The sequence below is a fragment of the Pollachius pollachius genome, assembly GCF_949987615.1.
Source record: "Pollachius pollachius genome assembly, chromosome: 10".
Classification (NCBI taxonomy): domain Eukaryota; kingdom Metazoa; phylum Chordata; class Actinopteri; order Gadiformes; family Gadidae; genus Pollachius; species Pollachius pollachius.
Window position 1 is genome coordinate 6018151 of NC_136943.1, and position 288358 is coordinate 6306508.

Consider the following 288358-nt stretch of genomic DNA (forward strand, 5'->3'; position numbering starts at 1 on the left):
GCGTGCTTGTGTTGTCGCCGTAGGAACGCGGAGATGAGGCACACGCCGGGTTTTGAAGGAGCGTTGTCCGGAGCGCAGGCTCCTCTTCGGGGCGAGGCCTCTGTATTTTGCTGCGGGGTCCTACCCAGGCACTTACCCGGTCCTCATCTTGCGTCCACATTTTGTTTATATTGAATTCTTCAATTCAAATCGAGGACGCTTCTACAGTCTTATCAGTAGATGACGACTCTTCATTGGGGTTTACTTAGTCAAATATTAATGTACATGCGATCATTCCCCCTGTAGGCTATTAGTCGTTGTTGATTTTTGCGTTGTTTTCGTTGTTGTTCTAGTGTGAAGGATCTCTGATAAGGTGTGTTTATTTAACGTCGTTGGTAAAATAGGCTTATGGTGTTTCGCTGGAAATATTCCGCGAATCTTACCTAAGGAACCACCACTTCGAAAACCAAGAGAAAGCATGTGACCAGCGTGTGAATCCCTATTGTGTGTAGGCCTACCTATGTAGGCTACCACGTTGCCAGAATGGTATATGGGAACCGGTGGGACGTGAGACCACCTCAAATAGGAACGCCCCCCGTGGGCTGACAAAGGTGCTGTGGCTGTCAAGCAAGGAGGGCGACTGACCCCTGTTGATGAACCGTGCTCTATCATTTTCTTTAATTAGAAACAGCCATTTTCTTCAGGCCTGCCGCCTATCGTCAATTATTATTATAAACCTTTTTTTAAATTTAATTTGTATAGCCTATAGTATACTTTATTAAGTCGCTGACAACATAGTGGTGCATGGCTTGCTACATCACATTTTACACATCTATTAGTCCTGATAGAAAGTCCTGATCTATTAAAAAAACACTGGTCATTCAAAATCAAAAATCATTTTTGGTACGTGAATGTAAACAGTTCTGTGGGACGTCTTTTCTAAAGCTTCACTCCCCGTCAGCTAGAGACTGAACCGTGTCTGCAGTTTGTCAACCTATGTGGGCTGATCCAGTGTCTTGCGGCTTAGGTTTCTCTGTTCGTAATTAGATACATCGGAGGAGTGACTGATGTGATGTCTCCCATTTTAGCCTGGGAAAGATGTCTGATGACAGGGCTTTTGATGTAAACGCATTGTTTGGGTAAATACATTTTACCACAAGCATGCATCATCTCGAACCCACTTGGGTCTCAAGCCCTGCCACGCTAATGGAGAAGACAGGCAATTAAAATCCTAACAAAGGCGGGTTTTCAAGGCCACACCGGAAATAAACAGGGATTGTTCCACGTGGACAATAAGGTCAGATATAGGCTTGTCTCAGTCTGCAGTATATCAAAGCCGGCTATGGAATAGCGCCAGGACCATGGGCTGGCTCTCTGGAACATGGCTGTGTGCAGTGTGCATTTCTTCAGAGACACCGTATCGATCCGCTGACTTTATGGCAAACCTCTGACACACGGTGGAAAGGCGATGAATAAACCACCACCGGACGACAGCCCGGGCCCTCACCTTACTGCAGGGAAACCTGCTGAATGCTGGCAAATGAGGAGGTAGAACCGGAGATCGCTGTCCCTGTCCCTCTCCCTATTCCTATCCGTATCCCTATTCCTATCCGTAGCCGTTGCCGTATCCCTATCCTTATCCCTCTTCTTATCCCTCTCCCTCTTCCTATTCTTATCCCTATCCCTCCTCCTATTCTTATCCCTATTCCTATCCGTGTCCCTATTCCTATCCGTATCTCGGGATACTAATGGGAGATTGAGGCTACAGAGTTGTTTGATGTCAGAACAATGGATTATTTTTGTCATGTTGTACTTTCAGGTATTTACCCCAGACATTATTAAACTGGAGTTCATCCTAGCAGCACTATTAGGGAGGTCATTGATTGAAATGTCGGCTGGGTTGTTTGCAGGGAAGAAATGATTTCTTTATTATCACTTGGAGTGATGAAGGAATGAGATATTTTCCATCAATACTCCTTCTTTAACTACTTCTGCAGTTCAGGGCGCAGTGGATTGATGGCGATTAAAGCAGTCCCAAGTGTCCCTTCTTTTTTATGTTTGGTTACCTATTCAGTTAAAAACATTGTTAGCAAAGGCTGTTGGGTGCATTTGCTGCAATATAAAGATTTCTTGTTCCATAGCTTTTCCAATGAATATATGCAACCCTCTCAGTCCAAAGTCACGGCCCTTTCAATGGGATCGATGTCCCCTCCTAACAGAAGTAAAACTTTATAGACACATTGTCACCTTGTTTACCTACAAGGAAAATGTGGACATTGTGGCACGTGACACGACCATGAACAGAAGACCTCAGGGCTGCTGCAAAGTTCTTGTCGCGTCTTGAAGCAACAGCCTGATTTCCGACTCCAAGGAAGAGGACTCAACCGGAAAGAGGCAAACACTTTATGTTGTAGTCACATGGGTCCCTGAGAGCGCCGTTGGGGTGTGCTCAAGCCCCACCACACTTCACCGGTTTAGTTCCCTGATGAAGTTCGGAGGGAGAGGCTGTTACGGCAGTGAGGCCCCTGACTGTGTCTCAACACGGCCCAAACGACTAGCACACCTCGCCTCAGTGACTCCACCATCCCGCCTCGCCGTCGACCACGGACTCTGGAAGCCCCCCTTCCCCTTTTTCTGTGGGGACCGGGGCTTAGAGGTTGACTACCAATCGGCTTTAATAAGAGATCGCCCATGCATTAAGGAGAGCTCAGTGGTTGTCACTGTTGATTTTGTTGGAGCCCGTCCTTGGGAGACTGATGAAAGTGTGCAGCAAGGAGTCAGAAGGCATTAGGATGAGCCTGGTGGCGTTGCAGATTTAATGACAGATTCAACTCTAGCGTGGCTTCCGAGTTCACCCAGTGAATCGGAGTCCTTCCTTGTATAACGGTGCGGACGGGTTTCTCCCATTGGGAGAGCGGGGAGAAGATAGATGGAGGCTGGGATTATTGTCTAGAACAGAGCAGTGTTTAGTATTGAGAAAACAGCAGCATCAGTTTGTGAGGCGCCAGGGAAATAGTCACCTGGGGTTTGATTAGGAGGTTTAAAAGTAGCATTTCAGAACACAGTTATTCGCAAGTTTACTCAAGTATTCTTCAAGTGTGCACCCCTGCGGTCTTCTGCTACAAACTAACAAAACAACATATATAACTGTCAGAATCTAACAAAACGTAAATAATTCCAATTTATAATACACAATATTTTATATAATTTATATTGCCCTACGTTATTTAAACGAATCTGTCTTCATAGTTTTGCATGAAATGGTTCATGTAAGCAGAAGCAGAAGAACAAATCGGAAGCTAATTAGACGGGATTAAGTTTTAAACTATTATGAATTAATTCACAAAGCGCATGCATGCATCACATTGGGCTGCTGCCATCCTCCACTATGACATGCCAACTACAGCAGGCAAGTTTCCCCGGTAACAGTACAGCAACCCAATGCACTTTTAATGGACAAAACTTAGCTTTCCCAACCAGAGCTTCAGCATCTTAAGAGATAATTGCTGTGTGTGCAAAAGGCTTTTGTTCTTTAGCTAAAGGTCAGTCCATGCATACATCAGCACCGGAATCAGGCATACTTCATGAGGGAGAGGCAGTTCTGTCCCAAGTAGCCTGGCTGTAGGCTGTGCCGTCCTGGCTCCTTTATAAACACATAACCCTAGCATCGGATCAGGCCATTGATTTCTCAAACTAATGGTGCACATATGCCAGCAGCACAGGCCTTAATTGCATTGGAATCCATTGCCAAGCAGATTCCTCCCAGACAAGCTGCAGAACACGTATATGGCTTTTGGATCGAATCTCCGGGACTTCAGCAGGTAATGCACAGAGAACATCATCATCCCCCTCCTGCACCAACTAATCCCCTTGTCTTTGGGTTGGCTTGGTGGTGGTGTTGGGGGGGGTGGGGGGGATAGACACAGATAGAGAGAAGTAGGGAGAGAGAAGGAGAGAATCAACTGCATTCTCCTTCTCTCCCACTAAAGGCTACTAAATGCGCTTTATGGCCAATGCCTCAACACACACAGTAAACACAAGGATTGGAGTGTCGACTTCAATCTGTACACCTGCACCATTCCCGGTGCTGGGTTAAGTGTCCTGCTCAAGGACACCTCAACACACTCTTTCCAAGCAGAGCTGCAGATACTGAACCGGCAATCTGCATGTGAGTTCCTCCTGCGCAATTGAAAATAAAGAATTTAATCCAAATGAAATAACAGTCCGCCAAAGCAATGTTTAGACCTGTCACTCATTCCGGGTTAAAGCGAGAGGCTGGGATTCTAAGAGCATATTTGATGCTGGAAGCAAAGCAAAACATGGTAGAAAGCGAGATTCGCCACCCTCTGGATGAATAATCCTCAGGGGAGTAGAAATCTCTTTAGTTCTACCTCTGACGCTCCATAGACCTCACTCTCTAAGAGAGCATTCCAAGAGCCTCCAGGCTGGATCGTTACTGGTGCTGCTGTGCTTAAGTCGCTGCAGGGAAGGCACCTTGGGAAATAAAGTAATTTTAAGGCCCTTTAGTTCCATGCATATATAAATTAATGAACCCAGTGCCGCGTTTATTGAGAGCGATTCTGAGTGAGCTGATCAATCAATGTCATTATCCCACTGCAGCTGTCACAGGATAATGGCCCTGGCAGAATTACTAAGGAATCGCGGGGATTGTCATTATTCTGAGACTGGCCAATAGAGGGAGCTGTTGACTCGCAGCCCCATGTCCTTGGATTTGCAACTGAAACGTGGGAAAAATGAAGACTGCTGAATAAATTTAAACCTTTTGACTTCCTTAAACGATGAAAACTGAACACATAACGGGCCTGCTTATTAGACCCAGTTTGCCTTCATCTGAAAGTTATTGTCTTCCTTCGTTCCCATTTCCAAATAGGCCAAACATGGTTAATGCGGATGCTCCATCGTTAGACTGTAGGCCCCTTCCTATGCACAAACAAGTTAAATGCCTTCACCTGCTCACTCAAGGGCATCCGCAATCATAATAACGCGAATCAAATCACTCTCCGTCGGCAACATGAGAGGGACCGGCGGTAATTAGGAATATCAGGCATAATGACGCCGCCGTAAGTACCTGCTTATCTCCGCATGTCCAATTACGGCTTCCTACAACGTGACCTGCATAATCGTGCTTCTCGGAAAACTTATTTCCTGACATTTTCTTACGGAACACCGAGACACTACATTATTCAGGTCGGGTATGTCTGATAAACAAGGCCAGGTGCTTAAGGATATCTTTAGACGCCTCTCCTCTCCTCCTTTATTTCATAAAGTGGAACTGATTTTCAATTGCGTGTTTTCGTGCGCTGCCGGTAGCAGGATGTGTCGCGCCCTTGAACGCGTTTTACCGTAATATACCTTGCATCACATTAACGATGAGAGGAACACAAAGACAAGGGCGGCGAGAGGAGACCCAACAAGGGGCCTGCTGGTGGACTTAATTAGTGCTTCTCCCCGCTCGGTGAGACGAGAGATCCGTGCTCATAAAACGACGAGCGACACATGCGTGCCAGCCTAAACGAACAGCTGCACAACAGTTGAATTATAAATGACTCCCTCTAAAAACCTCAAGGGAATGACAATATTTTCGAAAAAAGAAAATGTTTCCTTTACCATAGCCTAATTAGTTTTTGTCAGTTGGAAAGAAATGAAATGTGGCCGGGGGTGTGTGGAGAGAGAGAGAGGTGTTTGCAGGCTTATTCATTTGCAAAGGTATCATCAGAGCTCCTTTGTCCACAGATAACCTGGGTGTGGGCAGCGAGTGAACCGAGTAATTCACGGTGTTGCTTTGAGAATTGTCTCTATGTGCAGAGGAGGACGTTTTAAAAGTGAAATGCTACACTACACTACTACAGGCGTTTGTTTTACACCCACGTGAGTCCGGTGTCCTTTCAGACCACTTCCGTTAATAATAGATGGATGAAGCGCCGGACAAATGCATAAAACACAGAAGTCGAGCGTTCGGCGGGGCCACAACATGCTCATTACCCATTTACTCATTTAAGCACAAGTGCAAGTGTGCTGACGGGGTCTAACGTTAATGTTTAAAACCCATCGTCTGCGGAGACAAGAGGATGCAGATGAGAGGAAAGCGAGTGTAATAGACCTTTGGCTCCCTGAGCAACTTGGGTGGAGGAGTAGGCTGATAAACAGCCCCGCCAAGGAACATAAGATAAACCGGAGCACGCTTGTGGAGACTCCCTCAGTGCTGCTCCTCAGAGATATCTTATTCTTTTAAAAGCGGAGACCACTCGTGGACCTCTCTCTCTCTCTCTCTCTCTCTCTCTCTCTCTCTCTCTCTCTCTCATTTACCTCTTTAATTAACTCATTATGGCGTTCCCGTAGGTGTGCTTCCAGGTGAAGCGCAGCTGGGCTGTACATGTGTGAGCTGGGCCAGGTAATTGCTTTAGAGGGACAGATTCAGACTTGTGTAAGGTTCTAACGCCTGCGTGAGGGGGGGGGGTGTTCCCACTAGAGCAACAACAGCCTGCCCCGGAGGAGATGGCCAGGATCAGGCAGACTGCAGAGAGGGGAGTGGAGAGCGGCCCTTGTGTGCTTGTGATGGTCAGGATTGATGGGGGCCGGCACTCTGAAGAGGGTTTACTGAACGGGAGACAGCAGGCTGTATTTCCTCTGCAGGGTTTGATCTCTTGGTGAAGCACCGTTTTCGAAGTCTGCACTTGATTTCGTTCTTGTTGTTCCCCCCCCCCTCGCTCGCTTATATCTACACACGAGGTTATTCTTTTTTAAAACTGTTTTTATAATCAAAAATATCCAAGCATTTACAGTGTATAACAACAAATGGTTCTATGCAACTGTTAACAGCCTTTACAGAAAATGAAGAAATATATTCATTTTGATTTATTTTTTACAAACCAGGAACCGCAAAAGAGAAGAGTGTGACACTGGAACTGTCAGAGGGGTCAGGGGTGTGGGGTGGGCGGGTGGGCTGGTCAGTGCAGACCCTGATTGGCTCGCTGGGTGGCCCTGTAGTCCTGACCCGGACTGACAGCACAACCGAGCCAATCGGTGACGGTCGAAAATCGCAACCCCACCCATGAGGGCTGTACTTAAATAATAAACGCATTTCGCGCTCCTCTGTGACATGTACATAGCCGATATATCTAAAGATATTTTGTATTTTCATGGACTCTCTCTCCCACTAAACTGATGTGATACATGTTGTGGTCGCCCTTATTGCTCCGCGGCGATGACTACTAATCTGCTCTTCAAACTTCGGATTCAGGAACGACTAATCCTCAAATAAAACAATGTCTTTGCCCAACGCAAACACTTTGCGTTCGTCCCTCGGGGCCACACACATACACACAGAGCGATCATCGTACATCCTTCTACGATTCTCTGTGCTCGACGCAAAGTCCCTCGTGTCTGGTGGAGATTTGGTATGAAGCACTGGCTGTTCGATGCGTCCGTAGTAATGTCCGCCCCTGCAGAAAAAAGCTCCAAAAAACGGTGCGTCTGCTGACGTCGACGGGGCTCTCCCTCCGTGGGCCCCTCCCTGTGTTCGCTGAGCAAATGTCCTGAGGGCCCCGGGGGGCCTACGACGCGCTTCTGATGCCCTCGAAGCCGCAGAAGCTCCAGCGCTTCTCCAGGCTGGCTCCGACGCCCGACAGCTCCTGTCTGAAGGTGCAGGGGAGCCGCGACAACAGGGACTCCACCTCACCGGTGTTGATCTGTGTGAGGACGCACACACACACACACACACACACACACACACACACACACACACACACACTATGATTAACAGAACGATAACACAGACTTTGCAATTTCCCAGTTCATTTGCACGTTCCAACTGCATGTTCAGCACTGGCACTGCGACCCGGCTGCTTGAAGTAAAACAACAGCATAAAGGTTTCCTGAGATGGCTCACACTTCCAAGACGACCTCAAGCCATCAGTGTGAGGCGGAGGTGGCGAGGAGAAGGAGGGAGGAGTCACGGCAGTTTCAGCCAATGGCGAGCGTCCTAGAGTAGCACTCTTCTGATGCTGTCTGGGAGCATTAAGGTCTGTGGTGGAGATATGAGGGCTGTTGTCAGGGCAGACAATGGGGCTGCGTGTGGGGCGCTCAGATAAGCAGAGAGGATTGGAGTCGTGTTGTTGAGGCGTTTGTCGGGCCGGCCATCGAGTGATGTCGCCGGCCCTCTCTGGGCGGTTTGATGTGTGCTTTGTGGAGTAGGTGGGCGGGGAAGATTGACGCATGCGAAAAACGCATTCAAGTGCTGACACACCCTTGCATACATGACAACCCAAAAGGCTAGTGTGAGGTGTTGTTCTTTTCAATGCGCTCGATTTGAAGCTGCGAAAATGAGTCAAGCAGCTTTTTGGGGTGAGCTGCAACACACTGAGACAGACAGACACAAAGACAGACGCACGGGAAGGGCGAGATCAGCGATTTTTCTAACCACTGCTTGTTTCTTGTGTCTCAGATGAAGTGGCTGCAGGCGTGCCCCCTCAGAGCTCAGCGGTGGGCAGTGTGTTAAGGAGCAGCAGGAGAGAGCGAGTCCCTGAACTCTGCTGGAAGGGAGCTCTCAGCTAAACAAACCCAAGGCCGGCTGCGCCCCCGCTCGCCGATGCGTGACGGAGCCTGCCGCGTGAGCCTCCGATCAATGGCAGAGCGCGGGGGGCGCCGTGCTATGAATTGTTTTTAGCCGCTGTTCTTGGCAGACTGCTGATGAGTGCGGTGAGGAGGGGAGAGAGGGCGGAGGAAGCAGGGTTGAAAGACCAGAGAGGGATAGGGGCGCGGAGCTTAGGATCACGGGATCTGGATCTAACCTAGATTCGACTACAAGACGTGTATTGTGGCCTGCGTGATGCGGGGGGGAGGTCGGGGTCGAGACTCAAAGCCTGTGGTGTGTCGGCTTGTGTGTGTGTGGGGGGGGGGGGGAGTTTCCTCTGCATCTTATCACATGGAGCAGACTCGGTAATACGGTTTCCCCGGTGGAGATATCGATCACCATCGGTTTGGCGTTGAAGGGCGATGATGGATTTAAAATGGCTCCTCAAGAGCGGGCTGTTCCTGGCGTCTGAGTGGGCCGGCAGAATGATTATTTAAGTGCCACATTAAACGATTCCACTCAGGTTTGTCTCGGTTACAGACAGGCCGGCCATGAGTCCTTGAAACTATGCTTCGGGCTACATTAAGTTCTGAACTACTCCATGTAGTGTTGTTGTTCGGCTTTGGTTTAATACATTCGCCGGATAACAATAAAATCCCATTTATTGACATGCATCGTGTGCGAACATCGTGTTACACTTCCATTTCCGACAATGTAATATCCCTCCGTGTTAAGTCCAGGGCAAATCAGGTTATCATTAGTTGCTCCACCCTGCACTATTACCTGTGTGAAGCGCTTTAGTTTCTCTGGAAGGGAGATTAAATGTACGAAGGTCTTCAAGGGGCTTCCGACTGAGCCCGAGGTCTCACACCGCACAGCGGGGCCACCTTGGCTTACAAAAGGCCCCTGCGTCAGCCCTACAGGAGGCCCCAGACAGGATGTCTGTCCGTGAGCACATGAAGCCTTCGTCTATAATTAGGTTTGGCAGGGTTTCGGCCAGACAGCTTGTGTGGGTGTGTCGTACGTGTCTTATGTGTTTGTGAGTGCGCGTGAGAGAGAGTGCTCGGTTATCCAACGTCACCCAGACGGTGTGCATGGTTTATGCAGAGCAGAAGAGAGAGAGACGGCGGGGGGTGGCGGCAGGGTCTAGCTGCAGCGATGGACAGTCACTGGGTGAGGCTGCGGCTCTATTCCTGGGGGCTAAGCGCCCCCTCCCGGACGAGCCTTATGAAGCTCTGCAGCCCCTCTGAGTGACAGCCAGCGGCGCGACAGGCGTGTCCTTCTAAAGTAATCCCCTGGTTTGTACACACAGGCAGCGGTCCAAATTGAATGCATTTAACTTTGGCCATTTCCAATTTCCCAATCTATTTGGGAAGGAATGAGACAAGCTGGATTTGATGGACCAAAAAAACCTGTTTGATACCTTGGGTACCTGCTCGATCCATGGCGATGGATATGCATAGGCAGATTAATCAATGTTTGAACAAACGGGGGGGGGGGGGAAATAAAGAGGGCACCTTGGACACATTGGCATTACCCGGATCCAGGTTACTGTGAAGTGACGACTCTCCGCGCAACACATGAGTTGGGGGCTGTGTCCACAGAGCTTTGTGTATTTCTGGCGTTCTCTGTGCTGGGACGGCACTGGGAGGCACTGGGATGCACTTGGATGGAGCGCTGGGGCATTGATTAAAAATAAATAAACCAGCAGCTGCACATTTGTGCTTTGTTTACTGTTCCAATGACAACTGGCCATGCTGGCTCCTTTGGTGCCAGCTCAACACGGTCGCGATAACGGATAGTGGTTACGGTTTGGGTTTTGTGAAAACGGACGGACTGTAGCGCCGATCATTTGTGTGCGACAGCGTGCTTTCTTTTGTCCGAAAAGCAAAATTTTTGTTTGGCAGCTGACATGTTCTGCGATTGGTTGACTGGGAGAACGAGACTGGTGACGGCAGCGCTTTTCTGAAAAGTGCACCGTGACCTAAAGCTCCCGGTTCGGTCCCACTAAGTCGCTCAGAAAGGCTAGGACGTGAGAACTGCTAGTGACCAGGGAGGGAGGGAGGTGGGGGTCGCCCCTCTGTCTGCCTCTGGCCTGGGGGGGGGGGGGGGGGGGGGGGGGGGGGGAGGGGCTTACCTTGGTGTCCAGCCGCTGGAGGTAGGAGCAGATATACTCGATGCTGGCCCCGAACGGATGGACGTGGAGGAACGTGGAGATGATCCCTGGAGGAGAGCAAAGGGCGGGGGGGGGGGGGAGACGTTCACTTGAATGCTAATCAACAAAGTGAGAGGTTCACTGGAATGCTAATTAACAGAGTGAGAGGTTAACTTGAATACTAATCAACAGAGTGAGTCGTTATCTTAAATAAAACCAGAGATTGAGAAATTCACTTGAATACTAATTACCAGAGTGAGACGTTACGCTTGATACAACTATACAGAGTTAGTGAGACGATAACTTGAATACATGCACAGAGTGGGACATACCAAATTGATAAGTAGTCTCAATCTATTGTTATTCGGGACCAATAGATACTATAGCATAAAGTGCAGTTCAGGATCCATATATATTACAACAAAGTAGACTCCATTTACATGCCCTCATGTTCCATTGATAGCATTTAATAAAGTAGATTAAATCGACTGTAACTGTTACGCTACAGAGTCAATCCACGAGACCGGGATGCCCTCACTCACCGACAGGGAAACGGGTGTTTGAATCATAGGGTATAAAGTGGGGAGGCCGGGATGCCTTCACGCCTTTGAGTGTTCTTTTTAACTGGATCCTGCGCAACCGGGCTGTGAATTATAGTGTTTAATAAAAGCTAGGCGGCCGTTTGGTCTAATCAGAAGCCCCCCTACTCCCCGAGCTACCCCCCAGCCTGTCTAAAAACATCTGCTCCCTCGGCGAGGCATCCTCCTCCAGCAGGGAGAGTCTCCCTCCTCCTCCTCCTCCTCCTCCTCCTCCGGTGAGTACCTGCCTTCGCTGCCTCACTCAGTACGGGGGGGGCACCACGGCAGGGCTCTGGCTAATCAGCATTTGGATAGTCCATTATCGGGGCGATTATGGCGGGCGGCAGGCCCGCGCGGACACCTGCGCGCTGGGCGGTGCGTCGGGGGGGGGGGGGGGGGGGGGGGGGAAACAGCCGTCCCAGGCGCTCACTTCAGAGCCGCAGATAGAAGGGGCCGTTTGGATCGACCGATTCCTCCGATGACGACGGACGCGCCTAACAGTCACAGTAGATCGATCTACTTTATGATATGCTTTCAATGGAACATGAGCTCATGTAAATTGAGTCTACTTCAAAAAGACTCTGTGGCAGGGCTCACACTTTATTACATTATTATTATTATTTATTTTATCTTACTTCATTTCAATCCCATGGTGTGCTACGTGTGCTGTGGTGGTGTGTGCGGTCGCCATGGCGATGTTTTTGCCAACGTACCGACTAGCAGCGCCTCTCTCTCTGATTGGACGGGGCTGTGTGGCAGGTTCTTCTCCGGCACACCTTCCTTCTCCTGACTGCACGACACCACCGACGACGCCGTCGCCTCCTACACACACCAACACGCACGCACGCACGCACACACACACACACACACACACACACACACACACACACACACACAAACAATGGTCAGAGAACCTCAAGCTGCCCCGGGTTAGCATTAGCAGCTAGCCCTTAATGAGCAGGGCTAGCTGCCAACACACCACACTTTAAGGCCGCATTCATATCCTCCTTTTAGCCGCATGCACTTACAACAACCCGCACGTCCTGCGCACAGGTGTGTACTACAAATCAACACATCTCCAAGTCATTTTCCCGAGCTGTCGGCACGGCTGCCTCAGTGTGGCAGCGGCGTTAATGGGCTGGACACAGAGGACACTCGCATACAAATGATTCAAGGCCAACGGAGAGAAGGAACAAACCTGTGGGCCGTAATGTTAGGGAAGAGACAACGCTCACAATGAGAGACACAAGCGACGCAGCTACATGACAGAATGAAGTCACAGGGAGGGGGTGCATAGAGATGGGGAGAGGGAGAGACAAAGGGAGGGAGAGAGCGAGCGAGCGAGCGAGAGGGAGATAGGGAGAGAGAGCGGGAGAAAGATGAGGATAGAGAGAGTGGGATAGAGGGAGAGAGACTTGTTGGGGGTTGTATGTTGGGGGGGGGGGGGGTAATGTCTAGACTGTTTACTGTGATGGGCTCTGACAGCAGAGAACAAGGCTAGTTTGTGTTTGTTGTCCTACATTTGAGTGAATTTGTTATCTCGGCTCCTGGCCGCCTGCCAAGTGAACTCGTCTTCTGAAGACCAAGCAAACGTGTTCCCAGAAAGACGTGTGGAATACCCCTAAGGTATGCATCGGTCAAGTGTGTGTGTGTTGTATAGTGTGTGGAGTGTCGAATCCATCTCTGAATACCCTGACCCCCTTCTGTCCATATCTTTATGTATTATTCAATGAAGATTGAGTCCACACCTGTACATTCATATTACAGTCACTTAGTAGAACTTTGCTCATGGGCGGCTTTAGGTAAACTGTGCGTCGTAACCAAGAACCTTCCGGCTGGGAATGGCTCATTACGATTGGGGGTGTCACAAAGAATTTGAATTTTATTCTGACTCAGTCCCTTGAAAAACGATGTGATGATCAGTTGTGTCATGAGGAAAAGAGCAGCGAGGGGAAGCTGTGTGAGTGTGAGAGAGAGAGAGAGCGAGTATGTGAGTGTATGAGAGAGAGAGAGAGAGATCGAGAGAGAGAGAAAAAACGATGCGATGATAAGTTGTGTCTTGAGGAACAGAATGGCGAGGGGACGCTGTGTGCGAGTGTGAGATTGAGTGAGTGAATTAGTGAGTGAGTGAACGATCGAGTAAGAGAGAGAGAGAGAGAGAGAGAGAGAGAGAGAGAGAGAGAGAGAGAGTGCCCCAGATGGGCGTCGGGGAGGCGCTCCGAGGGGTCCCGCCCTCCTCTCCTACTTACGCTGGCCTGAAGAGCGCTCTCCTCGCCGGCGGCGGTGGCGGCCTCATCCCCCTTCGACGTCTCCAGCTGCAGAGCATTAGAGAGAGCGGGGCGGGCGAGGGAACACGTCAATGAGGAGCACGTCTCACACAAAGCGCACGCACGCATGAATGCACGCACGCACACACGTGTCCTGCGTGTGTGCGTGCTGGCGCGAGTGCGTCCATACGCCAGGCACTGCTTTCCCTCAGGACTAATCAACAGTGCGTTTCCTAAACACAGTCAACACCAGAGCCCGGCCTCCATATGGACGCAGTCATCATCACGCTCCTTTCTTGTGCTGCTACAAAGAAATGGAGGTCGTTTCATCCTGCAGAGGTTGGGCTGGGAGTCTGTTCAGTGCAGTTAAGCGCTGATATGACAGCGGTCAGAAATGTGACAGTGACGGCTCCGGTAGGGCTGAGCTTACAGCTTGTACAGATCTGTCTTACACGGAATAACGCCACCGCTGCGCCTGCCCGATCCATACAAAACAGAATCCCCCCCTGCCCCAAACATATCGATTCCTCTGACTCCCTTTAATTAGACTGCCTCCCTTGATTCATGTGCGTCTTCAAACCGGCAGATTGAATTAGCATATGTTCCATATATCCCTCTGACAGGAAGGTGGGACCGGAGGTGTACGAGCATGGGGGGGGGGCGGACACAATCCAGCAGCGCACAACAATCAAATCAACGTTGTCTCTTTTAGAGGCGGTATTGACAGCGTTGTCTTTCCGTTTGACAACAAAACTGAATGTTTTGTTGTCTGAGTGTTCTTTATGGACATGTGGCGTCCCAGCCCAGCGAGCCGACTCATCTGCTGTGGTTCTGCCCAGACACAGCCTCGCCTCGGGTGACTCCGCCACAGCTTCTGAGAGACTCGAGCGTTATCCTTAGGTAATGAAGGAGCTGATTGAAGCTGAGGCAATAAATTCAGCCACCCCCGGCCCCCCATCCCCCTTCACACGGACCTGAAAGGGGACATTAGCCGACATGAACAGAGGATTCCCGGGGAAAACGAGAGGGGCGCACGCAGTGTGTGGAAAACCGGTGACGTGTGTGATCAAGAAACATGACCCGTGAAAAGCGGGAACGCTTTGCCTAATTCTTTGACCACAACGGATCTGTATTCACGAGTGATATTCCGTGGCGTTCCGGCGGGCCCCGAAGACGGCTGTTACCGCGGTGACGCAGGCAAGCTCCTGTTACGCAGCGCATGATGTTATAGCGGAGCAGGGCTGGGTTCAAGCTCGCGGCTCCGCAACGTTAAGGAAGGGTCGTGATACTAAAGTCAGTGCAATAGACTAAACATTTGCTCCTTCCACAGAGGAGACCGCGTCATGCATGGGGTCATGGTCCGTGTGTGGGAGGGGGGGGTTCGAGTTCTCAGACTGAACAACCCAACCACCCAAGTGTCTCATGTCATGCATTTTCGTTTTTAGCCTCTTGTTGAAGCCAATAATATTGTTTACATCGCAAGAGAGAGATTATAAAAAGGTGTTTAAAATATACCAACCCGACTTCTGCTGAGAATAAGTAGCTTCAACATGGAGCTGTTTAGAAGCTACAGTCAGATTTGTTTAAAAAAACTAAACTAGAATGTCCGAGCTGAGGGCCCTTCCACACATCCAGTGTAACCCTGCACCCATCCGTAACTCCACGCTGTGGGCCATGTGGGAAAGGGAACAGGGGATGGATACGCCGGGAATTCTGGACCGTCAACCTAACCCTGCTGAGATGTATTTGGATCTGAGACTCTATCTATACTTTTCGGGTGATCCGATAACAATATCAACACAACCTCATTTTGTTCGCAACAGCTGGAAACCGGACAGGATGTGAATTAAGGGAGCTCCTTCAGTCCACGGGATTGATGGCGGCCGGGGTCCATATGTGTTTGATTTCCGCCATCTGCTGGGCCGTCCCCATTGCTCTACCATGTGTGAACGGGTGCAAGAAGGACTTTTCCGGAACATGGCTGCATGTGTGGATAGTGAAAATCACTAGCGTTGGCAGAAAGGTCATCACAAGAATTTACTGGGAGCTATGTTGGAAAGGGGCTTTGGAACCAAATGTTAGAACAAAGGAAAAAAAAATTCTGACCAATCTTTATTTTAAAACGAATCAAATAACATAATGATTTCACCCTGAGAGTTTTAGATCTTTAAATGGCAGGAGCCATTCGGATGCCCTGCAGTCAGTTCATTACAACTTCAGCCGGCAGAACGTTTAAGGAGGCCCACAATTTCCTGCGTTGAATATGGAGGGACGGGCGGTGTTTATGAGGGAACAGAGGTTATTAAAACTCGTTCGATAAAAACGTAATTCGTTTGGGGAAGTACGCTGCTTGCACAAAAAAAAAATCCAGCGAGACAAGCCATCAGCGCAGAAACATGAGGAACATCCGAATTTCAATTTCCTTTCTTCGCAGGCAGTGGCGGCGTTTATATCCATATCCTACCCCTTGCGCAGCCAACACAATTTCTGTCACATTGAGTAATTCTAATATATGTGTACACCCTAGGCTAGAGTGCAAGCCGCGCTGACTAAAGCAGAATGACACTGAATCACATTAATGACTAATGGTTTTAAATGCGTCTTTTGCTCCCCCTTTGCCATGCAGTGATACAGGCAGAATTATGCGCAAATATAATTCTGTAGAGCCACTTAAATCCCAAAAAGCTTTGATATCATACTTTTAATGGAGAAGGACCGGGGACACTTTGAAAGGGTGCATCATGTGTATTTAGACTAAGTAGATTAAAGCACTTGGCAGCTAATATTGCCGTCGTTGTTGACTCCACAACCGAGGCGTTTGTGGCGATACCTCCTGCCATCATTGTTTTTAATGGCGAGGCTGCTGTCGCACTGAGAAAAAGTGGGAACCTGTGATTGTTAGCACTGCAGAAGCTTCCCTCCCTGTTCAAATCAGATATTTGGATTCGAGTGCCATAAAACACCAACCTCCAAAATACCACAAAGAGATTCAGTACGAGAGTAAATAAACTGCCTTTCACAAAGGGGGACAGGTATTTTGACAGCCACCTTGATCATTTGCAAGTGGTGGTTTGCGGTCGTCCGAAAGGCATTGTGTCATGTGTCTGTGGTGACTTTGTAACGATGACTCATCCCATACGCCTTTGACTATGAACAACGCGGTCCCTCATTCCCTGAATCCCAACGTGGGCTGGCCAATGACATTCACTATGCTTTCCCAGAAAAGTGTCTCCCTGTTAACTCCACTTGAAGAGCTGCACTAATTATCCCAGTGTGTGTATGTGTGTGTATGTACGTTTGTGTGTGTTAGTTTGTGAGTGGGTACTTTTGTGTGTGTGGGCGTGTGTGTGCGTGTTTGTGTGTGTGTTTTCGTGTGTGTAGGTGTGTGTGTGTAGGTGTGTGTGTGTAGGTGTGTGTGTGTGTGTGCGTGCGTGCGTGCATGCTTGCCTCTGTGTCTGAGTGTGTGTGTTTGTGACTGTCGGTGTGTGTGTGTGTGTGTGTGTGTGTGTGTGTGTGTGTGTGTGTGTGTGTGTGTGTGTGTGTGTGTGTGTGTGTGTGTGTGTGTCTGTGTCTGTGTGTGCTTACCACAGGGCTGGGGGGTGCGTGGAGGTTCTGAATGCCCTCCTGCAGGGTGAGAACCTGGTTCTTCATCTGCTGATTGTCGTCTGTGCTCTTCTCCAGCTCCGCCTCCCGCTGCTTCAACTCATCCCTCATCTTCAACAATTGCTAAGAAGAAAAGAAGGAAAACATCCACCGGGGGGGGGGGTTGAGTTTCTAACACACACACACACACGTCGCATGTTACTCTGCTGCTAGCCTTAGGTTTGGCAGCCGCTCCAAACTCCCGGCAGAAGCCCACACTTTCATAATAGTGTCGGTTTTCACCCATGCCGCGGCGATGTAAAGTTGGCGTCAAGGGTAGCACTTTTAAAAGTCATGTATAGGAGGAGAAATGTTAAAGAAACAGAGCTTGAGCTCAGCTTTGACAGAGTCAACAATAAACGTGAGGAGAATGTCGTTGAGCTGGTAAGCCCTCCTGGTGAGACACATCCACGGTGAGACGGAAAAGTTTTGCCTTAAAGCTAAAAACGCAGCAAGACATGCGGGGTGCCAGGGATTACGACGTGTACTTCATGTGCCAAAAGCAACCAATTACAGAGCTCCTTTATGCCTCTTAGCATAGTCAACTATACTATAATTAGAAAAAAAAAAAAAAGGGAAAAGGAGGCCAACGCTGTTTGGATAATATTCAACCGTAGCGACATGACACAACATGAGGTCCCAGCATTCAGAGTTATTCAATCTTGGCATTTTCCATTTGGTTTAACCATCCATAAACAATACCCCGGGTTGAAAGCTGGGGAGAGGTAATTACTTTCGCTGAGCAGAAATGCACAGCGGGGGGGTAATGGATTCTCTTCTTCTAAACATGAATCGATCATAATTCCTATTAGCCGTCCCTGACACCGAACTCGGTGGAGAGAGACGAAAAATATACAGAGGAAAAAAAAAATGAATCGGTACCGTATGGAACGGTATCCAACAAACAACGTGTCGGGATGGGGGTTTGGTTTGGTCTGAATCGTGATCTTTAGTCGAAACACAACTTTAAAATGATTCATGTTTTTTTATTGTGTAACCGTAAACTAGATTTTATCTGGGGGTTACTCCGAGGGAGTCCTGGTGAAGAGAACTTGGACATAAAGATTTCCCCTGAGATCCATTATCTGCTGTGTGGCGGCTCTGTTGTGTGACAACAGTTTGCGTCTCACACACCGCCGCGGTTTGGCAGGAACAGTGCCCTGAACGCCCGGGGATTCGGTAATGATTCAGCCAACGGTGTCTTTCTTTTGTATGCTATACTTTTCCGTGATATTTGTTTTTTGGCCTTTGCCCGACGGATTGCACGGCTGATCGAATCGGCCATTTACTGCCTGCTATGTATGAGCAAGAACATGCATCTCTGTCTCTCTCAAGGTCTTCATGTGTGTGGGTTTTAACTGGCCATTAGAAGGCACTAGTCGCTGCTCACGGCAGCTGTGCCATTTCCCCCCTTTTACTCGAGTAACACTGTGAGGTTCTCTGTAAGGGGCTGCTAAATACAATGACACAGCAGTTTTTCATCCGGAATGGAAGACTGCTGGTTGACCTCAGTGACATGAATTTCTAAATTAAAGCACACCGTGTCTGGAACTGGCTGCGTCTGTGTGTGCGCGTATGTTTCTGTGTATACGTGCCTGCAGTTGAGAGGCACAGCACTAAAAGATTAATACTAAAAGTGAGGAGTATGTTTTGATTCATTAATACTGTTTGTGTCTATGTTTGTGTCTATGTTTGTGCGTGTGTGTGTGCCTGCATGCGAATAGGATATGAATAAATGATAAACAGTAAAAGCGAGGAGCGTGTTTTGATTCATTAATACTGGTGGTGCGTTTGCGCGTGTGTGTGTCTGTGCATGCCTTTGTGTGCGTGTGCGTGTGTCCCAGCTTCTGCATGCCCTGTAGAACGGTAAAACCGAGGAGCGTGTTTCGATTCATTAATACTGCTTGTGTGTTTGCGCGTGTGTGTGTGTGTGTGTGTGTGTGTCTGTCTGTGCATGTGTGCGTGCATGTGTGCGTGCGTGCCCAGGCCCCACCTTCTGCATGCCCTGTAGGGCCTGCTGTAGGAAGCTGAGCTGCTGGGAGTGCGTGGTGTCCTCCTCGCTCCTGATTGGCTGGTTCTTGCCCTGCTCCTGTTTGAGCAGCTCCACCTCGTTCCTGTAGGCGTCCAGCTGGCAGCGCAGGGAGTCGTTCTCCTCCTTCAGAGTCTCCACCTGGGACACACCTGGGGGGCACACGCGTACCACGTCAGACGCCCCCTGGTTCAGCACGCTCGTACGCGGACGCAACCGGCAGCCGCGAATCACTCTGGGTCTTCGCCGCGCCCCGTTTGGTTATCGGTGGTGGACCTTTAAGGGCTGTCCCCCCCCAGCGAGCGCCCCCCGACTCCTGTGGCGTCGTCGGGGTTTTATTAACTGAGCGCCCTTCTGTCGATCATGATCAAAAAGTAAACACCACGCTGGGTTTTCGGCTTCTCCGGCTGGGCCGTAGGAATTCGAATTATATCAGAGCAAGTAGTGGTTTAATCATGCTGTGTTATTTTTTTTAGAACCTTACTAATAATATTTGTGTTTTCAGTATGTGGTTTTATTGGAGTTGCTGTTTTTTAAAAAAAAAAAATTACAAGTGCACTGTGAAGTCTGCGTCTCAAAGATTGTTGGTTTGTCCCAGAAAGACGACGTTTGTGTTTTGAGGTTCTCAAAACTAGTCCCCCCCCCCCCCCCCCCGGTACCCCCACAGCAAGACCAGACAGCCTCACCCCTAAAGTGAGGCAGTGGAGTCGGGCAGAGACGGTTGTGGACTGAATAAGCAGCCTGTGGAGGCTGTTCCGTAGCACTGCTCTGACCCCTTGAAGGGGGGCAAGCAGACAGTGGGTATTATTAACGCCGGGTCCCCACTGAGCTCCACAGATGTCCTGTATCATCAGGCCGGCCTCCTTCTGTGGGCCTGAGAGGAGGCACTTTGGGCAGGAGCGATGGGCTAACGGGCTGGGAGATGAGGCCTGGCTGTGTCTGTGTGTTTGCCTGTGTGTTTGCCTTCCTGAGGGCTTTGTTTTATATATAGCATACATCTTTTTATATGTATGTCTTTTTTTCCTGAGCTGTCAAAGAGATGCACATTGTGTAAAGAAAGTTAAACCCCACCGTTGACTAACTACAATGACTCAGTGTTTTATTTGTGCGTGTGCGTGCATGTTTCGGGTAAGAGGCATTGATCTGAACGCCTCATCAGAGTCACACGGGCAAGTCACCCGCTTTGCAGGATTCACTCCGCCTTGGCTCCCAATATCCACCCGTGTTGTGAAACACGCACAGAGTCATTGGCCTTAAGCTGTGGGTGCTTCCACCCTCAACGGCCCAGCCCCACACACCCCTCGGATTGACAGTTCTTCATCCACAAATCGCTTGACTTAAAGCACAGATGCTGTTTTCTAATGTTTTGCGGCAGGGCTGACTGTGGCTGGTCATGCATAGAGGTTAAAGAGGGAGCGGGTGTGAGAAGTTGCCGGTTGAAGCCGGTCAAAATACCAACAAGTATCATAATTACACCCGTCCCCTCAGCCAATTGTGTGACAGTGCGACGACATGACCGGTTTCTGACAGCGATGGTAATTACCGTTATCCAACAGTCGAGGCACTCGAGAACGGGGAATCGAGATGTAGAAGACTGCATTTAAATACATTTGCATGCTGATTAGAGGGGCTGGCAATTAGCAAACGGCTGCGATCGGGCTGATTAAAAGGCAGAAAGTAAAGTGTGAGATTACAAAGCAGAGGTAATAACCGAGGGATGGGCACCCGCATGGGTGTCAGGGGGGCTCTGTGTCCCCCGCTCTGAGCCCCAGCGACTGTCGACGTTGACACCGCCGCTAAGTTTTGCGTCTTCGCCGGACACGACCACAGCTTGCACGGCTCTTCAGCAATCCGACCCCAAACAGTTTGCGAAAGGAGTCGTGCGTCTGCCCGCACGACTGCGCTCGCCGAGCACGTGTGTGTGTGTGTGTGTGTGTGTGTGTGTGTGTGGAAGCGAGGCGGCTGATGGCGAACCATAGGAGCGGCGGCTTGTGTGCGCGGGTCGTGTGTTTTCCGCGGTAATGTCCGGCCATTAGCTCGACAGGCCGCGAGGCGGTGCGGAGCGTCTTGATGCACCCTCGACGAGTCTTCGCGCGGCGTCGCTCCAGGCGGCCTGGCTGGCTGAACGGCTGGCGCTCGCTCGTTCGGGTCCGAGCGCGTACGTGCGTGTGCGTCCTCTCCGCGCGTTAATGGGCTGAGAAGGGGGTTGTGATGAAGGGGTCGTACCTGGGTCCTCCAGGTCCTTGCCGTCGGCGAGGTGGGAGCTCTCCATGTCGTCGTCTGACATCTCCATCTCCTCCTCCCGCCGGATGCCCATCAGCTGCTCGTTGTGCATGTTCCTGATCTCCTGGAAGACACGAGCACAGCGACACGGGCGTTGCCATGACGACCGCAGTGAAGTGCCCCCGGGGCGATTGGTTGTCGTGTGCGGGAAACACATGCACTTGTAAAAAGGAGAATTAAACAATTAAAATCACGTTGCAATGTTTTTTTTTTTTCCCTTGGCGTCTCGGTAGCTTACGTTTGGAATTCATCATCGGTACGAAACCTGTTTCACATTTTTTTAATCCGCAGGTGACGCAGCTTTTTAATGCGACGCTATTGCTTCTAAAAACAGAAGAGGGCAGAGCGGCAACGGAGGAACGGTGAAACCCAGGGCTGTGGACACCTCCACAGATTCTCCTCCCTGCGGCACGGCCAAAGGCCGCTGAGAACCGCGCGCTTAGCCTCACCTCAACGCTTTGTACTCCAAAGCAGCGCAGGATCGTGCATCTGCAAAAGGAACCGGGCGCACGGAGGCCACGGGGGGGGGGGGGGGCTGCGAGAGGTGTGTGTGTGTGTTATGTGCGCACGTCTCCCCAGCGCGCCGTTATCTCCGTCTTTCTTGATCTTCCGTGAGGGGTGCGGTGCCAGGACTCCCCTGCGGTTTCTCCGGTGCGCAGCGCTTCACTAACAGCCACTGCAGCCAGACAGGCTGGGCCGACCCATGGGGCCACCGGCCTGATTACAGCCCAGAAACCAGCCCCGAAAGATCACACACAAGGCGATATTCCCTCCATGGCCGTATTCCCCCCCCCGTGCATACCTATAACCTCGGATTTGGCAACCGATCTCCAGACATATCACCTAAAATAAACCTTGGCGCTGTGTCTGGGTGAATCGGGAGATAAAGCGCCCAGGGGTACACATACCCCAGCTAATGTGTGCGTGCCTCTCGATGAATTCGATTGCCCGTGGGCAGAGGGTAATCATGCGATGCATTCTAAACTCAATACTTTGCCTCGCTTCCTCTATGGGGCTTGCACATCGTGTCCTCAAAGAGCAATGGACTCCTCCATTTTGGAAGCATAGGAGCATAGGGACGCTATGGCTAGTAATAGCGTTGTCATTATGTAGTAATTCATCGTGAATTCGTTTTTCATGAGAGGGAGATATTGTGTTTGAAACAGCCACAATGTTTCTAATGCGAGAGATGGTTCAGGAGGTACCTCAACGTTTGTATAGGATTTTACATTACTGCCTCACTCGCTCTAGGCATCACAAAATGGCAAAGTATCGCCAACCACAAAAGAATCCTGAGATGCATTGTGACGTTCAAGCCCTATACATATAGGGGAGACCCTGTGTGCTGCTGCAGGGCCAGATAGCAAGACTGCAGTGCTACACCACTCTACTAGATGGCTCACACACACACACACACACACACACACACACACACACAAGCGAGAGCGAGCGAGAGAACAAGAGAGAGAGAGAACGAGAGAGAGACTCCCACGCACACATCTGCAAGACAGCTAAATCTACCCATAGAGAAAAGCATTAGTGTACACGTGTTGAAACTAATCAGGAGAGGGATATGGGGGGTGGTTTTGGGGGGGTGTCCCAATAAAAGAAGAGAAATATCAGCGCTGATGGAAACTGAATAGCTAATGGAGCACAAGAAGAAAAAACCTGGCCAAGAGTAAACAACCACCCAACCATCTGTCCACTGACAGTATCACCCAGAGCCACTGGCAGAGGTCAGAAAGGTATACACACACTGCCTTCTAGGACATACACACACAGGCTTTTATACACACGCACACACAGAAACACACTAGCTTTTGAGCACACACCCTTGGTTTGAGTGCAATCACGTAACACACTCACGCACATACAGACACACACACTCACGCACGTACACACACACACACACACACACACACACACACACACACACACACACACACACACACACACACACACACACACACACACACACACACACACACACACACACACACCAGGAGGAGGCAGCAGTTGTGTGATTCTGCTGTTGGGCTGGCTGCTCAGCTAGCCTCCCTCCTCCTCTGGTCTCCAGCTCCGGGCCAGATAATCACGCTGCATATAAAATATGAGTGAGCAGAACGGGCCTCTTTCAGCGCCATGATAAACTGCAGCTTGACAGTCACACTTTATCACCTGGGCTCTTTTGAGGCCACAACACTGTGTCGGGGAAAAGGGGCCTGGGAGTTTTAACTCTGACGGAAATTAAATTAGCAGTATAACTTTTACAAGGCGGGGGAGAAGGAATGTCCTTGGCTCGCAGCGTGATTGTTCTTCGGTTTGGGTTGTTTTTCTAGAAGGTGAAGGCGTATTTACGCTGCACATGTATGTGTGTCATCATGCCATTTCGCGTCGACAAGGCTGCAGCATTGCCCATTTGGACATAACGGGAGAGCTCCCTGGCAACCCTGATTCTTCCCTGAGCCCATGAGCAATGGCGATTCGGTTTTGGTGCTCCTTATCTATGTTCAATAGTGTTGACCGATTGTGCTGCTATTTACAATGTAGTTGTTTAGTCGTCACATCTAGCAGGTAGAGGTTTGCAATGCCGACCAGTAAGCTGAAGACATTGTGGCCGTAACCCAAGAATTGTATCAGATTGTAGCTTATTCGTACCAACACGCAAAGATTGGAAAACATGCAAACGCGTTTCAACAATTTTGTTCCCTCGGGATGTGCATTAACTAAACTGCACATTGGCAAATTACATGCGTGATGACGAGGTAGACTTTCACCTTCCTTTCACACACATATAATTATTGTTCATGACTGATAGTTACCTGCGCGAGCAACCGCTGGCTTATTTTGGTGGTTACTTGGAACCGAATAACATCTATCTATGTTCATCATGAGAAGGCCACAGCAATTATATTGCCATACCATATGCCCCTGGGCCACATGCCTTTCATTAGGGTTATGTTTTGCTTCTTCTGAGTGGGTGTGTCTCTGTGTGTGCATGTGTACGTAGGTGCATGTGTGTGTGTGCGAGTGTGTTTGTTTTGGTGTTGCTGCTTCATTGGCAATAGTATTTGTGTGTGTGCGTGGGTGTGTGTGTTTTGGTGTTGGTGCTTCATTGGCAATCATAGTTGTGCTGTATTTTATGTGCAAGAGACCAGACTGTTAATTAAACTACATTTTAATATTCTCCCCACCGCAGATGCAAAGAAAGCAGGAACTTACCGATTTGATCTGAACAGACCCTTTGATTGAGGACAATGCCCGTCTCCAACATACCCCAAATTACATCATCATGCTAATCAACACACAATTTGACTGAGACAATATCTCAATCTCTGAAACAAAAACAAATAAGAAATAAACCAATGAACGACAGTTCTCATCTTGTGAACATCAATTCATTAAATTACATCCATTAATGAACCTTTTCAAATTTAGACGACGCCTTTCAATGTATTGGGTAAAAAATTGTAGCTTCCGCAGTTAAATATATCGGGTTAAAAGTAATAGCTTCCCTAGAAGAGAAAGAGCGATAAGAGGATGAGAGAGAGCACTAGAGCTAGATAGATAGACGGACAGATGGATAGATGGATGGATAGATCGATGGTTCGAGGAAATGCTGCAGAGGGGAGAAGAGAGAAGGAAACTTAGGACTAGGAGAGCAGGAAGGAGGGGAGGCAGGTTGCAGGATTACCTGTTGCTGGAGACTGTTAACGGTCAGACACTCACCTAGAGGCGTGGCCCTCTTCACAGGGTGCTGGGGTGTGAGGGTGAGGGGAACAGAGTAAAGAGAGAAGGGCGAAGGCCTGTATCGGGGTCACACTTTATCTTACACTTATCGGCTGGTGGTCTCGGCGGCCCACCCTTGGCGTGGAGGGGTGGGGGGGTGCTTCATCCGAGGTTCATCGTAGCACTTACTGTTTCTAACCAAGTTCACGCCTGCAAAGCTCACTCCTAGCCATCGCTCCGTCACCCTGTGCAATCTGAGTTTCGTGGTGCTTAAGGTCTTAGTCAACGTATCAAGAGTGCCGTGCGGCGCAGGAAACTTTGTCACATGGGGACATCACAAGAGAGGGTAGTATATAATGTGTTCAGGGGTAAACACCACACACAGTGTGTACGGTCTAGTGGACCGTGAATAAAGGTCGGTAAATAAGTAAGAATCATAAATAGGTAAATAAAGAAATGTATAGAATACCAACCTCGGCTTGCTTGCGCCACACGTCCAGGTTCTTGCGCTGCGCTTTGGAGAAATGGTCCCATGCCTTTTGTTTGGAAGCGGCTTGGAATACAGACACAATCTGTTCAACTGTGGCAGGAGGCAAGGGAGGACCAGAGAGCATTCAGAGAGAGAGAGAGAGAGAGAGAGAGAGAGAGAGAGAGAGAGAGAGAGAGAGGAGAGAGAGAGAGAGAGGAGAGAGAGGGAGAGAGAGAGAGAGAGAGAGAGGAGAGAAGGAGAGAGAGGGATAAGAGGAGAGAGGAGATAGAAGGAGAAGAGAGAAAGAGATAGAAGGAGAGAGGTTGAGAGAGAAGGAGAAGGAGAGAGTGAGGAAGAGCGAGACAGAGTGAACAGAGGTAGAAAAAAATGGGTAGAAGGAGGGAAAGAGACAATGAGATATAGGGACAGTGAGATAATATGAGACGTAGAGAGAACGAGAGTGAGATCGAGAGAGAGAGAGAGAGAGAGAGAGAGAGAGAGAGAGAGAGAGAGAGAGAGAGAGAGAGAGAGAGAGAGAGAGAGAGAGAGAGAGAGGGAGGGGGAGAGAGGACAGGTGGGAAGGAGCAGAGTCAGCTAGGGACGCAAAGAACTGCATCTGTTTTTGTGCGTTTGTGTCTGTGTGTATGTTGCGGGTGGTTGTGGGTATTGCGTGGTTGTCCGTGTGTGCGTGTTAGTGTTGGTGTTGGTGTGTGCTCGAGTGTCCTCTACTTACCAGCTGATGCCAGTGCATCACCTCAGTTTGGTTGGCGGGGGAAAGGTTTCCATGCAGAGAACGTATCTAGCAGCGCAACGCGCGCCGTACACAACACATCTACTCGAGTGAACAGCAGTGAAAGTGCACCACTTAATACTGAGCCAAACAGAAGGCCGTCAACTGGATTGACAACAGATGGAATACCCGACAAACATCTCTCCGCAACGCTTACAGCCACACCGGGAACGTGCCGGAACGTCTCGACAGTTGCTTTGGTGAAACTTTTCTTTTCAAACTTTTCAACAATTATGGAAATAGTAATAGCCTCATCCGGATCTGGCTCTGTACGTTTCTTGCCGGAAAAACCTCAACGCATCGTATGACTCGTGAAAGTATAACAACCCTGAAACAAATCCCGTATTACAGTAATAAAAAGCTCCTTCCTGTAAACTGGGTTTTGCACCAGCCGTAGCCACAGGTTGTGAATGGCTTGTGTATTTCCAGAACCGTACACGTTGCTGCATTAAAAAAAAAACAGCAACGATAATGAGAAACTGCGGTTCCTGTGTCTCCTTCCGGGGCTGTGTGTGGTCAAGAATAGGAATGTCTGCTCCGGTGGACTCGGTGGGGCCACAGCCATTACCCTCCACACTGCCTCCTCAGCCGTCTCATTGTACAATGAGGACCGTATGGATTCCCTGCTAGCCTCCCGGCCACTAATGCACACGCCGGTCAATAGAAGAGCCATAGGTGGTCTCGGACTAAACTCTGTCCGTGTATGCGTGTATTTGGCATCTGTGTATGTGTCCGTCTGTGTGTTATGCCTGTGTGTTTGGTTGCGTGCGTTTACGCCTGTGTGTGTGTTTGTGGGCGTGCATGCGTCTGTGTGTTTTTATGTGCTTTGTGTGGATGTGCATTGAGTGTGTGCTTGTGTGTTTGCCTGTGTGTTTGCCTGTGTGTGTGTGTGTGTGTGTGTGTGTGTGTGTGTGTGTGTGTGTGTGTGTGTGTGTGTGTGTGTGTGTGTGTGCTTGTGTGTGTGAGTGTGGGGGTTATATAGAGTGATGTGAGGGAACAGTACAGAGATCAATAGTGTCTTCCCAGAACCCTTTAATTTGATGTTGCCAATCGATGCTTAAGGCAGAGCCAAGGCAAAAAGCTACGGGGCTAAGGACAAGCTTTTACCGAGGTGAATGTGGTGTGTACTCCGTGCTCAGTGGTCTACTGTGCAGGAAGCTGGCATACGGTAAAGTTGTACATTTTCTTAAATTCACAGCTGGGGACTGTTGGCGGGCAGATTAAACCAACGGCACAAAAAACACCTACGCACTATTTCTTTCAAAATCCATTCTGAGAAGGCAACGGCGTCAGCAACATTTTCAGATGCTTCTGCCCTTATTATGGTTGCTCTTAAGATTACAAAGCCAGAGCAGATGGGCGCTGGCATTGTCCCAAACACGAGTACAGTGACAGAACTAAACAGACCCCAGGCTGGTAATGGGGATTTGTGACTATGGTGACAGCTTCCACGTACGTAAGAGATAATGAGTAGTGAGGAAGAGTTCATTTTATCCAAACAATAAGAATACTAAACAGGGATGCCCTTCAACTAGGAATGTTAATTTCTCCCATAATATCTGAGTGAATTTGATAGGTTACATTCAATCTAACCTATTACCGATTTAAATCACAACACTAATTAATGTGACGATTCCAAACAATCAGAAAATAAATAAAAAAAAGTTAAATGGGCTTTTTAATTTGCTTTTTTAGAGTTGTGATCACCAGCCCCTAAAAAAGATCTGTCATCACAAACTATTCCGGGACCGACCGGGAAGCAATTAAAGAGTGTAAGCTAAATAAAAAAAAAGGAGGCCAATGTGAATATGTGGTGATGATCCTGCTTTGACTTAATGGGAGCAGAGAGGACGACTGGAGAGGCAACACACTTACCTTCAGAACTGGCCTCCTCCACAAGCTTCAACAGAGACTCGGGAAATCACATAAACACAGCTTACGACTAACCAATCAACTTCCCAAGAAGAAGTTCTTTTAATTATCATAATCACAGAGGATGAATGCCTGAGATATTTATATTTGCATTATGTGTGCGGTAACGTCAGAACCTGATGCTTTTTTAAACGGCAATTTGATATCCTAGTTGTTTTGTGCACAGGGTGTACAGTTAGATAAGACACATCACAAGACGTTTGCTAATCAAGCAACCTCTATAATGATCCGATGTGCTATGTAGTTCTAATAGCCTGCGAAATCCTGAGTCAGCAAACCCTGAAGGCGGCTTTCAAAGTAATTGTTGGCCTATTTCTAAACACTGAACGTAGAGGGTCTAAATATTCAGTCTCCTTCTCTTGACAAACGAGTTCAAGACTGTATTTTTTCCTCTCCATTGTTAGTTAAGTGCATAGCCTTAGCCTCCTGGTAGCGAATGGCCTGACCAGTGAAGCAGAGAGAGAGAGAGAGTCAGAGAGAGAGCGATGGAGAGAGAACTCACATTGACCCAGTATCCCAGACAGGGCCGTCTTGAACTTCTCCTTGGCGTCCTCCATTTCCTTCTCGTGGGTGCTCTTCTCACCCAGCAGCCGGCGGATGTGGCTGTTGGACGACTGGATCATGGAGTAGAAGTTGTTGGCGTTGCGGCGGTTGACCTCACCGCGCTCCACCCAGGTCAGCAGCACGCGCACCGCGTCCGGGAACGACCCGTCGTCTGGCCGGGCGGGAGGAGGAGGAGGAAGAGGAGAGAGGTGGGAACGGTCAGCCCATCAGGGTTTTCACAGCGTCTTAACAGCTTAGGCGGCCGCCTAAGCAACAAATGTCTGCCGCCTTAACTACAAAGTCAATTTATTTTAAATATTATTTAAAAGTATGAAATAATTTTAACTTCAATCGCTCTCTGTGTGTAGATCAGGTTGAAGGACAACAGTCTGACAGCCTGCATAAAAAAAAGCTTAAATGGTCCACCTGTAAAATAGTGCGTGCTTGCGTGCGTGTTTGGGTGCGTGCGTGCGTGCGTGCGTGCGTGCATGCGTGTGTGTGTGCATGCATGCGTGCAGTTTGGGGGCTTTTCTTGAGAGGATATTTGGAGTGAATTGTTCCTGGAGAGAAAAAACTCTAAAAACTCTTCTAGTTTATTCTGCGTCTACGCACGTGGACACTGCCAATTACACCAACGATGGGATTTTAAAAATAAAAATGTGTATAAAAGAGTGTAAAAATAAAATATTGGTAACTGTACACCTGTTATCGCTGTACAGCTATCTCACAAAAAAAGTACAGAAATTGAGACAGAGAAATAAATTACACTCTGGGTGAAACGTGAACACTGGCAGTTTAAAGAGAAAGCCATATAGAAGAACGGCTTCTCGGTATAAACAGGCTGCGCTGAGTGAGAAGGATGGAGAGAGATACACCGGGGGGGGGGGGGGGGGGGGGGAGAGAGAGAGAGGGAGATGGAGAGAAAGATGAAAGCACATGAAAGCAGTCAACAGGTGAATTGGCTGCGAGTGACTGCGGGGCTTGTTGCCATCACAACGCAAGTCGGGGTATTGTTCAAAAATCCGACTGGTCTGGGATGTGCATTTAGAAAACTGAAACCGATGTTTCTGCCGAAATAAAGGACTCTGAAACTGTTTACTGTGCAGCAAAAAAGGGACGATTTAGACGGTCCATAGCGCTACAGCGCTCTCTCGAAGCTCACAGCCATTAGCCAAGAACATTCTTCGTGGGTAACGGCACTCTGTTAAGAGTTATTTCACCCCACAGCCTCCCAGCTGAGGCTGGAGACTAAGCGAAAGCCCACCGGCAGATGGCCGAGAGCGATGGAGCCCTGCTCCCGTTTTGGTTGGGGTGGCGATCCTGTCCGAGGGCCCTGGAAGTGTCATTGCTAATTAATGGAAAACTTGGGTTCCCCAGCCAGAAAGCTGCGGCCAGAGGCGAGCGGGAGAGAGGGGGTAAGGGAAGGGGTATCTGGGGATATGATACTGGAGGCGGCTGACAAAATGGATGAAGGCAGGGGCCACAGGAGAGGTTTTGGTTCTCCTTTGTATCAAGCATTAGCCGCCGATTTCCTGGCCGTTTCTTTTTGCACACTTCCACCATCCAGGTGTTTTCCAGAGCACAACTGAAGGCAGATGTGGAGCGGACACACTGGCAGAGAGGAGCAGATTCCGTGTCGCTCTTGTATTATTGTATTATTATTATATAAGCCTAATTATTAATCCATAACTCTTAAGACTATGTGCTGTTTTTGTTGTTTTTATTTTTGCTCATGTTTTGCTTGTTTCCTTGGCGACAACCTCATCGTAGGCCCTTTTCTTGGCCAATCGCACAAACAAGATATGTGTCCTCTGTCCTGAGCAAAAACACATTATCAATTTTCCGTGTCATTTATTTTTGTCTATTATTTTTGTCACTCACACACACACACACACACACACACACACACACACACACACACACACACACACACACACTCTTTTCATCCTTTGTTACATAGTGTGCTACGCATGTCCTATCCCATCCGTCTCCCGCACGTTTTCCGGGGGCGTTCGCGACACCCACGCCCTACCTTTGATCTTGTCCCCCAGCTGGCTGCACTCGTGGTCGGAGTAGTGCACGATGGGCGGCGGGGAGGGGGGTCGGAGGAGGTCCTCCTCAATCTTGCGCCGGTGTCGCTCCTCCCTGGCCAGCATGCGCTGCCTGCACTCCCACTCGTAGAGGTCGTCCCTGGCCTGGGCGAAGTCCACATGGAGGCGGCCCGTGTCCTTCTTGTCCGTGCTGGAGCCCAGGCGGATCCGGTAGCCTGGAGGGGCGGGGGGGTGGGGGGGAAGAAAGGGAGAAGGAGGCGACAAACAATCAATAACTTCAATGCAGAGGGCAAGAGAGAGACACAGGCCGCCTGTGCAGAGGGTGCCGAGTGGCGCATTTCAATGCAGCACAGTGGTGCCGTCTTCAAGCGCGGCTTCTTCTTCTTCTACGGGTTATACACTCGTTATTTTTCCCTTATTGTCTGCCTGGCACCCACGGCTACACGCCACACGCAGCCTCAGACAGTTCTGAGCGCCGTGCTGGGGATCACATGCTAACAGGGATGTCAAGCCCGGTAACACCTGAATGCATCCCCAAAAGAAGAACACCTTAAAGAGAAACAGCATCATAAATGGCGATGAGACCGCCTGGGGAACCGTCTACCCCGCCTGTTGTAGGGCGATACTTCAATGGATTCTATTTTCTGCGTCAATACCCAACACTATTACCTACAAACCTGTATATTTGACGCCGAGGCAAGACTAAAGGAAGGCGCACTTTATGAGGCGGGAAATCAATCAGTTGAGTAGTTAACCAACTGTCTCTTGACACCTTGCGCTATCTGCCGTCTTGACTGATGCCTCCGGTCCTAAGCAGAGTGAAGAGGAACAGGCCTGTATCCTGTACGTCAATACGATGGACTAAGAGGTAGCGATTGGCTTTCTAGTTGCTGGGGAAACACTGCAGTAACACCCTGGTTATCTCTCTGGCTTTTAAGGGGGGGAATGCGCTAATTGACAAGCTACAGTGTGTTTGTGTGTGTGTGTGTTTGTGTGCGCACCAACACATGGTCTCAGGGGCCATAGGGAAAGAAGGTGAGAGGGATTGTGACGGAGTGTGTGGAGTCTCTTGTTTGGGGGCTTCTGAAGGCTGAAGGTGCTGAGAACGTAGACGTGTGAGGGTGTTTGGTGTTAGTATCCTTGTTTTGTTTAGATTAGTGTATGTTCCGTGATTACATGTGCAGTTGTGTATGCTCCGACAGAGGCCAGGATGCCGGCTGGAGATCGGGGTATTTATGGTAAAGAATGGCAGCCCTGTTCTTTTGGATCGTTGGAGAACCACTGCTTCATGTTAATGTGGAAAAGAGCTGTAGAACACAACAGGCATCAAACCCACGCTCATGTTCACACACATACACATAAAAACAAATCAAAAATCCTTCACTTCACCCGATCTCTGTCATAACCGTACACTACACCCATATTAAATAAAGGTACTACCACGGGCGACATTGGAGCGGCTGTGATGATGAATGAGCTTCATGATGATGGGATGTACGCGCCGACTGGTGCATCAAGGCACGAGTTAAGACACCTGAGCCCTGGATGCAGCTGGGAAATGGTGATAAGATAAGAGGCCCATGTAACATAACACGACAGAGCGAGGGGGTGAGCGAGAGAGAGACCAAGGGGGAGAGAGAGAGAGAGAGAGAGAGAGAGAGAGAGAGAGAGAGAATGCAATGGAGAGAAAGCACAAGAGAGAGAGTGAGGGGAGAGCGAAAGCGAGAGAGAGGGAAGCGAGAGGAGAGAGAGAGCGAGGGGGAGCGAGAGAGAGAAAGAGAGAGAGCGAGGGGGGCGCGCGAGAGAGAGCGAGGTAGGAGCGAGAGAGAGAGAGAGAGGAGGGAGCGAGAGTGAGAGAGAGTGAGATCGAGAGCGAGGGAGAGAGAGCGAGAGTGAGAGAGAGAGGGGAGCGAGAGAGAGATCGAGAGCGAGAGAGAGAGAGAGAGAGAGAGAGAGAGTGAGGGGGAGCGAGAGAAAGAAAGTAAACAAGCGTTAGGGAAGAGAGGGGGAGAGAGCAAGCGAGCGAGCGAAAGAGAAGAGAAGTGAAAGAGAGAATGATAGTGACTGAGCGTGAGGGGAGAGAGTAGAGAGAGAGAGAGAGAGAGAGGGGGGAGCGAGAGAGTGAGCCTTTCTCTACTTCCCGTCAGTGGTTCATTGCCAGGCTGAGCCTTGGGAGCCTCGGTGGCAGTGATTTCCCAAGACTTCAGCACCAGAAGCTCACAGAAGTCTGGGGAAATCCGAGCGCGGAAGCCAGCATTGAGGAGGACTGAGACACAGTGGGACGCATCCTACGTATAATCAATGAAATGACACTGGGGAGAGCCGTGTGGGAAGCTAGCCAGAGGTTTGGTTTCCGGAAGGTGGGCGTTCTGAATGGCTGCGTCGGATGTTTGAGGTCTCGCCGTTTCGGAAAACTGTTGACGGTGAAGTTTCCAAAGGGGCCTCCGCAAGTTTGAAAGACTCGGCTCCGGGCGTGGCAAGATTACCATACACTGATTAATATATTCACATTGTGTAATTTATACAAACCAATCTAGGTCTGAAATCGACCTACCTACTGATCACCAATTTCAAACGCCAGATTGCTTTACAAAAAAACTGAAGAGGCCTGCTCACCGGAGAGGAAAAGGGCCTTGTCCACGGTGAACTCCTCGGCGAATCGGATGTGGCAGAAGTTCTTTTTGCTCTTGCGGATGGCGATGATTTCCCCGCACTGGCCGAAGATCTCCACGATGAGCTGCTCCGTGGCGTTCTCCGGTAGACCGCCCACAAACACCGTCTTGCAGCCAGGAGGGCGCTCTCTGATGGCAGGAGGAGGAAGGTCTGCCAAACATGGAGAAGAGAAAGAAAAGGCGCACACAGTCATTGTCTGAGCTACAGTCACATTACCTGCAGGCATTCTCGTTAGCAGTCGCTGTGAGCAGCACGCATTAAGGGACCAACGACGGATCAGAACATATGGGCCGCTTGGGATTAAACCAGAGCTTCTGTACAGCCTGTACGATTGTAAGACGGCGAGTGTACTAAGTGCATGTGTACACACATTTAATGCTTGCTTTAATACCCAAGTGCTTACATACAACCAACCATGCTTTTATCTGGATTTAAATTACAACTTGAAAGAATTAAATTAATCACATTATGTAGCCGACCAAACTAGATCTTAATCTTTTAAAAATTGGATAATGCAATGCATTTGCGTCTGGATTATAACATGCACATACAAGCGTACAGATGAGACATCGGACTAATTATAGGAAAACCAAAGCACACACAAAAAATGAAAGCCGCAATCATCTTTCACAGCATTGACAACACAACCCATGTATTACATCAAATACGACGGAGGTGTGAAGAGTGATTGACACAGCACATTGAGTAAATGTCCTTGCTGCGTTTCATTATTTTGCATCATTCAATGCAAGAAGCTGCACGTCACATTAAGATTCAGAACAGTTTGTGGTGCCTATAAAGTGACCAGTGTCCACAATTAACCAACTTGAGCCTGCTACATCCCAGCAGTTTGCAAGTAAGTAGCCTTTGTGGAAAAGTTCAAGAGGCCAATTACATCAGAAGATGCCAATCAGCCAATTACAGCGGAACAACGCAGAATCACGATTTCTTTAGTCCAGAGATTACAATTCTGACTGGTATTTCCTCAATCCATTGGATCACAAAGCCTCTGGCTCTGGATCGTCACACAGAGAGAGAGGAAATGATTCCATGAGGCTTTCGGTGGCCCGTGACCACCCAATACCCAGCTACATTAACCTAAATCAACTACCGTGCTACGCTTAACCAGGTCATCACGGGTCCAGCATTCCTTCTATCTATGCCTAGTAGAACCTATTGGGGGCACGGCACAGACCCTGGTTTTGTCACCAGAGACAAAAAAAAGGAAAGTTATATGCACAAGGGATTCTACACTGTTAATTGAAAGCCTCACAGACCCTTTTTTACTATTTTCTCCTGCTGTGTTTCATGTTAATAGCCAATTATGCGCTTACAGGTTTCCGCTTCCAGCCACATGATTGGGCCAAACCAATATCAAGAGAAAGCAAGAGAAATACCCTGATCACAGAGTTTTGAGCTTGTCTTAGACTTAGGCTTGGCTTTATTGATCCTTTTGGGATGACTCCCTCAATGCAATTGAATTTCCAGTAGCTTACAGAAACACAACACAATATATATACAATATAAGATAAAACAATAAACTCTTAGCTAACTATAAAAAGCAAACAATAACAGTAAACAATAAACTCTTAGCTAATAAAGAAAGTAGAGCTAAGAATAGAATTAAAACAGGATTCAAGTCTGCCCACAAACGATAGGTTAGTAATCCTAAATCAAAAAAAAAAATAATAATAATAATAATAAAAATAAATAAATAAATAATAAATCAGATTTGTGAGACTTGCGATAGTTACCAGGAGCATCCACATGCTATGCCTACCCAAGTCATCACCATCCATATGCGATGTTAACCTAGGTCATCACCATCCACGGAGGCACAAACCAGGTCATCACCATTCACAGTGCTACACTAACCAATGTCTTCAACCTCCGTGTGACACTTGCCCAGGCTATTAGCATCCACAATCCCAAACTAAACCAGGTCATCCCCATTCACTGTGCTACCCTACCCCCTGGTCATCACCGACCAGCGTTTTTCAAACCGAGATATGCACAATCCACCATGCTCAAAGCTAGCTACCATTTTCAAATAGGTTTAATTTAAGTAGAGGCACTAAAAAGGCACAAAAGAAAGAAAACGGCAAGAAATAAAACCGTGGCTTTGATGCGAATGCAACCCGACAATCCTAGCTATGCACACTGAATGGGATAGGAGGCGGAATGGTTTGAGGGAGAGAGGGGGAGAGAGTGAGAGGAGGGGGAACAGCTTAAGGTCAGTGAGAGGGTTGCTTTGTTTGGTGTCAGGTTGATGGTGTGGAGTTGGAGGGGAGATTGCCTCTGATGGACACCATATGCATCCTACTGATTGGCTGCCAGCACCTTCCCCATGATATTGGGCCTACAGCGGGAAGGGACTCTTGTACACTTCTTTACCTTACTGCACTCATAACAAACCATGCATCAACCATGCACCCTCACCACCCTCCACTGTAACTAAAAGTTAAAACGAACATTTGATTTCAAGCAGAGTTGTTCAGCTCAAGGCCCTCTACATCTTAAGGCTAGCCCTGTGTTGAATGATTTATTGCGACGCAGACAAAATAAACATGGTTGCTGGTTCAAACCCCTTTGCTACTCCCGGCTAAGTGCCGAGGTATCCTTGAAAAACACCAACCCACCGCTCGCTGCTCCCTACGGGCTGGTTTGACGTCTGGCCCGGCCGGCGTTGCTTTTTGTGTGTTAACCTGTGTGCGTGTGTCTCTGTGTGTGTAGATTGGGATAGCTGAATGTGAGTCATAAAAAGCAAAGCTTTGAGGGGCAGCAGGGGTTTAAAGAGCTATATGAATGCAGTCCATTCTTGCGGGATGGGGAATAGGCCAGACAGTGGGCGACAAATACATTCAACCGCACAAAACACACACAATATAAACCAAACACACAGGTTTCATAGCATCGCTTTTTGCAGAGTCGCGTGGTACTCCACCAGATTCCCTTGTGTGGTAAAGTAAAGCACTTCTGACAACAAGCACCATGAAATAGTAATATGCTGGTGGCAGCATGGTGTTTCTCCCACTCCTTTGTCAGCCCACGTCTCCACTCACAAGGTGCTTTCTGTGGGGCCGAGAGTAGGCCTAAATAAAACTGTCTGTGACTTTACTTTGACATGAAAGAGTTGCGGTGGATACAACTTTTTTCCTTGCTGATTCAAATCCAGGTTCCTTAGCTGTAAAGTCACTAATATCCTCATTCAACCATGTTCAAACAGCAATGTTGAACTGGCATTTACAGTGAAGCATTAAAAACACAGTCAACAGCCAGAAAAGTATTTGTAACACTTCCACCTCCTCTCCTCCTTACCTCAAATAGTTCTGTGTTGATCTTGCCAATTCCCTGTTGTATTGACTCATTAACTCTGATTGCGTCGGATAAGAAGGGTTGAAGCGGGTTGCAAGGGGTGTTCTAAAGACACATTTAATAGTGTCAAGTCTGACGAGTCCTGTTGGCGTTGGTACGAGTTTGACCATTTTAAGTGGCCCATCTGTCAGCCTAAAACAGGTAAATCTTTAACCTAATGCAACCGTGTTCGGAGACGTTTCCCCTGACGCACAAAACTACAGTGGGAAGCGGGGGCCTGTGTGGTACAGATACAAAGGCAACAAGCAGGCAGCTCCTGCATTGGCCTCATCGGGTGACGCAGAGCAGCACCTCGTACTGAGGCATGCCCCCCCCGTCGTCGTCTCTGAAGTTAGGCTTCCCAGCGCAATCGTCTCTGTGACACTGAGGGCCTTTCGTGGCAAAGACACATGTGACAAGCCCACAAAATCACAGGGAGACGGGTCGTGAGGGAACCCATTAGGGTATGTGGAGCAGCACAGGTAGAGCGGAGGAGGACGGGACATATTTGATACCAGTGATGGATCAGAGAAGCCCCAGAAAAGACTTTGCCCATGCATGACCGTGGCGGCGCCAAGACATGGTTCAGACTCCGGGGCCAAGACAGTTATTGCCCTGTTTGGGATCGGACAGTTCTTCTTCTCAAGACTCCCCCTATGCCACAATGCAAAAAGTCCTTTGAAACATGGTGCAGATTTATCAGTGGGTGACGGGGCCTTTGTAAATGACACAAACAGTCCCAGCAGCTGAAGTGTTTGGAACAGAATTTCAAAGTCGAGGGGATGAGAATGTGACGAGCCAGCCTCATTCAGCCCCTAGGGGGAACCTATGCGCTTTGTGACAAAGTACGGTCGTTGATTCACCCTATGTTGATCCTTCAGAAAAAAAACTGAATGTGTTTTTGAAGTGAGATCCCACCTCTCATCAGCTCTTCCATTTGCATCACACAGCGACAGTGAATATTCTTGCAACGCACGCATCACAGAAAAACAAAAGAGCCTTTAAAGGCTTCAAACATAGGGAAAGTGTATTTGCTTAGGAAGGAGAGGGAATTTGATTTGTTTTGTTAGGGTTTGCAAACTCCCAAACCCCGTTCCAGTCAGGGACCTCTGTTTTCCTCTGCCTTGACGTTTGATGTGCAAGAAGGCTTTGACTAAAAGCTGACAGAAACTTTCTCTCTGGCAGTGAACTTTAACGGGGAGAGTGTGGCTTCAATTCTACCTCCTCCCACACAGTGGAACTAAAGTATGAGGCAGGGCTTAACCAAAATTGGTGATTGGGTCGGAGCATGAAGGGAGAAAGGCGTGAGTATATACAATTTGATGGTACTTACTGGGGTTGGGGGGAAACAAGGTGCAGGTCTTGCAGTGGATGATCTCCTTGATGATGGGCATCTCCATGGGGGGTGGCATCATGCCCAAGCCTTGCATCATGGGGTTCATGGGAGTGATGCCCGTCATCATCCCAAGGTTTGGGTCAAAGTCTGGAGGGGCAGATCAGCAACAGATTGGATGTTAAAAACAAAGCAGCTCTCTTCTAGGAGCAAAGCAACGCAATAAAAAATTGAACTATTACAAGAAAAGGCTAATTGGCCAGAAGTTTCTAATTGTTAACTTTTATCAAGGCATGCTCAACCTGTCACATTGAATTTTACATTCAGGATTTTTCTTTCCTTCCCCGTCTGATTCGCCTGTCTTCTGCAGTGACACAATCTAATCCTATAAATAAATACACAGTCCCTGCATGAATATAAAATCCAAAAAACAATATACATAATTGAACAGTTAAAAAAAAAAAAGACTTCAAGAGTTCAAGGACCGGCTTCCCCAAAGCTAATGTGAGAAAGTAAATTGCCTCGAAGCGAACGCCAGTACTCTTGGCATCGGGGTAAATGAGAAGCGACATGACGGAGCCAAACCATGACGGCGTCACAGGTGACCCAGGAGTCAGAGAGCAAAGAGAAAACAACAATAACAGCTCACGCTCCACAGCGGCCGACGCCTGGCACTGGTTTTAATTAAGGCAATAGGAAATTACATGAGAGGAACCAACGTAGACCGCCCCGTCTCGCACCAATGACCCCACCATCAGTCTGCAGCGAGGTACCGGAGCGAGAGAGAGCAGATAATAAGGAAGGCCGCGGTTGCCAGGGCGATTGATGACTTCTCATGCCAGGTGAGGTGAGTGTGAAGAAGACAGACGGCGGGAGAGGAGATGAGCACAGGTCGCGGCGGAGACGGACAGGGGAGTTAAGGAGATCTATTCCTCTTCCACCACCTCACACACACACTGATCAGGGGAACTGAGGGGAAAACCTTAACACACGCATCCCCAAATCGAACACCCGAAAGCATCTACTGGTTTTGTTTGAATGCTCCTTCTGGAAATGAGGTTCTCAATCCCAGGCTCTTATGTCCCCGCAGTGGAGCAAAAGGATATTTTTGATTTTTGATTGGAAGCGAACTAGGTTTCAGCTCACATGGAACGCAAAAACGGAAGATTGAGTTACATCAGGCCAAGGCTTGTGCAATTTCACACTGCAATGGTGTACTTCATGTGTCCTCTGGTATGCTGTGCGTGTGTGTGTGTGTGTGCGCGCGCGCGCATATGTGTATTTTCCTATAGTACTCAGTTATTCTTCACTTTTAAAGTAAGAGAAGGCAATTTGGAGAAGCCAGGCTTAGTAAGCTTGACTTTTGAAAGTATACAACCGAAAAAAATCCCAACCCACCTCAGGCCTCCTTGCAAAGCCACTCTCCTCAACATAGGACAAGCTCCCTAGCTTCAGAAATAGGTCCGCCTGGAATAAAACTCTGGTCATGTGCAAAGAGTGCAAGGGCAGAGTGGGCGCAGGTAGACGGGTAGGTAGGTACACAGACAGACGGGTAAGCCATCCAAACATTTCATTTTGGGCGAATAAATAACGGGACAGGCTCATTACAGGCCTCACAGGCGACAGCACATCGTTTTCTTGTTTTTAAATCAGAAATAAATTTATTGGTTGCTGTTGGGATGTCACGAAAATTAAAAACAACATGGCAAAAAATGCTTAGAAAACAAATGGCCTTACATAGCTTTAAGCCAAGCCATGTGTAACAGCAGTGCCTGTTAACTCCCTCTGGTGGATTTACTGCTATACCAGAGTTCTCTACAGGGCAAAAAAAAAACAATAGAAACTGTCCTGAAGCCATATCTGGGCGGGCTGAAGCACCCTCGTCTCTCTCTACCCGGCACACTCCAGTTCTGGAGCGTTCAGCCAAAGTGCTTTAGCAGACGGATTGTATTGGAATACTCTCAGGGAGTCATCAGTATTTGGTTGCTCTCGGTGAATATAGAAACAGATGTGTTGCGTTGCGTTGCGTGACTGTGCGTGACGCGCGCACGTGTGTGTGTGTGTGTGTGTGCGTTGGCTCATGCTATCGGAAAAATCGGATTTCAATGGCAGAATTTTCCGCCGTGTCTGTGTGCGAGCGACTGAGCCACCTACACACAGCGTCTCCTTACAGCAGGAGCAGTGGCTGCCTTTACAGTGCAGCGCGGCCATGGGATTTTCAACATGCGTAGCCAGTGGTATTGAGTTATTTATACATCACATTAATGAGACCGTCCTACGGGATAGGTCAGATCAGATGCCGATTGCTGCAATCTGGGCATGAAAAGTGCCTGACAGCTCTGCCGTTGTCATTCCACACATTCTCCCCGAGTACGAGACAGAAGGGCTCTTGAGAAGTGAACATCTATGGAGAACTTGTGGGCATGTGTCCTCCCACACAAAGGCATCCTGTTCTGTTGGACGTCCTGAGTTGTTTTCGTGGCTCAAAATTAACGGGAACTCCTCGCAAACCAGAATAGACCTCGCTGCAATGCATGCTCCATAATGACATGCCAAGTACATGTGACAATGGCAGCACACACACACACACACACACACACACACACACACACACACACACACACACACACACACACACACACACACACACACACACACACCTCTTCCTCGTGTAACTCTTCGATGTTAAACAGACCTGTATCCTGGGGGGTCTGTGGAAGGTAATTACATCTGGAGCTGCACATCAATCAGTGGGGAAGATTAAAAAGAATAACCAGCAACTGACATTTGATGCAGAAAAACCTCCAGGGCTGTAATTGCCGCACTCTACCTCCCTCTCCACTATCATCCCCTCTCTGAAGTCCCTCTCCTCCCCCTCTCTCAACTTACCTCTGGCCCTGCATCCCCTGCTCCTCCTCTCTGATGTCTTGGGCAAATGCCACCCCCCCCCCCCCCCCCCCCCCCCCCCGACTCAGAGATGGGTGGGAGACGCTGGACCGACATGTGGCGACGCTGTGAAGAATGCTGGAAAATGTCATCTAATGATGCAAGGTAGCCCTGCAAACCTGGATCCCTAGCCATGCCAGATGTTGGAACCGGCTCCTTTTCATCCAGGCAGCTCTGCTCTCTCTGTTCTCCTCAGCCTACTGCTGTCTCCTTTAAGTGTGCCGTCTCACAACAGAAAAACAATATTATAACTCTAACTCCATCGCTATAGCGGAATCCCAAAAAAAACAACATGAAATATGCCGTCCAAAAACCTCTATCCACATGAATTTCTGCTCATTCATCTGCGGTCTAGCCAACCCCCCTTCCACCGTGTCTGTGACGGATATAATCTCAGTCACGTCTGAGCGGCCCCCATTACTGCCTATGTGTAAAGCGCTGAGTCAGCTGCTCCTCTAAAACCTCCTGCTGTCTCTCTCTGCCACCTGCCAAAAGCCTGTGGCACCCACACTCCCCCCCCCCCCCCAACCAGTCATCACACGGCCCCAAGCAAGAGGCAGTCACCCCCACCACCACCACCACTGCAGCAGAGGAATGAACTGTCGATTGAAAGCTAGCAGATGTGATTAAACTGCTTCCGGTTATTTCAAACAGTCCATTTGTGTGTTTGATGACCTTAAGATGACAAAGCAAAGATATATGTACAAAGTTTGTGTAATGTGCACCAGTAGGTGACTTCCTTTCCCCTGACCCTATACCCTTGGTTTGTCGGTAGTGAATATAGGGCGTGTGTGTGGCTGTGGTTTGGCTTGTGAGTGTGTGTGTTTATCAAGGTACTCCTCCCAGTCCACTGGGTCTGTCTGTCTATTATACTGTGTGTGTGTGTGTGTGTGTGTGTGTGTGTGTGTGTGTGTGTGTGTGTCTGTGTCATTGTGTGTGTGACTTTGTGTGTGCGTGACTGTGCTTGTAATATTGTCTTCTATAGTCTAATAAGTAGCTTCATCTGAACCCCCCAGAAAATCAGATAATGTAATCAGCTCACAAAGGCAAACAATCCAATCATTGTCCAGCGAAGACATCAATCAACGACGACACCGTGACGTGTCCATGCTCTTCGACAGTCAATGCTATGCAAATCAGGGCTTTGTCCGAGCCCCTTTCATTTAACTTTCAAGGTCAGACCGACGGAAACAAACTGAGAATACCAAAAGGACTGGCACATAACTGGGAGTCCATTTCAATGGATTATAGTCTGGCCGACTTGGTTGCAAGTCAAGGACAACGATACAGCCGTTATAGTCGAACACTAATTAAGCTGTTTATTATCGCCCCGTCAGGACGTGATTACATGAGGAATATGTTCGCCCTCTCAGAGACTGACACAGCTCTTGTGAGGTCCACAGTAGGAACGCTATATAGCATTGCATCTGGCAGCAGTTAGACGCAGGAAGTGCTATAAGGAACACTGGAGACGGGTGGGAAGTGGATGGGAATACCCCAGCAATGTGCCTTGTGGTGGAGATTCGGTGAGAAAGCCCTGAGAGCAGATGTTTTAAACATTCCAGTTTGCTGCAGGCGTTTCCTTGCTCTGTTCCCAAAGCTGGAATATCCGGTGGGAATTCTTTTTTTTTTTTAAACACGTTTTGCACATATTTGTGCACGGGGGATGCCCTGTTTCTCTGAGGACTGGTATTTGGACGGCGCGCTAATGGCGAAGGCGTCACAATATTTGTGACAATTCGTTGGGATCATTTGAAAGGCTCTCGGGCCTTGACATGGTAAGCATTTAATTATTTTGGATTTGGACTCATGAAATGAAGTAATCTAGTAAGTGGCGCGTGCATTTGCTGTTTTCCCTTTGGAGAGGGGCAATTAGAAAGAGTGGCAGTCGAACTTAATGTGAAACCAAGTACTGTTAACTCTGATTCTAATTTGTTCACGAAGGCAGAGGGACACCCTGGCGTGCTTGACCTGCCTGCAGTTCATCAGCTCTGCAGCGGAGCACCACTCCAAACCACCACACCCCTCTACACTGTGGGGACACGCACATCAGCTCACAATTATTGTACAAAACCGGTGACCTAATATGTATTCTCAAAATCAGCCGTGCTCAACAGTCACCATGAACCGATAATATTTACTATTCAGGTCTTAAGCTGTAACGTATATATTTGGTATATATGTCCGGGCGGAGATTTGAGCCGCCTGTCTAGGAATCTGACCTCCGGGTTAACACTGAGCAGTGGAACAAATGCCAATTGGCACACTGCATAATCCATTTAGCCCAGCGCCAGGTGTCTGCACGAGTTCACACGCGCTAACACTCGAGTTGGCTTCGCCGGAGCCCCACCGTTTCTGTATCAGCGGGAGGCATTAAAGCTAATACTCTTTTTCCTATGCTCCCGTGAGTGCACTGGTGTGTACAGCCTCTTTACACAAGCTGCAAATAAGCGCCCCCTATTCACATCCCCTGTCCATGCTGATGACAACAACAGCCGATGAGGACGATAGCGCGCACGCACACGCACACACACACACACACACACACAGTGGTGTGCAATCTTGATTAAACAACGCTGGCAGCCACCGTGCGACAACAATCGGTACAATGCACCATTGTCGTCTTCCCCTCTTGGTACAACCCAACGCCCCACGAGTTCACAACAATACCGTGCAATTACCCCCGCAGACGAAGGAGGAGCACAAAGAGGAGGAGGAGGAGGAGGAGGAGGAGGAGGAGGAGGGGGAGGGAGGACCCCAGCTACGACAACTCTAACCCTGGTGTCCAAAGACTGAACAAACACGGGCTAATAATAGCGGCACAGAAGCCGCTGGTGTTCAGCTCCGGCGATGTGTTGTGCGTCGCACCGCCAGTGGTGGTGGTGGCATACAAGGCATGGCTCTGCCACGTCGCGGCCCAGAGTTACAGTGTTTCAATAGGTTTAAACAGTGGCCTGTTTATTCAGCTACGCACACACATGGACAGACAGACACAAGCAGAAACGCACACACGCACGCACATGTGCAGAAAGACACAAACACAAGCAGAAACACAAGCAGACACACACACACTCCTGTGTGAGGAGAAGCAGCAGGAAGAGAAGGGGGAGGAGAGAGAGACTGGCTGGTGACATCCCTGGCTCCCGCAGGATTAGAGAAAGGCACCCATAGGCTGCCTGAGGAGTCAGCTCAAGAGGCAGCCATGCGGTTGACGTTGGGGAGGGTGGGAGGTGAGGGGGCGGGTTGGGACGGTGGCGAACAAGGGATACAGTTTGGGATTTTTTTTTTTCATAATGAAACAATAGGATCACGTGAGACAACAGGACACGTACGCACAAGGGGCATGGGAAATTCTACGGAGACCCCTGAGGTAAAATGATAAAAACAGAATCCAATCCATTTGTTTGAATCCAATTAATCACAATTTAAGGGCAGACTTAATGATGGTTTTAATCTGCCCTTAAATCTAGATTTAATAGACTAACTGGGAGGAAGTTGTCATTGAGGATCAAGGATGTTCCATTTGCTGAATTTGGCTTACGAATCCGAGGGCTGATTTACCCATCTTCTCGCGGGCCTAACCAATCGGTTTGAGCTCTTAACCAATCCGTTCGCACACTTTACAAATCTGCGTGCACAGATTTACTGTTTATTTGATCATTTTTATCATGTTACCCCAGGAGGGCTCCGTAGAATACCAATAGGCAAGAGGGATTTTCTTCTCAGTAGTAAAACAGCGACAAAGGAAGGGTCTAGATCAAGTTTCAATGTTGGCATGATCAAAGCATGTGGATTTAAACTGTAAATAAAGCACGTTCCTATTTGCACAGAATATGTATCGGAATGTACACGTTTCATTGATAGTTTGCATGGTCGACTTGTAAGACTAGTCGCATGTTTGACTTGACTATCATGCGATTCGGGTCTGCGGGTCAAGTTTTACCCACATAAAACCCCACGTGCGCTTCTCGGGATGCACATGAGAGCAGAAGTATAATTCGTGACAGAGAGTATCCTACTGGGTCTGAATCCTCTCTGTAGGGAGGGAGAACATCAGGTCCCCTCCACTGCATGCTCCTGACATTGTTCCGCTGTGCAAGAATAACCCAGCCAATATTCCGAGGTGACAAGACCGTTTTCTTTGATTCCTGCGCCTATTGTGACTAGTGGCGTATTATGTTGCCCTTGAGTTAAAAATAACACTGTGTATTTGAAGGACTTTGAAAGTCTTTAGACTTGAAAGCCCTCAAAGAATATAATCGCGTGAAAAGTGTCCAAATGTGGAACGTGATACACAAGGAGAAGTCACCTTAAACTGATTGACACTTTGTTTGTCTCTGAGCCTGACCCGATTCAGATGGTGAGGTTAACATTTTGAACTCTTTTTTAAAGACCAACAGAACCCGCAGCTGAGACAGCAGGGCTATAAAAGCTCGTTTTTCTCCCCCCCAACGACATTTCAGCTGTATCTGTCTGGCATCGGATGAAAGATCATTTGATATAGTGAATCTTCCTGTTGTAATTATCTGATGTTCCTCTGCGACAGCTGAGCGTCCATAAATAACAACAGGCAATATAGGAGACAAGAGAAATGGAAACGAGAGAAAGAGAGCAAGAGAGAGACAAGGACAGTGAGAGAGAGAGGGAGGGCGGGGGGAGAGAGCGAGGGAGAGAGACAAGGACATTGAGAGAGAGAGAGAGAGAGAGAGAGAGAGAGAGAGAGAGAGAGAGAGAGAGAGAGAGAGAGAGAGAGAGAGAGAGAGAGAGAGAGAGAGAGAGAGAGAGAGAGAAGGACAGTGAGAGAGAGAGGGAGGGCGGGGGGAGAGAGCAAGGGAGAGACTAAACCAGCTGTTTCTCCAGGTGAACAGTGACAGGGACCACAGCTGTCCTCTGCACCCCCCCCACACCGACCTGCTAGAACACTTCCCTGGTCCCAGCAGCTTTAATAGAGATAAATTACCCCCCAGACCGGGGCCTAATTCGTTCTTTGTCACACAAGTCAAGGATCCCTCCACTACCCCTGACATCTGTATTCCTCCACATCAGGCCACCACAAATCCACACACACACGCGTACGCGCACACACACACGCACAAATACGTGCGTGCGCACACACACACGCACAAATACGTGCGTGCGTACACAAACACACACACGCGCACACACACACGCGCGCGCACACACACACACACACAAACACACGCGCCCACAGGCACACGATGCACAGACACTAGGGGTTGCATCGGCTAGTGGAGGAACCGACGGCAGAAGTTACTACCAAGTCGACCCTGCCAGGAGACGTCGACTAGTTCTTGGCGCGTAATTTCACACACTGCCACCGTGCCGTTGGCAGAGGAGACAGCAGTTGGTGAGCTATTGTCGCACCAAACAGGAAGCTACGCTGAGCATGAAGGCGTCTGACCAAACAACATCAAGTAACTGTCACCGCCGCAGTCACAACACAAAGACTTCTGAGCAGTTCACCCGGAGAGAAATCCCACGAGTGCTATGTGGGTGATTGATGGCGTAAATTATAACAACATCGCAACCTGTTCTACTCATGTTAATTAAATGACCAACCTGTTATTATTCAGTAGCAGACAGTTATAAACTTCGAATATATACTTACACTTTCAAAACACACAAATGCATGTCTATTTATTAATTATTGTATAGAGGGAACGCGTCCACATGCGTATGAATTGACTTCAAATCTATTTTGGCATTTTTTTGTCTGATTGCTGAAACACAATCAGACATTTTTAAGCTTGATCTACTTTATATGATAGGCCTGTTACTGTATTTTTTTTTGTATACAGGCCTGACGCTACTGCTGGAAGGGATAAACCCTAATGGCCTGGTTGTCTTCCGGCGAAGAGATCTTGGCTAAATACATTTCCGGACAGCCCTTCCGTCTTCGTGTATTTTTGCTTGTTTTTGTTTTGTGTGAATACGTGATGACCTCATTGATAGAAAGGTTGACTTAAAAAAAAAACTGCAGTCGTTCAACCCCTAACACACACAGCCCGACTCCCACACACACACACAACACCCACCTGTCTGGAGAACTAGGGACAAAGGGGCTCTCTTAATGCCTCGGTCTAGCCCAATAAGTACTGAAAATAAAATTCCATTGAAACCCAGAGTAGGAGAGAAGGCTCGTCCTCCACAAACACTTCATGTGAAATATGAACACTTGGGTGCTTGGGTGGGTCCAATCTCCATCTAGGACATTAGATCATTTTGAACTGCTTTGCTCCCCATCTGCTGGTGAGTTATTCTGTTATTCAGCTTTTCCTCCTTGCTAAGAATAATGGTCTTCCCTTTCCCCTTCCCGCTCACATTTATTACAAAGACACAAAGTTCTTAAAAACAAACACAGAGGCAGCAAACAACGACCGAAGGAACGTCGAGCAGGGGCAGTGTGTGTGTGTGTGTGTGTGTGTGTGTGTGTGTGTGTGTGTGTGTGTGTGTGTGTGTGTGTGTGTGTGTGTGTGTGTGTCTGTGTGTGTGTGTTTGTGTGCAGGCATGTGTGTGTCAGTGTCTGGCTTGCCTTTACGTATATCATCTGTCAAGAAACCTATTTGGATTATTTAATGGCTAACGCACACGCACACACCAAGACACACACTCTCCCCTAAAAAAGACAAGGAACGGAAAGGGGAATCTCAACTGACAAGTAACAAGTGATTTATCAAACACTTTGGGAAAGCTGCACAACCGGAGAGACGAGGGAAGAGGGGCGCTGGCAGATTTACTCCGCTTAGTAGGGAGATGGAGAGGTGAATCGGCGTGTGTTGCAACGGCTGTGCAGGAGAATCGGCTGAGGCCCACGGTACGGTGACCGTGGTCGTGGAGAGGAGGAAGAAGAAGAACTTATGTGTGGCCGATTTGTAGCCAATCCACCGATGAAATAAAGGCTGTTTGAGGACGTAACGACACCGAATGAAATAAGAACCTAAGGCAATGATGGCCACGCTGCCACCCAGTCACGGCGAGTCTTTCAGACCACTAAACCAGATTCAATACAGCCCGGCACCAAATGACATCGGCTCTGGCTGAAAAGGGGCTTCCCAGGCAATCTGCCCGGGATGCACAGTGAGAGAGCTCTGCAGCACCAGCGTGTGCCTGTCTGACCGCCTCGGCTGCAGGGGACACTGGAAGAGCAGATAAAGGAGATAACGACTTGTGTTTTTAATAAGGTTTCGGGTGGAGTGGTTTAACATGTTGATTCGGTCGGGTGCGTTCGGACGCCCTCCTCCTCGACCTCCTGACTTCCTTTGTCTCCGGCTCGGGAATAATATCCCAAATAGGGAAACGGGAGATGCAGTAGATGGGGGGAGCGAAACGGATCAAGCCTAATCGACGTTACCCAGAGTGCCTTTGGACGGGTTAATTTACTCATGCATTAACCAAGCACAACGTCTTAATGCAAAAATCAATAATTGTTACACAGTGTTTGATTTGAATTATTAAAACTCAGACTTGGATGTCTGCATGGCGCACGTCCTCAAATTGCTCATAAATCCAACGATGCATACTGGATTTACTGCCGAACTCGTAGTCGCACTCGCCGTCTACCAGGGCGGGGAAGTTGAGAGCTGAGACAGGAAAAACAAAACTACTCCCAGAGCAATGGATCCTCCCTGACTGCCGTGTCTCCCGTCTCTTCCCCGGAATAAATCGGCCCCTGCACAGCTGGCTCCGGCAAGGCAGATAATTCCAGGGGAAGTTTTTTTTTCATTGGACACGCCACAACACGGCACAAGGCAGCCTCCAACACCCTCACATTTATTACGAAGGCAGCGTTTCCCCTGCTGCGTGCGAGGGCTGTCTGGGCGCTCGTTAAACGCGGCGCTCCATGGCTCCGGTGGAGCTGATCCGTAGCCCGGGTGAGTGTTAGCGTTAGATTAAAAGAGTCAGCTGGTGTACCTGGCATGAGCTGTTGCGTGGCCATGCTCATGGGGGCCATGCCCAGGTTGTTCATGGCTGTGGCCCAGGCGTTGGGGTCCGACATGGGCATCGGCATGGCGCTCGACTCCATGGCCATGTTCCGTATCACGTCTGGAAGGGGAAAAATAAATGACAAAAAAAGAGAGCAAGAGAGCGGAATTAGTTTTACGACAATTTGATTTGTTTATTTTGTGACTCGGGTGTATCAAAATTGGGTGTCCTGTGAAATCCTCCAATGCTGTTGTCAAAAGAATAAAACAAACACAAACAACAGTCATGAAGGGAACAGCCAGGATGAAGGCTGGTGCTTGAGCCACAGGCTTGATGTACTGTCGTACTGAGAGAGACTGATCACCATATTCCTTTCATAGGCCTCCTCCTCTTCCCCCTCCCCCGCTCTCAGCCTCCTTGCTTTTATCTGCATCCCCTCCTGACCCCCGTGTTCAGGCAGGGAGAGGTGAGGAGACGAGGAGACAGGCCACTGTGACCCCGCAGTCACTTTAGACAAGGATGCTGTCCCAAGCTTCCGCTATGAGGTTAATCAGCCTGGCTTCCCCCTGACTCTTCCTGTCTCTGTGACCCCCGCCCAGAGTTTTATTGGACGGCTGGTTGCGATGAAATTACCTCGATACATATTGATGCTGATATTGTTATTCATATATGCAAAGATTCCTCAGAGTTCAAAAGAACGGCGTTGGAAACGCAAATTGCGTCGTTTTGTGTTGTGTTGTTATTGTTGTTGCAATGTTAATACACAAGCTCTACTGATGTGCCGTTCTGAAATAAACCGGGCCACAATCAACAATGAAAGCCTGTAATTGCCTGTGTTTACACTGTCATTATGAGAAAACATTGAGCACAACAACATCAATAACAACAACAAACAACAAACGACAAAACACAGCTAACACTGCATTACTTATTGTTCTGATGGGTCAGAATAACAACAGCCATGTAAAAAACAACAACATTATAATTGCTTCCGGCTGCCATACTGTCACTATCAGACCTGCTGCACATGCAAGGGCACCAGAAAACGCTTCGGCTTAAAATGTAAAAACCCAGACCCAGGTGCTCCCAGTCCGGGTGGATCAGTGCCAAGTCTCGCAAATGCCTTTAGATATAAAAAAGAAAAAAATAAATAAACACTGGTGAAGCACACAGGAAGTTGACTCGCCGTACCCACTTCCTGCAGCTCGTTCTGGCCGCCGACAGCCTATTTCACAGCTCTGAACGCTCTTTAATTCTCCCCTCTGGATGACCCCCTCTCTCCGACAGACCTGTAAATTGCGGTGACTGTGAGTGCCTGCCAGCGCATCCGGCCCCCGTACCCCTATCCTACCTCCCTGCATCCCCCCTGCCCCCCAAAACAGAACACTATGGTTTCCCCCGAAACCACCCTGAATAACAAGCAAGGCAGGGCCTGCTCCGTGCAAACTTCACACCTGCAAACACCTCCTGGGGGGGGGGGGGAGGTTTGGTCCTGTGTGCCGCCATTGGAAAAAAAAACACGACATTTGCAGGGGCTGGGGCGTTTTGATGATGCCGCTAACAACAGCCTCTGGGGGTTGTTAACCAGCACAAGCCCATTAAGCCGGGAGGTCACGGCCAGTTGAAGTGACGGCGAGGGGGGAGACGCCACGGAGAGGAAGTGTGTGTGTGTAAGTGTGCAAGTGTAAGTGTGTGTGGGCGTAAGTGTGTGTGCGTAAGTGCGTTTGCATGTGTGTAGGTGTGTGTAAGTGTGAGTGTGTGTAAAATGGTGAGTGTGTGTAAAAGTGTATGTGTGTAAAAGTGTGTGAGTGTGAGTGTGTGTTGTCGTGTGTGCCTGCGGTGTACACTGCGCTGACCCTAGAGTTTATGATTCTGTAACAGCCGTTTATGTGGCACTAATGAATGTGCTGACTAAGGACCTGAAAATGTGTTGACCAGATTCGGGGGGCAGGCCTGTGAAGCCTGGAAGGTTATAGATACAATTTACAGCCTGGCAGTGTGTCTGTAAACAGCCTTTCCTAAATGTCTTTCACATCGGACGTGGAAAACCTCAAAATGGCGTGGAAATGTACAATTTTAATTGAACAATTTAATACAACACGCTTTCTGCCAAATTCCAATAAAACAAGATCAATTTGATACGTGTTCCTTTCCTTCCAATTTCCATTCTTTGTTAAAGACAAGAATAGTAAAAAAACAAATCCCTTGATCCTCATCATTCAGTCAATGAGAGCCTCTCACCCAGTTCAAGTATTGAGCGCATAACTGGTTAATGAAATAAATCTTAACACAGTTCACTAGCTCTCCAGGTGACGGCCATTCACATGGAGTCCCCATCCTATTGAATTCATGCTTGACTTGTGGCTAAAGACATCTAATCCAGCGCGCGCGCGCGCGCGCGCGTGCGCGTGTGCGTGTGTGCGTGTGTGTGTGTGCGTGTGTGTGTGTGTGTGTGTGTGTGTGTGTGTAAGTCCCACTTCCCCCCCTGTTTGCGTGTGCGTGTGTCCCACCCGCTCCCCCATGTGCGTGGGTGTGTGCGTATGGGAGATAAAGGCCGGTAAAGAGGTACAGAGCAAGCCATCCTTAAGCCATAGCCCTGGTGCTTATCCCTCTCTCCCTAAGACGCTCAAACACCACTTCCTCCATTTAATGCCTATGTATATTTCATGGAGCTCTTACATGCATGCCCGGAACTCCCCCACTCTCCATACAGTACTCTCTTAAACATAAGAGTACTTTCTCCCACGTCCCTTTCTCTTCCATCTCCTTCAAAGCATCTTTTTCAAACATCCGTCTCTTTGTGAGTCTCTGAGGGGTTTGGTCTTAGTCATGTCCCTCCCTCTGGAGCGAAGCTCTTCCACTGCATGACAACCACACGAGTGTGTGTGTGTGCGTGTGTGTGTGTGTGTGTGTGTGTGTGTGTGTGTGTGTGTGTGTGCGTGTGTGTGTGTGTGAGATACAAGGAGGGACTGAATAAACGACATCTGATGACAATCTATCATTGTCAAGTACATGCGAATGCAGACACATACACAAACACAAACCCTTTTACAAGCTTTACGCTATAAATAAATCACAGGGCTATATTTTTACATTGAGAGCTAAAAAAATAACAGTATGTTGTCAGAAATCCTCCAAGAATTAAAAGGCATGTCATGACTAAATCTGTTGCCAAGGTCAAACAAGCAAAAAGCACACAAAACGCTGTCAATTTTCTGAGGCGAATCGAGAATTGATTGGATTTCACCTGCTGGCCTGAATTATCTTGAGTTCCAGCCCCAGTGGGGGGGTTGTCTGTGTTTGTAATTGTGTCTGTCTGCAACAGGACCACAGACACACAGCCCATCACTTAAACATTCCCTGGTCCTTCTATTTACAAGTGTTTGGGCTTTCCGGCCAGTCATTCACAGTTCAAAGACAGGGTTTCGATGCAACTTCCGTCACTGTGGGCTTTGATTGTTTTTTAGCCCTATAAAAACACTCTCCCAAGTGGGGTAGTGGGAAATGAAGCCGTTTAAAGGCCCACTGAACTACAGCAGAGCGACCCCAATGCAGGTCGAGAGGATAGGAGGATAATATGGTGCAGAGAAGGAACACAGACTTAATAGCGAACTACAAGACTGCCTCTAGGAAGGAATAGAGACAAAGAGAGAGATAGATAAAGAGAAAGAGAGACAAAGAGAGAGAAAGACAGATGGGGGTGGGAGAAAGAGAAAAAGGGGTCAAAAGCTGTGTCTGTCCTAATTTTTTTTTTTTCAATTTATTTTGCAGAACTAAAAAACACTTTACACAGAGAAAAGTAGCGACCTGGTGTCTTTACTTGTTATGTATACCCACCAAGCCCCAGCTGACTAAACATTGAACAAAAACAGTGTGTAATTTGCGATCTGCATATTGGTAGATAGACAGATGTGGTTAACAAATAATGGCAAATACCTTTTTTTACCTAAAGTTCTACATTTTGCAACAGAATAAGTAAGGTCCTACAATTTCTATTGGGAGGGAATTTAAAGGAAGATTTTGTTAAGTCCATAGCGATTCCTGAAAACTACAGCGCAAGAGCAAAAATGCAAGCAAAGCTAAATTGCTGTTCAGGAGAGAATTTCTCTTTGACCCAAATCTTCTTGCTCACAGAACTGATGCATGGTCTTTGTGTGCGCGTGTGTGTGCAGACACACCAAGGAAGGCACGTGCAAAAATATAAGGGATAAGCGAGTGAGGGGTCAGATATAACATTAGTTAAGTATAATTGGCAACTCGATATTGGCAGATTGGTTTAACACAGATAGGTTTTTGTTTAGTATATTTAATATGGTATTCATCAACATTATGACAAAGTTATCTAAACTGATTGCGAAAATGTAAACACACAAAGTCAAACCTAAGACCATCTTACGTGACTTGATTTCTTCTATAGACCTCTGAAGAATAAGTCAGGTTCCATCAGTCAAATGCCTATGGGAAATAACATGGTTTTTGAATGATCGTACATAACAAACTCTCTAGGTGGCGAAGAAGTAAAAGTTGCTCACGTTTTGAACTACACACTTTTTCCATCTAGATTCCACTTGGGTTTTAGATTGTCTGTGCCGTAAGTAGTAAACGATTATAAATGCTACTTCAACGGCACCGACAATCCAAAACCCAAGTGGAATCTAGATGGAAAGAGTGTTTAGTTCAAAACGTGAGCAGCTTTTACTTCTTCGCCACCTACAGAGTTTGTTATGTACGATCATTCAAAAACCCCACGTTGTTTCCCATAGACATCTAACCGATGGAACCAGGAGCCTCTGAGGCGACTTATTCTTCAGAGGTCTATTAAGGTGTCTGAGGAACATCAGACCTCTAACTGCCAAGCTGCTGTCCTTTTCACTAAGGTGTGTACAAAGAAGTTCCACTTGGCCAGCTAGTTAATCGTGCCATTTAACATAAAGAGTGAATTAACAGTGAGGACTTTTTCTCCTCTCCAATGTGAGGGGTGAGAAGTGCAGAACTAAGGATGCACCCAATCCACTTTTTCTCAGACAGAAATGTAAGTACATGTACTTACATTTAGGTACTCGCTTATACCGAGTACCGATATAAGTACTTAATAACACAGTTTAAAGAGCCAGTGAGCTCACTGTTTCAGCGGGAATTCGAACACTATGAGATTTGAAAAATAATGTTTTTGGCTGAGAGTTCTAGAGGGGGGCGTGTTATCGCCATGGTTACGGCCCACGGCGACGTTATGACACTATTTGAGTACCGTCGGCGACGTGTATGAGCGTTTTAATGAGCGATGGTTTATGTGAAATGCCCCACACACTGTAGTGATTTACTATAGGTGTCCGGGAATCCTAACCCTCAGACGCAGGTATTAAATAAATCACTGCTCAGACAGAGGCTAACCATCCGGACACACCGTAGCAATTTTAAATAAGTTTCCGAAAAGCTATACTTTCTCTTGGACGCCGAAGTCAACCGCTGCCCAGACAGAGCTCCTCACGTCCACACAAACCTCTCCGCCGGTTCAGTTTTTCTATAAATTTGGGGCATATTTCAGTAACAGTAATAGCATCGATTGCTACATTGACGATCATGTAAGAAAAAAATACCACTTAAAACATTTTGGGTTCACCGTTGGCTGTTCAACGATACGTCACGTCGCGTAAAGTGTTATCGGGTGGTTGTATCAGAAAAGTTTTACGAGTACATGAGCACAGTATCGGGTACTGGTGTCGTATGGGTGCATCCCCATGCAGAACTTTATTGAAGAACCACACCACTACATCAATGCCTGCACACTTTTTCCGGGGTCCATATAATATTCCCTGTAGACGATCACAGCTTGCCCTACAAGTGCACAGCGGTGGTTGTCAACGTCTCATGGAATCTATTTTTCCCAAATCAAATTCAAAGGCGTTGTGCATCCCATCGAAACAGATCCACCACATCTCATCATAGCCAGACACTGATCTCATCAAAACCAGACACGCGCGCACACAAAGAGACACACAATATAAACAAAACCAGATACAAACAGACACACGCAGACACAGAAAAAAACACAAGGAGGATTTAATGGTGTACGTGTGCTCTCCTCTCCGCTGCTTTGATCCGTTAATTAGGATTAAAGTGGCGGGGGTCTGATGGTCGGTGGTGGGGTGGCCAAGATCTCTATACATGTTTCACAACGCTGGTGCTCATCAGGAGACGGGGGGCTTGGGGGGGAACAAAGGCCCACTGTGCCGAGCCAGACGCCGCAGGCCAGCGTGTGGACGCAGCAGGGCTCCTACAGGCTGCGTAGAGCACCCTGCTCCGTAGGGGGGGGAACATGTCTTTTTAAGTCTCCTTTTCCACTTTGACACACTGTCATGGTTAGCCTCAAACTGCAGTACTGGTGTATCCTTGAAAACCGAAATGGAACTGGGTAGTAGGCCTGAACGATTAATTGAATTCAAACCGACCTCGCAATGTAGTAGAACGTGATTTGCATATCGTGAAGGCTGCGAAAAATAAAAAGGCTTTTTTTTTTTGGTGATTTGTTACTGACTGGAGGTCAGTATGATTCATATATTTATTTTAACAATTCAATAGTTAAATAAAGATGTTATAGAACAGTTTATATGTTGACTACTTCCAATGTTATGTTGGTCATACTATATAATTATTTATTGCTTGTTTACTGAATAATACAGAACATAAGGAACTTTAAAAAATAAAATAAATCGCATTTTAATCACATCGCAATATTGGTCGAAATAGTTGCATTCGATTATTTCCCTAAATCGTTCAGCCCTACTGGGTAGTAGCTGGCTGGTTTGCCAGCCTGGCGAACGTTAAGAGTAGCAATTTTAATTTGGTGTGAAGCGCGGGGTGTAAATGCTGCCGTTGTCGTAGCCAGATAAGTTATTGCAACACCGCTGCACACAAAGCCAGGGAAAAAAGGAGAGCCAAATGATGTTTACTACTAAATGATATTTTCCTAACATCCAAAGCTCAACTCAAACGCACACAAGCATGTTGATTTATGAAGCCGGTTGGTACTGCGATGTGTATATAGACATGGCAGAATCGTCCCTATATTTATTCACTCCAATAAACCCTCTAAGTTAGGTCTGATTGAATAATAGCACAGACATAAACCAACTAATTAAAACCACTCTGTCATGAACTCTGGCAATCTTTACTCACTGACTGGGGCTAAATACCTAATTAGCATCCCTCAAATATTACTCAATGCATTACCTGATATAGCTGAATGAATATTTTTGGTAATTATAATTTATTTCATTTCAACAGCTGTGCTCTCTCCCATAGCATTATGAGGCAAACACCGATGCCACCCTTGCTATGAAGTGGCTGCAAGCCGTTTCAACCCCTATGATATGATGGCAAATCGTTCCGCAATTGACGGGTCTATGCAGGCAGGGAGAAACAAACTCACAGACGGCTACAGCCGGGAGGATCTCAGCGTTCGTCTCTTGACAAGCTCCTGCTAAGACTGTCGAGGACTTCTGTCCATTCAGGTCTTTAGTGTGTTCCCTTCTCCTCAGCATGTGTGCAAAGACGCCAATGAGTGTGTGTCATCAATGCAGGTTCCCTTTCAAGGCACTTCAGTTCAATTATAATTTCAATTGACGCAATCACCATCGACAGGCCCAAACTCAAACAAGAGCCCTGTAACGTCCTTGGGTGGGTCGATTGTCCTCATCGATTCAAATGACGCACCAGGACGACGCACCACGATGACGCTTGATGAAGGACGACAGACTTTATTATACGTTACCCTAAATGAATAAATGCAATGTAATGGTTGAAGACCATTCTTTATAATCTGAAAGTACACTGCCGAACTTCTCCATTATAGATGTGCTCATTACTGTCTTTTATCCTTGTTAGATCAGGTGAATTAGATAACAAAGCAGAAAGGTGTTTATAGGAAAATGCAGTCCAACACTGATGATGCAAGTTAAAGAAGTATTTTCAAATGAAGCCCGGCTCTGTGATGTGTTATAATTAGGTGGGCCCCATGCTGCAAGGTAGTTACCCTTAATTGAAATGACCTTTGTGATATGCAAGTTGAAAGACCCCAACTCCTTAAGCGCTCATTATTCCGCCACAGTGGTCTATCCTTTTGAACTGCGATTGACGTTCTGCACTCTGCCTCCCACCTACAGCAGGGGATAAAAGTGTGTGATGCTGCCTGCCGTCACCGGCAAAATCCTCTCTCTCCCCCTCTTTTTTTTTTTTACTATGACCAGGCTTATTGATCCACGGTAGTGTAGTTTTGCTGTGGTGGCGAACTCAATCCATTTCTAAGCATATGAATATGACTGAAAACATAATAGGGAATACTGAATTATCTGGCATGAAGAAGATAATACCTGTATCCGATTATAAATGTGTCATGGCCAACAACAAAAGATGATTTTAATTGTTTTTTGGTTCATTTGTGAGTTTCTTAGTAGTTATCATACACTGTTTAATGAGGCCTATTTGCTTGAATACCATGTTTCCATAAATTACCATACATAGTTATATTCACATGAATATAATCACTGAAATGCAGATGTTGCAATCTTAAAATTGAGGGTCAGGGTAAAGGTTAGGGAGAATGAATTTCACAAATTCAGTACCATTTCCAAAATAACAAAAGTAATGAAAAATGGAGCACAACAAAAGTCAATGTATGTCAAATAGAAAAATATTTGTTAAACGTTTAAATATAAACATTTGCAACACAGATGAAACCCATCTTTTTATGTGCTACCATCCCTATGTTCCCATCACTATGCCATTATCTTACTCTCACCCATACACCCACTCCATTCAGCGTTGATGGCCTTATCGTACCGGGGGAGGTCATTCAAATACAATCAAATGGGCTTAGCGCAGCCCCTTTGAGCCGCAGAGAAACGCTATGGGCGCCGGGGCTGATAAGCATCTAGCCAGCTGAAATGTCCATGAGCAAAGCCGTGGCTAAACCACTGCCGTCTCCCAGAGGAAACTGTGAGCAGCTCCCTGAAGAAACCTCACCGAGGGACGGCGCCTCCGACAAGGACCCCAGGAGTATCACAACTCATCATCATCGTTATTATCATTGAATGGGTTTTCCAGATAAAAATGTTATCTCCGGAGAAACCACGAGCGAGGAGGAGCCGGGGGCAGCCTCACCTTTTCATCCTTTGAAACCGGTGACTGCTCTCCCTTTTTACATCAACACTCTCAAGCGTACACACACACACACACACACGCACACACAAACACACACACACGTTGGATCAAGCAATTTGCAGGCTTTGTGTGCCAAGCTTTATCCCATGCTTATGTGTGTGTGTTCGGTCTGTGCATGTGTGTCTGTTTGTATGCATGTCTGTGTATGCAGTTCCTCCTGGTAAGAAAGCTGTGTACAAACATCCATGTGTTTGTATACAGTCCTCCCTGTTGTGTAAGTGGCTCTGACAGAGGGGGTGGGGGCGAGAACGAAAAGATCTCTAAACTATCCTTTTCTACGTTTTCTCAAGTTCATATTCTCAACTTGCAGTGGCAAGACTTAAGAAGGTGCAAAGGACTGAGCTGAATTTGTAGCAACAAATAAGTTAATGAAAGCAGAACGTTTAGAAATACCAGTTGACATTAATTGCTGCATTAATAGATCTCTCCGGTCTATTATAAAGTGTGTCAGAATGTTAATTACTGGATTCATCTGAGCCGCTCCATACGACTTACAGGCAAGCTCGTCAAAACACAGCATGACCGGTCAAAATATAGAAAAAAGAGACTGCGTATTTGCATGAAAGACTACTGACTTCTTCAGTTGAATCAGGTTTGTTAAATGGTTCATTTTTCAGACATCCTTGAATATGAAAAAGGTAATGGGACCACAGAGAAATATGCCCAACTCCAGTGGCTTATCATGCTCAAACAGATTAAAGGGTTTTCAGAGAGTGACAGAGAGGGGCTGATTGGCAGGTTAATGAGCCGATCACCAGTTTGACTTTTTCATTACGGGTAACAAGAGGAAATGTGGGCACATATATTATACAACCAGAACACAGATAACCACCTTTCAACAGATAGCTGAGGGTGACCGTCATGAGTCCAGCCACATTCACCTCTGTGAAATACATCACAAGCAGGAAGTCTATATATAAGGTAACTAAATTAGATCCAACACGACACCTTGATGAAGTTTCAAACAGGATCCCGCTTGATAGTTAATTCAGCCAAGACTGTATGTTTCCATTATTTTATGTTAAATACAGAGCCTGGTTTTTGAACTGCACTTTCCCAATATATATTCTATCATTGACCTTTTTTAATAAAACAGTCAAAGTATTTTCTTATAGTGGATTCTCGGCCTGCTAGCCTGAAGTGAAGCTTCCTCATTACAATATGCTATCCTTCTGCCCGATGTCTGTCAGGCAATTTGTGAAACTGGCCACAGATATAAGCAGAGGAACACAACCAAACAACGGAACATCAGCAATTCAAGTCCATTCTGTATGCAATAAGATGATAAAGACAATTGGTTTGATGCTTGCGTCTGATGGAATTCCCAGTGCTCCAAACCCCTTAAACACCCACGCTCTGCCTTATTAACCCTTCATGAAGCCACTGCTTTTAAACCCCTTTTTTGTTACTGCACTCAGAAGACACACCTGAAGGAGGCAATTATGATCAAATGAATAAGTTAACACAATATCAACCTCCAATTTGCTTGAATAATGCATACCTTTCATAATGGATTCACAGGGAAAATGTTCGCGTTTCATCTTTCCTCATTCTTCTCTTTTGTACGTAAAGCCACCACCTCAGAAAAACTCACAAAAAGCATATAATTAGAACAAATCCCTCTAGAATTTGGCAAGCTCACAACCCTAAAACAGGTGTTTCGAAAGATGGATGCTGGAGATAATCCACGTAGGCTAAAATATACGGTTCGTATCAGAGCCATTAAGCCATGGCGATCCGACAGGGAACAACGCTTCTCTTTCCCAATCAATCAATTTGAACAAAATACATAAAGAGGGCAAACACCAGCATGGCCGTGGTAAGAGAACCAGGGATTTGCGGGGGGAAATAAATAAGAATATCCCCATGACGAGACACAGGGAGAGGGTACCCTCTAGAACGCAGGGGAGCTCTGCCGACAGATCCTGATTAAGCTCCACAGCCCTGATATTTCCCCCACCGTTCCTATAGGGCACAGAAGACCGGGGGGGGGGGGGGGGGGCATTATATAGAACCTCTGAAGATAACCAGGGGCCACAGGCTGTGACGACCAGAATTGACAAAAAGCGATGGCACAGACCAGGGCCGCGACCGCGCACACGGCCCCTACAAAATTAAACCTCATCCTTCACCATTATGAAGAGATAATCCTCCCATCGCTTGGTTTTGCTAGAAAGGATACAGTCAGTGAGGAGCTGTCTTACTTTGAAGTGTTTTTGATGGATGCAAGCCCCTGGGGAGCGGGATTTTGGGTAACACGGCTACACTATCTAGTTGACCGTCAGTCAGTCTGTCTGCTTGTCCCGCCCGGTAACAGGGTGTCAGTTGAGCACTCAGTCTACACTACACAGCCCCAGCCCTGTTTGATACAAGTGAGACGCAGGCTCTACATGTCTAGTGGTGCCTGAAGGAGCTTTATGCACTCTAGGAGGGGAAAAGAGAGAGAAAAAAAAAGAAAGACAAAGAAAGTCAACTCAAGCCAGTATCTTTAATTGGTTTTCTTCTGCTTTCAAGTTGTCAATGTCACACAAACAAGAGAGTGGTGGTGAGGCACCATCAATTCTCCACGCCGGTTAGCGAAAATAACTCCAGTAATGACTCCAAGAGCTCATTATAGAACGGAAAGTAGTGGTAGAAAATACATTTGATGGTTTTGATCATTCGATAAAACAATCAACGGGCACAGAACAGTAACACACATTGTAGACAAACACGAGAGATGCTAGCGAAGAATTCTTCAAGTTTTCACCTTAAAAGGTTCATCCTCATATATTTTTCAACAACATTAAAAGAGTCTCAACAGCAAAGGAGCAGTTTTTTTTCACACCAAATGATTGAGGCGGAATCCATTGTCTCAAACTGACATTCCTCAGCACTTAGATTTGAGTGGGATAAGAGTTGTTTTGGATGTCAATGGAGAAGGGCAGCTATCCTCTCTCCAGTGGTACTGAGTACGGCAATCCTTATATTTCTCCTGGGGAAGCTAGGGTGGTTCCTCCGCTTCGTTAGCCTTTTACTTACATCTGGAGAGTCTGAACTAAAGGTTCCTAATCATATCAGAGGTCCACACCCGTCCACATATGGACTCACAGCACACTCTGGTCCACAGAGGCTGGCAGATGTCTGCGGTTGAAAGGAAACGGCAGGATATAGTGCTTTGGCTGCCAGCTAATTCCTTTTGCATTCCATTAGCCAGTCATAGACGCATAATTACTTCCTGATGCTAAGCGACTCAGTAAGCCTTTCGACGATGCCACAATAAGGCAATAAGGTGTCATTGAACTGGTTTTGTGGGCTGATTTGCCCTCATGCTTAGTGGGGATTTAATATGGTAAGCAGAAGGTAAAGACTTGAAACCCTGTTCGACCTTGAGGCCCATGTTACATGTGCTGTAACATGGGCCATTCTGGAAATCCTTTGTCCTTGTTCAAGTTTTCAACTGAAAACTGCTCATTACAGAATTTAGTTGCACGAGGGAAATTTATTTCTGTCGCACTGTGAGCTCAGATGACTCGGATACAGCAATGAAGTCTATATTAAGAAGATGGTCCGATACTGCATTGGCCTAGTCTGACAATGCCATATGTTGGATCTCACATCCTATTGCATATCAGATTCAGTGCTGTCCCTCCACATCCTGTGAAAAGGGTTTGAGAGAAAAGTTCAAGGACCAAGCTGTTGTCGTCTCACCCAGTGGCTAACAAAATCGTATCACCAGCCACTAATTACAGGCCAGGTATCTTATCAGTTATAGCCAATTAGAGCCCAGTGACCTAGTTGGGGGAAATGTCAACAGCTCAGTGAACTCCCCGTGGGTCTTGCTCTGGCATGCTGCATCCACACCGCCGAGTGTTTTGTCACACTGATGGGATATTGTGCCGAGATGTTTGCAGGAGATTCTCCAAAGAGTAAAATCTCCTTAACAGGCCTTCGGCATAATCAGAGACGCTAATTTATACAAAGACATTGAATCCTGCATAGAAGGCTATACATGAGGCTACATTGCCCAAACAGAACGTAACATTTTTTCAATACAATTTAAGGTAAAAAAATATAATTTGTTGATTGTCTATATCAAATTAGTGGTTTGACACTTTATGTATGCTTCATTGTGCATAGACTTGCCAAGACTTTAGAAAAATGTTTTGATTCATTTTACTATGGGAGGTTTGACAATTATGCACAAGACATCTGTTGTTTGCTGCATATGGAAAGCCTGTGAAAACCATCACTAAAGAGAAACACATTTTATTGTGGTAGTTCTTTGCATTGTTGACAGGCGATCACTTGTTTGAGGCAGCCGTTTAAGCACTGTGGAAGAGGATAAACGGGCACTGTTATTTTGGGACACATGGCGTGGCAAAAGAAATGAATACAATTGTATATATATATATATATATATATATATATATATATATATATATATATATATATTCTCCGAGATTTGGATAGACTAGCACAGTCCCCAAACAGAACGTGCCCATTTAAAATGTGTCTGTGAGGAACAGGCCAATTGCTTGGCCCCTTTTTCGGGATCTTTCTAGAGAACCGCTCATCCAAACAATTTCACACTCAACACTGAACCTCCTTTGCTCATCAGCAATACGTCTGGCGAGTGTGCAGTTGATCGGAAGGACGCTAGTGGAGAAAATCTAAGGAGAGCAAGACATTAGATACAGACGACCTCGATCGTGTTTTCTTAACTCCATATTGCCCCTTTTGTTTACATGCATGTTTCTTTACATAAAGGTCCTTTTACATTGAACAGGATTGTTTGGGATCCATTTTCTCCCAACGTGAATAAAATAATAAAATCATCAAGCTGAATGGGAGTGTACAAATATGAAGCTATTTCAATTTTTTCCTCATAGCAACATACATTATTAAGTTACCAATGTAATTTGGTAACTTTTGGAAGGCCCAAAAAAATGAAACTCTGGGATCATCCTCTTAACACAGTCTATTTCGGGGATAGGCCCGAGCTTAAGCTGGTCTGCACTGGTTACACAAGGTCGCGGGTTGGATGTCTTTTCAACTGCCGCAATTCTTATTGGAAATAGACACATACTAATATAATGTAAATAATGGATGTAAATACTTGATCCCATTTAGTTTGTCTGATCTTTCTGTTTTTCTCCCGATTTACGTGTTGTTTATTCATTATGTGCCTGATGTAACAGGGCCTCAACAATGAATTTCACCACTGTTTTAGCCAGTCTCGCTGCATGTGTCCTCTCTTCTTCTCCCAACAGTCGGAGTGGGAGAGAATGTGTTACTAAAGGCTAAGAGGTGTTTTAATAGGTGTTTTAACTGATAAATGGACAACTCCAGGGAAAACGTTAACATTTATGGCATCTTCAATCGCTGAATATTCCTAAGAACTAATAGTGAATTGCTCTTTGATAGGGTAAGCTTGCATGATTATTATATTAAATTAGTGGCATAAAATGATCTTCCAACAAAAGTAGTAATGGTGACAGTGCCTAGTTGTTGCAATTTGCATGTCTTGATTCTGGTTTGTTTCTGTTTCTGCCAACACCTGTCCTCCTTAACCTCCTTAAATGAAAAGGCTCCCTAGTACCACACGTTCTTCGACAGAAGCATTGTAAAGTGTGTATAAATGTCGATGACGACAGTAGATGACGATGACAAACTAATTTACACTGTAACTCGGAGAGACTGCCAAGAACATTTTAAAATGCTTCTGGCAGACTAAGTCACCCATCAACAGTCCTTCAGAGACCTGGCCTACAACCGTCAATAGATGGCAGTCAAAAGAGACTCACCGAGCATGAGATTCAACCAACGAGGTAAGAGGACACTCAACGGATCATTTCACATCAGTGAAGCTTTCACCGTGACCATCACTGCCGTTTTTCTAATAGCTCATCTTTCCTTTTAATGACGGAATGGTAGACCGGAGACCTGAAACATACCTGCAATAGCTGAGTACCAGACAGACTCCGTCAGATGGCTTGAGTAGGCAGAGGTCTGGCAGAAACTTGGATGGAGACGTAGGGTTTTAAAGTAAAACCAGAGTTCAAAAGAGCTAGGTCGCGAAAGCCGCTGAAAGTAAAGTTGTTTAAACCCAGGCTTCCCCCCCTCCGCGGCTTTCCCTGACAACTGGTTCAAACACCTTGTTCCAGCTCTGTGCCATTACGACAATACACTTTGCCACGTTATCACCCTAATGATTTGGTATGGTGATTCAAGATGAAACCCGTTTAAGCCCTCTTTGCAAAAACACCTGCAGGGGAAGTCGTCCAGGGGTTTGAAAAGCATGTTAAAAGGGCCTTTATCAAAGACACTGCTGCACTGGTATAAACATGATCATGTAAATAATGTAATGCCCCGAGGCCCCTTGATGTATATTGTTGATTCAACGTGAACTGACAACCTCAAAAAGATCAGTAACTGGTCACACAGCTTAACCGTTGCATCCGAGTGTCGGATAAATACAAAGACTGTCTTTCTGTCGACACTTATCTTTGCCTCCATAGGTGTATATTATCAGATCACACCAAGCCATAGCTTGCTATACTAGGCCCTTGTATGAAATATACTAGGCCCAAAAATGAATGAATTAAGTCTATTAGACAGAACAATGACAAATTACGATTGGTGAGATGCTGGACTTGCAGGAACTAAGATCCAGAGGTATGGCCATTTGTTGGTCAAAAAAGATGAATGCTTAATGTATAATTTCATTTTCCCTGTGCAGCCTTTTTTATTTAGTTTGTCCTGGTTACCGGTCAAGCAGAGGCAGCAGCTCAGGAGGGAAATGGAGAGGCACAGGAAGACAACTAGAATTGATTTTGTCTCTCCATCATGATCTCCAAACTGCTTAAAACACTTTCCTCTTTGGGGCGATTCTGAATGTTGGCACGCAATCGATGAACGCTCTCCAAGACTAGTAAGAATGATGCTTTGGGGAAAGTTTCTTCAAGCTCGATCCAACTACCCACCCATCTACGTAGGTCTGTAGGTTGAATAAGGGGCGCTCAGGCCTATGTGAAGACAATTCACTGAGGCTCCTCCGACCGCAGAGATATATGGGAGGCAAGCGGTCCAAGTTGGGCGCAAACCCCAATTAATCTTGGGCAGGCAATCTGTGAGTTAAGCCGTCCAGAAACAGTGTTCTCTAATGCAATGCAAAGGCAGTGGAACACTGCAGGCAACGGAGGGATTACAGGGGTCTTGAGGTCAGATATAAAACACCATAGATTACTTTGCGGGGGGCAGTCACTGTGGAATAAGCAAAAAGGTTTCACAGTCAACTTGAATCACAATTGGGTAAAGCGAAATTTCACCTTCCTGCTTCTGAAATAAATTATAAAAACACATCTTATAACCATGTTGATGAGTCAGTATTTCATGGAAATGACTTGTGTCAAAGTCTTGCCAACTGGTGAATCTATTAATTTTGGTAGGACAAACAATTTGGTTATAGCTAAATAAAGCCACCCTAAAACCAGAATAGATAAATCAGATGAGAACATGATTACAAATGTTCCCCCCTAAGTCGCATGCGTAATTTAATCGCTCTTTTTAGAAGGGTGCAAATAACATGCATCACACCTAAAAGCACCAAGTCAGCGACCATCTCAACCGTTTATTCCAATGTTCAACGTTCTGCCATCTGGAAACCGCACATCGAGTCGCTGCAGCACACGCCTCTGAAGCTGTGAAGGCTCCGTCTGCGTGGACAGCATCTCCAACGCCAAATCTAAACTCTGAAGAGCGCGGCGCGATCGATGGAAAGAAAGGCGTCGTAATGAATTCCTCGCTACTGCTCCCCATCTCCCAGCCATCACCTGTGTGTGTGTGTGTGTGTGTGTGTGTGTGTGTGTGCGTGTGTGCGCTCTCCTCTCACAGATAGAGCGGGGGCAGGGTGGGCGTCGGGGAGATGGCAGGAGGATGATGAGCAGGGGAGAGGGGCTGTGGGGGCGAGTAGCGCCTTGTTAAAGCACCGCGGTGACAGCCACAAGAGAGGCAGCTACTGGTGGACCCAGAGCTGGCTGCTGCTGCTGGAGGGAGGGAGGGAGCCGGGAGAGATGGCTAGTGGCAGCGAGGAATCGGAGGGAAGGTGGTAATGTATGAAGGATGAGGCCGAGAGGCAGTCTTTGATGTACGTGGGGGAGTGTGTAGCGCTGGGCTCAATCATCCGGACGACAACAGCCTCTCGTCGGAGTAAGTGATGACAGCCAGAGAGCCAGGATTAACTAGGAAGATACAATGCAACAATAAAAATCAGGAGGGGAGAAAAAAGTATATTCGTATTTTTCATTTTCTGCCCGTGGACACTTGATTGAAGGAGGCTATTTTTCAAGGAAACCTTAGCTAAAGTTGGTCTGTGTTAGAAAAAGCATTTAGACTGTCATTTTATCCCATGCGATGCCACCGGGACAGTGTGAATGTCACCATTAAAGTATCTTGGTGCATCCTCTGTTGGGATCGGATTGAGAAAGCTGTCCAAGAATAGGGGCTACCTCTTTACTGTTGCCAGTGGCTGTTGGAGCACAATATTTTCGGTTAAAAGCTGTAAAGTTATGTGAATCTTATTCGAAACACTGAATGTGGGTTGATCGCTGAATAAAAGCACCCATGCCTAGTAGCCAGGCCGTGGGTTGCAATGAGTGTGCTAACATCTAATCATCTTCTGCTTTGTGTTAAATGTCAAAAGTACCATGGGGCTAGGTTTGAACAGTGTGTGAACCTCATACTGCACGTTACGTTTATTTCTAAACATAAACCAACCCATGGTTTTAAATGCAGCTAATGAATGCCCCCATAAGGTTCTAGCCTGTGCCCATACGCAATAACCTGATTAAAAATCAATCAATGAGATTGATATGTACTCCGACGGCATTTAAAGAAGAAAACGAGGAAAGGTTTCGGTCGGCGCTGCGGGGAAGAAACAAATCATTTGGATTGAGTTCTCGGTGGACAGCCGTGTTCCTCCAGGCTGATGGATGAGGGCAGAAAATCATCTGAGAGCTAATTGTTTGTCTTCCCTCCGGTGTTTGGTGGCTGGCTAACTGGCGGGCAGCTGCAGAGACGGTGGATGGAGGCCGCGAGCAACAAAACAACACAGCCCCTCCTTCAGCTTTGATCAAGCAGAAAACAAACTGGGGATCAAGGAGCCAGAGTCGACCGGGGTCTCTCGGCTCATCCCCCGGCCCCCGGCCCGCGCCATTAGCGTTAGCCAGAGTCAGGGGAGCGAGTCGCCCTTGCCATCTCCATTATGCAGACCCCACTTGCTCGGAGGCAACACAGGACGGGGAAATGTTGCTCGGGGGGGGGGGGGGGGGCCTGAAGTGCCGAAGCCCGACCGTGGAGGGACGTGGAGGGAGAAAGTAAAGAATATACAAGTGGCCGCGGGCCCGAGACCGAGACGGTCCACTCTGATGTGACCGTGTGATGGACACTTCAGCTGTCCTGCAGGAAGGAAGGCGAGGCTTGGGGAGTGAAGGTTTCACTCTGCGAATAACAGATTGGAAGGAAATGTCTGAGGGATCTGGCCGCAGTTGAAATGTTTCTTCAGGCCACCGTTCCTAAGGGTACTTTTGTCTGACCGGACAGATGGGAAAGGTTGCTTTGACCGGAGTTTCTTGTCCCCCCACGGATGAAAGTCCCTCCTACTTTTTCAGGCAGAGAGTAGGGGACTTGAAACTATGAGTTTACTATGAGATCCAGATGCTCGCCGCTAACCTCCATCGTGTGGGGAAGGGTTACACAAGTGGCAGATAGAGCAGTCATATGTATTATTTATGGATCCATATTAATGTATGTATGTATGCATGCATATGTATTCCCTCCGCTACATCACATGAAGCCGTAAACAAGCGCTCAGCAATTTGGCCCACTAATCTGGCATTGCCGGAATAACTCCCTGGCACAGAGTAACACTGACTTACAGCACACCTAAACCCCCACATGCATTAACGCACATGGGAAATCAAGCATCCGAGGAGTCTGGTGAAGGCAAGCGACCGGTGAATTGGATTAAATGCTGCCCAGCACATTGATAAACGCTAGCTTTTATGCACGGTTTCATACATAACTAAGCACGGAACTACGCTATCTTCCTGTCCCTTTCATCTGACTCTCTAAGACACACACACACACACACACACACACACACACACACACATACACAGTAGGTGGTGCATGGTTCTGAAGCCAAGCTTCCCAAAGGAGAATTGAAAGCAAACCTCTTCATAACAGATTAATTTTTTACATTCAGCACCCACACGCTAATGCCCAAGCACACCCACGGAAAGTACTTTTCATTTCGCCTTATTAAATCAAATATCCAAATATGCCCAAAAAACATCCATCAAACCCAGACATCGCTAGACGTCATTAAAAATGCACCAAAGTGTACCTTGTCAATTGCACCTCGGCAAAATGCATTAGCAAATGCGTAGCTCTTGTGTAGCATTTGTTTACCTACTTTGCTCCCCATCTCCCCAGTCTCAATTCAAAGCCAGGCTGTCACTCCAAAGCCTCCCTTGTCAGATACAGTATACATACACATGTCGCCATCAAGCTTTACATCCCCCGCAGTCAGGGGAGTGCAACGCCCCGCCCTGTTTGAATAACTCAACACCACCACGGGGCCGACCGCGATGGGAGGCGGCTGGCACACAGACACGTCTTCCCCGTGAATTAACGGATGGATGGCGGAACGGATACGCTTTCCTGCCTGCGCACCCTTCGACAAAGTCACAAACGTTGATTAACTAAACAGATGCTCGAGATCCTGCATGAGTCATCATGCGGGAGCAGAGCGGACCAGCAACAATAGGCGAGGAATCCCAAGGGGTGGGCGAACGCATCATACACACAATTTGCAGAAGGCCATCTTTCTCCTCTGCGGCCCCATGTGGGTGTGCATGTCGAACGGAAAAAGCAAACCATCGCAGAACGCGGCGCTCCCACTTGCTTCAACCAGGCATCTGCATCTTATGTGTATGCAAAAGTTTTACTTGGGCAGTGACAGACGACGGGCAATAGCGCATTGATTGAAGCGTCAAAGTGGATTCATAAATAAACACGGTGCGTGGACCGGAGACAGCACACATCCCAGTCTGAGGACCCAGTCAGCCGTGATTTATACAGTCAGTGAGTGTCCTCACTTTACTGATACATCATGAAGTCAATACAACTCAGGGAGATAAGGAGACTGTTCTGTCAGACGGACCCATCGGGAAACGCGTTGGTTCATCGCCAGAAGCCTAAACAAACCGTAAGGAACATACGCCACACACCCACACGCAGACACACCGCCCCCCCAGAGGATAGCAGGCTGTCTGACAACCTGTCTTTTGAACATCAACAGATATACACCGAGGATCACATTGCTTCACTAACTTTACCTTCAAACATCCTGCAGCTGCAGCGAGAGGTCCCATATGTCAGCCGCCTCCCCATGCTTATGCTAGTAGCCCAGCTCATTATTTTGCAGTGAGAGAATGCCTGTGTGTGTGTGTCATGAGACAATATCCATGGATTTCAACACCCGTGTGTTCCAGAGACATATGGTCTGAAAAAAACATTATAGTCAGCGATCGCTATAACAAGCGCGAGCATGTAGGCCTTTAATCCAGATATAAACTGTAGCAGATACAAGCTAATAGTAATGCTTTGCCCTGGTTAGCATGAACCCGCCTAAACAGCGAGGGGAACCAATACCACTTGGTGCCGTTGCCGTGCATGAGATTCAATGGGGAAGAAAGAAAAAAGCGGTTCATAGTGAACACAATAGAAGTAGTCAAGACAAGATGGGAAACCGCTATTTAAAAAAATGTAGATCAACTTTGCACACAATTTCATAAACATTATTTGTTTTGTCAGCCTGACACCTTTGAAACCCATTCAGCCAAGGCCAGTCTATTACAAAAGGGTGTTATTTTTCCTTATGTTTACATAAACATAATGCATGAACTGTGTTATGAGGTCTACAACACATTGTACGCAATAATTTCTGATAATGTAAATATTAGGGGGAGCACGTATTACAGGTTTTCGTCTGAACAACAGAACCTACCTTACCATATCAGATATACGATATCAGATATAATTCAAAACCACATCAATACATAGCAGAACAGGCTACGACTTCAAAAAGCTTTGAAGGATTTCCAGCAATGTTCTAGTGCACAATGAACGAGTGCATCTAGGAGGGCAAATGCACGGTGCGTATAACAATAAATTGTTGGTGTGAAAAAGGAGGCAGGCAGAGTCAGGCAAGAAGAGAGACAAAATGAAAACCGTGGCAGAGCCATTGAAATCTGTATTCATAAAAGGGGGAAAAAGCCCCCCAGATAGACCCCCCTGGCGTTTTACCTCCTCATTCTGCTCACCCCCTGCAGCTCAAAGCGGCAGAGATAGAGGAGCAGGATCCAACTCGGCAGTAGAAACTGATAACAAAAAGAATTACTAAACTAAAATCCTGAATAAAGAACGGAAAACTAATACAGAATTCCCTGTGGCCCGGGGGCCTTGTTTATAATGCAGACACACACACACACACACACACACACACACACACACACACACACACACACACACACACACACACACACACACACACACACACAGTAAGGGCGGTAGAAAGTGATAAGACACCAAGTAAATAAGATAAGCCCATTATTTATCTAACTCTATATGATCCAAAATTGCAAGGCAATGAAATATTCATTGCCTCCATACCCCCAAAACAACAACAGAGAGGCCACACCCACAGCAGACAGCTACATTCATGGCCATAAATACGCTGCTAAAACAGGAGAAAGACTCATGCATTGCTCAAGGGACACGGCAGGGTCCATCTCTTTCCAGGTGTTGCGAGTTCTGGAAAATGCTGGGGAACTAGAAACAACAGCCTTTCCTGCTGGGCTGGAATGTTGAGTTGGCTGGAAGAGGTGATGATATACCTCCCCCACACCGCACACAAATCCATTTTAAACTAACTTGGAACACTAAGTTTGGCCTTTCGCGATAAACTTTTAATTATAGCGATTTAAATTTTAGATTTAAGATTCACGCTTGGACGACTGAAGAAATAATTGTTTGACTCCAGGTGTGATTTGGTTTTGTGCGGTGCATGTGTGCGTGTTTGTGTGTGTTTGTGTTTGTGCATGCACGGCTACATGTGTAATGGGTTAGCAGGGAGCATTGCGGCGCGTTATGAGATGAATCTATCTCATTAGGGTTACACTAACGAGGCTAAATCCGCGCGGCTGTTCATGATTTGGTGCTCCATCAAGTGTCCTCCTCCGAGGCACTGGCAGGAGTGAGCCAGAGCCTGGTGAGGCACACTGGCAACCTGCAGACAGCACCACCGATCCCAGCCTGGAAAACCGGCGGAGCTACAGGTCCCCAGATGTTCTGGGTTGGGCTTTGGACTGGGATGCTGGGACTTGAGGGCATGGCTGCAACTGGCAGACTCCCGCAGCTGAGCAGAGGGAGAGCCACAGCAGGTCAGTGGTCCTTAATCCTACACTCAGATTTTCCAATACTGGAAAATACTTCATGAGGGTATTGTACACCGCTTGTGCAAGCCTAGGATTGGCTTGCCTTGCTTTGCTTGCCTCTGCCGTGCAGTACATAGGCTCTTTGTGTTGATAGGGCTTCATTATGATTCGCCGAAGCGCACGCACCAAGTGACTGGAAGGCAGATATCACATTGGGTGCAACCACTTTAAAGAGACTGGTTGATGCCAGTATAAAGTCAACGCTCACACATCACACTCACAGCAGGACTAACCCAGAAACTACACCGATAGTTGAAGTTATGCAAATTACATATTTAGATTGCAGTAATGTCAACTCTCCCACAGCACTCTTGATATAGTGTTACATTTCAATACATGCAAGGTATTTATACACAGTGCGGAAATAAAATATATATTCGTCATCAAGTCACATCAAATTTGAATCTCGCGGCAATATCAAAGGTCTGGTGTCATAAAGCCTTTGACAACATCATGCATAACGCTGATGTCATCTTGATTTCCACATATTTAATTAAAAATGAGCAGGCTGGACCTGACCACTAGACCTAATGGGACAAAGTTGATATAGTATATCATATATATTCATATATTCAAATGATTCGATTGGAATAAAACTGTTACTTTAAATAAGTGAAGAACCCTGCCCATTACAAAATCCTCAATCACCAATTCAATCACCGTGCGCTCATTTGTTCAATATGTTTGTCGAACCACTGGACTTTCCATTAATTCTGTACATTCATAATTTCGAACTCATGCAAATTGGTAAATAACGGTTCAATTTTCCAGCTTTCAGCTCAAGTGATGTATCTGTATGTGACATTGCATCAATCCATACATCTCAACAACATGAATTATGCAATAACATTCACGATTAGTTCCAAGTGGGATTCCATGCAAGATCCACGTATATAAATTAAGTATCGAGTTAGGGAAATTGCAGAGTGGACTACTGCTTAATTAACACCAATTCTACCATCACACTGCAAACAGAGTCAGCAACAACACCCCTATCTAAATGGCCATGTTACTTCTCCTCCTCATAATGAAATTAATTGGACAGTCCTTCTTCAGTTTGACATGTAATTAAAAGCCACAACCACACTGATTAAAACTTAGTCCTCACATAACACACTCTCTCACACAGACACGCACACCTTTCTAAACACGTCAGAGTGCCCGGCTGGTGATTGTGATTTACACACAGACCAACACCCCCACCCCAACACCCCCCCCCCCCCCCCCGACAAACACACACACACAAACACACACACACACACACGGCTGAGAGCAGCTGCCTGACCTAAAAATAAAAAAAAAAAGCCTTAACCAAGCTTAATTTATAAAACCACCGATCTGATGTCATATATTTATGACATCAGGGCGGAGAGCATCAATCCAAGAAGAGCAAAGAACAGGGCCATTCTATGACTCTTACTACTATGACTACTTTAACTACTGTACGCCTCATCTCTGCCACACGTTTTGCCGTTGCCGATGTGGCAACGGGGCCAGGCTCGCACGGTTAAGCCTCAGCACTGTTGCGTACCACAGCGACCACGGGACAGCGGCCTGTGTGAAGCCTGCAGGAGGGGGGCGTAGGTACCGTACCTTGGGGCAGGCTGACCCGCTTCCTCTTCTTGCTGTTCTCCGCTCCGTTCTCCAGGGGAGGGACACAGTCCGTCACCAGCGGAGCCCCGGCGCCACCGCCGAACTGGAGGGGCTCGTTGTTGCTGGATGGGTCAAAGGTCAGCGCGTTGAGGCCTGACGGAGAGAGAAAAGGGCGATGAGACATTACAGATTGGGTTTTGGTGGGTCACGACCCGGTGAGTGGTGCACAGTAGGAGACAGAGTCGGGTTGCAGGATGCGTGCATTCCTGCGTTATCCGTTTCATTGGATCATTGGTGTGTTCAGAGACTGAAAAGGGGAACAATGGATTGATTGGCAAAAAACTTAAATAGTTTTGCTTGTGCAACACCAAACGTCTACAATCCTTTGGGACCCCTGCGTAAGAGGACACACAGAAGGGAAATGCGAAGGTCGGAAAACAGAAAGCAGACCAGTGACTGTGGAGATTGGAGAGCCATCTCACCCCTAGTCTGTCCCTGGTTTGTAACTTTAAACAGAGCCTCACAGCCCGTTATTTTCTCGTCTCTCCCTGCATATCCATGGACGTTCGCATAGCCTGTGCATACTGCAATTGTGTAAAGACTTGTTATGCCTCCTCTTTCCATGCAAGGCCAGAGCAAAGTACTCTCCGTTCCAGAGAAACATCCCAAGGTTGGAAAGAAAAAAACGCTGGATGTTTGTATTCAACAGCAACCCCGAAAATGCTATCCTCGAAATGACTAGCCACCAACAAAAGGTGAAGGCAGGATGGTTCGAGAGAGGTAGAGTGGGGGATATTACGTAAAATCTATTTAGCTGATGCTTTTGTGCACAGCTACTCCAAATAAGTGAAGATGTGGTCAAAAAAGAGACGATTCAAAATCATTTAATTTAATAATGTATTCAGGTATGGGTAGTTATGATCCAGTGGTTTCATCTGAATGCAGTTCTGTGCAGAGATGGGCAAAGAAAGGGCAAAAGAATAGGATGCGCACAATAACGCAGCAGTAACTGGAAAAACAACAGGGTTAAGGAGCACACATGAATGTAAGACGCATTCAGTTAAAGTGACAGAATTCTTCTTTACACAATACCACACCAGATGGTATTTACCAATGCATCCATGGAGACAGTATGTTCCTCTGAGCCCTGATAGGCAGACAGACTCAAAACATTGCAATACGTGACATCACATATTAATAATTAAAACCACCATAATTGGGATCTTGAATTTCTCAGGAAATAATGTTTTGATGTGATTCCTGTCAAACTATCAAATATGCTCCTAAACGCTAATAAACTCTCACCAAAAGTTTCTTATTGACAGCATTCGTAACAGGGTTGCCCAAAGTGAGACAGAATTCATGAAAAATGCATGCTACTTGTTTTGGGCCTGGGTGTGTTGTCTCCATGAGAAACCAGATCTGAAGCCTTCCCAGACCCAAGACTTTCCATCAATAAGTAATACATTCAGGGAAGTCACCCTTTCCCAAGAAGTCTTACTTTTGATGAACACCATGGTTCACATATAATCATTTACTATGTGTTTATTTGAGGGATATCCCTTTATTTACGCACAATCCAATTCTTAGCCAATACCCCGGTTAGCTGCCAGATTGTAATTAAATACACTGGGTAGTAGAATATTGTTGTGAGCTGCACGGATATTAGTGCATTTATTCATTTCTACGTATTTCCGTCCAAATTCAACATAGTCACTACGATTTAAGAGAAACTCATTTTTTTATAGATACAAAGGAAATAAGGACAGTTATTTTCCATTGCAGATGTTGGGCGTCGACTCTGGTTCTTTCCGTACCAAAGTCTACCCGGTCCCATATTTTATTCATGATAATTTTCTCCGATATAAAAAAAACATCACAAGGCTCCCTATTACACAATCTCTTGTGTGCCAAGGTAAACAGAAAAATTGCATAAACAATTGTATTCCTATGAAACCCACATTCCCATTTCCATGAAAATGTGATTTTTACCCATTCAGCATCAATCATAAAGGGTGATTTTTCCATGTACAGGAATAGACTATACAAAACAAATGTCTCTAAAGAGGGGTACGTTCACAGTAGAGCCCTGGCATAGGCCGTGTCTAAACCCTGAGGCCGGGCCTTATCTGGGGAAATAAAGGCTGAGCATTTCGCCTGGATGTGGCTGATCCATTCGGGATAGGTTCAGACAGCACGTTTTTCTGCACGGTCAGTCTCACTCGATGTTGGGTTAGGGCTCATACACACACGCAAGCACACACTTTCCCGGGGACATCGTCGGACCACTTTCTTTCCATACGACAACAATTCTCACCCCAACCAAAATCACATCTATTCCCGCGGTGCTCGCCTTCAACTGTCCCAGAGTAAAATACTGAACAAGCAGTACAAATACAGGGCAGCATGAGGAGCCACTCATGGGCCATAGGTAACACATGCCCGGCTATTTCACACAGTCATCAGCGCCCTCCTCCTGGTGCAGTAAACCTCTTGTTTAGTACACTTCCCATATTCGCCCGTTTTCCTATCCCCCTCCGTTGCATGAGTGTTTCAGTTTATGTACACTGTGTAATGGAGTGTGTTCAGAGTCAATGCTGGGTCATTGCCCTCCTATCTGCTCCTGGTGCGTCGGCAGCCTGACTGACGATGTGTTTGGGTTGCGAGTTCAACAGCTGGCGGCAGGGAGGGAGATTGTCAGCGGGTGTCGATATGGGATGGGAGTGAAGGAACCAGGAGGGCTGGTTGGAATCAGGAGGAAGACAGGGAGGGGAGGGTAAACAGAGCAGGAAAAACGCTGAACTCGACACATTAGGCTAAGGAGCTGCGGCTCAGAGTAAGTGGCGTGCTCTGAAGGAAACAGGCATACACTTACGTATATGCCATCCTGTGAAGGATACATTAACAAGAACGCCCCATTGATGGCATAGCGAGGCGAGAAGCAATGAGAATATCAGCAAAGGTCTCATCAGATTTGCTGGGTCATTACATTGCCATCCAGCCGCATTGGACACAAAAACCCCTTGAATCAATGAATCAATAGTACACAGTGCATTGAAGATTGCTGGGCTAATGTGCGGTGAATATGATACCAAACACTACCGGTAACAAATGTCAATACAGACAGATGCCCAACTATCATGCTGTGAAGCTTGTGGCAGAAGGACAAAGTAGCACTCTAAAGTGCATGATTGGATTTATGGTGATTTAAATACTCATGTACGAGCTCTGACAACAAATGGAGAGGCTGCTGCTGGAAATAAACACATGTCCAAGATATGCAGACACATGTTCCCCGCATGCTAATACTATGCTCTCATGAACGTTTCCTGTAATGACACAAAAGATTTGTAATCAAAAAACTTAGGTAGGGGTTTGCTGACATTAGAATAATAATCCTTTACTCATGTGTAAGTAATCTATAGATGCTGCATTAAGTCAGTACAGTACAGTATCCATCAACCGTTTATACATCTATAAATGATGCATAAACTGCATGCATGTAGGTTAACACACACAATACAACACAATCCAATGACAGACTGGAGCGAGAACGAAAACGCCACGAGAGAAAACCAGGGTCCCTTCCGGAGGGAGTAGAAATAAATCAGATAACCGTGCAAAAGTTAAACAAACTAAATGTGGCCTGACCTCAATCCAACATATTGACAGGGACTACACCCATTGCTGAGGCAGTGCCAGAGGTTTCTGCTCCACGGTGTATAGCAAGGCCCTGAGTTGTTGAAGCCAGCCGCCCGGCATCGGGGTGATGATGGCTGGGGAGGTTTGTCATTAATCAAGTACCGGAGGCAATGAGGGGAGTGGAGGGGGGAAGGGGAGGGGGGGGCTGGGACTTATTCAAAGTCAAAAGGGAAGGTCATGGTCTACCTTAAGACACCGCAGAATGGACCAGGCAGCGCTTTATTCATTGAGCGGGCAGACAGGTATAGTGACAAGCAGGTGGGTCTGTCGTCCTCCTTTTAATTGCATTTCCATTAACGTCTGTAGTCACATTTGATGAATTTATATGCTAAGCATGGCAGGAGTGATTAAAAGGAATAAGTAGGAAGTAGATACCGAGATAGGTTTCTCGCCAAGGCTTCTTTGAATCCACCACTGTAATTAAACATTGACTTACAGATTGTGGTAAGTGCCCTTGTTAACGCTATTAGAGCATGGCTTTGTTTCAACATTGCACGAGGGCCTGTTTTTGCTTGTGATATTTATACATGGTCCATTTCTGTAACATAACATAATTAGATTAATTATTATTATTAGACTTATACTGCTAGTGCTAATTAGGTTAATAATCTAAAAGCTAGCCAGAATAGTTCTAATGGTTGCAATAAATCCGGAGGAGGTGTTACAACTATTTGCCAATATGATTCTGTTTTTAGCAATTCTACTACAAGACACAAGCTTACAACAGCGTTGAAGTAGTATATTGCAACCATCAACTATCCCGCAGAAGGATACGGCCAAAATGCTGACAGCATCGAGTAGCTGTCAAACGAGGATGTTCCATAGACAGATTCATCAATTGTATTTAGTTATTTAGACAGTAAAACTATAGGTCATCGCTTACAAGTAAGATAGCGATCATGATACAAAATAATAATAAGTGTTCTCTATAGAGCCAGTTGTCCATTCTGCTCTACTGTGGCGGCATGCCAGGCTCCGGGAGGAGTACCCCTCCCTATGTAGATATAAAAGGGCTCATTCTGAGGCTTATGATACTTATCAATATTATAATCCATTTCTGTCAAGTCCGTTCCGCTTCATGCCCTTCAATTCTAGACACTGCACATTTACATGGTGCACAAGTCATCAATAAAGTGTCCATCAGTAAAGTCATTAGATTGAACATAACATAAGGTTGTTCATTATTATTTTAATATATTGATTTTCATAAATATTCACTGTACACATCTGAATTTGTATCATAAAATGAACCAAAAATAAAATAAGTATATAAGAAGAAACTAGGGAAAGTGAAAAAGACGAACCGCATAAACTAATAGTCCTTGACGCAAACAATTAATGTCCGCTAGTTCTGAAACGCCAACTGAGATTTCTGCCAGCAAAAAAAACATATTCAAATCCTACGCTGCAGTAAATTGCTAAGAGAAACCAAATGGATAGAAATAAGACCAGTTAAAATGAAATTGCTCTATGCAGATTCATGTTACCACCCCATCTGGCCAACAGTCAGAACCCACACAATAATGCGATTGCATCCACAATGAGACACATTCATATTAAAATAACAGGAGCAATTACATTTTTAGAGGTCATGATCTGGCAGTTGGTCTCCGTGGAACCAACACTGTTTAATGAAAACATTTATTCACAATAATCTATTTAAATGTGGCAGAGGGATCAGGAAGTCCCAATACTGTTGTCCAATTAGAAATGATAAAACCATGGGGTTCACCAGTTATCCATTTTGTGCTGAAAAAATACCAAGATTTTAGTGCACAGTCACAGTTTGTTTCATTCCAACCCAGTCTATACCCCGGGAAGCCTGAACCAACTGACAGCAGAAATGTTGGTGAATATAAGACATGATAAGAAAGCATTCGCTAGTGAAAGATTTGTTCAAAAAGTTATGAAATTCTTTCGACTAAATAAACTCTTAAGCCTCCAGGGCACATGGGTTGCTCAGTTTACTCAGGAGTCAGCAACTTCCTGTCCAGTGAACCGTTGTTTGTCATCTAATGGTGAGCGAAAAACAAGGCAGAGAAGTGCAAAAAAGGAGACAAGGAGTGCATGTTTAGCTACAGATCCATCAATGATGTCAAGAGTCACATTCCAATTGTCACTTGGAGGCATAGCGTATTCCGACCACTCAACGAATTTAAGATCAATAAATAGTTTTCGGCTTGGCCGAACATCAGGTCAAAGGCGGGGTGAATGCTTAAAATACATTGAAATCTGTCTTGGCTGGTGACAGTTGACATGTCAAGTGGAATTATTTAAAAATGACCTCTCTTGACACCTGACAAGGGACCAATGATTCACAGATCCACCATGGAGGTGGTGGCTGGATGGTTCGGCCAGATAAGACAACATCTCTTTTCATAGCCAGGAGCAAAACGAATAACGTCAGGCCTCATCTGCATCATGCGCGCTATAAAAGGTAAGGAAATAGCAGATGAACACACCAGTAGTCATCGTACTTATATGGCTTAGTGGTGGAAGGGGAAATGTGCCAGGCAGCTGAGGAATTTCCTTGATGCTTATTATCCCTGCGTGGCTCTCCCTGTGTATTTATAAGTACGAGTGGAGGGGAGTGACCCCCCCCCCCAGGGCTCCCCTGAAAATGCAGCGTCACCATCGCTGTCATATGCTCCACGCGGCACGTCACAAACTGTTTATTTCTACATTCAAAACCGTTCATGTTCAAATGGTGATGACATCCTTCATGAGTGAAGGGGTTGTGTCTAACCTTCGCCATCGAGAAATGAAGTCTGGTGATGTTCTCAGTTTGGACGGAGCTAGGCGATGACTAGGCGAACTACGTGCCTTGGCTCTGCAGCGTCTGCCGTTGTTGATTGTGGCAGCATTTCACAACCAAATTAAGGGTTCGACAGTAAGTAGTTAAAATGACTTGCAGTGGCTGTAACTTTTGGGAAAATTGTATTGCCTAATTAGTCTGGCACAAGGCCTCGACTTTATTTCACAAAGAGTGGCTGGGACTCCTTGGATTGTATCGTTGTCAGATATGTGGACTTTTTTCGAGGGGATTTTGTTATGCATAGCACATTCTCTTTCACAGCCTTCATTCCCCACATGAGGTCGGCCACGTCTCATGTAATGCTCCTTTATTTCTGAAAATGCTCTACATGTTTAACTTTCCTGCTCACACACTTGTGTGATCCTGCCCTTTACAAATAAATCTACTTGAAGATGAAAATGCTGCTTCTGCCCAGACCCACTGGAGACGGTTAAGGTACACAGTTTAGTGTGTGGCAGATGGATTGATGACTGAAAGTTATTTTAAAAATGGCAACATGATATATGATGGAATATCTCATACGTGATATGAAGTATGAATTAAGTTTGTTAATGTTACCCTGACTAAGGACAGATCTTACAACAGATAGGAGTAAAAACATATTTCCAACTAAATCGTATAAACTTTCCCAAGTTTCACATTTGGTCAGAATTAGTCTATTTCACCACAAACAGCCATCATTATGATTAGCCTTTTTTTTTGCAATAATATAAATGTCAGACACCAATCAAAGTTTGTATCATAAATAGGAAAGGTCAAATATTTTACACCAAATGCTCAAACTGCAAGAGCTTGGGTAAAGGTTAATCAATTCTCTGTTAAAAATGTATGCCGGAAAGAATAGTCCCCTTTAAGAATGGCTTATACCTACAAATGATCCTGCTTTGCAAATCATACCAATTTGGCCTATCAATCATCGAGGGCAAATTCAAACATGAAAACACAGAGGGTGTCCAACACAGTTGGAGTTTCACAGCTTGATGTCCACTATTGTTTCAGTAGGTTTGGGTGTTCTTTGTAAAAGTCCCCCGAATCCTACTTGAAAGCTAGATTCCACAGCTCTAGTGGAGATTCAATACACACTGGTTTACTTGTAGGTTGGCTGGTAACAGAGTGCTCTCTCAGCCCAGAAACATGTCACATCTGTATTCACTACATCAGCAACACGAGGAGAATCTCCCCACCCCCTTGTCATTCCTCAGGCCTCGAGGGATTCGCTGAAGGTTAATTTATTTAAATCTCCTATTCCACTCATCTCCATGCCAATAAACGCTACAAATGAATCCTTGGTTTGGTGTCTAATCTTCTCTCCACTGTCAAAAGCACATATCCTGTGTGTGCGTGCGCGCGTGCGTGCGTGTGTGTGTTTAGAGTGGTTGATAAGGTCATGTTGGCCTTGTGCAGCACTTGCAGTGGGAGCACAGTAGTGCACCTAAACGGGCAGTGCCCTTTAACCACAGCATGGCGCCATGGTTGACAGCCTTTGATCTTTCTATGATGGGTGAAGAGGAGGTCAAAAGGTGGAAAACCCTCACATGCACTTCAGTCCAGGATTTCACATGGAATCCAAGGTCCTGTCAAATCTATGCTGTGGCACCGAAACACTTTGCCATCGCTGCACTGTTTCCAAACAAACCACGATGTGCCTGTCCATCTCTAAGAGAAAGGCACACAAAAAGTCAATTCAGGCCTTCTCTGTGTATTCCAAGTGCTCGTGTCTGATCAGGGGACGGTGCTTGAATGCATCCACTTCTAAGAATGCTTTTTGGCCCAAATAAACAGCCCCAACCTACTTAGCAGTGAATTGTTGTGGCAGGATATCTGTCGACCGAATGCCGTTCACATTGAGCTAACAGAGGGTGCAGTGACACATAGTGTTCTGACATTGACAGCATTTCAAAAGGATAGGTCGGGAAAGTGGGTGATCGGATCAAGAACTTCCTGATTGATTGAAATGGGACAGCGTTAACTATCTTTTTAAACATTTCTATGCGTATCTATTTCAGGACACACATATACGATATTACAATCTGGAGTTGGAATTGCAAAAAAATAGACATCATATTCTTTCTAGTTATTTTCTTTTCTGCAAGTCTACCCCAGATCGAATAACATTCAACAAAGCCATCTTGAGACCCATTGTGTGCCTGACTAACCCATCATCAAAGGATTTTCTCATCACCATACATTGCAATCTGAAGGTACACAATCACTCCCGAGTCCCATCACAAAAGGAGCATTGCCAATTATGGTGAGCATTTATATTCCACATAATGTAGGATGTCACATTGCCGTGGCAACATGCAGGAGCAGTGAACAGCAGGCATAATTGCAAAATTACACTACATACCGGCAACACACAGCCTAGACGTGGCGAGAATCATCCCATGTGTATGAATGCAATGAACGTAACAATGCACCACATTGACAAACTACAGTTTTGAAAACAACAGACTTAAAGGTGAGTCTTCCAGACTCAAAATTACAGAAGCCTAAAAATACCAACAGCATGTGTCAGAACTAGTACTTTGCTTTGACTAAAGCGCCAAAGTAATAACAGCCTGGATCATAACTAGTATTTTGCTTTAAGTACACTTCAAGATTCCAGACCAAACACTGCAGCTCAGCAGTCTGAGTTCTCTTTTAATTGTTGATACACCATTGTTTCGCTTTGTGAGAATATTCGTTATTTGAATACATAGAATAATAATGTCCTGATAAGTGACGATTAATTAAAAAGAGAAAGTGTCCAACTGAACAGGACACTTCATTGGACTACCAAACAGTAAACAAACCAAGGGCGAGAAAGAAACAGCTTTTTGATAGCTGATTTCCTGCACTGGTTGCAAAAAGTCCCAAATTAGCAAACCTGGTAAATGTCAACCGAAAGATAAATGTCTGTTTGTTAATATTTATCAGACTCAGCTTCTGTCACGAAATACAGCTTAGCTAGCAGCAAAAACTACACCAACCCCAAATTTTCTCATTCTATCTCAATTCACTACATAAATATAAATACATATTTCATCGGCATGATGTCTCTAATTATCATTAAAGGAACTGAAAACTTTTCAGCCTATTTTTTTTTTTTTTGCAGTCTGTAGAAGTGACCGATAACAATTTTGTGAGAAACAAATATTAAACTATTTTCTTATGGAAGATGAGCCACATTATGTATTGTGACTTGATCCACATACTGCGAAGGAAACAAGTATGATTGGCGAAGATGAAGTACTGATAGTGAAATGGCCATGGATAGGGACAGAGTAGAAATCGAGCGAAAAAGCAAAATAGGCAGAAAATCATGGATCCAGAGCAACCAGCACACGGTCCGCTAAGTGTCTGATGTCGTACTGGCTTACAGCTTCTCCCTGAGGGGATCAGAACAGTGCTATCCAATATAATTTAAGACACTAGACAAGACCATTCGAAGGATTGAAGAAAGGTTGGACGAAATGCAAGTGCGAAGAGCCATTACAAAGAATCTGTCTGACTCAAGAGTTTTCGTCAGTGGGCTAAAGATGTATTTAATATGCACACCTACACCAAGTCAGTAGACTTCAGCACATCAATCAGACCATGCTGAAATGCTTCTTCTTGGAGAGTCATATTCCCCGGCGTGATTATTAACACTTCTAAGAGAAGGGCCTTGTTGTTTGCATTGTTTATCCCAAGCATCTCTTTCACTTTCTCTCAAACGAGTGTTGGGTAAATGATGTCTCCAAAATGCTTCAGGCATCCCATTGTGCAATATCAATATCAGTGCTCTGGATACAAAATATGACCTTCAAATGAAGATGTTCTGCTTTGAAGCTATTTCAGGATGTAGTTATTACTTGGAGAAGGATAATTTCAACATTGGCATGTCATTCTACAAACCAATAGCAGGAGTCTAGGATCTCAAATCCATCAAAACACAACACAAACTGGTTCTGAAACTGACTCTGAGATTGGGCTTTCTTTTTATAACTATTCTGATTGGTTGTAGTGGGTTAATTTGTGGTTGTTATCAGTGGAGGTCAGTGCAAACAAGCGATAGCAATCCATTTCAACCAAGTATCTAATATTCCGTTGATACAGGTGAATTACCTGGGACATTATCCTAGATTTCAAGAGCATCTAATAGAATTCTTATCCATACATTTTTTAACTGAATTTAGAGCCTCTTCATCACGAAACAAGAAAGTACCAGGAATAATGGACTTTCAAAATGTGTGCTATTCTGGTTACTGTTGGCAAGGGAGGAGGAGGCAGAAAGAGAGGGCAGATTTGAGGAAAGCAAAGCAGTTATGTAGTGATTCAACATTAGTTGGATAGACAGTGACTCTAGCAGCAGCTGCAGCATGAGAAACAATTACAGCTTTGTCTTAACGTTTCATGTTCCAAATGTTCCAAACTGGCTTTTATTTCATGGTAATTCTGGAAAGCCTTTATGATTATGCTTGCTGATTTTATTTAATTTGATTCAGCTTCACCTCTACCCTTCGTTGGACCTAAAAATCAAGGCTTAAAGTTTGAAGTTTATACAGTTACGCAGAGGACTGAACAATACAGATAACGCTCCTATAAGGGATGCTTATTCAGAAACTTTTTCTGACCAATAACAAACTCGTTAACTGGTCATTGAGGGTTAACCAATAAGAAATACATGTGCTATAAAAACGTTTTCTACTGTAAAGGAGTGATGGCCTCGAATGCATTTCCTCACATTTTTAGATTCCGATGATTGTTTAGTTTCCGAAGTTATATCCAAATAGTTAAACACCTAAACCTGTTCAAATCCAGTTTTGTCATGGGCCACTGGCTTTATGAAGCCTGTGTGAGGCATGTGCCCACAGCATTATTAAATAAAACAGATTATTACTAAGGCTTTTATTACAACTAACTAATTATATCAGCTATGAAAGCACTTGGTTACAATTAGCATCTGGCAGACTGACATGCTATCGGTTAGTTTATAGTGCTCCCAGGGACAACAGACCTTGACAGCACCATTGGTCTTGTGTTTCTCAATGTGGTACAATGTAGTACTAGTGAATGTGGTGGGTTAACACTGGAGAAACAAAATCTCAGTTGAGGAAAAAAGCGAAAGCTTAACACTTGGATGTATATGGCTTAAAACACCTTACCATTACAAGAACTTTGTCACTGACGTCAGTTTTTAAAGTTAACAGTGTTCTTAATGAAAGTAACTTCAACAGAATGTATCTAGTAAGAAAGCTCCTGTATGATACCATTGACTCACTTGTATTTGGTTGGTTACACTTACTCATAGACCAATATTGTAAGCTAGCACAAATGGTTAAATAGGAATTACGCCATCCTCTCATCATCTCTGTTAAGTGACTAATTACAGTAACCCACGGTGTTACAAATAAATTGTATAAATTCCCTTGTTTCTCATTGGGTGTTTCAGGGACCCAGCATGACCCTTTTGGATATTTACTTTATTTATGCTGCAGATCTCACTGTGGCCATATTGAAATATATTTCCTTCTTGTCGTCTCCGAGAGAATTAAGTGAAATTATTAATTTGATTATTTGAATGACAAAGAAAATCCACTTTCAGATACATATCTTATAAAAAGGTGGGAATTTGTTTGGAAACTATAAAAAAGGTCAAAGGTAGTAAAAAAAGGTTTACAGTCATGTCCTCATACAGTCGAAAGTTCACTTAAAATGTATTCCCAATTTTAGTGCATTACAGCCCGTCTGGGATTAATTGTTCTCCAATAAGTCAAAGGTAAACCACTGTAATCCTCTGAGGCAGAGCTCCAAACACAGACCCTGTTTCTACCAGCACGCAACACCTCATCAACACATACCAATGAGGGGGTTAGAATTTTCTTTGGTAGCTACCTCTGAATTTGTGTCAAACACCTCTGAGGGCTGAGATGGGCCTGACTTCATAGATATTCTTCTTGTGTGCTGCAAGATCAATAAACAAAACTTTGCGGCACAGATTCAGCACAGCCCTCCTGAGTGTCCAGATAGCCATCTGTTGGCTCCGGTTAAATTAATAGTACATTCCCAGCTGTTGGCACTTGCCATGTTCACATCCAGGAAATTGGCATTAGGAGTTTATGGATTAAAACAAATGGTATTAACACATGGTTGGAACACATGCCTTAATGCTGATAGCAAGTCTTTAAAAGGTTAATGCCCTCTCCTGGCTGCAATTGGTGTTGTGATGTACTTCATTATAGTTGTTCATAAATTACCCAGTTACCAATACAAAGTTAATTGGAAAGTGTGCAACCGGGATTGAGATATTTTCCAATTAACCAATACAAAGTTAATTGGAAACCAGGATTGAGATAATTTAACATTGCATTTTTTCCAAAGCTAGTGTATCAGAATACAGATAATCATTGTGCATCATAGCATAATATTGAGGAGGATCAGAAGGTGTTCAATACAATACACAATACACTAGAAAGGTTAAGGTTCAGCACAATGTGTCCAGTCGGACAGCACCTGGGATTTGTGTAGAAATATTGCTGGTGATATTGCAGCATTAGGGGCGGCCCTCACTCTGACACTTAATATCCCGATAGCCAGTTCATATTTTGTACCCTTCAGCTGACAGCCGGAGACCTACCTTGGGAAATTCAGATAATGTCGCTCTGTCCACCAAGGTGGCCTTTACCATGTACACATAAATAATAACTGAACACTTAACCTTTATGATATGGAAGATGTACATCAGAATCTGGCTATGTTATTGTACAATAAAGGTTTAATCATAGAGCCTAATATAGATTTCAGCCATTATAAACTGGCAAAAAAAAATAAAAAATACCCACTCATCCTTTTATATCATGTGGTTTGATATGTTGCACCTTTGATTCAATCAAAAGGAAAAACATATTTAAAATGGATATGCTATAGCAATTTTATGGTGGCTTCAACATGAATGAAGGAGCCCTCTGAACTGTAATTTAAGAAGCTCATTCTGGGCTACGCGGTCCGGAGGAGTTATGATTACCAATGCAAATGAATGTAGCATTGATTTATGGCCGGGGTCTAACATTGACATCCTTTGTGTCATTTTACAACTGTAATAAACCATGATCTCTAGATGACATACCAATGTAGGCTGTATGATACAAGGAATGCAATATGCTACAGAAATATTGTGTAGGATAGTGACCTTACTCAAATACATCGAAATAAACATAAATGTACTTTTGCAATCCTCTAATCAACATTCAGGACCTAATATACAGTGGGGCAAAAACATATTTAGTCAGCCACCAATTGTGCAAGTTCTCCCACTTAAAAAGATGAGAGAGGCCTGTAATTATCATCATAGGTATAACTCAGCTATGAGAGACAAAATGAAAAAAAAAAATCTAGAAAATCACATTGTCTGATTTTTAAAGAATGTATTTGCAAATTATGGTGGAAAATAAGTATTTGGTCAATTACAAAAGGTCATCTCAATACTCTGTTACATGCCCTTTGTTGGCAATGACAGAGGTCAAACGTTTTCTTTAAGTCTTTACAAGGTTTTCACACACTGCTGCTGTTATTTTGGCCCATTCCTCCATGCAGATCTCCTCTAGAGCAGTGATGTTTTTGGGCCTTCGCTGGGCAACACAGACTTTCAACTCCCTCCAAAGATTTTCTATGGGGTTGAGATCTGGAGACTGGCTAGGCCACTCCAGGACCTTGAAATGCTTCTTACGAAGCCACTCCTTCGTTGCCCGGGCGGTGTGTTTGGGGTCATTGTCATGCTGAAAGACCCAGCCACGTTTCATCTTCAGTGCCCTTGCTGATGGAAGGAGGTTTTCACTCAAAATCTCACGATCCATGGCCCCATTCATTCTTTCCGTCACACGGATCAGACGTCCTGGTCCTTTGGCAGAAAAACAGCCCCAAAGCATGATGTTTCCACCCCCATGCTTCACTGTAGGTATGGTGTTCTTTGGATGCAACTTAGCATTCTTTCTCCTCGAAACACGACGAGTTGAGTTTTTACCAAAAAGTTCTATTTTGGTTTCATCTGACAATATATGACATTCTCCCAATCCTGTTCTGGATCATCCAAATGCTCTCTAGCAAACTTCAAACGGGCCCGGACATGCACTGGCTTAAGCAGGGGGACACGTCTGGCACTGCAGGATTTGAGTCCCTGGCGGCGTAGTGTGTTAGTGATGGTAGCCTTTGTTACTTTGGTCCCAGCTCTCTGGAGGTCATTCACTAGGTCCCCCCGTGTGGTTCTGGGATTTTTGTTCACCGTTCTTGTGATCATTTTGACCCCACAGGGTGAGATCTTGCGTGGAGCCCCAGATCGAGGGAGATTATCAGTGGTCTTGTATGTATTCCATTTCCTAATAATTGCTCCCACAGTTGATTTCTTCACACCAAGCTGCTTACCTATTGCAGATTCAGACTTCCCAGCCTGGTGCAGGTCTACAATTGTGTTTCTGGTGTCCTTTGACAGCTCTTTGGTCTTGGCCATAGTAGAGTTTGGAGTGTGACTGTTTGAGGTTGTGGACAGGTGTCTTTTGTACTGATAAGGAGTTCAAACATGTGCCATTAATACAGGTAAACAGCCTCTTAAAGAAGAAGTTACAGGTCTGTTACAGCCAGAAATCTTGCTGGTTTGTAGGTGACCAAATACTTATTTTCCACCATAATTTGCAATCAAATTCTTAAAAAATCAGACAATGTGATTTTCTGGATTTTTTTTTTTCATTTTGCATCTCATAGCTGAGGTTTACCTATGATGAAAATTACAGCCCTCTCTCGTCTTTTTAAGTGGGAGAACTTGCACAATTGGTGGCTGACTAAATACTTTTTTGCCCCACTGTACGTACAGTGTATAAGTACAATGACAACTGTCAACCTAGACACACACCAGCCCGTGACAAAATCCATGGTACTCATTCATACCAGACCATTATAAAAAACCTGCAGGAGGTCAAACTCATAGTATGTGAGAAACAGAGCTCACCATATCATTCTCATAGCAGCAAGTCAGGGTGGGTCACTCGCACAGAAGACAAACCACTCCATTAGGACAAAGGGTCCCCTCATTACTCTCAGCCAGTCGACCCCTCCTCTACATTCGTCGGCTGTCAGAAAAACATTCTCTCGAGTGTGATTCGGGGGGAGTTGCCATCTTCTCTCACTGTTTGCCTGCATTGTTGTTGGTTAATGAGGGCCTGGTTAGGAGGCTGACACAGACAGCTTCTCACTTAACAAGCCTTTGTCAAAATCTTGCTCTTGGGGGAATTTGAACAGCAAGCTGTCGGAATGGATCTGCCATGGGCATACTTCACATCTCCAGACCGGTCTGTTTACCTGTAGGGTACATGTCCAACTGTTTAAGAACTGAGCCTTGCCACTTAAAGTCAATAAATATTGTTAGAATATATTAATGCCAGAAATATGTGCATGGGTTGCAGCACTATGTGCAAAGTATAGGCTTAATCCTCTATGGCTCAGTGATGAACAATCAAGCTGTATGGTATATGATTAGGTTTGTCTCTCGAATGAGGCACACTCTGAAAGTGCACGTTCGGATCGAAATAACACATTTCGAATACAATTTTCAATTGTTAAATCTGGAAGAACAAACAGCTCCTGAAACCACTCTCTAATTGCTTGTTGAGTGTTGACACACATTTCTGCTTTTCCATTTATTGAATGAGAACGGGATTGCCTCCACAAACAGTGATTAGAATACCTAGCTACATTGTGGAGAATAAATCCTATCATCCCCATCAGTTTACATTGAGCAAGATCATTGTCTCCCATTTGTCTGCATACAATGCCGAGGTCTGCAGTGTTGGCTTTGTTCAGAGGACCACTTTGGGAGACGCCATATATTTCCCTCCCTTCTCAGCCTGGCCGACGACCTAGCGTAGTACCCAATAAGAACACAGCAGGACAAGGAGAATGGAGAGTAAACAAGTCGACCGCCTGACATTGATGCAAGGACTGTGGGCTCCACACCCTATCCAGCCATTAATTACCCCATTTTCAAGAAAGATATGATGAAAGGAATCACGCAAGCAACCAGACCTCACTCGTGGGGCATCTCCTGTTTAATTAACATAAGCACACAAACAGATGCATGGAGCATGTTGAAGGAGAGTGCTGGCCGCGCTGAGCTCGTCTATTGGCTTCTTGTTCCTTTCCTCCTACCTAACTCCTCGTACCATTCATCCATCTATCCATCTGTCTCTGTTGCACCATCAAGCCAAGCTGGGACTGTCTCATGCTGTTAACTAATGGACAGTGGGCTGGAGAGGAGTGTGGGAGGAGGGTGATGGAAGAGGGGCAGAGAAGGAGGGAGGTTGACAGTGACTGAAGTCTGTGAAGGCGTGTGGGCATAATAAACACTCAGTTGTATGATTTATAGGCACCTCGATAGGTTATGCTGAGTCCTGCCATCACCGTGTACTTGCCTTTTTTTCCTATAGAGTAGAGTTTAGGTCTTCCGTTACACCTGCATACCGTATGTTATGATGGGCCACAGGATAACCATCTCACAGACACATATTGTGTAGATTACCACTCAGAACACTGTTATTGCACCATGACAACCGGACACCAGGCTATCACACTTGCTGCAATATAATATATTAAGACGGCTGCAGGGATACATTCCTTTCAGTGTCAACCATTCCGCTGTTATTTAGCTTTTATCTCTCAACCCAGGAGAGGAAAATGTGTATTTGATTGCAGCAGACATGATTGTTCTGATGCTGTCACCATCTCAGCAGAAAAAACATCCAATATGAGGAGAACTACAGTTGTGCACACGGTGTGAGGCCCACACAGCGCTTGAAGAAGGTGCCGGCCTGAGCAACGCTGCAGTGTGCAATACCTGGAGCAAATCCAGATTCTGCCTTGCAGCCCATGGAGATACATGAAAAGGTGAACCCTCTGCAAGAGTAAAAAAGCACAGAATCCAGGAGACCCTAAACTCGCTGGAGGCCCACATAAAAGGCTACCCGTTAATGTAGAAGAGTGTATCGGAACCAAAAGGGTAAATTTGCATTTCTTCAACGAAAATGTAATGCTTGTTTAGATTGAATGCTCTGGGATGAAAAATGGAGGATAAGCCTATAGATTCACTTTAGCTACTTAACCCACCCACACTCCCTCGCCAACAACCTAGTTTTTAGTCCATAACAAATGCCTCCCTGAAAGGATGTCACCAAATGTATACATTGTGAAGAGTAAACCGGATGTAAAATACACACATCCAATACATTTAAATTCCAGAAAGGCCTTAACAAAGGGGCAACAGTGAGGTAGAGGGAAAGACGAGTAAGGAGCAGATTGGAAAAAGATTTTCTGTAGTAAAAAAAGGAAAGTACATTCAGCCAAAAGAAAATACTTTGTTGTGCCCTGTATTCTACTGATTCTCCCTAAACCAGCAGTTCAAATCTTTAGTTCTAGTCATTCTCTACAATATCAATTTCTTTAAGGAACTTTGTCAAGGACAATAATCAAAAATATTTTGTGTCAAGGACAAAAACGACAAAATTCTCACTCTGGGGGTTTTCTGAAAACATTTCAGTTTTGTAGAGGTGAAAGTTCTATGTTGATGGGCTATTCTGATCTACAGATACAGTTCCTCCCCAGTCAACGGCAGCAGAACAGGCTAACATAATGCCAGCCATTCCTTGAATTATGATACATAGACCTGTATACCAAGAAAAGTCCAGTGATTTGTGATTCCAATTACCTACCCATATGTAATGGCTGTGTTCAGTACCACCAACATTAAGAGTCAGCCACTGTCAACATCTGTCCTCAAAATCCCAGGACAAATCCCTTCCGTTGTGTGCATCAAGTTTTCCTTGGGGGAACCCTATTTACACTGTTATCACAAAAACATTTGTCAAAAGATACCAAACTCCAAGTTCGAGTGGAATCATTGGACTCCCAAGTTGAAGGCTCTTCAGAGGAAGATGTCCTGAAATGGTTTGATGGAGTTAAAGAATACTGCCAAAGAGTTAGATGAGGAAATATCATGTAGGTCCAGCACAAGAGAGCAAACTATGGGGTGATTGCACATGGATATTTATAGCTTGACAAAGCAAATTCACTGTGAGATGAAAATTACAACATGGAAATGTCTAAAGCCAGTTGAGTTGCAGAACTGTATGCCAATTAGATGATCAGAAATACAAAGTTAAGACATTATATTTCAACTATGAAAGGGAATATGTGTTATGTGCTACTTTCAGATTAACTTTATGTGACCGACATAATAAACTTAAATGCATTTGCTGTGTATTCCTATCCTGTATAGCAGACTTCTACTCTGCCTCCTTACTTAATACTTAACAATTAAAGTAATAATGGCAAACTTGGTTAACCATGTTCTTAAAAACATCTGATATGGTTTATAAAATGTATCTAGGTCTCCCTGCTATTCAGACATGAAAATAGTGATCAAAAAGTGAGCAAACTGCATGTTGACATATATGTGGTTCATATGGGTGATACAAAAAGTAAAAAAATTGCCATGGGACCTTGTTATCTCCTAATTCAATTCAAACATGAATGATCCATATGATGAGGTATGAATTTGAACTCCAGCAAAAAAAAATAGACACGTTAAAAAGAAAAAATTACAATGATGATGTCTCAGTTCCCCATAAATCCCAACTCTCTCAGTGCACAAGCGGACCTCTTAAATAGTACCGGAACAAATATTGGTCAGTACAAGGCCATGCCGTTTTCCAATAGCAACTGACTCTAGCCAAGCTCAATGGGGTAAACAGTGGCCCTTTTGAGCCAATATACTGAGCCCTTCACAGCCAAAATGAAGGGCTAAATGACATATGACAGATAGGACTTATTCTGTGTTATGAAAGGTTCCGCAGAGTAGAAATCTATGACAGGGATTTTATTTATGTCACATGGAGAGAAACTGAACAAGGTAAGATTTACCAGAAATAATTTATAAATCCATACAAGTTTCTGTTTTCTTGATCTGTGAACTGTACCATTTTCCTTAACGTTAGGCCTGTATAAATCTGGCCTCTCAGTCTCTATTACCTGTGATGGGTGCTTCCTAGACAAGCTATATCGATGCACAAGACTGTTCCCTGGACAAAACCATTGAACCAAAACTTTTGCTTCCAATAGTCCTTCAATGAGGAAAAAGCTTAAAATGTGAGCCAAAAAAAGACCCGTACTAAGCCATTAAGATTTCATGACAACAGCACAAATGTGAAGAACAGTTTCGAGTGCCATAAGAACATAATAATAACTTTGCAAAAAACCTATGCAAACCTATTTGTTTCAGCCATGAGGCTATAAAATACACTATTTTGTAAAAAATTCAAACAAAGGTAAAACATGACATTTCCACAAGACGTTTTCGTTCTAAATCAGGGTATCATTTGATCTTCTTGGCATGTGTGTCAGAGTCCCATTATCTTATTAGCATTTGGACTCATTATTAAGTGAGTCAGTGCACCACACTAATGTGTGTGTGTGTGTGTGTGTGTCTCTGTGTGTGTGTGTGTGTGTGTGTGTATGTGTGTGTGCGTGTGTGTGTGTGTGTGTGTGTGTGTGTGTGTGAGAGAGACAACATTGTAATGTGTGATATAATGTTATCATCGCATGTAGAATTTTACCCTTCAACCGTCTTTGGCCAAGCCTGTCCAATTACCAGCCATAATGTTCTATGGATGTGCTGAGGTCAATATCTTTAATTGGGAAGTGGAAATGGAAATGTAGCCAAAGGTTCTTAAAAGGAAAATGAATCCAAACCAACTGTCTCCTCCTGTCTTCACCAGCTCAAACCCACCTGGCAGGCTTGCCAGTTGGGTTTACATACATAACATAAAATGATCCACAGCTTTGATCACGATACATTCCATTGCTAGAGCAAGCAAAGAATAAGTCATGACATCCCCTTCTACACACATGCAACTCCAGTGCTGACAGCTGGAAAGCATTGAGGGGAAATACTGTCAGTTGGTTGGTACCCAGTGAGATCTAGAGTTGGTCCTGAGATGCTTTAAGGCAGTTAGGCTCTCTGTGCTGCTTTTAACCAGATTTCCCCCGTTGCATCATCTTGTTATACCAAAGAGGTATCAACAATATACTTAGGAGCATGCTAAATCTAAGAATCCTTTTAATAAAATACGAGCATATCTCTTATAAATATGTTATTATTTACTCTGCTATAAATCAAACCAGGATCCACGGATTTCTTGAATCCAAATTATGCCCATGAAAAAAATAAATCCTGGGTTAAGTTAATGTTTAAAGTTGGTTCAGAAAACAGCACATACATACAAGCGTTAAGGCAGAAAAAGAGTATGAAGCAAGTTACCACCAGAGGGAAAAAAGCAAAGCCAAGCATTTTGCAATATTTATCTTCCAAGTGATTTATAACACATCCACCATTGGGAATCTATAATAGACAGGTAGTTGGTATCTGTTGAATTGGTAGGGGAAACCAGCGCTGCCAGTACTGTCCAATATCATGAATCTTTAAATGATTGTCCTTGTTCTGTATTTAGCTCATGTTTAAGTGGATTCTGAACAGCTCAGTGCTCATCATCTTTCAGAATCATTTTGGGCAACAGAAGCTGGTGTTATCATGAGCAGTAATCATGTGGAGCACTTTCAAATCTGGACTTTTCATGGTCTGAAAAATGGGAGAATAAACATGAGGGACTCATTGCCATAGAGTGGCAAAGCTTGGCAGTTGACGCACAGAAACAGTTTAAACCACAGGGTACTGGATTTATACTGCATTAGTCAAATTTTCTAGACAGGAGTGGAAATTCAATGAGAAAATGATTACGTTTTTTCCAACAGATGTTACCAAATTGCATCTTGCTTCTAAAAATAGTACTCGAAAAGGTCCCTCAAAGCCTCTGAAACAATCAGAGGTGCTCTTGTGCTGCCAATGTAGCAACACATTGTACCTTAGAGAATGCTGAGAGCACCTATGGTTCTGTGTCAAAACTCAATTTCTCTAAATCCAAATACTCCCTCTAATCCTTGACATCCACGCTGTTAAAAATAGCCATGGTCTTAAACCGCAATAAGGCAAACCGCACAGCTTCAATAGAAATGAGACTTAGTGTTTTTTATGGAAAACTCTGCTGCTTGCCTCTGCATTCCCTGCTCTGATGAACGATGCTTAGCCAATACACTTCAGTACACCTCCTTCTTGAAGCAGTTTGTACTCAACTCATCCTTTTGATAACTAATTGTAACACTACTGTAAGCGGCATGTATTTTCCCCAAAGGCATTGCTACATGAGCTCTAAATGTTGAAATGTTAATAAGAACTCAGCGATGCTACGTCCAATTACAAAGAGATTTCCCAAAGCTGCCAAATACAATGTTCCACAATGCTGAACTCTGCATAAGGGCTTGCATTATTTTACTCTGCGGTTCTTTCACTTCATAGCCAAAGTGAACAAAAATGTTCCACCTCCCCCTCAAGTGGGGGCATTTACATCCGACAATCACTCTCCTCTCAATCCTCTCTCCCGTTTCCTCACCAGAGATAATCTACAGATGTCTGCCCCTATTGATCAGGGCCATGCAACTGAGCGTGGGGCAAAGCGCCTGTCAAAAGGAGTCTGATAGACGTTTCTCACCCCAGCACAACCAAACTCACTCCCATTCACACTCAATATTATCATTCGTATAATGTAGACCAATAACAAAACAAAAAACCCTCACACTCTAAGCTGAGCAGGACCTAAATTTAACGTAAGCCACAATTATAATTATATGCGTTTCTATTCAGTCTGATCTATATATAGTTGAATGAATAGCAAATAAATTTAACCCCTTGCTGATTTCAATCACATAAGTTAGTCACACAATGCATATTAACAGCGACTTAACATGTCGCTGTTCTTTCAACATGCATTAACATCATCCATCAAGAAACAGTTACACTTAAGATGATTAATTAAACTTCTGTTCATTTCTATTTTACTTTGGTTAACATGCTGTAATTTCAACCATATTCCTCATCCACTAAGAGCAAGATTATCGCAAAGACCAATCGTGACCATCATCCCATGCAATGGAAAACAGCCAGCCCAAAATATACGAGAAGATAAGAGAGTAATTGCTATATGTACACAAAAGAGGAAGCTAGAATCAGTCAAAACTGTCAGTAAAGCAAAGCATTCCAGGTTAGTACGTGGGCTGGCACCGGGTGCCCATTAAATCAGAGCCTGTGAATAAGGTTAATTTAAATGGAGCTTTGTATGGACCCCGGCGATAAGGAAAACGGTGTCCAAACGGAGATCTCTGGAGATGTGCTCCTAAAAAGCTATACGCACTGGAACTGACACGTTATAAAACGCAGCCTGTGTATGATCTCAAACATCTGCATCAGTGGCTGGTCTGAAACAGTGTCTTTCGCCAGGCTTGAATCTGTTGGTTCAACATATTCTCACAACTGTATTTCAACGACGGATTCATTCACAACACCGTGGGTCAAAATCAATTCTCTAAAAACTTAAACGAAGAAGAACTGCGGCAGTAGACTTATCTTTTCTGTTAACGCGATGTGAGAATAACGTTCGAGATTCATATCCCCGCGAAAGAAAATAAATGCTGATACAAGGGCTAAAATAACCGACTTCCACTGTGCCACTGGACGGATGAACACGAGCTTCTCTGCGACCTCCTCAACAGCCGGTTTACGCCCGACAACCAAGCACTGGGAAAGACCGAGGACAAACACATCACTTGTGATACACAATGCACGATACGGAATTTAAAAAACACGAAAAACCAACCGATGTGTGAACCAAACACCCGCAAGCAGCACACAAAAACGTCCACTGTATCGTCGGTCCTTCCCGCTTCACGGAGAGAGACAAGACCGGGCGGTCACACACGCGTGAAAGTGGTGGATAACTTGAAATCTCTACCTGTGTATTGCAAGAGAAACATTGTCCTCAGGAGGTGGATAGAAAAAAACACGGGCCGTCCGCTACCGTAGAACGAATTGCACTAAGTAATTTCCTTGAATGGAGAAGAGGGGAGGCTCGTCTTCGGGGCGGTGTGCTCTCTGCCGCTCCGCTCGGCAGACAGGGCTGCAATGAGCCCCGGTGGTGGAGGTGGGACCTTTTAGCTGCTGTTGGAGAACTCGCGTTCACGTCGTCGTTTGCTCAGGAGGTGGTGGTGGTGCACACGGGCTCGCCTCTGAACGGGATGGATAGCCCTGTCTCCGGTTCGACGTGAGGGTTAGGGTGATGTGCCTGAACGGGTGTCAGTTGCAGTTACAGTCAGTACTGGTAAAGTCCTTATCTTGTTGGTTGGTTTTAAGTACTGGAGAGGGATAGGGTTGTCGACGAAGTGGCGGTACAGTCCGCGCAGGTGACGGCTCTGTTGGGAGCTGTCCGTGCTTATTTGACACGTTGGTTTAATAAAAGGATGGTGCAAGTGTAATTTTGAGTAAGATAACAAGGAAAACAATGGAGGAGTGACCGTAAGCAGCCTGTAAAACAAATCCAGTTGAACTGCATGGAAACGGACCACGCATATGCGCATGTGCCTGTAGGGATGTTGCGATTGTATTTGGATATCGGACAAGTAATTGCTTTCTGGAAGCATGGTGGTTATCGGTGATCTCTGGAAGCCTTGCTTTGAAATAAACAAGCTCCAATACTATGGTTTACGATCGGCTGATGTACAAGAGCTCCAGAAAGCATAATGTAGACGCACTGGTCTCAGATAGGCTTAGATGTGATGAATAAGCAACCAATGCCCTTGAGATAGAACATTTGTGTTTTGTTTATCACACAATGAGATATATTTCTAGCGGTTTCAGACCAGAATATATGTTCTCAAGGTAACACCATGATACAATCACAAAATTAATGAGAATGCATGCCCTCAATGTCTCTACGAAAAAAATCATTCTAGCAAAAATGTGGTTTCAATATTAATATTTCCAAAAGCATTGGGACTGTAAAGTTTAGGGAAAGCAATCGTGCCGTGTTCTTTTCTTTATTTTTTTTGCCCTATGACAACTCTGATTCCACTGCAATCCAAAAACAGTGTTGAAGGTAAATACAACCATTTGCCAAAGGCCAAAGCACTATTTCCAGTGCACAATCGGAACCAAAGAAAGAGAATTTGAGAATTGGTCTACAGAGCTACAATTTCCAAAAGGTGAAGTCAGGCTGATTCAAAGGGGTTTCTGACAATATTGTTTGTGTTTGTCTGATTGTTGCTTGTTTCCCTTCAACAACAACCAATTAGAACATCAAGCAGAGTTATTAATAATTAATAATGAACAAGGCAAAGGCGCCATCCTCTCACTCCAACAAATCTAAAAGGTGAGGCTAATCTATAATCTTAGGATTTCTGTGTATACGGAACACACAAACAAAAAATGAGGACTTTGTGAGTGGTTGTAGGAGATGACATTGCAGATGCAGGAAAATGACCCAGAAGGACACCCCGTTTAATAATCATCATGTGGAAAGATGAAAGTGCAGGTGAGCTCGTAAAAGCCTCAATAGTTTGGCGGGGGCTTTGAGTGTAATGAAACAATTAGTTGGCTTTTTCACAGTCCATGTTCTTTTTTTACCAGAGAGTTTTTTCATAAATAAACTAAATGCTTTCCAGGCTGAATTCAATTACTCTACTCGGCTGAAACTAATAAGTAACAGCCAGCGCATGCTCTCATTCAATTTGCTTTCCCTGAGGAACAATATTTGTATATCTCTTAATATAAGACTTTCTTTCCATTGTCTGTTTTGTAACCACACTTTCAAATCAAACACTAATTTGACGTTAAGCCTCAACAGATGAAAGCATCCTACCTTTGCTTTGATGGCAGGAATGGGTGCCAGTCCATTAGTGACATTACAGCCACAAACTGCCAGAGTTGAAATTAAGGTTGGATTAAATCAAAGTCATTCTAGCTGGGATATTATTTTTAACATTTATTTTCAATTGTGGCTTGAAAAAAAACATGCAATATCTGAGGAAATATGCTGTACCAAATTTTTCAATCATCTAGTCATGGAAAGCTGCTTAACTGGATGACAGCTAACTAGTTTAGGTTTGAGATTTTGCAGCCAAAATCTACAGTTGACCATCTATAGACCCTCTCTAGATCCACTGCAGTGACAAATGAGTTCAGTTAACAAGGAGCATTGCATTAATTATTGAAAATAAATTACTGCATATTAAATGAAATATGGACCTCAAGGACATGTTTACATCATAGCAGAGTAATGGATGTACTCTAACCAAGTCTAAAATGATTTTGCATTCCTCATTCCTACCAACACACCCTCAAGTTGACTACCATTATGCACACACCCTTGTACTCAAATTTATACAATGCGTTGGAGATTCATATTTTACCAAGTACAGATGTGTACACTAGTGACTGACAGTGAGAAGCTTCAAGATGGAAGGATCAAAGCCGGAGCAGGGTTTTTATTGTACTATATAGTTTAAAATCTGTCCCATCTAGCTTTTCACTACAGACATCCCTTTTTATGGGAATATTTGAAATCACAAGTCTTTAAAGAATAAACCCTTCCACCCATGGCTTAATAAATCCATGTTTTTTTTCTCTCCAAACCAATTTGGCTGTGGAAAAGAGGATACATGGGCCCCTCTTGATGCAAGCTTGGATGCACAGGGCATTGCATCAAGAATTGATAGGTTTTATTGCCATTATGCATCTTTTCTCATTATTTGGAAAAGTGATGGCCGCAGTTAAAACTTGCACAGCATGTGCAGGTTTAAGTAGTGGAAACCTCGAGAAATGTAAAACCTACATACTTTAACCTGAGCATTCCCATCTTAAAGACATACTGCAGGGTATTATACCAGTCCACCCTTTCAATAAAACAAGCAGTTTATTGCTCGCTTTGAAGAGGGCTGATATTTAAAAGGTTCTTTCTCAGGGGAAAACCTGACAGTTTAAAGGGCTACAGGGGTGTTTAGTATTGTGCATGTTGAGATCAGTCAGCATTGAAAATGTCACAGCTGAAGACTTATGGTGTTCCAATAACTGCTGCCCTCTTATGATGAGAAGCACATCCCAGCAGATGATAAATTGTGTGTCACTGCAGCAAACACTTTTCAGTTGCTCTCTGGTTATCTCCTGACCTCTATCTCACTTAATTCTGTATGTTGCAATTACCCACCTGTTATATGGTCATTTTATTGTGCCTTCCACCTTACTGGATTGTTTCCTCTCCTTGACTTACGGTTAGCAGGCGATCATCTGGACGGTGAAGGTTGGATGGTTCCCTAGCCAGAGTCACGGCTCGTTAACTGTGCTATGTCCCAGTACACAACCTGGGTTGTTGCTTGTTGGAACAATTTAGTGATGGAGGCATAATGGAGGGTTGAGAGTATATAACGAGTGGGCGAGGTATTGTAAACCCTGTTCTGGAAGAAGAGCGGTAACGTGGCAATGTGTTTTATTAGGGTACAAACAAATGATGCCAAATTCATCTCTGGAGAATGTCCCCCAAGCGGAATTATTGTTGATGGAAATGAGGTTTGCATGGTGGAAAAACGTATATTAACCGCCTTGCTGGGGTTGGAACCTGGATAAAAGCATGGCCAAATCTTCTTAATCTCTACACAGAAAAGTCCAATGGCTTTGAAGCAATGTTCAGACATAACACTATCAATGAGCCCACTCAAGGGGAAAAAAGCTGTCTCAAAGTCGCCACATTCTCGCTCAGAAGCCTCAGGTATTCTGTTACAGACAAGCGCTCCATGTGGCCAAGCATGAACCTTAACGTATGTTGACAGCTGATATGCACATCTAGGCGCTCATAATCCTTGGCACCAAATGTGCAATCAATCTAGATGAACATCCAACAGACTGGTCTCTCTTCAACACCTGGTAAAGCTCTTGCCATACTTGTCTTCATGTTTCTAAGCCTTGTAGTTAGAGATGCAGTTTTCTTTCTTTATGGTATTGTGTGTATTGTATTACAACTATAACAAAGCATTTATTCATTTTTTTTCATTTCCAGTGTTGAGACGCTCTCATTGCAACATTTAGAAAATAGATTGTTCCTTTGTGTGTCTTAATCTGCAGTAGGAAGGGAGATTTACCACTGAGGTGGTAAACAGTTTCAGGTGTATTTTTGTATCGAGTCATTCAATTCATTTGGGCGCTAGTATACCCTTCCATCAAACAGGGTTAATACAGTATTTCCAGTTAATCCTATACACCAAATAAACACTGCAATATCTGCACACTGATACATAATCACGCTAACAGCTTATAGACTCAAAAGGCAAATTATTCACTTGTGTGTACATTCATATTTGTATTCATCTCTTCCAGGGCTTCGTATTCGCACATCTGTGTATATGCAAAAATCCATTTTGTGTCCCTGTTCCGTGCTGCTGTCTGTATTTTCTACATTAAAGTATTCATAATGCCTTAATCTAGAGTTTCTAAAACACCCCCTAGACATGCAGACAGCCAATTATTTCCAGCTTTACCATATTAAAACCTGTATCCTCCCCCTGCATGATCATTTTGCAGTCAATACACATCAAACCACGTCATTCAGCATTACGTTTATACTCCCACCATTCCTATGCTAGTCACATCTCTGGTGGCAACCACATAGGCATTGCAAATCCTGCCCGGCGCACTTTTTCCCTGGCCTTTCAATTCACAAACTCTCCAACTGAGAGGGTGGGGCGAAAAGCCCTGATCTTAAACACTTGGCTAGAAATAAGTAGGTGGAGGAGATTATGGGAATTAAAAGGAGCCTAATGCATGAAGAAAGACTGAAATACAGTCAGACTTGACTGACATCCTAATAACCTTGGGTCCCTGCTATTTTTCTGGATGGAGAAGGCAAAGACTTCTGGGTAATAGAATAGCCAGGGTCCATGTGCAGAATATTGGGCGAGGAGAGTGGAAAGAGCAGAATAGAATGAGGAAACAGAGAGGAAGAAAACCGCTGCGAAGGAAGCGGGTTGAGCTATCAGATGGAGGATTCATTATCACCTGACCAAGCTGCACACAGCGCTGCGTGAGTGTAATAGAAAAGGACACACTCATCGCCCCAAGTCCAGCTAGAAATGAGCCTCCTTCACCCCTCCTGTCTACCCTCTCTCATTTGCACTCTGTCAGACCCCTCCACTGTTCAAATTCTATTCAGATGGATATCCCTTATCTCCTTCTTTCATATAGGGGGCCTACTCCCCCCTGTCCTGGTGCTTCTCTGGTGGTTCCAGGCATCTCCGGCCACCAGCTATAAAATCCTGTGAGGATACTAAACATGAATTATAAACTATTCATAACGTTATCATTTGTTGTTGTTTTTGAACGCAAACAATACTGTCATAAACCTAGGTTAATAACCTATACTCTGAGCAAAGATCTTGATGAAGATTATGAGTGCAATGTAGGCCACATAAAGGACATGGAAAGGCAGACTCTTTTTCTTCCCTTGTCTTTTTCCTCTGCTTAAGGGAGGTTTCAGCCAACTGAATTCCCCCCACGACCCTTCAATTTCTAACGACACTGGAGAAGCTACGGTGGCCTGTAAGGGGCCAGGAGGTGCAACCACATCGAGTAGTGATGATACACCTTGATAGATGTTTAATTTGTTTGAGCTATTTAGTCTGTAAAACTAAAGTTTATAAGTAGGATAGAGATTATGATTAAAATATATTATACGTCCTCTAGAGCCATTTGTCGAGTCAACATTTCCGCCATGTCCGTTCCGCTAGATGCCACTAAATTCTACACAACGCTCCTTTAAGATAATAGACCCTCTAAAGACATTTCTTTGAGAACTGCGGCCAATCATACCGAAATACATATTGTAGGAAACGCAAAGAGAAAGGGTTCCTCTAAATCAAAAGGTTACTTCCTATGACTGGGATGCTTTTGGGACACACACGCTGTATCTCTGCTCCGGTCTGAGTGCTGTTGGAATCACACCTGAGCTGGATAAGCCAGCTCAAACCAGGGACTGTTACAGAAATACAGAAATATATAAATACACAAACAAATGCAACTTTGCAGCCGTTGTTGAAGTTTGCCTGAATACAAATCTGAAAGAAACGTAAGAAAACGATATAATCGAAAGTATATCATTTATGATTTTGAAAAGAGGACAAAGGACAGCGGCAGCCTAGATGAAGTAAATGTTTTGTCCACAAATAGAAGCGCCTCAAACACAACCCTCCACAGTCGCAAACATGGAAGAACCACTGTGTGAAATGAGGCCCACACAATCAAATATCGACACACGCGCTTCTTACCTGACGTTCGGCATGATCTGAATTCTTTGTACATCGCTGAGATGTGTGGTCAGTCTCCGGTCTCGCTGCGATTCTGTTTTGGAGAAACAACAGCATGGGAAATAATGGTGAGAGATGAGACTTTGTTGTGAAGCTTCTGAAAGAAAACCAACACCCGCACGCAGACCGCAAACACTGCCAACCCTAAATGATCTATTCTGTAGTATGTTCAAGGACACCTGCTGGGAAGGGAAATAGGTGCCACAGTGAAAAGGGTCTCAGCTTTCAATGGAGAGTGAGGGGGGGGGGGCCGGTGGGAGCGAATGCAACCCATCCACGTCTCTTGAACGGCACACAACTTCCCTGCTTTGTGGAGCAGCAGCTAATCCGAAGCCAAGGAGAGTTCTGAGGCACGGGAGGGTCCCATTCACTTGCATTATTAACACTCAAACTGGAGCAAACGCTAACAGCAAATACAGGGAGCTGCCTAAGAGACTTGCAGAGAAATGTGTAATGCATTATATCTGGGCAAGAGGGGCCTGAGGCGTTCCTGATGACCAAACTAATTGGCTTGCCCCAGCTATTATGATAATAATATGCTTATGTCACACCATGCAAAAACACTGTCAGGACTGCAGTGACTCCATAACATCCCTCAAATTCCAGACCTAACCCTTTGGATTTTGATAAGCAGGTACATCTGGTTAATTAAGTGATTAGTTTAAATGGTAAATGGACTGAATTTATATAGCACTGTTATAATATAGTGGCCACTCAAAGGGCTTTACAATATTGCCTTACATTCACCTATTCACACACACATTCACACACCGAAATCGGTGTCAACCATGGAGCTGCTAGGGTTAGGAGTCTTGCTCAGGGAGAGCTCGACACTCACCTGGGAAGAGCCGGGGATCGAACTAGCAACCTTCCGGTTACCAGTCAACCCACTCTATCTCCTGAACCAATCTTAAATCATGGTACCAATTTTACCGTACATGTAAAGGAAAATTATTCTACCTACTTCTGAGTGAGATGTCATTTGTATGTATACATTTCCACACTCCTAAAAATAGTAATAATAAACCTCCAATGATCCTCCTAAGCCAATAACTCCCCTAGAGCCAAACTTATAGTTCAGCTCCAGCACAGTCACACAAAAGAAATGTTCATTTCTTCCATACCCGTCAAAGTGAATAATGACCTGCAGGCCGGAAACAACTGTAGTGTTGTCCTCACTCCCATCTCTAAACAACTTTCCTCTGTATTGACTTTTCCCCATCAGTATGAAGGTTAAAACTGGCCAAAATCACTGACCAAGGTAGTCACCAAAAAGCCATTCTAATGGAGATAGGGATAGCCTTAGATAAACCCCTAGCCCTTAAAAGTTAACAAGTGGATTCTGCCGCCTGTTTCATCCTCAGTCTGGAGAATGGAACAAAAAAAACCTCCATTTGGATGGTTCCGGGGGAACTGGTATAGACTGTGCGCCAAACGAAGTGGACACTTGTCCTAAAAGAAAACAACAAGATTAAATAAACATCCTATCCATGAATAGCACCTTTCGCCTTAGCACAACAGCCCAGGGTTCGGCTTTGCCCACATAACGGTAGGGACATCTTCGCAAAGATCCAAAGGGATGAACCGAATAATTAAAGAGGCCACAGAGTTAATCTTCAACAAAGTGTGACTTATAAATCAAATACATTCCTGGGTTTCAAAATCGGGTAGAGTACACCAGATGAGGGCTATTTTTCTTCCCTAATGCCTCTCATAAGTGTGGCGCTCACAGATGAATTATGTCTTGACCTTGTAACTGTGCACCAAATTAGCACAGCATAACCATGGAGGCAGGCTCAATGTCGATCTGCAGAAAGGTCTTAAAACATTGAGCTGGGATTAAACGCCTCCGATTCAGCAGTGAATGTGCCAGAAAATAAGGTCAGGTTGGCCAAATGGTGCTACTGCCAAAAATGGTTGCATTGAAGAATATGCATGTTACTTTACTTGGGATTCAAAATCTGAACTAGGAGGACCATGCAACAGTGGGGGCTCAACACACTAGCACAGCTAAAATATTCATAGTGAGAAAGGAACACAGAAATCCCATTTTGCACACACTTGGTAGTAACGAATTACAATCCCAGAATACAAATAAGCATGACATTATGATTCAAATACATGCATTCAATAGCCTCTTCAAGGAAGACGTGCTGTGCAGAAGTTGCCCTGATTGAAACTATGGACATCAGGTAAGATTAGCTCCCGCAAAAGGTAGTAAATTTAGAGATTTATGCATTTGTATGGCCACCCAAAGCCCTTTACAATTATTGCCTAACATTCAGCCTTCAAACATTCAAACAGCAATGGCGGTAGTTAAAGGGATGCTATGCATTGAGAGTTTGTAGGTATATAAATGGTGCACAGTTGAACAGATTCTCCTCAACATATAATGTACGCAAAATATACACATGGAAATTTTCGCTGTGCACCATTAACTAAATTAATGTGCAAATCATCATTTAGTGTTGATGTTCCAGATTTACGGGTTGAATATGATTAAAAACAAATGATTTACAAGATAAACATGTACTCAGTGCCCCTCCTCCTGCATTGGAGCCAAGTCCCCAAAGATGGACCACATGCATGATCTAAAACACTTCGGGTGATTGCTCATCTTGATTCATTCCAAATGACACCGCACACGCCCGGAGCCCGACTGCGATCCGAGATTGGCCCGCGCGTTGAGGGAGATTATCAGAGTTAACTGGCCTGCAATGTGATAGAGAAGAGGGATACCGAACAGCCGGATGTGGACCCTCATTCATCTTTTGGCCCAGCAGCTGGAGAGAGGCTGCCTAGACGAGGCATAGACCGGCGGAGACCGCATTTGTTCGCTTGCATTGAATTCATCACAGTGACTTTACTGGAACTGATCCATACTTCACAAGCATCTCTCGCGTCCCTTTTCCTCTTCTTGTAGCTGTGACTTTGCCAGAATGCTTATCTCTATGATGCAGTACCTCATCTCCTGCAGAGGCGACAGAGGAAAAAAAAAAATGCTTTGGGGTCCTGGGAATTTCGAGGAAATGCGTAGGAAGATGTACGTGTTTGAGAAAGATGACATAAGTAAAACTCAATGTTGTATAGCTATGTGGCTTTGAGAATAAAGTATGTACACATGTAGAACTGCTTTCGTTAGGTCAATGAAGACCTACCAATACATATTTACTATTAAAAAATGCTGCACTCAACTCAAATTATTACTTTTAATCCAAACAAATGAGAAGTTTCAGTTTAAGATCATTTTATTTCAAAATGCACTTCTCAGCCAATTGTCTCTTCTCTAAATTATTAAGCTTAGTTTTTATTTATTTTTATTATTAAATTGAAAACAGACTGGATTCTGTTGAAAGGCAACTGTTTTTATGAGAGGCAATGGATAAAAAAAAGGACAGGGCTGCGACTGGCGTGTTGGACCCAACACCACTCGCCCTGGTAATGAGCAGCATGGCCCACAGCTTGACATCCTCTAACCCTACACCCCATTGTAAAAATTGTACTTAAGGCAACAATGTCAAACCGTAAAAGTGAATGAGGAAAACACTCCACCAATAGCTATGTAATGTCAACATCACTGAACTCCAATGCTGCGCATCAATAAAACAGATGTTAACCAGCATGCATGTTGAGTGAATTTCTAGTGGGGCCTTTTAATGTCCTCTGATTGCAGGATCAGTGCTTGTTAACGGAAAGGGACATGCTTGAGATTGTTTGTATGTCTTCATTGGTGGTGAGGATAGGATGCCCATGGCAACGCCATGGTAACAGCTGCCACAGAGAAACACAATGCTGGCTTATGAATACAGCATTGTAATATGAATATCTTTCTCGTTGGATATGTTTTAGTATAATAAAAAAAAAAAAGCAGGTCGATTTTACATCCCCAAAAAGGAAATAAATGATGTTGTTTACTGGCCATGTTGCCTTATTTTATTATTTTGTCTGAGGTCTAATTTGACCAAGCCTTTGTTGTGGCTGGGAATTCTGGGGATATGTGGGCGGCCTTACAAGTCTGCATTAATTGCCATACTGATAACTAGATGTATAAGAAAAACTATTGGCTATGAGTAAAGTTATTGCAAGAACTTAGTCCATTCTCTTTTCTCCAGATGTCTCCACAGATAGAAGCAAAAACGTGTATTCCAACGCTGCATAGAATCCATATTTCCATGTGTGAGTCAATGTATGGTTGTATTTAATACTCTTTGATCTTGATTCATCCGTTCGTATTAAGGGGTCTAAAAAGGTATTCAACATGGTTTATGGCGACAGTGAGCTGCCAGTGCAATCCTTTCTTTAAGTACAAGGACAACCTATCCCTACAAACAGAGATGGTGATGTAACCACTGGCACTGTAGTTGAATAAATGTCTACAAGTGTACCGCTTGGAATGGACATGTTTGAAAATTGATGAAGAACATTTTTTTGATTGTATTGTACTAAATGTCAATTAACAATGGATCTAACAACAGTATCCTATGGATAGGCAAATTGTTAGCATCGGTGGATTGGATATCACCCAGGTGGAATAAGTTCATATAAAAAAGGTGAGGTGGAAGCTCATAAATATTAATCTGTTATTGCAGCAAATATACAATAACATACAAATATTGTGATGCAACAAGCTCTTGGGGAAATTATATCATAAAATGAGTTTGTTGGGGTCGCCACAATCTCTTGACCAGAGGCATCACTTTTGGCCTATATCACACAGGTAGCTTATTATTGCCTGCTTTTGAGTTTGTTTGGAATGGATATAGCGCAACAAAAAGTAAGAGGGACAAAACTGAATCAAAAACGAAGGCCAAAGTTGGCAGACAGGTTAGACATGCGAGTATGTAGAACAGGTGCCAGGCCCTCAGCATTGGCACAAGGTTCGACTTCACAGAAAAAAAAGATTTCTGGGGTGATATAAAAACATAATTTCATGTATCACCTGGACATGAAAACACAAGGATTTCCACACAATGGCGATATACTAGGGCACATTGGAAGTGGGGCTCTATAGGTCCAGGTTTTGATAAAGCAAGATTCAGACAAATCGAACAATTAACAAGTCATCGTCAACAGGATGTAGCCTCACTCATCAAAGTGTATTCCCAAAAGTCTTTAAGCACTTTAAAACTATTTACCATAAGCATTTTAACAGCATGAACTTGACATTCTACATTTTAGCTGAACTGCCCTCCCAGATCTCTGCAGCGGCCTGACCTTGAGTCTGACAGCGGCTGGGCTGAAGGGGCCATATTATGTGCCATAATAAGAGGGGATAAACGACTTAATGATGCAGACCCGGTCTCTTTTCATTGTCTTTTTTTTTAAACTCTACCAAGGGTTTCTGAGCCACAAAGTTACTGCCTCTGTAGTGTTAAGACGGAGGAAGAGCCTCACCTCCTTGACAGAGCATCACCACTGAAGGCTAGCTTGGAAGGACCTCTCTCTCGCTCTCTCTCTTCCCCCCCCTTGTTATTTACGAGTTGGGTGTGGGCCAGTCCATCTTGTTCAACAGCCATAACCTGGTGTACTCTTCATGTCCATGGCCAATGAAGAGGCAAGGTGAATTATTCTCCCCCCCCCCCCCCCCCCCGCTCTCTCTCTCTACCTCTACCTCTAAAATTCTGGGTTTCTGCTGCAGGTTCATTTTATTAATGGCAAAAGGCAAGCGAGAAGAAAGCAAAGTCGGCCTATTAAGACCTGTAGCACAGGAGAAATTGGCAAACAAACCAAAGAAAATGTGTTTTGGCAAAAAACTAAAGAATAACAGTAATCCAACTGTCACCTGGTGTCCCTACACTGATAGGCAAAGGCATCTCAAATAGTAGCAAGAAAACACTGACACAAGAAAATCCCAGCATCTTCTGGCCTTCACTTGCATCGACTAGGGAGGGACTCAAATCTCAAACCTCCAGTGACGTTTTCCAGTTAGAGAGAGAGAGAGAGAGAGAGAGAGAGAGAGAGAGAGAGAGAGAGAGAGAGAGAGAGAGAGAGAGAGAGAGAGAGAGAGAGAGAGAGAGAGTGAGTGAGTGTGAGCCCTATTCGGTGACAGTGTCTAGGGCACGGGTTGAAAAGAGAAGAGGTTTGGCAGCTTTGGAAAGTGCAAAGATGCAGCCTTGCGTAGGAACCAAGGGAGGGTTCTGGCTGCTTTTGAGTGCTTCTGACAGGAGATGCCGAGGTAGGAACCAAGGCATGTAGGACATGTACGGTCGGGAAATAATAGAACAGGACCAATGAGCTACACCTCCCCCTCATCTTTTTCTCATGTGATCCTGAAATAAATTCACAGACGTGCTATCAAAGTTAATTAGACTGCTGTCAGTTATGACATCCTAATCACTACCTACCAACATGCATAACATCACGATTTCAGTTGGCTTTATGAAATGGAGGATAAAAACGCAACCGCAAGCTTGGTTGTGTATCTGTTGTGTGTGTTCTCTGCAACCCCCCCCCCGGCTCTAATGGGCAAGCTTTGATGCAAAAGCTGACAAGCCTCTTCTGCTCCTCATTGTGGTCGTTAATCTTAAAAGGCTAATTACCTTCTTCTCTTCTGAAGCCTTCCCCCTAAAAGGAAGAGGAGTGCTGTGGCTATTACGGCAGAGACATGGGAGAAAAAAATACCATAACCAAGATGAATATGTGGGACTCCTGGACAGACCGAATTTAAACTAACTGAACATTTTTGAAGACGAGAGGAAGTTGAGCACATAGTGATGTATTCAAATTCATTCAGACTTCTGAGATTTCCATTTTCGTAGTCAAGCCAAACTGAAAGTGTCCTGCTGGACTCTCAGCATTTCACCCCATATTAACATAATTTCACATCGACATAATGTTGTCTGAGCACTGAACAGCAGTGTACAAACAGTGAAATCAACCCGCTTATGAAGCAAAGATATAAAGCTGGAATACTAACGAAGATGACCCATAACCTCTAACAATTGTTGAATTGTTTACCAGTTTGACGAAAGATGCTACCATGCGTAGAAGAATATGCAAAACACTATTTCTCCTTTAACCTTGTTCCATTTCTCCACCACTTAGCTCACTGCAATCATTCCTCCCCCCTTACCAAACTCAACGCTAGCTCCAAGCAAGCATCAATAATTCATTGTTTGAAACGGATACAATGAATACCAATTCCCTCATATTGTCCAGCCCCGTCATCAAAGCTGATTGCACAACCTGAAGATATTACCATCGGTGGCGGCGGCAACGCGCCTGACATTTCGACCAGTCAGGCAGGACCGACGATGAGGCAGGGGACAATTAAGAGCCTGTTGCCTTTGGACATCGGTCCAAAGGCAAAAAATAAAAAAATTTAAAAAGTATAATAATACGTTGTTTGGTTTCAAATTATCCAAGCTGAGTTCCTGATATAAAAAGGATACAGGGCAAGGCGCCGTTTCAATGGGCAGGTGAAGTCATCATGGAGGTGTTTGTAGTATAGTAATGTGTGGCTTATCAAGACAAAGATAATCACAAGAACAGTTCTTAGCCTTTATAATGCTCTAATTTATTGGACTAAAATGTATGCAACAGCTTAGAAGTGCATTTTGAATTCAAACAAATGAATTGCTTTGAATCAAATTTTTTTGCAGACTGTAATTAAGTATCAGTGAAGTCGTTAATCTTATTTGGCAGACGACGGTTCCTACGTGGGCATATGTATGCATGCAAATATGCAAATGTGTCTAATTAACAGTTAAGTGGCCCTCCCAGATTATAGGTCATGAAAACAACTTGTCCACTTCCTTACTGGCCACAGCGCTTTGCAGACTGCACTCATCCCTTCCAGGCTGAATTTACTGATGGATATCCAAACTCGGAATCAGCCGACACTATTAAGAGGTCTACTGGAGCGCTGCGTCTTAACTGTTCCCAAAGTGCTGAAATTGGCTTGGCAATTCATGCCTGCTATTGTCTGGGGCCACCGTGACCAAGTTAATTTCTTGCCAGACAAGCGCAAACAATTATGCAGACACACAATCAAAAATAAAGGAGAAATTGAATCATCTGAAAAAGATGTTTGCTTTTTGCTTTTTCCGCATAGAGGAAGGTTACAGGAAGTGACCCGTGCTAAATGAGCGCTACCAGATTAAATTACAGCAAATCGCCTCTTGCCTACGATTTTCGTATTATCTATAAATAATAAAATAAATGCCTGTAAGAAACTGATAATAATGAAGTCCAACAGAAAATGCAAATGTAATCAACTATTTGCTGGCCCACCGCTCCAACTTGGGTTTTTGAACTTCACCAAACACAAGTGAAAGGAGTGAAAGGCCACTGCTTCTGCCCCCACCTGCCTATTTTAGTACTGGATTATTCCTGGTAATATTAGAGTCTGACGAGATAAGTCTTCTCTCTATATTCATGGCAGCAGGCTGGATGAACCAGACATCATGTGGTACTATGTCTTTTAGGTTTGCCTGTCATGGTTGGTCAAACAAGGGACAGAATGCATGGTCCAAGACCGTGGCTGTGGCTATTTCATGGAAGGTCTTCGAGGATGTATTGAAAATTCAGAACAAATTATGTAGTCTCAGAACATACTATATCCATTTTAGAGATAAGAAGTTGACGGTCTTCGGGTTAAATCTCTGCTCTAAATCCATGACAGAATCCACTAAATCAACCAACCTCTCTATCGCTGTATGCCTGGAATAACGGTGCAAGCTGTAGTATTTGAATATATATAAATATACATAGAAATTCTCATCATATCAAATCATCCCAACTATTTAGCAAAAAGGTTTTTAGAAATAACAAAATCTGTACTTTTTATTTTCCTGCAAATCAACAGTTTATCAAATATATATACTGAACCGATTGGGATGCAAACCACTATCTCAGCATCACAGACACATCACTGTCCCGTACTGTGATGTGTCCCCCCCCCCCCGCACCCCAATCCATTGTAGCCAGCTGGGTCTGGCTGCAGCCCTGCTACCTGCTGGCCTTATCGGACTGTGTTGCTTCATGGAGCTCTGTGCTGCTGTCTCTATTGGCATAATGATGGACCGAAGGCCTGCCTCCCCAGATAAACACCTCCCCTGTTCCCCTTCCTGGCCAGTCTTGCTGCAAGCGTTAAAAGGATAAAGTGACTCTGCCTCAGACGTTAGACCACAAAATGGCCGTCGGGGACAAGTCTGCAAAGGATACTGGATACGGTCCAGGATATGTGGAAGTGATGGGTTAGGTCGGTGGCGATGGGAGGTGATGGAGAGAGAGTAGGAACATATTAAGGGCTTTTGTGCCTCGACAGGCGTGATTAACACCCAGGATACTTGCTGAGAACTGAAATCAAGAATTAGAGCATTATCCCATCAATATGAAAAAGTCAATACTAAAAAGGAAAGCCAAAGTTATCAGCTGTTTTAAAGCAAAAGTAGATTAAAAGATAAAAGGGACCATTTACAATTCTGAACTATTAGGGAAGGATAATATCCAGTAAAGGAGAGCATGATCAAAAATCGAATTAACAAATGGTGTAAAAAGAAGAAAGAAGAAATCTCCAGTGGTGCCTTAAATTAAAAATATGTTTTATAATTGTATTCCCAGAGGCAGTTTGAAGAGGACATACTAGAGAGAACGGGGTATAGAGTACAAGGAATTTTAAATGGAGTGAAATGAATGCTGCGAAAAGCCCCAGTATACTGATGGTAGTCACTGAAAGCACACTATGGCACCTTCATGTTATTCAGGAAAAAGCGTGCTTTCTTGCTACACATTGTTCAGCTAATATTATCTCTGGAATACATGAGATTGGTTAATGGTGTAATGGAACCGAGGACATTTTGACTTTGCTTAAGAACAATCTTCATAAGGCAGAAAACACAAAATCGAAAAAGGGGGGAATTGTTCCTTCTCATATTGTATATTATTACTTATCATTATAAAATCAATTAGTCATATTTATTATCATTATTCACTCCGAAGGCCATGTAATTTACTCTGAAGTATACGATAGGATCTATTGATTAAAGGTTGGGGCACTGCTGCGCATGAAAGCAAATAAATTGGCCTTGCAAGGCAGCCGTTCATCAGCAGACCTAGGTACAAGCGTGCCAGGGCGAAAATAGCCATCTGTAGCTGTCACACATGCAAGGCATGTGCCCCCTCCACCTCCGTGCTACCACCAGTTCGCCAGCCAATAAAAAAAAAAAAAAGAAACCACAGCAACAGATTACACCACCTGGCCTTTCCACATTGTCAGTCTATGAGTACACCAGACAATAAATGAAAGGTGACTGCCTGGGCCCAGCCAACCTGGACAGAACCCCGTGCTCAGGGGCCCAAGAGGGGGATATGGAGTTTCAAAGGCTACCTTTCGGGTCACACTTTTGGGAAGCTGTAATTGGAAAGCTTTTGGAGCCTCTTTATAGGCTTAGCTTATGGATTTCCCTGACATTTGTGAACCAATCACGTATTGCATTGTTCCCCTTACGATAACTGCCTGACAGGTGCCTGGTAAATAAACATCTGGGTCATTGTAGGTAAAAATATTTGTTTGTATGCATCCATATTCACCGAATACAATCTGATATTGTACACCAACTGTTTGTGATTGTTCAACTTTCTTAGTTTGACTCTGCATAACTCTTTGCAAAAGCTAGTTTAAGGAACCATTTCAAGATGAGCTGGACGTAGGCCTATTATTTTTCAACTATTTGCAGGAGTGACATATATAGATGCACCACAGATGGCAACAAAGCCTTTGATTAGAGCTTGACTTGTCAGACTGTCAAGCTGGGACGAGGCATCAAACACACGACGCATCAAGAGCGGATTCTCATCAAATCCAGGCCACACAATACAGGTCTAACAATGACAATTGGGAGGAGGAAAATCAGGCTCCTTTACACATTGTGGTAAACCTAAAATGGATACGCATCCTATTTAGTCAACAGTGGACCCTTAGGAACACAAAGGAATGGAATGTAAACTAGTTTTGCTGGGGGGGGGTTACATATTGTTCCAGACACGCTGGACCCGCTCAATAAATTATCCCAGGGACATATTTAATAACAGCCAGACAGCCACACTGTCTGGTTTGCTCTGCTTGTTTACCCTACCTTTAGCTTGATGAAAATGGAACCAAATGCGTCAGTTCGTCAAAACCGATGAAATACATGTAAAATAACAAATTAAAAAGACTATGGGAGATATGCAAGCAGACTGTAGAGAAATGGCAACGTACGATAAGCAAGAGTCATCAGACTGACTATTTTAAAGATAGTGACTCGTCAATGAAATGTCGAGCATTGTGTGCTCACAGAGTCAAAACGATTAAGTTGTACCAGTCTTATAAAAAAAAAAACGGTAAAGCGGTGTTGCTGTGAGGGTATTTTGGCAGTAATGCCAGTCATGCAGTGGTGTGATGGAGGGCTTAGAATTGAGCCCTCGAAACAGGTGTCTGTATCTGTGGGGTCCTGAATGGTGTGGGCCCCACTGAGGGAAAGGCGCTCAGCAATTGCTAAGGAGAGAGTCATGCAGCAAGCTACTAATCACTATGCTCAGGTTTTCCTTTTCTGGATGACGGCTTGCTCTGGTGAGTAATGCCTTCAGGAAGCTACACTGGTGGGGGTTAAGGAAAACTACAGAATTCCCTTACAGTGCTCTCTTTCACAACGTACGTGCAAACACGCAATAAACCAGACTAATGTGACTATATGGTTGTAGTGGATGAGGTACACACACACACAAGAAAAAAAATTAATCTATTTTATCTATAATGTTCCATTTTACTTTTTTGTAAAAGTGTAAATAATTAAAATAAATAAATGGAGAAATATCCTGCCCTGAATCCCATATCCTGCTATTTGATATCATAAATAAATACAACACACATTTACATACATACATACATACATACATACATACATACATACATACATACATACATACATACAGAGACATAACAATTTGACAGGTTGACAAGAAATGGAAACCAGAATATAAGTAATGGCGGCCACACCGGATCTTGAAAGCAGAGAAGGTATTAGGCCTCTATGGTCTTTAATAGGCCCACTTCGCTGGGGTAAAGTTGCATACAGATTCAATCAAAAGGTAAATGAAGAAAGGCCCTCATTTTCCAGTCCACTGCAATAGTTTGAATTAGGAACGCTTTCATTATAAAAAGGGAAATGTCAGATTCTCCGGAGAGAAAAAAATATCAAATTTATCTATGGTTACACTGAAATTAATAACGTGTAGTAGGATTGTACGATCCAAAAGAAACCACGGATGGAAGACGGGAGCTGAATCTCACCCAGGAGCACCAATTTAAACACAGACACGGAGAAACGGCCCGGATGGAGGCATTATATTATAAATCATCTATTGCTAGGGATATCTTTAAATGGGAGCGCTCTCAAGACGTGTCTCCCAGAAGGGTGTCTGCTTTCCCATACTCTTTAATAAAACATTGCCTCTCGAACAATAATCAAACCGAAAAGGCAGTATCGTCAGAAAGCCAAAGAATTGAACACTGGCATGGGGAAACTCATGGAACATCAGTCCATGGGTAGAATCAAACAGCTGAGTTTGATCGAGGGGAAATTGAAACTAAATGTTCAAATCCTAAACAGCGTCTACATGGGTACCGGCCTACTAAATAGTGGTGTGTGTGTGTGTGTGTGTGTGTGTGTGTGTGTGTGTGTGTGTGTGTGTGTGTGTGTGTGTGTACACTGCGGGTGACTTCAGCAGGCCCATAACCACTTATATTTAGTAACCACGGCGGCAGGAAGAAGATACTCGGAGCCATTAAGACAGTGACAAATGGGTTCTTCTCGGGACACACAGACTGGAGGCTCCAGAAAAACGGATTTCACCTGTGATGCTGTTGCCGTTTGTTAGACAAATCTACAAGCAGTGTGACCAAAGTTTACGTACAAACCCCTTAGTGCACTCTCTGAAAGGTAATGACATATCTGGGACTCTCAGACCCGTTTTGTTACATAAGGCCACACAAATCACTGCACAACTGCATTGAGAATCCAAGCGAGTTCAGATAATTGCCCTTTACTGCAGGTTGGCTGGAAGCCCTGGAAACGGTATTAAAATGATCAGTCTCAGATGGGTTTGCGATAATCCATGAGCCAGAGACAGGGAAAAAAGGGCGGGGAGATATAACGAATACAATGAAAGTTTTAAGTGCGGGACGTTTGACAGTTCATGCTTTCACTCGGCCTGGTGGCTTAGCAGGGAGCCTGTCCGTTGTGTCTGAGGACAGCATGCCTTTGACCGATGTCTTTGCCACCATTAGCTGCTACCGGGAGGTCAGCCAAGCCGACGGATGCCAAGATTCTGGGGTCATGGTGAATAAAAGTCTGGCCAAACGGCATTGAACGTGAACGCGGTGGCGGGCCGTGCAACACACGCCCACGCCGTGCTTTCCTTCAGGGACTGTCCCTGAGCTTCTGAGGTAATTCTCCATGAAAGGGGCATTGCACAATACAGGACCTCCCGCTGAGTGTTTGCACTGATTTATTCTGCTTTGGGTGAACTGTATACTAATTCCTTCAAGAACATGGTGGAGGAAAAATAAAAGTCTAGAAGGTACAAGCTGAGGAAGCCCTGATGCTGAGGAGGTTCTTTTTTAAAACAGCCCAAAATAGATTTCTAAACTTTAGGCATTGACTTGCTTGTTCCTGTTAAATAAGTCTGACAACTTTAGAAGCATAATTCTGAAAACAGTGAAACACCCATGTTTTTCTAAGGATGGCTCTCAAAGTCCAACTGAAATATCCTCCACTGTTAACAGTTATTGGACTAAAAACTGCTATCCATCATCAGCCAGCACCAACCATTCATACCATGTAGTGCAGACGCTTTAGCAGTATTGTCTGCTATGAAATGTTTTTCATAGGACTTACTATTCCAAATCAAACTAGGTGGCTATCCAAGACACACTGAAGGCTTAACTCGAGTAGGCAGCTTTTTTTGTGTTTATGCTCAGTTTTTTTCCTTGTTTCAGAACAATTTGAAATGTGTCTGTAAGATTGATGCAACGCAGGAAATAGCAAGATGATATTCAATAAAATTATTTTTCGCAATAACCCTAAGCTTGCACCAGTAAAGGTTCAAGACAAAATACATGCTTACAATTTCATTTCAAAAGGCGTCAGAGAAAAAAACGATCAAATAACCAATGCCACATTTGAAGAATGACCTGAATTAGACTTCCGGTGTCATCACCAAACAAGCAAAGTTCCAACTCCTAGCCCTTTCTTTCTCACCCCTGGGTTATGTGATTTATCTGGGACCCAGGGCCTGCCTACAGCAACTGGGGGTTCAGGGCAGGTTTTTAGTTCTGAAGAGCTGCACTACAATGCTATGCAGAAAATTTCAATAAAAACATTGCAAACCAGCCAGGAAAGCAAATTGAGTCAAGCGATTTAAAAATGGTTCGGACATATTCCATCATTCCCTGTGTGCAGGACGTAAATACTGAAATTTTCATTGTGAGAATTTTTGCCCCCATTTCAATAAGGGAAGCCCTGGACAGCAATTCAATAACATAAATACTTTTTCAAGTACCTGGAGGAAATTGCTTCCATCCTCTTTTTCTACAAAAATGTGCATGTCAAGCCACATATCAACATGTTGTGTACTTTGATGAAACTATTCTATGCTGTACAGCAGTGCACATTTATGCATCAGTTGTGTTCACCTCAATTGAAGTCACATGAGAATGGAGTACTACCACAATTGGCCAGCTAAACCAAGCTTTGTCAACTAATCTCCCAATGGCTATTATCACGTTTCGTTTCAAAACTGATCTCCAACCTAAAACGACAGAATAGGTAGTTTGTCAATATCACCCTAAACTACACATAGAAAGAAATAGGAAATGTTATCAAGGTTTTGTCAGTTAAAACAAATGGATGACATTCGTTATGTTCTCAGTGGAAAATGCAACATTTTAAGATAGTTTCGGCATTAAATAGTTTTGATGTTTCTTGGGCCAGGCGATGGGGGTCATACGGATCTCCATTGTTCATATGGACAAACGACCTTTTCTGTTGTTTTGGTCGGAGATCACGTTTGCCAACGCTGTCATCCAAGTTGGCATCAGATGACTGAAATGAAAGCACTAAAATAGGACACCCGCATCATTGATATTTGATCTGCAAAGCTGGTGTCAAGGCCTGGACACTGATACAGACAGATTTATTAAAAACACATCCAATCCAAAAAATAAGGTCTTTGAAATGCCTTATAGTCTACAGATCCTAATCCTCTGCTGAAACAAAAAATGTTTTTCTGTAATTTGTTGCATTGAAAGTACATTCAAAAATAAATTCTCTACCACCACAGTTTCTCCAAGTACTAAAATATATAGACAATTCTAAAATCAATACAAAGCCTATATGATGACTTCCAAGGATAGAGATGATCAAAATGTGAACTTGTTGCTCTAAAAGCAGAAAAAGACCAATCAGACATCCCCATTGAAACAACAAAGTCTGGCTGCAAAATAATAAGAGGCAGGGGACAAAATTGAGCACTTACAATCAGGCAAAGACACAGAGCCACCTATTGCAAAAATGAGTGGGAGAAGTGCATGAATTGCTGTAGACGCGACAGTGAAGATTTGGAGAATGGAGAATTAAAACAGTTTTCTTTTCCTCTCGAACACCCTGATGCAGTCAACCCGATGGGCGTGGGAGAGGAGAAGAGCTATCTGGATTTGATCATCATAAATATAAATATGCACGCTTATTTTGCAATATCTGCAAGTCAGGGATCACATTAATATTTTGCAGGCTTATCCTTCATCTCCATTATTGACTGTTATAGTTACTCACCACAGGGGGAAACGCGAGGCAGGGCATACCATGCATTGCGTTACTCTTTGTGTTGAGAGAGGCGATGAACAGTGACCCTAACCCCGATGAGCACATAATTACTTCAGAATCAAGGTGGTTTTAACAATTACGCTTCCATATTCTCAAATTGTCTCCAAATTATCTTTGAACCCTGCTTTTTGAAACAGCGAGGCTATAACGGGATATTTTGTTCTTCTTCTTGAAATCGTTGAATCAAAAGGTCATCCAGTCCACCAGCTGGGGTCAAAACAAGCATACCTGGCTGTTTTTAGATCTAAATACAAACGCCTCTCTGTCAGTGTGGTTTAGAGTGGCAAAGAAAACATTGACAGTACAACGAAGTGATCTCTAAAAGAATATAAGCTCGAGCCAAGCTCCCTCAACTCGTCTCTTTACTAGTTAAGGAAGAGTGTCGGTCCCCAACATGCCAGCTCTGGAAAGGAGTAGAATTATCAGAAGGTCAGGGCGGAGGAACCCAGCTCTTTAATTGTCTGTGTCACTCCTCATTTTGCCTCCCAACAGCTGTCAATTAGAGCCCAGCTATACCACGCCAGCATTTTTCACAGCAGGCCACAGACTGAATACCAGCGACACACCAGCAGTGTGCCATCACCGCAGTTACAGGAGTCTGCAGTCCCATTTCTCTTCCCTCACATACCAACGAAGAATACAGAAATATTGTCTCGAAAATACCCTCCGAACACCTGTGTAATCTTTAACAATTCTACATTCTTCAGTACCTTCTTACAAAAAATACAATTCGACAGCACGGACCAGTGCCATACACCTCAAATTAGCACTGCTTCTCGTTTGTCCACCTTATTGAAAATATGGAAAGGCAAGCGTTTTTATAATCAATACACTTTCCTCTTTCATGTAGCAATGAAACGTTACACTTGTGGGCTATTGTGTTTCTCCTCGGTTTGGATGCAGCAGACTAATGCACCGCCACTGAGGCCAGCCGACGAGTCACTCTCCTCTAAATCAATGTACCTGATCCTGCAGGGCTGCCATGGGTTCACTAATAACACCGGAGAGCGATCCGAAAGAGCATTGCCCTTTCTGATGCTCAGTGATCCTTATGCCCACCCAAAAATAATTAAACATTGCTTCAACAATGCAGTTATTGCACTCAAAAGCACCCGGTTAATAAGGCCATCAACCGTTTTAATACCATTTCCATTTGTGTTAAGCAGCGTTCAACCGCTTCAGACTTATTTTGCGCACAGAAATTAAACATTTCACAGTAACTACAGAAAGGACTATATACGCGAATCACTTATTGCCTTGGGATTTCCATCCTTCTGCCTTCCTCCTTGAGGAGCAGCTGGCCTCCTCTTTTGGGAAGAAGGCCCGTGGAGGGAGTTTCCTGGCCCTCACGCCAGAACAGACGGGATGTGTCCACTGCCCGCAGTAAATGAGAGACATATGATGTTTGTGTCAGTCCACCCGACCCTGGCTTCAACATGCGCTCTTAGGAAGGAGAACAACTTAAAATCGCTTTTTATTTTCGCACATTAATCCAGATGTCTTGGCAGCTTTGTGCGTGAGCCTCGAATAGCGATCGTTCTCATGTTGCAGAATGAACGCCAATGTCTCAGCAACCCATCTGCAACCTTCCATAAATCACATCTGACACGTCTAGGTCCATCTTTCCAAAAATATCTGATTTGGTGTAGGTTAAAGTGCTGGGACCCAATGGAATGTTTGGGCCTATGCATTTTGATGCAACTGCAGAACTAGATATAGTGTAGGCAATTAAGACCAGAGTGTATTGCCATGAATTGAATCATCTTCCATTTAAAAAAAAAAGAAAAGAAAAAAAAGGACACATCCAACATATAGCGCAATAAATAATGCATGTCCGCGTTGACAATCAATATTGAGAATCCATTTCAATCTATACCATAAAAACACCTTATAAATCAGTTTGACCAATTATAGAATTCAGAATGAGGGATAAAAAAAACAACATAACACTCTCCACATAAGAAGCATGAGAAATGTCCCACGCTGAAGTGAGTGAAGTGAGAACCGCCAGCATGTTTGGGTGTGGCAGTGCTGCACAGAGGTATCCGCTGAGCTTCAACTGGAACAGGGCAGGCTGCAGAAGCTCTTAGCTCACTTATCAACTTCAGTAGGAGAGGTAGTTTAGCCAAAGAGAAATATTTTTGATTTATTGGGTTATGCAAATCATTTGGCCCCGATTCCACATCTTTTTCTGACTTCATCCCAGATTGTCGTACAATTCAGTCCAGACATAAAGTGCTCTCCGGTTGAAAGCCCGAGCAGCCATGCTGCACACACCAGAATGCCGATATGAGATACTGGTTTGAAATACTGATTTTGAGATGGACACTTTGCAGGGCACTCTGCTGCCGTTTCCCAGAAATTGTTCATCAATAGAGAATCAACCAAGGGGTAGGTGGATCATGGCGGGTCTATAGCCTAAAATAAATGTAATACTATCAAGGACAACAATGTCCTGAAAAACAATGTCATATGTACATGGTTTCAAGTATTATTTTGAACCTGGTGCTGTTTAAGTCAAGGTCAATATGACTAAGGAGGACCCTCCCAAACAGTCAATAGTATATTTCCAAGATGCTGCTTGAAGTGTAGGTGAGCCTCGTATGAGCCTTTATGTATCCCTGGGTAATCAGACCATATTTTGTATATATTTTTTATAATGCATTGCTGTTCTGTGCCGCCAGATAGAGGCTGATACTTTGACAGATTAACTTGTGGTAAGCAAGTAAAACAACTAAACAATTGGAGCAGATGTTGGCTCAAACACTGAACTGTGAAAAGTAGCCATGAATATTTACAACTCAATGATTAAACCATAATTAAATCGTTACTTGCAAAAATGTTGACATTGAGGTTGAATTTAAAGTAATCAGGATTACTGATGACATTTAATAAGAGATATGAACTAATGAAATAGCACAGCATCGTCAGCCAACTAGCTGTCAAACCATGCATGAAGCACTTGCAATTGAACACAATTTTGATTGATTTCATAGTAGTTTACCGAGCTTGGTAATTTTGCCATTGCCACTTCTTACACTGCAATAAAAAATGGTATAGCAACGACATCATGTAATCTTGACCTATAACAGAGCTCAGTTTATCCAATGTCATTTATTTTGCTTATCTGTTGAATCAAGGACACAAATTTATACGATGAAGGAAAACGTTATTTTTTTATTCAATAAAAATAAGTTGGGGGTTAGCCTTAGTTGTCTTTGGTTAAATCAGTTTTAGCAGATTAAGAAATTATTAACAATCAGTCAGCAAATCACAGGGCATTATTGTAAGGGATCACAATAAATATAATTAGACCCAGCAGACTGATACAATTACTTTAATTTATAAAAGAATGAAGATCAGCATTTGGATGGAGATTAAATATCTAGCCTTAAAATAGTCCCCTAAAATGTTATTCCTGAAAGCAAATAGTATCGATCCTGGCTATCTAAAGAAGACAAATCACTGATTCCCAGATATATTGATATGATTTCTGTAAACGTTTGCAGAAAGAGGACATTTGTCTGCTCATTTAATGGTGACTCACTGGGAAAGATAGGCCTATAACCTATTTATCGATTGGCGCGATGATGCAGCTCACTGAATGGCCTTTTTGTCTGTGTTCCCTATTCCTTTGAGGGTATATGAAGCATCCTATCATAAGAAATGCAAGCGTCTTCATTCCATGTGTTGAAAACTATTTTTCCAGCACACAAAATGTTTTTTAAAACGCTATCTGCCAAGCTATAAGTATTGCATGACAGACAAATCTGAAGAAAACTGAAATAAGCTTTGGCTAAATTTTTCTGAAGGAAAAACTAAAAAGTAAACTACCAAATAAAAAACCAAATTGTTTATACAAAACCCATACAGACAACATTGGCAATAAGGATCAAATGTCATATGCAATCCATTGTTGATAGCTCACAGCTATTAGTCCAGTATAATAATGGATAATAATCCATTCTGAATGCTTATTCAGCTGCCCCCGCACGAGAGAGGCATGCAATGTGGCCTATTGGGAGCCTATTAACCACTTAACAATTACTTATTTTAACCTAAATTCCATCATCAGCTGGATAGATCAGTCCAGGTTAAAGCTACCCTTTAACTTTGTCATCTGCTTTTATCAGCGTAAACAAAGACCATTTAATGGCTTTATATAATACTTTCCGACTTGGCTATATTTCTGAGAAAAACTGCATAAAGGGTCTGTGACAAAGAAAGCCTTTTCTTTCTGCAACAGGTCAAACAAGGCCAAATCTGGTCTCTCGGCATTGACTCTTTTCGGATATTGGCCAGCTTTCAGGGAAGGCTCAAGTTATATTCTGAATTGGTGTGATTTGCAAGTTGAACAGCAAGCTGACAGGGGGCAGTGAACCAGGTACTAAGTTGTCCAAGAACCTTGGTAAACTTCTGAAACTTCAGTGAAAAACATGAGAGAAATGTTATAGTTAAAGTAATATAGAAGCTTTCACATTATTGAATTGAATAACTTACGTAATACAAAAAATATTTTAGGTCCGACCAGCACTTAAGTCAGTTAGTTTTTTAAACCAAAGACAAAGAAGTGATGGGAGTTGCAGCTCCAAACCCACATCCCCCTCTTCAATATGGGGGCTAAAGCATGAGGACTGAGAGCATGATTTGTATAGCTAGACAAGCAATCAAAGTCTGGTAGGTAGCTGCCTTTTTTCACACAATAATTATAGCTTAGCTACCTTTCACGCAGAGTAATAAGCCTACACACTAGCCACCCTCTTTCCACCTCACATACTCTATTATGGAAGTAGTACAGAGCTGCAGAGCAATTAGGGAGCTTGTTCTTTGTTTTGCTATAGCAAAAAAACAACTGCACTCTTTCCTTGCTAGATGTTGCCCTGAAGAGAGGTCCAGTAGCACTGCGGTGAGACCCTTACCCTGACCCTTTCTGGCCCAATATCTGAAATAAACTTAAAAAGGTGACATATTATACTCCCAGGTGTGAGTGTGATTAGCAGATTTTCAAAACGGCTTGTAACGGCTAATCACACTCACACATGGTGGTATAATATGTCACCTTTAAATAACCAATACCTTAATATAAACATTTAATTTCAGTTTTTGTTGAGCACCTGTGATTAGCACACCTGTCCATTTGGCTCTTGCCTTTGTCGTCCAAAACCGAAAAGGTTAGTCAATTATTACCATTAAGTGTTCTTTACTCAGTCTGAACTGTGGTCGGGATGGATAGGCCTTCTGGAAATATTTTGTCTTGGGCAGGGGAAGACAACAGCACTGATTAGCTGCATCAGCCTTAATCTTTGCCTAAGCTAGATTCACTGTTAAGGGATGGGGGCAGTGTTTACCTAAAAAGGCTGATGTCTTTTCCTGCTAAGCACATCCGGTTCATTTTTTAAAACAATAACAACGTTGAGCAGCTTGAAGAAAAATATATATGAGGAGATTTTCAAATATGTATACAACGCGTCAACACACATTATATTGCCGGTGTGCCAGTATCAGGCCTTATGGTTGACATAAACAACACAGTAGAATAAGTGATAGCAACATGGATGTCAGCCTTGTTTGTGTAGAGCAAGATGATAAATTGATCAATTGAACTGGTCAGATATGACCTGACCAGTTCAATTAGACATCGTTCTAACAGTACAGTTACAAACCACACTGAACTCCGTGACTAGTAAGTGTTTGGAGAAATCAGGCCTTATGGTTGCCATTAACAACACAGTAGAATAAGTTATGAAGCAACATGGATGTCAGCCTTGTTTGTGTAGAGCAATTAGACATCGTTCTAACAGTACAGTTACAAACCACACTGAACTCCGTGACTAGTAAGTGTTTGGAGAAAGAAGCCTCAAGAATAAATAAATTACTAATTTAAAATATAAACTTTCACATGAATCGAAACTGAAATATTAGGAACCATTGGAGCTTATCCAACTGAATTCTGTGTCAAAAATTATTGATAAAAGATGGATATAGCTAAGAATAATATGTTGGTGTTTCGTATTATATATTAAAAATAAAGATGTAATTTGAATGCAATAATTCTAATTAGCACAACAGTATCATCAGCACAGCATTCCAAAAATCCTAGAGGGGAAAAGTTGGCTCTGTGTTGTAAGACGGTTGTCCCTATACAAAACACACAGCTCAGTTACATACACCTCCACATTGGATTCATGGGTGGATCCAACGCTTCGCTGACGAGGTATAGTCCTGCACTATCCTGACAAGACTGACCTAGTCAAGGTTATAATAGGACACATCTAGCTCGGATTTTTGTAATGCTGTGAGGGAGAAGTTCCTCATTGATGCCAATAATACTGCTCCCAGTATCAACATCAGGTCCGCTTCATTTAGTTTGCAGAACATGAACATAAACTCAAACTACCTAATTGTCCCATTCCTGGATTATGATTAGCGTTTCTGACACCGTTAGTGCAGCCAGAATAAAAACGGTTAGGTTTTTAATCAATGGGAGGATTAACCTTGCCTATCAGTGGTGCTGCGGCTCGCAAAACAGGCAGTCCAAATTCAGGATAATACCTGTGGAGACACGTTTTAGCTCATTATTGGACTTAGTTCTCACGACCTCTTTGGCAGCCCATATATCACAAGCAATAGGTTAGCATTAACGACTCAATAATCCCTCAAATCTCTCAGTGGAAAAAATAATAGCCTTACTGCAAACGACTGTCCCTGCAGAGTCTGCTGAAGGTAATGATCCTCTGCATTTCCAATGCGTCGTAAGCTCATCGGCATCCTCATCAAAAGCTCATGTTTCGGACATTTAGAGCTCTGCCACAATGATATGCCCTATTATTTGCAGACCTCTGTCGTGGGTTATCGCTCTCCTTCACTTGAGATAAATAAAGGGACTTTCATTGACTTTCATCAACAATTTAGTGTAGGCCTAGAACACTGAACTATTTATTTCTTCTTGTTTTAAGCATGGAATTGACACCAAGTAAGACTGGGCGCTCTTGGCTATATGTTCATAAGTTAATAGTTAACCGAATAAAACTGATCAGCAACACACTTGGAAATGGAAAAGGACACAGGCGGCATATAAATTGATAGCATGAAAAGAAAGGCAAAATATTCCCTATGCCTAGGGTTTTGATTATTGTAATATTTGGCTGTATCTGGAGCGGCATCATAGTAAAGAGAGTGGATATTGAATTGACCAATGAAGGATGCACTTTTTAGCAAAGATAAAAGTTCTACGTAACTAAGAAGCTATCGTTTATTAGAGACTATAATTACATTTAAAAAAAACATCCACTTTAAAATACTGTCAGCAACGTAACATAATTTTTAAATGCGACTTAGGTACAACAACCTAAATAGCAATATTAGTCAGCCGAAGCCGTTAAAAAATCAAACATACAGAAGCTCTCTCACTTAGCTCTATCGTAACCATTTTATGTGACCAAACCTTTGCGAATATTAACAAAGTGGGAGGAAGAGATACGAGTCTCTCCTCAGCTTTCTGCGCTTCACACAGAAGGAGGAGAAAGACAAAGGAGGGGATTAACCACCACATGTTAGCTATCGACTAGGTTCAAATAAATACACGCATTAAATTGCTGTCCAGAATAGCTTTGCAGGGAATATGTGTCCACTCTATTTAAAGTTCACGGTGCAGATCAGACCTGATGGGACACATCGCCAGCCGACAGTATCGCTAACCACATACTCTGTAAGTAGGGTTGTGCTAACTGCAGCGACAACAGACAATTCATCATATGATGCACTTTGACTTCTGTTTACAAGTTAGATTAGCGAGTTAAATTATGCACTCACGCCGATCTTAAAACGTTTTTTTTGCGTGAAACTACCTTTGCACAAGGAAGTTGTTGCAAACTTCCTAATCAGCCAAGGCTAACTCATTAATCATGTGTTAGCATGATTTAAGTTCTTAGATAAAACGCACTAAGGGTAAAAATGGACTTTGTTGTCTATCTTTGCACTTACTTTTCATGTGATAGTTTTCAATGATGTCCGCGTAGACGTGTAAGGTGTATTTCTCTAATATATTCTGGTGAATGGGTTACTAGGATAGCCAGCTGTTAGCAACATAACCTGTCAACACTATGGCGGAAGAATCTACGGCAAGCCGAAAGCTACCACGTGCTCTTTGTTTTGGTTTTTACACAGTCCTAGAAAATATAATAGGAATAGGAATTTCAATATATATATCGATATATTATATATATATATATATGTTTATTTAGATTCCGTATATACATACATATTTGTGTATATATATATGTATATATAAATATATATGTAAACATATAAATGTATAAACACATATATATATATATATATATAAACATAGAACCAATTGGCTGAGTTTAACCCATGTGCAGTATATACCAAATGTTATAGTTTTCGGCCGTAGCTGTGAATATGATTGTAGCCTGCTATACAGTGTTTACGTTTTTCCTTGACAAAAAATGTAATTACAAATATTGTGATATTGGTGAGATTAAAGTTATGTTGTAAAGTATGAGTAATTTCCTTTATAAGCCAAATATCTAGCCCTATAGATTCCTGAATACTACTGAGGAAAGTTAATAATTATCAGTTTGGAAAAGGAGCCTTTTGCTGCCCCTGTATAAATGATGCAGAACAACCAAATTTAACAAAAAAAACACTTAAATTCCATTTAATTATGAAGAACCTCCCAGAAATCATTAATTATAAGATCACATTTGTTCGGAACTTTAATTGGGGTCAATGATTTCCTCTCCTCCATCTGGCCTGTACTGTAGCTTCGTCCTACTTTATGTTTTGTTATTTGATGTTGTTTTGGCTGCTAAGCTATTGGAGAGCTGATGGTGCATAAACAAAGCCAAGGCCATCTAGTGAATTCTCATTACACGAGGATTATCATGTGTGCCAGCAAGTATTTCAGTCCCACATCACTAAGTGTTTGGACCATTTACGAAAAAAGTCAGTCAGTCAGTCAGTCAGTCAGTCAGTCAGTCAGTCAGTCAGTCAGTCAGTCTGTCTGTCTGTCTGTCTGTCTGTCTGTCTGTCTGTCTGTCTGTCTGTCTGTCTGTCTGTCTGTCTGTCTGTCTGTCTGTCTGTCTGTCTGTCTGTCTGTCTGTCTGTCTGTCTGTCTGTCTGTCTGTCATCCGTGTTTTTACACTGTATTGGGATGTCTGTTTTGATTGGACATGCGTCTATTCAATAAAAAAAAAAAGCAAATATCAGAGACCTATCAGTAGGCTGATATGATGACTGATGAATCAGGTTGTCAGTTATGAAGGGTTGCCGCAGTGAAGCGGTGGCCGCAGAGTGTCGACTTCACAGTTGCAAAGGGATGCCTGATTACTGCTTACAAAGGGGCAAAATAATGCTCAATCATGCACCCGCATAGTCACTCACTACACCAACACACTAGTACCTATACAACTTATAAGTAACTGGATACACAATGCCTTCGAATGTATTTATTACATTAACCGCTTCCTCTCTCGGTGGGCCATTCTAAAGATTGATACAAATTGATGTGTTTTTGTATATAAAATGGCCTTGAGTAGAAATTCTTCTTTTTGTTACGAGAATTCTAAGCAGCTATAAGGGATAGAAGGCATTTATGAGGAAATGCAGAATGCTGGTAGGGGAACGTCATGCTTGCTTCTTTTCCCAAACATTTACTGAAGTGATTTTACAGTTTGCTACTGCAGGCCCTTCACAGTAAAACACCCGAGAAGAAGTCTGACAACAAGAGATTATCCACACCATGTGACTCTGACAACCCCAGAAAACCTGACACATTTCTCATCAGAAGTGTATGCAAGAGCATTCAATATCTGCTCTTCGGCAGACGTCCAAAATCTCCCCAAGCTTACTGTGTGTTTGACTCCTCCGCCAGGCTCCTTCAGCTTTTCTCATTAGATATAACATTCTTGTGCATCCCAAGTATTTGTGAAGTGCATAGTGTGTGTGTGATGGTGCCAAACACTCATGTGTCAAGCTTGCTCAAATCTCAGCACGACCCACGTTGATTCACGTGAAGGGACGGTGTGTAGCCTAGCAACCCAGGGTTCTCGAAAATGCATTGGCTGGCCGTAGCCAATTGGAACTGAGCTCTGTCGGGTGGAATTGCCTTTTCCGTGAGATGATCAGCAACTGTTGACAATTACACAAAATCAAAGCCATATATTGTGTCTGTATAACATGATCTTCTTTTCTTGTCCTGAGCAATGCTGAATGGGATACCACTTTGGTTTTCTTGATGTTGACAAGACTTCAGATTGCCGTGGTGGGTCAGGAATAACAGCAAAGCAGCTCTTTGCTGAATGAACTATTTCGCTGTCCTGCAAACAATAAAGCGGAAGAATTTCAGATGCATCTGTCTGCATTTAAGGACGTCTTGATTGCTTGTTTTTTTAACAAATTGTTGCACATTGTTGCTGTGTCTTCTACCGCAGTTTCCACCATTACAGGGTATGATGTAGTTATGTATTAAATATTCAAATGATTCCTTGTTAAACACTGAATTGAGGTTCATATTTGAGCATGTTGGCCTATTTATTTTCTCTATCAGCAGCACATTTAACAAAAGAGCAACTTCATAAGCCTCAAGTGAACATACCAGTATAGCTTCTAATGTGTCAGTGAGTGAGAAAAATGATTTAAATAGCACACTATCCTCATTCTAACTATTAAACTACTCAAGCAGTTTTCCTCCTTAAAGTCTAGGGCTAAACTCTAGAGACACTCTGTGGTGGAATTACTGTTCTAGGCTACGGGAAATTGAAAGTCCAAAGTAAGCATCTTACGTCAGTATTGATTTACTGTGCTTTCATTCCATGTCTTCTACCAGTAGCCTAGGCTTCACAGCATACAATTTTCTTTTATTAAAGAAAAGTCCTTTACTATAATTATGTGTTATTATACATGCAAAATATGACAAAATAATGTTATAGTAACAAGGTATAGTTTTGTAAATTGTGCAGAACTGAAATACTATTTTCATTGCAGGCGTATGAACACAACTGAATAGATGATCTCATAGTTTAATATGACTGCTCTGTTTCTTAAGTCTGTATTTTTCCATTTCATGTTCAAGTGGTTAAATGGTAAATTGTAACCTCAAAGGAACCACAAGGCAAACTTCCAACTTTCTCAAATTACTATTCCAGAGGGAGACATTTATTTTTCTGTGTTAACCAAATATAAGGTTGGGATATTTTTTAATTTTTAAAGGGCATTATAAATGTACAGCTTGAAGACAGAAACATTCTTCAACCAAGGAAAACAGTCAAAATATTTGTGTTTGAAGGGGAAATAAAGGAACCGTTGTAATAGTCAGCGAGATGTCGAAATTCAATTTGATTTTGCTATTTGCTTAGTTGGCTCCGTAGACAGATCTGGCCTGACATAGGTATGAGTGTTGACAATGCCTCGCTGGGTACATTTCCCAAACCCGGATTCAATTCAGTAAAACTGTGAACACATGACAACGCAAAACAAATATATAGGAATATGTATGCTACAACTGCTATCATTTTACCAAGCCTTACTATGCTGATGCAGCGTAAAGCCTCCTGTCATTGATTAAAGACACAGCTGAAAACATGCTGTGCTATAAATGCTGCATGCTACAACATGGTATACTGTTTCATGTGGAATCCTCCCCCAACATCATGCAAAGTTGTAATATTTTTTAAGGAAATGTAGAAATGCCTCCACATATCCTAATGTCAATAATGTTTTCTGTGAAGTAACAATAGGTTATTGTTTCTGACCTCTTTCTTGCGTGCTATGCTAAAATGAAAACTAGTACCTTATAATAAAGGTGAAATGTGAGTGCAATAGAATCAGTACAAAATTACATCAGGATATATTTTTTACATAGCGAGTCGTCCATCGGAAGAACAACAACATCAATAACATATTTCTAAGGAGGGTTCAGGGTAGAGCTTAGGCACAGAACGAGTAATGAGAACTGATGGTAACTTCTGCTCTTCTTTCTGGGACAATCTATAGATTGATAACCTCATCTCTGAGTGTAATCACCAAGAACCTTTTCTACCGACAAGCTTTCGTAGGGAACCGCCTGGAAGACTGGATGGAGACAGAATAGAAAGAGGAGTGCTTTGAAGAAGACTACTACTACTTCAGACATCTGGAAGACAATATTCTCATGGGTACACCCAGGCGATACCCCCCAACCCCCCAGCCCATAAGGCTTATTTTATCTTCACCCATGCTCTCAGCTAGGGAGGCCTTCATCTAAAGGTGAGCCTCTTCGGAGACTCCTTTCTGGCTAGAGATTTCAAGCCTTACTGAGTTATTGCTTGGAGGAATTTTGATGTTAGTGAAATGTGGGGGTCCACCCATCACTGTAGGTTTTGGGGGTTGTAATGAGTGTGTCATTTCCAGTCTGACTCCAATCTTGCCTCATCGTTTCGTTATTTGCATTGTCCCCGGGAGACTAATCTGTTTCCCTCCCCCCGTGTTAAATACGTTTGTTCTTGCCGTGTCACAAACTTGCGTTATGCCAGATCAACTCTAAAAGAATGTTTTTCATCTGGATTTCATCTATGTGGGTAACATATTAATGATCCAAAGAGAAGAAATGTGAATGAATTGACATGCATGTAAGCGAGATATTGATGTTGTTTATGCAGGGGATGAAGTTTAACACAAGAATATGTGCATGTTTAAACATGGCTAAACATATAGCATACAAAGCTGCCTGTCTTTGCAGGTTATTTGATCTCCGCTAAAAATGGAAAAGCAGAATACAGTTAGGAAGCAGTACTCTGTAAACAGAAACTAATTACTAATAGCATTTTGTGGTTTGTCTTGTGATCATTGATTTTGGTTTATAGATATATCCTTCTTGTTTATTTAGATGATGCTAATGCTGCATTACGGAATTAATATCTGATCGAAATAAAAACATCTATCATAATCAAACAACACAGGGAGGACTTTCCTGTTTGGCTGTGTATGCAATCTATTATAGTGTCAATAGTATGTAGTACATATTTCTAAATATGCTTAACTACAATTTAGCACACACACCTTTTGTGGAATAGTGTTGGGGAGAGGTATATGAGCAAAGGACCTTAGAAGGCTGATTACCATCTTTTTGTCACAATAGGTGAGGTAGGTCTGACAGTTGACAGTGATGCTGAGTCATATTATTCAAAACATATTATAGAGTTCATGAGATCAAAGCAGCCAATTTAACAAGCTCCTATTCAGCATGCAGAACACTACATACGCCTGCATTGTTGAGGGAGTGCAAACCAAGAGGATCTATTTTATGTATGTTTTTTGTAATGTTTCTCTGTTTCTTTACTGGGCTTGGTGATGGATGACTATTTGATGATTGAAGCTGTGTTTGTGAAATAGAGTGAAAATCAAAAGAAAACTAAAAATGTTGTGTTGCATTGTAGAGAATGTATTGCAGTGTGAATGTTCCTGTCAGGACAATGTTATTGATCCAGGTTATCTTCCTAGTGCCTATTCTTGCATTCACCATCGGCTAGTTTACCTCTCAAGGTTTATTCGAGGGCGAGAGATTTGTCAGAGACCAGCCTCTGTGTGCTAACATCTCTGATGCCAATGGCAACAACCCCCCCCACACATACAAATACACACACACACACACACTAACACACACACACTCACTAGCTCACTCACTCACTCAGTCACTCAGTCACTCACTCACACACACACACACACACACACACACACACACACACACACACACACTCACTCAGTCACTCACTCACTCAGTCACTCACTCACTCACTCACACACACACACACACACACACACATTTTATTAATATTTATTTAAAAATAAATCTCCCATTTATTACACATCTTGGCCCCAAATTGTACTTACCCTTCGGAGTGTGGGTCTTGGACATTGAAAAGATGAGAAAAAATGTAGATGCAAGAGGGGACCATCCTAGACGATCGATAAGCCTTCTTTCAACTTTGTGTCCCTGCCAGTCACACGACCAGCCGGATAAGACCCCTCTACACCTCATCGCTGGGTCCTCATATCTATGACTCGGGCTGTAGAAAACCTGAAAGCTCTTTCTGGTGTATCTTCACCTCTTCCTGTCATATGATGATATCAGGGAACCAGTCAACTGGATAAGATAGTACTCAATCCAGTTGTTGTTAAACGCGGTCGCCAACACAACTATTTTATAGTCTCTGGCCATGTCACTTTTCGAAAAATAGTTTGGAAGCAAAGATGGAGCAATTCTTTGTAAAAATCTGGAAGGACTGACCGGAAAATATGGTGACAAAATAAACAGGAAGGGTCTCCTTGGTGTGTGCACAGACATATTCACAAGCGCTATGAAAAATATTCAGCAAAATTCTCTTTCGTATAAATGTTAATGCAGTGTATGATCCAGGCTCTGGCACATAAGGCGAGGTATGTGTTTTGTCCAACACTACTTGTTGCAAAAATATAAGCTAATAATCTGGCTGTGGAGGCATTAGTCTAGCCTATTTACTGTAATGAGCGTTTTCTTCATACAACCTGTTGTGAACCTCTTGCACCTTAAGCACATATTAAGTGGGCTTACTCACTTACGCAGGCTATACCCTGTGTATTTATGGTGGAAGCGTAAGAGCTTCTCTAGTGCTTAATCTCTTGAGTACAAGAATAGGAAAACTGAACGGAAGCGTATTATCTTACATGACCGTCTGGTAATTTAAAACAAATATTAGATCCAAATTAAATTTGAAAATAGGCCTATATAAATAGACATGAGCTTTATTATATGATATTATGACTGGTTATACCACATATTAGTACAAGAGATATTTATATTTTATTGCATGCGCATGAAACACACGCACAGCATAGTGGCACTTAGTATCACTGTTTCAGACAAAGATTCCACATTTGCTCTGTGTTCAAATCTCAATAGAGCAAATTATGTGCAGACAATAGATGTCTTTGGCTGTATAGGTCAGCTCCATTAGCTGAGGGCAACATAACTGAATTTGTTGCGGGAGACACCATGTCCTTCAGTTCAACAGTACCTAATTTAAAATGTCTGAGAAGAAATGTAATGTAAATTATTTTTCTTACTTCACTAAGTGTAAAATCAGTGTAATGGCTGAACGGTTTCTCTGGCTGCGTATAGTGTATGGGATACATTAGCATGCCGAAGGGTTTGGGGTGATTCATATTTAGAATTACCAAATGCTGTAGGCTTTAAAAACGTAGATGGTGTTTGCAAAATTGACTAATATTGTATGAATAATGGGGTTTTATTGGCCTTATCCATCTATCTATCTATTTATCTATATTCTCAAATTCATCCAAACGTACATTGCTTCACTGAGATCCTCACTGAGCAAGCTAAAGAATATTTCCAGCGACTTCCACCTCAGGAAGTCATGTCTGCTGACTTTGGCTTCCTTCTACTCTGCCATTTTCATGACTACTAATGTCCTCTGTGTGGCAAACATTGACCCATAAAGCCCGCAGGGACAGTGGAGTATGATGAAGAGCTTCCTAAATGATTCAACCAGAAGAAGTGGGCCTTGACAGGTAATAGTTTCCACGGTCCTCGTGAGCTTCTCTCCCGAAGTGTCATATCCACTCACAATGTAGATGATCAAAACTCTCAACCCAATTTTCTGGTCTCTTTGTGCTCCGGAACTATCTTTTTCTCTCTTTCTTTCTGTCCCTGAAAGTTGTCCTGTCATCCCAGTGATAAGGCTGGCTAAGTAGGTTTGACTCTGTCTTCGCCTGGTCCTCGCTCCATCTCCATTCCCTTTTAGTGTCCCTAAGTGTTCTGGACTGCCGTTCCTCTTGATGTTTCATCATTCCTCCCTCTCTATGTATCTTTTTGAAGCTCTTCTGAGAAGATCTGACAAATCCTTATTCATCACACGTTGGATTTCGATCCATGCATTCGCACAGGCGTTGTTCTAGAGATGTGAGAGGTTCGCAGACCCTTGCATTGGTAGGTATGGATTCGATTTGCAAAGATCTTATTCTAAACAACATTGTCATGATACCAATCCTCCTTCCCGTTTCAATATAGGCTACCTGACAGTGATAGACATGCCTAGGTTGACGGGGGTTAACTAGCTGCATGGATATGGAGCTGAGAATTGTCTACCGTGAACACTTTCCAGCCCTGTTATCAAGTAACAAACAAAAGATCTCAGATAACTCATTCATTATTCATCCTTCATAACCCAATCCCATTTCTCATTTCATTTAAAAAGCTCAATGTTTTTCAAAATATAGCAATTTCTGGCGGCAACCTTATTATGTTGCTGATACGATGCCTTTTCTACCAGACAAACTGATGTCACAAAAAGACCTTTCGACCAATAGATGGGCTGGACCCGATAAGGCTCCCGAATTCCATGAGGTCGTAATCCTCATTTCAGCAGCATGACTCAAATAAGCACGGACTCTGAGGGGGCTTGGGGGAAATGTCAGGGAATAACAATGAGGCCTTTTGAAAATTCAACAGACGCCCATCTGGATTAACGTGAAGAGGCTTGATCCTGTTTTCCCTTCATCAGACAGAACCTCCGGGCTGAAAACGATGATTGACGCATCGCCGCGTGTCATCTTTTCCTCGTCTAACGCGAGCGGAAACAACATGGGTTGCCGTGGTGACCGAGAGGCATGTTCTCCGTGTGTAGTGTCTGCCTCCATCGGGGCGGAAACAAACAGCCATAGTGCGGTGGTGGCGGCGACGGTGTTTCACGCACCACGTGAGCGTGTTAGACACCGCCTTGTGTTGCTCCGGCCTATGGCCCAGCAGGACTGCATCGACTTCCGCTGCAGATCAAAAGAGGAGAACCGCATCGACGCAGGTCCGCAACATGGGCCTCAAGGTGGGAGACATAAACCCCCACAAGGGCGGCCACCTTGTGTACTGCCACGTATGCGGCTTCAGTTGAAACGGCTCAATCGAGAAGTTTCAGATCTATACCACAGCTCCATGGGTGTCTTTGCCCTAGTTGTCTTCACAGGAGTTAACTTAAGTTGTGTTATGAAGGAACTTCCGGAGGCTTTGTCCACATATACATCGCAAAGGCCCCATATTCAGCCGGCGGAGCGTTTGAAGGAGTCCATTGACGCCTGCGCAACGTACCAATCGAACGCTAGCCCGCCTGCCTTCAAAGCTGCAGGCTGCTCAGTGTGCGGCCCTCATCCAGAACGGCCGCTGCTGACCTTTGTAACTGGCAACATAATTGACAGCGGTGAGAAAGAGGAGTGACCCAGAATATCAGAGATCAGAATCCAACACAGACTTACCTGCTAATCAATTCGCTTCCATTTCTGGTACATCAGACCACAGCACCCGTGTAGTCCGATGTGACATCGTCATATTTTCATTTTTACGTCTTCCAAGATCTAGGTGTTTGGATCCTCACTGGTGTTTAACGATTGCCGCGTGACATGTATAAAGATGGCATTTCTTTATTCTTTAAAGAGCTGGTCCCAGAAAATACCAATCATGGATAGTTGGCTGTGATATTACATTACGGAATGCAGTGGATGCGGGGGAAACTCTCTACTGCCTGTCCTCTTCCACACCCTCCTCCAGGTTCAAGATGTTATTGATTATTCTCAGAAGTCTTGGCTGGAAATTGGACAAAATTGCACATTTGTATAATTATCCAAACAACATCTCCAAGCAACCCCCCTTCAGAGTTGTTGCCAAATCTGATAATCTAACTCAAATCGCCTACTCATTCTCAGAAGGAATTTCCCTTCCCCCTCAGTGAGTGGTAATACACTCTTGTTGCGCTCCTCTCCCCTACTGTAATAAATAGCTCTGCATAATTTATTGGTCTGTGTATTGGAGTTCACCCTTTGGCTGTAATTAGTGAACATTTGAGGGTGCAGAACGCAGTTAGTTTGGAGGCCACATGGTTCCTCTATGGCTCCTGGCTTCCGAGGAAAGAAAAATATGACAATCCTTTGTTATGGGCTCTTTTGGAGTTTTGTTTTTCATCTACTGCACTGTGACAAGGGATTACAAAAACCTTTTTAATTTGTGGCGTCGGGGTGCAGTGCAATTCATTCAGGGCACAACAGAACTGTTGGCATGTGCTTGTTTATAGAGCACATGAAATTAAAATAGACTTTTAGTTTTCTTTTTGTTGGCTCATGCTCACAGACCTTTTATTCATTTATTCAACAAAGTTGTACAAAGAAACAATAAGAAGTTATTACACAACATCTAATCTAATCAACGTAGCATATTCTACAGCCTCAAGCAGATTGTCGTGATTATTGTTTGCTTTAAATGTCTCACAATATCATGATGCATAAGGCCTGCTTGACTTGGACATACATCATGTTATTAAAATATGATACATTTGGAGGCCTTTAATGTGAAGTAATGTCATGGGTTTTACGAGATTTGTGGGAAGGCCTGAAAGAAACCACATGACCATATTCTTTTTAAGTAGATGAGACCAAAACAACCACATGATTAAATACTCTACGAGTATAAAGACGTGAAGTCAACCTAAGTCAATTGTATCAGTCCTAAATCACAGCTACAGTCTCCATGTCTCATTTTACAACACCCCATTACCCTCAGGAGAAACTCCCATGATTATCCAGGAAGAAAACTTTAGAAAGAACTCAAAAGGGTGGATCCCTTCTTCCAGAGACACTGAGGAGTGCAATAGGTGCTGACGTATCTCACTCTTCTGACATGCAATCAATGTATTTTTCAATCCACCGCCAACACATCTTCGAGTCAAAACCCTCAAATGAGAACCCCCCAGGCGGACTGTGGGGAGTCTCCCGTTGTGTGTGGGCCAGCAGACAGTCTCAGATGAATCACATCGCTAGAGGATGCAGAACACAAAGCGAGAGACTTGTTTAATGGAGACACGGGAGAACTAATTCAAGTTATTCATCAAACGTTGCTCCAGGCTGTGCGTGCTGGTGTTGTGGCATGACCTCAGCTGCACTAGCCAGCAATCACTTAGTTTCGACCAGCCTGACAGGCAGTAGCCTTGCATGGCAATCGGGGCCAAAAGGATAGGTTTCCCCTTGTGATGTTTATGTTTTGGTTTCGCCAATCAGACGCAATCAATGTGCTTTCCTATGTCTGAATGACATCAGCACACACATCTTAACCTTAGAGCAAACAAATTAAAAAGGAGTTTATATAGAAAACATTGTGCTTACTTGTGCATGCCTGCGTGAATGTCATTCACCTTTATCCAGGATCCACTCCTGAGATAAAAAAATATCTCTTTGCATCTGCACAGCTGGGAAATAGGATTTATGGGGTAAAACCCTTGAGATTAGAACCAGTTGCAAACAGATCAAGATTCATACAGTGATGAAAACCAGGATTATGGATTTGTTCCGGGGCTCTTGCGCATACCACAAGTGAGCAGTCTTGGATATGCTTGATGGAACATTATTTATCTCTACGAATGCCATTAGGTTATGTTGCTTTTATTAGTGCCCACTCCGGGCTTGTCAATCAGTCCTGTCTTGGTTGTAACCGCTTACCAATGTGCTACATAACTGAAGTGCTCGATTTCCTACGGGAGCGCCAGAAAAATGTGACCCTCACTCAAAGTGTTCCCAAATAAGAGTGAAGTCATCGCAATTTTTCTGAAACTGTCAGGTACTTCATTTCTTTGACAGTTGTTAGCTGTACGGCGTACATTTTCTGTATTTCCCGAGTATGAATTAAAGATTTCTTGGTGTTACCGTTGAATTCTACGGTATTCTGTCTCAGATAACAATGAGGAGGTACAAGATTTTCCTGGTAATGTTGAATAAACCAATTATTTTGCAAAAAGAAAAAAAAACTGTGGATCAGTGCCAAGCAAAGAGAATATTTATATTGAAAAGTAATATTATAAGGAGGGTTTTAAATGCACAATGTGGATGGAGGAAAAGCAAAGGCAGGTCAGTGAGTGGTTTATAATCAAAAAGGCATAATGATCCTGACTCATATCTCAGCTACAAGCTGCTTGGCCTAGCTTCATTTAGAATGCCTCAAATTCTAAGCCAAAACATTGTTTGCCCTATTACAGTTGTTATTATTAAAGTCCCACATATGAATGCTTCTTGCTATGCAGCATTGTTATTGAAAAACCCATTTAAGGTCAAAGATCAGCCTTCATGTCCTCTAACTCCGAGAGACTGACGAGAACCATTCTGTCCTCTAGATTTGTCACATTGACTCTCTCTCTCGCTGTCGTCTTATCTCTCTGTATTCCTCACTTGTGTTGCAGCATGAGTCAATATGATCCTCTTGGAACATCTCCAACTACACACACACACACACACACCAATACACGCACACACGCTCCCAAAGAGCAAAGGCTTGTTTATCTCATTTGACATTGGAGACAAACACACACAGCAGCCTTGCCTGTGTCGAGAGATGATATTATCTATTATCTACCATCAGTAGGCATATACACTTGACGACACAGCGTGAACTGCTGTCCATTTGTTTAGATGTATCAAACCTGTCATGCCATTTACTTCAGACACCTCCGCCTTTATCCACATGCATTATCCCAGCAGGAAGTAGATAAGAAAAAAAAACCTGGTTTGTGCTACCTGGTCCAACTTGGCTGGTTGACACCAAGCCTCCGGGTTAGGTCCTATAAGGGTTTAGTTGAGCAGTCAGTCCCACTGGCACAGATGGGCGGGGACAGCATGGCTGTCATGGCTCATCCAACAACACCAGCCACTCCTTCAGCCCGTCCTCCGCTCTTCCTCTTCTGCGATGGCCCCCACACAACAGATCAATCTGGAGATCAGTTAATAAAGGAGCCAGACTCCCAGGATCAGCGCCCTTTGGTGCAGCATGCCTTCTCCTCCCTCTGATTGATCCGATGCGTTGCAGAGGCGCGTTGTGAGTCTGTGCTGACGCAGCCAACCCCTCCCCAGGAGGTCTATGGTCGGTCTGCTGGCTGTTGAGGGAGACCACAGACATTTGTACTATTAGGTCAACCACTTTTTTTATACATTTCGACACACATGATATTCATTGCTTAAGCAAAACTAATCCTAAACTACCCCCCCCCCCCCCCCCCCACACACACACACACACAGATTAATGTGGCCATACAATTAAATAAACCACTTTGTTATCCTCAAGCAAGCGTACAAATGATCTGTGTGTTGAAATCCTCTCTGCCCCCATGACAAAGTAAACAGATTATCCACTTTATCACCGCTAGTGCAAGGTAATTTCAGAACTGCCCTCAAACAAATCGTCCTGGGAAGATTCCTTTATCTGGGGCATATCCAGAAAACTGTTTAAGATTAGCTACTGGCGAGAACATCTAGACTTGTAAGTTACAATCAGGAATTGACATGTATTCTATTAAAATGCATTGCAAATATGACAAAACAAACACGTTTTTAATGAAGTCCAAAGCAGCTCTGGAGAAGAGCTGAAACAAAGCAAAACAAGACATTTGACATGATAACTATATTACTAATCTCGCTGCTTTTAATCTCTAGCTGTGGGCGACGGGAACTGGCAGAGAGTCAGATGGCCTCACAACATTCCTCCCTGAGAGCAACCTTCAGCCACCAGGGAGACGGAAAGTTGACATGTATTAGTGGCATGCCCTGCGGCCAACTTTGCATATCTCTCTCCTTCGCACTCCATTGTGGGTATTTTTACACACACACACACACACACACAGGCGCACACACACACACACACACACGCAGGCGCACACCCACACACACACGCATGCACGCTCGCACACAAACACACACACACATGCACACAGTTACACTCACACAAACATAGACACACACAGACACACACACACACAGACACACACACACATACACACACATACACATGCACGCACCCACTCACACTCACACACATACAGACGCACACAGACACACACGCACGCACACACACACACAGAAACACAGACACACTCACACACACACACACACTCACATAGACACCCTCACACCCACACACACAGACACCTGTTCCCTCACCTCAGTATCACTGGTTTTGAGTAACCCACACCCGCTTGCCAAGGCGTTCCCCGAGCCACGCGGCGACATCACTCCACACAACATCACAGGAGTGAACCGCTCATTATGTGAAGCGCACACTACTCTGTTAATCACGCTAACGAGCTACTCCATCCTCACCGTCAAGTTTTTCCAGGTCTTTGAACACTCTAATAGGATGATTTCAGTGCCTCGTGTAATTACATAGGTACACGCGCTCTCATAATTAATGTCAATCTCACTCGGGCTGTTGTGGGACTCACAGACCTGACAATGCCATTAGCTAAATTGCTTAAGCCAGACAGCTTCGCGCGGTCTCAGATGTCCTGAGAGTCTCTTTGTATGCGGGCCGGTCGTCATAACGGCTAACGTTGTCCAGTGTGCAGTGAGCCCCTCCACGCCCACTCGATAACTAATTAAGTCCTCCTCCATTGCTCAGGGCTCCTGCTTTTGGGGAAGGCAGAATGACAGAAGGGCTATTGCTGAAAATGAGAGACTAATGGCTGAAACAGCCCCGCGCTTTTACTTTGACACATTAAGTAACTAGAAGTTGTCTGGCGTTTTCTGTGAAGTAAAGTGGCACAATTAACATTTTTTTAACCACAATAATGTTAAATGAGGGAGACAGTGATATAATGTTAGATGCACCCGTGGCGTGCACACACACGCAGAGCCACACACACGCAGAGCCACACACAGACGGACAGACACACACACACAAACACACAGACGGACAGACACAAACACACAGACTCACACACAGACGGACAGACGGACACACAGACGGACAGACGGACACACACACACACACACACACACACACACACACACACACACACACACACACACAGGCGGACACCCACAAAGGCCCACACCCAGATGGACAGACGGACACTCAGACAAACACACACACACACAGACTGAAAGAAGGACACACAGACACAAACACAAACACACTGACACACAAACACACTAACACACACACAGATGGACAGACACACAACCACACACAAACACACACACACACACACACAGATCCAGACAGACACAGTCACCAGGAAGGCATCTCTTTCTCATGCTGGTATTTTGTCTGAGCCGGCCGCAGACAGAAGGAGGAAGACTCTGTCATCGAAAGGCTCCCTTGGGGCTGAACCACTCACAAGGTCTACTATCTGTCCCCCGGGTGAAAACTAAGTTTCATCAAGCAGTTTATGAAGTTTACTTTCTGCCCGAGTCGGTGTACCCATAGCCATAAACTTCCTTAATGCTTGGCATAAGTCACTCCGACCAACTGTCACCTCCCCACATTTCTTTCTTCTTTTTCTATTTAACATATTTTTTTATCAGTTTCTTTTGCCAAAAAACAGCAGGTTGTTGAATTTATCTTTGACCTTCTGGCTAACTTCTTGACTAATTGCCCCATTTAGGTGTTTATGTTGAACTCCTTGTTAGAAATGTTTTATATTCATATCTTCTATCTTTATATCTATAATATATTCATGTTATTCATGGTGTTAATCTCAATTTTTTTTAATCTGTATTTCTTTGTGTAGCACCTAAGGGTTTCTGCGCGAGACTGCTTTATAATTGCTATATTTATATATTTATTTAGTAGGTTTTAAGTGCCTCGCTTGCTCTTCTGCGCTGAAGCCTTCCAAGGAACGGAAGGTCAAAGGTCACAAGCGTTCCTTTGACTATTTGTTTACCCTTATGAGGACAACTTTGTTGTGAGCTCCCTCCCTCTGGCCCAATGAACACAAGCTGCCAGGGAAGCCCGTCCATCTGTGCTCTAATGTACTGCCATGAGTATTAATAGACGATAGTCATTGCGTTGGGATCGTAGGCCCAACTAGGCAGATCCCTCATCACCGTGGTAGGGGTGTTGCCCGACGACGTGGATTTCACAGTCACCCAATGTTGTCCTTTGATAGAGCCCCCCAAGCCCTGCGGAAAATATCAGGGACTTCAACACAGACCTCTGTGTGCAAAGCATTGTGCAGGTTTCAAATACTATTTCAATGAGTTTGTGGAAGAGGTTGAATGACTAACCCGAATGCAGGATTTTGGGATGTTTGCTCTTTGCGGGAACCAGTAGCATGTAGTTGCCGATGCCTTTTCTCCGACTCACTCGACAACAAGGTGACCCTTTTATCCAGCTGAAGAAAGAATAAGTTGTGCCCTGAATTGATAGAGGCGGTGTGTAAAAATAAATATTTGGAAAAGTAATTACCAGCGGTGGATATGTTTTGCGAGTGCAAAGAGAATAAATAAACTTTATGCTTTGTGAGACGAAGGGTTCAAATCGATCTTTGTGAATATACGTTGTTAACTTTCTTTCCAACTCTTCTCTGCTTTCACCTTAAAATCAACACCACTTACTGCCTCCCTTTGACCCGTTTCTTCCATTCTTCGATTGCCTTTGTATTATCGATAGTCTTTGTCTGTTCTACGTTCTCCATTCCGGTCTCTGGTGTCTGTTTATTGTCTTTCTAACCTCTCAACACCTGTGTCTGGGGTCTTTCCCTCCACCCTTCCATTCCTTAGCTCCGTCCCCAAAAAGTCACGACTGTTGTCTTGTCCCCGCCGGCCATGCTGGAGTCTAACGTCTGAGTCTGAGTCTCTTTCCAGCGCTTGCAGCAAACCGGAGGCCCCAATGGGCATTGAGGGGAACAGGGGAGGTGTTTATCTGGCCAGGCAGGCCTTCGTTCCATCATTATGCCAATAGAGACAGCAGCACAGAGCTCCATGCCTGCCACACAGTCCGATAAGGCCAGCAGGTAGCATGGCTGCAGCCAGACCCAGCTGGCTACAATGGATGGGGTCAGACAATGTACACAGCTGACGCCTCACTTACCTTTACAGTTAAAGTGCTACTTAAAAAGTAAATGACCGGGCATGACCTAGGTTGTTTACTAGTCGTATATATATATATATATATATATATATATATATAGAGCTATATTTCACCAATAATACACTTCACTCCACGCAGGCCCTGTTTTGCCTTTCACTCATCCTTGTGTTTAGTACTTCCTGTGTCCCGCCATAGATCACCGGAGGGCTGGGGGCCCACCGTGTGTCCACAAGGTCCCCAGGGACGCGCTGGTGAGTCGGTGTGTTTTGGACCGGAGAGCACATCTCAGAGTTTGGTGGAGCGTGATGGACGCTCTTAAATCACAGAGGCCCTCCTTTCCCTTCGCCGGCTCCGGCTTGTCACCGTGAATATGAAATCAGGATTTATCTCTGGAGAATAAGAGATGGGCCCCCGTGGGGAACATGGGACGAGTGGTGAGTGGTTTTTAAAGGAGAGCCCCTTCCCCTGCTCTGGTCGGCCGCTAAATCACATTTCATGTCACTCCGCCGCGTCTGTCGTCAATTCTCCGTAACGGCAATGATCTTTATTTTCGGGTGGAATACGATATTTCTTTCGCCAGGGTTTGGTGTTTTCCTCCGTTAGCGGCCGCGTCTGGAGAGGACCCCCCTGACACACAAGTCGGAAACAATAGAGGGTGGGAAGGCTGGCTGAGTTGTGCTTTCTTTTTCCCAGCCGTAGTCATGATGAAGCCCTCTCGCCTCAGCTAACCACTTAATAGCTTTGACTCACACGGGGTTTGTGGTCCATTAGTCAGCCGGGCCGGACGCAGATGTGTCTCGTGACGTGCATGATTCCTGTACAGCGTGGAAAATTAAAGGACAGCAAAGAGAAAAACGAACGTCCCTCACCGCTTTAACTAATGGTGTGAAGGTACGACCCTTCTTCTCTTCACTTCTTTCGTGGCGCTTTCATTAAATGTAGCTACGAGTATCGTGTTCTTATCAACGTACAGTTTCAACACGTAGGCCTCTTCTCTCTCCCCCCACCTCCTCCTCCTTCTCCTCCTCCTCCTCCACCCCGTATCCATTTAAACTTTTGTTACAAGGCTAGCATGGCGGCAGTGATTGCTCCATGTCACCGGTCTGAAATCATGTACCTTAGCCGGTAAATCATGGTAGTTTTCATTCCAATCGCTGCACAAACTGACTCTGCTGATTGGCACTTTTTTCCCAGGGCCCTGGTCAAGGGAAATGGTTGCAGAGTTTACAACAGCAATTTCAGTGGCAGTCCTTTCCAGAATGTCTAAGACAGAGCAGTTTCTTCATTCTTTTGATGTGGACCCTTTTTCCCATGCTTTTGCCAAAAACCAAAATGTACAATGTCAAATCTACATGGGTTTCATAAAAAAACTTCTGTTACTTCTGTGTCTTATTCACTGTCCATATTCCATTCGCAATAGTAGATTACATAGTGTTTCTATGTTTGTCTTGTATTATTTTACACATAATTTATTTTCATTTGCTGGGACTGGCACATCGAGGAAGCCATAAAAAGAACCTCTTTATCTAGCTAGATTAACGACTCGCTCCCAGCCCCGTCTGGCTGTTGATGGCTGAAAAAGGGTTGTAGTTTGTTGGACTTCTGCTTAACCCCGGGGTCAGCAGCCGGGAATGAACCGAGAGAATTGTGAGCCCACTGCAACAGATGATGGTGATAGCCTCAGGTAGCCCAATCATCTGTAGTTGATGGTGCCGGCCACAATGAGAGTTTGTTTCAAAGGCTGAATTATTCATGCACGCTGCGGGCGAATATACTATGGATCTGGTCAAGAGAGAAATGGCCTTGCAGAGAGAAAGGGCTAATGTTGTAACAGAAAAATAGGACAACCTTCTGAGTAAAAACTTTTAACTTGTGGTACTGGAGCAGTGCTGGACAAATTGAGAAATTATATATATCTTTAAGAATAGTTAAAGGGTCCTTAGTTGGAATGGTAATCTGGCCAGCTGAGAGTTGAGAGTTCAGGAATTAAACAACGATGCGAAATTGAGTGTGATGTCTTCATTGGTTCAAAAGTGCAGTGTGCCTCCAGGTGTGAAAATAGGCCTAAAAGTCTTTTCAAGCATGTCCTAATCATTTGGCCAGGCATATCAGCAAACCGGGAGAGCATTCTGCATGTCTTATGACTATGGCCATAGTGAATTACCATGGACTTTGAAGTTGTAAGAATGACTTTAATGTACCATGGGCATGGGCCTTCCTAAAAACTATTATCGCAAAGTGCTCTTTAATGAATTGTTATCCTTTGTCTCATTTCTGTTCATTTAATTCAGTGCATGATGAGAGGAGTCATGAAAATGGGAACAGGACGAGCTTGCGCTTACTTGATGATACTACTGTTTTTTTGCCCATTGATTCCTGTGCTCCCATTGTATACTTTTACCATTTTGTTTCAACCAAATGTCATCCATCTGCCGTGCATTCGGTCCAAAAAGGCCCACAATTGTATTGGGTCTGGTGGGTTGAAGAGCCAGAGAAGCCATAGAGTTTATGAGTGTGAATTATGTTCATGCTATTGTCACAGGAAGAAGTCAGGCAGCCCTTGCAATTTGAGGTGATATTTAGTGACCTCAAACCACCACAGAGAGCCCGTCTCATGGCCTACAGCTTCACACCATTAGGCACATAATCTCATTAAGTATTTCTCTCATTTTCCTCAGTCTTATGAATAGCAGAGTGGTACAAAGACGTCCAACTCAATCTAAGCCCAAGGTCATGACAGCTTTCAGAACCTCACTTCAGTCAAGACACGTGCACAGCCAGTAAGTCGTAACGTGAGGATGACCCTGAACAGACCAGGGGGGGTCAGGGATGTCTAGTGCTGACATCGGCTTTAATATTAGATCATAAAAACATGTGTTACACATTTCTTTGAAAACTGCGGCCCTCACATATATATTTTATCGCCAGAGTGCAATTCTAAGTTGGAGTCATTTTCATAATAATCCACAAACTTGTTCAAAATGACTGTAATATAATTGTTTTAAAGAATGTTATATTACCACACAAAGTCAACCTCTTACAACATGTGTATTTTTATATTCCCTCTTGGGAATACGAAAAAATCTGCTACAGCTCTAGATAATACTCTCTTCCAAGTGTTTTAGTGGAGGAACAATAAATAGTTTTAGGGTGAGTCACAATAAATTGTTCACGGCGTGGCGTTGGTGTTGACAATTTCGAGTCAATAGACAAAATAATTTCCTGAGCCGGACGGCCAATTAGTCAGCCGTGACCAATGGCCACTCCAAAGTTTAGGAGTGTTCAAGGCTAGCAGAATGTGTGCACACTGCTCACCACTCCACTCATTGTTCAGACAAGTGAGAGAAGTGAACAGTGTCCTCAAAAAACCCCACTCCTTGCCGCATCATAGAGTTCATTTGGCAGTCTCTAATTGGAACTAAGTGAGAGCCAATAAGTCCTTGATGGTGGTTCATCATCATAGAAGGAGCCTTTGATTCTCATCGTCGCACAATCGTATTAGTTTACCTCCTTCATTAGATGCGGAGCAGGTCGCACTACATAGTGACAGTGGGGAAGTTGATTAGTCGTTGGTTTTCCAGCTCAAAATAATTAAAAGCTTGGGAGGTTTATCTGCCTTCGGGCCTGCGTTTATGGTTGTGTCATGCAGGCAATCACAAGCATTCACACGATTTATGCGTGAAAATGGATGTTTGTATTTTTAGTCTCGGTGACAAAACAACTAACAAAAGCAACAATGCTTAGTTTGATCTGTCTAGCAAATAGATTTGACGTTGACTTCTGTTGATTTCCAAATAAGGTACCTTTTGAGGTTTTTAATTGTTATCTTAACTTAATATAGCATTTGATAATTAAACTTTTGGTCATAGTTACAATACAATGCACTGAATGATGAGGATGGAAGTTCAGCAACTTTGATCTGAATGCTTTATCATCTGAAGATGTTGCCATTCTGTAAAACATAGTGACAAAATAATTTGGCACATTTTTTGCCCAGTTGAAAAAAATAAAAAATGTTCAGGAATACAATGTTTTATAAATGCATTTAAGAATCAAGACTTTAATAAACACAATCACATGAATTCTATCAATTTTATTCCAATTCCTCCAATAAAGGTATAATTTATAATTCCTGCAGCTGGGGGTTTCTCAATCAGAACAAAAACAAAAATCTTGTTGTGGACTGTGTGTGTGGATGATGGCTGGTTGAAGCAGCCTCACCTGGCATTAATCAGACTGAAGGACTCTGGGGCTGGGTGAGGCTACACACTTGTTGTACAATGAGAAAGCAATATTGCCAGGTACACTCAGAAAAGACTTGTCCATGGCAGCAAGGTTCACACAATCGTGTCCAGAGACATTTTGGTCTGCGCTTGTTGATAATGCCCCGTGGAAATGGAAAATTAACTGAGATGATAAACTATAACCATTTGCAAATTGATCCGGCGACATCAGGGTAGACAAGCTCTGTTATTGGTGGTCAAAACACTCATACCAAAAATAACTGAGGCAGTTGATCCTTGTATTGCTATAATGATTCCATACGCATTAACTTTGTGGCTGGCATGAGACACTTTTTATAGTAGCACATCGTAGTAATCTAGAATTATATAGAAATCTCATATCATGAAATCAGGTCTTGACTGGATTTATTTCACATAATGCCCCTTAAGTTAAGGGTTATATGGAGTAACCATATACGTAACCATTACATATACGTAACCATTTACGTAACCTTGAGTAAAACGTCAAATTTCTCTTGGTTCAAACATTGTCTGTAACATTTGGGATAATATAAATATACAACTCAAATAAATATATAACAAAGGTGTAGTCTTTTGAGATATTTGACTAAACTGTGAAAACTAAGCTGTACATATACCTTTAATCTCCAAATAAGCCTTTAACCTTTTAAGGTAACTGCTTTTCTCTCTTGCTGCTGTTGAGCATTTTCTTCTATTTCTTAAGTCTGAATAATTTATTTTCCCTCCCTTCTGTTAGTGGATTTTAGGGGTATCTTACAGCTACTGGCCAACCCCCCTATACTTGGCCAAGCCTCTGTCTGTGAAGATGTATGATGTGTGGCTATTGTGCATGAGTCAATGCAGAAATAGAGCGATTTGGAATGATTTTCCCATCTTGCTCATTTTGGAAAGGATGCACCAGGAACACGCAGCAAAGGCTGTTAAACAAGGCTGGCTGGCTCCTGGCTCTCTCATAAATAACCGGAGCAACGCTATTTCCTTATTATGACTTCCATAGAGCTAGCCTGGTCCTACCAGACTCTCGTACTTCATTTCATTTGTACAGAGAGTCTGGACCTACTCAATTGACAAACGTTAACTCACTTGAAGGCGGGTGTCTGTTGAAATTTAAAACTATTGGATCTGCCCAGTGCCACTCTGGATCTGTTATAACAAATCGTTAACGTTTGGCCTGGAATCACGTTGCGCGCAGGCTGTAAACAAACCAAACACAGTGTGTGAAGATGTCCGTCAACGAGAGCTGACTTTAACGTCATTGTTCCCAGCCACTCCCTCTGTTTGCTGATTGGAAGCAGAAAATTTAGACGGAGAAAACCCACTAACATACCGCAGACCCAGACGTAGTACTGAAGGGAAATTTAAATTGAGCGGAAGTACTTAGGCGGGCGGAGCCAGGCTACCATAGAGCTACCCTGGCAACAAACGCACATTAGAGCTTCCAGTACATTGGCGATGAATGTTTACTTAATACAAGAAAGGTCAAAATAATAAACGCATCTTAAAATGATGCATCATGGATGACATCTAGCCATTGATATCAAAAGTTAAAACTCGAATCATACTCCCATTCCTCCTTATTATACTGATATCGATTTAAGACCTATTATTCAAGTCTTTGTTCACAACTCTGGAATCGTACCTACTGCAGCTTTAAATTATATTTTATCTTGGCTGAGGTAGAGCAGTGGGTGGCTAGGCTAGCAGTTTTGGCATGCATTGTGTCAGCACTGTTCTGCTTCAGGTTTAGAACGCCAGTGTGAGGCCGTGTCTTCAGGTTATGAAGAGATTAGGAGAGGCTAGTGTCCACCTCAGCCACACTCCGTTGGCTTACAATGTGTTCACAATGCCCACTGACCATAGCGCTCGCACATACACAAACATCTTTAAACAAGCGCCCCCCATTCAAATTCTACTTGCCTACCCACTCACCACTGACCTTTCGGAGCGGCTACAGATGTATAGGAAGACGTGCAGCAGAGCCCCCTCGCTAACCTCTCTGGAGATGTCTCTGGCTGTGCATTGTTGTGTTGAGGCCCACACGCTTGGTGGTGGCTGGGCTCCTTCTCGTCATGGTTTTTAAATCAACCTCTGTGTATTTCAGGTCTTCCCACACTGTGCTATGATATAATACTGCTCCTCCACCAGGACCCTGGCCTAAGTGCTGATCTGTGGCTGATCCTACGCAATTTACCCAGGGAAAGGCCACAGAAATCGGAAATGCTTTAAAGGTGACATAATATACCACAAGGTGTGAGTGTGATTAGCCATTACACTATGTGTGCTGAATAGACTGAATAGACCAGTCTACCAGCCTACCCAGTGGACTGTAGCAAACGTTGCTAATATATCCATCATACATCTAGGTGGACACGCCCACTTGTGATTGTCAGAAGAGGCAGATTTTCAAAACAGCTTGTAACGGCTAATAGCACTCGCACCTGGTGGTATAATATTTCACCTTTAAGAACGGTGGGTGGTGAGTGGCAACCAAATCAGCCCTGTGGCCAGTAGCAGCAGGACACACGGTTTGATTGGGCTTTGGGAATAAGTGACTGAAAGGGCACATGTCACCAGTAATCATTTGCCCGGTCACCGATAAGACCCCCATCAGGGTGAACCTTTTTATGTTTGCATGGTCAACCGTCAGACTTCCTGAGGCCTTACGCTATGTCCATAAATCTGTGTTCGGTGCCCAAGCTGGGTTTCTTGAGTTAAATGAACAGTTCGCCGAAGACACGCTTTAAACTTGTCAGTAGGGAACCGTTAAACAAACTGGGCTGTGCCAACACCTTGTTGCGCAATACCAGAAACAGCTTATAGTTGAAAAGAAAAGGCGAGAAAAAAATAAATGTAATGGTAAATAACGGACAACAGCTCTCGGTTATCCGTTAAGATGGATTAGAGTGTTCATCTTGGGCCAAGTGTGTTTTGATAAATTGGTCAAAATCCATATCGTAGAAATAGTTGTCCATGGAGAATGACCTGGGGAGAAAATCCTATTACATTCACCATCTGATCAGTGCCTGATACTGTATCTGATTGCCTAGTAAAACTTGTGTTGTTCACCCTCGTTTAATAGGTTAACCCAGGAAACCGTTATGGCTGATTTCCTTCTCCAGCTTTTAAAACACTGGTTTCTACTTCTCCCAAATATTAAGTAGAAACTGCAGGCAAGACCATGAAAATACTACTCCCCCCCCCCCCCCCCCCCCCACACACACACACACACACACACACATACAATATTCCACAACTAATCTATTGTCTGGCCTGTTTTTATGTTTGCAAAGAAGTAGTTCCTGGACTGGTGTGTAGGGGATTCATCATAGAGATAAGCATGGGGACCGGGTTGCTGCTACAGGAAGTTAAAGGGCTGACACGAAATCTGTGTGTGATGTATAGATCGCCTGTGCTAAAGTTTGTATGATTAATCCAGTGCAGCAAACCCCATTTGCCCCCTGTTTCTCTCTCTCTCTCTCTCTCTCTCTCTCTCTCTCTCTCTCCCCCCCCCCCCCCCCCATAGTTCCCTGCAGATAACTGAGCTCTGAAGGACATTATGTTCTCAAAGATAAAGCGTGGAACATGTGGACCGTATTCTAACATAAAATATGATGTTCTTTATTAACCCCAGACCGGCAACTAGGGCTGTGCTTGGAACACATGACATGAAGTTTAGCCCGAGCTTCCCCTCTTGACTCTGGTCATAAAAGTCCCTATTTGTTGATGGGTCAACACATTCTTTTATTGCCAGATGATCCTGTGGTGTTGGGTGTGTTAAGAGTGTTTTCACTGAATCTAAATCACAAATATTGTTTGATTGAGAAAAATACTGTAAATTAATTAGTTTTCAAAAAGTTAGGGTGATAAGTTGACTACATTCCCCAACAGACGATCTATACGCTATATATTATAAACCCCATAGTGCCAAATGTCTGGAATATGTCACGTCTGGTGATGATTAATCTCTTGAACGAATTGCGTCAAACATTTGCTACCTTGTGTATATTATGCATCCCATGGCATTGGGATATACCCTTGGAAAAGTTTTAAATAAATTACCATCTGGTCGTTTTCTGGCATGTTTATCCTTTTGTTTGCAATAGTGCGTTTTGAGAAACAAAAATATCTTTATGAGGGTTCATTTTTAAAATGCAGAATGTATTCCCTTGGCATTCACTCTGTCAGCCGAATATATTAATTTACTACAATTCTTATATACTGTGTGTGTGTGTGTGTGTGTGTGTGTGTGTGTGTGTGTGTATATACACATTACATGTAAAATAAACTCAAATTTTAATTATCTCTTATTATTAATCATCACAATGTCTCCAAGGCAGTTACATTTGTAGCGTAAATGTTACAGGCAAACATGATATAAATCGATACACGTCTATGAGAAACCTTGATGTTTCGTGTTTGATAGATGATCAAGCTGATCAAATTTCACATTTCGCAGCAGCGCTTGCTATGTGCTCGCTTAGCCAAACTGCCGTCTTCCGCAGACGTCTTCTCACTCATGGAGAGTAGTGAAACGGTGGGTCTCTCCTGTTCAGCACAAAGGCGAACGTTGCATTGCTGGTCCAACAGAAGACTGGCGGGCTTAACAGATGAGTTACTATAGAGTTCACCGGGTGAAGCAGAGTTTGAGCTTCATACTGGATATCATCTCAGCAAACAACTGCAGGCCAGCACTGGGGAAGTAATGCAGAATTATTAAATCAAGAGACATCAATATTTATTACGATGATATCCACCGATCCATTTATTTGATCCCCCTATTCCTGATGGAGCCTGGTGCTCAAGATGGACACCAAGCAGGGAGCCACTCTGATGGGATATTGCATTACAGCTGATGCATTCTGCTGAGATTGAATCATCACTGATGTGTTTTTTAGCAAGTCTATTGATAATGTGTATGAAATATTCATTTTTAGGCTTAGCATCCAGATGAGAAGATTGCATATTCTCACACTTTCCTTCAAAGGAAACAAGAAGGTGCAAATATCTTCACCTAGTTAACACACTGACTCACACAAACAGTTCCAGCGTTTATAGGTGTTAACTTTTCTTCCTCATTGTAAATATTTAAGGGAATTATATAAATCCAGACTTGTTTCTGAGCTTTGTGTAGCATTTACATATGCCCTACTACGTCTAATTAACAACTTAAATCATTTCAGTATGATCTTTTCTGAACTAAATATATCATTTTGTGTTCTCAGTTTGATCACAACAAACTTTGAAAAGGTCTCTTAATGTTTTTAACTTGATGCCTGCAGGGGACTCCAGTACGTTTTACTCCCAACTAAGTGATCTATCTGAGTTGACTTTATATGGAGAGGATCCTGCAGTAGGGCAGCGGTGCCCCGAGGCCCAATCAGCGCCTCCTCTGCTGAAGCAGTCCCCTATCAGAGGTTGACTAGTGTGTGTTAACTCGCTACCATCCCTCTCTACTTTGCTTTTCATTTCTAATCTGTTCTAAATGTTTTTCAACGGGTCTCGTTGGTCTGTACGGATTTAATTATTTTATTCTAATCTTGTTAAGCGATGTTATTGGTGCTTTAAATCATACATTTGAAAAAAGCTGTTTAAATTAAATGTATTTTATTATTATTATTTACTTGAGTTAGTCGATGCTCTGAATAAAAATTCACCATGTAGGATTATAGCGTAAAAATAATGAATAAATAAGAGAAACATTGACAGACATGAACCTCCCAGGCTACTTCTTCCAGCGCTTAAACCGTTCAATCTGGTGAAAATACAATTCTCAGATCTGCCATCAGTAATAAAAACCATCCAGTGTGAAGACGTGACATTTTCTTTCGGGGAGATCTATAACAACTGTATAAAAACACCCAAGAGCTATGGCTGTGGAGCCCCACTCCTTGCCCCAGTCACATCACACAAACGCTCTGCCGTGGCGGCGGCTAGGAAATTAAAACCCTGACAAATATGTCCCTGTCTGTCTTTAGCCACAAGACCGGGAGCTGGCTTTGGTTAACCTTGGAGTTGATCCCAGAGTGAAGTCTATCACATCACTCCTCTCACTCAAGGTTTCCGTGGTTGGAATCCAAGCAAATACACCCCCGTATATATTATTCACTGAATCAACATTTTATGCCCAATATGAAAACATCTGCTCATTAGTGCTTGTACCAAACCCTCACAAACATAACTTGGCTTACAGAGATGAGAAAGAAACTGTGATTAAGGTCACCTGTCTACACTGGCAGACCTAACATTTCAAACCAATGACATCACGGCATGAGTCCGCTCCAGCTCATAAAAAGCACGAGACGGGCTAAGAAGAGACATCTGGTTGTCTAAGCTTTGTCACATTCTGCAAGAACAAACCAAATCCATGAAAATCATAGGCCTTGCATGCATGGTTTCCCACGCTCATCACTGGTTTCACCTGAGAAACACAGAAAGACTTTTATTAAACTAAGACCTGAATGTCATTCCACCTTTTCTTTAATCTTGACAACAGAACCAATACGAGGTATCAAGCATGGGTATAATCCCTGGTTACAAGCAGCCGAAAAATGCATTCATCAATCAGCTTGAGTTGTCCTGTTGGTTGAATGATTGATGGTCAACATTTCTCCTCATGTTGGGTAGGCCTGCTTTACAAGAGGCTGAACCAAAAAACGACGCCAGTTCTGGTCAATTCAAACCAAACTTTTAAGGCTTCCTTTGCTAAACGTAGGAAAAGCTGTTATTTGCATTTTCGATGGGAGAGAACCAAACGGCTGGTGTGAGGTTTAGCAGGGACGTAAGGGGATCTGTGACCTTTCCCTGTAGCTGGGGAAGGTGTTGGCATGGCATCACAGATGCTGATTATCATGGAAAAATCCAATTACTCTGTTAGCTATGACAACGGCCCTTAGGGCTTCCTCCTCTCAGTGATTGGGGTAGGCTCTGTTTACCATAGCCTTAGTGTTGTCCCAGCCTTTGTCAGTTGTACCTTCTAAGGACTCTGTTGTGTCAGACAGTGGGAAACCCCATGAGCCTCTAAGCTTTCCCTGTCTCTGATCGGTGTGTGTGTGTGTGTGCGTGTGCGTGTGCGTGTGTGTGTGTATGTGTGAGCAAGGGTTTTCTTATGTCTATTGCTTGGTGTTGACCTAAGGGCTGGCTCCACACCTGAAGATGTACTTTTTCCCCTCCCTCTCCTTTCATAGATCAATATATCAGTATATATATATCAGTATATATCAGTATATGCAAACAACTGCTATGTGTTCTTTTGTTCTGTTCTGTTGTTAATCATCATGCCATCATGGAAAAAATAACAGTCTCTAACTTTTAATATTTAAATTGACGATAGCTTTTCAGAGGCAAGAGCCAGCAATTATGCGAGATTGTGAGTGTTGACATTTGACACGTGATGAGGTGGGGTTGTGGCATGTCATAATGATTGTTTTTGACCGAGTGCTGTAGCGATTCGGATGATGCATGTGAACAGGGGAACGGGGACAGGTTGAAATGTGTAACAATAACAAACACATTGTTGAAAGGCACTGGATGTTGCCAACTGAGGATGATCTGGTCTGTATCCCGACGTATGACCTCTCGTTCATCACCGGGCCTCCTTTCCTCGCTCTAATATGCATGTGAGCACTCTCCAGGCCACAGTCAACATGTCCACCCCTCGCTCAGCCACCTCGCTCAGATGGACTCTGGCCAGCCTGTGCTGTCACATCCCTCCTTCTGCGGGCTAATTGGAGCCTGCATAAAGAGCATGTCATCCATGCTGGCCTCCAACCGCTCTGACTTAATTAAAAACAGAGTTGATGACAATTTAGCATCCACGGCTGCGAGCTACACCTCCCCTCTTTTGTGAACGAGTGTGAAAGGTGGAGGGCAACAGATAAGGGCGGGCCTAGCTGGAACATATGACGCCAGAGGGCTTTCATCCAATCAGACGCCTGCCACCTAGGAGGTGTGACTTGCACTGGCCGGCACATGTCCCGGACAGACTTGAGGGTTGATAGTGATTATGGAGTGTTTATGACGCATAGAAACACCACTGAATGAGCAGGTGTGATATTACACAAGGATAGAATGGCTATCTGGTTTTAAATGTTGTGTTGGGGGGGTTTTGAGTTCTGTAAATGCCGGCGACTGTCAACTTGGTGCTAATGTTGATGTTGGGCCAGGGCACTTGATGCTCATCTATACTGATCGCAAGCATGGTGCCAAAAATCATGTTGAGCTCGCTGGATCACACAGCTGCCAAAGTGCATCAGAGTAGCCACTCACGATCACGGACCACTTGTGTGAACAGAATAGTTGTGTTTTAATGGAGATTCGTCCTTCCTTGTGGAGCCAACATCATTTCCCACTGCTCCTTGTTAGTGGATGTATTGACGCTGCATCTGAATAGCTGTTGAGTCAAGTGACCGCCAGGCTTTGAACGATGACGCCCTGCCGGTGACGGGGTTTCCAGCTTTAGAAGAGGGTAAAGAGTTTGTATTATATGCTGTGTCTGGAAGCCACTTGCATCGATATTCACGCTGGAGGGATTTTCTCTGGAGACCAGCTGGCCTCCATTTGGGTTTAATCCAATTTACTGATCGCTGCCATTGCAAAGGCTTCCTCCTTCGCTTACCGAATGAATAAGTCACTTCTTGCGGATGATTTTGGAATACAAAACCACTCTCCCGATATCGTCCTTCGTTTTCTTTGTCTCCGGAACACACACAGCCCATTCAGAATGGGCAAAGGGCTGTCCGTTAAACAGGGGGGTAGTGACCTTTCCACTTCCGTCCGATTTGAAAAGCTACTGATTGGCAGATGACTTTGGGCTGGCCTCAAGGAGGGTCTGAAGAGCCATTTGGCAGGGGGGAAAGGCGGGCAATTTTATTATTCTTTTTTTACTCTCAGAAAGGACATCTAAATGCTGACATTGAATTGGGATACTGTGCAGGGAACATCTAGACTGAGGTACTCTTTAACACAGAGTGCACGCCCTCCGGAGAATTACGGCTCCCCATCCTCTTGTCTGAAATCACTGGGTTACCGGCTGGTTGCTAAGCCAGTGCTTTGAAGATCTAGGAGAAGGGCTTATGTCCAGGTTCCCCCAGAGACTCTGAGGAAGGTACTGCGACAGTCTTCACACTGTGGCAGCGGTCCGAACCCATTCAGATCATATGAGAGTTGAGCCGGCATATCCTTTTATCTGCGGGTATCCTTTTTAGCGTTGTCACATGGCGAAGCCCAGCATGCTACAGAGTGGTATAAGAAGGCTTCGAGTGGGTAATTATAAATCATGTTGTACGCATATCAAATCAGCACCACAGTCTGAGATCATTCTTCACTCCCATTGAAAAGGACGACATAGGGATGAATGAACCCAAGTATTGGAGCTCAGGTACATCTAATTCACGAGTGTAGGAATCGTAAGCACTGATTAGGTAAAGCATCTGCATTAATATGTTGCATCAGGTAAACAAGGAGCTGCGGTGTAAGCTCATGAAATCCCATTCAATCCTCATTCCCATCCTCACCTGTGGTCAACAGGCTCTGCCCCAAAAGGAACAAGATTGTGGATCATAGCGGCTGAAATGATAAGGTGGTTTGGGATCTCAGTGACCCTGGGGTAGCGCGTGGTAAAGCTGCTCATCCCCCACACACTGACAGAGATCTGGCAGTGGTCTGGGGCACCTGTTGAGGACGCCTCCCCCCTGGGTGCAAACCTTTAGAGGTGAACCAGGAAAAAGCCCAACTGGGAGGAGACCCCAGGATGTAGGTATTACAGCGGCAGCCGGAATCTCCCAGGAGCAGTACCTGCCCTGTGTGACCACAGTCCCGGTTATCTGTATGAACCAAGGCTGGATGGATGGATGCACTGCATAGATATGCAGGCTCATGTTGAAGATCAGAAACAGCTTTATTTGTTTTATATGCAATGACCGTGCTGCTTGTCTTGTGAGCCCGTCCATAACACCCCCCCCCCCCCGCCTTCCACAGAGTATTCAGTCATTCGTATTAAAGAGTCAATAGAATAGATTTGTGGCTGCAACATTGATCATATGTGCAGCATCCTGGATGAGCGATGGCGGCGGTGACCTTGAAGGTTGAATTGTGTTTCGTAAGCAGGCGATTATCTTCCATGAGGTATGCTGGGCTGGCATGGGATTTGTCAACCTGACGAATTGCCCTGGCATAATACCAATAACTTCTAGGTCCTGTATAATTTTTTCCTTTTCCATGCACTATTTTGACCGTGTAGTTTAAAGGCTGAGTGCCATCCCTCGACATTGTAGCCCAGAACGCCATATGGTAAAGTTTTAGGCCTGCTGCCCAATTACAGCATTTAAAACCGGGCAGCATTTACATCAACCAAATAGAAGTATCCCCTTTTTCTTCCATTAAAAGTGGGCTGGTCTGTTCTATGTCCAGAGAGAGAGAGTTGAGATGGAGCACCAATACAAACGGCTCATTAAGACCAGCATATGGTGATAAAAGCAACTTCAACTCTCGGGTGAGTAAATGAGACTCCATCAGCCGTCAGCTGTGACATTTTTCCGCTCCTCTGCGCTATCACTACACTATTCATTGATCTCAAAGTGATGTTACCAAATACCACTGCAGCACTTTCAATTGACAGGTTCTTCTCTGGGCAGGCCCTTTAAATATCATCGCCTTTTACACTCCCCAAAGAAATCCAGCAGATACCTTGTGTCTGATTGGAAAGGGCACATGGCTGCAGCACGCAGGGCTATTTGATGAGCCCGACTCGAAACTAAGTATGGCATTTGGGTTTTTTTGCCAACAATATTGTGTTCGAAAAAAGCCTTAACCACTTGCATATTCCTTAGCTACGTATGTTTGAAATTTGATGACAAATATTTTGCAGACACAAAGTACAAATGGGAAAAAATGCTAAAATGACATGACACAAGGAATTACATCAGCGCAATAACCCTTAAGGTTTTATTCAACCGCGTGTCAATAGTAATCTAATAACAGCTGTGAGCCGTTGGGAGAGGCTGAGCTGAGTAGAGCGCCTCTCAGGCATTTCATTTCCGTGGGGCGCGACGCTTGTAGCATCAACAAGACGTGTTGAAAGCCCTGCATCCAGATACGTTTTGATGGATCTTGATTTACTTGATATGGTTGTTTGGAGATATTTTTAATAAAGTAGTACTTTTTACACAATTACCAATACATGCATTTACCAATACCTTATGTTGCGGACCAATAACATCTCTTAAACTCACAATTGCACTGTAATTACTTATCTTCATGTGTCATTAATGACCATGTACAGTCTCTGAAAATGATATTGTACAGGAATTAGGGCTTGTAAGGAAGTGATGTCAACAATGATTGGAATCAGGTGACAGTTCTAATTAGTCCAGTTGAAGCCAATTAGCAGACTGGCAGAGCTGATTGCTTGAATGGGGGTGTGGTCTTGTACACCAATACTGTGAGACGATGCCAAAATCCTTGTGTCTTAGACCTGACAGTTGACTGTTCTAAATATGACTCAACTAGCTATACTCCAAAAATACAGATATTTTTTTTCTTCTGGTGTATTCGTATTCTTTCAGTTAAAAATATATTCTTTAAAACCGTACCTGCAAATTGTAACCTACAAGTTCCGTATTTCTATTGAGCTGACGCTTTTATCAAAAGGGACTAACAATAAGTCCATTCAACCAATGAACCTACTACCAAGAAATTGTAAGAATGCATACAACTTTATTAGACAACCCTGTGTTGCAGCAATAAATTTCTTCCACAAAGTAGCTTACTTTGGTGAGAAAATTGCGCTTGAAGTGCGAGTTAAAGAGCTTTATTCTTCTAAGGCATTATGTGTTTCACAAAGGCAACTTCCATTTCAGACTTTTAGGGAGTTGATGATAAATGCACTACATTTAAACACAGCTTTTTCAAAGCACTTCGGCATTTACTTCAAATTCACCCACACATACAAACACCCACGGAAAGTTATAAATATGTCCCTTTGAGACTGTAACTGTGATTAAGTTCTATACAAATAGAATTACCTTGACAGCGTCAGGCAACGAGCAGTATGGGGTGAGAAGTGCCCTGGACAACACATCAGCAGCACTCACACTAGAGGTTGCAGGATTGACTCCTCTCACCCTTCTAGTTGTGTGGCTGCTCGCCCTTGGGCACGGCCGTAAGCCTTCTATCATATTCAAGTATTTCACTTTAATTAGCATCTCCTTTGTGGAAATGGTGTCACCAGCTGTAAACAAGCCATTTCCAGATCTGTGAAATGGCTGTGCAGATTACGGAATCAACATTATGGCTTACAGACGAGCAAATGGCTTATTTGTTGATCTAATTGCAACAGTGATTTTTCCCCCAATACGATGGGAACATTTGGCTGGTTGTAGGGTAGCCTGTGCACTAGCCTTATTGCTGCATTCTAGCTGTTGTTGTTGTTGGCCTTTCTGTGTCTCGTAGCTTCGTGATGCGATACGATTACAAAATATATATCTTTTTTTGCACAGAGATGTTGATGGTAAGTGGTAATGCTACACGTCGCCTTTGAGAAATAAATCCTTGTACAGACATCCTACTACATCCTGTTCAAGGCTGCTTTTTCTGAATATCAAAGGGTAACATAAGGTAGGGCTTCTGGGTTTTTTGTGGTTTGTCTGGACGTTGCCAACAAGAAAAAGGAGAGGATTATTGAACAAGGCCGGAGCCAAATATTGCCCCAGCATTTTGGAGCTGAGAATACATTAAACTATTTAACAAAGAAAGTTGAATATTTCTTAATGCAGGGCTGGCTGTAACGCATAGATTATGAATTTGTTTATAATTGATTTGGTATGTTTATGTTTAGCTAATTATTTTTTACTTTGCTAAAAAGAAGTTAAGACGCTAATACATTCTGAGCTCTGCCATCCACATCTAAAAAGCGGCTTATCTGACGAATCCTGTGTCTGAGCAGGTTCCTCTAAGCCCTGCTGGCCAAACGTAAGCCACAGATATGCAGACTAAGGACTGGACACCCTGCCAACTGGCTGTTTATCTTTTTGAAAAATATGACAACAAACACACATTTAGCTTCAAAGTGGCTACAGTACAGCATTCATAAGAGATTAATTATTTATGCAGAAATGAAACGTTTAGGCACCATTCTCCCCTTCCTCCCCCTCCCCTCCCCGCATCGCTATTTTATTGGAATATAACTTATTTTTTATTACTACATTGAATACAGTGCGTATGAAACCGTTACACACTTTGTCAAACTAGTAAAAAAAATAAGGGCACAATTTTAAAGAAGGGACACACAAAAAGACCATCCATCCAGAGGTGGAACTACAACTGCCACTACTACAGCAACTCAGTCTGGTGAGTCTCTTGGCTGTCTCTGTGAGGTTGACAGAGACAGCCTGGATCATCTCTGCCAAGAGTCAAGAGAAATAGAGCCTTAGCAAGCGCACTAGCCAGGCAGAGGGTCAGATAAAGTCATCGAGTTATAACTTGATTCTGTGTGCCTGCCGTTAACAGTGGAACCCGGCAGGTGTACTGGTTCCCATAGAGCTTGTATGATATTGGGTAGATCTGTCAGTGTTGGTAAGATCTGCTTGGCAACTGGGGAATCACAAAGCTAATGGTAACAATTTGGTGTCTGCTAACAATTTGAGTTAGTATCTATACACAGGTGACCGCTTAATAGAAAACAAACCAACACTTAAAGATACTGCACCCCAAGACAAGACCTGACTGAATTTAGACAAATCTACGCACGCACATGTGAAGAAGTGCTGGACTAAAAAAAAGCCTGCTTATAACATAACGACACTGAACACCGTGAGCAAAGAGCAAAACGAGGGATTGGTAATTTATCTCTGAAAGTATCTCCACGGTTGAGAAGGCTTTTGAGGAAGCAATTACTGCCCTTTCATCGTGTTTGATGAAAGATCAGTCCATGTTATCACAACACCGATATACAAAACATATACTTATTGCCTCTAATTAGTGGCAATGAGCTGGTAATTTGAATGTAAAAGCTTTCAAGATGCTGTGCTTTACCGTACCATAAGAAGTCGAAGACACTCTGTCAAACATTTCCCCCAAGGCTCCAACATGATTTAAAAATTGTATAACTTAATTTGCTTGGAAATGTTTGATGTTCCTGAATGGCAGATGGAGCATGGCATTTTAATTTATTTATATATATATATAAAAATTAATATATATTTAATGTTTCCTCCACTTTAAAATACTGGTTGAGAAGATTTGACTCATCTTTTCAACACCAAAGGATCCTCAGCTCCAGTCACGTCTTGATGCGTCTAGACACTGAAAGGAGTTCTTTAAGACAGACAGAATTCAACAAAGGACAAGACTTATGGGGAAGCATTTCTCAACTCATCTGAAGGGGTTGCTGCTTATTGGCACTCCCCATGTCTGTCTTATCTCCATCAACAATAGCTTCAATCATCTTTCAATCATCGACCAAGCTCTTACATCCAAGATTCAGGAAAACAGTAATAATTTTCTTCAGCGTCTAGCAAACACCCCACCTTAACATCCAAACAAGCTTAAGCGACACAACATCAGACCAAATGATCGATACAGCAAGAGCGGGATCACAGGCGGCCTTTTAATCCATTATTGTTTGAGTGCTGATCAAAAGTTGAAACTTGGGCACTAGTCTAATCCTCCCCGATAAGTGGTACCTACTTCTGTGAAAGTGCCAGGTGTATTGAGGTCAAACTTGGTTATTTTATTTCCTATATTTTTTGAATATGTTGTCCTCACTCTTAACCTGCAACACCTTTCTTCAATATTTAATACGGTATATCCCCCGCACTTGAGTTAGGTTCTCTAGATATAACAGAATACTTTCGAAACGAGATTTCCACATCCATAGTTCTTAGATCATAGATCTTCAAGAATTCTTGAATCTCTTGCTGAGCTCAGAACTCCTCAAAACACATCAAAGACATCCCCCTCCATCGCCATGGGAACATAAACATTCAAGCCACAAGGGCAAAAAAACCAAGGCCAATGTTTCAGTGCCTGATGTTCATATTTCAAACCACCGCCATGTGTTTTAACACGCTTTTACCAGGAACACACAAGAAGCGACGGTTTCACTCCAGAGCAGGTCTTCTCTGTCATGCTGGGCCTTTCGACACTGATCCACCACACTTCTCTCCAGATGAAATGGCTATCATGTAGAGCAACCAAACAGAGATAGAGAACAACTGGGCTAGAGATCTTCGTTCAGATGCATTTCCACATTCACACTGCCAGGAAAAAGTACACTTCTTATGGATCATACTACAACGCTTCTAGGATACAGTTGGAAAACAAACTGTAACTTAAGCCTACCACAGCCTCTGGGATTCACGTTCAAGCATTTTTTAAGGTTTGAAGAGTTTGCACAGATCAAGGGATTTGCTGAGAAAATACACAGAAACAGAAACACATTTAGCAGCTAGTCTATGGGTTCGTAAATTTCATCCACAGCCTATGGTTAGGCTGTGAACAAATGAGTTATAGTAAGTTATAGAATGGTGCATTTTGGACTTTTACACATAGCCACACACAGTTGTATTTTGGATTTTGTATATATTTGTATTATATTATTTGTATTATATTTATTTTATTTTGTCAGTTATATTATTAACGTATATATACTTCTAGTATACTCACAAATCAATAATAACATAACAATATTTTATTATTGTACAGTTATTGTTTTGCATGATTTATCTTTCTTAGATATTATGACATAAATAGGTAGTTGCTGGTGACTTGATATAATAATTTCAGCGCACGGTCTGACTGTGTTTTTCCGTGCATCTGACAATGAAGGTCTTGAACTCGACTTTAAAGTGCTTTTGAAATTCAACAAGAATAGTACAGCTCAACAAAGTGACAAAAAGAAATACGTTTGTTGCTGTTGTTGAGCTATTTACGAACCACTTTCATCTGAAGAGACTCAAAGTTAATTAGGCTAGTGGTTGATTGGCTCTAGGATGCCAGATGTAATACTGTACATTAGGTATTGCTGGTAATGCTTAAACAACATTTGTCTACAGTAGGATATATTCAAGTCTGTCATTAAAGTTATAAAAAGATGAAAATCAGCTATGAAGGAACATGTGTGATATCCAAACTCCAATTAACAAATAAAAAAAATAACGTATTTTTAACCAACCTTTGAAAGAGTATTCTAGATTATTTCCAGTCAGGTCTTACAGAGGAGCAGGAATCCGCAGGGATCGACCTAACTGACTTAATAAATCATTTTGGACTTGGACAAATCGATAAGCTTTCACCTCTCACTCTCTCACACTTAAGCACTCCGTTGGACACCATCAATCACAGATCAATTGTCTTGATCAAGGATGCCTGCGCTCAATAGAATCCATCACAAGATCAATTGTCTCAGGCACGAGGGAGGGGAAGGGGGGGGGCCTGTGGCTGTGCTCTTAGCCTTCTCTTAACATCCATCCATGGGGAGGGGGGTTCCCTGAGATTCTTGGGGGTCAGGTTCCAATGAGTTACTGTGGTGGTGCCTGTGCATGATTTTCATTATTTAAAAAAAATAATAACAATGATAATTATAAATATTATTATTATAAAAATATCACAACGTTATTATTATGATTATTATTATTAAATGTAAGCAGTGACCTACCCCCATGTCAGTGTGGTATGTGGTATGTAACCAGCCACCAGTTCAAGAACATAATATAAAGAAGCCTTATTTCACACATGGATCCAATACAAGCTTGTCTCGATATAATGGAAAGTAGATGGGGCCGCCATCACAGCACTGTTACAGATCCTTTCCAATACCCCATCAAACAACATACATTTAAAGATTGTCGGCAATAGGAAAACAAAAACGATTCCTGTCCTGGACAATAAGTTAAGCGGTAGCAGCCAACTTCATCTCATACTTTAATGGAGGGGGGGGGGGGAAATTATTTTCACACAAAGCCTTCAATCAGAAGTTACATTTTTATCACTGTAATGAAAAAGGTGTTATAGGCCATATTTATTGTTCCCTAGTGTCCCTGTGTCCCAGTGGAAATCATATGCAAATACGGCAACAATAAAACAGAGAGAGGCACTAGGCTATCCTGAACGGATGCAATATGCCAATGCACTGCATTGTGAACGCTTGAGTAGCAGTGCATGGCTATAGTAGCATAGCAAGGCTTTTGCGTATCCTACAGGAAGGTTTGAGCAAAAACCCTTCGGGAATATATTGATTAATATGTCGGCTTGACGTGTAGAGAATGCACGAAAAAAGGGGATTCAATTAATGTAAAATGCTAATAATATGAAGATAAATAGCCACTAAGGCAGCACGCAAATGGTGTGGTAGAATTAAAACATTAATGCCAATCACCTTATAGCAGCTAGCAAGCCTGCTATTACAATCCGTTTTCGATTAATGCAATTAAGTGTGAACCTATGGAAGCTTATATAGAATCTCTGTATGGATCATCGTCCCGCATTGTACTTGAATAGATTATGTCTTATTTCCACTGTTTTGAACTCTTAATTCCACCATTACGTATGCTGCAAAGAAGAAATGCAAAGAGCTACCACTGCGGAAAACATTTGTGTAATTGTTCAACTTGTTTTTCTCCAGTTTTTTTATGCTCCTACAGAATAATTCATTCTGATTGCTTTTCTGATTAAAGTCATAGCAAAAGGGATTTATTGTTTCCCCAGCCTGGTTTAATCTCTAAATCCGCTAGGCTGGTGTAATGGCGTTATCATCAACCAGCTGCCTCTGCTCACATGTCTATGAAGTAGAACCCTCGCTGATGCTGTGCCTCGATTGAGTTTGCAGGCCACAGCTCTTCACGTTGCCTCTAAAGGAGAAAGCTGTCTGCAAAACACAACCCCACATGCAGAACCACCACCGGCCCTGCGTCACGGTCAGGTGGGTTTAGAGGAGCTGAGGGCTTGCTTGACATTCTAGGGCTGTCTTCTCAGCACTGACTCCAGTGGAGCAAGAAGGGAAGGGAAGAAGGGGAATGGGGGAACTCTTAACTGATGGAACTCTTCTACCCTATTTACGTTGGACACAGAAAGCCAGGGAGGGAACCTTGAAATTGGTATTAAGGAGGTCTCCTCCCTACGAAACAAGAGGCTTGAGAAGACAATATGGTGCTGCGTCACTGCTCGTGGTCTTTCCACCCTAAAACCCCCATTACTGCAAATTTATTCTGGATTTATTGGTTTTCTGGTTTCTGTTTTCGGTTTATTCCTGTGCTCTAGCTGTTTGTTTTGAAGACGACAGGTCCGATCTGGGGCCTGTTGTCTTGAGAGCCAGTGGTTTTAGCACAGTGTTCGGTTCTTCTTTGTTGAAGGGGCAGGAGTGTATCATTTTGTAGCATCTAGCGGAATGGACTTGGCAGAAATTGAATAAAGTATTCATAAGAACAAGTACTTTAAGTACATGCATAATGCCATGCAAAGAAGAATGTTGCATTGCCGTGTTTCTAAAGTAGCACAGAACGGCTCTAAAGAGTACACGATTTTAGCTTAACAAACATAATAGCTAGCTTTCTTGTAAGCTAGCTGGAAATTCAGATGGTTGCAGTCTGCATCCTAAACGCTAGATGCCACTAAATCCTACAAACTGCACCTTTAAGCATGACTGTGGCTCTCAGAAATACAATTAATCAAATGGCAGGAAGGCATGTGAATACCAGAAGACAACTAAATGTAATTCATTTGGGGAAATAAAATATGTAATTTCTACATAGATGTACCTGTAAGGACAATGTTTTCTCAATCTGGTAAGTGACTACAACCCAGTGGTGTTGCAGGCTACCATTTCAGCAGAGCCACTTGGAGGCAATTACCCAAACTGCATATTGGATTCTTCAGAGAGACAACATGATTGTGAGTGTCTGCTGTGATTGTGGCATTTGTCCAACACTCAGAATAAAAAAAAGTCTACTTAACTGCAAAGAAGGACTGTACTGCCTGTGATGGATGCCAAAATGAATCCCATAATAAGCCTGTGTACACTGGTGCTTCAGATTAATCTTAATGCTCCAATTAAAAGTCTTCAAATCATTATCATGAGATTGCCAATACTGTTTAAAATATTTGATCATATTAAAAGCGCAGATTAACCATGTTAACGATGTCATTTAGGTATCTGATTGTGTGAGACTACTGGGAATTTTGGCACCCTTCTGTGGTCTGCCATCTGCTCCAAGAATAAAATCTAATTCGGGTAAAGCTGCATTTAATTATCAAGGTCTCTCCTCCTTTGAAACATTCAGACAGATGATCACAGGTATGTTTAAAGCTCCTTCCCTGTCCTGATTAACAAGCAGGATTCAATCTGACATTTTGTGCTGCATACATTACTTTCAATAACTGTGTACATTATTTAGGATGCCTTATTTTGGTCCTTCTCACTTTTGTTTGAACATATTGTACCCTTTACTGTTCCTTTGTGCTTGTGTCACGTGGAACACATTGAGTTGTGGGGTATAGAATGTCCCACACTAATGGAATTGCCTTTGCTTGATGTCTGACAGGTTACCATTCTGCAGATGTTGAAAGCTTACCCTGGGAAAGAAATGAAGACATGTATACAGGGATGCACCTGAGAAGTCTGGCCCAGTGGCGTGCATTGAGCATCTGTCTATCTAAATATAAGCTCACTTACTGTTATATATGCTAAAAGCCTGATAGGAAATTGATGCCATAAAAAATAATGAAGACAATTCTTTGCACAACTTGCCCCAAAAACAAAAAAAATACAATAACAAAGACCTGTACTATAAAATACATACAAACCCTAGGATTTGGGATATTTACAGCCAAAGATATTCTCCAAGACATTCACTGGAATATTCCGAAGGCCTCTACCCTCAGTCATCATCTCCTCCCTTATGAGATGCTTTGCTTTTGATTTGTTTTCCGGGAATCTGCGCCTCAGTCGGTGTAAATATATCTGCCCTCACAAACACCTCCTGTGCAGGCCCTTTCATAAGCAGAGAACATGTACAAACGTTATTTGGTCCGGCACTGAAGGGTCCACTGTTCCCTGCTCAAAGGGCGCGCTGTGCCCCGGTGTTTACCGCTCTGCCCGCGACCGAGACTTGAGACCCCCCTTCGGCTGGTTAATAACTAGCCGGTTTGTCTGTGCTGAGCACATTCCTGAGCCCAAAAAGTGTTCATTAAGAAGGATGGATGGATGGTATGGTGCTCCATGGGATGAAGAAGCATTTGAATTTTTCATTCATGGTTATTGCTGTTGCTGATCATTTGGCATACATATCTGAACAGGGGAGGAGGTTATCATCAGAACCGCAACAAGTGAAGACTTTTGCTGTAAGGCCAATAACCCTAAGAGACAATTATGGAAATAGAGATTTCTGTTAATGCTACAATTTATACTTTTAGGATTGCCAGAAAGTATTTATGTCAGATTTTACAATCTAATTATCTCACCTTTATCCCCATTAGATAACAATAGATGCACCAGAATCAACAAATAAAACTACAGCGCAGTTAAATCCCTGGGTTTTCCCTGATTCTCTTTTTTTTTTTGTTTAGGGAACTCTCCAGTAGTCCACGATAAGGTGAGCTAACCGCCGTGGCGGGGCTAATCTGGGTCCAAACGTGCGGCCTTATTGTTCAGCGCCGGGGCTCCTGAGTTCACCCTCCACGCCAGCTCTAAGACCTTGCAGAGGCCGGCTCCTCGCGTGTGTCCTCATCTAAATTCCCCGACCAGCTCCGCCTGCAGCCCTGCATCACAACACCTCCCCCGATGGGGTTTACGGCAACATTTTCTCATTGATTCTGGCCTCGCCCCGGAGCCGAAGAGAGGCCTCCGCCTACACCCGACCAATTTGAATCCCTCTTCAGGATTCTGTGCGGCTCCGGTTGAGGGGGCTCAGCCCGTTCAGATGCCCTCTTTGATTATTTTTCTGAGTAGAAAAGGGAAACAAGGATGGACGGGGGAGGGGGGAGAAGAAAACAAAGTGCGCAGTGTCAGGTTCTGCTTGGATGCCGTGGGGCCTCTCGTCCACACTCTCTATGAGATGAAAAGGCACCTCCGCCAAATCTGGCATACTTTCATCTTATCAGACGATGTAATTTCCTTTGCCAAACAGTGTCGGGCTAATGGTTGTGTTGAAGTTGGAAGGGATAAAGTGAATGAATGGCTGAAAAATGTTCAGCAGCTTCTTTTCACACAGGGGTCTTCGTTGGACAAGCACAGGTACCAGGTACCAATTAATGTACCAGGGCACTCGTAGTAAACTTCAAGGAGCGGACCTATAATAAGTGTTGTGAGCGACACCTGTGTTTGTCTTCCCTTATTTTTCTGTTCCCCTACAGGTTAGAGAAACATGTTTTTGTATGTCATCATCCCATTCCGTTTCCATGGAATCTCTGTGGTTATTTTGCGCTTGTCTGTTTGTGTGTCTCTGTGTGCTAAGTGAGTGGGGAAGTAAGAATGCACTTTTCCACCTCAATTCCTACCACATCGGCAAACAATCCAACCCCCCCGCCGTGTGAACCTCAGGGTCTCCCCTCCCCCTCAACCATCCCCACCTCCACATCCAACACCGCAACCTCGCTAGCTGACGTTAGCAACCTTGACCGAGCTGCAATCTAAGCGGGGGATTATTTCCGAGTCAGTGGCTTGTCATTCTCCACGAACAAGTCAGCAGCTGCCGACTGCTCCGTTTTGTCCCTGGCAACACCGCCGTCAGGGGAAGGTTCCTGTTGTCGAACCGCGTGTGAATCTCTGGTGTACTCGGATAAACCACATACATCCTTATACACGTTGAAGTTCTCCCGTCTTCAATGCAAGGGGTTTCAAAATCTAGTGTGACTGTGGCATCGTATATGCAAACATGTCTAGTTGATCAACGCTAGTTTGCCTGTCACCGGCCAGTGAGGGGACTGTGTGTGTCCAGACTGTGTGAGGTGTGTGTGTGTGTTGACTGTGTGTGGACTGTGTGTGAGGTGACTGTGTGTGGACTGTGTGAGGTGTCTGTGTGTGGATTGTGTGTGAGGTGACTGTGTGTGGACCTTGTGTGTGGACGCTGTGTCTACTAGGCTGGAGGTTGGTCTGTCCTCTGTAGAGAATCACCTCCGTGCTGGGTGTCACCAAGGATCACATCTCAAATGGCTTGACATGACTTCTCACCTTGCACCTGCTGTTGGGATTTATAACAAAAATAAATCAAATATTAAAAAGACGTTTGGTAGTGCCTTTTATATTAATTTAATAAATAAATCTTAAGGTGTCATTTATCATAATAAACACACATGCACGCACGCACACACACACACACACACAAACAAACACACACACTCTGGACAGCTAAATGCTCCCTGCAGAGGCTTTAGGGACAGATGCTGACAACAGCTGACTCGGAAATCATGAAGCTCAACATCGCCATTACAGAAAGGAAAGGTAAGTGGATTCACAAATCAGCTGACAGCTTCAGCTTTATGGAGGCATTGGATTTTATGGGTCATATTTCACACCTTCACACTTTGTCAGAAGTTGTTCACAGGTAGTGAGATAACGGTTGTGAAAAGGGATTCTCTGGGGCCCGAGGATGATACACGTTATGAATAGTGAATACCTTTAAATGACCCAACAACTTTTGTCCCATGTAATGGACCTTGAATAAACAAGTCTTATGCTTATCGTGGGAGAATTACTGGTAGTCTTATTGTGTATTACTCAATTTCTTTCTCTGACAGGGATCGTCAGAGGACAATACGACTCAATTGACTTCATGCTTCCTCTCGGTTTTATAATCAAGAGCCGCTCTGACCCTGACATGCGCTCGGAAGCACAAGTTGAGAACACAAACACATTTAAGACAAGGACCCAAGGAGCCCCCGAGATGGGAGGTGCCCTCAGGCAGCCCCAGGCTCTCCTAGCATCGCTGGAGAGGTCAGAGCATAAAGCCTGACACAGCAGGACCCCTCCACGCTTCATCTCGCCGTTTCTTCTCTTATTATGACAGTGGGGGCGAATATTGTAGCGTGTGGGTGTGTGAGTCAGTGCGTGTTTGTGTGTTTTAGCGGACAGAGGACAAATACGATATTTTTTTTCAAATCCAGGGTCAGAAGGAAGTGAAAACCCAGAGGAACAGTATGTTGCTGAGGAGAATCGCCACAGAGCTTCATATTGCCATTCCTCCTCCTCCTCCTCCTCCTTCTCCACAACCTCTTCCTCCTCCGCCATAACCTTGTCCACAACCTCCTACTCCTCCTCCTCCTCCCTCCTCCTTATGCTCCTGGATGACCTGCTCCTCCTCCTCCACATCGTCCTGCTCCTCCTCCTCCTCCTCCTCCTCCTCCTCCTCAACCTCTTCTTCCTCCTGCCCCTCGACAACTTGTTTCTCCTCCTCCTGCTGCTCATCCTCAACCAACCTCCTCCTCCTCCTCCACAACCTCCTCCACATCCACAACTTCCTCCTCCTCCTTCTCCTCCAAGTGCTGCTCATCCTCCACAACCTCCTCCTCCTCCTCCACAACCTCTCCTTCCTCTCTTTCACAACCTCTTCCACAATTCCCTCCACATCCACAATTTTCTCCTCCTCCTCTCTTTCACAACCTCCTCCACAACTCCCTCCACATCCACAACTTCCTCCTCCTCCTCCTCCTCCTCCTCCTCTGGTCCCCCCTGCGCTGCAGCGTTGACAGCGGTCCAAACAGGAGTCAGCTAGCTTGAGATAAATGAGGATTAATTGTCCTCCTCAGGTTCCATACCGGCACAAGGCCCCCGCTGGAGGCCTGCTCATTCACGGGGCCCCCGAAGAGCCTCCATATGCTAGCTGAAATCTGCTCTCCTGGCACATTAGCTTAAGCATGCTAGCACTCTCCAATCCCTCCGGGCCGCAGCCGTGGTGAGACAGAACTGGGCCGCGTTCCAACACCTTGCACACCGTGCTGGCTCTTGCTCTTCAAGGTTCAGAGAATTAAAAAACACATTTGTTTAAGGAAAGAGTGTTTCCACACGCCACACTGCTGGGTCCGGGCAAACCCCAGGTAAGAGCTTTACAATTAAAGCCGCATTTGCTAAGATAACTCCTATCTTAGGCAGCAAAGCATCTGGGTTATGTTTGAATATGGTATTCCTAAAAGGCATCAAATAACTAAAGTATGATCGTTTTTGGAAAGAGTCGGCCGATATTAGCTCCTCCCTCACCCCTTATTGGTCACAACACCTTAACTCTGTCGGAGCCCCCATATTCGATGCACAATGGGGAGAAACGTCCCCAACACAATGAAACTTCTGTGTTCATTAAGTCAACAATCCGCAGTTTACCTTCTCTCAATACGTGCCCATACTTGCCTCAGAGATTGGGTTTGTGGCAGTTCCAAGACGAATGGGCAAGGTGTTGAGAAACATGGTGATATATTTCATTTCCCTGTGTCCAGGGTGCCACGCCAATAAATCAAGTCCACGTGTATGTGTTAACTCCCCTGCCAGGGCAAAGACAGCGGGGGCCCTGTCACTTTAGTCAACGGCTGAATGATACATTCCCTCCTCCGAAGGCCACTGGAGAATGTTGGGCATTGCTTAACTCTGATTTATTAAAAAGGAAAATTGATGAAACTACATGATGGATGTGTCGGCATGTGAGAATGTTGCTGATGGGGTGTTCTGCGTTCACCTGCAAGTGATGATAACCCGTGGTAAGGGCAGGATTGCCAGATCAGTGGCCATTTTGCACACACCGCTTGACTTGACCCATTGACAAGACAAAGGTTTCCTTTGGAATGGTTTTAATAGCCAGAAAAGTAGAAAACCTTCCCCGACTTTTAGATTTTGATGTTTAGTTTTATTCTACAGCGAGACCATCTAGTCCATACAAATGGCACGATTTTTGCCGGTTGCAGAATGTTGCGTATGAATTTGTATCTTAATTTTGAGATAAGCATTTTTTCTGTGGCAAGACCAAGACTAATCGGCTAGTTCAGTCGAAATATTCAATCCTGCCTCATCCGCTTATTTATAATGCTATAAATGCCATGTATGTTAATAGGATTTGATGGAAATCGACATCATAACACTGATACCATTTAGCCCTTATCCCATGCAATATTTCCAGTCATTGATTCTTTGAGATCAGTCTGATCAAGAAGCGAGCATCAGGGAAACAGATCAAAGCACTCCCCTTAGATCTTTGCACCGTGCCTTTTGCATAACAATGTCTTTAGGTCTCCCATGTATAAAAGAAACTGACATAATATCAATATAGATATCCACTGCATCTCTGGGTGCATCATACACAAGGGGGGGCTCACTGCCCGGTGTTCTTTCTCCCAATGTCAGAAACAGTATATTGTTTCTCCCCGTCATTCACTTATATGTGTTCCAACAGTAGATAGTGCTTTTGTAAATGTAGACAGCACTACGGTGTCCATATAGGGAATTGAATAGTTGAAGTACAGGCAGTTTTCCTTCAGGGCTGATTAAAAAAAGCTAGCTAGCTCTATCTCCATATATCGAGTTACATCTATATGTCTTGCAATCTGGCTCGATGGATTTAATTATTAGAGTTTATCCTTATCAGCGGGAGAAAGTGCATCGCTCGTCACTTGCTGGAGAACACATCCCTTCTCCTATTAATATTTCTCCATTGAAGTCTCACGGTCACAAATCCCCGGGGTGCATCAATATTCATACCGCAGCGTTCAATTCAATTAGCCCTGTTACTCTTTCGCATGCACAGCGGCGTCCTTAACGCATATAGACTCATATGCTCAGTTGCACGCTCCGAGGGAGTCCATCCACCTACTCTGTCATCTCGTGACCTTCACAGTACACTGTGTGCGTTTGTGTTTGTGTGTGTACAGTATATGCCTACTGTTTGTCTTTGTTATGGTTGAATGTGCTTTGATAGAGCAATTTTCTGAATTTATGATTACAGTGTTAATGTATGTTATAAGGAAATGTGCATGCATTGTGGATATAGGGGACAAACTGCTCCGCCAATAGCCATGTATTGGTGGAGTGTTTTTGTGTGTGACACACACACACACACACACACACACACACACACACACACACACACACACACACACACACACACACACACACGCACGCACACCCCTCCCTTCTGTCTGGATCCTGTCAAAATCAGGAAGGGGTGCCGTGAAGGATGAAGCATGAGGGTCTATTTTTTTTTAGGCGTCTCTCGGTGGTCAAAGACCCCAAGTCCCATCTGCGCGTCTCGCTGCTGTGATGGATGGCCTAAGTGGATGTAGTGGTGGGCCTACTGCATGCGTGTGGCGCCGGGAGGAAGGAGCTGTCCATTGAAACGAATCTCAACTCTCACACAGTTAATCATCTGCTTTGATCAAACGAGGTACCTGAGGCAGTGCGGTGTATATCGGCTCCACGCCGTACGTTATTTTAAACCTGCTGTAAAAGGTGATCATTCGGCGCGATCAATCATCAAGTGATTAACAATCAGCGCGTCAGGCGCAGGGATCTGCGACACCGCAACGACTTGTTCCCTCTCCCGTCTAATCCTCACATAATGAATGCCGCTGCGGCAGGGGAGCCATTCCACTGTTAATGAAACGGATCTGACACGTTTACCCTGCCTCTTCCCGTCTTGCACCTGCCTCATTAGGACTCCGGGCCGGGGGTGAACCGCGGCGCGGTGACCAGAGCTCCTCAGGGTTATGTCATTGGTCTCGAGTTTTGCTTCCGGGAAAAAAATGATTAGAAAAAGTTGTGGTTAACTAACGATGATGAACCGAGGGAGAGCACATTCAAAGCGAGGGTAATCCACAAGGGATTGTAATGAGGGATGTTTGCACATCTGGAGGTCCTGAGATCACCCTTTTATCCAAGATTTGTTTTGATGTGGAGGACAACCTTCGTTATTAATAAGCACATCAAGTAGAAACATCAAGACAGAAGGCATTATCATTCATTTCCAGATATAAATTATCACGTACACACAAAATAGGCCATTACGATGTTTTAAAATGGCTTTGCTTTGATTTTGTATTCTGTTGAAAATACAATGGCACACTTGCATAACAATAAAATGGCACACAACCAGAGCGATTCATCCAGAGCAACTCATTTAAATTAAATTCAACCATCCATTCAAAGCCCACAATCCTCAATCAAAGTCCATTGTCCGCTATCCAGGGGTCGTCTCAATGCAGTTCCTCGGCCAAAACAGTTCGATACACGGTAGGGGGGTAATCAGGTAAACGGGTCACAACAGGTAATCTTCGTCTCTCAGTTATCACACAGATACTTCCCCCGTCCAAACATTGGGCAGCCTGCTCTCTTCCTCTTATCCCCAACACATCCCCCTGAAGGCCTAATGATCCACAGGGTGGCCTCCTTGGACCAGGAAGTCCCTATAAGGGTTGGGGGTGGAGCCATCACTCCCTAACATGCCCGTAGTCAGCGATGAGGTCACCGAGGTACGAACCTCGGTGACCCCTTAAAAAAAATGAGCAGTTGAGAACTTCTGAGGTGAGTCAATGCTTAATCCAGTTGAGACTTGTTCCTTTGTGTCCGCTGTGTGTGACATTTGTTGGTGTGTGCGCAAGCCGAGCACAACCCCCCCCCCCCATATTTATAGAATGTGGAGAAAGAGGGCGACAGGCATGGCCCAACGAAAACAACAACCTGACTCAACAACAGCAGTGCCAGGCTGTGGTTGAGGGTTGTCGTCCAGCCGGACTGCAGGGTGCAGCCCTGTCACTGCAACGCTATCTTCTGACAGCATCGCATATCGCATTACCTCACCCGGTACTGTCGTTATCCATATTTCATTGTTTTGATTCAAAACCATGCTTCCGTTCTTTATTTTCGGATGAACTTGGGATTGGACGAGAACAAGATGTTTATGTAAATGGAGTGGGATTATACCGCACTCCTCTCAACTCTGTATAGGTCACCCATGTGGGGGCCTTCTCTGTATTAGTGTTGTTATTTATCATTAGGAATCAAATCAGATTACCCACGATCCACTGATTCATTCACAGCAACTCACTGGCAGTGGCGGCAACCGGTTTCGATAATGAAAATCTCTCTCTCTCTCTCTCTCTCTCTCTCTCTCTCTCTCTCTCGCTCTCTGTTCTCAATGTGTCTGGCTGGGGGGACGGTAAGGGCCACGGAAGCACTGTTGAGCGGTGTTGGAAGGAGGGCCCCGGCCCCTGAAGAGGAGAGGGGTCACCTGATGAACTAACTAACGGGCTCCATGGGGGGGGGGGCCCTGAAGCACATAATTTAATATCTGTGTTATATACATCTTTTTTTATGGCCCGTAGGACAGAGAGAGGGCAGTGCCGTGGAACCCAGGTTGGAATTGGAACCCGGGATGTATCGTCTTCCTGGCACACCATCTAATGCATTTAATGAACTAATATGTATTCTGTGCCAGTCAGGACAGGTGGACCTTCAGACCTTTGACTTGTTGAATGGCAGCTGACCACACACACACACACACACACACACACACACACACACACACGCACACACACACACACACACACACACACACACACACACACACACACGAGAGCTTTGCAACCTTGCCCCCCTGCTCTGTAATTGGATGAGACAGGCCTCGTTCTCCATTGGCTTCCATGTGTTGTGCAGCGTCGCGGTCAAAGGACACGGCACTGAGTCGCCCCTGGCATTTTGCAAGACGTTAACTGGATCGTCAAGCAGTGGGAAGGGTAGGGTGGGGGTGGAGGACGCTGTGAAGCAGAGAGACTGGGCGTAAACTTCCTCGCCTCCATTTAGGTGGCGGTTCGTCGCTGTTAATTATTTGCTATCTGCCACGGTGGCCTGACAAGACCGCGAGCACTCTGCCGTCCCCCCCCCCCCCCGCCTGACAGCAGGGATAGAGGAGAACAGTGGAGAGGCGAAGACACTAAGCCCAAAACAGGCTAATGTGCTCCGGGCGCGAGATACCGGAATAGATGTTTATCAAACATGCAATTGGTTTTTAAGAACGAGAATTGTCCTGTTTGTTCCGCGTGAAAGCACTATGGGGGCTATCACCTCGCGATGGGGGCAACATGGGGAGAATACGTGACATTCGTCAGAGCGCCAAGGAGGGATTCACCCTCAATGTCTTCGATGACGTTTGTACAAAAATTATCATTTTCAATCTTCCTTGCCGCCCACACAGGCCTTGGTTTGAATGAGTATAAATAGAGCAACCCAAGGGGAAACTATGAAATTGGCGGTCTGTCTGCTAGCCACACACACACACGCACACACAAACACACACACACACACACACACACACACACACAATGTTAATTGTTGTTGAGCTTTAAACCTTTAGCAATCCCTTTTGCAGCCATTATTTTGCAGCTGATAAACAAAAACCCTCAATAACTACCAAATGCTGCTAGACCCAGGGCCCAGTGTGCACGGTGGGTGAGGGCAAAGACACAGTGTGTTGCCTATCAGACGGCAAACGGTGTTTGTTTTGGCATAGTCTGCCAATGAAAAAAATAAAATAAATATAGAGTTTGTGTGGCACAGCTGCTGTGAGTAGATTGCCAGATAAAATCCAGCCTGTTTTACCTGCCTCCGCTGTCAGCCTTCACAGGGGCCGCGCCGAACCGGCGTCTCAGTGGTAATACGCGTCTCTAAAACCCATGATCTCATGCGTGTAAGAAGGCGTGCGGAGTAGAGGGTGGACTACGGTCGGAATTTATACGTCATAAAATGGCACGGAGCACGCCCGTGCCGAAGAATAAAGTCAGTGTTCCTCGGGAGAAAAGTCTGCAAGGGACTTTCATGGAAGAAACTCCGCCAGGATCGGCCCAGCCCAAGAACGACAGTGGAGTTGATTAAAGGCGTCGTCGTTTATTTGCGCGATAGAAAAATATGTATTGAAGTCAGGTTCAAAGCCTTCTACGCGATAGGTCATTCCTGACCGTCGGTAACATGATTGGCTTCAATCTGTGGAGACAGCCAGTGTTCAGCCTAAACAACACAATATAAATGTTTTAGGCCACATGTTAACAGGACATAGGTCATAGGATTTGGAAGCCACCAACAACACCTGTGTGAGAGACAATCTTCAGCCTGTCTGTTTGGAGAGCGGCTGTTTGAAATAAACATTCACACCTGCTTCAGATCAAGTTAAATGTGCCCCGATCACTGCAAACCAAATGGTGCCAAACTCTAAATGTGAATCACAGCAATGACACAGCAATAAAGCAAGCACCAGACACACACGCACACACAGAGCTCCCGTTGCATATGCATTTCATCATACTGAGGAATTTAACTTAAGTACAAACTAAAGTTATCTTATGTAGGCTACTAAAGTGTGTTATTTGGATTATCTTTTGGCAGTGGTTGCAAAAGTACACACATTCTTTGCTCAAAAAAGAAAAGAAAAGTAAGTACTACTGATTCAACCTCATTACTTAAGTAAAAGCAGAAAAGTACAGGCTCGGAAATGTACTCAAAGTATAACCTCTGGCATTTCTACCGGCGGTTTCTGTGCAAAGCTAACTCACGTCCTATTAATATAATTGGAAGACTGTTACATTTAAACCACTAACTAAAAATTAAATAAACGTAATGAAAATAATGAACATTACCTTTGCTCCAAAGGGAGCAAAGGTAGTCTCCCTCTCATCTCTGAGTTAAAAAGTAGTAAAAAGATAAATCCTAAAGTAAAGTACAGACACCTGAAAACTTTACTTATGTACAGTAACAAAGTATTTGTACTTTGTAACTTCCCACCTCCTGAAAAGTATTCTGGCACGCCTCCCTTGTCCCAGCGTGATCACAATGAGATGAAGGTTAAGCTGCTTATGGATTTATTTATAATCAAAGCTTTCTGTTGTCATAGTTTGGTGAAAGATGAAGCAGCAATAAGCCTGAGGAGACACTGACAACGTACACGGCATGCTCTTTGGAACAACATGATTACCCTGACCTCCCCGTGTCCCTGCGTTGGACTCCCTGATCTCTGCGCGTGTGGGGGAAGTAAAAAAGACCTGCCTCGCGAAACTATCGGGATCATGCAAGGTCACATTTCTGTTCATCTCTGCCGATCAATCTGGCTTTGCGTGCAATGTAACCAACATTCAAGACCCCAACAGTGGACTGCCCAAATAGAAAGAGTTTGAGTTCTCAAATCGTTGTTTAGTTTAGAAACTAAAATGTGCTGTAGAATGCAGCATCCAACACTTGCATTTGACAACACAAACTTTTGTTTTTGAGAACTTGACTTGATGTACGCTATGCAACACAAAGCTACGTTGAAGGCTCGGTAATGAGCTTGTGTGCGACAACCAAAGTAATCCACGTCAGTGTTCAGAGTCTAAAACGTAGGTACAAAGGCTCAAGCATGTTGCAGTGGGATCAGAGCAATCAGTGGTGGGGTGCAGGCAGCGCTTTCTCTCAGACACACGTGGGATTACTTCTGCACTCGACGCCTCGCCCACAGAAATGGCCCAGCTGTTGCGAGCAGGTGGGTAACAGAGAGGACGGTTTCACATGCTTAGGAGTCCGAACATGTCCGTGCCACACAGGGGTCACTCTCTGGGAACAAAACGCTCCCGCCCTAACCCCATCAGTAGCGTCGCCACAAAGCTGCCTCCCGCGCTGATTCCCCCCCAGTTTAGAATCGTTACTACGACAACTGCTCAGTAATTATTCCCCCCCCCCTCCCCCCCACTATAATCATCCCAATTATTGTACACATTTGTTCCATATAATTCAAACCAAAGCCATTGTCCCTGTGTGTTGCTAAAATTCAAAAGGTAGAAACAGAACTCAAATGTAATTGTGTTAGACACTGGGCGTCCCTCTGTCACGAGGTCACGAGTGCAGGAGTGCCCCAGAAGAAAGCCATCGTCGTTTCACTCCTGTTTAATCTTTAATGGTGTGCTCTCCAAAGTGGAGGCTTATAGCGCGTGTCAACGGGGCTAGAGAGATGACCGTTTTCAGGGCTGTTGTAATGGGAGCTAAATGTGTGTTGGTGCCAGGCTTGGTCGCCTCTCCCCCAAGCCCATTTTAAGTGGAATTTATGAGAGGGCTTTACCGTCGCTGTGGCTCACCGTGTGGTAACGACGTCTGTGTCCACCCGGTCATTTCCTGTCTGCACCTTATTTGAACTTTGTTCAAATCGTATAAACACGGTCATCACCTCACCATTGCTTAGGTGTTTTTTTTATTTTTACGTTACCTTTAACATCGTCAGGCCTGAACCTGGAACAATGGAGGAGGTTGTTAAGGTCTGGGCGTTGTGTAGGTGGCTTCGTTTCGGGAATGGAGACGGATGTGATGTTGGTGATCCGATCTCAGATAGGTCATTATGGATGGAGGAATAGGAGGAGACCTGGGGAAATCGCGAAAAGATTTCAAAGGTGGTCTGGCAGAACGATGTGAGATGTGATGTGGAATCAACTTGGATATCTCTGTTTTGTGGGTAGATGTTCACTTGGGCGGACACAGGAAGCAACTAAATTTAGACCCTGGAAGGATGGCGGAGACATCCTACTCCAGAACATTGACGAGCCCCAAGAGACACTAGTTCTTCCCTTCGATAGCCGTCATTGGCTGGTTTATAGGAAGTGGATTTGCATTGTTCGAAAACACACACACAGACACTCACAAAACGAGCAGGTGTGTCGAATGGGCTATATCCTCTCGAATAGCCCATTGCCATATAAAATACTCAATTTAATTAAAAACTGCAAAGTGTGCCAACCCCTGATATTGACAGTCTATCATTTCATTCAAAGCTTAAACTCTGACGGTACGTATAAAAACATAGCACAGCATCTGTGCAGGGAAATGTATGTGCACGTCCACAGCGAGGGCCTACACTACATCTACAGAAGACAGATATGCATATCAACGGGCCTCGACGCGCGGGCCCCAGCCGACAGCTAATACCCCGGCCACAACACCCATCTGTTAGCCCGTGGCATTTCTCGACTTCCTCTCAAAAACGCTCCCCCGCTCTCACTCTATCCCGTCGCTGCATTTTCTCTCGAGATTAACACCGCGCCTCATGCATTTTGCCAGAAAAAAAAAAAAAAAACCTGACTCAGTCGGCCCATCCAGAATGGCACGGTGATTAGCTCTGCAGTGCGTATCGACGGCATCGCGCCTCACCTTCATGAATCAAAGCCATCGCCGCGGCCGCCACGGGCTTACTTGACCGAGAAATCGCACCCAACGCGCCGATCGACCCGCGTGTTAAGTCTGGTCTTCAATGAGCTACCAAGATGAACCGCCGCTCTCACCTCCATTGACCTCGCTTCGGCGCCGCTTTGTCTACGCCGTCAAAGCGCTTGTAGACGCGTTCGGAAGCTTTGTTTGTTCCCCGCTGACCTCCCACCCGTGCGGTTGTTGCAATGCAAAGGTTTGTCGTGTATCGCTGATGTGCTTACACGTTTATGCAAGTGTAAATGGTGAAAAACGTGTTGTTGGGAGTGTGTGTGTGTGTGTGTGTGTGTGTGTGTGTGTGTGTGTGTGTGTGTGTGTGTGTGTGTGTGTGTTTCAGAAGAGAGTCTGTTGAACTTGGGAAGCTTAGAGATGGTACATTGAGGTCGAGGTGTTAACATAGGGGCTTAAGTTGACAGGATACCCTCTAAACAAAAGAAATCATAGAAGCAACATCAAAAACGTGACAAATTATTGACTTTTCCTCTCTCATCCCCCGAGGTCACCCACCACCCCCTCTGCCCCGCGGCTTTTAAAAGAATGCTTTCCACCAAGTTATGACTCAACCATACCGGCTATTCTATAACCAGAAACAAATCGTTACTCTGCTTAAAGGCATGTTTTTCTGAAGAGTATACTCCCAATATTTATTTAGTTCACTGCAACTTTTGAAAAATGCTGTGCGTGGATGTAACGTTTCTCAGCATTGATATTTAGTGGATCGATCATACAGCGAGAAACTTTTTTTTTTGATCTCACGAAGCGTTTATGTTGGGAAGAAAATGTCCGGAATTTTAATAAAAGGCAAGCAAGACCACTATGGATCAGTTTGGTCACTGCAGTGCGTGGTCTGGGTGTTTCCTTTGAATTCATCCATCATAAATCAAACAGCTACAAAAGTTTCCAACACTAGAACTTCAATGGGTTTCTTTTCAAATGGACATTAACAAAGCAACCACACCACCACCACCACACCACTGTCACCACATCACTGGCGATAGCAGTAAACACATTCTCTCTCACAGTCCCTCCTATTCTATGACAAGGGGGACTGATACAAATAAAAGGGAACAAAAACCCCAAAATAAAACAGACAAAATGTCACAGTATCGCTATTAGTGCTGCCCGGCTGGAACCGAGACGGGCCAAGACTCCCGGAGAATGACAAGCAGCCATCTGGCCCTCCCTATCGGCAGGCGTACACTGTAACTGCATACTGAAACCGCTTCAAAGGGGAGAAAGACTTTCCTTTTGGAGGAGAAAGGGGGCTTTTGGCTCCAATTCGTACAGCTGTCGTCCCCTGTCATCATTCCGGGGTTGTAATTCATTCCATCACTCAGAATCATCCTCATTGCGCAGAGAGGAAAAAACAACAAAATGGAGGCCTGCTTCCCCTGTAAAATAACAGCGACTCAAAAGCTAAGAGGCGGATTCTGACTCCTTGGAATGAAAAAAACAAAAAGGAGGGTAGCATGATCTGTGAAAGCAGCACTTAGGGTTCCTGGTGGTGGTGGGATCGACGGAGTCTTTTCCATCCCGGAGGGCTTAACGCTCTATTTCCATCAAGGAATGCCATCCCCATGATATCTTGGGGCGCTGTTCTCAGTCAGACCCTGTGCTTTGATGTCCATCTTGGGGGGCTGTGTAAGAAGAGCAGATAAACTTGGCTCTTAGTTCAACTCTTGCTCCCAATTACCACTTCATAACTATTAATTGCCTCACAGGGGGGAACTTTTCTTACCCTGGTATGCAGTCTATAGAGAGGGGCCGATGCAGATGAGTTCAGTGTGGCTCTCTTAATAATTGTGTGGTATCATTTGCAATCTCCTTCTGTAGCGTTAACCAGCGGCTCTGCGCTAATTAGGAACATTGCGGTGAGGACAAAGCTCATGTTCAGGTGGCTGATGCCTAACTTCACAGCTGGAGACGAGTCCCCTTTCAAGAGCTCTAGCAAAATGTAAATGAAAGAAAGAAAGAGTGAGAGTGCGAGTCGGTAAGGAGTGATTGGTGTTTGATGAATAGCAGTGGCTGAATAGGCGTGTGTCGGGCTGCATTAGCTGTCTGAGAACCTTTTGATTCGTGGTGGAGTCCGTCGTCTGGAGAACCAGGTTTAGCCTCCAGAAGCTGCAGTCCGGTCCAATCCAATGCTGGGCTCAACGTCTCTTGAACATGACTCCTCTGTTCATGGTGCGTGTTTCATGTTTGTGTAGAAAGCCCGCCCCTGCACAACACACAAACACAACACAGATCAATGAAGGCAAACACACACACACACACACACACACACACACACACACACACACACACACACACACACACACACACACACCCCTACATCCACCCCCAGACAGCCACCCCCACACACACTCCCTCCAGGGCCGGTGTAGTAAGCCAGCCTGACACACACACACACACACACACACACACACACACACACACGGGCCCAGCCAGTGCCCTGTGCTGCATATGATGTCATTAAGCTGCCCTCTGCAACACAACACCCATTGACATTGGCTGCGGCGTGCGTCCCTCCCCCATCAGGCGCACGGCGGCCTCACCCCGCTGTTACACTGACAGCTGAGCCTCTTCAACGCTCATTATCCTCGCCGCCGCCCGCTGACACGCCATTCTTTAATAAACAACACAACCCTTGTCCATCCCCCGTGTGAGTAGCCCACCCTCTCCCAACCCCCCCCCCCCTTCTTCCCTCGAGCCCCCTCGTTTCCACGGCGACTAATTGATCGTCATCGGTGAAGAATGCCCGCATCAGGGGTGTGTGTGTGTGTGTGTGTGTGTGGGGGGGGTGGTTGACAGTCGCGAAAACAAACAGCGTCCCGTCCCGTGTACCAAGAGAGCCGAGGCCGTGCGGGGGGGGGGGGGGGGGGGGGGGAGAGAGGAGAGAGAGGAGCCGCCAGGATGCCCCCGTGATGTTGTGGTCACGTATCGGGGGGCAACACCTGCACCCGTCTCGCCCGGCTGGGGGTTGTGTTCACACCGACGTGGCGGGACTCTGCAGCGCCCCGTGTACACACATGTGCACACGGATGTGTCAGCTTGTGACCTGATAAGTGGCGCCCAGAGCCACAGGATGAAGGTGAGGGGTGGGGGAGCAACAGGCGGTAGAAAACAGATTAGGCGGCGAAACCAAGATATGGATTAGAGGTGAGTCGTGGAATAGAGAGGGGGAGATGGGGGAGATTTAAATAAATTAACCTTCAGCTAATTACTCGTGGGGAGGGGGTGAGGATGGAGGAGTCTGAGGGAGACGGACTGGGGGCTGGGACACAATCCTCTCGGGAGATAGGCGTCTGACAAAAGTTTGTCCGCCTACGTATTTTTATGTCCCCGGTGTTATCGGCGAAATGAGTTTATTTTATTTTGATTACTAAGATTATGAAGATTAAGTTTCAAGTTGTCTGTTTTTCTGTCTGCTTTATAAGCCCCTTAATGTTTAATGACGGCCATTTTGTTTCCCAATATAGAAGGGTTAGGGTTAAAAAACTATAGACAATAAACATTTGAACGTTTTTTTTTTTTTTAGATGTGGAAGTTAAACGGTTTTTAACTCGAATGATTGGGAACCTTTAACAATTTTCGGCCCTTAGCAAGCTGTAAAATAGCTTCCTTCGTTTTATTATTTTGTTTTGCTTCTTCATTTCCGTGATTATATTTTTATGGATTGCATTTTGGATTGTGGAATATGGTCAACACATTCGGTGTAGTAGGAGCTCTATTGAAAAAGTTTATTATTGAAGTTTTTATTATTAACTGAATAAAACCGCATGCAGTTATCACTCCATAAACCAAATAAATTAAAACAATAAAAAATATTGTTGCCTCTCAATGGTTCCTTGACCATTTGTTGTTCACAGAGCCTTTTGCATCTTAAAAGAGCTTTCGCTGAAGATACTAACAAACAAAGCAAGTGGCTATTGCTCCCATGGACTTCACTACATTTCCCTTTTAAATTGCTTACTTAGCAATAAATATATACAGCCAAAATACATTCCCATAAACATGACCATGATGGCCTCTGAGCTCTGAGCCCTTTTCCATACAAAGCTGTAGATGTGGTCCCATCCTCACCCCCAGCATGACGCTAACCTGTGGCTATAGGGGGCATTGGCCTTGCTCACCTCCCAGCCATAGGTCAATCAGGCCCCTGTTGTGACTGACCAACCAGACACATACAGTATGTTCAGCTGGTTCATGTTGTGGAAGGCATGTAGGACCAGTGTGTGTGTGTGTGTGTGTGCGTGTGCGTAATAGCCAATATATGTGTTAAGTATCTCACATCCCCCTGTTGTCAGTAAGACACAATGAGATTCCGATGTTCCTTTCTCCTTTGTTCAAGAAACAAGTGAAATCGAACAAAAGCATCCAGGGAAGGCCAATTCGTGGTGTATCCATCAGTATGGCAGTGTGGTCTCAACAGCTCCGTTCAAACCTACTCTGTTGACCTTTTATAATATGAATGTTTTGTTGGCAGGTGGCCGGAAGTTAATTTGTAGGTGAGCAGATCATTATATGTTGACTGCTATGTCTCAGACTCTTCATATCTAGCTTCCCCCCATGACTAAACTATTCCCTATGAGCGTGTTGACACAGGGAACAGCAGCTCTTAATGTTAGGACAGGATAAAAGAGAGTGTTTTCAGAGAATCAAAGAACTAAAGAATTAGCCAAACATGAAAAGAGATTAAATAAAGGGATCTGAGTCATTTAACCTTTCTATTTGCACGACTCTCTAATCAACTTGTCTCTTTTGATTAGTTAAACATGCAAGACATAAAAAAACAAAGCAAATTAAATACGATTCTGCGGACACTTCTAAATTACAATGTTTATTCTAAATAATGTCTAACCATTGAGTTGCATCTACTCCGGTTGATGGCTAGTTCCACATGTGATGTGGCGCTACCGTAAGAGACCTTTACTGCCTGTAATAGATGCTCTTTTCACAGCACGGTGTTTGCTTAGCTCACCCAATAAACAGCCCACAGTGTCGTCTCTTGCTTCTGTTTGCATACCGGCATATGAGAGCCTGGCTTCTCATTTCAAGTCAAGTTTAAAGTCATCCCTCATCGTACTGCCTTTGAAGGCAATAAAAAAATAACTAATGAGACAATATTAATTTCAATAAAACACATTCATAACACTATTTATAGATCTGATTCGGAGGTGCCATGAACTGCGTGTTCGCTTTCTTTCTAATACTTGGGAGGAGGTTGGGAAACACTTTTGGAAAGACCGGCACTCTGTTTCTCTCTTCTTGAATCCCTGTTAGAAGTAGCTCTCTCCTTGTATCTGCAGCTATTCATGTATGAACAGAGACAAGAAGGGATCCAGGTTAAGACTCTTTTGACGGGAACGTTCCGGCGTTCCTAGATGTTCCGTATACCTTTCCCCCCCGCTAAGCTGTGATCATTCGCCTAGGTTTTTTCGATTCATCTCATTCATCTCACATATTCATCGCTTGACTCCGCCACCTACAGAGTGGATGTCAGGCTGCTTCTGTCTTTCAAATTACCCTGCCTGCCTGGGCTCGGATGCCTGACCCATGAATAGAGCAGGCAGCGTTTGATCCTCCGGGATGAGAATGTGTGTTTTGGTGGCTCTTGTTATGGCGTTTCTCGACACAGGTCTAATGACCCGAATTTGCGCACACTCACACACACACACACAAACACACACACGCACGGGCACACACACACAGCTTTCCAGGTATGGAGCCATATCTCCCAGGGCTAAGTTTGGATCTGGCTCCCGCCAAAGTCACCTCACAGTCCTCAACCCCACCAAAACATGTCAATCCGACAAGGCCAATGGCAGCCAGCTCTGAACTATTTTTTGCTTGTTTTATCAGCGGCGGAAGCTCAGCGTTGAGTGCCATGAATGCCCGGGCTCAGCTGAGAGGGTACGGGACGCCCTGGCCTTTATCACTGTTGCAACAACAACACAACCTTGGTTGACCCCCTTGATGTCTTTGAAACCTGCTTAGGGAGCGGCTAATCTTGTAGGCGAAACCATCGCCGTCGAGTCAAACACACGTGCATACAATCACATACAGGCATGCACACACACACACACACACAGGCATGCGCGCACACACACACACACACACACTCACACACAGGCATGCGCGCACACACACACACACACACACTCACAAACAGGCATGCACAAAAACGCCCTCACAAACCTGTGCACACACACACTCACAAACCTACACACACAGGCATACACACACACACTCAAACCTTCCCACACAGGCGTACACACACACACACACACTCAAACCTGCACACACAGGCGTACACACACACCCACTCACAAACCTACACACAGGCATACACACACACACACTCAAACCTACACACACAGGCACACTAACACACAAACCCACCCACACACACACACACACACACACACACACACGGCTAAAGATGCAGCAAAAGGGGTTTGTTTCACTGCCAGTTTTCTGTCCATACGCCTCACATGCCTTAGTGTCAGGGTTATAACTTAGTGATGATGAAATCCCTTTGAATAGCTCCTACACCTTGATGATATTTTCATGTGGAGCTTCTCCGAATCCACTCTGTAGTCTATCAAGGAAATTGTGAGCTGCTGAACTAGAAAACACAAAGGTCAGTGAAATCCACTTGGATATGAGGGTAGCACGTGTGCCTCATTAGCAAAAAGATGGGACACATGAAAACGCGAAAACCCAGTGGTTCTGATACATTTCGCACCTGCGATAAATTGTGCATAAGTTTGGTTTGGGAGATAGAATTACTCCTGATGTTAATTATTTTAGTGTATGCTTTGTTTAGACCCCATGTTTCAAGCAATATGAGTACCTGACTGGACCTCACATTTGTAGTGCTAACACCAGTTATGAATGACTTCTTCTCCACATAGTGGTCAACACAACACAAGTTCCATGAGTTTGAAGATAAGTCAGACACTACAGACATGGCCTCTTTTCCACATCCACCCAAGCCAAGACAAACCGAAGGTTTACATGGGTAAACTAAACTCTGTGGGCGTGGCCTATTTACCATTGCGCCCCCTTCTGATATAAAGTCAATTCGTACCTGGATTCAGGAGTTGCCTCATGAACCACCTCCAGAACGCAAGCTCTTTTAGCTTATGTCTCCGAATAAAACCACTTGTTGAACATTACGGCCCAATCCCAAAGTGAGCCCTGAGGGCTAAGGACTAAGGACTCACAGACTTAATTGATCTCAGGTGCTAAGTGAGTGAGTGAGGCCACATGGGCTCAGATAGGAGTATATGGGATTGGGACAGCACTTCACGAGAGCACATGTTACCTTGGCAACGTTTAATGACAAAGATGCTGCTGACACTTTGGGAATTCTCTTCTTTTTTTTTTAAATGCAATGAAAACAATCGGCTACATTGGGGGCGTAGAAATGAGTTTAACATTGGGGGGGACACATATCGGAAACCTGACAGATTCGTTAATGGTTTGAACAGAAATATGTCATAAATTAACTACACTGAAAAAATTCATTCTACTAAAAAGATACATTTGTAAATGTAAAGGAAAACACATTTTGAATGGCAGTAATGAACTGATAAATATCAAATCAATTCTTTAATTGCACGCTCAATCATCCAGTTTTTTTAGAATAAGAAGCGGTGACAAGACGCTTTCAAAATAAAATAAAATATTTTTCTCCCCCAGGTATAATTTTTAGGTGGGACAAATGCGCCTGTCTCCAATATTGGAGGGGACACGTCCCCTCCGTCCCCCCCCGGTTCCTACACCCTTGGGCTACATCAATTTATTGATATTAGAAAAAATATTTTTAATATTTGAATACTTCTGTATAAAGGATGCATTGAATTAGGTGATTATTGGCCTTAACATACTAATAAGTCGGAACGGGCTACATTTGGCTGAATTATAAAAGGTATAATTAGTAATATAAAGAGCTGTTTGGGAGCCAAAAGATCCGGCTCTTGTTGGTGAGCTGATCAAATGATCCGGCTCACTAAAAAAAGGCAGAAATTCCCATCTGGTCGCGCATTGACAGTAGCGTTGTCTTGCTGTTTACCTTCCTAATTTCCGGATTCCCCTATGGTCTCCCCGGTAAACGTCACAACGCTTTGAACTGTGGGTAATTCCCTTAGGTGAAGTCTGCAGTGCACTGATGCAGACTCACGGAAAGGGCTCGGTAAGTGTGGACTCAAACCCTTACGCCCTTTGGAATTCGACATTGGGACAGCCCTAAAGCCTTAATAATTTTGCGAGAACGCGCAGCAAAGTCCGTGAGTCCAGACATTGGGATTGGGCACATCTCTCTCTGAGTCATACCTAGCCTTAAACGACGATACCACAAAGGATCAAATTCGTTTTTCATCAACTCCACAGAACTTTACGGAGGGGAAGACTGAACAGCGATGACAGACATTGGTGAAACCCGGCTTACATTTATTGCCAGCCAGCAGGTCTTTTACGGTCTCAGACGGAATCCAACTCAAACTGTGATCCGATCAGCCAGACGGACCACCTCCCACGGTGGTGGTGGCCCGTTGTCATTTCTGAGGTGTTTGTGGATGGAGGCGCCAGATTGCCTGTCATATAATTAAAACCCCACACCTCTCACCCCTAGATGATCCACTATTACTATTATTGCCATGGTTACGGTCACCCCCGGCAGGGTAACCGTGTGTTTTATGTATTCGATATTCTCCTGCTCTTGTATCAAGTTCACATCTCAATGTGTGAACCGTTGGATTCCTTCGGTGAAATTGTGTTTTCACCTTACTTTGACAAAGTTATAACATTTTGATAGCATGGGCATTATGCTCTCACCCATTGTTGAGTTGAGTTTAACATCTCCAGCGTCATTCTCTCTTTTTCCATTGCCCATCCCTGCTGCTGAACTCTCCTGAAATGTAACCTGCTTGAATTATCCGTCTCAAATGGGGCTGCTTCCTTAAAGGGATGCTGGACTGTTCAATATGGAAAGCTGGAGGTAGAGGCGTGCTTGGGAGAATTTAAAGGTAAAGTAGGTATATATGTATATATTATCCAACGTGACCAGACTTTCAACACTCAAATGATAGACGGGTCAATGTGCTTTAGCATGACTGTCATGGTGGAAAGACCTGGTGTTCTGCTGCTGCCTGACAATAGGAGGGCTATGCTGTCACCATACCATGGGGTACCAGGTCAACGCTATGGAGCTCACTCAGGGGTTGGTGGCATGTAAATAAATAACAGTTTTCCCTATCTCCATCTGTACGGAGGGAGGTCAGAACCTCACATGTAACCAGTGCATGGACTGGGCTTGTCTTTGGCATCTCTCAAAGCTTTCATAGTCCATCGCCAGAGTGAAAATACGAGAAAACAAACCATAGGTATCCTTTGTTATCATTCTGGACTTCACCAGCCTCTGTGTGTGCGTGTGTTTGTGTGTGTGTGTTGGCACTGTCAATAACAGCAACAGAGCGTAGAGAGGCTGACATTTGCGTTGTATCCGGCAAGTTGAACTTTGTAAATCAGCTGTGTCTGTGTAATGTCAGTGTGTCTAGTGGCCACGACCATTTGCCTCGTGTTTCCCCCCCCCCTCCCTCCCTCCCTCCCTCCCTCCCATGGACACAACCCACGCTGGTGTTAGCCGTGGCTGTGACCAGCCATCCTCCAGTCGCAAGGCCCTTTTAAGCAACATAAAAGAGCTAAATATATTTATAGGCCAGACTACTTAGAGAGGAAGGAGAGCTGGGCTGATTGTTCTACGAATAGAGTGCACATACGAGTATGCATGACAACCTGCTTGACAAGCATCCAAGGCTTTCATGCAAGAACTCTTCCCCTTCATCACAAGGTACGCACACGCACACACACACACACACACACACACACACACACACACACACACACACACACACACACACACACACAAAGAGAGAAGGGTTCATCTATTCTCCTGTGCTTTGTTTTTCTTGTGTGCGTGGAGCGGTATGAAATGGGCCAGTGTTCAAACTGACTGAAAAAAAATGAAAGAAGACAAACTGACAGAACTCAGATTTGTGTGATCCAGGGCAGCGCTAGGCTAGCTGAGAGAGGAGGAGGCAGTGCAGGTGGAATCCCAGACAGATGGATGTTGATGGGTTGGGGGAGGTGGTGGTGAGGAGGTGCGACAGACAGAAGAAGGGAAGAAAGAAGATGCCGAGGTGAGTTTGACACCAGAGGCACGTGTCAGTAACCTCTGACAGGCACTGTGCAGGAACAGCAGAGAGCTCGCTGACCTTTCATAAGAGCAGCTCCAACGTGGCACCTGACCTTTACATGCACAGAAGAAGAAGGATGGGGAGGGGGGGGGGGATTCTGACAGTAACAATACAATGTCACCCTAACGATGTTAATACTACAGAGGTGGCTTTTCTGGGCTCCTCCTGACACAGAACGCAGGGTGCGGAAGATGGAAACTGGTTTATTGTCGTTTGAAAGACAATGAAACGTGACACTGGGGCTCATGTTGCCATGCAGGAGAACTCCCTGTGTGGTGAAGGCTTGTTTGACCTGTGCACAATGATTTCTCAGGTGTGCAGCCTCACCAAGCCCCAGAGTCCAATCCGTTCGACTCTAGCCAGGTGAAGCTGCCCACACCAGCCATCATCCACACACACTCCACAGCGGGCATCAAGCCAAACTTGCTTATGGTCCTGGACGGTTTGGGATCCCACCAATGTGACCAAAACAGAGTTTAACCAAGGGTTAGGTCATTAAAGTGTTAATGGGCCAATGCTTTTAGTTAATGGAAGACCACCATCTATTGCACAAATGGGACCATTAGATTACCCATAAAGACCCCAAATGAGCACAGAAACTCCCCTACTGGTTGCTCATAGCTCAGATTATCTGTGCAAATAAGTGGAGGGATGACAATGCAGGCTATAATAGAAACATAGCATGTGTACATAATATAGTTGCATACCCGGTGGGGAATGTCCTACAGTCTGCATAACGTGTTGTCATAAAAAAGGTGTGCGACCGAATGCTGACGCTTGGCAGTGGATGTGTGTACTGATTAATAGTCAATGATCTTCGATGCCAATCGTGAGAAAGGTGAGTGAGGAACAGCTGATTGTGTTCCTCTGATGCCAATCCAATGAGGAGACACACACACACACACACACACACACACACACACACACACACACACACACACACACACACACACACACACACCCCTCCTATATTTGTTTGCCTAAAGTAAATTGTACCCCTCGTTATACTCCCATGTCACATATTTAATGTTTAAGTGTTGCTGTTCCTAATTTCCCACGCGTGCCGTAAAAGGTTAAGAGCGGTGCCATATTTCACGGCGGTCTACTTTATAACCCAAGTCCCCCTTAGTCATTGGCGTTCTCCATAGGTAGACACGTCCCTTCCTCCACTGACAAACGCACACGTGTTTATATGCAAACAGGAACACAGAGACATCCGATGGTACACGCGCATACACAGACGCACATGCCGCACGCAAACAAAACGCCCCTCAATCACTCCTCATTTGCATACACATTGAACCATAATGGCGGTGAGAAAGACGGGGCAATTGTTGTCGGGGAGAACACTCGGAGAGAGGCTCAATCCCATTTACTAAAAGCGTGCGGGTTAGACGGTTGATAGGAACACATGCGGGCAGACACCATCCTTTTGTAAATACATCATTGCCCCTGGTCCTGTCTGGTATAGAAGCCAGACAACACAGAGATAGTGTTGCCGCATGAGGCAAATCTCATATCAAAGTCCACCGGCAGGTCCCCGTGCATCCCAATGAGCAAAGCAAACAGTGTTAGGGGGAAGATTAGTTCAAATATCACATCGTATTGATAGGAGATGCACAGACCCACGCACAATTGCACAGACACTTACCTGCACAAGCACACATGTACAGACCCAGTAACCTACACACACACACAGATCCACACCCACAAACACACGCAAAAGCACACATGCACAGATCCACACCCACAAACACACGCACACAGATCCACACCTACAAACACACGCAAAAGCACAGACCCACACCCACAAACACACGCAAAAGCGCGTGCGCGCACACACACACAAACTCACCAAAGTACAGTATGTTCAACCACAGTGGCTGCCAACAAACAAACAGCCAGACAGAACAACAACAAATAAGCCCTTCTAGGGATTCAATAGACCATTGTGTCGGCAGCGTGTGATAGCCCAAACTCTGCCCTCAATCCCTTGTGGAAAACCAATAGAGCTGATACCTTAAATCCCAGGATCTCTTCATCAGACATATAAGAACTTGCAGTGGAATAAAACAAACAGAGGTGAAAGGAAACAGGTGTGCGATAGTGGTGGACATTCATATTTTATGAGCATAGGACAGGTGTCTTGCGGACCCTCCTATGAATCATAAATAAACACACAATGCGTAGGCTTTTTTTTGTCTGGAAAACTGTAAGCTTGATGTTAAAAAGTGTTTTTGCTTATCAGCTGCAATGATTTGTGGGTCATCTCTGCAATCTTGTTCCTCCACAGATGAGATTGTTGATTTTTTTCATCGTGGAATAGAATACCAAAAAGGAGGAACAGATTGCATGCTTAAAAGCTTTATGCAGATTTTGTTTAATTTGTTTGAAAAGCCTGCAGTATACAGCATAATTTTAGCAAAAAATAACACACTGAGCATGCGTGCAATATTTATAAATAGACCCACAGCAAAACTTATGTTTTGCCTCAAGTCATTTACATCTAAGAACTTCCCAAATAATTGTTTATGCACACGTTTGGCTTCAAAGAGGCAAGGAGGACGAGAAAAACACAGATCAAACATGCATCCAAAGTGTTATAGTCGAATTTGACAAATTATATTACTGCCATTTAAACGTGTTTGCCCTAATGGTAACCTCAAAAAAAAAGTATATATATGTATATAAATATTAAATAAAGTTAGAATGTTTCTAAGTTGGACTACAAAATGCATTTACTATGGAACAAAGTAATCGGGAAGACTTCACGAGAATTTATGGAGGGTGAAACAGCACAGTTTACATGGCTGAAATGGGTCTGCTCTGGGTCAATAGGGCTCTGTGAGATTCAGGAGAACATACAGAAGACCCCTGAGGCCGTAAGGGGAATCCTCTGGATCATATCAATCCTCTGGATCAAACGTATCCTGCAGTCAAACGGCCATGGGGCCGTCGACTGTCAGTGGGTCTCATAGACTGTTAACAGGGGATGTATGTTTGTTTTTCTCCTTTTGCCAAGCAGAGGCAACCCTCATCTGTAATATGTATATCCAGTTGTCTATTATAGATCCGTTTCCTCGTTGTGGAAAAGTCTTTAAGTGCAGCCTCTGCTAAACCGAAAAGAAGAAAATATAAATCAGCAGATCTTTGTAGATGTAGGAGGAAGATGGATGTTGATGAGTTTTACGCTAATCACATGATCTCACACACACCCACACACACGCATGCAGAATCACACACATTGTAATTGTGTGGGTTGCTTTATTATGCGTCATCTTAGCACCGAGCGCATCACACACATGGAGACCTACCTCCGTCCGCACGGACAGGAGCCTAGCAGAGGAGGGGAGATGCAATTATTCATCTGTTGTATCCGTAACTAGGCTACTAGCACCGGAGGTTAGAGGTCTGTTGTAGCCGTAACTAGGCTACCAGCACCGGAGGTGAGAGGTCTGTTGTATCCGTAACTAGGCTACTAGCACCGGAGGTTAGAGGTTTGTTGTATCCGTAACTAGGCTACTAGCACCGGAGGTTAGAGGTCTGTTGTATCCGTAACTAGGCTACTAGCAACGGAGGTTAAATGTGCGTACTATGGGTTGGATCGGAAGAGGTTAATCAATCAATCTATCTATCTATCTATCTATCTATCTATCTATCTATCTATCTATCTATCTATCTATCTATCTATCTATCTATCTATCTATCTATCTATCTATCTATCTATCTATCTATCTATCTATCTATCTATCTATCTATCTATAGCAAGAAACCTAGACTATACATCATACATTATTTACCACATTTTTATGTTTCCTTTCAGGGCATTCATGGTTTTCTAATCGATAGATCTACAATATTCACAACTAAACACCACAGTTTGTCTCCAAAGGAGAAAAAAAATGGAACACACAGGCACAGATGTTTTGACGGAAAAAAATCAGGAATCAGTCAAAACAAATAGGTTCAGTGATCCACGGGAGTCTGGGATGGTCAAATGCAGGTGTTGAATTCAGGAAAAAAAAGAGAACAGATTCCTTCATGATGTTTTATCTCGGATGACGTTTGTGTTTTCCTTCATTGTGTGTTATTGGTTTGCCTTCAACGCTCTGACCTTCGACCCGTCCGCCTACAACCCCTACAGTTTGAAAGAATTCGAGGGTCAGTCCCGCAAAGACCTGACCAACGCCCCCTACAATGTAATAAGGCCGCGACCCTACAGGGAGGACGTTTATGCAGAGTTATTGTTGGCTCCAGCAGTTCTACTTTATTATAGCTGAAGTTCTTGTGGAAATGGGAACAGAGCCAGCGACGTAAACCCAACGCTGTGAGAGGCAGCGTTACGGCCACCCTCCTGTTTCGGTAGATATTCTACCGTAGCAAACTCATTCACCCTTGTGGATGAGCAGTGTGTTTCTACATTGGCAAGGGTTGATTTGGAACCTCCACAGACACTTTTCAACACGCATCCCAACTGCTGGCAAGTTGGTATTCGCCACTTACACTCTAACAGATCCCCGCCTCCAGCAACCTGATTGGTCGAAACAAATGTGAAGCGAAAGAGAGTGAAATACCCTGTCCTCTCAGATTTGAGTCGTCTGCCATCAGGCTTTAGATATTAATCCGATTTTTGAGACTACTGTGGAGGCCTCGGTATACCAGTATAGAGAAACTGACATTTTGTCTGTACGAAAACGCAGATTTCAATGCTGATCTGCGCAGATCCCTAACATAGTCTTAGCACAAACACAATCTCCACTAAGTGTTCCTACACTGCATTCAGATCAACAGAAAGTTGCTGCTTGAGCTTGCAGTGTGTATATACAATTTCTGTCTGTAGAGCAGAATTCAATTTAGACGCAGCTTACATCAAGTACCTGCTAGTGAAAGATAAAGTGTAATCCCATTATTTTGTAGACTATCCATAAGCAGTAACCTGTGGTCGATTAGTCTTTTCTGTTTGTTATATTAGCTGGCGGTAGCCGGAGGCGGCCGCTGCCTGGACTGTTTGGAGGTCACACTGCTCAAAAGGGGAGCACTGTTCAGCTGAGATTGCGTGTCTGTCCGCCTGTCGCTATGCCAACAACACCCGTCAATCACGACTCCCATGACTTTGGCGCCTGCATGCAAGCCAACCTGTCACAGGCAAGGAACTGTCTATCTTTCTGTCTGTCTGTCTGTCTGTCTGTCTGTCTGTCTGTCTGTCTGTCTGTCTTTATCAAGCTCCGTTCCGACGTGCCTGTGTGTGTGCGATAATCCCTTTAGTTCTCTTACTTTCTATGCCCCTTCATATTCACAAAAAACACCTTTGTTAATACACCCGTGCGTGTGCATTCATGCATATGCATGCGTGTGTGTGTGTGTGTCCGTGTGTGTATGCATGTGTATGTGCGTGCGTGTGAATGAGTCTTATTCTAATCAGTGACAGCGTGCCATCTTATCAAAGAAGGGGCTCCTAATTATTTGCATTATGAGCAGTGGGGAGAAAAGAGGCCTTAAGGCAGAGAGGTGTTGCTAAATGTTCTCCATTGGCCCGGTGACACTAATTGGTTTCGAAGGTCCCGGAGTTGCATAACAATGTTATGTGGGTTCACCATTTGGTCATTATTAATTCAGCAAATGTTTAAAATAAGAAAAGAAAAAAGGTTCTCCCATCCTGGCGCATGGCTCGCTACGGCATTGTCCTCCGCTGACCAGCGCATAAATCAACTGTGACAAAATGGAGATGATGGAAAAAGGTAATTTGATAGAACAAAATGAAACAATAGTGATGTTAACCTCCATTTAATGTGAAGCCTCAAGCTATGGCGCAAACACTATAAATAACGTTTTTATAAGGTCCCATGGTATGAATAACAACGAGCAGACTTTATTCTTCATTATGTTTGAATGTACTTGTTATTATCTGTGTACTTGAAAAATGTATTGTTGTATTGTTATTAGTAATAGTAATCATCGTAGTAGTAGCAGTAGTATAAGTAATAGATAAAAATAAACAAATAAATTGTAAAATTCCTTGAAATTCTAAATTCTTTTGAAGCAAGATGCCCCACAGAAAAACACCAAAAATAGAAAGTGATTATTTCCTACCACAGCAAAAGTATACTGAATATTTAGTGAAACATATTCAATTATTTTAAAAATACTAATTTGTAACGTTTGTTTATATGTACTCTAGATACCCGCTTGGCCCGAGTCCCAAATACTATTTAATGTTTGAGCATTCGTTTAGACTGCAGATAGTTATAGTAACTAGAATAGTGATAAGGTCCTCATCCTCATCACTATACTCATCACCTCATCACTCCCGCCACTGAGCACTGTTAGTGTCTAGAGCGGTGACAGCAGTTCAACAGAAACACAAGGGACAGGACCCATAGATGTGAAATCAGAGTAACATTAACAGGGCTTAATAAGGACAACTCAAACCCCCAACATGCACAGAAAAAAACTACACCTCAAACCATGGTACTTGTAATGCTCCAACAAGAGAACAAAGCAAGTGACCAGGTAAATATAGGGAGGGACTGATGAGTGAACAAGGTGCAGGTGGGGAGATGGACAAGGAAGCTCAGGTGAGGGGAACGAGGTGATGGCAGATGGGAGTGGCCGGGTCTGTACAGCAAGGGGAAGAGTCTGAGGACATCTGGTGGACAGGTGGAGAATGGCCCCTCAAGGACACAGGGCCAGCCTGGGGCAGCCTGGTCGTGTCATACCTCTTTAAGACCAGACCGATCTGCAGAGAGTAACCGAACGTGAACTCATGAGATCGGGTTAGTCTCACGAGACCAGAGTAGCACCACTGTGCGTGTAAAAGGCGTCGACCCAGCACATTGGTGAGTCCCATGCATCCCTGAAGTGACTCCTTAATGGCCTGTCAGTAAGAGCATCACAACATAGCCAGCCTGTTAACCTTAGTGACACCACTGCGGTCATTGCCTGCGGATATAAAAGATGATGACTCTAGTTTTCCGGAACGCTCCACGCTACGCCCGATGGACGTTCAGTGGAGAGCGTTTAGCCTTCCCTGGCCGTGACCGTGGCGCCTGCTGCTGTCGGGGACAAAATCGAGGAAGCACATCCCGGGGATGGAGGTGCCGGGTTGCAGGTTGCTGGTGGGTCTCTCCCGGTCTCCTGCCCCCAAAGGACCTCCGAGGTCGACACTAGATGGGGCCCCATCTCATGAAGGGCTGTGGAGCTAGCCTTGTTAGTATCCTCCTTATGAATGGATGAATCTCATTTGGCACTTTGTTATGGAGGGGTGCAACATGCACTCACACACACACACACCTGCTCAAACACACACACACACACATTAGGGATATATTGTATCCCTAATTCTACTCTAATCTGACATATTTAATGTGTTGCTGTTCCTAATTTATGTGTGCTCACACACACAGTATTCAGATTCTCTGACTGTATGCTTTTGTCAATTTATGGTGACTGCAGCTTATGATACAAGATCGCATGACGCACCAGCAACAGAAAAAGTAATATTGTAAGATTTGAATAAAACCATACCAAAGAATAAAAAGCCTGACATCCATGAAATGTAATCTTTCATTACATTTTATGTGTTACAAAGCCAGTGAATCACCGTTAGAACTGGTGTATATTTAATCTCAAATACTGTTTAGAAATTAATGAATATTAGAAGCTGCCTCGATGATGAATGGTCTTTATTAATATAGTGCTTTTCTAAGCACAGTTCCCACTCAACAGCCCTTTGAATAAACGAATGCCTCACATTCACCCGTTCCCACACACAGTTACAAATTCACGAACCGACGACCGAATAAGCAAAAACAGGGAATAATATACGATACAATTAGGCAGAATTGGGCCCTTTCCTTAACTGAGTATGATTTAAGAAAACCCCAAAAAAGGAGGGCGGACCGAGACATCTGAATTGTTTTCCACCTCAGAAAAAACCCCAGCAACCAAACACAAATGACCACGCTCCCATTATGGCCCTGGCGCTGGCTTCGGTAAAGGACCGCTCTGAAACCTGACAGGAGGTAATAGAAATTGAGTGTGGAGATAGAACATTGGCCATCACGGGTTCCTTCAGTTCCCTCTCCAACTGTGTGGGAGGGGGAAACAATCACTGCCGCCAGGCTGTGAAGAGCTTGATCCATCTCACCAGCTCTGCGGATGTTAGCACCCAAAGGCAGCCCGGGATCGCTCCCTTCCGGCCGGGCGCTTGGCCTCACCCTCACCCTAGCCCTATGGAGAGATTAGCGGTGAAATGAAAACATCCTGTGATTTGTTGCAGAGGAATGTTTCTCCCTGTCGACTGGATTTGATACGATTCGTGTGTTTTTGTTGTTGTTGCCTAGGAACACAATTGAGCAGCTGTCATATAAGTAATTATCCGACAAGCGCTGCGTGTGAAAATGTGTGGATTTAATCTAGAAAAACAACCGGTAGTTGAGTCACAGACATTTGGTGGAAAACACAAAGGGAAGGTTAAGTGGAACGAACGCCAGGCCATAGGAAAGAAACTTAGAAGAAAGTCGACTGCTTAAGCAAGCCTAGCTAGCAACAGTAAAAAACAAAACGTATTACTAGACAAAAACCAAAGGTAAGGAGGCCCACGGGCATGCCAGGAATAACAAATAAGGCACACCCTCATGTAAAACGAGTCAGCTCGTCATGTAAAAGAGAGAGAGAGACGTCCTTGGGTGTGGCCTTCCGAAATCGCGGTAATTAGGATGTGATGTTATAATGTACAAGCCCAAAATTGTACTGTACTAAACGACTTTGCCAGGGTCCATTTGGATAGTGTGAATTAATGTGTTTGATATCCAGACATCCCCACCTTTGCAAATCTACTACAGACACCAGAGAATACTGTTGGGAAATGTGTATTTAAAATAATAAATGTCTGTGCGCACATCATTGTCATTGCACGTATTATATAGGTATATACATTAAGAAAGAGTCCAATGAGAGATCATGCTAGCATTAAGTGCCCATTTTATTTTCTAATATTTAATAAAAGCAAAGAGCAACCACCAACATATTAATCAAAAATGCATTTGATAAACAGTATATTTAATGGAGAAAAGGAAAACATCAAAGAAGATAACATAAAACAATATATTCATAACAATGCAATCAATAGTCAATATACATTTGATGGTGAAATCAAGAGACATAAATCATAAAGTAAATTTCACATGGATCACTAGAAATCTTTGATTGCTATGTAATTTTTAAAGTTGACAACATAACAATGCCATAAAGAGATCTTTAGGGCATCGTTGCCATAAAGATTGATGCGACAATCACCTTTAATTTTTTGGATATCGCCCGATCTTTTTTGTTGATTTGAGATTGTGTTGAAAAAGATAACACTAAACAATTAGCCACTTCTACTATGTTTTTACCATACAGTCAGGAGATGAATCCTATCCTTCTCAAAACAGAGTTCCTATTTCTACAACAAAAGGTCATGGGCAATATTTCAGTGTTAGGTGTATGGCCTGTCTCCTGCCACAGCCATTGAGATAAAGAAGATATTTGCATTAGAAGATATGCTGGCTCCTATCAGATGTTTACCACTATGGGTAGTTGGCCCCAACATACTTTTTTCTTTCCATCCTTAAAAACCATGAAATTCAACAATAATTCTTTAAAATGACCACTCCCTAATATAGCGAAAAAAATGTATTTAATATGGAAAACATTAATTGATTTGGTATTTCAAGATCAGTCATCGTCACAGTCTTCATCATGGTCATCGTACTCCTCGTCACTCCATCTGTGATCCCTTTGTTTAACGATGACAGGAGTTATGATTAAGGGGGCTTTATTGCCGTCCACATCAGCTCCTGGGCTGAAGAAAGAGAAGAGCTTCTCAGTGAAGGCGCACCCTGTGAGGGCGTAGATCTCAACACTCCAAGCTGGACGATTTCCTTCTCGATCTCCTTAACCAAGCCTTTACCATCTGCCTCTACCGCTGTCTGCTTGTCGTCGAGTACTTCCTGGAGCTCAGCAAAGCTTCTCTTAATGTATCTTATCGACGCATGCATTGCCTTCCAGCTGCCTGGCCTGGCCCTCTCTACATCTGTTTTGCCGGTCTGTATTGAGTGTTGCAAATCAACAATTTTCTCCTGTCTCTGTCGGATCATCTCATCAACCTTTTCTTGAGACTCTTTCAGCTGGTCCAGCTTTGTGTTCATCCACACCTCAACCCAGACTGGGTTATGGTTTTCGTGGTCTCGATCAAGACAGTCATAACGCAACATTTTTCGGTCATTGCTGCAAACATAGTCCAAAGGCTGGTGATGGTTTTTACATATCTTGCCCTCCACCGGCTGGATCAGCCTGTGTCTCATTAACGCCGGGGTGCTTTGGTGGGGCTCAAGGTGTGTCGCACAGTACGAGAGGAGACACATGAGGCATGACTTAGGCTATGTTTACATGATGACGGTCTGAACAGAAGACGCTAAAGTGGCGTCGCGTCTTCACTTTTTATTCTGCGTTTAGACGAGCGTTTTCGGGAGGAAATCTGCGTGCATAAGGTGACGCAAAAGTGTGTGGAATTCGATTAGGTATGCATGTCAGGCGGCTAGGTGGTGCTGTGATACACTATCACACAACACCGCCATGTCTGAGCGCATGCGTAGAATCTTCCTTCTCTTATCTGCGCCGCGAAAACCAAAACATAATTACAGATCCTTCTCTGTTCAGCAATAATATCTGTACATATCCTGTACATTTCGTGGAAAGACTCCAGTAAGTTTATTAGAGCTGCCAGAGCAGCTTGACGGTCTGACGCATGGAAATAATCCAACATGCATACAACGCGTACGCAACGTGAGCAGATCTTAGCAGTTTTGCGTCTTGGCAGTGTAGACGGAAACGCTACAGGGGAGCGTATTTAAGTTTTCCACTCTGGAGGGTGGTTTCAGATTTTTGGGTTTTTAAGCCCCTAAAACGCCGTCACCGTCTAAACGAAAGGCACTTCCGATAAAATATTTTGTCGTTTTTACCCGCAAGCGTCCTCGTGTAAACGGGGCCTTAATGGCTGGGGTCGTATTGTTTGCCCCGCAGAGACTACAGGGGACATATCCTGTTCCTGATATGTCAGGTTGCTGTGGCAGCGGCTCTCTGCTACTGAAGCAATCATAGTGTTGATGCAGAGCAAAGGTCTCTCCGTAAATGTCTTGTTACAATATGGGCAACTGCATAGCCCGTTGGTATCCCAGTGTGTTGTGATGCAATTTAGGCAGAAGTTGTGGCCACAAGGAATAGCCACAGGATCAGTGAACACACAGTGACAAGTAGAACATTGAAAGTCCTTGTCTGTCACCAGCCTACTTGCAGAAGCCATGTCTAGAAAACAACAAAACAGAATTAACGGGAAAAACACTTTGACAGAGTTGAGTATAGACCCTAATAAACTAAGCGTCGCAATATTCCCTTTTTGTGTTTTGACTGCAAAGCCATTACACAAAAACATGAAACGTACCTATTGAAATGCCTCTTGGGTTGTAAATGAGGATTATTTTGGAAATTAAAACAGTATCAAGCACACAACCTTTGTTGAGGACCGATTGTCGTTTCTCTTTAGTCTCAAATTTGTTTGGTTTGACTTTCTGCAATATGTTGGCTACTGCACAACCCACAGTTCTACATGTCCACGCCCACCCACCCACATTTGCCTCGACATGAACAGCTCCTGGGAAAGTTACGCAACTCAAACAAGTTTCTGCGGGGAAGTGAAGTCTACAAGTATTGCACCTGCAAAAGATTTGGACAGAGTTGGAATAGTCACACAAGGATACATATTTTTGTCAGATAAGAAATGGCAAAAAAGATTGGCTTGATTTTTAACACATTCTATCCCAACTGAATCCAAACACCATTACAATAACATACTGGACGTGTTTTCAGTTGTTCTCTGTGCATTGCCCATATTAGGTAAGGTATGCTCCAGTAGTGGACACCCATGCAAAGGCAGCTATAGGGCTAATTCACATGAGAAACAGGCAGGAGTGTTAGCAACCTTAAAGCATCTCAGCATTTTAACAAATAAAAAATGCTTGTTTGCAAGTTGATAACATCATTCAGTTTATGACGCTGGCATATCATTATTAAACGATGACATATTGTACTGCGATATATATATATATATTATAATGCACATATGCACATAAAACTGTCTGTGGGGGGGACGTGCAACGTCTGGCCTGAAGGGGAAGTATGAGCAGGTTGGGAGCCCACCGGATCGGCTGGGGGGATTATGCCTGATTGCGGGCACCTGCTCGCACTCAGGCCAATCAGGGAGTGTGTATTTATGTGCCTGCTTTGTTTGTATTAGGGGGAACCGGGAGCAGAGAGAGAGAGATCCAACGCGGTCCCCATCACCGATCGCGGATCGCGGAACAAGAGGACTCTCCCGCCCTGTGTTAACTTCTAGTTTCAAGCCTCTGTTCGGTTTAACTTTTGGTTGGAATAAACAAGCTCCCAGTGAGGGACGACAAACTGTGGTCTCCGCGCTCCCTGACTCACTACACTATCCTAGAAAGAAAATGCATATCAGAATGAAAGCGAAGCTCAGCCTTAACTAAGTTAACTAAGTTACTTAGGAGGCCCACGGGCATGACAGGGAAAACAAATAAGGCACACCCGCATGTAAAACGAGTGAGCTCATGTAAAAGAGCGAGACAGAAAGACGTCCTGGGGTGTGGCTTTCCGAAATCCACTATAGACACCAGAGAATACATTTTGGAAACTCAAAACATTTGTCTTTTTCTAAAATTGTATTTAAATATATATATATATGTATATATATATATATATTAGGAGCTTCGGCCGAACTAGTCTATGGCAGACGACCGAGAGGGCTGCTCGACATCGCCTTGGACGCCTGGGAGAGCCAACCCTCCCCACCGCACCTTCATCGAGCACATAGAGCAGGTGTGGGGCCGGATGGCGCAGATTTGGCCCGTGGTTCGGGAGCACCTCGGACGAGCCCAACAAGCCCAAGCCCGCGTGTAAAACCAAGGAGCCCAACTGCGCAACTTCAACCCGGGGGACCAGGTACTCGTCCTCGTCTCGACCTCCGAGTGCAAGTTCCTGGCCAAATGGCAGGGGCCATATGATATCATCGACTGGGTCGGTGACGTCAATTACCGGGTGCGGCAACCGGGAAGACGCAAGGCCGTCCAGATATACCACATCAACCTGTTGAAGCGGTGACAACCACTGACCGCCCTGCGGGACCCGGCTCTCCTGACACTGTCCGCTCGACTACGCATTCCCGAGGTTCCAGTGGGGTAGTTGCTGAGCCCGAGCCAGTCCCAGGACATGAGGGAGATGGGGCTCCAGCACCTCGACGTCTTCTCCGAGCGACCCGGGAGGACCACAATCGCCAGCCACCACATCCGGACGGAACCGGGAGCCAGAGTCCGCCTCCGCCCCTACCGCATCCCGGAAGCACGGCACGCCGCCACAAGCATGCTGCAGATGGGGGTCATAGAGGAGTCCCACAGCGCCTGGTCCAGCCCGGTGGTTCGGGTCCCCAAACCGGACGGGACATACCGGTTCTCCTATGACTTCCGTAAGTATCGGCATTCGACGCCTTCCCCATGCCCCGGGTAGAGGAATTAATAGAGTGGCTGGGCCCGGCCTGGTTCATGTCCACTCTAGATCTTACAAAGGGATACTGGCAGGTCCCCCTCACCCAGCAGGCCCGGGAGAAGATGGCGTTCGCCACACCCGACGGGCTCTACCAGTACACTGTCCTCCCGTTCGGGGTGCATGGGGCATCCGCGACCTTCCAGCGGATGATGGACCGGGTCCTACGGGCCCACAGGGAATACGCCGCCACCTGCATCGACGACATAGTGATACACAGCAGGACCTGGTCCCTACATCTACACCACCTCTTAGCCGTCCTGGGAGCGCTCCAAACTGCCGGCCTAACAGCAAACCCAAAAAAATGCCGCCTGGGCCTGGAAGAGGCCTCCTATCTGGGCTATCGAGTCGGGAAGGGCAGCGTGAAACCCCAAGATGAAAAGCTGCAGACCATCCGGACCTGGCCCAGGCTGAGAACCAAGAAGCAGGTGAAGTCATTTCTGGGACTCGTCGGGTACTACCAGCGATTCATCCCCACGTTCGCAACACTGGCCAGCCCCCTCCACGATTTGACGCGGAGGGCTCTACCCGACCGAGTGGAGTGGACGGAGGAGGTCGAGGAGGCCTTCTCACTCCTACGGCAGGCCCTCTGCACCGAGCCACTACTAATCACCCCCGACTTTAACCTCCCCTTCGTGGTCCAGACCGACGCATCTGAGGTGGGGCTGGGAGCGGTTCTGTCCCAGGTCCGGTCAGGAGAGGAGCACCCGGTAACCTTCATCAGCCGGAAACTCCTGGCCAGCAAGAGGACATACTCGACTGTGGAGAAGGAGGTGCTGGCGATCAAGTGGACCCTGGAGAAACTCTGTTACTACCTGCTCGGACGCAACTTTACTCTCGTCACAGACCACGCCCCCCTGAAATGGATGGCGACGGCTGAAGACACCATCGCCAGGGTGACGCGCTGGTTCCTGGCTCTGCAGGACTACCATTTCCAGGCTGTCCATCGCCCAGGACGGGCTCATGCCAATGCGGACGCACTAGGGGGACGCTTGCCTAGAGGGACGCTTGCCTAAGACTAACCAGAGGAACCCCCGGCTTGCTGCTGAGGGTGGGGGTGTGTGGCAACCCCACGCCGTCGGGCTTGGACGAACCGCGCCAGCATCCTGAACAGCGCCCTCTCCGCGGACAGATAGTCCAAGGGAGATACATACCGTTCAGCGCAGCTTTACTAGATCGCTCATCAAGCAGACCCGGGCAATCATGGGCTTTTGGATCACAATTAGAATTACAATTACAATTAGGGCATTTAGCAGACGCTTTTATCCAAAGCGACTTACATCAGTTAATATACACATTGACACACCGACGGCAGAGTCAACCATGCAAGGTGACAGCCAGCTCGTCAGGGTTAAGTGTCTTGCTCAGGGACACATCAACCCAGCCACCGACGACGGGGGTTGCCACAATATATATATATATACTACAGGCATGTAGAAAACATGTGGTAAAAGTAGGTGGAGGGGGGGGGGTAAGTTTCTAGTTAATTGTTGAATGAGAGAAAGAAAGAGACCATTGAGAGACCATGCTAGCATTTAAATGCACATTTTATTTTCAAATACTTAATAAAAGTAGGTAGCAACTAACAACATATTAAAAAAAAATACATTTGATAAACAGAATACATTTAATGAAAAAAAAGATCAAAGTAGATAACAGTAAAAATATCAAGTCAATTTACATTTGATGTTGAAAACAAGAGACATGAAAATAATGAAGTAATGAAGTTAATTTCACATGGATCACAAGTCATCTTTGATTGCTATGAGATGTTTAAAGTTGACAGCATAACAATGCCATCAAGGGATCTTTATGGCATCATTGCCATAAAGATCACTGCGACAATCACCTTTTATTTCTTGGATATTTTTGAGATTGTGTTGAAAAAGATAACCACTAAACAATTAGCCACTAGTACTATGTCACTACTATGCAGTCAGAACATAAATTCCATCTTTCTCAAAACAGAGTTCCTACTTCTGCAACAAAAGGTCATGGGCAATATTTCAGTTTTAGGTGTATGGCCTGTCTCCTGCCACAGCCATTGAGATAAAGAAGATATTTGCAATAGAAGATACGTTGGCTCCTATCAGATGTTTACTACTAAGGGTAATTGGCCCCAAACATACTTTTTTCTTTCAATCCTTAAAAACCATGAAATTAAACAATAATTCTTTAAAATGACTACTACCTAATATAGGGAAAAATAATGCATTTAATATGGAAAACATTAATTGATTTGGAATTTCAAGATCAGTCTTTGTCAAGGTCATCGTGCTCCTAGTCACTCCATCTGTTATCCCTTTGTTTAATGATGACAGGAGCTATGATTATTGCCATCCTCATCAGCGCTTGGGCTGAAGAAAGGGGAAAGCTTCTCAGTGAATGTGCACCCTGTGAAGCCGTAGATCTCAACACTGAGGTTTCTTCCTGAGGTTCAGGACAACGGCGGGTCCTGCATTAGCGGTGTATTCATTTTCCTTTCTGAGCCAAATGGTCCTGTATCCATTCTGCGGACTCAACCGGATTTCCCCATGCCTGTTAATAGACTCACTTGCAACCCCTAAATCCCACTTGGTCTTGCCTTTAACCTGGACTTCGTAGTAAAATGAATTTGCATTGAAACCGCCTTTTGCGAGAACATTCTGCACATGATCAAACCTCTGTGGGTTACGGGGGATTCTCAATACAATCCATATTGAACCTGATTGCCATCTTCAGACATGGACAATAAATGATGTGCAGGGTCAAATTTTCTCAGGGTCAAAAACGACCTCCACAGAGTGCAGCTGCATCCCTGGCAGTTCCGGATCACACAACATAAGCGCTTCCTTTATCACCGACAACTCCAGCTGATTCACTGCTACCTCTACCTTACTGTAATCACAGTCAATACTCTCTGCATACCAGTCCTTTCTCAGTGCAGGTGGATCGATCTGGACGTTTCTGACACTTTGGATGAACCATTGGCGGCTGGTGGTTTTTAAAGTGAGGGAGGAAGGACTGCGTGCTTGGGTGCCATTGGCCTGCTTGCACTATTAGTGGTGCGTATGGTGGCATAAGTATGTGAGACTCAAGTTGTTTCAGGGCGTTTTAGGGAACTTCAAAGTAGCAGGGAGGGATAATTATGTGAATTGATAAAAATCTACCAGTGGCAGCATTGTACTTTGAAAGCTGGTAGGCAGCATGTCTTGAACTACAAGGGCAGAAGGAAAGGATGCAAAGCCAATTAGTCAAATCAGGCCTATATTTGCCCTCAATGACTGAAGCTATTGGTTGTAATTTGGCTATGTTTATTTTCAGCTACAATTGTTTTAAGAAAAATGAAGACACAAGACCAAAAGTGATGCAGTTTAAAATGCATCATGCTCTGCATCATTCACTAACATCCTTTCCACAATATCAAACAGAATGGTCAGAGTAACAAACAATTAAAAGAACAACAAGAACATTATTTCACAACTATTTGCATGGGCTGTAAGCCTAACATTGTTTGGAGGCAAATGTGGATGTTAATGGATGTTTCAGAATGTTGGTCATGGTGTTAGGCCAATTAAAGGCCCATTCACACCCTACGGTAAATACGGATAGGAACCCTTTCGTCCCTTTCGATAGGTCGTTTCGTCCGTCAGTGGGTCCGTCGCCTCTAAGCTTACGAATCCGGAGTGCTCAGGGAGAAACTGAGCAATACCAACGGAAATGGAGGCGGCAGTATAGAGTCAGAAGTCCAACCATTCGCGAAAATAGATAAGAGTAGTATAATATCTGATATGTATATATATTGTATTTAACGTTTTATACTTATATTATACTATATACCTGACCTTTTTATTTTATTGTTCACCTGCTTTGGCAATGAGTTGTAACTGGTAATTTAAAAATGGCGCAACATTTTGAGGAGAGAATCTGCGGGTTGGTGGGCGGTTTCACATGCCACCGCCACGTAGGCCTACACTATTTGCGCCTTTTTTTTTTTTTGAAGATTTCGGATGACACAAAGCAAAATGATCTCTACAGATGCCATGTTATTGTCGATGCCGGTAATTTGTGACAAGAGTCACTGCCCTCTAGAGGATGTATTGCGTAACATCCATAACAACACTGAAACCGGACGAAGGTATGAAGGGTAGTCCCGAAGACTACGTTTGGTACGGAGGGTTGAATTTCGTCCGGATCCGGAGGTATGAATCGGCCTTAAGATTGAGGGACTTCATTTATAGCTCAAGTAAATCCTCCTCGCGGGCTCCGCAGTCGGCCGCGGGCAACCCGGCCGCAGGCTCCGCAGCCCGGCCACGGGCAGCCCTGCTCGGCCGCGGGCTCCGCAGCCTGGCCGAGGGTTACAGAAACGCCAATATAACCGAACAGAGCCGCACTGTACCGCAACGAACAGTAGTGCACCGCTCGGTGGAAACGAGGCATACGACTGAGCAGGTTTGTTGGTTCTCATAGCCTAGACTTGAGGGGATATCCCCTCCCTCCAGGCTTCTCCACAGCCAGGGCTCCTGCTTATTGGTTCATAGCGCAGCCATGCGCTATGAACAGACATAGGCGGGATCCAGATCCCTTAGCTAGTCACACCCACTCAGAGGAGGACTTTCCTCCTCTCTCACATTGAACTCCATGTTATTCACCGGCCACCAGCACTTTCGGGGAAATTAATGGAAGTAATTATCAATAGGAGATAGGGGGTGCTAATGTCCCTTTACCGAGGGAAACAAACATTACATATACAAAGGCATTAAAGTAGTCATATTTAAGGGCATTAATTCATTAGTAGTCTGGGCAATCTACATTTTTTATTCTCAACAATGTTAAGGAGGATCTACCTCCCTCTCCTCACCGGAGAAGCCCCCACTGGGATGAACTGGAAGCAGTCGTCGTTGGGCTGGAGCTGGTGGAGCTCTGTATTTTTCTGTGTCAGCTGGACGATTTCCTTCTCAATCTCCTTAACCAAGCCTTTACCATGTGCCTCTACCGCTGTCTGCTTTTCGTTGAGTACTTCCTGGAGCTCAGCAAAGCTTCTCTTAATGTATCTTATCGACGTATACATTGCCTTCCAGCTGCCTGACCTGGCCCTTTCTACATTTGTTTTGCCGGTCTGCACTGAGTGTTGCAAATCAACAATTTCCCCCCGTCGCTGTCGGATCATCTCATCAATCCTTTCTTGAGACGCTTTCAGCTGGTCCACCTTTGTTTTCATCCACACCTCAACCCAGACTGGGTTATGGCTTTTGTGGTATCGATGAAAACAGTCAAAGTACAGAATCTTTTGGTCATAGCTGCTAACAAACGCCAAAGGTTGGTGATGCTTTTTACATATCCTGCTCTCCAGATCCTCCACCGGCTGGATCAGCCTGTGTCTCATTAACGGCAGGGTGCTTTGGTGAGGCTCAAGGTGTGTCGCACAGTACGAGAGGAGACACGTGAGGCATGACTTAAAGGGGACATATCATACCACCAGGTGTGAGTGTGATTAGCCATTACAAGCCGTTTTCAAAATGAGCAGCATTGTGACATCACAGGTGGGCGTGTCCATCTAGATGTGTGACGGATAGATGGACACGCCAACCTGTGATGTCACAATGCTGCACATTTTCAAACCTGCTTGTAATGGCTAATCACACTCACACCTGGTGGTATGAGATGTCCCCTTTAATGGCTGGGGTCGTATTGTTTGCCCTGCAGAGATTACAGTGGACCTATCCTGTACCTGATATGTTGCTGTGGCTCCTTAAACTTTTCTGCTACTGAAGCAATCAGAGTGTTGACGCAGAGCAAAGGTCTCTCCGTAAATGTCTTGTTACACAATGGGCAACTGGATGGCCCTTTGGTATCCCAGTCTTTTGTGATGCAATTCATGTAGAAGTTGTGGCCACAGGGAAGAGCCACAGGTTTAGTGACCACTTCCAAACAAATAGATCAGAGAAAGTCCTCGTCTGTCACCAGCCTACTTGCAGAAGCCATGTCTAGAAACAACAAAACAGAAATAGTGAGAAATCCTTTGACAGAGTTGAATATAGACCCCTAATATAAGTCTTGCAATATTCCCTCTTTGTGTTTTGACAATAAAGACATACCCATACAAACATGAAACTTACCTATTGAAGTGCCTCTTGGGTTGTAAATGAAGATTATTTAGGAAATGAAGACACAATCAAGCAAACAACTTGTGTTGAGGACCGACTGTCGTTTCTCTTTAGTCTCAAATTCCTTTGGTTTCACCTTCTGGAATATGTTGGCTATTGCATAACCGACCATTGTACATGTCCACGCCCACATCCACACACACACCCCCCCACACACACACACACACACACACACACACACACACACACACACACACACACACACACACACACACAGACACAGATGCCTCATCATAAACACTTCCTGGGAACGTCACACAACATAAACCAACCAAGTATTGCACCTGGTAAATATTTGGAGAGTTGGAATAGTCACACAAGGAGCATATTTGCATATATATATATATATATATATATACACACACGCACACACATTTCACATATTATACTAAAGTCAGGTAGAAAACATGTGGTAAATGTAAGGGGGGGGGGGGGGGGTTGGAGGGTAAGTTTCTAGTTAATTGTTGAATGAGAGAAAGAAAGAGACCATTGAGAGACCATGCTAGCATTTAAATGCACATTTTATTTTCAAATACTTAAAAGGAGATAGCAACAAACATATTAATAAAAAATGCATTTGATAAACAGAACACATTTAATGAAAAAAAAGAACAAATTAGATAACAGTAAAAATATCAAGTCAATTTACATTTGATGATGAAAACAAGAGACATGAAGTCATGAAGTTAATTTCACATGGATCACAAGTCATATTTGATTTCTATGTAATGTTTAAACTTGACAACATAACAATGCCAAGGGATCTGTATGGCATCATTGCCATAAAGATCAATGCGGCAATCACCTTTTATTTCTTGGATATCTTTGAGATTGTGTTGAAAAGGATAACCACTAAACAATTAGCCACTAGTACTATGTCACTACTATGCAGTCAGAACATAAATTCCATCTTTCTCAAAACAGAGTTCCTACTTCTGCAAAAAAAGGTCATGGGCAATATTTCAGTGATAGGTGTATGGCCTGTCTCCTGCCACAGCCATTGAGATAAAGAAGATATTTGCATTAGAAGATATGCTGGCTCCTATCAGATGTTTACCACTAAGGGTAGTTGGCCCCAAACATACTTTTTTCTTTCAATCTTTAAAAACCATGAAATTAAACAATAATTCTTTAAAGTTACCGCTACCTAATATAGGGAAAATGAATGTATTTGATATGTTAAACATTCATTGATTTGGTATTTCAAGATCAGTCATCGTCAAAGTCTTCATCATGGTCATCGTACTCGTCACTCCATCTGTGATCCCTTTGTTTAACGATGACAGGAGTTATGATTAAGGGGGCTTTATTGCCGTCCACATCAGCGCCTGGGCTGAAGAAAGGGAAGAGCTTCTCAGTGAAGGCGCACCCTGTGAGGGCGTAGATCTCAACACTCTCCACAACATCAGAAAAGTCAACGAGACCCTTTTCATAATTAACAAAAATGCCGATCTTCTGAGGCTTCTTCCTGAGGTTTAGGACAACGGCTGGTCCTGTGTTAGCGGTGTATTCATTTTCCTTTCTGAGACAAATGGGCCAGTATCCATTCTGCGGACTCAACCTGATTTACCCCTTCCTGTTAATAGACTCACTTGCAACCCCTAAATCCGACTCGGTCTTGCCTTTAACATGGACTTCATAGTAAAATGAATTTACATTAAAACCCTCTTTTGCCAAAACATTACACACACAATCAAACTTCTCTGGGTTACGGCTGAAAATAAATCTAGGCAATCCATGTTGAACCTGCTTGCCATCTTTAGACACGGACAATGAATGATGTGCAGTCTCAGGGTCAAAAACGACTGTCACAAAGTACCGCTGCATCTCTGGCAGATCCGGATCATACAGCATAAGCGCTTCATTCATCACCGACATCTGCAGTTGATTCACTGCTTCCTCTACCTTACTGTAATCACAGTCAATAATCTCCTCATCCAAGTCCTTTCTCAGTGCAGGTGGATTTCTACGATATACCTATCTTAGAAAGGAAATGCATATCAGAATGAAAGCTCAGCCTTAACAAAGTTAACTTGCCCCTCCCTGTTTGATTACTTCAGTCTTAAAATGTAGTGAGCAATGATATTTTCCGAATCAGTTGATCCGGAAAGCACACAGACTTTGTTCCATCTATATTCCATCACACAATACGGCACCAGTTTTTCCAAGACCTGTGCAGGTTGATCACTTAAATTTCTACTGCTACCCTAACTTATTGAATATATGGTATTATACATGTTCATTATTATTATTTATTTTATCTGCATAATTTCCCTGAGGATGTCATCTGTGACCTTTATATAGAAAAACAATTATATAACCACAATTGTAGTCATATTTATATGGTACAGCTGTAAAGTAAATTGCTTAACAGAACATTGAAAAAACACGTTTCATGTTTCTCCCCAATTATCTTATGCTGATAAAGCTTTAAAATAAACAGTGGCCTGTGAAAGATCCATAATAATGTTTTGTGTTTCAAGTTTGCTAGCTTAAGAAGGAATTCCGCGCTCACATTTGTTTTTTACTGCCCCCGCTTCAGAGACAACCTGTCAAGAGACTGCTCTTTCTGTCAACGGCTAAGCCCTGCCAGCAAAATACTGCATCATTATTTATTGACGCCAAAGTGGTCCATTGTTTATATTCCGGAAGGAGCCTGTACATTGAAATTGGTTCGATGAAATGTGTCTTCATTTTTTCTGAAAGTCTGACAGTTTCCTTGTCCCTGTCTCAAGGTTATTTGAAAATATTTGTGTGGAACAGTTTAACTATTTTTGTTGAACCCATCAGATATCTTTGGGGCAGGATGAATAAAAAATATCTTGAAATATCTTTCCTGATATCTTCACCCAGTGCTACCGATTGTTGACATGCTATGATGTTCAGCTGTTGCTTTCGGATCATATTAAAGGGTTCTGTTGTCTGACCCATTATACGCTGGTCTATCTTTGATTTTCATCTCCACCTCAAGCAGAACTGCCTTAAGGTTTTTTTGATCTTCTCAAAACTGGCCTTACAAAGCAACACTTCGTCATTCTTTCAGAAAAAAGTTCCAAAGGATAGGGATTCTTTATAATACTGCTTTGCAAATACTCCAGCCACTGGATCAGCCTGTGTCTCAGAGATTCCTCAGGTGAGGGCCCAGATGTGTGCCACAGCACGGCTGGGGTTGTGTGCCTTCACCCTGGAGAGAGGTGATATGCCGGGTTGTCAGGTTCTGTGAACTTCGTCATTGAAGCAATTAATGGTTGACCTTGAAGCGATGGCTACCTTCTAGCTTCACACTGTGCAAAGTCATGCGCTATTGGTTTTCCAGTATTTTGTGATGCAACTTAGTCAATGCGATTATGTTGTTGCCAAATTATTTATTGTAAGTCGCTTTGGATAATAGTGTCTGCTAAATGCCCTAAATGTAAATGTAAATGCCAAAGAAAAGAGTCACAGAATAAGTGAACACGAGAAAAAACTGGACAGAGAAAGTTTTTGTATGTCAATAAACTACGTGAAGAAGCCATATCTAGAAACTAAAAAAGTTGAAATAGTGAGAAAAATAAAAACCTTACTTTCTACACACAGGTTAAAGGGAATTCATGGGGTTCCCAGCGATAGACACCCAGACCAAGATGGCTTACATTTCATTGACTCTGCTCAGTGACCCAGTAATATCCCCTTATCATGGTATGTGCTGAGTGACCAATTTAAGTTTGTTTTTTTGTGTTCCACATCCAGTATTTATTAAACATCAATTAGGAACACACAAGATGGACACCTTGGCAAAACATGAATTTAAATCGAAAAGAATTGTCGAGATTTAGAGAGTTCCATGTTTGCACCTGATCATGCATGCACATAATAGCTTTCCAAAGCATTGAGCCGTGTTTTCTGTATGATTACACTATTGACGGTGCTTTGCAAATGTTCATATTGTGTTCAATTCCGACGCTGATGGCTTATTTAGAGGATTCATTTGCAAATGTTTATTTTTGGAAAATAAAACCAATTAATATGGAATACCAGTACTACATCAATTTGTACACATAAATAGATATTTAATTGCCACCCATCTTCAGTAGCCAACAATTGGAAAGTCCACCTAATGAGTACTTGAGCATTGTGACCTGAACGATTCAGGTGTTTAAACTGCTATCTATTGTAACGTGTTCTCGCTGTTCCTTAAAACAACGCAGCCACTGATGAGGGGGGCTGGGTTTGTAATGTTCAAAGGATTGCAAGCCCTTTTTTCACTGAAGCGCAGAGATTGCCCTTTAATATTTTGTTACATTATCACGAGTTGAGCTGAGGGACTTGATTGCCTTAATACTTTCAACAACAAAGCTTTTTTATTTTACAAAATAAAATACAATTGCAACAACAACTGTATTTTTTGGTGTGTATCTCTTCCATATTCTAAGAAGTTGCCACTGTGCTAAGAGTTTTATTAAACTCATGCAACTGTGTTAGAGTATAAACAATGAAGGGGAGTCGGGGGTGAGTTGGTTCTCTTGGGTGTATCGTCACCAACTCCAGTACAACAAGCTTGACACTGCCCTTAACACCGCCCTACGAACCATCTCAGGATGCCTACGAGCCACTCCAACCAACCAACACCACGTCCTTGGAGGAATCGCTCCTGCAGGGGTCAGGTGAGAAGGAGCCAGGCTGGCTCTCGCTCGGAAGGCACAGGCCAGTGTATCCCACCTCCGCCACAAAATTGCCATGGAGCCACCACAGTGCATGCGCCTCAATCCCAGCGCCCCTTTGCCAAACACACGCCCAAGAACTACTCCGCACAACACCAACCGAAACCTCCACGGCTGCCTGGGACAAGGCGAAATGGAGGGACCAGTGGAAGTCAGCGGAACCATCTTGGCTACTCCCCTACGTTGAAGACCCCCATCGACATTCCTGGACCGAAAGCAGTGGACAACCCTCAACCGTCTGAGGACATGGGGCAAAACAAAACCAAAACAAAAGCTTGCGGTCACATTAAGGTAAAACTTAAAAACATTTCATAAATATTTGGCCTGTTAGGCCCTTTGTGACTGTAATGGTCCTTAAGGGCTATACAAATTGAATTGAAAAACAATAAATTAAAGAAATAATGTGCCCAGGTCTCCTTAAAACAACAACGTATTTGGTCCAAACAGAAAATACAAATAATACTAATGTGGGGCCCGTGGCTCTCTCACAATCTGGATCCTTCTCGGAGGATGGCCCTCCCATAGACCCATAGGGTTGCATGTGGTGACCTACAAATGGTCGGTGTTGTCTACTACCCTCCCAATTTCTGTCATATGCCTGGGGTGGGACAGCATATTGCATTGGTCTGCTCTCTTGGGAGGTTTCCAGGTCGTCCAGCACTTTAAGGAACGCAATCTTTGCTTTAGTTTGGTTCCTGGGATTCAGTCTGTCCAACTGGGGAACCAAACTCAGCAAAAAGTGCTCGCAGGCAGTTGTTGTTGCAGCTGTTGTTGGTGGTGGCGTTGTAATGAAGTCCAGGAGTCATTGACCAATGAATTGGGGCTTCCGCTCCTGTGTCAGTGGGCAGTGGCTTGTTGGGCTACCATCCTCTCAGTCCGGGGAGGTTGAGCTGCCTCCTCCTGCTGCTCCTGTGCCTCCTCTTGCTCTGCCTCCTCTTGCTCTGGGTTGTGCCCTGGCTCAGAGCCCTCTAAATTGCCTATGGTGCTACAAGTAAAACAACTGTAACTAAAGTAAAAAGTAATAGCAAATAATGATTTATGTTACTGGCTTTACAATGATAATTCAAGCAAGACAGAAAATGGCTTCTCTCAGAGGACTTACCTTCCGCTTGGCATGGATGGCACCAGAAAGGACATGAGATTTGTATATTTTCAGTCCCTCTGGCTTGTTGCCCCAGACCCACTTGGCAGATGGAGTTATTTCCGGAGCTTCGCAAATGAATCCCTCAGTCCCTTCCACCTTGCCTTGCAATTTGCCACTGTAAATGTGAAATAAGTAACTTATCAAACACATGTTTGCAGACTATTTCTCCTCTTTTACAGGTATATAGCCACTGGAGATTCCATTTCAAGCCTTGCTTTCAGCTACCGCTTGGGCGAAAGCACAGTCACCAACGCCATCGAGGACACCCGTGACTCCATCAATTTGAGGATGGTGGGGACATGCATGCCACCGCCAACCGAGGATGAGTGGCGAGCAATAGCGGGGAGGTTCTTGGAAAGGTGGAACTTCCCAAATTGCATTGGTGCCATGGATGGAAAACACATCTCCATACAGGCAACCCCTGAATCTGGCACCCTGCATTTTAATTAAAATAAAAAAGCCTTTTCTGTTGTCCTCATGGCCCTGGTGGACGCAGACTATCGTTTCAGGGTGGCCCACATTGGGGCATATGGTAGGTCCAGTGATGGGGGACTGTTGGCTGCATCTGCGCTGGGCAGAGGTCTGGAGGCTGCAACCCTCAATGTCCCTCAGGATGCAGTCATACCCGCTGCTCAACATCTGGGTAACATGCCGTTCACAGTGATCGGAGATGCTGCGTTCCCTCTTAAAACGTATCTTGTGAGGCCCTATCCTGGACGTGACATCTCCCGGGAGAGGCGCATTTTCAATTGCCGACTGTCAAAATGTGGCTGAAAATGCCTTTGGCATACTGACATCCAGGTGGCAGATCTTCAAAAGAAGCATGTACCACAACCCTAACAAAGTGGAGGCCATTGTGCTAACAACGTGCATTCTGCACAACTTTCTCCTTCAACCAGCAGACAATCAGAGATGGCTGGAGGGGCATGAAGGCAACATCCTTGAGGACATGGAGAGGATGGGGGGGGGCAACAGAGGTGGGTGGGCAGGCAGCACATGCTGTGAGAGACAAACTGTGCTAATATTTCATTTCACTACTAGGAGGTGTGCAATGGCAGAACCGTATGGTGTAGCCTAGTCATGAGACCTATAATTTACTTATTATCCCTCTCTGGTATAATTTACTACTCTTTTGCATTCATATATATATTTATATATATATATATACTTGTTTTTTTATCCCTCGGCATAAATACAGTGATATCTTATTGCTGTGCTGGACTCAGTAGCCTATTAGTCTATTTTATTTGAATTATTTGAGTGCTCAAGACACTTAATATTATTTTTCCTTAAATCCAGAGAGACAGTTAATACATGACAATGCATTTTTGAACTTTGCCTGTGTTTTCTTCTACTTTAATTTATTGTATGACAATGTTTCTATGTGAAGCACTTTGAGTCTGCCTCGTGTATGATAAGTGCTTTATAAATGAAGTTGCCTTGCCTTAAATAAAAATATATATTACAAGTAATCTGGTTTCTACCTACATTGTGTGATAAGCCATATATAATGTGATTTGATTTTGTCTATTTCCCATTAAGGTTAATGGTTTGGGTACTTAGTCAACCATTGTTGATTTCTCACCTGAAGAGCCAATCTCCAGAGCTATGGCTCGCCAGGCAATATCTTTTTTCGCATTATGTTTGTAATGACGGGATCTTTGGTCATATAATTCTGGATATTTCTCCACCTCAACGACCAGTCTCTCATCATCCATTGTAATAATGGTTTCACACTGTTTAACATAATCGAAAGAGGGCGACAACCAGCGGTGAGAAGCAGATATAGAGGTTCCTACGGGACCCGGGATGTACAAACCAGCTTTAAAAATGCGCTTTTTCAGGGGTGGCGACGCTAGGGAATAGAACATTGGCGTGAAGCCTAGTTGGGGCGGCGCGGCGCCGGTGTGGTCTAGTACGTCCGAAATAATGGAGGCGTTCTTTTAGATGCGCCGCTTCGGTGCCGTCGTGTGTTGGGCTTAAGCCTGGCCTCAAGAGGCAACCGCATGGCAATCGGTTGTGTCATAATTAGACTGTGTAGGGCTTTAAAATGCTGACGTCACATCACAATGACCATCTCCATTTTGGAGGCAAAGGAATGTTATTGGTAGTAATGGTGTTTTGGACATTGTTTATTAGCATTTACGTTTTTTTTAAGATTTTCTGTTTGGCCAACCCTCAAGGTATCTCCAACGGGCAGAATATCACCCAACTACATCCCATGATGCATTCTGATGTACAAGCCCTTTTGCTCCCGACAGCAAAGGTAAGGGCCCACACACTGGTTACCAGCCTTTTCTTTTTTGTTCACCATTTTGAAACTAGCGCAAATATAAAGCTAGCATAGTTGTTACCTGGCAACACCATGGGTGCTCACATCAGCGTCCAAATATTGGCCATTCGGTCAATTGATATTACTCTGTTGCACAGCCACATTGACTAATTTCACCCACATTAAACCTTTTCACAAACCAAATGATGAGAGCATTCTGTGTTAACACAGAAGTCGTTCTATTTATGCGGTTCAGGGCCCTGGTATGGAAAATGTTCACTAGTGGGAGTGCCCTACAATTAACCTCATGAGCTACACCTGTGTTTGGCCGGCTATCACACTCACACGTAATCATCTTCTGGCAGATAACTATTAAACCATCTAATGTAAGAATCTCCTTACAGATCAATCAGAAATTAAATTGGAGTTTTTCAATAGTTTATCTCATCCGGTAACGTAAAGGCCAAGCCAGAGGCAAGCAATGTATTCCTATGTACTCTAGCTCAATCACCCTTACACACACACACGTGTGCCCACGCACACACACACACACACACACACACACACACACACACACACACACACACACACACACACACACACACACACACACACACACACACAAAGTATATACGATACATAAAATTGAATTTAAGATTGTCTAGAATAGTTAATATATTCTAGAATAGTCTTGATTAAGGTTTAACGAACAGAGACGGTTTGTGGCTTTCTTAAACCCAATCACAACTGAAACCATGATCTGTTGTGCTCAGATTCTATAGAAGTGAGTGCTGTGGCGACATTCCAAACCTGATCCTTACTCCCTCGAGCCGTGTCTCATTCAACCACCCCAACCCACCCCCCCCCCCATCAACGCCCGGGACTTCTAACCCATCTGAACGGCATTCCGATACAGACTGGGAAATCCTCCTCGTTCTAGCGGAGGGATGAGTGACCCCACCTCTCATCTAAGGATGAGAGCGAGTAGAAGCCACCCCCCCCTCCCCCATCACCCAACCCCCATTGACTCATTCCAGCTTAAGGACATTGCTTTCTCCTTCCCTCCGTGTCTGTTCCCTGACCCCGGTAGGCGGTGAATATAAGCAGCTCTGAGTCCTCTCCCCGCGTCCATGAATATGCGATCAGAGGAGCTGACCGGGGCCACAGAATGCCGGCCCCCCTCCTCTGTTTTAGTTTAATGCCTCATGTTCTCCAGCTGCCAGTCGAGGCCTCTGTGTCACAAGGCCACACATGTAAGGCCCAATCCCTCTGCGGCCTTAAACTTGACTTACAGGCACAATTATGTGTGGTCGGAGCTTCGGAATTGACGAACATATAATACATGTGGAAGGAGATCTACTTCAAGCTTCGAGAGTTCTTGTGTATTGCGTAATATGCCTAAAATGACCTTTATATCTGAAGTGATATTCAAGACAACTGAGACAAAAAAAAGCGTCTCGTAGACTAAAAACAGTGTGGTAACAAGTGTTCAGAAGGTTCTCTCCGAGGCCACGATTAGTTTTCTACTCAGAAACAAGTGGGCTGTATTATTACAGGCCCGGAGACGTAATAGTTCTGGGGGGGGAGGGAGGGTTGGAGACCAATGATTAGCCATCAGCTGTGTTTCTCTCTTCACTCTTCCTGCTAGCAGAACATGGCCGCCACAGGAGATATGGAACTAAATCTATGCTGTCACCCTGCAGCTCATTTGGTGCCGGATATTCTCTGCTCTCTTGTCTGAGAATTCACTCCCTAATTGGCTGTCTCTCACTCTCAGCGGCACTTCGGGATAACCAGGGCTATTCGTGGATAATGATGTTTTGTTGACTTTCTGTTCAAACTGTCTTATGATCTTACAATTCGAGATGATGAATGCATTTTTAAACATTACCTATTCCTTACATTGAACCACTCGATCACACCACTGTTCCCCGGCAACGACGGCAGGGACGGAGGGAACGAATTGAGCAGCCAGAGAGGATTTAGAACAATCACAGAGCTGCCAACTCTCACGCTGTTTGAGTTTGAGTCTCCCGGACACGACCCTCTTCACACGCTCCCACACCACACCTCCTATTTCTCACCCAAATGACTCTGCACCACTTTCGCGCACCTATCAGGGAGTAATTTAAGAGACAGCTCCTTGGAAACACCTTATGAACGCCCAGTTTTTGAATACCCAGCTATCTTCAAGAGTCAAAGTCGTTTGCTGGGTTTAACCATTAACATTTGACAATAAAACGATCGGACCAAAACGCGACGGCTGGCAACCCTGGCATGATGTCGACCGAGTTTTACCAGCAGGGGTGTTAAGTCTCACGCTTTGACCATAGACTCACGCATAGACTCAACCAGTTCACACGCCATACCGCGTGTTTCTCACGCTGGGAATTACCAAATAGAAAAAAAAGAAATGTTGCTTTTTATACCATGTATATATTTTTTCCCTTGCACCCGATTAGTTCACTGTTTGCGTGACGACAGGAGATCGTTTCCGCACGCACCTTACGTGATCGCCCACGCGCATCATCCTCGTTGGAGCGCAGTGGGAGCTGGAATCACTGTGAGCTGAATGCCGTCTTTCAACGGAAGCGGGAGGTAACGGGAGGTATTAGGGAACCTCGTTTTTGATCATTTCGAATTTATGTAGTTTATGTAGAATAAAATTCAACTACCGAAATCGCATGGGGATTTACAGTAGCTGGACTCCTCCCTTCACTGCCACCTTTGCTTCCATGTTGTGAGACCGAGTGCACTGGCCCGTTATTTAATAAGACCCAAGGGCGCAGTTCTTATTACTACTAAAGGGGGGATGCAAACATGAACTTTTTCAAAAGTATTATCTGGAGTGGACATCAACAGTAATAGACACAGCTGTTGAGAGCAGCTTAACATATATTTGAATGAATCAAAATAACATATAAATTGTGTTTCAAAATAAACAAAATAAATTATGAAATTGGAAAAAATATTTTCAGTTGCATACATTTAGAAATAATATTTATTTTGGGGGACATCTTCATGTTTTTCAGAAGGCTCCCCCTGGGATCTGTGCCCATGGTAATACCACGCTCATAATTATGAACTTTATTTGATTTGTCATTCAGATGTCTGTTAATATAGTTGAATAAAGTCTCATTGTTCATTTCATGTTTCAATTATTATACCAACATTGCATTTTGTTTCATAGATGTCAGGGAAGAAGCAGAAAAATCGGTTTTCTTTCTGGGCAGCGAAGGGACCTTCCAAAACAGTTTGCACCAATCAATTATGAACATTATGTAAAATGATTGTAAACTGTTTTTCAAGTTTCAATAATAATCGTGCGGGGTGCAGGGTCGACAGGCTTCTACAAAATGTTTGGTTGCTCCGCCCCCGAGACACACAACCTCACTCCAAACTTGTCGTGAAACTTGGCAACCCTGCAATCACAGCGAGCCAAAAGCAATAAAAACATCTGCCACCTCGTCTGTATTACTTGTTTTCTGTTCAGCAGGAAGTCAAGCCCAGTCTGTGTGTGTGGGTGGGGTGCTGCTGTAAAGACAACGGCGATGAGAAGGAGTGCTGAAACACAGACATAAGGCCAATTCTAAGTGCCTTCATCTGATTGAACACTATACTGCTCTGCTAAAGGTTTCGGTCTACATTCAGGGAGACAGCTTTCAGACCGACCCCTTCGCCTGGTTCCGCTCCAAACATCTGTCTGTCTGGGCGTTTCTTTTTAACTTCTGTTTTTATTCATTAAGGAGAAAGAGAGACCATTGGATTTTGTACTGTTATCCTATATATCCCTGGAACACCAGAGGAATGGCGCTCTTTCTGAAAGCATGCTCTTTCTAACCTGTTGAATTATTTATGGCCTGCGATGTGCTTGTGCTCGGACGGTGACACGAAGGTTGTCTCGGGCTGAATGATAGGAGACCATGGATGATTGAATACGTGGTTATGACGGTCAGGACAAATGTGTGGGTTTAAATGCAAGTTGGCTTTTCCAATTTTTTGTATCACATGATGACTCACACAGTCTTTACCGTGTCTCATTGGCAGCACATAGATTATACATGGTCACATTTACAGAACCACCAACCACTTATGCAAATGATAATGTAATTATTATCCAGCAAATTCTAAAACGCTTTAATACTCCTGTGTGTATTCGAAACGCTGGGTGAATGTTGGCCCTTTACGAATGCTTTGGCAAGCCATTCACTGACATCCTTCCATTCAGCAATCAGCCATCCATTCGGTTTGACCAGGGATTGGCAGACGTTCCCTCACAGCCGGGCCGTCTCCCCGCTCCCCTCTGCTGCGTTTCCCCTTCGGCTGCTGCCATGTCTGTTGACCCACAGCCACAGCCTCCCGGTGGCTGTCACCATGAGGCTTTGGACAACCGTACACTCTCTCCCGCCTCCTCATTACAGCCCTGTGACACCAGCCACCTTCTCCTCCCCCTCCCCCTCCTCCTCCTCCTCCTCCTCCTCCCCCTCCTCCTCCTCCTCCTCCCCCCCCCACCCATTTTAACACTTCTCTTGAACGGATAAAGTTCATGGCAGAAGTTGACGATGAGAAATCTATTTTCATCAATGTGTCAATACAGACATACACAGATGTGTACGTCTGTATTGACACATTGATGGGATAAACCAAAACATTGAATGGATGGATGAATACATGGAGATAAACAACAATGATGTGTCCCTGGCATATCATTTTTGGTCACAACATCAGAGAAATACAAAGCCATAGCCAAGCAAACTAATTCTCCGTAGCCTCCAGGTATTTCTATCAGCGACAGAGTTAAAGAGTTATTGATCCAAAGACGCACGACACAGATAGATCTTCACAATTCTATTCAGATGTGTCATTTCTATACCAGTTTTACTAAATGCGCTCTTTGATTGATTTCAGGGCTCGGTAAAAGCCAGGGAATGTAGGTAAAAGCGTGTCAACGTTCAACACACATATCTTCTGAACTGTCTCGAGTACATTTAGTTCCCGATTCCCACCACGCGGGTCCGAAGACAATATAATGTCCTACCGTGTTTTCCCAGTGGTTCCATCAGCCTCACACTGCTACAGGGTTTTCCCAGTGGTCCCCAGTGTTCCATCAGCTTAACCCTGCAAGGATGGAGAGGGATGGAGACAGGCTTGTTCCGGTCTATACACTATTCCATTTGACCATGATTAATGGGATAAAGGCTCCGTTCACACCTAACCAAGAAAGCCATCCTCCTCCTCCACCATCTCCTCCTGCTCCTCTCCGATCCTTTCTCCATCATCACTCTGTGGATTGGTTTAGCCCCAGGATGGTGTGTGCTCAGTGAGTCGTGCGGCCCTGAAGCTGCAGAGGTCAACTAGCCATTCGCACTACCATAACTCCTCCAAGGCCATCAGCCGCTTGATACTGCAAAAGCCATCTTTCTTTTCTTCTTGCTTTATTGCTTTCTTTCTTTTTTTTCTCGTCCTTCCCTTTTCGCTCGCTTTCGTCCGTGTCAGTTTGTTTTAAAAGCAAAACAGAACAACTGAAGATATAGAAAGTAGGGCAAAGACTTGGTTCTTTCTTTGGTTGAGGCTTTCTGTCTGTCGTTGTAAGCGGTCTGCCCGGCTGTCCCTGCCGCTGTGTGTCTGTCTCTATGTGTGACTATCTGGCCGTGTGTCCGTCTATCTCCCTGTGCGTCTGTCTATTGGTTGATGGTTGTCAGTGGAGCTTCTGGATCACAGCAGGTTTGCTTCCATGTTCTGTCCAATGCGGCAGGTGGTCTTAGCCGGTGATATGGGGGATCACAGAGGATTTCTATCTCTCTGACCCCTGTGTGCCCTTCATCTTCCTCTCCCAGCCCCATCTATCACACACAATTTAATCAAAGTATGTTTGGGACACCTGCTCTGGGCCCTGGATTCCACCTTTCCCTCACTTCTGCCCTTGCCTCACTGAGCCGACTTCAACAAATACACAAAATGTTCGTGAAATCAGATTTGGTGAGGAGGAAGAGGACACGGGGGGAAAACAAAACACAAACAATGACAATCATGAATGGCACCCTGGCATCTGGGCATCGGTGTAGCACCAACACAACTACCACAGCCAATATGCGCCAACCGTTAAATCGTATCTTCTTTCATTCAGCCTCACTCGCTCCTTATGAAAGAAATCAAGGTCAGTCCTTTCTTTATTCCTTTCTCGGAAGAAATGAAGAATAGAGAGTCTTTTCCTTTTAACATTTCCATGGCAAAAATGGCTGTGATGCCTTCACCTGCCACCTTTCTTTGTCTCATCCAGGTCATTGCCAAGATGCTGACGGTGGACATGATGGTATAGTGGTGAGCACTCCCAGCCAGCCTACCTCTAGACCTCCTTGAGCAAGATGCCCATCTACCTAATGATCCTAATTACTTGTATTTCAATTGACTGTGTGTTCCTTCGGATAAAAAGCCTGGGCAATTTGACTAAATAAGGAATAACAATAATGGGGTTTAGCACCTAAATTACATTTCAAAGTATTTGAGGGTTGGTTTTCTGAGCGGACCTAGTGTCCTTTACAGATTTTTCACATTGAGGTTTAGGGGCCTTTATGTATTAAAAGCTAAAATGCTCTGTAGGCTCTTAGTTTCAGTTATGACTCACTCAATCTCCATCGCTATCTATTTCCCCTTGACTCATGAGGACACATATCCATTCTGATTGAGAAATGCAATCATCCCTTTGGCATGGCCTCCCTGCCAGCGATGAATTATTTATTCTGGTCCAATACTCCATCCCCTCTCTTTTAGTTTTCAGTGGGGTCATCTCTGCCCTGCTTTAAAGTTTGCTTAACATTTACAAATCTTTACATTCTATGAGCCTGACGTTTTAGTTTTAGTGAAGAATTGACCTCAAAAAAGTATTTTTATTTTATTTATGATAAACATAAAAATACTGTCCAAATATTATTTGTTTATTGGTATGACTTTATGATTATTTGTCGGCATGTGTGTGGGTTAGATAGGTATATTATACATCATCATATCTTTTGAATAGCTTAAGAAGAAAATCCTTTTAATCTTGTGGTTTTTGATATTAAAAAATGTGACACTTGCATAATCAGTCACACTAAACCAAGAGAGGGAAATGCAGAAGTTAGGAAGAAGCCTCTCTCTTCATCTGGCAACCATCCTTCTGTATTCTCACCTTCCACTTTCCCTGTTTAATATATCCTTCCTTTACAGGATAAGCATATTTTACAATCTCATTCACTCCTTCGGTTACATTTCCTTTCATGGCTGTATTCAACCACAAGGTCAACCATTAATACACTAACTGCACACACAAACACACCCACAGACCTCTGCTCAGTCATAATGGACACCAGAAGCTGAGCGAGGCTTTTCTTCAGAATTGAGTCGCCAGGTGTATCACTCAGTCCAGGTTGACAATGATGGACCATTGGAACCCATTCTCCCTGGTCCACAGGATGCTCTGGAGGCTGGGGCCAGGTTCTAAATAGACCGGGCTGTCATGTCTCAGTGTCACGCATGATGACATGTGGCAGGTCATGAGAGGCCTTTCTCTTCTGATGAGCTGCTGAGCGTTACGATCTGACATCAGGGACCGGACGACGGCAGTCACGCTTTTCCTATGGACCTTGGACTTCACGGCATTCAAATGCACAAAGGTACGAATGAAAAATCATGACAGGGATGAAACCGATAATTTGTTGGCCGCTACGGACACTAGTCTGAAAAATCGATGCAGATTGGTCGATGATGTGTTGATTGCGATTTCTGGATAGAGGACTCTTAAATGTCATCAATTCTCTGATGACATTTTTTTAATGGCTGCTCTATAGAGAGCTAATTGAGCCTGTCAATAACCTGCCCTGTGCTTCACGTGCATGAGACGAGAGAAAAGTTCTGATAAGGCAGATCTTTGCTCACTGTATTCTAAGCATTCACATGGCTTAAACATGTTTAAGATGAGGGATCACAGTGGTGGTGACGATGGTGGTGATGATGGTGGCGGTGATGACGATGATGGTGACAATGGTGGTAATGATGGTGGTGGTGGTGTTTATGATGACAGGAGGGGTGGTGACAATGGCGGTTATGATGGTGGTGGTGATGGTGGTCATGATGGTGACGGGAGTGTTGGTGATCATGGTGGGGAAAATGTTTGGAGGATGGTAATTCATAATATTGAATTATTGTCAAGCCCTTGTGTTTTGACAATGGTTAGTTTTCTCCTGGCTATAGTTAAGTGGCCACTTATTCTATATTACTTAATATTTACCTCTTCATGTTTTTATTTTTATTACATTTATAATTGGCTCCCTTTTAATATAACCTTTTCATCATGTTTCGGTTTATTATTTTCTGCTTAATTCCAAATTGTGGTATTTTATGTTACATTTCTAAAGAAACCTATTTTTCATTCATTACTGATTAAAATATTTGAATTCTCCTTTTTTGCAATCATAATTTTTACAAGAAAACAAATTAATTGTACAATGAAATCAAATTTTATATATAATGTTCAAATGTTTTACTCACACACACACACACACACACACACACACACACACACACACACACACACACACACACACACACACAGTACCACAGCTGGAGGCCTTTCATCAAAGGTAGTTCATGTGTCCCTCGGGCAGAATTTGCATTTCCATAACTGTCGGGGGAAAAGATGCAAACCTGTCACTTTTGGGTATAAATCTGTGCGGTTTAAAAAGCGTCACCGCGCCTATTCCCTCTCCCCTCAGTCAACACACACACCCACCAGTTGTTAATGTGACAATGGATCAGAGCTGTGAGGACAGCTGCTTTCAGATCAGATCCCCTCGGTGGGAACACTCAGCTCTTTACTTATTCTCACAGAAGCTTCGTTAGGTAGTTGGCTTGGGCTGCCATCCATTAGGAGTGATCTGAGATGACTGAACACACTTTTGAAAACTTTCTGTGCCTGAGTGTTGTTTTTTCGGTGGCATCTTTGTTCTGGGAAATATGTAAATGTTGCCGTATCACAATTCAACCCGAGTTTATTTATTATATATAAAACCGAGCCGAGGTGAAGGGCTTGGAGCCAGGCGGCAATATCTCCTTCATGACTCATTCTAAGCGTCTCATATTCAGCTGACGCCGCTGAAACTTGAGGGTTTTATTTCATCTCTTTTTATTTTCCAGGAACGCCTCGTACTTTTGGCAGATTTGGAGGATGTTTTTCTGAGAGATCCTCAAGATTTTGTTGTGTCTGATGACTCTGAAAACTTCACGGACGAACCCTACGGCACCATGCCAAACTTCTCGTTTAACATAAAGGCCCTTCTTGACACCACATTCTCGGCGTGTATTATTGGCCTGTGTAACTCTAACTCTATCTACATCTCCGTAGCACTTCCCACTCGGTTTTTCTCCACTTAAAAGCCTCATGCCGATGCTTGGGTAGGAGAAATGGTGTTCGTTACCCTATATCATATCAAAAGATTGCCGTGTGATGCGCTAAGTGGTTCTCATGGAGGAACGGCATCCGCCTGTTTATTGTTGGCTAATGGTAACAAGCTAATGTTACAGTTACGGCCAGTAGCTGTTGAGCGGGACCTCTGTCATCACCGCGGTCCTCATAGCTGATTGATACGGTCTGCAGACCACATGGACGAAGGTCTCAGGTTCTCGGTAGGGGATGACCATGAAACACGATGCCAGGGCTACCCTGCCCCTCGTAAGAAAAGCAAGCTTTCGTTTGCTACATTTGCAGATACTAAGGGTATTGGCATGCCAGCTCCTCTCTCTCTCTCTCTCTCAATTGTACTCTCAGTGTTGTGGCAAATCAATATCCAAGGGCGAATCCTATTTCCCTCGCCTGTTCTTGGGTCCTGCTTTCAAAACTCGAGGGAACTGGAGAAATCACAGAGATGAATGTTCCGTCTGTGGTGAATGGATCAAATCCAAGTGAGTTGTGTCTGCTTGTAAAGTTTCTGCAATGAAACACAATCATCACAAAAAGTTAGGTCAAACTATTTCAAGGTCCGCAGAGTCATCCGTTCATCCATCATTATGTGAGCCTTAACTCCTGTCACATAATAAAAGCGTGTGTAATGCTTCAGCTAATTCCCCCGTTTCAAGGCTCCATGTGATTCATGGCGCCATCACCCTTGGGAGATCAATAGCATACACATTGGATGAACGGGACGCAAATGATACTCCATCAAATACAATGTCAAGTCTCCACCGCATCAACACGTGATTGCATACTCTGCTAGGACGACTCTCGCTTGAATCATGTCCTTCGACCGCGTGCCTCTTTCCTTTCATCTATCTGTTCCTCCACTTTGTTTGAACATTTAATACCACATGTCCCCGTTTAAGTGAGTAAGCGCCGCAGAGAGAGGCCGCAGAACTCTTTGGAGGTTATTTGCACAAAGGTTTTGGGTGATATATTCATAGAGTATTGTACTGATTGCTCACTTGCTCACTGCTCATTTTCTTTCTTTCCGACATAAAGGTTACCCAATATGTGTCTTTACTGGGAGGACTCTGTCGTCATTACTTGACCATTACATGACCATACATGACGCATATTTTATTTGACCCTCGCAAAGTAGTTTCCAATCTTGTCAAATAATAGATATTGTTTATTTAGACATTGAAGTAAAAATAGAAACAAATGGCCCTCCTCAGACTAAGACAACACAACATGGAAAACAGTTGGGATTTAAACCAGAAACCCCAGTTCGGGAAGACATCACTGTACAGGCTAGCCGGGTGAGTCTGAGATTATGACTTCCACTATAAAGATTTAATTTTAAAAAAAACTTCCAGTTCCCCTGAAGGTACACGTTGCATATATGCTTCCCAAGTATCAGCCAGGGATATGTGGCTGTTCCCTGACTTCATAACACAGCACACAGCCTATTTCTAATACAAGGCAGCTCTGTAAACATGAGTGTTCTGGGTAGGTGTAACAAACAGTGCTCTGCTGTTTGTGGAATTAATTATAATCCTTCACTTGAGAAGGCAGTGTCTCATGGATGTTATTCTGTCAGAGAGACTTGGGGGATTAGCTGCTTGTATTTCCTGCGTCACTTTAGACAGAAAACGCAGATATTATATCAGGTTGTCAGTTTTTTGAAATAACATTATTTCTGAACAAATAAGTATAGCACTGACAATATTTGTCCTTTCAAACTGATTTCCAAAAGTCACATTATGCACCATGTCATCTGGGTAAGTTCATATTATGGTCAATAGAGTCATATTTGTTCTACATAAGAGCGTTTTGTTTAACTTCGCTGTCAGTTGTTTTTTAATAGATTTTCTGCCCGAGAGAGCTTCTGTAAATTTGGCCTTATGTAAATAATTGAAAATCCCTTTTCTTTCATGGGAATATGTGCAAAATGAAACGCACAAGGCCTTCCCTTCCAAAAAGATGGAAGGCTACCCTTCCCAACATGGCAATTTTATTTCAAGCTACAGTCCTACATTATTGGATTATAGATATATTCAGTGTCCTCCGAAAATGTACTTATAGTCCTCATGTACCAAATGAAAGAAATGGGCGTCCGTATCAAATGAAAAATACTGTCAGCTTTCGACAAGTCGTTAAAAAGACCAAAATAATATGTCTAATTCTTGGTTTCTGTGATTGTCCACCAAATTAATGGCTTTACATTTTTAAATGAAACACTCGGAAACATAATTCAGGGAGACATATCAATTGAGGCCTCTGTGTAGTAATCAAGGCCAGTTACCAAAGCTGTGTTGAGTAATTAAAGTTAATGTGGAGAGAGAGAGGGGGAGAGGGTTTGTGATGAGAGGATAAACAGCCAGCATCTGGAAGAATGCACAACTCCACAGCCTAGCCTGGCTCAATTGTTCTTAAGTAAACTCTGTAGCAACATTTTTAGTTTTTTTCAGTATACACTGGTAGTGTGAAAGTTCAAAGAACTCCCTGAACCTGGGGTGTTATTGATGGACTCAGGGCACCGTTGGCTCAAGGTTTGGTGGTGAAAGGTGAAATATAAACGCGGTGGTAAGTTATTGCTTGAGGGCACGCCATTATAATCCATCTACTTGTTCATTAAGCTCACAAGAAAGTTACATTAATGCACACTGCATCCAGCCGCGATGGTCAGCTTGTTTGAGATACTCCATTAGCAGGGCAAGGGGTTTCAATTCCCACTAGGGCAAACCATGCTAGGCAATCTTTACACTAACGCTATTAAGTCAGTGAGACGCTAAGGATGAAGGTATTGTAGCGTCTCAGAGTGTGAAGAAGGTTCCAGCATGCTCTTAGCAGGCATGTGCTAGATCATTATGGTTAAGTTCTGTTGTATGCTACTTGAAGGTATCAGTGTTTTGTTCTCATTGGTTTAGTGTGAGATTGTGGAACAGGAAGTAGGGTTCTCATTTGGAGGACGGACGTTGTGTTTTTCGGTTGTGGGAATAGGTTTGTTTTGGAAGGAGGTTATCCTTTATTGTGAAAAGCAATAAATGACCTCCGTTCGTTCGAAAATCACTCTCAAATAATTACAGTGTGGTGCTGCCTAGTTCAATTGATTGGGCATGGTACTGGGGTCGGCGCTCGACTGCTAAGAGATGTATGTACTCACGGCCCTACACGGTTTCTTTATTTTGTTTTGACAGCAATCATTATTTCTGCCTCTATTTCAGCATCACTGTTATTAACATTTCAAAAGGCCTTGACAGATGTATATATGTGCTGAAATTGGTTTTCAAAGTTATGCACCATCTTTTTGGATTCGTTCAAACTGCAAGCCTTACGGATTTAATGCTTGTTTCCGATTTTTCTGTTTGGCTGTTCATATTGAGTTTTAAATGAGGCCGATATCAGTTTACGGTGTGAACTGCTAACTGTACGAATTGACGAGAGCAAAGAAATGATTAAAAAAACAAAGATGACACACATCAGTAGTAAACATGGAGGCCCCGCTGGTCAGACTTCATCCTTGACTTATAAGTGGATGTGTATTAGCAGTGACACCGCGTGGACACTTTCAAACTGGTGGAAGTTCTTCATTTTATCAACTGATACCTATTCCCTTTCCCACCTCCATCGCAGCTGTCTAAAATTAATGTTTGCTGAATGTTTGTATTTACAGCGTGACTACATGCAGTGCATATTTATGACCAATGTCGTTTGACACAAAAGTCGGATGAATTTTGATATGACGGAATGAAGTTGCATTGCAAAAAATAAGCTTTAGGACCACATATGAAAGTAGCTGAAATCAGAATGGAAAAGGTCAGATTTGGAAAACTTTTGATTGCAGTGTGAACAAGGTATAAGTAAGATTAACTAGATGGCTGTTGCATATAGTCTACAAATGGCTTTTACTCATTCATGTAGAAGTATCATGTCTTTATTATTGCATTTGCTCAAGCAATATCTCATCATACCGTTTCAACAGGTAAAGTCAGAGGTGCAGTGGAACTACTTCAAATAGCAGCGAGATTAGATAATCATAGATAATAATAATCATCAGCTCAGTTGGATAATAGGTTGATTGACTGACTTTCCAACATTGATAGGGATATAATGACAATGTTAATAGCCATTGTTTCAATTACTTCAATTTCAATTACTTTCAATTACAATCAGTTCAATCAGTTTCAATTACTTTACTTCAATACTTCAATTACTAAAGTGTCTGTATGTCAATGTTTTCTCCCACTCATTGCTTGTTTGTAAGTCTCGCAAATAGGCTTACCTTCTGGGCCATCATTCGTGTTTGGCTTTTTTACAAAGCCCTATCAATAATATTTTCATAGAGTCGCAATGTTGATACCAATGTATACCTAAATAATAATAATGCCTCCATATTATTTGCACCTGAGACATCTGTGACCTTTTTCCCCAGTGGCCTCACAGTAACAAACATGTCGAAAGAAGAGAAATATAATCACAGAATTATTTCAAGGACAGACCGACGCTCTGAAACCGCTCGGTGGCTCGTTTTGTCAGATGTGCTTTTGTACAACAATTCAATTTCTACAGCGCTGAAGGTAAGCAACTGATGGCCATTCCGTAGAAAAACAACACTTGTAGCTCCTAGCTTTTAGTCATTTCACAGGAGACAGATTTATTCCAACCTTCAAAAACAGAAGAAAGATATGGCATTGTCAAATACATCATGCACAAATATAACAGAAGAAGACATTTCCAATGTACGTGGAAATGTGTAAAAGGCAAGAAAGAAAACAACACAAAATGTGTGTGTTTGTTATCCAAACAAACAAACAAACAAACAAACAAACAAACAAACAAACAAACAAACCATAAAGATGATCAGGTAGAGGAGCACAACATCACGATGATAGATGTAAGCAAAATAAATACTTTCCAGAGAGAAGGAGGTTTAAAAGCCTTTCAACGATGCATTGAAGGTTATGGTAATGAGGTTATGCATTGAAATGTTCCAGACAAGCTATGATGAATCATTATCCCTCTCTAATCTTGGGGGAAATAAATAGCTGTGTTTCGACGGATATTGTTATTATGATATCAGAGCAGAGAAGTAATAGCTACATAATAGCTACAGGATGTGTGTCTGTGTGCGCACTCATGCATTCTGTTTTCTGAATGATTGTGATGGGTGAGAACCAGGATATATTTAGTGTTTAAGCAGGTGTGTAACCATAGCTACTTTGTCTTTGTATGTCTCCATGTTATAAACACTGTCAAATACTAAGGACACAGACACACACGCGCACACACACACACACACACACACCTTGCACTGGAAAGTCTTCATCACACAAAGCATTTGATGGTATTAAATATTTATCATATGATAAAAAGGGGCTTTGTACACAGATTTATTTGTTTGGTAAATAGACTCATCGATATTATCCATGTTCAACTGACATGATGGGTATTATCATGGTTCTGTTTTGCACTTTGTGGTATTTGGTCCTGATGTAAAGTCCCATTATGAAACCATACTATAGAAAATATAGGAGGTTAGATGATTCACTTTGATTATCTCTGCATATTACCAGCTTTATTTGACTGATGACGGTTGATAGGATGATTCCTACGGGTGAAATGAGCAAGCAATAAGTAATCTAGTCTGTTAAATAAGCCAAATTTCTCCATAGCACACACAACTTTGGATCTTAAAAAAAGGCAAAATTATAATTATAATTGAGTCTTTTTGATTCATCAAATTTTTTAAATGGCATTTCTTTTTATGTCCAGGGGCTTGACGTCCCTTTGGTGTTAACGCTTCAAGGATTTAAATGTTATGTTACACCGCGTGTCCTTTTAATAAAGAAACACTCTGCGTCAAACAAATTGGACCAATGTAATAGGGTTTTACTTGTGGATCTCTGGACGATCTAAAATTACTCTGCCCTTTTCTCCCTGTCTCTACCTCTCCTTCCCTCGCTCTCTCCCCTTGTGTCTGCTCTCGTGGGCTCGCTGATCTCGGACTAATCTGGGTATCGCTTGTGTCCCGAGAGACGAGAGACAAAGCGATGTTCTCTCTGTGAGCAGGAACAAACACCCCACCATGGAAATGGCGGGGCTCAGCTACAAGAGCTCATCTCGGGATGCCGGAGGAAGAGAAATCCAGAGGCAAAGTAGCCGAGGGATCTGCTTACAGAGAAGGAAGTTTCCCCCCAGTGTGACCGCCGTCTCTCTCTCTCTCTCTCTCTCTGAAGAGTTATTTTCTTGCCCATTATATCTTAAACCTCGTTTGGTATTCACTCTGTGTTGCTCTAATGGACGACTCCATGATATCCCCGCTACAATCCATGTGCCACATGCACATTTTTACCTACGTTTATAATACATTACCACACATTTACGAATGGGTAAGACACACACTTGCACATAGCCACACACGCGCACACATTTGATAGATTTTCACTTAACTCATAATACATTCAAAAAGTAAAATAGCTGCCAGCTCCTCCAGACGTGTGCGTGACCGGAATGTGAAACCACGGGGCACATCAAGGCATGAAATTTCACTTGAGATAGGCAGCGTATGCCAATTATTCCATGCTAACTGTCAGATCGTATGCAGAGAATACCAAGGTAATTAGCTATACTAACTGAAAGGTAGTTTAGGAGTTGTACTTTACAGTCGTTCTGGGGGAAGACACATTTTGAGTTCTTCCCAGCCTCACACTTTAGCTCTTTTCTTCCAAAGTTTATTTTAACAACACAATATTATTTGACAGACACAGAGATAGTGGGAAGGTTAAACAGTGTGCCGGGAGAGATCGGACGGGGTGCTGCAGACCGTTTATTTCACCATCTGAAGAAACCTTTTTTCTTTGTATTCTCGGTTTTCCCTCACCGGCAGCATGGGACAGTCTTTTTTTAGAGAAATCGATCCACGTAAACACAGACAGGATCCAGCTTAAGACGACAAGTAGTTGCACCTCACCCCAATGCCCTCTTGTCTTCGATTAGGCATCCTAAAGTCCAGGATCAGAGCTGGCGTGCGGTCTGCCCGATGCAGAGAGAACGGCCTGCACAGACAATGCCATGCCGGCAAGGGGCATGGGGAAAAACATGTTAAGCATTACAACCCCGTATCCAACCGTTCCACGACCTTCAGCGCTAACCTTTTAGAATTAGATTTATATTCGAGCGGACCCTTTCATCCCTATCCTTATTGAACACTATTGGATATGATTCAGCGTAGAGGGTCTCTGTCCTGGGCGGCTCTACTAATTCATGAGCTCCTTCTAGCTGTCCTGTAATTAATTGATCAAAGCAAGGGGAAAATAATAGAAAAGCTGTGCAGAACGGAGTGTGTGTGTGTGTCTGTGTGTCCATGCCCTTGCATGCCTTTATTTGTGTGTGTGCATGTGTGTGTGCGTGTGCGTGTGTGTGTGTGCGTGTGTGTGCGTGTGTGTGTGTGTGTGTGTGTGTGTGTGTGTGTGTGTGTGTGTGTGTGTGTGTGTTGGGGGGGGGGGGGTGTGTCACTCCCAAAGTAGATGGCATTTTGGTGGTACAGGAGTGCTGCTTGTTGGTTTCAATAATTTATGATAGATTGCGCTGGTGATTCTTTGACAGATTGCAGTCGGATGGGGGGCCCGACGTGAAGCAGTATTGTGCTGATGTAGTCGCCACGTTGTGCTGATGTTTTTATGTGTGCGCAGAGGGGTGTGTGTCGGTACACACACACACACACACTATAAATCCCTCTAAAAGCAGTCGGCAGACACCAGTGGTTCCCTTTGACGGGTTTTATTGCAGACTTTTACTCCAACTTCACCGTGAAAACTATAGATGAACACACACAGTACAACAGAAATCACGGCATTAGCTTTACATAAAATCATAAATTACACGGCACATAAAGAGTCAAATAAGCAAAATACAATACAGGGAAATAACAAAAAACATGCCTCGTTGGCTGCATGCTATTTACAGGGACTTTGAGACTAGATTCTTCTCGGCGATGCCTATCACAAGCTATTCACCTTCTCTCATGACGCATCTCTAGCTGACAAAGAGTAATCTTCTAGCACAAGAGAACAATCCGCCTTACAAGTGACGTCATTCAACTAACTATTTAAATAAAGTTTTAAACTTAAATAACAAACACAATTATTGAAATACTAATATAAACAAAAATGAATTTCGTTAAGGCTTGTCTTATAATATGAAAATACTAATTAAATTACAGAATCTTTTTAATGATGACAGTTACACTCCCACCAAATCACACAAACCAGTAATGTTGGATTTCTCTAAGCTAAATATTTTTTTCAAACTTCAATATACAAATGAAATAGTTCTGTTTTTAACATTACCAGCATGTCAACCCTTCATCATGAAATGTCAAGCAAACATTAACACTCTAGTCTGCCTCAAGCAGAGTAACAACCTTAAGTATTGGTCTCTCAAGAAACACAGTTTTAACTGTGGGTTCCCCCTTTTTGTCAAATGTGGTGTTGCTAACCAACAATCTTAGCTTTCTGACTTTACTGTCTAACCCCATGTCGTTGACCTTTGAGTCTCTTCTCTTCTTTTGCCATTTTTGTCTTGGTTGCAAGCTCAAAAGGTATTCTTTCTTCCAACAAACCCAAAACTCACTGGCCAAATACTGGACTCAACGCCACCTATTCTGAAGATAAAGATCTTCTTTGATAAATTGTCCGGGTGGGGGCAGAATAACAGTTGGCTTCATGGTAAGGATGTAGTTTGGGGTTAAAGGTTTGGGTCCAGATGGGTCATTCAAATGTTCAGTAGTAAGAGGTTTGCTGTTAATGATGCCCATAACCTCGTACAGGAAGGTCCTTAGGGAGGCGCTATCAAGCCTTTTTGAAGACTGGTCCAGAATAACTGTCGGAACACTTCTTACACTTCTTATTTGCCTCTCCCAGACACCACCCGTGTTGCTGGGGGATTCATAAGAAATTCACACCCTAGATCCTTGACCTTTTCTGTGTCCATTCCTTTCACGAGTCCTGCAAACTCTCTTCTTGCACCGACAAAATTGGTTCCTTGGTCACATCTTAGCTGGCGAACATTCCCTCTGATGGCAATGAATGCTCTTAGCGCATTAATGAATGCGTCAGTCGTCATGTCATCAATGACCTCTATGTGTATAGCTCTTGAACATAGACAGGTGAGTAAAAGACCATACCTTTTGAGCTCTTTACGTCCTTCCTTAAAATAGATCGGTCCAAAACAGTCTATGCTGGAGTAAGTGAAAGGTGGTGCTGCCTCCATCCTGTCCTGTGGTAAGTCACCCATTTTCTGTTCTTCAGTACGCCTTCTGTACTTTCTGCACTTAACACATCTGAATAGGTGTGATGAGACTGCCCTGCAGCATCCAATGATCCACCATCCATTAGCTCGCAGTTCGTTTATCGTCATTCCACGTCCTTGATGATAAACCTTCTCACGAAAGTGCTTGATGAGTAAAGCTGATATGTGACCTTTATTAGGGAGTATAGCCTGATGCTTCACGTGTGGATGTCACTTGACTTGACTGAGACGGCCTCCCACCCTTAGAATACCTTCTGCATCTAAGAATGGACTTGTACAGCTTACTGTCTTTGGACATGACAACTTCTCCCTTTGCTTCCAAGCACTTTATCTCATCTGAGAAAGCTTGTTCTTGAACTAGTTTGACGATTGTTTGTTCTGCTTCTTCCCTTTCTTCTAGGCTTGTGCTTTTGTTCGTTCTTTGTTTCAGATTTTTGCGTTCCTTGACTTTCCGCTTCAATCTGGCAACTGCTCTTACTGCTCTTTTCCAATCAGAGAACATCTGTAGGCGATCCAATAATGATCTGTCTTCTTTTGTTTGTTTTTTTGTTTGTTTCTTTTGAGTGTTACACACTAGAGCCTTGCGAAGTTCAGGATCGTCTTCCTTTATCTCTTCTACCTTGCATTCTCTGTTAGGAAGTTTAAGTTGCCAAAGAAACTTTGGTCCGGTGAACCATTTTGAAGTCTTCAGCTGCTCAGCTGTCAAACCTTGAGAGGCGCGATCGGCTGGGTTGTCTTCAGAAGCTACATAAGCCCATTGTTCAGGTTTTGTGCTTGTCTTAATCCTCTGTACGCGATTCGCTACAAACACTTGGAACCTTTTTGCATCGTTACTGATGCAGCCCAGGACAACTGTGGAATCCGTCCAAAAGAACTCTTGTAGATCTTGGATTTCAAGTTAATTTCGAAGCATGTCGCTGGTTCGAACTGCAACAACTGCTGCTGTGAGTTCTAGTCGTGATATAGTTGTGACGCTGGTAGGCGTAACTCTCGCCTTTCCCATTACCAGACAGCAATGGACGTCGTTGGATTTGCTAATGGCTCTCAGGTAGGTGCATACACCGTATCCGGAGACACTCTCATCGGCAAAATGGTGAAGCTCATACCTTTTGACATTGCCGAAACGAAACAAAAAAAGGTAAGGAGCATCTTTTGATTTGCATTTCAGCTAGATGAGGTAAGTTTCTGATCCACAATTCCCACTGAGGTCTTAGTTTTCAGGAATTTCATCATCGCAGCTTATCTTCTCTCTGCACATCTGCTGGAGAACTTGTTTCCCCAAGAGGACAAAAGGTGCGATGAATCCCAAGGGATCATAAACAGAAGCTACCGTAGAAAGCACACCCCTTCTTGTGAGTGGCTTAGGTTTAATGTCCACTCTGAATTTAAAAGAATCGGAGGTGATACACTCCAATCCAAGAGCTCTTTCCATATGAGGTAGACTCAAGGCCATGTCTTGATCTTTGACTGTGGTGCATTCCTCTTCTGGGATGGTTGACAACACATTCTCACTGTTGGAAACAAATTTGTGGAGTCTCAACTTGCCTGTGTAGCAAAGTTCTCTTGATTCTTTCACAAGTTGAATGGCTTCCTTTTCAGTTTGAACGCTTATCAGACCATCGTCGACATAGAAGTTTTTTTGAATGAAGCGTACGGCCTCTTCACTGAATTGCCCTTTCCCTTGTGCTGCCAGATGTTTCAAGCCAAAGTTGGCGCAACCAGGAGACGATGCCGCTCCAAACAAGTACTTTCATCCTGTAAACTGATGGTATATTGTCAAGGTTGCCATTCTCCCACCATAGGAATCTTAAATAATCTTGGTATTCCTTCTTCACATGAAACTGGTGGAACATCCTTTCGATGTCGCACATGACGGCAATCGCACCCTTTCGAAAGTGACACAGGACACCTACCAGGGTGTTGGTCAAGTCAGGCCTGGTAAGAAGGTGGTCGTTCAGAAAGGTGTCTTGAAACTTGGCAGAGCAGTCAAATACTAGACGTATTTTTCCAGGTTTTTGCGGATGATAGACCCAATGATGTGGGATATACCAAGCCTGATCACTGTCTATTTCTTCCAAAGGTACCTTCTCTGCATCACCACGTGAAATGACATCATCCATGAAGTTAACATAGTGTTTGCAGTACTTATGATCTTTCTTCAGTCTCCTCTCAGGACAATTAATTCTGCGGACTGCACATGACTTGTTGTTTAGCAACTTTGGACGTTCTACCTTGAACGACAATGGCATCTCATAATGACCAGTGTCATTATGTGTGATGGTTTTGCTCAACTTCAACAGAAATTGGAGATCTTCTTGGGAGACAGGATCATCTTCTTGTGTTCTCTCTGAGAAATCTGTTTCTAAGACTCTGATGATGTCTGAAGGAAATATTTCCTTGACTTTGGTATGGCTCACATAATGCACTTCAGTTCGGAGGTTGACCGAGGGCTCCAAACTTGGTGTTACTTCTCTCACCGTTATGTGATGGCTCACTCCAATGTTGTCACCGTAGTCCACATAGGGATTCCCGTGGCCAATAATGCTCCATCCAAGGTCTGTACGCTGTGCGTAAGGATGGTTATCCTTGCCAGGAACAACTTCCCTTGGAAGTAAGGTTTGTGAGCAGTTGTACCCGATGAGCAAACCTACTTCACAGCCTTGCAGAGGTGCAATCTCTCCTTGAAGGTGCTCTAACTGGGACCAGGACTTGGCGGTTTCATCAGTTGGTATGTGAGTTCTGTTGGCTGGAATAAATTCCCGGGTGTAGACTGGTGGTAGGGCAATCTTCTTCCCAGAGAAAAACCCTCGAACTTGTAGGTCGTTCACTTTTTGAGAGCTTACTACTGTTGTTTTTGAGATCATTGTAGAAAGCTTCAGATTGACTTGTTCTTTGGTTACTTCCAAGGCTTCCACTACTTCACTCAAGGCAAAGGTTGTGTCGCTTTGCGAATCCAACAGAGCATATACAAGGATTTCTCATGCTGGTTGAGTTGTTGCTGAAAGCCAAACAGGAATTATTGCCGCTGTTTGCCTGTTCGGTTCATGAAATAGCACTCTGTTGGCAGTAGCAAATGTGAATACCCCTTGGTATTGTGTTGATTGACTACTTTCATTGTTCCTCTCTTGGCTTGGTCTGGGCTTTTCTTTACTTGGATTTCTTTCAGTGCATGGGTTGTGTTTGTTGCTCTTTAGATCGCTCCTCATGCAGACAAGGGAGTCTGGGGTCAACCGTAAGTTAGAACTCGCCACGACGCCAGAGGCTATGGGGTCAAGACGTGCTGACCTCAGCCTGGTGTTTTAGATTAGTGTTGCCGGCCACTCGCTTAAATGAATTTATGACTGATCGGCCATGGGCAGACACCTCAAACAAGAAACAGCTTTGTACGTGAGGATAAAAAAGAGGCCGGGATCTGTTAACCGGCAGTTATTTGCAAACTACTCGGCTTTGTTGTTGCCTTTTTAACAATAAAGTATTTTTGTCATACTTGCTCAGGACCCCTCGATTTCTTTTGCTCTCTTAGTTAGTTGAAGTGATAGAACTCGGTTATTTTCTACCACATATTTGGCGTCACGAACAGGATTGAAGAACAGAGACACACCAGCTCCGGGCCGAAGGACGGGGCGCGGGTGGATCATACAACCAGAGCTCATAAATTCAAAGGTAAGCTGACTTGCCAATATTCAGAAAAAGTTGTTTGATCTGTCCTTGCCCCGTCTGAACGCTGAGCAGCAGATAAAGTGTCTCTTCAATTTAACGAACCAAAGTTATTGATAAAGAGAGAGAGAAATAGGGGAGCCCCAGGAGAGATTGACGTGCGTGCGCACATAACCATAAATGCTCTGTTGTTTGGACTAGCTAACGTGCTTTGTGGTTCTAAATTGATACGAGTTGTTGTTATTGGTATAACAATAAGTAGGCTTACTGCAAGTCCTGTGGCTGTCTTCTAGAGGAACGAATTAGAGGGAAAGTTCCAATAGGACAGTGCAAGCAGGTCCGCAGGTTTATGAGGACAGACCTGTTGGATTTTTGATAATATCCCAGCTGGAGTTAGATAAGAATTCATTACTGTGAATGAATTCATTTTATTTGAGGAGAGCTTCCTTGGGATGCCGACTAGTGAATTTTCAATTCTCATCTTGGACCGGTTGAACTGCAGATCCTACACCAATTGATGGTGAATTTCTAATTCCGATCTTGGCATTTTGAGAAAACAGGCTTCTCGCATTTTTGAATAGATAAATCTCTTGGTTGGGGCACCGCTTGAGGTGATTGTTTAATCCTGATCTTGATATTTTGAGAAGTTTCTTATTTGTTCTTGATCTGGTCGAGTAGTTATGTATTCAACCATTATTTTGAAAAAAAAAACCTTGTTTAAAGTGCCGTTTGGATGAGTTTTATGTGCTGATCGTGGACCAATTGAGATGCAGCTCTTGGATAAACCGAGATAGTTAATTTGCAATTCGGATCTTGGCGCTGTGAGACAAAAGGTTTCTTGTTTGAAATTCTGGTTGATTGATTATATATCCGACCATTCATGTTTTAAGCAAAAGGCCAGCTTCAACGCTCGGTCAACCTTTTATTTGTAATTAAAGACGAGTTAGTGACTAGTGAGTTAGTTCCACTCAGCAAAAGTTGTATAAATCGTTTTCTTTCTGTATTCAAGCCGCGATAGGATTAAGTTACCTCGGAGACTTGTACGGCCCGTTTTCTTATTTTTTATTCTGTCATAAATAAATTAGATAGACAGAGAATAGTTAATTAGTTTGAAGTAAATGTGTAAACCTTGCCGCACTGACTCAGACGTGATCAGAGAAAAGCAGAGGGTTGGGGCTAAGGAGCAGAGCAGGACTAAAAATAGCCCAGCAGGGACCCACATTCCAATCGTAGAGACAGCAGCGCCGGGGTGGAGGGCACATTTGAAGCCACAGAGATAAAATAGAACAATTAAACTAACGAGTAGAATAAACTCAAATAAATTGTATTAATAATAATGTTTTAAGACCAAAAGATGAATATAGTACCGATGGCAGCGGATATTTTGAGTAGAGACCGTCTATTGCTCAAAGATGAGATAAAAAAGATCTCTGAGAAGTGGGAGAAGAGGACAGAAGAATCAGACACTATATGGCCCGTGGGAGGGACTTTTGATATAGTGATGTGTAGGGACATGGAGGTAATAATCTAATTAAATTCAATTTTATTAATTCTAAGAAATTACAAAGCTAACAGAAGCGGAAAACAACGTTACCTTTGCTTTTGTTCTGAATTTGCTGTGCTATATTTGGTGTGTGTGTGTGTGTGGGTGGGGTTGGTAGTGTGTCCTAAAAAAGTGAATCCTGACGGGTCAGGTCACTAGATTCGGATGAGGTTGTCATGCGTTACAGCTCCAAGGATGGATATTTTGAAGGTGTATATGTGAGTGAGTGAGTGAGTGAGTGAGTGAGTGAGTGAGTGAGTGAGTGAGTGAGAGAGAGAGAGAGAGAGAGAGAGCAGGAATGCAAGTAAGAGGAAAAAAACGTTGGTGGGGGCTGGACAGAGAGGGAGAGAGAGAGAAAGAGAGAATGAATTTGCATTGTACTGAATAGATTATTTGTGTGCTTGGATGTACTTTGTACCTGGTCCCTGAATGTAACCTGTGGCCCCCCAATGGCCCCTGTTTTAGAAAAACCGTAGAACCACCACTGGGATCGGTGACTCTGTGGTTCTGTGTGTCGCGGCAACCTTGGAGACTCTCCATCGCGTCGAAGCGCCATGTGATATAGATCAATGCATCTTGGTATACAGAGCACTGGTGAAACACGGGTTGGATCAGAGTGAGAAAGTGTTCGAAGAAGGGAGAGGAATGTAAAGAACGTAGAGAGGGCGGGTGCGGACCGACCCAGAGGTAATAAATCAGGGGAGAGCCCTGTATTGGAGTATTAAAGTTACATGGTGATCACAGGATTTAGGAATAATTATCTAGACTCCATAGCTTGAGCAATTAGCATTAAAAGTTGTCTGCACACCGCTCGTCCAGAGAAGCCCAGGGGTTTAATGGCGCTAGGGTAAATACAGCTGCACTCATCAAAAGAGGAACTGAAAACACCCACCCCATAGAGGACTCTGCGGGAGCGCGGTGGAAATGCACAGTACAGACCTGACGAGGTCTAAGTACCAAAATGACAACACAAATAAAATATTTCCTAAGAGATTACGAGGATAACAGACATTTTATTAAAAGTGATCGTACAATCTAGAAATAATAATCGGCAATGCTTAAAATGAGACTAAATAAGTATGATAAAATGTTATCCAAATTTCTAATTCATGTTAACCACAGTGAAAAATAGGGGTCCTAAAGGCATACTTTGAATAAAACAATAAGGTTAATTAGAAATTGGAAATAATGTGAGACGTGTTGGGCACATAGTAGTGAATCAAAATGTGGAAAACACTAAATGCAAGCAATAGGTAGAATAAAAGAAGATTAGGTCGTCCAATTTAAATAGTTAGTGTAGGACAATCGGGTAGAATTATGAAGGGAATTGTGATAATGAGTAACGGTTAACACAGAAATGAGTCGCCCAATATTGAAAATGCAAGTTTTAATATTGTGATTTTTGTTTTCTTTCACATCTCCTTAGTTAAGGACAATAGGTGGATTAACGCTACATCTGCTGGGAAGGGATCCTACATGCTAGGTTCTCAATTTACATTCAGAAGTAGTGGGTTTACCTTTCAAATGCCACTACTGCTGCTCCAATACTTTTATAAAATGTTAGCAATTGATAATATGATATTTTTAACTCTGATAAATTACCTTTAGATTCACCCCATCATACGCCCCCTCGCACACACAGGGTAAAGTTGTAGTTGTTGTTGATGTTATAGTCGCCCTGATGTGTATTCACTACGCACACACTTGGCTGCATGGGCAAATGGGACTGAAGACTCTGTCTCCATCCCTCCACTTTGCAATCTATACTACCTTATGGGTGGGGATTGATTGTATCCCAGGCACGGCATCCTGAAATAAGCCAGTATGGAAGGCTGGTTAGCCAACGACGGGTAAGATCCCACCTTGAAGCCTGAGACAACCTAAAACAGGCACAGTCACGATTACTCGCCAGGGTCACTGTGAGCACTGGCTTACTTGATCATGAAGTGACAAGCTGCAACCATCATTGGAAGGGCCGCTTGGTGAAAGGGTTAGGGGGAACAGAGGAACAGGAGTCAGATATGTCAACTCTGGCAGCAGAAATGGTGGTCTTGGAGCGGGGCATGTCGCGTTTTATTTTATTTTAACCCTTGTGGTACAAAGGCCACTAACACATGTAAATGTTTTCAGTTTAGTTCATGACTTTGGGAACAGCGTGGGTTCAAGGCGGCTGATGGTAAACCCACCAACATCTACCTTTGGTTTTGGATATACTGGCTTCGATTTCCCTTCCCAATAGATTGGTTTTAGTTTACGGATGGTTAAGGTTAGGCGTTTCAACGTTGGTTGTACCAACGGCATTGTTAGGTTTAGTTTGCTTATCATTTAATGCGCATGGTTTTGACCATTGCGCAAGGGGGGAGGTATTGATGAGAATTAGAAAACAAGGTTTTTCTTCACCATACTGGCAAGCAATGATTGATATCCAGCTAAATGAGAGTGCAGTATGTGCAAAAAACAGTGTAAGAAAAACAATCACTACTCCATTATCGACAGGTTCAGCAGATGGGTAGAAGCAGTCCCATCAAAAGAACAAAGTGCGGCTACATTAATCAAGTTTCTGACTAGAGAAGTCATGCCAAGGTTTGGAATTCCATCAGAAATAAGCTCAGACAATGGGGCAGCGTTTATTCAGAAAACACTAAAACAAATGATTCAGCATTTGCATGTCAAACAAAGATTAGGTTGCGTCTGCCATCCTCAATCACAAGGTATGGTGGAAAGAGTGAATGGGACGCTCAAGACAAAAATTAACAAAATTTGTGCAAGTACTAAATTGAATTGGATTGATGCACTACCACTGACAGGAATGAGTTATCGCATGCAAACTAACAGAACGACGCATCTAACCCCGCATGAAATGCTTACGGGTCGACCCATGCCTTCACCTGTCATTCGAGGGCCCCATAAAGGACCTCCACTAGAACAGTTGGAAACTGAATTAAGACGCTATGTTTGGACAACTAACTGCTGTACATAAGTTTGTAATTCCAGCGAAAGAAACACAAAGTTTTAGGGGTGGAGGAGGTACCACCAAGAGGGGTGAAGCCAGGTGACCAAGTGTACCTAAGGGTGTTCAGGAGGAGGTGGAATGAGCCCAGGAGAGAAGGACCATACAAAGTCACCAACGCAACACCAACAGCAATCCAGGTGGAAGGAAGTGCCACGTGGTATCACCTCAACCACTGCACAAAAGCCGCTCAACCCAGGACAAGGGAAGAGCGTGAGGAGGAGCGTGAGGAGGAGCGTGAGGAGGAGCCAGATGCAGACACGCCCGGGGCTGACCAGCTACCCCAGGACCAGACCCAGCCGAGCCAGGAGCAACAACCACACGATGATGCTGAAGGTGGCGAACCTGCTCCTGATCCTCTACGGGTTGGGCCAGATTCGGCTGGCTCAAGGACAGATCCCGAGGAAGGATGAAAGTACAGAGACAACACAGACCTGGAAAACCAGGAATCAGGGGCTGGTACTGAAGGAAGCGTAAGAGAAACACAGGACAATCAAGCCCCGACACATCCACAAATAGTTAAAAAGGAAGAGAGAATAGTCTTGTATGCTCAGATACCACCACAAAACCAAGCTAATGAATTTGTGTTTACTGTTATGTTGGGTAACCAATCATTATGTGCATTAACTTTCCACGGGATGTATGAACTAGCTCAGAAGAAAAGTCAGTGTGAAGTGGATATTCAGCCAAAACCAATGCAATGGTGTTTAACAGTAAAGTCACAAAAGACATGGGACTATAACAGCGAGTATAAATTACAAATGAAAGTATTTTTGCTTTTTAAAGTAGTGTCAGAAAGAACATTTGATTTTACACTAGAAACAGAAGCCCCCTGTAGAATCAAAAATCAACCAGGTAAGGTCGTTGAAATAGAACAAAGCAATTCACTAAAATCTTCAGATAATGACAGAGTAAACACAACCACAGCCACCGATAAAGTAGATCAACCTCCAGTTAGAGATAATGGGACAGAATCATTGGTAACCACTAATAGATTAAATTCAACGCTAGATGTAAGTAAGATTAATGAAACTTCTGATATCAGGGATTTAGCACAACCTTCAGTCACTAATGTAACTTATATTAGAGAGGAAACAATAATACCAGCAACCACTAATGTAACTCCCATTAGAGAAGAAACAGCAATCATGAGTGAGCCAATAAACAAACTAGCAACAAATGGTACAGCAGCTGCTGCTCAGAGTAAGATAAAACTAACAACAATGCTAACAGAAGTAGAGGTGACCCCAACAATAATACTTAAAGAGGATAATATAGAAACACTGGCAACCGCAATATCAATGGTAAATTCCGAAATTATGATAAATGAGATCACAATATCGACTTTCACATCCAAAACTATTAAGGCTGGGATCTTAACATCGACACCAATGTCTCTTGAAGAGACTCTTGTAGAGCAGACAACCACTCCTGAGTTTAATAAGGATTTTGAAAGTATTGGTCGCCACTCAACAGCTAGAACCCTAAAACAATATAAACCTGACCCCTATGGACGCATTAGGGTAAGAACAACAGACCAGTTGTTCAGACAAGCAAAAGAAAATAGGTGGTACAAATGCCCGGAATTTACTGGAAAACAGATAGAGGCACATAACTGTTATTTTTGTAGTAACAATTGTCAGGATGCAGTATACGTAGTAAATACTAAATATGATTTGGAATTTTGCTTAACAGAACGGAGACAGCAAGAGTATGACCAAGAGGTCAATTTAAATAGAACACGAACAGAAGGTATCCCATATCAGAATAAGTATGTTATATGTTCGATGAAATGTTTTTTGTTTTTAGGATCGAGTTACCATAACAAATATCTTGAAGATAAATATGACGGATAGCCATGGGACGTAATTATGAAAAGATGCCGAGAATTTGACATAACTCTTATCAAAGGAAATAGGTGAAGTAACACAGCCAAAACCAACCAATTTTCATATTGAAGAGGGATTAGAATGTTATCAAAACGATTAAGAAAACAAGGATGCCAGCGATGTAGGTAGTATACCAGAGGAAGAATGTAAAATAATTTGGATTGTCACACTATTCGATATCAACGGGAAACGACTGTCATATCAACCACCTGCGATCAAAAATGTTCAGCTTTTACCAGGCTCTCAGCAGAGGTCTAGAGAGAACTATATAGAAATGTTGTGGAGAGCTAGAGCATTCGTAAGCCAGGACAGAGTGGTGGCAGATCAGTTTTGGCTCTGCGGCAATAACATTTTCATCCAATACTTGCCAGGATTTGGAGAGGTAGATGCGCAAAAGTGCAAGTGATTACAGAGGTTGCAATATTACCATCAATAAATGATGTTGTCGGTAACTTGGAAAATAATAACCTAAACAGGCGGAAAAGAGCATACGAAACAGACGAGAACATAAAAATTGATAAAATAGGAAAACCCAGAGGCATACCCGATAAATTCAAGGCATGAAGCGAAATAGCAGCAGGATTTGAGGCACTACTGCCAGCAATCGGAATTGCTAAAAATGCAGAATGGATCAATTACATTTTTTACAATCAACAAACGTTTATCAACTACACGGATGATGCTTTATCCGCTTTAGGCGAACAGCTGACAGCCACAAGCGCTGTGGCCTGGCAGAACAGACAAGCCTTAGATTGGCTCTTAGCAGAAAAGGGAGGAGTTTGTGCCCTTATAGGTAAAATGTGTTGTACCTTCATCCCAAATAATACTGCTCCAGATGGATCATTCACACTCGCGATGGGTAACCTAAAACGTTTAAGAAAGGAGTTAAAGGATAATGCAGGCCATGACCAGGGAATGTTTGAATGGCTAGAAACGAGGTTTGATATGTGGGGAATGGTACTAGCCAAAATAGGTATAGTGCTTTTGATAGGTAGGATTGATTTTTTTTCATCCAGGCTTTCTAAGGAGATGGCCCTCATGGTGACTGGCATAGATGAGTCGGATGATTGGGAGTCGGACACCAGGAGGAGGTCTTAGGTCATGGTGACCTCTCCATGTGAGCTACACCCTTTGCAGACGGAGTGAACAAATGGACATTGGAACTCATGGGCCCCAGGGCCTGATGACTGAGAACAGGAGCAGCAACTACGACAATGCCCAAAACACCCCACATGTATCCAGCACACCAATACACGAAGATCACCAGAGCCATTCAAATACATGCAAGCTTGCAGACAATCTTAAAATTTTAATTTGTATAACTATGTTACCTATTTTTGAAATGTCGCTTTTTGAGTATATTATTATGTCACATATTTTTAAAATGCTATTTTTCAACACATGCTGAAAATACTATGTTATGATTACTATGTGGGAATTCTAGTTACACATTTGATATAATTGCATGCTGAATGTGGAACATTGTGTTGTTATGATTTAGAAGGTTTTAAGGTTCCATATGAACGAGTTGCAGGGATCAAAATGTTAATATAATATAGTACATTTGATAAATCTTTTTTACCCTATAAAACAGGTTGAAATCCCTGAGAATTGTGCAGGTTAAAAGCCCTGAACATGCTTAAAGGTTTTTTAATGATAATCAAATGTAGTGCTGATCTGGTCCAAAGACTTCACACGTAGTCTTAGTGATAGTTTAAGTGAAAAGGGAAGAACGACTGCTTTATCTTTGTTGGGATCTTAACAATCCCAAAAGGGGGGATATATGGAAGAAATTAATGATTACATTCTATGGTAAACCATGATTATTATTAGGCCTATATATCTAATAGTAGAAAGCATTTAAAACGCCTCTGGATTCTAATCCAAGGCTTGACACGGTGCCACGGAGTCTGGGGTAAACCGTAAATTAGAACTCGCCACGACGCCAGAGGCTATGGGGTGAAGACGTGCTGACCTCAGCCTGGTGTTTTAGATTAGTGTTGCCGGCCACTCACTTAAGGAATTTATGACTGATCGGCCATGGGTGGCCGTGGGCGGACACCTCAAACAAGAAACAGCTTTGTTGTTGCCTTTTTAACGATAAAGTATTTTTGTCATACTTGCTCCGGACCCCTCGATTTCTTTTGCTCTCTTAGTTAGTTGAAGTGATAGAACTCGGTTATTTTCTACCACAGTTGGATGTCGCTTGGAGCACACGTCGCAAACACTCCTACTGTTGCAGCTCTTTGAGTAGTGACCTAACTTCAGACAACCAAAACACAGTTTTTCAGCTTGAATATATTTGATTCGATCTGAAATTGGTTTATCCCTGAAGTTCCTGCATTTGTGCAAAGTATGTATGTTCTTCTTACACAAAAAAAGACACATGACAAACTTTAATTGGAACTTGTGGTCAGTGTCTTTGCTCCGACACTGTGTTATCTTTGGGACTTTTCAGGCTCAGCTTGTTTCAGTGACTGCAGTGAAGTAACAGGGTTACAGGTGATTTTTACTTCCCTTGTCAGAAATTTTACGAACTGACTGAATGAAGGGAATTGGTTTCTATCCTCTTCTTCATCAACAACCTTCCGGTTCCATCTTGCTGTTAACCAATCCGGTAACTTTGACAGAATTCTCCTGTTTTCATTACAGTCATTCAATATTTCCAGTGCTTTTATATGGTCCATGGCAGCCTCGCAACTTCGTAGAAAATCTACAAACTCTCTGAGTTCAAAGTTTTCTTTAGATCCCATCTTGGGCCATGCTTGTAGCTTGTCTCTGTAAGCCTTTGCAACTGTGAATGGGTTTCCATATCGCTCTTACAGAATCTTCCATGCACTAGCACAGGCCGACTCAGTTCCAAGTAGGATATAGCCATCGATTGCTTTCTTAGCTATTCCACTTACGTACTGACGGAGGTAGTATATTTTCTCCTTATCTTCAATGTTCTTGTGGTCAATAAGTGTTTGAAATGAAAGTTTCCAGTCGTTGTACTTAAGTGGATCACCGCTGAATATTGAAGGTTCAGGGATGGGAACTCTGTTAGTGCTCAGAGCATCGGCTAGTACCTTGACAAGCTCTGCTGTACTTTCATTTGAGCCGGTACTCACACCTTTGCATGGACAGATGACTTGAAGGTGGAATAACTGGGTTATCTGCTACCAGTTGCTGTCCCAATGTGTCCAGTTGCTCTTCTTCTGTGGCCCTTGGTTGATCATACACCTGCATTCTGGCTCTTGCTGCATTGAGATTCTTGACTGCATCCAACTTCTGCACTTTCTCCTCTTTTCTTCCAAAGCTCTTTGAAGATCTCCATAATCCTCTTCTAGCTGAGCTTTGATTTTAACTTCCTCTGCCTTTCGCTCTAAGCTGCGCTTAACAATTGCTGCCTGTTCATCATATATCTTCCTTTTAACTTTTGCTTCTAGACGCTGTATTTCCTGCTGTTCCTTTTCTTGTTCTTCTAACACTTTCAGAACAGCTTGGCTTGTGGCAGCCTCTGAGGCAGCTTCTTGGCGTTTTATAGAGGACCTGGAGGAGTTGATTGAGGGAACTTTTAACTCGGTGGTGAAAGAACCTGACTTAGAGGAGCTTGTGCCAAAGAGAGAGTCTGCTTCTGGCCATTTGACTTCTTCTGCTTCCTTGGCTTCTCCATCAAGTTGGCTTGAGACTTTGCTTACAATAAAGTTGGAGATCTCTACACACAGATCAGCTTTTCTGCACGTGTCTTGATCCGGAGTTGAGACATTGCGCAGCTCATCATAAATTAGCCGGACAGCTGCAGAAAGACCTGCGATATCACCAATGATATCCTTGAGCAGCTCTTCAGATAGACACTCCTTTAATTGCGACAATGACTTCTTGGCTAATTTTTTCTTGTTTTTTCCATTTATCATAAATGTAGTTAAATTTTTGTTGAAGCCCTTTACATTTTTCTTCTTGCATTTATTTGCCTTTCTCTGTGAGAGTTCTGATTCTTGAACTTTGTCTTAGCTTTGGCGCTTAATCATGCTGGGCTTCAGGAAGGCATACTTCAGGTTTGTCTTGGGAGTCTAAGTTATGAACTGTTGACTCACTTGGCTCATTGTTTAAATCACTTATTTGACTCACTTTTGAAAATAAAGTGTGAATGTAAACATCACTTTAGTTGTGAATATCTTGAAATAAATCAAATAACTTTGGAGGTCACCCTTAAATGCAAACAATATGTAAACCTCTATAAATTACCCAAAGCATCAAATGCAGAATAAAACTTTAAAACTTTGTAGCTACAACACACTCTAAGTTGAAATACAAAAGTTCAATGAGAGCTGTAATTGCCCTTTAACTTTGGCACTTAAATGCTTCCATACAGCATAAGAAAAAACATTCACTTAACACAGCTCTTATTCACAGTAATTAATAACCAAATCCTATACAAAACCCTTAATTTTTCTTAGATCACTCTTAACTTAGTGTCAAAGTTATTTTTTGCCTTTGCATTGAAGATTTAGCTCTTTATGAACTGCGTATCTCTTCTTTCCTCTTTGCGCATGTGAACAGTGCGTGCTTGTCACTCATCTGTCCGTTGATCACGGCTCCGTGTGCCTTAACGAGCTAGCCAAACCTTAACGAGCCGCTCCTTTGATCTTTCACTCTTCGTTGAACTGCCACTCGCGTCGATGAACAGTCCGAGTTTTCACTATAAAACCCTCTAAAAGCAGTCGGCAGACACCAGTGGTTTCCTTTGACGGGTTTTATTGCAGACTTTTACTCCAACTTCACCGTGAAAACTATAGATGAACACACACAGTACAACAGAAATCACGACATTAGCTTTACATAAAATCATAAATTACACCGCACATAAAGAGTCAAATAAGCAAAATAAAATACAGGGAAATAACAAAAAACATATCTCGTTGGCTGCATGCTATTTACAGGGACTTTGAGACTAGATTCTTCTTGGCGATGCATATCACAAGCTGTTCACCTTCTCTCATGCCGCATCTCTAGCTGACAAAGAGTAATCTTCTAGCAAAAGAGAACAATCCGTCTTACAAGTGACGTCATTCAACTAACTATTTAAATAAAGTTTTAAACTTAAATAACAAACACAATTATTGAATTACTAATATAAACAAAAATGAATTTCCTTAAGGCTTGTCTTATAATATGAAAATACTAATTAAATTACAGAATCTTTTTAATGAGATTTGATACACCATCAAGGATACCCTTAGATATGACAGTCGAGGACTATAATGAGCAGGCTATGGTTGTTGTTTTCTATATTAATAGATGTTGTATAGATGTTGAACTGTTTCGAGAAACAGTACGTACCTCATGGACATAATCATAGGTTTTTATAGGTCTGGGTTAAACGTAAATGTATGTGGTTTGCCTTGAAACGTAATGTAGAGTGTGTGGATGATGGCTGGATGAGTCAGACTGACTGGACTCTGGGGCCGGGTGGGGCTGCACACCTGTTGCGCATTGAGTAATCAGTGTGCACAGTTTGAACCAGCCCCTGCCACGCACACACTCATTCATCATTCTTTTCAAACTTTTACAATAAACCGGTTTTCCAACATCACCACCCTGTGTCCTCGCCTGGAGGAGACCAGTAAAAGCGACATTGGAGGCGTGTGTTATTGTCTTTGTTACACGTTACGTGTTGTTTTTAACCGAGACCTTGGAATCAGAGTTTACGGTTGTTTTGTTGGTTTATTAGGTTGACATGAAGAGCCCAACATTTTTTTAATTCACTTTTTGCATGCCTTTCATTGGATTTCAGGCCAAATACACAAAAGGAGTGAAATATTGCTGAATGGTGGAAGAGTAAAGCTACAAGGCAGCAATTTGTCATCCCTGCATGTTTTTTGCCTCTTGCATATGTACAGGATACACTTGAAGAAAAATGGCAGTTTTCCTTATTCCATTATGTGGAAACCAATCCTGTGACAAATGAATCAACCTTTTTCCATAGGCTTTACTACATTCCTAACAGTTTTTCACTTCACTTTTATTCGCCTACATATTTTCTCATTTTGTTCAATTCTCTCTCTCTCCCAGATCCACACGAACATTCCCTCTTTTCTCTCCCGCTCTTAGTTTCTTTTCATCCTCTCTAGCTATATTTCTTCCAGAAGTGAAAATATTATACTTAATCTCTTGCCTCTGCCACTATTCGCTGAATCTTCTCTCTCTCTCTCTCTCTCTCTCTCTCTCTCTCTCTCTCTCTCTCTCTCTCTCTCTCCTACTCTCTGGTGGACTATGGATAACCGCACAAATTGTAAACTGAATGGCCCCCGCGTTCCTCTGCTGGGCCCTAACCAATAGGTCCTAACATGGTTCCACTTCCAATTAATCACCATCCTCCCCACTCACACACACACTCACCCACTGGGGAGCATTTAGTCGAGCTGGAAGCCTAGCGGGGTTGGTGGTGGCGGTGGGTTGGGGAGAAGGCGAGGACCTATCTAGAATCAGCACAGCCTTGAGCCGGAATCAAAGCTGGTTGTTCATGAGCTGGTGATGGACAGGGCCGTCAGCTTATGAATAAGAGGGCAGTCAACGCATCCAGAGATTCCCTTGTTCACCTCTGGGTGTACGAGCAACTGGGGGCTCATTCAGTTGTGATGAGCTGCAATCACAACAACATGGGATTGTGTTGTCAAAAAAATGCAATAGACACACTAATAGCCTGCACCAATCCTGTGTTTCCACAGTGTAGTTTCCCTTAACTATACGTTTGAAATACAGTATTCAAAAATAATTGACGGATTAAATATGAATCTTTAATGTCTTATTCTTGAGCCCAACCACTCTATCACTACTGATAACTGTCTTTCCCTCATCAAAGTGTAACTATTAAAATATGCCCTTGTCAGTTATTTTTGTTTAAGTGTCTTATCTTAATCTATTATTTAACATAGGCACACTCTTTACAGTGCCTCTGTCAACAGTGATCTACCGCTCTTGTTTAATGGCTTGTACAACGACTCACTGGAGGGCTCGATACATTACTCTGATAGAGCGTGTCACCGTGATTGAACGAGAAATCATCAGCTCAATTTGTTCTTTACCAAGCGGCTGTAGTCAACACACGGGTGTCATTTCTCCAGCATGAAAGTACCGCATGAAGCTCTCGCCTCGAGTTGTGAGCGTGGCAATCAAAGACTCAAGTGGGCCACAACGTATCCTCCATCAAAGTGGCCCGGGAATGAAAAACACAGATGGATTCTGACTGGCGAGTTTCGTCAGAGCCTTGACCCAGCTCTTTAAATCATTGCGGTTTTAGAAAACAAAGGGCCGTGGTCTGTAACCCCAATTAACCAGACAGGGTGGAGAAAGAACAAAGGAGGCCTCTTCAAACGAACAGGTACTTTATATAACACACTGCACACTCACAAGTCTGGTGCATGGTGTAAGAAGGGTATGGTTATATCAAATATGTAAAGGAAGGGACGTCTTATCTCTACTATCTCTTATAGTAGGAGGAAGACTTGTTCTAATTGAAATGTATGTCAAAGTAAATAAATAGGTTTGAAAGGGGCTGGAGGTTTGTAAGAACTATTATTGGAGTGCAGTTGGTTAGAAGTGGCCAAGCCATCTAGCAGCTGTTAATCAGTGAAATGCACTGTGAGGAAATGTATTTAGTCCTTTTTTCTAAGACGGTAGTGTTTCTTTTAAAGCCAAATCATCAATAGAGTCAATGCAGCATATGGAATGCTCTCTGTCGCATTTGTTTTAGTATGATATGATGTTGGCTTTGCTATTGCTAAATAAAGGCTAAGTATATTGTTTAATAAAATGTATTTCATGGTATTTTTACACCTCTAAAGAGTATTGAAACCAGTATGATGAATATGTCTTTGACACAACCCCCAGGTTTGTGTAGGATTAGTCAGTTGTCTGCACCATTATCTACGGATGCAGTTTGAGCTAGTTTGGCTTCCATTTTCCATTCTCCCTTCAATGAGCATGAATATAGCTCAGCAATAAAAACTGTAACAAAACTAACTGGCTACAAAGCTAGTCCTCATCATCACCCCCTCGACCGACAGTATAACAGACTTTATATAATTTTCATATGTGTGGTTACATATTCACGATGGAAGTGTTCCAAAGCAACATAAGGCTGTTCGCACACCATACGAGACGCTCAGAAAGGCTCACACACACACAGGACGATTTTGGGTTTTGTTCTGTGTTTAATATAATGGATGCCGCTGAGTGGAGCCTCAGGCTTTTGAGCAGGGCTCGGAGTCGTAGTGGGGCAGGGCTGGATGGCTCTGCGCGGCTGCACTGTCTGGGTTCTCATTGTCTTCCCCACACACTGGCCATTGCAGGAGAGAGGTGGGAGATGAGACGATCCAATCAGAGACCAGGGGATTATTAGGGAACCGGGTTGGTTCAAGAGCCAGATTGGGGATCGGGCCGGGACACCTATCTTACGACGAGGGCCATAGGATCTTTAGGGACCGCAGGTAGTAAGAACCTGGGGTGGAACGTGTCATTGGAAAGATGGGTTGGGTTCTGTAGTCAGTACCGTTGAAAATACAAATGTTGGCTCCTGGGATGCTTGGATTAGCGTAATCCGGGGGGTTGTTGTGTTAATTTAGGCAGCAAGGAGGATATTTGAGGAAGTATGAATGTTGTTACATGAGTGCCGGAAACCTAACGTTTCTCTCAAGGAAATCAACACACACACACACACACACACACACACACACACACACACACACAAACACACACACACACACACACACACACACACACACACACACAGACACAGCAATACAGACACCAGTCAAAATAAATGTATCGAGGGATTTCAAATCTGTGATACAGAGAACTGCCTCTCCTCATTTAATCACACTCGGATTCGGGATTTTCAAAAAAACGACAAACGGTTTGTGCCCACCCAGCAGTTTCCCTCCTGTGCGATTCACAAGTTTGTCATGAAGACGCAGCTCCGCCAAGGGGCGACGCAACCGCACTCACCACTGTGAAATTAACTTGTGACTGAGCGGGAAGGAGACGCTGGTGGACGTTCCGGGTGTCTTCCTGTTGACTGTACTGCAGGGTTGCTTATCAGGGGTTTTTAATATACCTTCTGGGGTCTGAATGTGTTTGCGTTTGACTGTGCAGAGCCTGAAGTTGTTTTTGTGTGCATGGCTTTTGTGTCGGTATCTACAGTAAGTAGGTACACTATTTTTTTTGCCAGGTACAGGATATTTGCCATTCTGCCTCAAAGGCATCTTGTCTGTTCACACTGATTATAGTGCATGTGATCCAGCCCAAGTGTGTGCGTATGTTTATATATTTGAGTGAGTGAGAGAGTGAGAGATTGCGAGAGAGAGAGTGGTTTGCGTGGGGGGGTAACTTGAAGGTTTTGTGGATGGTCTTCCCTACTCCACATCAAATCAAACGCAAAAGACACAGAGGAGGTCACAAGGTCATTCAGGCAGGAAAGTGTTCAGGTATCAAGCTGGTTAACCTTGGAGTTAAAAAAAAGAAACAAACAACATGAAAGGAAAATGAAAGAAACCCATTTCTGACAGAATTAAATAATGTGTTATATACTGCATTCGCTTACATACTCAATTATTTTCTTCAATTCCTTCTCTCTCTCCAAAACAAGTGTGCAAATTAGTCTGTGCATGTGTGGCATGAAGAACACTGCTGCTACAAAAAAATCTATATTTTTTTAAAGTCTGAAATAATTGTCAATTGATTTATCCATCTCGTCTTGTGGGTTTTTGCACATTCGATTCTCTCTGTACTCATAACTAAGTGTATTATGTTGCAATGAAAAAGAAAACATAAAAACTTTAGTTCCTCTAATTCCTTGACCTATTTGGTACATATATGCCAGTATATAGATATGGTTAAAGTAACGCATAGACCCATTTGTGCATGCATTATTTAGCAGAGACGTCATGGGCAAATGGCTGTGGTGGTGGTCATGCAATATGTCTGTCTGTGCGCGTGTGTCTCCCTGATTCGGAGGTCATATCGGTTCACAGGCTTGACCTGCAGCACATCTGCAGGCCATCTAGGTTAGCATGTTATACACGTCGACTGAACAACCCCATGGCATATCACACATATACTGTTTCTGTCCTGTTAAACAGGGCCTGCCTCCGGCCACTCCAACCCCTTAGTGTCTAGGTCCTCCACAGCCTGTTTACACGTCACCTATGTCTATTCTACTCTGCTCTGTTCTGACTCCCAACATCTGTCCCTACATTATATCCCAGCAGGAACCAGACTTGTATTTCCACCCCTATTCGTTTGAATCCATAAAGAACAACACATCACCACGATTGAGATTAGCAGAGGCAAACACTATTGTACACAAGGATATGTATTCAAAAAGTCTGCATTATTTTACTTGGGAGATGGCTGTTCCTTCTGAGGTTCCTAACAGGATCAGGTCCCATTTAGGGCTGGTTCCACAGTCCGGGGGGGGAGGGGGGGGGGGGGGGGGGGGGTATTCGTTCAAGAACGTGTTTGCTATGTTTTGTTGAAATCATATCTAATAAAATGAACTGTTTGCTATTTTCTGTTGAAATCATATATAAGACAATAACCAGTTTCCGGTTTGCTTTGTTCCGTTGAAATCACAGGGGGGCTGCAGGGATATATTTCCATTTTTACGTTTGACGTTTTCTCCATCGAAGGTGATGTGAGGCACTGAGTCAAAGAGTATTATTTCACATGTGTCTGAGTGGTCATTAGCATTATGGGAGACAGTGGGGTGAGCAGGGTCGGCTGGGATCCTTCAGTCACGCACTGGCTTCACATTTGGCCGCGTCGGCTATTTAAAGTGACGTGATTAAAATGGACAATGTGGGCTGAGTCGGCAGCAAGGAGCTATGACTCCATTATCAGTTTAGAAAAAAGGACGGCAAATAAAGACCCATATGCAGACACGGACAAAGACACAAACACACACACACACTCAGACATGCAGGCTGACACTCAATCCGTCACGTGCTGGTGCACACACATACACAAAGAAACGCAGACACACTCAAGCTCAAAGTCAGAGGCACACAAACAGAAGGCAAACGCATGCTAACTAAATCAGGCACACACACACACACACACACACACACACACACAACAATAGCCTTTAGGTCAAAGCGTGACAGTGAGGCTCGCTGAATCCGTGGTTGTTTGGCGGGTGCACGCTTTGCCTTGCTGACTAAAACCAAACCTACACAAGGGCCGAACAAGCAAACCTCAACCAACACCAAACTCTCGCTGACCGCTGACAAATCCAATGGTGAATGTGTGACAAATTAAGACACATTGAACCATATCTTTTTTTCCTTCGTTGGTATACTCAGCTTTATTATTGCGGCAGTGGCCTGGTGAGTCTGGGAAACAGGTTATAATGGAAAGCTGTACTTATAAATCGCATGGAGAGCCCTACTCAGAGCAGGCTAGACTTCCACTGTGTGTCTGAGAGAAATATATGGTGGAGGAGAGGGCCCTTGTTTCATAGGGTTAGCGAACAGTTTTGAAACACTGATTTATAATAAGTGGGTGGCTTGTTTCCCCTGCCTCTCGTTAACTATTTATGGACCTTATTTACAAGCATGTTTGAAGCATTATGAGTGCGCTCAGACCATAATGTCATACGGCCATGCCAGTCTGTATTGATCACATTGCGTTCAGATTGGCTCTCTCTCCAACCCGTCTTTGGTATTTTCTGCTTCATTTGGACATTTCCATTGACGGTTGGCAAGGAGTTTTTCATCATTGTGATAGTATTCCCCTTAAGCCTCCTATATGTCTACTGCTTATATTTAATCTTTGAAACAGCCTCCTCCCTATCATCATCCTGTCAGATTACAGTACATTTCATGCCGTTTTACCTCTATGTGTGAGCATGCATGTGAATGTGTGTACGATTAGAAGATTGTGTGTGTGTGTGTGTGTGTGTGTAGATGTGCGGGTGTGAGTGTGTAGATGCGTGTGTGTGGATGTGTGTGCTCGTGTAGACGCGCGTTTGTGTTGATGCGCGTGTGTGTGTTTGTGTAGACGCGCGTATGTGTGTTTGTGTAGTTGCGCGTGCGTGTAGGTGCACGTGTGTGTGAGTGGGTGCATGCGTTTGCACTTTTGTGCATGTGTTTTATAAGCATATGTGCTTATGCTCCACCATATTTCCATAAGAAGCATTAGTCGATGTGGCTACCGCTGCTGCTTCCCGCACTGAGCCTTCTTATTGGATTCTATTTCCTCTTCCTCTCCTGCAGTCTCTGGCGGCTCTTAGGCTCTCCGGACCCTCCATCTTGAGAACGTATCGAGTGCAACATAAACATTACCGCCGTCGACCGGGGAGTGGGCGGGGAAGATGGAGCGGGAGCTGCAGGCTGCGTCCCATATATTCAGCTGGAGGAGCTACACCGTGTGCTCATGGATTTCCACATTGTGCCGGGCAATGGCTTAGCCACATGTCTGGGTCATGTTTCTCCATAATAAGTTGAGGTTTCAAGGGGAGAGAGAGAGCGGGTAAGAGGTGGGGGGGGGGGGGGGGGTGAGGATGAGGAGGACAGGACAGGACTTATAGTGGGTCAGTAGAATAGAGTGTGGCAAGAGGCGGAAGGAGAAAAAGAGGAGGGGGGGGGAAATAGCAGAGGGAAGTAGAGGAGAAGAGGGGGAAGGGAGAGAGGAAATGGGGGGGAGGGGTTAAGGACAGCTGTGAGGCTGTTATCTTGTTCACCTGGAGAAACATCTGGTGCTCTGCATCCTTTCGCTCTTGCCCCCCAACTTTCCTCCCTTCTCCTCCGTTATTTCCTGTTGCCCCTCCTCTCTCCTCTCACTCCACAGGGCAAATTACCCAACATCTTCATTAATGTCTCATTACAGCTGAATCAGCAACTGCAGACACATTAGAACACAATCTGTTTTCGGCAATGTTTGCAGAGCTCAGCTTTATGCACTAAATTAATTAGGACGATACGTTTTTTGCAGCATAATGCCTACACTCAAGTAGGCCTACTGTTTGCTGCACAGATATACCATAGGCTATAGTCTAACTAATGCAAATTAATCTTTATTTTCATAAAACTCAGTACAAATTGAGTCTTTATGCTAACAGCTTCTTAAAGCTGAGGTGTTCCTTGATGGTTTACTCAAGACGTAATTGTGGCATCAAGCACACTTTTTTATCCACCACGGCAATTATGAGTCTTTTTTTGGTCATTAGGAAAGGGTTAAGAATCCTGCTCAAGCACAGACAAAAGGGACCGCTCACACAACCAATTACATGTCTTCCAGTCATTCTACCTTTTCGGCAGTGTGTGGACATAATTGGCTCCAATCCTGCAGCACCACCTTGCTTTTCCATCCCCCTGCCATAGATCTCCGAAAAAGAAACCTGTCTGATTTCAAACACTCAGCCGACAGGTCGGAGAGTGTTCCTCTTCATCAAAGCATCTCTTCACTAACTGCTTTCATTCCGGTAGAGACAGCAGAAGGTCTGGGTATTGGCTGCACTGTCAGCTTGTCTCAAAGATTGCTTTGCTAGCTACCTTCTGTGGTCAGATATTGATTAATGCTTTAACTTTTAAGAAGTATTTTTCCAACTCTTCAATTCTATATGTTTTAGGGGCAATGTGAATGAGTGAATAATGCCGTTCAAGTGCATTGAAGGCAGAGTGTGATATTAAACTCAAGTACACTCCAAGGAGGCAAGATGAAAAACCAACCGTAAACCTGGACAGTTGACCCTTACTTGGTATGGCTTCTACCCTGTCTCTGTCCATCAATCCTTTAAAGCTTTTTGGAAAGTTGTAAGAGGGAAGTTTAGGGCCATCAAGGTTCTACCACAAACTTTGTATTTTTGAGTCCATTTATGTTCAGCTCTCACTTTACCAAACGCCTGAACAAATTCTTGACAGAAAACCAGACGTTTGCTTGAATAGATGATGGAAGATTCATGGATTCACTGGACTTTGGAATTGTTATTCTGCCTCACCTTTAGTATCTAACTGAATACACTTAGAGCGATGACATTTGTCTCATCCACACACACACACACCCACACACACACACACACACATGCAAGGCTGACACATTACATGTGCTGTCAGGCAGTCGTTCCGTATGTGCTGGTGTGCAGTTTTAGAAGTAATCCAGATGGATTTGTCATTGATTCTCTATCATGGATAAATGCACCCGAGCCTTTCCTTATATTCTCCTCCTCCTCCTCCTGCTCTCCTCATCCTGTTTGTTTTACATCCCGTCTCCCCCCCTGACAGATTCTATTTATTCTCTCCATGTCCCAACACGCTGTCATATTGTCATAATGCCTGCCCCAAGGGGGCAGCAGGTATATGAACAGATGTATGTGCGCCAATTTTACAGTGACAGCTTCACTGTTGACATATGTTAATCGTTCAGGAATGCAGGGTTATTTATTGGGTTGTACTGCCATTGCCTGTACCCTATAATCATAGAGCTTGGACCGTCCTCAGTAAAATAATTAACTCGTAGTTATTTTTTAATTGATGAAATGTATTCTTGTCAAAATTTTTTGGTCATGATATGAATGATAATTATATGAAGAGGTGGGTTGTTAGAGGTCATTGAATGCGGGTACGAGAGTTGTTTTAATTGCGTTGGTTTACACCCAGCAGGGCATGTGTTGAACCCCGCTCTGCGTGCTGTGGGGGTGTCCATGGCCTGTTGCTCTGCTATCAGAGATATCATTGATAAAGTCTCTGTCACTGAGCCACAGTGGGCACACTTTTTACAGACTGCAGAATCATTTGGGAAACCGATTTCGCCCGAGAAAAACTCTCCGCTCCACCAATAACTTCCTCTAAATTTTGTACGACTCCCTACCTTCCCTTATCTGTTTCTTCACTTCCGTCTATCCACTAGCCTTATTTTTTCCTCACTCATTCGCTCTTTGTTTACTCTTTTATTCTGTCTGTCGCACCCTTTTTCCCTCAAAGGTATTTTTTACCCATCCTGCCCTTCCACATTCTGCTCTCTTTATCTCTTTATCTTTCCCTCGGTGGATCTCCCTCCCTCTCTCTCTTGCTCTTTCTCTGGCTCTGACCTCAGGACTAACTTTTATTTCCGACTCTCTCGTCTCTTTATATGGCCGGATGTAATCAGAATTGTCTGGAACATTCCATCACACGGACGAAGTGAGCTTACCTTTTCGGGGAGGGAGACAAAAAAAATACACTCAGCTGTGTTTGGTTATTCTGACTTTATCGTCTCGTTGGGCAGTTGGCAGGAGTGGGCTGCATCGACTGGTCTTAACTAAGCCTGGTCCGAAGTGCTAAGCCTGTCTTTGTTAAGAACAGTCTTTAGTATTAACCTTAAGTCAGTTGCACCAATCAAAGTTGCACCTAATCATAATGACGTCCGGTATTAGCCATGCAGTATGCCTAGCATTGTGCGTTGCTAGGATACATTGCTAACAATCTACCACTGTCTTGTTCATTAGTAGCTGATTAATTTGTTTTTAATTCGCGGCCACATCAAAGAGGGTCAGAGGAAGAGAAAAGGCAACTGGACGAACATAGAGATCCGGAAATGATTAGAGCTGTACAGCTAGCACAAGAGTCACTGTGTCACTGCAGCACAGTCCAGCATTGCAACTAACAAGAAAAAGCAGTCGACTTTGAAAGAAACCATTTAAGAATGGTTTTGACTCAGGCAGCCGGCGTTGTACACTTATAGTGTCCCAAACTGTATTTCAAAATGCACCGTTGGCAGAAAAACAAAAGGCCATTAACGGCTACAACGGGGGTGACGGCACCGCATTGTAGTCCGACAAATACCGAAGACAGCTTCCCACTAAGTTAGAATAGAGCTCTGCTACGGAATCTAAACCACTCAATCAGGGCCTTGTCGTCGTATATCTCCAAAGTATTGCTTCTGTATCTAGGCCTTATAACTCTCCCATCTGAAAGCCCTTTCGATGTGAATGCGATGTAAGAGGCGCCTCATTGAGAAGCTGAGGTGTTACTCGAGGAACAGGCCAGATTGCCTTCACGCCTTCTACTGACTAGGCGAGAGATTTACGCCCGGTCTTAGTGGGAAGAAAGCTTAAGTCTAGATGGTGCAACCGGCGTAACCATCAGAACGCCTAGTTATGACCGACTTAGCTGAAGACCAGGCTAAAGCCCTGTTGGTGCAAGCGGCCCCAGAAGACCAGCCTTCCCCCTTGCTACAAGGATAGAGTGTTGGGCACCCAGCCAAAACACACTGGATTCCATCCCCAAGGACAGCAGTGTACCTGGAGGCATCCTCTTGCCAAAGTAGCTCTGGCTGCTGCAAAATCACACACATCTATAGATGGTAAATGGACTGCATTTATATAGTGCTTTTCTAACCATTGGCCACTCAAAGCACTTTACAATATTGCCTAACATTCACCCATTCATGCAAACATTCACACACCGACGGCGATGTCAACCATGCAAGGCGACAGCCAGCTCGTCTGGAGCAGTCAGGGTTAGGAGTCTAGCTCAGGGACACCCCGACTCTCGGAGAAGCCGGGGACCGAACTAGCAACCTTCTAGTTACCAGCCAACCCGCTTTAACTTCTGAGCCACATGCCGCCTTGTAGATGAAGTGGCTTTTGACAAAAGCTCACTAGATGACTTTGAATGCTAGCTTTTCAGCGGTAGCTCCCTATTGGGTGAGGCTCCGTTGGAGAAGATGAAGGGGGAGAGGAGAGGAGTTTTAATAAGTGAGTTTTAATGGATAATTAGTGAATCTCATTTCGGAAGTGCATTTGTGTCTAGCTTACTTAAATCTGTATTATCCACGTCACACACATCCAAGTGTTTGGTCCGCATAAGCCTCATGCAAGCAAAATCTGGTGCAAGATCAAAGGGATGTCTGGTATGTGGGCTTCCTTAATGGAGATAGATGTTTCTATTTGAAGCTGTAATGGTATTGATTGGCTGGTTTGGATTCTGATTAGAAATGCAATTGGACGCTGCCCTCGTGAAGGCTGATTATCACACTAAAGAAGATATGTGGATGCAGCTCTGGTGAACACACACATACAAGATCAGTTTCAATTTAGGTTTGCATTCTTTAAAATGACTAAAAGGGCCATGGGATGATTAGGAGGAAAGGGAGGACGTCCATAGTCCTTTCTGCACACGCACGCACACATCCACACACATGTGCAGAGCAACATTCTCATCTTCCCTCATGATCTGATATAGCACAGTGGGCAGTAGCGCTTGGGGACTGTGATCTCTCTAGCCAAATCGAATATTTTCCATCTTTAAAGGTACCAGTAGATTCGATAAGATAAATTAGAAAATGGGAGCTTATTCTTCAATACATTCAGGTCAGACATATGCTGAATAGAACATGGTGGATAGGGATGCGGGCAAAGGAGAGATATCGAGTTAGCTTTTAGGAAAGATTTCCTGAAATGCTAGTAGATATTTTACGGATAACATTTCTTTACAGAGCGAGCAAGAATTCACTCGCAGCCTCTGCATTGCGGCTCATGTGACCCGAGATAAATTGTGGTCAGTATAGATTCCAATAGGAGGAGGGCTAGTGAGGCACACAAAGAATCTAAGGAAAACAGTGGAGATGCCAGGAAAAGCTGGTGCCTGGTCAGGTCAAAGCGATATCCCCTTATCCGCGTGTGAAAGGATCTTATCCAAAATACCCAGCATGCCCCGAAACAACAACCACTCAAGGTCTAGATCCTCCCTGCCTGCTACCCTGCCCTCTGCATCCTTTCCTTCAACTCACTTCACGTTCTTTTGGCCATTATGTGTGTGTATGAACATTCTGTGTTTGTGTGAGTGCGCGAGTGTGCGAAGGTGCATGTGAGTCTGTGTGGACGATGGCTGGTTTAGGCAGCCTCACCTGGCCCGTCTGATTGGACTCTGGGGCTGGGTGGGGCTGCACACCTGTTGTGCATTGAGCAATCAGTGTGCACAGGTTGAGCCAGCCGTCACCACACGCCCTTAAGAGAGATCACATGGTAAACATGGAGCCCCAGCTCACGTACCACTGCCACTCAACCGCAATAAACCAGTTTTACAACATCACCATGCTGTTCTCTTGTAATGGAGGAGCCCTGTAAAAGCCCCCTAGGTGATGTGTAGCAGTGGACATTGCTACACTACTGTGTGTGTGTGTGTGTGTGTGTGTGTGTGTGTGTGTGTGTGTGTGTGTGTGTGTGTGTGTGTGTGGTTGAGGCAGGAGTAGAGCATAGCCTGTTCAAGGGAAAAAAAACCTGCTCACGCCCCCCCGCTCGTAGGTTATCTCGATGCGGACCTCGTTCACGTCGCAAAACACCGGGGGTCCCGGGGCCTCTCAGTAGCTCCGACGTTGCCATGGCATCCAGACAATCTCAGCTTCTGAAACAGGAGAGGGAGACAGTCAATGCTCTCGCTGCATCACGTCAACATCTCCGCGGCGACTGCAGCAAACACCAGCACACAAAAAGCGCCGACATGCCGACAGGGATGAATGCCCGAGAGATTTGAGGAGATATCAATCACTCTGACTGTTGTCAGAAAGGGTATTTACATAGACACTAACAGAAAACAGCGACACCTTTTGGTGATGTCTTTCTCCTACAGAGGCGCAGAAATGTGATGCACGACATTGTGTGCCAGTCACTTATAGAGACATTGGCAGGAGCTATAAGACGGAGGCAACGTTCTGTAGCATTTTCTCGAGACGGCTGCCGTGTTATTTATTACGATTATATTAAGATATGGGATGGTTGAAGTGAATCGTCGTTACAGATCTAATCCGTGTGTCCTATTAGACTTTCATTGAACTCTCTCACAATTGGTTGAGCAGAATGGAAACATAATTTGAATCCTAAATGAGAAGCACAGTTGCAGTATTTCTGCAAAAACAACAAAAAATGGTCACGTGTCATTCATTCATTTTAACTAACCATTATTCTTTTGGTTTACTTAGTTAGCAAGTTAGTTTTACTCTGGCTCTGATCAACAGCTTTGTCAACAATTAGATGCTGGTGCAGTAGTTTATATAAAAAGGATCCTAACAGGGTAATATCCTGGTACCTGTAATCAAAATAAAACTGTTATGAGTTTATCAGTGGGTGACGTAATGTGCAATGTAATTACCTGTACACAAAAGGAACAGTTCCCAGCAACTTAGTTAATGGATGCCTATTTGGGCGTCATACTGAATTCGATCCATTTAGGAGGCTGGGCACCTCGTCCACTATTCAGGTTCAATGAGCAGCAAATGTGGACCAACTCCAGTCCTAACGAAACATTGGCAAGAGCGTGCACTGAACATATGGAAGGGAACTGGATCCAAATGGCTCCCAGAAAGCCAGCAAAGTATTAGTGCTAACCACTGCATCACTGGGCCACTTCCCTGTACCATACGTCCACAGCAGATAGCCTACGTACCCTGATGCTGTGTTGTTTACTCCTCTGCTCAGACGATCAACTTAAATATTCCTGTTTGTCTTGCTCATTATTAATGTGGCATTACTTCCTAACAAGTCTGAAGTAATGCTTTCGGTGTTTGCTGTCGCCTAATAGTTGAATATCTTCCATTTCTTTTATCCCTTAGAAGTTAATCAAATTCAACTATTCTTTAACTCGTTAACTCATTTGTGTATTTTGTGTATTCTCCTGCCCAATTAAATATTACGTTGCCATGGTGCAAAAAAACCGCACAAACAGAGCCCTTCAAACATTTACAGAATGTCTATGTGCGGCGCGCACAACACGCTCCCGGCCAGCACAACCTCGTTAGCGAGAAAGCCTTCCACTGCGTCCCGCGCTGTGCTCATTGATGTTCATTGTTTATACCCTGCCTCTTCGCACTCAACCCCCTTCTGCTCTCCCTGACTGTCTTGATATGGTTGCCAAACAGTGAGAAAAGCCCTGCGACGAGACGTTTTTGAACACAATGTTCCTTTCCTTCCGTGTCCCCGCTTTGATGTTTAAAGATATCTTTTGGAGTATTATTTTTTTTCTCCCACAGATGACAATGACAACTCATGTCCAGTTTAATGTGATAGCTGTTGAGATACTTTCCTTGCTTTAACTTGGCGAAAATACTATTTTTTTCTTTCAGTACCTCTGGTTGAACATCAGGCAAATAGTCACGTTACTTGGGGTAGCAGTCTAGGATCAGACGCATGACCAGACCCACATCACTGCTCTCGGACGAGTCTTAATGTGTTCTTGTTTATCAGCGTCTACATTGCCTTTCTTACCATTGTGTTGAATGAAGTTAATTTAAATTAAGAGTACATTTAATTAGTACTATGCTAGTGCAATTAGCATAGTACTAATATGCTACTTGCAGTTGCAGTTACTGCTACTGATCCTTCACATCTTCTTTCAATGTGATGGTCGAGAATCTAGAAGGTTTCTGTATCCAACCACGGAAAATGTTGCTTTTTCCCGCATCATGTCTCAGACAGGGAAAGCACTAAGTTTAATTTATTGATGCGGCAGCGTGCATTATGCATGGCCTATCTCCGCCAGAGTGGCGAACGTCCTGCGGTATAGAAAGATACGGTGGCGGCGCGCGGCTGGGAAACAAGGGAAACAGCATTATTACCTAGTGTCACCTAAAATAACTCTGTTTCTGCTATCCAGCGGATCGTATACAACATACAGTCACTTATAGGCAGAGGGGGACAGAGAAAGAGAGGGAGCAGAAAGATGGGCGGTGTGGTGTGGGGAAGATGGCCGATGAAGAGCTCAGAAGAGGGGAGATAGAGGTGTGCGCCCGAGCCCGTTGGGTGTGCACGTGTAATTGGCAGAGTGACCTCTGTGAAGATGTGACACGCTTGCGGTTTGGCATTAAATAATGTCAGAGTGAAGAGGCGACGGACTGCACCTTTCTATGTCCCCCTTCAGCCCTATCTCTCCTCTGCATCTCTCTTCTCCCTCCCCCTCCTCGGCCCAAGAGGGTCTATTTCTGTCCTCCACCCCCTCTCTTTCCATCTCTTTCCCTCTCCCTCTCTTTCCATAATTTCTGTTACTCGTTATCTCTCTTGGTCACGGGTTCTCTTTTTGTCGTTCTCTCCCATTATTTCTATAATTTTTTTTCTCTCTCTCTTATCCTTTAATGCATCTCGGTGCCTCTCGTCCCCGTGCTAAAGAGACTAGCTCATTAACTAATCACCTCTGGCGTCCTTGAGCTGCTGGCCGCAGTTCAGAGGTCCCTGTCAGGCGCGGCCCCTTACCGCGACGGAGGTAAACACACCGGTTGACACACACACACACACCGCCGAGGGTACATGAATCATGAGGGCCACCTGGCAACCTTTCAGGGCAAACACAACAAAACAAACACAGCCTCACCTTAAGCGGAATAAATTGTTTTCTTTCGAGAATGCTACAGACGAATACAGACCGCTTATCCGGCGACAGAGAAACAGTAAACATGAAATGAATCCGTTTCTTCGCTCCAGTATCTGTCCGCATTTAACCTTTTTTTTCCCCACGCACACTGTTTTGTTGTTTCATTGTTTCATAACGTCGCTTGACAAACCTGTGCCCACTGTGGTTTGAATTAAAACGCTCAGGATGATCTAAGAATGAACGGATAACGTGTGGCAATAAAAGTTCCCTGGTGTGGTCCCATGATAACTGCCTGAGTCACGTCAGGCAGATGCAGGCTGTTTGTCAATTTCCTGATGCCGAATAACAGGCTCACTGCCTTAGAACGGCAGAGCCTTTTGCCATGGGCACAGGTGCAAGATATCTCCTTTTCCCATGGACAGAGAAGTCAACAACGATAAGAAATGGGTGAAATATATCAGGCACTAACAGAGTTTGAGAGGAGGAGAACATGGAATGATTAAATGCATGGTGCAGTCACACAGGAGACAACTTAGTGATAACAGAACATGAGTTGTAAAGTACACGCACAGAGTTTGGAGTAAACAAACATCGAAGGCCACGTGAGGATACGAACAGGCCCTTGATATATGCAGCGCTACACATTCCAACTCCCAACCATATTGATGATGTTTTGGGTTTTCTCCTTTCTTGATCTCTTGCTCTCAGTCAAAGGCCATGCATTCTGAATGTATTAATAATCAATAAAATAAACCGAAAGATTAGTCGCCGAAGAGGAATCGTGAGTGGTAGCCCTTAACACGATAGCAACGTAGCCTACATGGTGTCAGCCAACTGGACCCCATGAAGGTAGCATTTTGAAGTTGCTCTGACGTGACAGGCACAGAATGATGAGTCATAGGTTGTGTGCGAATAGGCCACAGTGGCACACAGTGATGGGCCGTGGGCTTGCTAGGTGGGGCGAGGGGGCGGACTTATGCTTGCGACCGCTGGGTGCGAGTCGGATTTCTTTTTGTTATTGTGACTAAAATAACACAGGCTATTTAGTGCCTATTCCGAGGCACTTAGACTTCACGACGAAGGGACTCCGGCGGTGAGGTGTGTGTGGATGTGTGGAGCTCCGTCTGGGCAAGGGCTCATGTCGATGGTCATGTCTGAAGGGGGGCTCAGCTTCTTGGACGCTTGATTGCTGTTGCGGTGCAGTGGCCATGCGTCCCAGCAAGCTCCTAACCGTTCGATTGAAGAAGAGCGAACTGCCCATGTACGACTTTTTAGAGTCGATGCGCAAAGATTATTGCGCCCACGCACGGAAATTCTTGACTTATCCGTTACCTGTGACTGCTTTTCTTCAATCGACATTGTATTGCAGATTATACATTTTACTCTCTTACGTTATCTACCTTGCTCATTTAAAAAAATTAGGACCTAGCATTTTTCAATGGAGGTCTTCTTCTTCTTCTTGGATGTGGGGTGGGGTGGGGTGTCAACGCCCTATTTCTCTCTACTGGCCGGCAGCCACTGGTTACGCGTCAAGGATTTTTTTGTAGCAACTGCTCGTTAGAGGATGTTGAAAAAGTATAACATTTTTAATAGTAGAAGAAATCTTGCAGATTTTGTCTTGGTTTGCAAATTCTTAAAGCATGGCTCCCTCGTACCATAAGTAATGTACGGTCTACTGGGATAACTTGTTGCACATGGTCCCTTTCATGTGCAGCATTGCACAAGATTTCATGTGTTCGTAAAAAATTGGATTATTGTATCCCAATCAAGAAGTTTGTATTTCCTTCCAACTGTTTAAAATAAAATGTTTTTTTGGATTGAAGCCTTACCATTTGGACCTGGAAATATTTATTGTAGCCTATCGACGACTATAAATCTACAACCGCAGCCTGCTGGAAGTTTAAAAGTCTTTGATACCAGGCGTACATGATTTATCTTTGATAATGTTAATCCGCTTTTGGTAGAGCCAAAATTGAAATTGCTCACACATTCTGCTTTCAAGAACTTTTCGGATGCTGTGTTTTGTCTTGGAGAATTTCGTTACTGCTAATGATCCAGGAAGGACAGCCTGGTCTTTTGGGGCCAGTGCCTTCTCTGGTGGAAACTGGTTATTATAGTTGTCTGGGACTGGTTTGCATTATTTTGTAAGACGTCACGTCTCAATAACATTGTTACTGGCTACGTTTTATTAGCCAATGTTCTGGCTAAGTTTTTATTCCATCCTTTTTATTCATTTTAGGAAAAAGGCTTTAATTTCTATGACATCTTTATTAACTACGTATCATCATTATCTCTGAAATGCTTCTACCTTTCCCATAAAAATGTCCCCCCAAAAGGTTGTGTTGGTACAGCTAACTTCCAAACCTTCTATTTCTATCTTCAACACTTCTGCCGTCATTTACATTTCTCAATTCGCTGTCATCCCCCTCTCTGGCTCTCTCTCTCCCTCCTCCCTCTCCATCCCTATCTATTTTCACATCAAAAGAGACGTTTCCATAAATCTGAGTGCCAGAACCGTTAAATAAATATAGACATTTTAGAGAAGGACAATTTATTCTGAACATGAAAGTCTCGCTGCCTTAAAAGGGGTCAACAAAAGGAAGCCAACACTGTTCTATTAAAAAGAAACAAAAAACCCATAGAAGATTCCAGCATACATTTCAATAAAGATAAGATAATTGCAAAGGGGAAGGTTATATGGATTCTCTAACGAACTAAAAATCTGTATAATTAGAAGAGTTAAAGCCCCTGGGTTTTATTAGGGTATGGGGGTACAGCACGATATCACTGAAACTCGTGGGGGGTAAAAACAAGCTGTTCAAACCAGCATTTTCAATGATTCTGCTATGTGTATGTGGTGTAGAACAAAGATTAAACAAATAACAATAAGTAGTAATATTAGGCAGTTGAGGTAGTATGAGGCCAACATTGAATTGGCTTATTTTAATTACAGCAAAAGGGCATGCATTTGGTGTGTGTGTGTGTGTGTGTGTGTGTGTGTGTGTGTGTGTGTGTGTGTGTGTGTGTGTGTGTGTGTGTGTGTGTGTGTGTGTGTGTGTGTGGTGTTTACGTTTACATATTTATGGGTCTTTATTTATCTAGGTGCACAAAAGAGTGCCTATTAGCTCCTCTGTGCCTACAATGTAGAGTGTGGGTGAAGAGGTGAGAATTGGTGTGAGTTAGAGAGAGAGAGAGAAACAGGGCCAGCAGGTTACATACGGCTGTGATTACCGCAGCTACACGCTGCACTCTGTATGACCTCTCACCTGACGATGGCCACCTGTCCTCTCTGACTTCCCTTCACTTGTCCTTTGTCCTCCTCCTCTGTTCTATATGTCATTTTAAAGGTCCAATATTTATGATTTCAGAGTTCAAACATGTAAAAAAGACTAGATCTATGTTATAAATTGTATTTTCCTGTGTCAAAACATTGTGTACCAATTCTTTCCAACCATTGCTAAACCCTCGATTTGGTCAGGTCTTAATGGCGGTGTCTACCCTTTAACCCCGAGCACCAGGGAATTACGGGAAACACCGGGAGTGTGGAAGGGGGTCTGAGAACTAAATGGCTATCCACTCTGTTGTTTTTTCATTCGTTTTTCGTTTTTTCATTCATTGTTTATATTGCTCACGCGTGATGGAACAGATTATTCAGTCCAGTTTGTCGCGACTTCTGTTGCCGAAGCGTGAGGGTGAATCGAGAAGATTATCTGACAAGAGGAGAAATGGCCTACTATTATAGTACTAACGACAGTTATAATAGCATGCATTATGTTGTTTTGATGGTGCTGTTGGAAAACGGTAACTATCCTCAATGTCGATAGTTATACAGTATAATATGGTCTTACAATGCAGTTAGTCTTAATAACGATAATCATAGTGTTTTGTTGAAATAGAACGAGCTACCTATTTGTTACCTATTTTATGCCTCAGAGACACAGCCATTTTGTCAAGAGATTCACCTAACGGAGAATGGGTTGTCCCTTTATTGGTGTGATAATCTCAATGTTATATTTTTTTATAATATTGCATCCTTAAATTATATGTAGGCTATCAATCACGTGATCGATACATAATAAGTAAATGAACATGCGTTTTGCGCTTTCATGATCATTCTTATTATATGTGCCCAGACACAAACGGGATGGCCATGGTTGGCCATCCCGTTTGTGTCTGGCAGGGGATACCTACAATCTAAAGGACAGCAGTATGAACTGCTGTCCTTTAGATTGTAGGTATCCCCTGCCTTCCTTTCGTGGCGCCTGGAGCCTGGAATTAAAGACCTGTCCATGTCAGAAATAGAACCACGGGTCCTACATGAAAGGTGACATTATATAAAGGGTATGTGGTATTGATCTTTTTAAATTAACCCTAGGCTTTACACCAAAGTCCTTGAGCATTCTACAGAAGGTGAAGATATTAGTTTATAAGAGAACTGTATCTCTATCAGCAGACTGCGATAGCAGAGCTTGGATATGCTACTGTTCGGTCTGATTGAATAGTGGTATGGCCCTGGTCAACATTTTTCTACAGATATTAATAAATGTCCTGTACTGTTTATAAAAACATTGCTTCTGTATTAATCACTCATACTCTTGCTACTATTTGAATAAGCAATGCCTTATAAAGAAGGCAGTATGGAACCATGTAACATATATCATAACAAGAATAAATTATAAAATGTGCCTAACCAAAATGACAAACCACTCACCTCTATAAAAAGGACGATGTTTCTAAAGAAGATAACAGGAGTGATTTAATTATAACGGTGCTGCCATGAACCCAGTGGGCTGGCCATTTGGTCTGGGTGTTGGTCACGTACCCTTCTCACTCCCGCCGTGCCGCCTGCTGATGTCGTTCCTCTTCCTCTTGCCGCACCACTTGCTCTTCCTGTTGCTTACCTTCTTCCTGCGGCTTCTTGTGTTTCCCTGTGATAGGTCTTGTCCCCTGCTATAGAGGGAGCCCCAGGTAGCATCCACAGTTGACACTGATGCATCCGATGAGGATCTGTCAGTCTTCATGCAACATACAGTATTCACATGACCACGTACAAAAATAAGTTGTGCTACCATTTACATTTATAACAACAACAATTTGCAGGTCAAACTATAGAATCTGAAAGGATTGGTCCTAGATTGGAGCATGAAGGTTGAGGAAATTCACATAGATATGAAATAAACCAAAATGTGTGCTCAAATTAATTATGGAATTCTCCAATATCGTAGGTAACATCTTCTTTCCTTCGATTTCTGCTCCTTCCCGGCTTTCTCTGTTTTTGATGCCTGCAGCTCTGCACCTGCTTCTCTCTCTCTCTCCCTCTCCCTCTCCCTCTCTCTCTCTCTCTCTCTCTCTCTCTCTGCCCCTTCAGTGCAGTAGACCCACATATGACCTGCAGCATAAGGGAGCCCCTCTCTGAGTGCCTTGATGGCCGTTCCGTCCTAAGTCTCTCCCTTTCAATGGGCTTTTATTTCTTCCTTCCCATGGACGTCTTTGTAGTCGGTCGGTAATCACCCTCCGGGGGGGAATGAATGTGCCCTTCAGATCACTCCAATGTGTGTGCATATCGTGTCTTGAAAAAAGAGACATGAATCTGAAATATGCCCTGCTGATGCCGGGAAATATTGTTTTTGAGGCAAATATGTTTGTCCAAATGACACAGGAGGCTTGCATCTTTGTCTCTTTATATTGTCCCCAGCTCATCTCTGTCAGACAATATCACTTTGGGTTGAACTGTGCGATGACGCATGAAGCACTTTTTAGCTGACTAGAAAGTCAAAGCAATTATCTCCTTGGCTGTGTGTGTGTGTGTGTGTGTGTGTGTGTGTGTGTGTGTGTGTGTGTGTGTGTGTGTGTGTGCATGTGTGCGTGTGTGCATGCGAATGCCTGTGTGTCTGTGTGTGCCATAGCTTAAGCAACTGCACGTTCCACTTTGAATGCAAATGTGTGTTTGTTTGTGTACAAACACGTAGTTATGACTGTGAAGGAGTCGTGTGTATTGGATACTGCACGTGTGTGTGTGTGTGTGTGTGTGTGTGTGTGTGTGTGTGTGTGTGTGTGTGTGTGTGCGTGTGTGTGCGTGCGTGTGTGCATGTTCCACTTTTTAATGCCCTCATCATCGCCAAGGTCTGGAGGAAATGACACGTGGGCCGGGTGCCAGAAACAGCCACCGTGCAGGACACAGCCGTTCCTCTGAGAAGACTCTGATTAACTTTGCTACAGGCCCAGTGGTACTAAAGCCACATCACTGTGGAAAGAGCTACCCATTGGGCCATGATTTAGCATGTCCTGTCCAAACATTGACCACCCGACCCAAAAGGTGTGATGTTTGGTCATCTAGGGAAAATGATGAATGGCACTCTCCCATTATTTGGGCTATAACTTCAAAAAACGGCAGAGGGACATTCATGTGTTGTGCCGCTAAAAACATACCCTACATCAACGCGTGTGTCCCTCTGAAGGCTGATCTGAAGGCATTGCTTTCATTCCTGTAGTTTTGCCCGCAGTCTTATTTTCTTCCACTTGTATCAGAAGAAGCAGATGACAGAAGAGTAAACAGGGTTCCCCCCCGTGCATCCAGCAGGGGCACAGCGTTGCCACTGGATTACCAGCGCCACTGCAGTCAGCTATGACAAAAAAAGTATTTTATTAAGAACATATTTATAATAGCTGGTTCCTACTGCACCTCCTCAATTTTTACGTTGTCATTATCGTCATTGGAGAAATATTGTGGGAAAACAGTGACAGTAAAATAGAGTAAAAACACATGATGATACTGTAGTGGCCTTAGCTCATGAATGGATTAAGACTATATGAAGGAAGTATAACAGAAGCAACATGATTAGGAAACACATATGAGGGGATGGCTACAAATTGCAGTCTGAAAACTGCAAACGCACGGACATTAAGGCCAGCATTAATTTCCTAATGCCCATTTCTTGTTGTGTTATAATGTACGAGACTATTTCAGTTGGAATGCACCCGAGCCCTACTGGTATCAGAGATCACACTCAAGGCCCTCTCCACCCACACACACCCGCACATTGCACACACACATCAACATAGTTCACCTCACAACACACTCGGGCCCCGCTGCTGGGAGAAACCGTACGCGACATAATGTAAACATCTCTGAGTGTGGTTAAAGGCCAGACAAACATTTCTGCTCATAACATGATCTCTTTGGAAGTGTGAAGTAAAGTTCTTACTTGGCCCTGGTTTGCTTCTCACTTATATTTCTCCATAGTTTATCATAACTAAGGAATGGACTTGATTGTATGAAGATGCACGAGTTGTTAAATATATGCTTTTATTTATTCCACTTGCTGATCATTACGCATATTTACCTAAGTAAATGCAGGAAGCAGTGTTTAATCACCCAGTAAATATACATATGTATATATATGAGTGCTGAATACACCAAGCTGGCAAATGGTTTTCGGGGTTACATAGGTAAACAAATACTGTTATTGTACATTTTTATAAAAATTATAAAAAGCCAGGACATTGGCAAGCCGATTCAACCCAGTACTGTGGTTGGTTTGAGGTTATATAACATAGCAAATAAAACAGGTAATCTTAAACATAATGGTTGTGAGGAAATTCACTGTAGAAAGGTTGAAGACTCACTATTCAATTTAAAACACAAAAGTGCAGCAGCGACCGCTGAAAGACCCCAAAAAGAGAGACATTCAATCTTGGTTCGACAAACAATTTTTCACAATCATAAATAGTGAAATCGAGGATGTTTAGGGCTTTTTGTTGGCAGTATTATGTTTATCACACTTTGTCATAGCATTCCATAATGTGAGCACTATAAATATTTGATGTGATGCAAACATTAATTCAGACCAAGCCATTTGACTAGACAAGAGGCAATCCATGAGTGTGGATACGCCCATAGAGCATATCTGTCAACAGAATCCTATATCACCGGCAGCATACATACAGATAAATGTACGGCTGTAATGTGTTGGCGCCTGCGTTAAAGTGCGCACCTACAGAAAGCAATAAGCTAGCATGCAGGAAAATGTTTATGCGTTGCTTGGCAACAGTTCAGTTCCAGTCCAGTTGTGACACCATTTTGTGTTGTGTTGACGGAGCCAAATAAGTGATTAAAATGAACAAAACTCAAATTGTGTTGTCGCTTATTACTTTCCACTAATAAATGTCGCATGTAGAACAACAAAGTCACTGGAGAGGGAGTGCTTTTAAACCGAACATCCACAGGGATGTGATTATCTCGGTAATGGTTCCCTGTACCTATGACTGCATCCCAGTCAAGCTGATGTTCAGTGGAACAGCAATCCTTTTCATGTGGTGTGGCTTAATTGAACATCCCAAATTTAGAATGCTAATAAGGGAAGGTTGAAATTGAGGACAGGCTTAGCGAGAGCAAGCAGACAGGGATAACAGTTAATTTAGCGGTTAACAGCTTTTGTAGCTGTGTATACAAGGTTTTATAAAATGCGTAAACTAAATACCCGATAGAAAACTGAATATGCGCGGGATGTCTTTCTAAACACAAGTGAACCCACACTCCTATTGTACACACTGGCAAATATAATTGAAGCCGTTTAAAATGCCTAACACGAAAAATGGGACTTAGTGTCCACTGTCCTGATTCGGAAACAATGTAATTAGAATTAACAGTTAAATATAACAGTAGCATTTATCAGTGAGAGGCAAACATGGTGTTGCAACGCAAATAGCGGAATTATCCGGTTATCATTCGACAGCATGGAGGGATTTCCAAAAAAAAGCCTTCCAGCACACATTTTACTGCTTTGGTGGGCACGTTTCAACTGCATCAACTCAACAGGAACTCCCGCTCAGTAACACTCATAAGAGACCTGTTAGGGAAGCGCTGACACCAATGGAGATACGTGGGGGGTTTCATGCTCTTTACTGTTTGTATTGTAAAAAGCATGGGGATCATAATATTCGGTCCCAGCTCAGGAAAAACGCATATCTTACACATCCACAACTACACCAGCGGTAAAGGGCAACAGACGGTACGAGTGTGAGGCTGCGCTCGCAGGGGGAGAAGGGGAACCACGTTGCAGAACGAGTTTGCATTGGATGATTGGAAGGTGGAAGGACAGGAACCATCACCGCGGTCTCACGCCAACCACAGGATCCATATGGAGGCGGGGCCCTTGTGTGCTTCATTTGATATCAACGAACCCCCTTCCCTTCCTCCTCTCCTCCCCTCCGCCTCCTCCTCTCCTTCTCCCTTCCCCCTCTCCTCCCCTCCTCCTCCCTTCCGCCTCCTCCTCTCCTTCTCCCTTCCCCCTCTTCCTCTCCTCCTCTCCTTCTCCCTTCACCCTCTTCCTCTCCTCCTCTCCTCCCCTCCTCCTCCCTTCCGCCTCCTCCTCTCCTTCTCCCTTCACCCTCTTCCTCTCCTCCTCTCCTTCTCCCTTCACCCTCTTCCTCTCCTCCTCCACCCTCCCGCCTCCTCCTCTCCTCCTCTCTTCCGCCTCCTCCTCTCCTTCTCCCTTCACCCTCTTCCTCTCCTCCTCTCCTTCTCCCTTCACCCTCTTCCTCTCCTCCTCCACCCTCCCGCCTCCTCCTCTCTTCCTCTCCTTTTCCCTTCCCCTTCCTCCTCTACTCCTCTTCTCCTCTCCTCCTCTCCTTCTCCCTTCCCCCTCTCCCTCTCCTCCTCTCCTCCCCTCCTCCTCCCTTCCGCCTCCTCCTCTCCTTCTCCCTTCCCCTCTTCCTCTCCTCCTCTCCTCCTCTCCTCCTCCCTTCACCCTCTTCCTCTCCTCCTCCACCCTCCCGCCGTCTCCTCTCCTCCTCTCCCTTCCTCCTCTCCTCCCCTCCGCCTCCTCCTCTCCTTCTCCCTTCCCCCTCTCCTCCCCTCCTCCTCCCTTCCGCCTCCTCCTCTCCTTCTCCCTTCCCCCTCTTCCTCTCCTCCTCTCCTTCTCCCTTCACCCTCTTCCTCTCCTCCTCTCCTCCCCTCCTCCTCCCTTCCGCCTCCTCCTCTCCTTCTCCCTTCACCCTCTTCCTCTCCTCCTCTCCTTCTCCCTTCACCCTCTTCCTCTCCTCCTCCACCCTCCCGCCTCCTCCTCTCCTCCTCTCTTCCGCCTCCTCCTCTCCTTCTCCCTTCACCCTCTTCCTCTCCTCCTCTCCTTCTCCCTTCACCCTCTTCCTCTCCTCCTCCACCCTCCCGCCTCCTCCTCTCTTCCTCTCCTTTTCCCTTCCCCTTCCTCCTCTACTCCTCTTCTCCTCTCCTCCTCTCCTTCTCCCTTCCCCCTCTCCCTCTCCTCCTCTCCTCCCCTCCTCCTCCCTTCCGCCTCCTCCTCTCCTTCTCCCTTCCCCTCTTCCTCTCCTCCTCTCCTCCTCTCCTCCTCCCTTCACCCTCTTCCTCTCCTCCTCCACCCTCCCGCCGTCTCCTCTCCTCCTCTCCTTTTCCCTTCCCTCTCCTCCTCTCCTCCTCTCCTTCTCCCTTCCCCCTCTCCCTCTCCTCCTCTCCTCCTCCCTTCTGCCTCCTCCTCTCCTCCTCTCCTCCCCCCCTACTCCTGTTGGTAGCCTCAGCTGTCCTTCAAATGAACAGGAGGAAGGAGTGATGGGCGCTTAACCTTTATTCTGATGGCGGGGATGCTGGGATCCATCACTCACTAGGGACCATCTCCTCGGGTCGTGCGTGCCGCGTGCGGCCTGCTCGCGGCAGCCCCCCCGACGCGCTGATGGACGGCCGGGTGGATGGGGGGATAGATGAATGGATAGACGGACGGATGCCCGGCTTCGGGGCTGATGCTGGCGGGACAGCGGAGGACGAGCGATGAACGGCGGTGTTTAAAGAAAGGAAGCCCGTCTCCCCTGTCTCCCCATCCCCCCCTGTCCCCTTCCAGTGCTCCAAGTGAGCCGGCTGTCATCACTGTACGCACTTCGCACACGAGTTTCCGCGGTCCGGAAGACCGTCGGAGGGACCCTTAGCTCTAGCGATCGCGTAAGGGTTTCAAGTCGACACCTTGTAGATTGGCCAACTGTAGAATGGCACTGATCGAACCTTCTGAAAGCTGCGCCGTCTCGCAAAGGTACGTTTTCTTGGGTAGAATATCTCCGTAATGAAACAGGAAACAAGGTGTTCCTCTGCACCTTTCCGGTTTAGTTTGCCGGCTCTGTGTAGCCTCCCCCCCTGAAGTTTTGCTCTGACAGAGCGGATTGTTGGACCCGAGATTACATATAATCTAACAATGATGTAGTTCATTTGTTTTAACAAGAGACTTTACAATAGGAGACGTAGGTGACAAAACCTACCATGGAAGAGCAGCATACCGTTTGTTACCGTGCACAATAACCCAAGCACATCGGTTTGTTCTGGCCTCGCTATTTATTGGCGCGACTTTATCAAACATCTCTTTTGAATGCTCACCTGTGCAAAGATGAAGAATCTGGCCGTTTATCCCCGCAATCAGTAAAAAATGCTAATCAGGCGACAGGATTAATTCCTATTGGATGGGCTATCAACCAGTCATGTGACAAAAGATGATTGCCTCTTATCTCGTCTCTATTTCCCAGCAGCCTCTAGGCCTCAGATGTGTTAAGTCTCCCTTATAGCTCTGCAGTCCAAAGCCCATTTAGAATACCAGCCACTCCTACAAGACCATCCACATAAACGTACACGCACACACCCCGCACACGTGCAGTATTGGTACACACACACAGGACTCTTCAACAATCAATGTAACACACTTCACCTATTGCACACTTACTCCCACCCACACACATACACACTATAGACCAACTCTCTGGTAACCCTAGCAGCTGACATCTCTTCCCTGATGAAATATTGAAGCAGACTGGGCATACTTTCTACAGAGCCACGTCCCTCTATATCCGTCTCCTATAAGATGAGTGTGGCAGTGTATGTGCACTTTTGTGTGATTATGTGCGATAATGTGGAACTGTTTATAACTGTGGACAATAGTGCTTGTTTAACGACAGGGTAGAATATGCATGACCCATGGTTCCTGTGTATGTTTTACATGCGTGCACCTGGTGTATATGTTGTATGTGTGTATTTCCATGTATGTTCATGAAAAAAGGGCACACGTTAATATCCAACGACCAGGAAAATTAGTACTGTGCGGCAACTAGAAAGTAGTGATGTCAAGATCCTCTCTTTCTGAAACACGCCTGGTAGCAGGCTAAAAATAATATATATTCTTTGTTAACTCTCTCTCTCTCTCTCTCCCTCTCCCTCTCCCTCTCTCCTTCTCTCTCTCCCTCTCTCCTTCTCTCCCTCCCCCTCTCCTTCTCTCCCTCCCTCTCTACGTCTGACTGTGTACTACTGTAGGATCTAATAGAACAGAGAGGCCCTTGTGACAACAATCAATACTTCACCATCACCCTTCCCCACTCTCATGCTCTCTTCTCTCAGACATGCCATCTTCTCTCATCTTCACCCCCATTTTGTTCCACTCACCCGCTTTGTTCCCTTTCTCTGGTCTCGCCGATGGCTGAAGTATCTCCTTCTCCACCTCAGTGTTCCTTGTCAGTGTAGATGACAGTAATTTCAAAGTATGACTTCTCTCATATCAGATACGGGGTGATCTCGAACACAGCAGTCCTACTATGGTCTGGACAAAATGCTGTTGGAGATGGCGCAGAGATGGGACCGGGGACCAGGAACCGCAAGGGGCAGAGTTAGGCCTTGTGTCCTGTTTTGTTCCGCAGATATTCTAGCTAAGAACACCAATTTGTGTCTGTGGAGGGAGCTTTTTTGTGACATTTTGTGTGCGTGGGGAGACAGTAGCCCAGGAGGTTGAGAGTGTTGGCTGGTAACCTTAAGGTTGCTGGTTTGATCCCTGGCTCCTCCTCCTGTTAAGGTGTCCCTGAGCAAGACGCATAACCCTGTCTGCTCCTGACGAGCTGGATGTCGCCCTGCGTGGTTGACTCTGCTGTCGGTGTGTGAATGTGTGAATGAATCGTTGCAAGTCGCTTTGGATAAAAGCGTCAGCAGAATCCCGTAAATGTACTTTTAGATGGGGATTTTAATAAGTGTATTTCTATAGGTGTCAGTCAACACACAGTGTTAATTTGAAACCTTTATAGGCACTTTTTCTTTTAAAAATGACTACGACTGGCTGAATTTGTGACTACCAATTACGTGCTTATAGATCCCCATCTCCAGCTACATGATTGGTTGAAACAAATACAACCTGAAAGAATTTGAAATGATGCACGCACCCAGATTTCAGCTCTGGTCTGCCACCAGATCTCAGATATTAATCTAAATTCCAATTTGGGAGACTAGATGTGGGGCGTTATGAAGAAGCACTCTGAGCACTAGATGGGGAAAAGGATTACATCCAGCGCATGCTAACAGCTACTTCTTAATAAAGTAGTAAAAATTGTAAAAAGTAGACATAAGCTGAATTCTGGTTTTGAGTTGCTGTGACTCCGTGAAGTGTTGGTTGTTTTTTTCCAGTGTCCACCTTAAAGGCTGGGCATTCTGGGGTTTGTTAAATCTAACTGGGCACTTTGAAGTGGAGATGTTTAGATGTGTTGAAGCAGTCACAGTAGCCTGCGGGCAACGTTGAAGTCGTTTGTCAATTTTTGACCCTGGAGAAGGGAGAGGAGATTAAAAGGTGGTGGCAAGCGTGTGGTCGAGTATGTAGCTCAAAGCTGTTATTCTTCCGAGCCCGACTTGTGCCCTGGTTAGTAACCTCGGGTTTGATGTTCTCTGGCTTATCAGGACACATTCATCTGAGTGCGAACGTAGGGAGTATATAAAAACACTGACCGTGTTTCTCATTTCTCTCAAATCAGTGACTCCTATTTAAAGCCAAAACACAAAACAACCAAAACACACACTCAGCACGCAGCCCGACCCACTAGTATTAATTATACAGTTAAACCAATGGAAGTCCGTTCGCTATTCATCAGTTTATCTCCAACAGATGGGGAACTTGGCAAGGTCTTTCGATAGGTACCTGTGTTTCTAAGGCTCATTTTCCTGAACACACAGACACACATGCATGCACACAACCAAAATACGCTTCTCCCTCCAGCTGTCCGTTATATTATCTTCTGAAACTAGTTCTCTTCGATTGATTTTGGAGCGTTACCTCCTGAGATTCTTACAGACATTACAGACTTGTTTGTCGTCTACAACAACAACAACAGCATTACCATCTGTTACCTGAGAGGAAGACAGAAAGCAAGCTAATATTTTCGGCCGTTTAATTTCAAACCTTGTTTTCGCACTCACTTCATCTGAGTGCGTACCTCTTCCGCCCCTGGTCATTGGTAATGATGGACTACCTGTAATAATCTCCCGGTCTCAGTATTAACGCCTGAGATCTGAGCCTGGCTACAATCAAGCAGGAACACTGCAGGGATTTATGGAGATAATGCTTTGATTTAATATTTCAAGCTGTGATCGATCACCATCCATGTACTCTGATTTCCATATACCGTGTGTGTGTGTGTGTGTGTGTGCCTGCGTGTGTGGTCTTTGGTGGTGGGCTAGGGGTAGGATGTTTGTCTGTGAGGGTGGGGTGAAGAAGTGTGCTGGTGAAAGTTTCACCCAACACAAGTGGGATGCAAGTTTCAGAGGCAAACTATACACCTAAGCACGATGCGAACAAAAACAGGGGTGGACCTCTGTGTGTGTGTGTGTGTGTGTGTGTGTGTGTGTGTGTGTGTGTGTATATGTTTGTTTGTGTGCGTGCGTTTGTGGGTACTCCTGTGAGTGCCTTGCTGTGGTCTCAATATACCGGGGTGAAGAGGGGCTATTCTTTTCTAAACTTCAAAGACTTCTCTGCACATCAAGGCATCAAAGGAACGGAGAACCACAGCAGAATTACACCGCCCCCCCCACCCGTCATCATGTGTGCCAACTTGACATGACTCATTCTCCAAGAATGAAGTACCCCCATGCTGGTGTTTGAAGCTCACTTTACCTTAAAGCCCATTGAGGTGAATGAGATGATGTGTGAGCGTCCTCTGGAGTGGGCATTACCTGACGTTGCGTTGTAGCGCCCATTCCTCCCAGCTCGTAAAAAAGGCTACTTTGGACATGCTACTGAGCATATATGTGCATTTTCTTTACAACAGACAAGCAGTGGTTGTTTGTGGGGTGTGGGGGGAGGGGATGCTCTTGTTGCTAAGGCAAATGGACAGGAATTTGCCTTTTGGCCGTCGTTTTATAATATGGAAGATATTGTAAAGTATTAAAGTCCCCCTCTGCGGAGGGTGTTATTTGCTTTTATCCTTATTGGTATTATTATGTTTATTATTATTGTGACTATCACTATCAATAACAGGATGTTGTGACCGTAGATCTGCTCGCGTGGGAGTGGGGCTGTCCACTCTCTGGTGGTGCTGAAGTGATGAATCATCAACTGTATTCATAACAGCAGCATAGCGAGGGATGTGGCTACACTCCTCCTAGAGTGCTGCCACACACACACACACACACACACACACACACACACACACCACCTAATGTTTTACTGGGCTGACACAAGGACGCAGGATGGTGGTGTTGAAAACCGGAGTCTGAAGACAACGAAACATGCAGGAGATCTCCTTAGATGTGTTCGAAATCGTTCCCTATACACTCACTCACTATTCCCTATATAGTGTTCATGATATAGTGCACTATATAGGGAACGAACAAACGAGAATTCGGACACTACACTGAACATTTCTAAACATAATTTGCCTCAGTAAATGCGCCGGGTATTTGTGTGACGCAGACAGTTGCGCCCACATCATGTAAACAAACCGGGCACCCAACGAGGAAAGCTGGAGGATGTATTGATGTTGAATGTTACATTTCCTTGATCAAGGTTTTTTTTATTCATTTTGAATGTTACATTTTCTATGTTAAATCCCAAATAAATTGTTGACATTTCTAGACGAAAGCCGCAGACTCCATCATTAAATGTATTCGTTTTTGCGGTTATTCAGCCGGAAAAACACGACTGCATTGCATTGTGGTATACAGGAGTAACATATAGGGAACATCGTATGTACACTCAAATTTTGGGTATTTTAAGTGCACTATATAGTGCATGAAATCAACCACTGAGAATTCGAACACCACTACAAAATGGCGAGCACCCAATAAAGTGCACTATATCCGTGATAGGGGACGATTTCGAACACAGCTCTTGAGTGTGGTGATGGCCGGCTGCACATTGATTGCTTAATGCACAACAGGTGTGCAGCCTCACCAAGCCCCAGAGTCCAATTAGTCTGACTCAGGCCAGGTGAGGCTGCTTCAAACAGATATTGGTTTTGGGTGTTTATCATGGAAGACTACTGCCTTTCATTTAGAGTACTCACAACATCCTCTCACACACACACACACATACACTCACACACACACACACTCACTCACTCACTCACACACCAAAGAATATGTGTGTGTGTGTGTTTCAATGTTACTTGTACACTAAATGAAAGGCAGCACCATTCACCCAGAACCCAGAGCAGAAGAGGGTCATCCGAGTGTGTCCTTGAGTTGGTGGTATTCTAGGCTTACAGGTGCACTGTGCCATGAGGCTCAAACCTGTGAGCCCCTCCAAAATGTGACAAGCCCCCCTTGTTACAGGTCAGTGCTCTACACACAGCACATCCCATGCTAATGCAGTGCCGTTGCAAGACACCAACACAGACTAACCAGCAGCACCCTTTCAGATGATTCACACACAAAGCCTAAAGACATACAAAGGTTGAGGTTCCCTATTAAGCTAAGGTTTTAGCGTTTGGTTTCTGTTTCTAGGGTTTGATTTTAGTATAAGGGTTTGCTATTTGGGTTATGTTTCAGGGTTTGGTTTGTGGTTTTAGGGTTTGGTTAAAAACAACCATTTATAAAATGTTAGCTCTGTATGCTAGATTTGTATGTGAAGCACACCACAGAAATACAATTATAATGCTCATTTTAACAAGTGAAACAAGAAAGTGGAGATGTTATTTGAATGTAAGCTCACATATTGTTGTTGAATATTCACAGATTTGTTCGACACTCATGTTGGATACGTACACAACATAAAGAAACGGGAAGGACAATTTTCCTTTCAAGCTGTCCTTAATGTACCCACAAGGGATTTGAATTAAACACTTTGCAGTGAATGTACCTCCGGAGAAACAGTCATTAGGAGCCACTGCCGCTCTTCCAAACATCCTGAGAGTGGTTTTAAATTAGCCGGTAAACACCGAAATGTATGGAATACAGGACATATAAACAAACGCTTCCTGCGGTAAATGGCAGCCAAAAGAGATGAAATGCTTATTAAAGTTGGGAAATACAACAACATTTTGGAAAAGTAAACAGATCAAATTAAAGAATAACTATATGCCGTAGCAATCTATGAATGGTAATAAGCCAGCCTGCTGCAAGGGCTTCTGAAAGTCTCTCTCTCGCTGGCTTTCTTATAGTCTCTCTCTCGCTGGCTTTCTTATAGGCTCTATCTCTCGCTCTCTCACGCTTCTCATTAGCGCCCTGTTTTTCCTCCCGCCACAATAAGCCAAGCAAACACTTATTTCTATTCATGAGTTTGCCTTGCTCGCCTCAGCGGGGTCCGCCCATGACTAAGTCCACACACAGAGATCCATCTCCTTTGAGACGCATCTTAACACCGCGCTCGTGAACAGTGATACGCTCGTATTTACCAGCCTCTGTGTTCTTATCAGCGTTGCGATGCGAAGGCACCCACTGGCCGTTCGAACCCTGAGTCCATGAAACTCTTCAGTTGACCGCAGAGTAAAGGGTTTGAATTTATTTTATGTAGTCGTTATTCTCGTGCAAAAACAAATGATGTATGGTGAAGTGATCTGAAGGAAAAGTGTTCTGAAGAATGTTTGATTTAAAAAGATACAACCATAACAACAAATTGTCTTGATAATGGAGGCGGCAGAGTACCAGGGGTCTCATTTATAACCGTTGCGTACGCACAAAACGGGGCTGAAAGTGGCGTACGTGACTTTCCACGCCAAGGTTGTGATCTATGAAAAACTAACTTGACGGGAGAATGTGCGCAGCCCTAAGCAAACTCTGACCCATGCGTACGCATGGTTTGGAGGAAAAGGAGAATTGGTGACACAGACGTTGTGGTGGTGAACTGAAGTCAGACTGGGGAAATGTAGAGTGAGAAGAAAGATTATGTTTCATCATCGCCCTTCATAAGTTTAATTTCAACCCGTATCATGCGTTAAATCTATGTAATCAGAATAATTTAAGTCAACTGCGTTATTTCTCAGTTATAACTCCAGAAACATCTCCTTAGAATCTAAATGAAATCCCAAGTGTGGAAAACCAAGCCACATACTCCTCATCACAATCGTTATATTATTGTCCGTTCCTCTTGATGCTTTTCATGACAAATCAGGCATTAAAAAGGGGTTATGTTCAAGAACATTTAACGTG

The 288358-nt window shown here is 44.2% G+C and overlaps 2 protein-coding genes and 1 pseudogene across 3 annotated transcripts; all 3 read right to left on the minus strand.

Moving 5' to 3' along the window:
- Window positions 1–6878: 6878 nt before the first annotated feature.
- Window positions 6879–127427, minus strand: enox2 (ecto-NOX disulfide-thiol exchanger 2). The gene is made up of 16 exons (XM_079744546.1): window positions 127302–127427; window positions 103414–103486; window positions 73644–73796; window positions 49279–49410; window positions 38401–38550; window positions 33657–33863; window positions 31022–31255; window positions 28949–29161; window positions 25729–25835; window positions 21470–21590; window positions 19208–19395; window positions 17158–17298; window positions 13555–13620; window positions 12019–12127; window positions 10710–10795; window positions 6879–7688 (listed from the first exon to the last, which is right to left on the minus strand). The coding sequence occupies exons 2-16, from the start codon at window positions 103445–103447 to the stop codon at window positions 7554–7556; spliced, it is 2076 nt and encodes a 691-aa protein (XP_079600672.1). The 5' UTR covers window positions 103448–103486; window positions 127302–127427; the 3' UTR covers window positions 6879–7553.
- Window positions 127428–201620: 74193 nt separating this feature from the next.
- On the minus strand, window positions 201621–211520 carry LOC307082103 (E3 ubiquitin-protein ligase TRIM21-like; annotated as a pseudogene). The gene is made up of 4 exons: window positions 211208–211520; window positions 210422–210990; window positions 207973–208529; window positions 201621–201814 (listed from the first exon to the last, which is right to left on the minus strand). The product of its transcript is annotated as an E3 ubiquitin-protein ligase TRIM21-like (transcript).
- Window positions 211521–212911: 1391 nt separating this feature from the next.
- Window positions 212912–227953, minus strand: LOC307081630 (erythroid membrane-associated protein-like; the record flags this gene model as incomplete). The annotated part of the gene is given in 3 exon segments (XM_079744881.1): window positions 212912–213268; window positions 213272–213679; window positions 227783–227953. Coding segments are annotated over 3 exon segments (936 nt in total).
- Between the last annotated feature and the right edge of the window lie 60405 nt (window positions 227954–288358).

Bases quoted from the DNA above. Each gene is read 5' to 3' on its own strand.
- enox2 (XM_079744546.1), bottom strand. From the start codon at position 103,447: ATGTACAAAGAATTCAGATCATGCCGAACGTCAG. The intron at 33,864-38,400 runs GTAAGTACCATC...CATGTTTGGCAG, and splicing joins CTTGTTTCCCCCCAACCCCA to ACCTTCCTCCTCCTGCCATC. The intron at 29,162-31,021 runs GTAGGGCGTGGG...CCGCCCGGCCAG, and splicing joins GCTGGGGGACAAGATCAAAG to ACGACGGGTCGTTCCCGGAC.